The sequence below is a fragment of the Leptodactylus fuscus genome, chromosome 9 (assembly GCF_031893055.1).
Source record: "Leptodactylus fuscus isolate aLepFus1 chromosome 9, aLepFus1.hap2, whole genome shotgun sequence".
Taxonomy (NCBI): Eukaryota; Metazoa; Chordata; class Amphibia; order Anura; family Leptodactylidae; genus Leptodactylus; species Leptodactylus fuscus.
The window spans coordinates 77440073-77728430 of record NC_134273.1 but is presented as its reverse complement, the minus strand read 5'-3'; the positions used below and the strand labels follow the sequence as shown (position 1 = coordinate 77728430).

General features: G+C 43.0%; 1 protein-coding gene across 1 annotated transcript; it reads left to right on the top strand.

Moving 5' to 3' along the window:
• Window positions 1–122105: 122105 nt before the first annotated feature.
• Window positions 122106–276746, top strand: ADAMTS9 (ADAM metallopeptidase with thrombospondin type 1 motif 9). The gene is made up of 40 exons (XM_075287475.1): window positions 122106–122211; window positions 122356–122729; window positions 138711–138873; window positions 160998–161275; window positions 163149–163232; window positions 163327–163451; window positions 164891–164931; window positions 165500–165605; window positions 166327–166470; window positions 170835–170976; window positions 173126–173230; window positions 177970–178115; window positions 179082–179263; window positions 179344–179480; window positions 183529–183646; window positions 185378–185473; window positions 198379–198545; window positions 198763–198892; window positions 202573–202699; window positions 202773–202983; window positions 204066–204230; window positions 204404–204568; window positions 205811–205930; window positions 206772–206861; window positions 208321–208488; window positions 208825–209118; window positions 209565–209726; window positions 211038–211220; window positions 244659–244826; window positions 256939–257112; window positions 269112–269282; window positions 269697–269891; window positions 270160–270292; window positions 271314–271408; window positions 271514–271608; window positions 272944–273077; window positions 273666–273757; window positions 275251–275355; window positions 275800–275894; window positions 276261–276746. Exons 1-39 carry the CDS (start codon window positions 122106–122108, stop codon window positions 275887–275889), a joined length of 5781 nt encoding a protein of 1926 aa, XP_075143576.1. The 3' UTR covers window positions 275890–275894; window positions 276261–276746.
• Window positions 276747–288358: the final 11612 nt, after the last annotated feature.

Below are 288358 nucleotides of genomic sequence, written 5' to 3'. Positions count from 1 at the left end.
CAAATAGCTGATCAGTAGAGGTCTGACAGCTGAGACCCCCTCTAATCCTGAGAACTAGGGGTATTTCCCCCTAAATGGAGACTTGCCCATGCAGGACAGGACACCTCCGTAGTCCCATGCTCTTCAATGTGACGTAAAGCACTTGGCTATCTCCACCATACCCATTGAAGAGAATAGGAGTGCGGATGTGTCCTGTCCTGTACGGGTAAGCCTGTGGTCAGGCTTAATTCAAAATGAGGGGGAAAACACAGGATCGGGGGGTCTCAGTGGTCAGACCCCAACCAATCAGGTACTTATCCTCTATCCTGTGGACTGAACTGGAGGGACATGTCTTGAATTGGGAGAAGAGAAGAGACACCTCATAGCATAACCCCTTTAGGAGATGCCTCTGCTCTGAAAGCCCAGTACGTATTACTCCAGGCACCTGCGTTGCCTTTGTGACTGTTAGAGAAGGGGTTAAAGTCAAGGGTAGAACATCGCTGACATAAAAATATCTTCTAGCTCAATCCATGGTCACATTTTTTTGTCAAGAGAAGCCTAATTTAGTCTTCGTAGAATGTCAAATAGGGGATGGATGTATGGTACAGTTACAGCTGAAAGAAAGCCTTGTCACGTCAAAGATAAAGACCTTTTCATGTTTCTCCAATCAATCTACAGTTTGTCCCAAAGTGTGAGGTTTCATAAGATATTCCGAGCACACCTGCAGCTTCTCGCCGCTGCGTAGACAGAGCTCTCTTTAGTCGCCGGGATTTTTACATTCTAAGATAATACTTTAATAGATCAATTGGCAGCGGCCGAGATAATCACAGCTGCAAACAAGTTGTCAAGACTTTACAGACTCGCTGTCCAGCAATAGCATGAAAGGAGGGTTTTGGCATGTGACCTCAACAAATAAAAGCCGCAAAGAAACCTAAAACTAATATAATTACCTCCTGGAAGAAGAAGAAGCCCAGGATAAAGGAGTCAACGCTAATTGCAATCCTGGACGGGAAAGAAATCTATGTAGGTAAACTTATTTATCTCCGCTTAGTCGTAATGAAAATACTGGATGGCGCGTTTAATCCAATGGATGTGATACGATTATGGAGATGTCTCATGGAGAGGACATATGGATGTCATAGAGGGGGGGCCAAGGGCTCAGGTCCCATCGTGTAAGAGTGAGAGCTATGAAAGTGGTGACCAAAAATAACAAAGCTAAAAATGGGTCAGCCCATAATACTACAATCATACGCACCCCAGGATAAGATCCTTTGGCTCAACCTTGACCCTTCTGGAAGAGAAGGATGGTGAGATCACCTAGCAAGTTCTTCTCTCTCTCCTATTGTGACATTGTGAGAGTCAACTTCTCAACGTCCATGGAGGACGATGTCCCGGAGTTGTAACTATGGGGCCTAATGGGTCAAATTCTCCAACCTGGGACCCCTCCGACCTCTATAGTTTATGAGTTGTTACCAGTTGAAATTATAATACCGGATCCTTTGTTGTCAAGGTAAATAAGCCACCAAAGGTGTCTGGGCACAGCTTGCACCCCATTGACCCAATATGCACGTTTAGTGAAGCCAAGTAGGGAGGGAGGAATAGTTTGACCAAATGAAAGTTGGGCCAACAGTTATTAAAGGTATATGAGGACTTTAATAGGTTAAAGAGGATCTTTCGCATCCTCATAGATTTGTGGTATTATTTACTGCTGAATTCAGTGCACTGGCGGCTTTCCTCATATGTGCCTTGGTGCTGGAGATATCAGTGCTGTTAATTTCGGCACTGATATCTCCACACTGTCAGAAGGGCGGGCCTTACAGTTCATCATCATCGCCGTGAGGAATGCCCCGCCATGTAATATTCTTCCATAGACTTGTATTGTCAGAAGGGGTGTTCCTTATCAGGCAGTGATGACACTAGACTGTAAAGCCCACCCTTCTGACAGTGTGGAGATATTGGTGCCGAAATTAATGGCACCGATATCTCCAGCACCGGAGCACATACCAAGAATGGTGACAGTGCTCTGAATTCACTATTGACTTTCACGGTATGTGCCCTGGTGCTGGAGATATCAGTGCTGTTAATTTCGGCACCGATATCTCCACACTGTCAGAAGGGCAGGCCTTACAGTTCAGCATCATCACTTTGAGGAATGCCCCGCCATATAATATTCTTCCATAGACTTTTACTGTCAGAAGGGGTGTTCCTTACCACGCAGTGATGACACTAGACTGTAAAGCCCACCCTTCTGACAGTGTGGAGATATTGGTGCCGAAATTAATGGCACCGATATCTCCAGCACCGGAGCACATACCAAGAAACCTAACAGTGCACTGAATTCATTATTGACTTTCCTGGTATGTGCCCTGGTGCTGGAGATATCAGTGCTGTTAATTTCGGCACCGATATCTCCACACTGTCAGAAGGGCGGGCCTTACAGTTCAGCGTCATCACTGTGAAGAATGCCCCATCATATAGTATGTTCCTTATCAGGCAGTGATGACACTAGACTGTAAGACCCACCCTTCTGACAGTGCAGAGATATTGGCACCAATATCTGCAGCACCGGGGAAGATACCGGGGCTGAATTTATTGCACTGTTGGCTTTCTAATGGTATATAAAACCGCTCATGGATGAGGATAAAAAAGCTCCTCTTCAAATCTGAGCTTGGGCTTTCTTCTATGGACCACATAGCAGGGCCCACCCCATTGTCACTTATACCCTTGTCAGGGTCAAATATTTCCCTCCCCTCTGGTTGGCTGAGAAGAATAAACCATATAACACATTATAATACACATTACACTTACAGCCTAGAGTTTCTGCATAAAAACTACGAGAGCGAATATGCAAGGTTCAACAAAATCGGCACCCGTCTGAGCTCCCGGAGAGGAGCCGCCGCACATTTCTTCTCCCTTGCTTCCTAATTAACAGCAGAATTCCAGATTCGCTTTCTGTGTCAGCGGCATGGATCCCTTGTCACCTGGAAATTACCTGACAGAAAGACTTACATTTGCTGGATTTTTTTTTCCGACAGATTGTGTCTGTCGAAGATTGCAAATTAGCTCAAAGAAACGGCGTGCAATTTCCTGGACATTCTCAGTGAACTGAGAAATACGAGCTTTGATGAAAACTCCCTAATGAATACGCCGGTGGGTAAATCTCTTATCTTCTCATTTTCTTATCTGCTGTCAAACATCATGAACATATTTTCCTCTGTATTATATTTATCTATTTGTTATGGTCGGTGACGGAAACATTTTCTTTAAGACCCTACGTTTGTATCTTGGGAATATAAAGGGATTGTTGTATTAGCATTTTCTAGAATTTCTATTTATGTTGAATTGCAAATTACAGTGCATTTCCAGCCGAAAATGAGAACTTGGCTATGCTACCGAGCCCAAATGTACAGAAACCGTGCGCAGTCATTTTCTTCTAGGAATTTAAGAAGAACGGGAGGTGCAGCTAGCATTGTCCGCCATATTAGCTCTCAGGGGCTAATATCTCTGTTCGAAGGATTTTCTAAGAGTTAGCAAGCTGATCGGTAAGGGTCCAACACCCGGGACCCCCACAGATCAGCTATTTGAAGAGACTGCAATGCTCCAGTGAGCACTCCAGCCTCTCCAGTGAATACCAAGCACGGTGTTGTACATTGCATAGTGGCTGTGCTTGGTATTGTAGCTTGGCCGCATTCACTTGAATGAGACTGATATGCAGCTGTACTATGTGCCCAATGAATGCAACCTCACTGGTACTGGGAAGAGACTGCAGTGCAAGGAAGTGTTGAGATCTTCAAATGGCGGATCAGCCAGGGTCCCAGGTGTCATAACCTCAACAAACTGATATCCTAATGATATCCCATTAAGGGCTCATTCACACGGGCACTGACGGGGCGGATTATGGCGCTTAATCCACGTCATAATCCACCCCCTCACAATGGTGGTCTATGTAGACCGCCAGGCTACTTTTTTTCCGTCAGCGTCAGCATGAAAGAAACGGGCTGTCCTCTCTTTAGACGGCTTCCTTGGCTTGTTGAGCCGCGGCGTCCGCCTGGCGGCAGCAACCTCCGGGGTCAGTCCATTCATTTGAGCCTGCTCTGGAGGGGGAAGCCGCAAATATCAGAAGCCGCCATAGACGTGGAAGGCGGGTTTTCACTAGAGATGAGCGAACACTGTTCGGATCAGCCGATCCGAACAGCACACACCCATAGAAAAGAATGGAAGCACCTGTCACCGGCCGATGTCACAGGTGCTTCCATTCATTTCTATGGGTGCGTGCTGTTCGGATCGGCTGATCCGAACAGTGTTCGCTCATCTCTAGTTTTCACCCAAGAGTGACGCAGCTCCCCACGTCACTCTTGGTGCCAAAATCCGCCGTACCGCCCCCCATGTGAACTTAACCTAAAGACACTTATCCCCATCCACAGGAGGGTCATCCACAGGAAGTTCCAACTGCGGAGTACCTCAGTGATGAAGAGAACAGTGTCTGAAAGTCCTCCATGCCTCTGTCTACATTCGGATTTGACCCATATTTCCTCGACTTGAAATTTTTGGGTGTGCCATTCACAAAACCCTACTATACTTTGGGGTCTCCTCAGACCCCAGAGTATAACAAGTGGGGCCCAGGGAAGGTGAGTAATAAAGAGTTATATTCACCTTGCTTCACCTCTCTTGGGTATCCAACGGTCTCAGCTCTTCTTCAGGTCTCTTCCGAGCTCTGACCGCCATTGCACACCCCAGAGTCACCTCCGAGGCCTCCGATTGGGGTCTGAGAAGGCCCCAGAGTATAATAATAACACCTCTCGCATGATGAACAAGATCAACCCGAAACAAACCGGAGGGCTGAACCTCCTGAATCTTTGATTTTCATAAGATTTGCAAATCTTTAGTACTATTGGAAAATCCATCATCCAAAATGGAGGCTCACATCATGCATTGGCAGGACTTTTTTTCAGGACATCCGCCTGTAGCAACCAATCACATTGCAGCTTTCATTTTGTATTCTGCTCTTGAAGAATGAAAGCTGCGTTGTGATTGGTTGTTGGGGCAACTACGTCAACTTTTATTTTAGACCCTTTTAATACATAGCAATTAATATTCTATATCAAAACAACGCTCCTTTCGTAACCGCAGTACAAGGATCCAATGACAAACACAAGCAAACATCAACCCAAAATTCTGGAAACATGTTGACTTTATTATGAGCCCGGGGATCCGGATTAAGTAATGAGTGTGTACAGACGTGCGCGGAGGAAATGGGGCGGACTAAGTGAGCAATTCCATCTAGGTTTTTTTTTTTTTCCATAGATAAAGTAAATAAATTTGTCCATTCCGCCTTTCCTACATTGTAACCTGTGAGTACAATCCGCCGGATCAGCATTTTCCGATGCCATGTCTAGGAGAAAATAAATGAAGCAAAAAATAGAAAGGGCGTTTCATTGACTATACCTTTGCATGGGCTTGTACCGCTGCCCTTTATATGTCTGCCAACAACTATACACATGAAATATGTTATTAATCTAATTAAATCCAAGTCATTCCAATCTAAAACGTGTTTTCCAAGTACGCAACTAGGCCAGAGATATATAGTTACAGATAAATACAGGGTCTCCCTCCTATAAGAGCTATCCTCGTCTTATAATCACTGCCAGACTTGCGTTTTGCTGTCCTTAGCGACTTCTTGTACCAACTCATTCCGGTGATTAATTATTCTAAATGTGCAATAAATAACTTGTCTAACGATGTTAATCCTAGGGCTTTAGAGGCAGCGTACTGGCACTGAGCGGGAAGGCAGCTCTTAAGATGATACGGTCGTATTCTGGACGTAGTTTAGGCCGGGGTGCGAAAAATACTGCGCAGTAAGAATGCTTCCAGGAATAGAAAGGTTAATAGATTATTTTTGGCAATTAACAACATGCTGTGACCTTTGCCCTTTGCCTTCCATCAGTTCTTCGCGAGAATTGCAGACAGTTTTTGGTAGAACTCGGCAGAGAGGTTGTTCCCGGCATCTTATGTGAATGTAGGTTTGCTCCGATTCATCTTTCTCTTCATGGCATCCCAGACGGACTGGATGATGTTGAGATCAGGGCCATATCTGTAGGCGTGGGGGTGGGGGGTTATATAATCACTTTCTTACGTTAGTTTAGTGCAGGCCCATACCTACCAGGGTGATTATAGACGTCACATTACAAGTATACCTGTCTGAGAGGCAGCTTGCTGCAGCAGGCATCTCCCTCCCTGATCTGCCTGCAACATAAGCCCAAGATAAACCATATTTTTGGAATTTTAAAGACATTCTACCCCTAAGACCTTTATCATTTGAAGACACCAAGCTCTGCAGACTCTTCCCTAGCCTAATAACATCCCAATTTTCAATCCCACGGTACAGCCGCAGCTCTGTCCCTTTCAAGTGAATGGGGCTAAGTTGCAATAGCAAGCACAACCCCATATGATATGTATGGTACTGTGCTTGGTCAATGAAGAAATGGCATTTCTCACACCAATGCTGCAGTCTCTTAAACATCTGATTTGTTGGGTCCCAGGGGTCGGACCCCCGATCAGATAGGGATATAGGTCACCCTATCAGTAGCTAATCCCTTTAACTCTCTGGCTATGTGCTGAATTTCCAGTTCTGACTGCTAGAAACATATGATGAGAATCCATTTGCATAGAACATTAGACCTAAAAACATGCCAACATGAATTGGAGGGCCATGTTAGTTGGCGATCTTGTAGGGTTCTACACGTCTTGTGGACAATCTCCTAATAGTACCCGTTCCATTACCAAAGTCGTTATTTTGTATCACGTCTGGACAGATCTTAGTGAAATATGGCGTAAAGAAGATCCATTGTCAAAAAACTGGTCAATGAGGATTCGGAGCACTGAGTACACGACTACTATAATATCTAATGCATTACAATAAAGCAGCTAACATGTGGATTTGCTCCCGTCCAGGTTACCTCTCTTTACCATCTCCCCGCTAATCCCTTTTCTTTCCACCAATTCATCTTAGTTAAATGAGGATTAAGTTGTTACCATGGAGCCACATTTTCTCATTCCGGTAAATGGACAAACACAGTCCGCAGTGTTCTCGGTACAACTTGTAAAGCTTGTAGTTCCTCAGTGCATGAAGCTCATAGAGCAGAAGGTCAGCCGATGCAAAGATGAAGAGAGAAGGAAGATGAGAGGAATTACAAGGCGGTGGAAAAACACTGAACATGAATTCAACTGCTATAGCGATCCATTGGTGAGCTGTCTTTAATAATGTACATGCCGTGGTTTGGCAGTATAGATTATATACAGGAATCCACCCCAATGTACAGATATTAGGAAAAAGTCCTGATGCAGCATCATGTGTGGTCCTAACGGTGTAGATGTGATACCCACACAGGGTGGTGGCAGTGTGACAACGATGCCTGGAGGTAAACCACCTAGACAGTACTGGTAGCATTGTGCCATGTTCTGTAGTTGTGCCAGAAGAAACTCCAGACAATGCCGGAACCGAGTCATTACATATAAAAGAAGAGCAGAAAAAACATAAGACGTGCACACGAAAACAGTAATGCCAACCATTCGAGACTCACTCCCATTAGTTAATGGGTATCCCATTGGTTCTCCCAGGTGACACCCCCAAATATACTCATAGAATAGACCTCTTCCCAGGACAACGATGACCGACCAACCTGGATGGACTGCACGCGAGAACCCTCAAAAAGGTGAAAAGGCCACTTTATACAGTGCAACCCAAGCATCACAATGCAGATGGGACATCTTAAAGAATTCCTCCAGTGATATAACTCAACTCAAATGAATGGGGCTGAGCTGTAGCATGGCCATGTGACTAATGAAATTGAAGTGAATTCCTGAGAAGTGGAGTTCAGTGTCATAGTCCTGGACAAGTGCTTTATGGAGGTTCATCCTTCACGTCCTCACATCTACATGGAGCCATAGCTACCATAATAGGCCCCCAATTACACCAGCAGCAAGAGAACCTGAAGATTTTGGTGCAACCATCCACCGTCTAAAGTGCATGGAGATGTATCAACCCTCCCTGGAACCAGATGTTGGATAGAGGAATGGGATATGCTAGATTTAATCACACCCGATCCTTTATTTTTATGGGAGAGAAGTCATCACCAAGGTGTCTGGCAGTACCTTAGTTCCTTAGTTCCTTCTCCCTGCTGAGAACACAGGGTAGAACAAAAGGAGGAAATTGAAATTGTCATAAAAATTTCGGAGAAAGAAGAATAAGAAACAGGATAAAGTGAAGACCAAGTGTTCATGGTGGCCATGGTGGAGTGAGGCCTCCTTCTAAGTTCTGCTCTGGGCTTTATAGTGACTTTCTACGCCCCTTGACTCGGTCAGCTATTATATGGACACAACCTTACAAATAAAACCCTCCGCAATGAATTGAGTTAGAATTGAGAACAATGAATATGTTGAGGGCCCAGAAGAGGAAAATAATTGAATCAGGGTTCTAGTCTTCGTCTTTCTGAAGGAAAGGACAAATCTCAGCCTCCGGGCTTGTCTACCAGCCAACACCTCACCCATGCCCCGCCGTGCACAACACTGACTTATATAACCCATGTGCTTCCCTCGATGTCTAAACCAAGAACGTGATTCTGCTCAAATAAAATGACACTTATTTCCAATCTAGTAATTGAAAACAAAAACGTTCCCCCACACGAAGACTTTGAAGGCCAACGAAACTTAGAGGAAATTTTTTGTAAGACAGGAGTTCAGCCTTTCCATGAACAAGCTTCTGGGACGTTATTTCTGAAGGGAAAGAATCTCGAGTGTCCTTCATTTTACTAGAAAATAAACTAAATGCAGTTCTTTGAAGTCAACACACAGATGTTATAGCCAAGAAGACATCAGTGTAAACACTAAACAAAATGTGAGTGAAAAGCAGGAAGTTGGGCAAACCACAAGTATCCCGCACAATGGGGTAGGCCTAGAGCAGCTGGGGAAGGGAGAGTGGGGGAGTGCAGCGATCCGGACGGCTTGTCTTTATTAAAATAATGTCTCCTCTTATTTCTATGAAGCGCTGAAACAAATGTTCTGCCTTTTATCTTGTCGATGGGAGGTTTCCAAAGAACTAAATGTCCGAGAAAATGTGTTATGAAAAATTTGCAAAACAATCCAGGCTTAAAATTTTTTTGCTAGGAAACAATCCATGCTTACACATTTTTTTGTTACAAAATATTTCACGTTTCGAGAATTTTTGTTACATGATAATCCATGTTTACAACATTGTTGGTAATCGTCTGCTCTGTGTAACATAGTATGGCATAGAAAAGGGTTGTTTGGTTTAGAAAGCAAATTCTATATAGCCCATTAGGGAGTCAAAGTTCGGGATCATCATCTCTTGCCCAGAGCAGTTACAAAGGGTAGACCGGGATCTGATTTTTCCCGATCCCTATCGCTCAACCCTACTATCTATCTATCTATCTATCTATCTATCTATCTATCTTCTATCTATTAAGGTTGAGCCGATCTTGAGATTTCAGGATCGTTTTTAAAATATGATTTTCGATCATTTTCCAGCCGATCCCGATCGTGAAATTTGCTCGATCGCTCATCGGGATCCGATCTTGCCCAATCCCAATCGCTCAACCCTAAATTTGACCTTAAAAGGGTCAAATTCTTTCAAAACCCCATGTGTAGGTAAGAGTGGATCCACCAATACCAGACACAACCCATGGACACTTGTTATGTTCCTGATTTATACAGTATATTAAAATTTCACTTTTTGGAAGTAACCCTGTTTGTTTCATGATTTGCTCCTGAATTCAACTCCAAAATGGAACAGGATTGGAAACAACATTTTGCATTCTTCAGCTCTTGTGAGGTCCACCACATTTGGAAGTTCATTTGAGGCCTTGTATACTTTTAAGGGTCGCACTAACCGGCACCTCCTGAACTTTTTGATTCAAGAATCTTACTGTGCTGAAATCTTTCCACATCCTGCTCCACATTTCCAAAACTTCACTGACTAAGTAAAATCAGGAGCTTACTCAGCTTACGTTACAATAGTATCTGAACTATAACACATGGCAATTATGTTTTATAAAAACATCCTAGCTGAATAGCCGATACAGTAGATGTATATCACAAAGGTTATGCGGTATCCGATTTCCATACTATAACATATTCCAGCACTAGATTTATGAGCAGACACAGCAGTCTGATGGCGGTGTAGTGGATTCTTAGAGTATGACTTACTTATCTTGTACCTTTACATATGAAGGCCTTGATTTGGCCTGTTGACTTCACAACTTAGTAACCAAGAATTCTGCACTTAGAATGGTCTTCAGTCACCTTATCCCCATCTAAAATGACTGGATCCAGAAGTAGAATGGGTACTTTACCTTTTCTAACAACATTTAGTCATGCAGATTCTTGCATCCCATGTATCCTCTGTTTTTTTAGGGAAAGAATATGCAATTAAGTTCTTCTTGATGGATGAAAGAAAAGTTGCCCTAGCACCACCCTGATCATTGCCTGAACTAATGACGTGATCTGGGATTAATACCAATCCAGAACATCTCATCCATCTGTGACAACCATGGTATTGGTTGGCTTGCTCAATAGGTGAGAGCCCATAGATGTGGGTTGGAACGGGTTCTACGTGTCCATAAGGAGAATGCCTTTGTAGGTCATCTTTCGGTGTGCAGAGTCTTACAGACCATAAATACTCTACTTACATTTTTGGGGAAAACTTGCTCTAGTGCCACCATTTGGAATGTAGCTATCTATAGATCAATGTCTGATTTTCAAGACATGATCTGGGATTAATACCAAATCAGAACATGCCCTTGAAAAGAACAAGAAAGCAACTTGGGGGTTATTGCTCCTCATCTGTGAGAATCAGGGTATTTGTTGGCTTAGACACTAGGTGAGAGCCCATAGATGTGGGTTGGAAGGGATACTACACTATGTGATCAAAAGTATCCAGACACCTGGCTGAAAATGACTTACAAGTTTGTGGCGCCCTCCATCGGTAATGGAGGGGGCTTGCACCCCTTGTTGTTTTGCGTGGCACTATCACAGCACAGGCCTACCAATGTTTTAAACACCTTCTTGCTTCCCACTGTTGAAGAGCAATTCACTGATGGCGATTGCATCTTTCAACACGATGGAGCACCTGTTCATACTGCACGGCCTGTGGCGGAGTGGTTACACCACAATAACATCCCTGTAATGGACTGGCCTGCACACAGTCCTGACGTGAATCCTATAGAACACCTTTGGGATGTTTTGGAACGCCGACTTGGTGCCAGGCCTCAGCGACCTACATCGATACCTCTCCTTAGTGCAGCATTCCATGAAAAATGGGCTGCCATTCCCCAAGAAACCTTCCAGCACCTGACTGAACGTCTGCCTGCGAGAGAGGAAGCATCATCAAGGCTAAGGGTGAGCCAACACCATATTGAATTCCAGCATTACCGATGGAGGGCGCCACCAACTTGTAAGTCATTTTCAGCCAGGTGTCCGGATACTTTTGATCACATAGTGTATGTCTCCATAAGGAGATTGTCTTTGCAGGCCATCTTTTGGTGTGTACCTTTTGGTGTGTACTTGCTCTACTAACATTTTTTGCTCTAGCGCCATCTTTTGGAAGGCAGCTCCCTAAAGATCAATGCCTGGTTATAAAGAAAACTAGTGACATGATCTGGGTTTAATGTCACAACATAACATTTCCTCCAAAAGGAATAGAGAGACCCATCGGCAGACAACTGTTTTGGGTTTATTGCTCCTTATCAGTGAGAAGCAGAGTACTGGTTGGCCAGATGAGACTCCCAGACTATGAGACTATTTCCTGTCCTATAGGACATGTCTTCTCCAGTGGCCTCTATAGTGGACCAACTTGTCTGCATTTCTTGGTGCAGTTTGTGTTCTGTCGGCAATGGAAATACATTGTGGTTTGGGGAATATTTTCTTTTTATAATTGTTAGAAAGTAGCTGTCTACATCCGACACTCGCCGCTAATAAGATTATGATCTATTATCATTTAAGCTTATAACGACTTATTTTCCATCAGTTTAACGACTTATTTTCCATCAGTTTTACAAGGGACACTTCACACAAATCACCACGTGTCATGTCAGAGATCCAGTAATGCTTTCTACATGTAAAGACCAAGCTTGTTCTGTCGGCACGGAGAGAGAGATTTACTAAGCAAAATATGTCAAAATTCTGGGAGAAATTGTGCCAAGCCGCTGAGTACACAATGTAAGCTGAATTAATAATGCGGTTTACACACTTTTTCCACCTGCCCTGACTGTAAGAAGAAGCGTCCTCGCACCCAGTTTATTAAAGACTAGAGATGAGCGAGTAGTACTGGTTTGAGTAGGTATTCGATCAAATACTACGGTATTCGAAATACTCATACTCGATCGAGTACCACTCGCTATTCGAATGTAAAAGTTTGATGCAGAACCAGCATTGATTGGCCGAATGCTATACAGTCGGCCAATCAACGCTGGTTCTTCTCCTGCCTTTAGAAGTCTTCTCCGTGCAGCTTCCCCGCGGCGTCTTCCGGCTCTTCATTCACTCTTCCAGGCATTGGGCCTGGGCAGAGCCGACTGCGCCTGTCCGCTTGTGATGCAGGCATGCGCAATCGGCTCTGCCCACTCCCGATGCCTGGCAGAGTGAATGAAGAGCCGGAAGACACCACGGGGATGCTGCAAGGAGAAGACTTCTCGGAGGATCCAGCCCGACCCTCACTCGTGGACTTGGTAAGTGTAATTTGATCGAACGTTGCCTACCCCTGAAACGAGCATTTTCCCCCCATAGACTATAATAGGGTTCGATATTCGATTCGAGTAGTCGAATATTGAGGGGCTACTCGAAACGAATATCGAACCTCGAACATTTTACTGTTCGCTCATCTCTATTAAAGACGTGTTCCCCAACGCCATACGCACAATCGATAAATCCCGTTTTTTGATGAGTGCCCGCAGAATGTGACTTTTACTGAAAAAAGAGTCTTAAAGAGTCTTAAAGGGCCTAACATAAATATTTGGAGCACGGTAATGCGATCTACAGGCATACGGTATTTTTTTCTTTACGTTATACTTTGCTTTCTAGCAATCCCGGATGTGGGGCCTCAAAATAAAGAAGAGAGCATTGTATAAACAAATAAATACATGAGGCGGTAATACAAACATGGAGGAGCAGACGTGGTTACAGGCACAGTATAAAGACACAGGGATGCACTTTGATACAGAAAATCTGTTAGGGCCCCTTCACACGGCGTATACGCTCACTGCTTTGGAGCGTGTAAACGTTCCGTAGCAGCGGCGTCTAAAGCACTTCCCATTGTTTTCTATGGGAGCCGGCAGATGCGCGCTCCCCATAGAAATGAATGGAAAAAGCAGTCCATTCATTTCTATGGTGAGCGCGCGTATGCCGGCTCCCATAGAAAACAATGCGATCTGCTTTTAGACGCCGCTGCTACGGAACGTTTACACGCTCCAAAGCAGTGAGCGTATACGCCGTGTGAAGTGGCCCTTAAAGGGACTTTCCAGTCAGGAACTAAAAACTGACACGTCAGTCAGTACTCATAGGGGATTACCTGATACTTATTTTCTTCAGATTTTGGTTGCTGTTAATGTAGCTGAAGGACAGAGATGTGATCCATCAGTACAGTTTAGCTACAGTGCCTACAAGGAGGCTGAAGTAGTCTGAGACACACCCCCTTCCTTCTGATTGGTTCAAACTACTCCTCTGCTTCAGCCTGACCAATGATGAGGAAGGGGGGGTGTCTCAGACTACTGCACTGTAGATAAGCTGTAGTCACAGATTACAGCCCTGCCCTAAGGGATCTGAGCCAAAGAGCTGGGCATGAGGGCGAAATGAATATATTGGTAGACTTGACACAGCAAGGTTCTGTTTCTCGAAAATGGCAATCAATTCATGGAAAAACTTTTGGCTGGGTCTGTACTGCCATACAACATATAAACCTATAATCATCGTCATGGGACCATTCAGGGGGCTATAGATGGTGCAGAGGTAGCAGATGCTATTGGGCTTTGGAGGCTGAGGGAGCCCAGAGGTCTCCCAACATTGTACAAAGCCGTTCAGACTGAGGAAGTTGGAGCTAATTTTGAGTTCAATCTGCCCTCTGTTGTTTTAAAGGGGGTGGTCATGGACACTTCTTTTTCCAGTGGATTTCATAGTTGATTCAGCCACTGAATCCATGAAGTGTTACTACCGTTGAATAGCCCCATTGAGCTCTGCTTCAACTTTCCGCCACAGAATCCACAAGGCCAGAAATTGGATAGAACTCTGGGGTGGAAGACCTCTTCCATTTCCTTTCCAAACAAACTCTTATACAAAACACATGGATAGAGGGGCCCCAGTAGCATGGTCTCTTCACTCAATAGCATAGGGATGGGTTCAGTCAGAACTACGTCCTTCTCTCCAAGAGCCCCAAGGAAACCACATTGGCTGCCTCTATGGTAGACCTATTGTGAGCGCTATGCACACTGTAATAGCTGGTTCACTGAGTGACAAGAACATAATCGACTGTAGAGCACCATGGAAGATGTAATACTTATATAAAGAACTATTTAGTATAAAAATAAAATAATCTGTCGTATGCCACTTCAATAAGCAGTCAAGCACCATAGGAGGTTAGCCAAGCCATAAAGGTCAAATCTGACATTGTATAGAAGCTACAATGATGTTGGAGAGCATGTATAATAGCTACAATACACCAGACATCTGGTTTTCTTTATAGAAAAGTAGTTTTAGTCTGTAACATAATTATACAGTGTAAATAGGAGCTGTCACCAGGATTTTGTACTATGAAATATATACATAGAAGAGGATTGGTTCTCTGACCGATGGGGTTACCACTGATTACTGACAGTAGGCCTCTGTTGCCCCATAAGCTATCCATTTGCCAATACAAGTTGTGGAAGTGGTCCTACACTGGTCATGTTAGGTATTTGGCTAATTACATGATAATTAGGGTTGCTTATATATTTTAAGGATGGCTATCTAACTGGAAGACATTGGGGCTCCCTGATAGTCATGGTCCTGGACTTCTAAACCAATCACTATAAATCTTATATCTCGTTATCGCGTTAAAAATTTGATGCATCCGAATCAGAAGCTTAGTGACCCATCTGGCCATGGATCCTAAGTCATTGTTGTAATGGCATGTTTAGCTAAACATAGGCCAAATGAAAATCCACCAAACATTCAATACACATGAGATGGTTGGCCAATCCTACTAAAAGTGTCAAGTTCTACCGACTTCAGTCTATAGTGTCCAACTTTATATCCACATAATTTTTATTAACCTCTTGGAGAACACCAGTTATTGGCTTAGGTATGGCCCAGAGTATCAGAGAGCTCTCTGGCACTGACACAAAAATATCCAAAAGTCTAGCAGAAGACAATATCATTAGGAGGTCACCACGTTGGACTTAATCTTTTGTCTCTAGAATCTTAAGGTAGCCATACACGTTACAAGAAGTTTGACAGGACTGGATGGCCATCTAATGTGCTTGATGACATCGTAACTCACCACTGACAGCAAATCTTGGGGTGGAGGCGATCAGGTATGTTGGAATTCACCATTGCCTATGCTTTGTTTACAAGGAAGATAAGTTGTCAACAAAGGAGTTCGGCAATAGAATATTTGGTTCTCCTAGTGAATATGAGGTTAGAAGGATAGCTGTTGACCAACTTAGTATTTGGCCAACAGTTTTTGAAAGTGTAAAGGCACATTCCTTCTGGATGGTTCCAAGGAACCCTGGGATCTTGCAGATGTTTTATGGTTATGTGCACCCGGTATTTCCAGTTCTCACAAAGGAATGGTAACCTAGTTTCCAAATATTGCATTTTCCAAGATAAACCCTGTAAAATATTATAATTTTTCCCTTCAATTGTTGCCATCCCTCATGGTTTTGTTATTCTTTCTGTGTCTCCCCTGCTAAGCTTTGATTGCCTTAATAACATCTAAAATATGGGGCCAGGAAATTGCCCTAAGATTTCTCTCGGAGCTCCTTCACCCGGGTCTCTAGTACTTAATACCGTAATATATGTCTTTGTTTGGGACGAAAACCGTCTCGTAAGATATTCAGCTGCACATAAAATAAACGACATAAAAAATTCACAAGAATGTCTATGAATATTTCTCAAAATGCCTAGCATAGCCCGAGATTACATCAGAAAACACTTCTAGGTTACTCTGGTGGAAACGAGATCCCGGAGTGATTTTTTTTTCCCTTCTACAAACAGCTGGCTGCGTTTGACATTCCTGGGAATTCTAGTACAAGAGGGGCAAGAGGTGAACCCGTTCTGTGACATGAATTCAGATGGTTTTAGCAGTTCGGATCCGCTGTTTATAGACTACTTAGGATTTTTAATTGATTTCCTTAAAGTCAACATGCTCCCGGGTAAGATTGATGGTTGTTTGAGATTTGAGAGCTTGTCAGAATGTTATAGGACAGACCAAGTGGTTGGATGGAGGGAAGGACATGTGTTCGTCGGCTTGCAAGGATACATAATATGAAAATTGGTGCAATTAAATCAAAAGCTTAATGCCTTCCAATTTATAGAAAGGAGCCAACGTCATTGAGAAGGATAAGACGTAACATACTCTTAGTGATCCAACGAGGTCATGGTGGTGTCTTAGTGAAGGATGGTTGCAATCTTTGTGGGCGTTCCATAATTTGGATATGACACGCTATCTGATTATGTCATCTCAAGACAGGAAGTTCCATGGTTTGTTCTTCTAAACTTTTCCTTTAGGGTCGCAATTGGCAGAGTAGTTGGCCACCAAGGGTGGCATAAAGGTTAGGGTGCAATGTATGGAGTCCATAAGTTAGAACAAATCTGCATGACCCATAGGCTGGCCCTACTCATTAAACAGATGTTGGTTGAACTCTCACTTAGCCATAGTGAAGATGTCAAAGAGGCTAGAAGAGGTCCATCACAGTAGATGGGATGAGGCATGGAGTGCTTGACTTTCTGCAAACCTCTTTGACTTCAAAAACCTAAAATACATATGAGATAAAAGTGTTTTTTTTCTAAGGATGGAGATCAATTGCATATTTTAAAGACGGCATTGGAGATATTTGATATTTGCCATCGAGTCAAGAGGCCCCCAAACACAATAGATGGTCAGGTAGTCCCACTGAAGTTAGTGAGCTTGGCCAAAATGAATCAAGTGTGTGTGGCTCTTTTCAGGCGCCAAGGCATGGGTATGACTGTGACCTCTGTACCCCAATGCCAAAAACTGGATCCACTTTCCAAGTAGATAAAGACATGAGTGCTGGTCTGTATCGAAAGATAATGGTCAATGGGAATGGCCTGGGTTATTCATCCTTCCACTTGCCCTGACCACAGGGTCTAGAAAAAGTAAAAAGACAGAGGGCAAAGAGAAATCTGAACGTTGGAAAGACATCTCTTCCCCCATCCCATTGTCAATAGACACTGTATTCCACCTACAAAGCAATAACCAAACTTCTAATCCTGGACGCAGCTGATATGGGACTTTTATATGGGGAGGGGGCACAGCTCAGGTGGTCCCACCAGAGCTGAGGGATAAAGAAAAGGGTTATGACTGTAATATAGTTGCGGAAATACTGGGCAAGTATCAGGTCAAACATAAAGAGGAAAGAGCATATGAAATAAATCTCCATCTGCCACAGTCTTAATGACTTCCTACTTCTCGGGTTACTTACAGTGGAAATGGATTTTATAGCACATTGAAAGATTTAGGAGTCTGCAAAATTTGTTAGGAGCGCAACAACGATCAAGTGGAAATTAAGAGTTGAGGTCTCCAACCCGAGGGGTCTCCAGCTGCTGCTGCCAAACTACAACCCCCAAAAGATACCTCTGATATTATCAATGACGGATCAGATAGTGTAACTGCTATTGTCTCTACACCGTAAACTAGAATATATGATATACTGTATACACCTCAACCCTAAGGAGAAACAGAACCTCTCAATTTTCCAGAGACCTCTTACCCAACCAACCAGCTCTGCACTGATGAAGGACAGCTGTCTGGTATGGCTTACATCCAAGTCATGTTCCAAGGCCTGATTAAAGGGTCAGATATTGGCTTATAGAATTGTTATCTTCTAACTGGCGGCTATCTTTTTTCTGAAAAGAAAGTTAATATACATACCCTTTTATTAGAGGAGCACCACAGGACCTATGCTCGAGAAGAAGATGCACAGAGAGTCCGCTCCAGAAGAAGATGGAGGCAGCGCTAGAGATTTCTCTCGCAGCATTGGGGACGCCCCTAGTGCTGTTTGAGCGCTGGGGCCCCCAGCGCTGCGAGAGAACTAATTTGCATACAGACAAATCCAGGATTTCTGCCGAATGGCGGCGTGGAGAAGACATCCAAAGGTAGGAGAAGAATAGACTTTCTTAAGGCTATTCCTATGTGTGATCAAGAAAAAAATGTGATTTTAATGGTAGAATCCCTTAACTAAAATGAATATCCTATATACATACTGTAGCTTCCTTATGGTTATGCTTTCCAGCTTTTTGTCCATTTATACACAACCACTATCACACTTCTCATCTATCTATCTATCTATCTATCTATCTATCTCCTATCTATCTATCTATCTATCTATCTATCTATCTATCTATCTCATATCTATCTATCTATCTATCTATCTATCTATCTATCTCCTATCTATCTATCTATCTATCTCATCTATCTATCTATCTATCTATCTATCTCTTTCTATCTATCATCTAGTCAGTACATATATAAGCTTATTTTAGACCCATTCTTCCCAAATCGAACATATGCTTCTTAGTTCGCTATAAAACTATATAAACGCTGTCTGGAAAAATATGTTCCATTTACTGATATGGTTTAGCGAACATCATAGATCTTCATATAGTGTCTGCGCTATGATGGAACGTTCTGCTTGAGCCACCGAGGATTGTATAATAAAATCGCACAGGCCTAATTACCAGGCATGCAATTGAGGTGGCCGAAAGACAACATAAGTAAGACATACTGGATCTACGCAGACTGCGCCAGTCAATTCATCATAATCAAACCCAAATGCAGCCCCATTTAAGAATGTTGTGGTAATAAGCTGTAAGCTATTCCTGCTCACATGGCAATGAGAGCTTTAACCCTTCTGCTGCCAGCAGCTGTCGGCCGCCAGAACTGAGAGCACGCAAGGAACCCAACACACCTCTGGGCGACATAAGGGTTAAATGCACTATGGAAAAGGAATTGAAAATGGAAGTGTTTCCAGTCTTGGTTGTGGAGAATTCCCTTAGCATGCATTTTCCACCACGGATGCCGCTGGATTGGGAACTAATTGCACGAATGTCTGTCTTTTGTTTATACCACGTTTTGTCTAATGTAGAAAATACTCAGAAGGTGGATGGTATTTCCAAACAAAGGTTACCTTCAAAGCAAATGTTTTTCTGATGTTTTGTCTGATCCCATCCAAAGCGTCTGGTATAGAGCGTCTTGAGATGTTCTGTGAGCAGGTATACAAGAAGAAGGAAGACAGGAGATATTCTAGACAGTTATAAGATGGAAAATTCTACTTTATTAACCATCATTTTTGACAGTGAATTCAAAGGTGCAGAGAATACTGTGTTCTCCCATATACAAGCCGCATAGGGTGAGGATTCATCCATAGTATTTGGAGTACATCCAGAAAAATGAAAGCTTTATAACCAATATCTGCAACTAGGGTCAGAGGATTATTTGGTGATACAACAATGGACCCCAATAGTCCTGTAGAAGACAACCCCATTTGGTGAGAATGAGTCTTTTGGTGGACCAAGGCTCTGATACAATAATGGACCCCAATGGTCCTTTAGAAGATAGCCCCATTTGGTTAGGATGAACCCTTTGGTGAACCAAAGCTTTAATGCAATAACGGACCCTTATGGTTCTGTAATAGACAACCCCATTTTGTGAGGATGAGTCCTTTGGTGAACCAAGGCTCTGATGCAATCATGGACCCCAATGTTCTGTAAAAGACAACCTCATTTGGGGAGGATGAATCCTTTGGTGAACCAAGGCTCTGATACAATAATGGAGCCCAATGTCCCATAGAAGACAACCCCATTTGGTGAGGATGAGTCCCTTGGTGAACCAAGGCTCTGATGCAATAATGGTCCCCAATGTCCTGTAAAAGACAACCCCATTTTGTGCGCATCAGTCCTTTGGTGAACAAAGACTCTGATACAATAATGGAGCCCAATGTCCCATAGAAGACAACCCCATTTGGTGAGGATGAGTCCTTTGGTGAACCAAGTCTCTGATGCAATAATGGACCCCCAATGTTTCATAGAAGACAACCCCATTTGGTGAGGATGAGTCCTTTGGTGAACCAAGGCTCTGATGCAATAATGGACCCCAATGTTCTGTAAAAGACAACCCCATTTGGTGCGCATCAGTCCTTTGGTGAACAAAGGCTCTGGTACAATAATGGTCCCCAAAGGTTCTGTAAAAGACAACCCCATTTGGTAAGGATGAGTCCTTTGGTGAACCAAGGCTCTGATGCAATAATGGACCCCAATGTTCTATAAAAGACAACCCCATTTGGTGACGATAAGTCCTTTGGTGAACCAAGGCTCTGATGCAATCATGGACCCCAATGTTCTGTAAAATACAACCCCATTTGGTGAGCATGAGTCCTTTGGTGAACAAAGGCTCTGGTACAATAATGGTCCCCAATGGTTCTGTAGAAGACAACCCCATTTGGTGAGCATGAGTCCTTTGGTGAACAAAGGCTCTGGTACAATAATGGTCCCCAATGGTTCTGTAGAAGACAACCCCATTTGGTGAGGATGAGTCCTTTGGTGAACCAAGGCTCTGATGCAATAATGGACCCCAATGTTCTGTAAAAGACAACCCCATTTGGTGCGCATCAGTCCTTTGGTGAACAAAGGCTCTGGTACAATAATGGTCCCCAAAGGTTCTGTAAAAGACAACCCCATTTGGTAAGGATGAGTCCTTTGGTGAACCAAGGCTCTGATGCAATAATGGAGCCCAATGTTCTGTAAAAGACAACCTCATTTGGTGAGGATGAATCCTTTGGTGAACCAAGGCTCTGATACAATAATGGAGCCCAATGTCCCATAGAAGACAACCCCATTTGGTGAGGATGAGTCCCTTGGTGAACCAAGGCTCTGATGCAATAATGGTCCCCAATGTCCTGTAAAAGAAAATCCCATTTTGTGCGCATCAGTCCTTTGGTGAACAAAGACTCTGATACAATAATGGAGCCCAATGTCCCATAGAAGACAACCCCATTTGGTGAGGATGAGTCCTTTGGTGAACCAAGGCTCTGATGCAATAATGGACCCCCAATGTTTCATAGAAGACAACCCCATTTGGTGAGGATGAGTCCTTTGGTGAACCAAGGCTCTGATGCAATAATGGACCCCAATGTTCTGTAAAAGACAACCCCATTTGGTGCGCATCAGTCCTTTGGTGAACAAAGGCTCTGGTACAATAATGGACCCCAATGTTCTATAAAAGACAACCCCATTTGGTGACGATAAGTCCTTTGGTGAACCAAGGCTCTGATGCAATCATGGACCCCAATGTTCTGTAAAAGACAACCCCATTTGGTGAACATGAGTCCTTTGGTGAACAAAGGCTCTGGTACAATAATGGTCCCCAATGGTTGTATAGAAGACAACCCCATTTGGTGAGCATGAGTCCTTTGGTGAACAAAGGCTCTGGTACAATAATGGTCCCCAAAGGTTCTGTAAAAGACAACCCCATTTGGTAAGGATGAGTCCTTTGGTGAACCAAGGCTCTGATGCAATAATGGAGCCCAATGTTCTGTAAAAGACAACCCCATTTGGTGAGCATGAGTCCTTTGGTGAACAAAGGCTCTCATACAATAATGGGCCCCACTGGTTCTGTAGAAGACAACCCCATTTGGATCTAATCCCGTACCACTAGGGTCTAGTTCTTATTGAATAGGTCAGAACCAACTTTAGATCTTACTGTTGATATGTCCTATGTCTAAAAAGACAAAAACAAAGATTACATTGCAACTAAAAGAGGATTAGGTTGTGGGGCTGGCTGACATCTAATTAGAGTTTCCTGACTTTGGGTGAAGGAAATGAATGATCCATTATCTGCAATATTTGGGTGGCTTCTCGTCGTCCTTGAACTGTTGGTTGGATATCAATGCTCTATTGCTTATAGCCTCAGAATATGAAGGTGTGATCTCTAAGGTACTGAGAGGGTTCTTTGCTAAGTTCGGGTCTTGAGGCTAAAAGTGCCAAATTACAGCCCTCTGAAATTGGCCCAAAGGCGTGATTATTTATGCGACTCCGTAATATATTCTTCAGCGCGAGTCCAAGGTGAACTTACACTAAGATTGCAATCAGGAGCCGGAAAAAAAAATAAAAAGGTTGTAACAGAGCTCAAAACCAGCATTTCTGAAGTCAACGTGCATGTCGAAGCAACTGGGGAATGCAAATCTACAAACTGAATTGAATAAAAGACAATCTGCAACACAGCTGAAAACCTGACTGCGCTCAACAGGGGAAATACATTATAATAATCATCGGCATTACCATAATCATACCTGTTTTGCTCTGGGGTAATTTTATATGCCAGAACTGTGAAATATTATTTTAATATTCAAGTGGCCCATGACAATATATTCATTTACAGGACAACGCTGCTTAAATTCACGACTTTATCTGAACTTCATCATTGTCTGAGCATACAAAATATCTCATCAAATATTGACTTTAGCGAGAATTTTTCGTGCATTTCTTAAAGTTATTAAAGGGTAATTCCATTCTATGTGCAAGTACTTACCTTGATAAATATAGCATGGAAGGATAGATGAGCAGCCAATAAAGTTTTTGTATGAGACACATAATTTGGGATCAAGATCCAAAGAGACTTCTCCTAGGCTTGGTGGACCTTCCACTCCACTTAGGAGTTGGACGCATACCTTGAAGATTCTGGTCCCTGTTGCAAAATCTGAAACCATTCCTCTACCTCCCATCCTTCATACAGGAGCCTGTAGCATGGGATTCCTTGGGGGTAAGCAGCAATACAGTATTCAGGCCTTTTCAATATAGAGAGGTCTCATGTTGGCCCAACCTGGAGACCATATTTATAGAGGAAGAAGATGAGATGGAGGAGGAAATAGAGGAGATTGTGGTAAAAGTCAGAGCTTTGAGAACGTCTCAAGACTGGACCAATACTGATAAAATCGATGAGGAAGAGAAAGACATGGAGGTAGAGAAAGTAAGTGAGGACATTGAGGAGACAATGAATCCTCCTTTGGGACATTGTATGAAGGAAACATGGCCGACCATGCAGACCCTGTTGTACCTGAGAGAAAATAGTGGGTTCCAAAAAGTTTCCAAAAAAGTATCGACAGCAAGACCACCAGAGGAGTAAGAACATTACACAGCCCCTTCAGTCTTGATCAGGGCAATGATAACATCTGTGATGGACGACATGTAAAGGAAGCAAGGATTCAGCTACACCACAAAGAAAGTGGTGGATCTCAAAATATATCCGGAGGAACCACAACAAGACAGCAGTAGAGGCCCGGCCATTAGGCAGGCAATTCTGTGCTTCTGGGACGGGAAGACATTAGGGTAAGACATATAAGACCACCATGACCTCCACCACTTCACGATGAAGGCAGAACTTCATGAGAACAAGAAAATCTTCACCAGATTTCCATCATCTTCAGCAACATGAAAATGTACATTAAGTGGACGTCCTGATCTGCCAGGCCAGAGACGCCGTGAGGTTTTATCCCATTCACAGACCCTCATAATCATTTATAGGTTTTGATCTTGGGAGAACACCTTCACTGTCTCCCTCCACTCCCTTCCAAGACTGGACTGTGGTCCCAGAGAATCCAACTTCAGAGATATGTCAGAAACCCAATGCGCCCCCTTGTCTTTAAGGCCCAATGACAACTAGACCCACTGCCACTCCAACGTCATTATATTTACCATCTTAATCATGTAATCCTTATATCACATACCATTTTCTAAATACATGATGACCTTTACGCCGCCGAGAACACTCCATAGCTGATATGAGATGTATCTGCAGTCATCTGGACAAGATGACATTCTGTGACATTCTCTTCCTAACAGGAGAGTGACCTTCCTGCCGGCTACGGCCTGACCAGAATATCTATGCTGCTGTGTTTAATATGTTCAGTTTTGTGGAAAATACACATTAAAAATTGTATTCTGGATGAATATTGTAAAAATTGTTTATTTTCTTGTTTGCTGTCCATAAGAGAATCCGCTAAGAGTATTATTCCGGATGTATTAGAAGTTGGTGGCGCTGACTCCGCAGGGTCATCCATTGCAGATTTGTTGGTGATTCCTTTATCTTTCCATCAATCTATTTATCACGTGTTTTGCTGCAAGTAAATCCCAATAACTCCGAGAATCTTCGGCTTTCCTTATTTATTTTGCTTTTCTCAATTAACACAAATCTTAAGAAATCTTCAATCAGGCAGATAAGTGAGATTTTTATTTCCGGAGCTCTTTGTTCTGCAGACAATAGATCTTTCTAGAATGATTACTATTACATGATGGTTTTGTTTACTCATTTTACCAAATATTCTGACGCTAATGGATGTGACTGTTTTATGTCACTTTGACCAATATGTATCTTAAAGGACTTGTCACCTGTAACCCTATAAATATCAAGTGCTGTATATACCCTGAGGAGGTCATCTCCGACCTGTTGGTGCTCCAACCATTGTGGAACTACAGTGCCCAGCATGCCCTGACAGCGGCAGTCCTGAAGATAATAAATATAAATATGGTAGACCTAACAACATCATCATGGGTGTGATTTTAGCATTGGCATGGATAAACATGCAGCATGTTTCCAAACCATCCTGGGTTCAGTGGGATAGTCCCAGATTTTGGCTTTGGCACTATGCGTACAGGCTTTATGAGGTCATTATACCATGTGGAGGGCACTAAGGAGGCATTATACTATGTGGAGGGCACTAAGGAGGCATTATACTATGTGGAGGACACTAAGGAGGCACTATACTATGTGGAGAGCAATAAGGAGGAATTATACTATATGGAGGGCACTAAGGAGGCATTATACTATGTGGAGGGCACTAAGGAGGCATTATACTGTGTGGAGAGCAATAAGGAGAAATTATACTGTGTGGAGGGCACTAAGGAGGCATTATACTATGTGGAAGGCACTAAGGAGGCATTATACTATGTGGAGGGCACTAAGGAAGCATTATACTATGTGCAAGGCACTAAGGATGCATTATACTATGTGGAGGGCACTAAGGAGGCATTATGCTATGTGGAGGGCACTAAGGAAGCATTATACTGTGTGGAGGGCACTAAGGAGGCATTATACTGTATGGAGAGCAATAAGGAGGAATTATACTGTGTGGAGGGCACTAAGGAGGCATTATACTATGTGGAAGGCACTAAGGAGGCATTATACTATGTGGAGGGCACTAAGGAAGCATTATACTATGTGCAAGGCACTAAGGATGCATTATACTATGTGGAGGGCACTAAGGAGGCATTATACTATGTGGAGGGCACTAAGGAAGCATTATACTGTGTGGAGGGCACTAAGGAGGCATTATACTATGTGGAAGGCACTAAGGAGGCATTATACTATGTGAAGGGCACTAAGGAGGCATTATGCTATGTGGAGGGCACTAAGGAGGCATTATACTGTGTGGAGGGCACTAAGAAGGCATTATACTGTGTGAAGGGCACTAAGAGGCATTATACTATGTGGAGGACACTAAGGAAGCATTATACTGTGTGGAGAGCACTAAGAAGGCATTATACTATGTGAAGGGCACTAAGGAGGCATTATACTATGTGAAGGGCACTAAGGAGGCATTATGCTATGTGGAAGGCACTAAGGAGGCATTATACTATGTGGAGGGCACTAAGGAAGCATTATACTGTGTGGAGGGCACTAAGGAGGCACTATACTGTGTGGAGGGCACTAAGGAGGCATTATGCTATGTGGAAGGCACTAAGTAAGCATTATACAGTGGGTAGGGCACTAAAGAAGCATTATACTATGTGGAGGGCACTAAAGAGACATTATACTATATGGAGGGCACTAAGGAGGCATTATATTATGTGGAGGGCACTAAAGACGCATTATACTATGTGGAGGGCACTAAGGAAGCATTATAATATGTGGAGGGCACTAAGGCGGCATTATACTATATGGAGGGCACTAAGGAGGCATTATACTATATGGAGGGCACTAAGTAGGCATTGTACTATATGGAGGGCACTAAGGAGGCATTACACTATATGGAGGGCACTAAGGAGGCATTATACTATATGGAGGGCACTAAGGAGGCATTATACTATGTGGAGGGCACTAAGGAGGCATTATACTGTGTGGAGAGCAATAAGGAGAAATTATACTGTGTGGAGGGCACTAAGGAGGCATTATACTATGTGGAAGGCACTAAGGAGGCATTATACTATGTGGAGGGCACTAAGGAAGCATTATACTATGTGCAAGGCACTAAGGATGCATTATACTATGTGGAGGGCACTAAGGAGGCATTATGCTATGTGGAGGGCACTAAGGAAGCATTATACTGTGTGGAGGGCACTAAGGAGGCATTATACTGTATGGAGAGCAATAAGGAGGAATTATACTGTGTGGAGGGCACTAAGGAGGCATTATACTATGTGGAAGGCACTAAGGAGGCATTATACTATGTGGAGGGCACTAAGGAAGCATTATACTATGTGCAAGGCACTAAGGATGCATTATACTATGTGGAGGGCACTAAGGAGGCATTATACTATGTGGAGGGCACTAAGGAAGCATTATACTGTGTGGAGGGCACTAAGGAGGCATTATACTATGTGGAAGGCACTAAGGAGGCATTATACTATGTGAAGGGCACTAAGGAGGCATTATGCTATGTGGAGGGCACTAAGGAGGCATTATACTGTGTGGAGGGCACTAAGAAGGCATTATACTGTGTGAAGGGCACTAAGAGGCATTATACTATGTGGAGGACACTAAGGAAGCATTATACTGTGTGGAGAGCACTAAGAAGGCATTATACTATGTGAAGGGCACTAAGGAGGCATTATACTATGTGAAGGGCACTAAGGAGGCATTATGCTATGTGGAAGGCACTAAGGAGGCATTATACTATGTGGAAGGCACTAAGGAAGCATTATACTGTGTGGAGGGCACTAAGGAGGCACTATACTGTGTGGAGGGCACTAAGGAGGCATTATGCTATGTGGAAGGCACTAAGTAAGCATTATACAGTGGGGAGGGCACTAAAGAAGCATTATACTGTGTGGAGGGCACAAAGGAAGCATTATACTATGTGGAGGGCACTAAAGAGACATTATACTATATGGAGGGCACTAAGGAGGCATTATATTATGTGGAGGGCACTAAAGACGCATTATACTATGTGGAGGGCACTAAGGAAGCATTATAATATGTGGAGGGCACTAAGGCGGCATTATACTATATGGAGGGCACTAAGGAGGCATTATACTATATGGAGGGCACTAAGTAGGCATTGTACTATATGGAGGGCACTAAGGAGGCATTACACTATATGGAGGGCACTAAGGAGGCATTATACTATGTGGAGGGCACTAAGGAGACATTATACTATGTGGAGGGCACTAAGGAGGCATTATACTATGTGGAGGGCACTAAGGGGCATTATACTGTGTGGGGGCACTAAGGTGGCATTATACTATGTGGAGGGCACTAAGGGGCATTATACTAAGGGGGTCACTAAACATTTTGAAGGCACTAAGGGGGAATTATTACAGTTAGATGAAACTAAGGAGGCACCATCACTGTGAAGGGCACTAAGTGGGCATCCTCGATGTGTGGGTGGCATTAAGGGAACATCCTTATTGCTGGGGTTTCAGTTATAGGGCATCCTTTAGAGACTGCATGCAGAAATTTGTAAAACTTGTAAGGTATTCCTGCACTTTTATGTATTTTTTTCGATACAGTAAAACACTTTTCTCCTCTGAATTCAGTGTCCTGATATGAACCCAGCCATATACTATGTGTAAATAACCGGAAATATTGCACTTTTAAGATGTCTGCACTACGTTTTACCCTGACTGCTTCAATCTCAGTAAATCCTTCTCTATCAGCCCCTGGCAATCTTGATAATGTCCTAATATAGTTGTAATGGGAGCAGAAAAACCTTGGGCTGAGCTGTAGAGGAAGCACTGGTGGGTAGTAACCATATCTGCAAACTGCTGAACGCCAGATGTTAAGGATTCAGCAAACAATGGTCAGGAGTTTGTGAATGCTCATCCTTTGCCCCAGGGTTTGCACTTTCCTCACATTCATCTTAGAAACCAATTGTCTTAATGCTCCTTGTTGACTCAGAACAGAAGGTGCAAGAAGCATTAATAGACTTATAGGGAGGCTCCTAGACAATCGGATTGAGATAATAGAAATGTGCAAGCAATCCAGAATTAGACCCCGATCCCCAATATGTAATAGAAAAGATAGATAGATAGATAGATAGATAGATAGGTGATAGATAGATAGATAGATAGATAGATAGATAGATAGATAGATAGGAGATAGATAGATATGAGAGAGAGAGATAGATAGATAGATAGATAGATAGATAGGCGATAGATAGATAGATAGATAGATAGATAGATAGGCGATAGATAGATAGATAGATAGATAGATAGATAATGGATTTACATTGGTCACAAACCAATGAAGCAATGCAGATAAAATCATGTTTTATGATCAAATCAATCTGCCAGATTTCCCTACAGACAGCTGAAGGTTCTCTCCTCTGGAATTGCAACCCAACAACTTCCCTGTATTTGTGAATGATATTTTGAGCCAGGAACATAACTTTAAGCTCCTGGGCCCCTATACAAAGTCAGTAATGGAGCCCATACCTACCTTATGCGTATAGAATACGCACAGCCTGCACACCCATGTACCCCTCTTCCTCACAGCCTATAACCCATTCCCCCCATTGTACACTGATCTGTACAATCCGGGTAGCTGTCTGTTGGCAAATGTCCCAAATCAGATCCCACCCACACTGCACTGCAGGCAGATTTGCATATTTATAAAAATGTATGTTTCTACTTCTATTAATAGCCCTACCCTACCTTTCATTTGAATGGGACTGAGCTGTAGCATGGCCATATGACCAATGGACATGATGTCACTTCCTGAGAAGAAGAAGGTAGCCATGTTTTCAAAATGCTGGACAATGCCTTTAATAATTTGGACATATCTAATGGACCACCAAAACCATGACACTTGTAGATGTTACTTGTATTAGCCAGAGTTTAAACTGTCTCTAGGCAGTGTTGGACTGTCCCGAGTGGTGTAACGAGGAATGGCTGGGCCCTGTGGCGAACTTTTGACATGGGGCCCCCTCCAAGAGGGGTACATGGGCGTGCAGGCTGTTTGTGAATAAGAGGGTGATGTGGGGTGCAGGGTGTGTATAAGCAAGAGCGGAAATGGGGGTGCAAGCTGTGTGAGAGCAAGAGGGTGATCTGGAGGGGGGAATCCCCCCATTCCACCATATTCTTGCTCACTCATAGCCTGCACCCCCAAGCAGCTCCTCTCCATCTTCAGGCGGCCCCCCGGCACTGCAGTAAATAGGGCCCGTTATGTGCTAGAGTTACTCCAGCAGGTAACGGCCTATTTAGAAAAAAAAAAACACAGCGGTAGCAGCTGTCACCGGGCCCCCTAGTGTCCTGGGCCCTGTGGCAGCTGCCTCTGCTGCTACCACGGTAGTTACGCCCCTGACTGTCCCAGACAATCTCTCAGTTGGCCCAGGCTCTACCATAATAATGGTCCAGCAGAAGAAACCCAAGTAGACTATGGTCTATTTCCTAGGACAGTTGAAGTCATTCCCGAGAATTATTTTATCTGGTGGCCCCAAGGACCTCCAGTCCACACTGTCTAAAGGTTCTCATAACTGACATCTCCTAATGTGCTGTGTCTTCCAGCTTGGTGGAGCACACCTCGGGACAACATATAGACAAAAATTGCCTGCCTGTATCTACAGTAACTGCGCACCAGGAGAGGGTCGGGTCTCCCCTTTGAATAATTAGTAACTATACCTGGATATGAAGGTACGAGAGGAACCTAAAACCTCCCGCTGATTGCCGACTTTGATTCCTACAGAAATGTAAACATTATATTAGGCCAATAATTAAAGGAAAGGAACTCCGCGGCGAGTAATCAGGTAACAGCGCTGAGGATTTGTTAGAAGTGATGCCTAAATTTGCAGCAGGATGTAGATGATTAAACATGATCTACAGGCAGGAGAACATCAGAGGCCTCTCCCTTTCACCTCTTAGAAACACAAAGCTTTATGATTAGGGAATTTCATACAAACACAAGTAAATGTTATCCTGCGGCCAGCTGAGTCCTTCTCCGCACTTTGTTATGGGAAGGAATGTTTGGATTTGGGCTCAACCGGATTAAAAACTTTTGAAGGTTCCGCATGTAACCAGTGATAATGATGACATCTGGATTACTTTGAAGGGCGCATAAACAAATGCAAAGAAAGAAGGCATGGATTGCAAGAGTTCAGGCGTTATGACAATGAAATGGGGGGGGGGGTACTTAAGCCTTACTACCCTATAAAGCATTGGGGAATAGATGTCTATGTATTATATAGAATAATGACCATAGAGCATGCAGATGGATGTTATCCCTTTAAGGGATTAATAAAGTTTACCAGTACATACCGGACACTGGAGACCCTACACCCCAGATTCCTTGGAGCCCTGTTTATTTGGGGAGTCCTCATTCCTTTGCCTCCCAACTCTCGCTGATGTCACCGTCTCTCCTTTACTAGGCCTGTTGAGTAGAGTGGAGTTGGTCATATGGCCGAGAGTTGGACAAAGAGGAATGAGATTTCTGGCCCCATCTGCAAAGGTATTATATGGGGCTCTGCGGGGGCGGGTGTATATTAGTAACAAAGTTTATCTAGTGCAAGGAATATGTTAGAAAGCTTTATTATGCTGAATAACCCCCTTAATAGAAATCTTGGCCCAATATATCCAACATTTTGCTCTTTTTTTTTTGGAACTACCATAGAAGTGTATGGAAAGAGTCATGTGCGGTCACTTCAGCACCAGCTGCAGTATCAGGCCATTAGGGTTGGTCGACCCCTATTCTGGTAGTGTGTGGGATCCTGAAGAAAGAGCTCAAGTCTAGCAGACCACAATTTGTTTCTGTAGGCTTCTGTATAATCCCATAGAGGTCTATGGACTCCGAAGCCTCTATTTCCACTCTGATATCATTATTCACTCAAGTTCTGACACCTTATTTTTGAATCTGGCAGCTCAGGATGAACTGTAACTTCACTCCGATAGAAGGGTGTAGATACTTTCTTGAAATACATGCAAACCAGATAATCGAAAATTTAGAGTAAGACCTAAGAAATACTGCAGCCTGTGAGGGCCTCCTCGAAGAGAGCTTTTACCACATCAAAAGTTTTCGCTGGTTCCAAAAATAACGTTCATGTCAATTTTATTTTTTGTAAAAAGCGATTTCACTGCCAAATGAAGTCAAACAAATCGTTCTCGTTTTTAGCCGAGCTAATGTGATACAATATTTACCCAGCGAAAAATCCCACCATTAGTGGCTCAGATCAAGCCAGCGAGGAAATCACGAAAATGTAAGTTATGTACACATGTCTGATTATAGGGGAATTACTAACATGGGGTAACGTAATGGAGCTGTCAGAGAAGTCTAAAAGTGATTTAGGAATATTGCCATGGAAGGGATTGAGACCGGGCTAATATCAAGGAACGCTAAACTTCAAGGGAAGGTCCAACGTCACCACCAATTTCTTGTTAATGTTCTAATACATCTAAACTGAAAGCTGAAGCAACGTTGCAAATAGATTCTAGATCGAGACTCTCTGACCGTTTTGCGCATACAGCTCTCACGCAGAATTTAACCCATATCCTTGTCACCAAAATATCCAATGGAAATGGTTTAATGTTACAGAAATTTTTGCAACAATTTTTGCAAATCTGTAAAGCGTGAATATCTCCTTCTGCAATCAAATGTTCCTTATTGTCGTCTCTTTCAGGTGAGCAAGAAAATTTTTAAAAAATGTTTGCCCCTTGGGAATACAAATGTGTCCACCCTTATCTTGACGTTGGTAAGGAAGCCAATTTGGGAATTAAAGGGTGAATACCAGGAAGGCTACTTAGATATCGTCCTTGGGAATGTTCAAATTGGTATGTCACAGTAGATCCACAACCCGTTGATGGTGACTGCAATTCACAACACAGGGAGGACATCCATATTTTTATATAGAATAGACATCTTGTGATACAATATCAGGAAATCTCATTGTAGTGTATGAAACCTGGTCATTTTCAGACACACACATCTGGACATCCTAGAAGGACACATTGGCATACGTTATGAGCTGTTGCACTCGTAATATGGCAGCTATAGACTTCTATAGGACTCTAGACTATACTACTATTGCAAAAACTCGTATCATGCCTCATTGGGTGCCATATTTTGGAACTAATCTCTATAACACATTGACATATGGAAAAGCACATGGTGGCACAGGGAATGCCTACTACTCCATTGTAGCCCATAGGCACCCAGCTCCTCCAGGTTCTTGGAGCCTTAGTTTTAGTGTCCCTTTAAGAAAAAGTTTGTTCCTTGTCTTGGAATATAATTGTGTGACCTTGAGTCTGTCAGCTTGGTCTGGGAAACTGGCTTAGCTGGAGCAAGGATGTACGCTTAGCTTGGTCGTCTCGTAATAAGCTGATATTTCACAACAAATAATTGCTTATGTTCCTTTCATAACTGTTTACTACGGACCAGCGAGCACCTCTCCATGCCGCCTTTACAGCGCAAGTACGAAAGAAGGAAAGATCAAAGGATATTTCAAAATGTCTTCTTCAACTCTTCATACAAGACCATTAAAATTATTTTGCAAAATTATTTTGCACATCAATGACCTGCAAAATGATGTATGTAAACCGTGCACTGCGGCATATGGTGTCTCTACGAGTCTGTGATGTGCAGGTGGATGGCCAAAGAAACAATAACTGGGTATAACTGAGTTTTGGTTCATTTCCAGGTAGCTGAGAACAATGATTAACCTGGAACAAACAATAAATAGAGAAGGACAACAACGTCTTCCTCAGTAGTCTTCGGGCATCAGACCTGTACTAGGGGAGACTCCCTCTCACTTGTATGGAGTTTGCTGTGCTGCTACTACAAGCCTCCGCCTCATTGTTGCCACTGTCTGGCTTTTAGGAATTGAGCCTTTCTCTGCGTTTGGTCAGACGTTGGTGTTTGGTCTCTACTCATAATGCCTTCCCGATCACCAGGCCATGGCCTGCTTTTGGGCCATCTGTAGACCTCTCCTGTGATTCCGTCTACCTAGTTTCTCACACTTAGCAAGCCAACTGGACCTGTGCGGCCATTGCTGTCCACCAATATTGGTATCCTGAGAGTCCAAATTACTTGTTTGTGAAACACCCCATGTACCTATGTGCTGCATGTGAAGCATGCCAGGATTTTCTGCAGTGACGTAACTATATAGAGTGCAGAAATAGCCATTGCTCCTGGGTCCTAGCTCCTGATTGGGGCCCAAGGATCCTTTTGCCACACGATTAGACACCACTATTGTAAATGTCACATAGTAGGCAGAAGGCCCTGTTGCAAATATTTCACTGGAGTCAAGGAACCTCAAGTTATGCCTTAACCCCTGGCCCTGAGTATCAACAATGCTGATCCCGGGACCCGGGCTCCTGAAGTAGAATGGTAGCTGTTTTATTGGACCATGCCCTTCTCCTTTGTAAAGGGGTTATCCAAACCTGACATTTCCTTTAATGAAAAGTGACCCATTTTTCAAAAACTTGTCTTAAGTGTCAAGTCTCAAGTCCTATATCATTAAATCACCTCTGAGAATGGTTTTCATTACCTTTGGTGGTCTTTAACATGCTAGTTTTGCTTTGTTCCTCGGCTCTTCGGCTAGGATCAAGTATAGTATCCAGAGTTTTGCTGCAGGCCATCCTGTCAGGTTTCTGGTAAGGTAATCCTCAATATACTAACGTCCAAGATAAACAACTTGAGGATCTGTGCTGGGTGAATGTTTTTGGCCAGCGACGGCATTATTTGATGTTGGAAATCTTGGATGAAGTCTTCGAGCACACCTGTCCAACTGCTTACTTATCTCCAGAGCGCACCTGTGACAAACAATGACATCATGTAAACCACTTGTGCGATTCTATTTGTTGCTTAGCCGTGCGTCCAAGTTTGTGGAGAACTTTCAGATGTTACAAATATTAAAGGGATAAAAAAAAGCCTTAAATGTTTCAAAGGACGTAGTGTACTCACTTAGATAACACGATCTGGAGAGGATCAAGACAACATTGATTCATAAGATGCCATAACATAAAAAAAATATTATTTTTTATATTTATGCAATGCGTTAGATAACCCTTGTTCCTGTATTATTTACTTTTTTATGGAAATAGGTCAAAAACAGCTTATAGACACAATTTCAACTTTGGGTCAAGCTACAATCCATGGTTAAACTTAGGACCTACGGGCTGACCTTAGTTAATGCCCAGTTGGTATGAGACCAGGCCAACTCAAAAAAGTTGATGGTACAATTTCACCTTTAGGATAAGCTACAATCCATGGTTAAAGCTAGGACTGAGGGGCTCCTGGTTGACCTTAGATAAGGCCCAGTTGGAATGAGACGAGACCAACTCGAAAAAGTTGATGGTACAATTTCACCTTTAGGATAAGCTACAATCCATGGTTAAACTTAGGACCTACGGGCTGACCTTAGTTAATTCCCAGTTGGAATGAGACGACACCAACTCGAAAAAGTTGATGGTACAATTTCACCTTTAGGATAAGCTACAATCCATGGTCAAAGCTAGGACCGAGGGGCTCCTGGTTGACCTTAGATAAGGCCCAGTTGGAATGAGACCAGACTAACTCGAAAAAGTTGATGGTACAATTTCACCTTTAGGACAAGCTACAATCCATGGTTAAACTTAGGACCTACGGGCTCCTGGCTGACCTTAGTTAATTCCCAGTTGGAATGAGACCAGACCAACTCGAAAAAGTTGATGGCACAATTTCACCTTTAGGATAAGCTACAATCCATGGTCAAAGCTAGGACTGAGGGGCTCCTGGTTGACCTTAGATAAGGCCCAGTTGGAATGAGACCAGACCAACTCGAAAAAGTTGATGGTACAATTGGTTTGGACAACATCAAAAGATACCCATAAAGTTAGTGCGGGGAGTCTAGTCTGTTGTTGAACTAGACTGACCATAAAGATACAGATCTCTACAAAGCATTAACATGTCTGTAATGGATGTAGGGTCTGTACAGAATGACGTCAATCTACGAAGCAGTTTGTCTCATCTTTGTCATCAGTGGGGCCATAGAAGAATAGGATCTGTAAAGGAGTATTCCCATCATAGGGGCGTATTCACAAATAACTTAAATGTCTGAAAGGTTCAGGTCCCACCTCTCTAATATGCTTCTGCCTTTAGGGAAGGGTCCCTCTGACCACTCTCATGCCTCTTGTCCTACCTAATGTTGTGGCTTCCATAAATAGAAAGATGGGCTCAGTTGTTTTTGAAACTCCCATAGAAGTCAATGAAGTGCAGAGCGTGTCCGGTCACCTCTCCACGATAATAGGCATTTCTAGCATATCCCATGCTTCGTTACGTATCATCTTTAGGTATATCATCTTAGTAAACAAGGAAACATCTTGCAAATAAAGTCTTTTGCATATGAGAGTGATTTATTCCCTATCCCCAGGATAAGGGGTAAGTTGCAAATCAATGGAGGTCCAACCATTGGAGAGGTGGTCGTACAGTCGCACTGCCATTTCAATCATTTCTAGACTCTGTACCTGGATTTTTTTGGACAATCCCATAGTAAATAAAGGGTTTGAGAACCCCATAATATTTAAAGGGGTGTAAAACAGATACTCACCTATCCCCAGTGCTCCATCATACAGTTGTGGCCCACTTTCCCTCCTGTGATGGGACTTGTGGTCCAGAAGAGTAGAGACTCAATGACGAATCAGTGACCTCAGCAGTTGCTGTTAAGGAACCGGTGACATACCTGGGACATCACTAGCGGTCATATCCCAAAGGGATAGGTGAGTGGGACTTTTTTTTGTTTTATACCCCCCTCAACCCCCCAAACACCACTAGGCTTCCTATACTTCCCAGACAACCCCTTTATTCCAATCCTACCAAAATCCCTTTAAGATCGTACAGCATTATACCAGTACACCAGATTATAAATTCATGAACTAATAAGAATGTAGAGTTGTCTTTGGTTACTGGACCATCTAACATTTCCATCGTGCGGTTCTCATTCTTGGACTAATTATTTTTCCTGAATTCTAAGAAAGTTTCTCGGATTTATTTTAGTCCTCTAACGACATAGGAAGTAATAATCTGTGTCATTAGATTCGCTTTTCTAACCACTGTCCCCTAAATATATCCACGTGATGTAGAGGTCTATACATGAACTCCGGTCCCTTTGTTCCTGTCCTATTTTTGGATGCCAGGTACTTTGTGGACCAATGCGGTGAGTAAAATTACCAATTGTTGGGTTTGGGCCAATCTAATTATGGCCCTACAAATGAATGAGGAAATACTTCTAGCCACAGCGCAGTTCTGGAAAGCAAATGTCAGGAGACAAGTTGATTTTAACCATATTGCTGGATTGGGCGCTGGGCCAACCTTAATGTCTTTTACACTGATCCCAGATGAGGTTGATTTACATAATAGTCTGACATACATAAGGCAGTCTGGGAGATGCACACAGACCTCAAGACGAATGACATTAAGGTGCACTTTACTCCTGAATCCTGCGATTTAAGAGCAATCATTTCTCCTGAGCTAAGACAAACAGCTTGAAACGTTTGAGAAAATGTTGCAGCCATTTCATAGCTGAGCTGAATGTACGGAGATCGTGTGTAAAATAAATCATATATATAATGTGTGTGCTGTCATCTGTGGGGGTATAAGATATCAGAGGAATTAAAGGGTATCTATAACAGCCTGTAGTCTATACGCGAAATCCTGACACCTTCCTGAAAGGTCAATCCAAAGGACCAGGAGGCTCCAAGAGAAGATCCATCTATGGTGAATCCACCAGAACCAATTTTACAAGTGCCCCAAATGACCACCTTAAGGATGCGGGGGACTTCTTCCAAAATGTATCTTCTAGGACCTCTTTTCAATCCTATCCTACTGAGAAAAGGTGGATACATACAGGATATAGGAGAGGTATAGACCCAAATACCTCCACTGTGGACCTGGCCATGTGCATCTACAGTCACACCCCATATAAGTCTCGAGAAGAAAAAGGGGGAGAACACAGAGCATGCTTACAGTGTAGATGAGTTTGCAATGGATGTTGGAATAAAAATGTGCAGAGAAATGGACCAGTTGATCCCTCACCGTCAGGTGTTGTCAATGAGTCACAACACCAATGGAAGCATAGAGGTTAAGGTGGCTACAGAATCCACAGACTGGTCACCAAGGACCAGACGGTAATGGAAGGAAGGAGGCCAGAGGTTGGAGATGGATGTCTGTGCTCTCTGGCCCATAGATTGGAGTGTTGAGAAGGTGACACGTGGACACATCTGACTTCACCTGGCAAGTAATTGTGAAACCTGAAGAAGAGCTTGTGCATATCGAAACGCGTTGTGAAGTACGTTTTTGTCCAATAAAGGTCATTATTTTATTCACCTTCTCGACACTCCAATCTGTGGACCAGAGACCGCAGAAACCCATCTCCAGCCGCTGGCCTCCTTCCTTCCACACCCCATATAAGTGACTGTTATAGGGTGTCAGTTGGAGTCCAGTTTTGATGGGTGGGATGGAGACCCTACCATCCACAATACTGCCCTAGCACTGGCATTTTAGTAAACTCTATAGTAAACTTTGTCTCATAATGCAAGTCAAACTATAAGAAAACATAAAAATAATTCCTTAATACTTTGTGTCCTCATTCTCAGATCAGACCGGTGTCTCGCTGTAAGGTAACTGCAGCAGGAGCCTCTCCCACCAACCTGGTCTGTTTCCAATGTTTTACATTACGACCCACTTGCCTTCTAAGACTGATGGAAACGGTTCAAGGCTTACACCCATGCTTCCCCCCATTGTTTCGATCCCCTGACCACCCTTTTTGTATTTCCCAATGTTGGTGTACCCATAAAGTAACGGGCCCTGTAAAGGCTACAACTATATAAAAGACTTTCCCGCAGAGAAAAAATGTTAACTAATTTAGTTGAGAATATTGTCCTTCAGGTTCTACAATGTGACAAGAAAAAGGATCATAATGGGATGAAAGGAATGATTTCATCTTCACATCGTAGCAGCCGGGACCTTATTGACACACAGTACTGAGGTCCGCGTAATAAGAAGACTCAATTCTTTTAATCTGCAAATCGTGCATCTGCCGCTTCGACATAGAATTTCAGAACTTCATTAATCTTCTTTTCTGGATACATTTATCACTTACATAAAGCATCAAGGTTAGCCGGGATATTTCTAACAGAGTAGTTCAAATTTCGGAGCAAGGCCAAAAATGAAAATACATGTGCCAAGGGCGATTAGGTGGTAGAGGCATCGGGCAAAAAATATTGGGAAAATTGTTTTATTATCAAGGCGGCCTATGGCTATGGTGTGAAGTTTTATAGATCAAAGATGACAGGCGCCATTTTGTTCCGACCCCAGAAACGGGACATCAACGGGAGAGAACCATACACCACGAGGAGATCCAAAAGCTGTAACGGAAGCCGAGTATGAATGTGTTTTTTTTTTAATTTTTGGTAGGCCATTTTGTTCCGTTTCATTAAAAAACAATTTGGAATATTTGGATCTAATACGGTTTGTGACAAAAACCCATATCTACGGTTGAGCGATTGGGATTGGAAAAGATCGGATTCTGATTGGCGATCGAGCAAATTTCATGATCGCGATCAGAATTCCGATCCTGATCTTTTTAAGCGGGATCGATGTCTCACGTTAGTTCCCACAATGCTTGGCTACTGGCCAATCATTGTGGGAAAAGCTACCATTAGGATTGAGCGATCGGGATCGGAAAAGATCGGGTTCCGATTGGCGATGGAGCAAATTTCACAATCGCGATCGGGATCGGGATGGGCTGGAAAATGATCAAAAATCGGATTTGAAAAACGACCCTAAAATCTCAAGATCGGTTCAACCCTAAGCATCTCTTGCAGTGTTTGGGCCCCATTTTCTATGAGGCCCCTTCTGGCGCTTGTTGCTTGTTTGTTCCTTTCCCCTTGCGGTCCCCACACCCTTATTTGTTAATATAGTTGTTTTTACCGCCTAACAATTTTTCCTAAATTTTATGGGGGACTTCTGGAAGAACAGCATGGGAACCATTTTGGAAATTTTTCACAATTGTGAAGTCGTGACTACCTTCGGAGATATCAGGCCCGGGATTGGCAGGTGTTAACTGTTATGATGGTCGCAAACCACAGTGACTTTTGCCATTGGGGTGACACCTCCCTCAAAATGACATAGGTAATGTCTAATCGGAGACTGATTACTATGGCGGTAACCAGTGGCATCCATGAAAGCTTTTCAGTTCTGCATAAAACATGGCGTACATGACGCAATGGGTTTAACATAGCAATATGGGAGAGTGATCAAAACTAAGGGGTAAATGGGGTATAGCCCATAGCAACCAATCAGATAGCTTCTTTCATTTTCAGAAGGGCTTCTGAGAGCTGTGAGCCAGGCTCTGATTGGTTGCTACTGCTTTACCTTGTACCAGTTTTGATAAATCTCGGCCTCGTCTTGTCTTCTTGCTTCCTTGTGGATCAGAAATATTCCTCAGAAATAAACAATCTTTATACGTTAGAATATGCAGAAATGTTCTTTCATAGATCAAGGACGTTTTTATGACAATCTCTCACATATTTGTCCTTCCCTTTCGAAGCGGCCCCAACTACTGAAGCGGCTTCTCAATAGTCCAATTGTTTCCTATAGCTGTAGATGTGAGACAAATGTGACAATCCATCACCACGTTATACGATTCTACGCGAGACATTATTAATCCGTAGAAACCGCGATGAAAATTCTCGTATTGTTTTCATAATTGCATCTTTTCAGCGTTTTAATAAAAAAAATCCATTTAAATGGAAAATTACGGCAAAAAAGTTGTGGGAGTCACAATACAGAAAGTGACGAAATTGCTCTCAATCCATCACTCACTACGACAGGCATTATATAAAGTATCCTATATACATTGTGACGCACCTGTCACCGCAATCACGGCAATCAGAAATACCTGCAGGATGCCAATAAAGGCCAGAAATTAGGACGCCCACTGTACCGTCCCGAATCTGGAGCCCAAGGCAACACAATACATCCGCACAATAGCCAAAGGAAACCCGCTATGGACATTCTGTGTGTGTAATACACCTGCTAATGGCACATATCATATAGATAGTAAAGGGTTAAAAACATGGCTGCATTCTTTCAAAAAAAACATTTCACATCTGTCTGCAGGATACATGTGCTAGGTCAGCTTCTCTCCTCCATCATATAACCCTATATATCACAGAGCTCAGCTTCTCTCCTCTATCATATAACCCTATATATCACAGAGCTCAGCTTCTCTCCTCTATCATATAACCCTATATATCACAGAGCTCAGCTTCTCTCCTCTATCATATAACCCTATATATCACAGAGCTCAGCTTCTCTCCTCTATCATATAACCCTATATATCACAGAGCTCAGCTTCTCTCCTCTATCCTATAACCCTATACATCACAGAGCTCAGCTTCTCTCCTCTATCATATAACCTATATATCACAGAGCTCAGCTTCTCTCCTCTATCATATAACCTATATATCACAGAGCTCAGCTTCTCTCCTCTATCATATAACCCTATATATCACAGAGCTCAGCTTCTCTCCTCTATCATATAACCCTATATATCACAGAGCTCAGCTTCTCTCCTCTATCATATAACCCTATATATCACAGAGATCAGCTTCTCTCCTCTCTCCTATAACCCTATATATCACAGAGCTCAGCTTCTCTCCTCTATCCTATAACCCTATATATCACAGAGCTCAGCTTCTCTCCTCTATCATATAACCCTATATATCACAGAGCTCAGCTTCTCTCCTCTCTCCTATAACCCTATATATCACAGAGCTCAGCTTCTCTCCTCTATCATATAACCCTATATATCACAGAGCTCAGCTTCTCTCCTCTATCCTATAACCCTATATATCACAGAGCTCAGCTTCTCTCCTCTATCCTATAACCCTATATATCACAGAGCTCAGCTTCTCTCCTCTATCCTATAACCCTATATATCACAGAGCTCAGCTTCTCTCCTCTATCCTATAACCCTATATATCACAGAGCTCAGCTTCTCTCCTCTATCATATAACCCTATATATCACAGAGCTCAGCTTCTCTCCTCTATCATATAACCCTATATATCACAGAGCTCAGCTTCTCTCCTCTATCCTATAACCCTATATATCACAGAGCTCAGCTTCTCTCCTCTATCCTATAACCCTATATATCACAGAGCTCAGCTTCTCTCCTTTATCCTATAACCCTATATATCACAGAGCTCAGCTTCTCTCCTCTATCATATAACCCTATATATCACAGAGCTCAGCTTCTCTCCTCTATCATATAACCCTATATATCACAGTGCTCAGCATCTCTCCTCTATCATATAACCCTATATATCACAGAGCTCAGCTTCTCTCCTCTATCATATAACCCTATATATCACAGAGCTCAGCTTCTCGCCTCTATACTATAACCCTATGTATCTATATTATACTTCCATTGATTTGAATGGTGTTTACTCAGAATGTCGGATCAGATATCTAGTAACTGAAATCCATAAGCTAAAGGGATCTAAGTGTTTCTAAAGACGCTTCCCAAATGGGATCTTCTCACATGTCTCTATGGTGGATCAAACCAGAAGATTATAGTTAAAAGGGGAATAAATGGCGTCATAGGGCGAGGGGTTGATGGGCCATTTATACAGTACATTGATTATTGACAGATGTTCAGACAGATCAAAAGTACAGAATGCTGCTCTATGCTCCCTTCAAAATGTGTTAAAAATCTGTTTACAATGGGCCCCAAATGCCCCCTTGCCCCCCAATATCATCTGTTCAAGGTGTGTATACCATAAGATACCTTGCACCTGTTATTGAACCCTGATTGTGGCCAAATCTCAGAAGATCCCAAAATCACACAGTCTGCCCGATGACTAGCAATGTATCCGATTCTTTCTGTCAACATAATAGACACCATGATGGAACGTTACGGATCGATGGAGTCCACTGGATGCCATAGGTATCTATTATACAAGGAATCGGACACTTATCTTGGTGACTTAGATTGGGGTTCTTGAGGTGTCAATCAGGGTTCCCATATATATAAGGGACTTGTTGCCAGGTTCAAGATTTTCAGCAAATCGGAGTAGTTCACACGTTACGGTTGGAGAATCAGCTCATTTGTATTCATTGACTAATTATCTATTTATAGGAGGAAGAGTCAGGCGCACAACACGGTCTATGTACAATCAATACTAAGACGCAGTGACGGCATCTTGAGCTGCTGCCAGGGTGTCTTGACTTTATACTTGGATGTCTTGTTATGAAACAAGAACAAGCAATGAAACACTTAAGGAGACAATATCAATAGAATCTATCTCCTATTACTCCTATAACAGAATGAAACATTGTCAGAAGCCCAGAGTGTGGCAGCACTGACCAAGACAAATGGTGTATGTACAATGTAACCCTATAGAGATCATATAATACTGCACTATAATATGTTCATGTTTAACGGTGGAAATCACATGTTTTTTACACCTTCTGAAAGCAAATTAAAATCACATAATAGTACAATGCACTTATCACATGTGATTTTACAGCATGCTCATGTGGAAGATTGCATTGCTGAACATTATATATGTCACATTGGAGTTCCAGGTATAAAGAAGACATTTTACCACCTCTACATCTCTTACTTTTTGCACCTTTGCTCCAGTGATTCCAATGCATTTGGAATTTTTTCTTTAGCCCCCACCATGCCCGAGCAATTGGTGTCGGTGGTTTCAGTACCAGATATGGTTACGATGTTGTCTATTGTCAGGTGGGCGGCTCTGGACTGGAGCCTAATTAGCATATTGCTGAGGATCCTATAGAAGGATACAGAGGTTTTCTACAAATTATAGAGAATGGGGGAATTTAGTAAGCCTGCCATTCTGTACGCCAGTCTTAATCCATTCCCAACTGCTCTAGCCTCCTAACAATATACTCCTGAGCCCTAGGAATGAAATCTACATCAGTCAGGAACTGGCATAGATTTCAGGCTTAACTGGCATGGGTGATAGTAAATCTGGTGGGTTACGGCATCACCACCCAAGCATGCCTTGATCTCCACGACCAAAAATTTCTGATTTGGCTGAAACTACAGTTTTGAGGTCTGAGATTTGGGGTCTCTGCAAGTGCCAGAATATAATAAGGAAAACCCAGGGAAGGTGAAACATAGTAAATACTCATACTCACCTTCTCTCACCTCTTTTGGTTCCTTTAGGTTCTTCCATGTGTTCTTTCCAGGGCGTCTTCCCACCCTAGATTGTATCACGTGTGGCACAGCAACGTCATCATACTTTGACACAAGCGCCATGACATCATGTCCCACGTAACTGTTGAGCCCCAATTACTTTCCCCAATGGTGAACAGGGCCGCTGACGTCCACTTCTTCCATGGGTGGAAAACTCCTAAAATTTTGGATTAAGCTGATTTCGTAATGAACCCAGCTTGTTAAGAACTGGTTTGCCGATCTCTGTTCACCAGATGATCGTAATTGATCTATTTGTGCAATTTTTCCTCCTCCATTCATTTGCACGAGTCTATGTAATTCTCACATCTCTCTTCGGCTGGTGCTCTTCCTGGCTGGGATCGGCCAATGTAATAGGGGCCTAAATATGGTGTTACGGTAATTAGTATACGACCCCAGGGCGCCATTAGTCTTGAACTCTTTATATTCACAATGTAAATTATAATATAGTTGTGTTCTTGAATGTCTCATCAGAAGCCACTGCACAATACGCAATCACCGTTACATTAGAAGGACATCATTTTCTGCTAAATCTAAATTTCTTTGGGACGCTAACACTTTTATCTAATGACTATGCTCAGACTTGGCCCTAGAATAATTTCCCGCGACCCCTTATTATGCAACAGGAAAAATCTCTTCCACATTCCTCCTCATACATAATCTCGCAGGCTGCTCGACACTTCCCTTCCACATTTAAAGTTTTGCAAAGTCCCCTCATTTCCTGCCCTGTATTTCCTCCATCGGCAGCGCGCTCCAATCAAGCCATCTTCATTTGTGGCAGGCGGCCCTTTTCATGAGCTCGGATCATGGCTTTTCAATGAACGGATCTGCGAGGGAACATTCAATGTGCTGTTAAATGCTTTTCCAGTAATGCTGCTACTTTATGACCGCTCCTGATAACTGGCTTAAATTAGATAAAATGTTGCAAGAGGAGATGGCAAAGTCAGATGTTCCACGGAGATAAAAGAGACATTGGGTATTTTCATCAAAAAGTTTAACATTATCATCCTCCTAAGTCCAGTTACGAACCCCATGAAGAAAGCCTAATCCGCTTAAAAAAGTGGTTACCCACAGAAACCCGCATACTCGCGTAACTATAATGGAATCCACTGGGCCGAAAAATGCAAAGAGAGGAGTCTCCGAATGTAGATCAGGCTCAGGTGTGGACCTAGTCTTAGATATCAATTTTGTTCATTACCTAATTCTTTTAATTCACAAAAATAAACTATTAGGGCTAGCACTCGGTCTCCCTTGGGGGCTTCCGTCCCCCATTCCTCTTGAAAATGCCCTACAAGCAGGTTTTTTCTCTGCGCATATTTTGGGTGGAAACCCAGGGGACCCCAATATAGTCTACGGGGTCTGCGGGTTTCTGCAGGTAACTGGTTTTTAAGCAGATTTGGTTTCCCCTTAGTGGACGCGAAGAATGGATTCTTATTTTGTCGCACTTTTTTTTAGGTCTATCTGCAAGTTTTACAGGTTACTAGAGATGAGCGAGTAGTGTTCGATCGAGTAGGTGTTCGATCGAATACTACGGTATTCGAAATGCTCGTACTCGATCGAACACTACTAGCTGTTCGAAGTTTAAGGTTTGATGCAGAACCAGCGTTGATTGGCAGAATGCTATACATTCTGACAATCATCGCTGGTTCTTCTCTTACCTTTAGAAGTTTTCTCCGTGCAGCGTCCCCGCGGCGTCTTCCGGCTGGAATTCACTCTGCATGCGCAGTTGGCTCTGCCTAGGCCCCGATGCCTAGGCAGAGTGAATTCCAGCCGGAAGACGCCGCGGGGGTGCTGCGCCGGGAGAAGACTTCAAGGGGAATCCAGCCCGACAGTCACTTGTGGACTTGGTAAGTATAATTTTATCAAATTCTGCCTACCCCTGAAACGAGCATTTCCCCCCCATAGACTATAATGGGGTTCGAAATCCTTCGAACAGCCGAACAGTTCGGATTTCGAACCTCGGACATTTTAGTGTTCGCTAATCTCTAAAGGTTACCAAACCTGTTCTGTACACAAAGAGGGTGCATGCTCAGAACCATCTTCTACGGTGGGCTCATTTCAGCGTTCGGTGCCATCCTTCTCACCCACCAACTTTGTCTACTCCCTAGAATCTCCAACATCAACCCTCGCCAGTGTTTTCTCCTAAGAAATTTGGCAATATTTGCTACCACGAGCACCCAAAAGTGAATCTTCTCTTTGACCTCAGCATTTACCTTCCCTAGAATGATTTACTGGGTGGTTCGATGTGTGTGGACGTTCTTGGAACAAGTAATGCTTCTACCTGTCAAAGTTTTTAATGTGTTTTTGGAATATTTTGACACTTTGAGATGTTACTCAAACAATGCTCTCTCCTAGGTAACAAAAGAAGAAAAGCAAGTTGGATATGGCTCCACCGAGGTCATCAAGTGGTCTCTTTTCGTTGTGGGTTTGTTTCATTACACACCGTTCCATATTTTCCACATATCGCCATCTCTTGTCACGACTGCATCAATATTAAGGGAAAAAAATAATAAACATTTGATACGGTGCCGAAATATATCAAAGAGTCTTGTCAGGTTCTCCTCACATCAGTGACAGCTTTTGTCCCGGTTTGAGTGGACGTGACGGGACGTCGCTGACTATATACAGGTTACACAGGCTGGAGCTTGAGCTTTATTTATTTTCTCTGGATGACAATAAATCTTTGTCCGTTCAGCCATGTAAGAGTGTCGAGGGATCGATGACAGGAGGTGGACATATTTCCATGGTGAAAACATTGCAGACACTAGATACTTTCTAGGATTTTTTTACTTATATTGACCCCTTAAGATAGTGGTGAATGTTCTGAAAATGTCCTCCATTACAGTATCAGGGATGGTGACTCAAGCCATAAGGGCTTGGTGTGTTCGAGACCCGTTCTTGAATGGAGGACCCATTGTTCACCACCTTGTATAAAGTCCTACATATGTTCTCACCACCCAATAGCAAAGGCGTTGGGACATCACCAACATTTATGGTGTAGTCACAGGATATGCCATAAAGGTCTACCAGATGTGTGTCCCATTCAGTGTTGGACTGAGGTTTTTTGGGCATGCCAGATAAAATTATTCTGGGGCTCACCTTCCAAAAACCCTTAGCAAGTAGATCATAATATACTTTAAATTGAGGTGTCTTATGCTGGACCATTATTGTGTTAGAGCCAGAGCCCACTGGAGGATGGTGGTCCAGCTTGGAGCTAGACCTATGTCAAGAATGGTGGATCAACCCATCCTAAACAGTCAAATGGCCATCACATTAAAGGATTTTGTTCCTACAGAGACAGGATAGGGGAATGATGGGTGGGGGGAGGTGAACGACCAGTGGGATTCTCATAAATTATAAAAATGGGAGTCCCTTGTATTCCCAAATGAATGGAGTGATGGCCATAGGTACACCAGTCAATGAGACTGCTGGAGACACAGTAGTCAAGCTCTCTACTTGGCTGTCGATGGCACCCAATGAAGCAGCAGCACACTTGATAGGGGTAGAAGGGCCTTCCACTCTCGTGATCAGTGCAGAACCCAAGTGGTCCAGTGTACAAGCGATAAGTTGTCTTTGTCGGAGAACCCCTTAAAGGTGGAGAATGAATGAAGCGCTGGTCATACATGTACATAATGAACATATTAATAAAGTTTTATAAGGAGAGGTTCAGTTTAAAATAAAACCTAAACTTTCCTCTAAGTGGATTTTGCGCGGTGTTGTTACAAATCTCCCAGCAGTGCACAGATTCAGATATTAACCTACATTCATAGGGTCCTGGGGCCAAGATAAACCAAAATCCTTTAAACACAACATTCTACAGATGCCTAAGACTGGCTAAGTAAGCCCCAGGCGATTCTGGACTCGATGTACAATCTATAAGTTATTAGTCCGGGACCAAACTTTTTTTTTGTTAATTTTAATGATGGATGTTGGGCAGCTGAAAAGTAAATTCTAATGCAATGAACTTTGGGTGAAGTTCTCATTCATTGAATATCAAGTTTTATATTTCCTTTTGTTAGAAGATTCTTTTCAGTGTTCGAGCTCATTATTTTCGGTATATTTTTATATCTTTTTCATCCCTTGTTGAATATACCCATTATAATCCATATTGCAGGGGTAGGCTTGCGCCTCTGTACCTGTAGGTGCTATCTAAGCCGCAGAACACATTCATCCAAAAATTTGAATCCCCATTGATCTGGAAAGAATTAAAGGGGTTTGGGATTTGGGGCATACTACCCAAGGGTGGCCAAAGTGGTTGTAAAACAAAAATAGACCTTCTCACCGGTCCCAGCAGTCTGTTGTGCTATTGTCCATTATTCCTCGGGGGCTGGGTCTTGCTCACATGACTGATAAAACCGGTCACGTATGTGAGTGACATCACCAGTCCGTCTGCTGAGGCCAACCAGTCTTCTCTGATCTCAGAGGTCACACGAGACTCTCGGCTTTCTGGGTGGCAAGCTCTGTCACTTGAGGTCAAATGGACCAATCCCTGAGTTAGGACAATAAAGGGGTTCTCCGGGCAAAAATGGACAACCCCTTTAACTTTTAAATCAAAAGGTTGCAAAACTAAAGCAAATATGGAGATTCTTGGATATTTTATGGATGTTTGTTTGTAGGTAAGAGACAGAACTTAGTAAAAATGGACAATCCCTTTAAATTTTAAATTAGCCAGAGACAGTGAAAAAGAGAACAAAAAATTCATACTCACCTGCCCCTGAACCTCCTATGTCCTTCTGGCGTGTTCCAGTTCTTCTGCTCAATGGGTCACTTCTGCTCAATCAGCGGCCTCAGGAAGAGACCCATGTTGTCACAGGTAGTGACATCACCTCCCTTTTGGTGATTGGCCTCTGCAGTCACATGACCACTGAGGCCAATCAGCAGCTTCAGCAGAATTCCGGAAGAGACTCATTGAGCAGAAGAACCAGAACATGCCAGAGGACACCAGAGTATTGTGTAGAGGTGTTATTTTGTGTTATTTTTTTCACTGCCCCCAGCTGATTTAAAAGTTAAAGGGGTTGTCCATTTTTGCCTGTACAACCCCTTTAAAGGGATTCTACCATTAAAAATCAAATTTTTCTCATTAAGACGTCGGAATAGCCTTAAGAAAGGCTATTTGTCTCCTACCTTTAGAAGTCATCTCCGGCCCGCTGTTTGGTAGACATACCAGTTTTTACTGGTATGCAAATGAGTTCTCTCGCAGCACTGGGGGCGGGCCCCAGCACTCAAACAGCACAGGGGGCGTCCCCAATGCTACCAGAGAACTCTCTCCAGCAACCGCCTCTTCTGTTGTCTTCTTCCGGCTGAGGTCACACTCCGACGCCTGCGCAGTTGCCTCTGCCATCAAGACACCGGCAGCCGGAGATGACTTCTAAAGGTAGGAGATGAATAGCCTTTCTTAAGAATATTCCGACGTCTTAACGAGAAAAAATTGATTTTTAATGGTAGAATCCCTTTAAGCGCTGTCTCTTATCTACAAAGAATCTCCATATTTGCTTTAGTTTTGCAACCTTTATGATCCATTTTTCAAGACAATCCCTCACTGTCAACTTTTTGCAAATTCTAGCTAAAATCTTCCACCATGTACTCCATTTTGAACCATGTGTTTCCATGGTTATAGACTACAAACAAACCATACTCAAAAGGTTGGAAAGAGCTATGTACATAACAGTAGAATTTTATAAATCATGAATATTTACAATGTTGCCTTATTTTCTTATTATTTTGGAACTACTGGCTATAAGAACTGATTGTAAAGGTAGACAAGTCCTTTATGCTGAAACGGTGAAATCTGATAGCTAAGGAAATTCCTACTTAACGGGAGTAAGTTAAGAGCAAATAACCAGCAAAGTAAATTGTTGCGATGGACTCTTTTCAAAGAAACTCTGTAAAGCGATAATAGAAATGTGGAACAGATTTTGCAGTAGTTTTACATGATTTTCTAGCTTGTCACGACGACATTCAGTGAGTTTAAAGGAAAAGACTGTGATAATGATCTGTCTAATTGTAAGCTGCTCAGCTAAATGTCGCTGCAAAGTCTGCTCCATCTGTACATGAAAGTAACGCAATAGTCTACATCCAACATGGGATATCAACCACCACCTTCTCAGTACATAGCTCGCCAATGACTAGCAGGTTTCCCTACGGTAGACGAAATCTCCACTAAATGTGTATCCTTGAGGCGTCCTTATCTGTCAGATTCCTGGAAAACTAGATAACAACCAATAGAGCGGCCATTAGGATCCGTGCCAGCACCAGCCATACCTGGAATATACAGTAGTTCCTTATCAGTCGATGCCCAACTTTCAAAGACACCTTGAAACATGGCTTGAGATAGAAGACAAACCAAAAAGTCTCTTCCAAAAGGAAAGCCCATGCAGGTATTGATTTATAGGGAGCGACCGTCCAAGAAATGGCTCTAGAGACTTAGTTTTGCGTTTTCCAATTGGGATAGTTATTTACATATCTTTTCCCATGGTTCTTAGGGTATCGCGTATATGGCGTCCAGCAGCCAAAACCTCGGCCCTCGACCGATCTGATACCGGGGACTTATCCTGTGGATAGGTCATCAGTAACCAGCTTTGCTGAGTTGTGCACAACCCCTTTAAGATGGCCGTACACAACTATATATCAATCTAGTAAGATTAAGTTCATCCAAAACCTTAAATTTTGATGGGACCAATTAATGTCTATAGGAGTCTCCCTATTCTCTCTCTGTGGGAAACAAGGGTCACGCATGTTGGATGGTAATATACCTTATTCTTTGACAATCAGGGTAAATACGCTTCCACCAGATTCCATTGGCTTCTTCCCTTTTTCATCTTGGAAACATAGGCATGCTTTGGACTGATGATGGGTGAATCTCGTGAGATTTGTTTCAAGGACTTTTACGAGGTTTGCCCCCAAGTTTAGTTTTAGACCCCAGGGCATAATAATTGGGAGTCAGGGAAGGTGAGGGGAAAAAAATGAGTTGCCCCTTTCCCGGGCTATTCCATGACATCCAATCTCCTTTCCCAAACATTGGACCATGGGAAGAATATGCAAAACTGTCTTCCATGATGTAATTAGGAAGTCAGCTGCTGCCTCAGTGTTGCAAACCAATAGAGGGCGCTCACTGGAATGTGCAAGCCTGTCTTTCCTGATGTAATTAGGAAGACAGAATTTCAGTGAAATAACCCAAGGAGTGACAATATCCCCTTAACCCTGTCTAAGCCTCTCACCTCTACCAGGTTATAGTCCTCTCTACATCGTGCTGACGAGATGCAAGTACATTGAAACAGCTGTCCTCGGTTGAGAGACTATACCTGGTAATAATCCCAGCATCATTGCAAAACAAAGGCCTCTTGGAAGGTCGAGCATGATTCTAAAGGGAGCAAACCTTTATTGGGTTATTTCACTGAAATTCTGTCTTCCTAATTACATCAGGGAAGACAGGCTTGCACATTCCAGTGAGCTCCCTCTATTGGTTTGCAACACTGAGGCAGCAGCTGACTTCCTCATTAAATCATGGCAGACAGATTTGCATATTCTTCCCATGGTCCCTTGCGAAGTGGAGTGCTAAAGGCTTAATAAGTCTCCACACACCTATATGGTGGTCTCTCCCCAAGGAGTGACAATATCCCCTTTCCCAAACATTGTCATTGGCCATGGGTCACCACTGAGGACTGTCATTGGGTCTCAGTGGAAACATGGGGGCATCAACATCATGACGTTTTGACGGAAGGAGTTGGAACTTTGGGCATAGCCCAGAAACCGTGAGTATGAGTGTTTTTTCTTTTCATTTTCACACACCTTCCCTGATCTCCGACTAATTATATCCTGGGTTCTGAAGAGACTGGGTAACAATCCACAAAAACTTAGAGTTCAACCAAACCCAAAATTTTTGGAAAATTCATAACCAACCCAAACTCTACTTTGGACAAGCCCTAATGTATGGGGACATCATAGTCATTGGACACACAAGTGTTTGACCAACAACTATCCGAAGAGTATATCCATCTTAGTATCCCCTCCACTTCTTGAATTTCGGGGTGGAATTGCCCTTTATTAATTAAAATAGATTTACAAAAACTTTAATTTCTTTTGACAAAACAAAACATTGCCGTTCTCTTTGAATTTTAATGCATTTTACTTTCAGCCAAACAGCACGTGGGATTGAGGTGTTGATATGCTTCACAAAGGCGCTGCTTTTAACATTTTTCTATTACATCTTTTTATTTAGAAATATTGAAATTTCTCAGAGCTCTATAAATTTAGCACCGAGATTACTTGTTATCTCCAACTGGAGCTGAGATAAATATATGGAGATAAGACATGAGAGGAAAAATGTTCTCATTAATTGCATACGTTGTTGAAGGCTTATTTCATAGGAAAGTTTGCTGAGGAACTTTTTGGAATCGTGCCCGATCATTACTTGGATACAGTAAACTTGGCAAGACCTTGACTTGATATACTTACGAGCTAAGTTCACTTAACCTCGTGACTTTTACTCAACTCATTTTCTATGGGTTCGTATCAATCATATGGGTCTTAGATGGCCCATAGACGTCACACTTGTACGGTATGACCAATGATGACCCTATGTAGCATTAATCTTTTTGTCTATGGTTCTAAAATGATTATATAAAATTAATGGGGCTGTCTTATATTGAAAAATTGTAAAAAAAAAAGGAGGAGGTCTGCCCGGGATGGGTTGGGGTACAGATGAAAATGAATCCACCTTTATGGCACTTATGGCTTTGTTGTAAACCAACACCATGAAGTTAGTCGAAACTGAGGTCAAAAAGTTCAATTTCATTAACGTAGGAACCAAAGACGTGGATCAGAGGAGACTGAGGAGGGGGGGGTGTCTGCCTAATTCCGTGTATAAAAGATGTTGTCAGGGGGGAGGAGGGGGAATTGGGTTACACCCCGTAACTCAAGCTGTATGTAAAGAGGACTTGTCACCTATTGTTACTCGTCTGTTTTTGTAACAATTCTGGAGCATCTTTTCTACTCTTAAAAATGCAAAAAGAAATGGGCAACTGGGTGTAATAAGTTGAGATCAAGTCCCTTCGTAGTCTGGCAATTTTGGGAGTTCACCACCCATGAGTCATTATTATTCTCTGGGCTCTTCTCAAACCCTTGTGTAGAATATTCGGAGGCCCAGAGGAGTTGCGAAAAATAATAAGCAGCCATAATCACCTTCCCTCACTAATCCTGAGCTCCCTCGTGGCATCCAGTGTATCTTAGGGTGTCTTATGGTCTCTTCCAGCCTCTTGGGTGATGTTTTGGACCTCCTGATATCCAGGGCCTCCTGGGCCTCAAGGGTCACATGGGGTGTGTTGACGTCATGATGTTTGTATCAAAGTATCATGATGTCGACGCACCCCAATTGACCTTTAAGGCCCCAAAATAGGCCTCAGTGGTGCTTACGAAGATGCCAGATGTCCTAAATTGGACACTACAGCCCAGAAGAAGTGAGGGAACATATGAGTTTATTATAATTCTGCACCTCGCCTGGGCTCTGAAGAGACCCTAGAATACAATAATAGAATTTCCAAGTCAATGTTTTGGTTGACCTTTGGCCTTTGACCACCATCACTTTCTCTCTTTAAAACCAATTTAGAATGAAATTTGGAGAAGATTTTGAGTTGCATCAAAATCAGTTCCAAATTCTTCCATTTGAACAGCCCCTTATACTTATCTGGTTCTTGGTGTTTCATGCCCATCTGGTAAGTATAAAAAAACCTCAACTTGACAACAACCGGATTTTCAACTTTTGCCCAATGGATTACTTTAAACATGTGGTCGTGGCAATGGCAGGGGAGGGAGCGCTCCCTCCTGTGGCTTTTTATTGACCTACTATATATCAAGCCTATGGGTCTATGTAGGGTTGCTGTTTATTGCTATACACAGTCCGGGCAGAGTCAAGGCCTATTATTGGAATACTTCCATTTGTAAAATGAGTGATTCAAATAACAACTGTATTTACATGGATTCCATTCCATTTTTGGTCCTTGCAGACAGTTTTTGGCAGAACTGGGCAGGGAGGTTGTTCCTGCCGCCATCTTGGAGAACCAAACACAGATCTTCTGTGGACGTTGCTTTCTCCAATCCTACTGCCTCTTCATGTCATCCAAGACAGACTGGGCAATAAGATCAAGGCTATATCTGTTGGGGCCATATCATCACTTCCAGGACTCCTCCTCCAAAGGGCAAAGGTCACCCCAAATATTGATGGCATTTACTTTTCTCTTTTCTTCATTCACTTCATTCTGTAATTGCCAAAACAAACACGATTAAGTTATTAACCCTTCTATTTCTGAAGGCATTGCTACATTATAGAAGTTTTGCACAACTTTTGCACAGTATGATATAACCAGGTAATAATTCAAGCAATGCAAAGGCTGACACGTGCCCTATAGCTGCCCTATAGCTTGTCATGAGGGATCTGGTAGTTGTTTTTTTAAGTGCTGCGCCCTACGAAATGTAGCCGTGTATGTGATCTATTCCCTTTCATGCCATTTATGCAACACATCACATCTTTATGCAATGCCATCTGTTTTTATTTTGCTAATACATTCATTTTGCTGCCCACAAACATCTGTTTCGCTGCGCTTTTTCTCTTTTACATTGTTTTTTGACTTTTTGTCATAAATGGGTAAGTTCCAAATTTCTTAATCCAAACAACCACTTATGTATAACTGCTGAATATCACAAGTGATGGCTGGGTGAAGTAAAGTGCAATTGTTGCAGAACACACCGGACTCTTGCAATGTTGACAAGATAACAAATTTAATTTCTTGAATTTGCATACAGTAGCCCGGACAGATCAGCGTAGGGCACTAAGATATCCATTGGGCCATAATGTACATCCATGTGCAAGAAAATCACAACATGTAACTTGGTGTTCAGTAAATATGGTTATTATGTGATTCACTCATTTTACTAATGGAAGTATGATAGGCCATGGCATATGCCCGGACTGGGTATAGCAATACACAGCAACCCTACATAGACCCACAGGCATGATATATAGTAGGTCCATAAAAACCCCCATTATGGAGCACTCCCTCCCTTGCCTTTGCCACAACCACATGTTCAAAGTAATCCATTGGCCAAAAGCTGAAAATCCAAGTGTCAAGGTGGTGGTGGTGGTGGGGGGGGGGTTTTGTCAGCTTTCGTTATGCTTAGGGCTCTTTCACACGGGCACTAAGGTGGCAGATTCTGGCGCATAATCCACGTCATAATCTGCCCCCTCACAATGGTGGTCTATGTAAACCACCAGGCTACTTTTTTCCGTGAAGAAGCAGGCTGCCCTGTCTTCAGACGACTTTCGCGGCTTGTGGAGCTGCGGCGTCCGCCTGGCGGCAGCAACCTCCGTAGTCAACCCATTCATTTGAGCCTGCTCTGGAGGGGGAAGCCGCGACAGTCGTGGTAGGCGGGTTTTGACCCGAGAGTGACGTGGCTCCCTGCGTCACTCTCAGTGCCAAAATCCGCCCTACTCCCGTGTGAACTATTATACTCAGTCAGCCTCACCTCTCCTAGTCATCTGATGGACCCCTGGCTTCCTCTTCAGGTCTCTTCTGGCCTCTAGTTGATATCACAAGCCTCAAGGTCATTGTTAAGGTCTGTGATTGGACCTCAGCAGTCATGTGGGTTGCGTGACATCAGCCAGAGGCCGGAAGAGGCATGAAGAGGACGTGTGGTTACCCAGGAGAGGTGAATCAAGGTGAGGTTATTTTTACTCGCCACCCTTGGGCCTTCACTTATTATACCCTGGTATCTGAGGAGACCTCAGAGAATAATGATAGCACTTCCAGCCTGAAACTAATTAGAGGGCCAAAACCTCACAAATATTTGTCGAAATGAATTTTTTGAGGTTTGCCCACCTCAACACAGAAGTGCTAGGTGATTTGTAAGTTGGGAATCAATTATTTTGTTATTTTTTTAAAAAAAAAAAATATGGTTGGACAACCTCTTCAATAAATTCCTTCGAAATATATTATCTAAATATCTTTTACCTTCATATCAAGGAAAGGACGAGGCCGAAGGTATGGAACCTGTCAGTAGTGAGCAGAGTAGGGATGACCGAGACCCCCTAAAGTCCCGTCTCCTGGTAACTGTCATCACTTTAATGAGAGGATCTACAGAACAGACGATGTGAACGTATACAGCGAGACGCCCAGATAGTAGACTCTAAACAAGTCGGGCAGTAAAACCAATTAAATAATAACGAGAAGCAAGAACTTTGCCAAGAACATTAGCTCCTTAGAAGGCTAATGTATACATGAATGTTGTAGAACCCGAACCCCAAACTGTCTTCAAAGGCCTTATGACATGAACCACAAATCCAGAGCATCCTACCCTAGTGAGTGGCCGTATATTATCAGCCAAGCTCAGTCTTTGTTCTGCTTTCCCACAGAATCTTTCCTACTAATTATGTAGAGGTCAAAGTGGCTCTTAAAGGGGTTGTACAGGATTAGGTAAACATGATTTCTTCCAAAAACAGCACCCAGCCTGTCTACACGTTGTGAATGATATTGTCATTCCATCCATTTCACTTCAATGGAACTAAGAAGCCTAGCCAGACATGAGGACTCAAAGAAGGACAGAACATGGAACAAGATATGCAAATTTCCGCATAGTAAGATTAACCTCCAGCCTCATCCACTTCCATGTTCACGCCATCCATCCATTCCCATTGAAGTTCTTTTGTGTCTCCCCACAGTATAACCACTACGATGGCCCTGACACAGTATGGCCCCACATTATAATGTCCCCCACCAGGATAAAGTCCCTCTCCTTTTGCACACTCCAGTTTCCCCTACAGTTTAATGACCCCCTCCAGTAGACCTCCCATTATATTGTCCCCCACCAGTTGCTCTCCCAGTATAAAGTCTCTTTGCCCTCCATCAGTTCTTCTTGTTACTTGCAGACAGTTTTTGACAGAACTGGGAAGGGAGGTTGTTCCTGCCGCCATCTTGAACTAAGCACAGCTCTTCTGTAGATGTAGGCTTGTCCAATCCTTCAGTCTCTTAATTTCATCCCAGACAGACTGGATGATGTTTAGATCAGGGCTCATCACTTCCAAAACTCCTCCTCCAAAGAGCAAAGGTCACCACAATTATTGATGGGATTTACATGTCGCTTTTCTTCATTCACTACATTTTGTTCATAGCCTACAGCCTGTAACTCTGTATTGGAGATGCTGGAGCTTTGGTTGCTACTACAGCACTCCATTTAAAAGTAGGTTTACTGTAAGATCTGAATACGAGTTTCTGTATTTTATGCTTTGAACGCCTTGACCTTCATCTCCCTAATGTCTGCCTTTTGTAACAGAACCCCCTGTCTACGAAATAATTTCTTGCAGGAATTCTGCCCCTTTTTTTTCTGCTTTTAATTCCTTCAGCCATCAATGGTTATTCATTGTCATTGTCATAAAAGATCTGACAAGCTCATACTTCAAGTGACGGTCTTCAGATTTCTACAAACTACGTCCTCCCCCGGCGCTCCCACTAGTACAGTTTTACTATGTACTGCTATTTTTATGTCTTGTTCGCTAAGGCACGTCATGGCGTCTTATTGGAATTGCAAGCATTATGATAAGAGGAGACGCACAGCTCTTACAAGCTGCTTGTGTTGGCCTTTGCTTGCTATGTAAATCTTACGATGTGGTTAGGTGCCAGAAATCTGACAGAGAAAAATGGAGGAGGTTGGAAAGAGAATCGAAAATACTAAGGCCAAGCAAAAAAATTAAAAAGCACCAATATATTACCCAGCGTGGCCAGGTTCTCCTCTGTACTATGGTATGTGGATACGATTATGTTTCTCTGTACAGATATATTATTACTTTTTGGTGTTATAGCCTCAAAGTATGAATAGATATAGTTTGCTGTACTGGTCTTTTATAGATCTACCCCTTTAATGTGGCAGCTTGACGGTTGGGATCACAATGGAAAGAGTCTCTACTAGACCCACCAAGGGCTACTACAGTGGGGTATATGATGGGGGCAGTAGTATTCCCTCATGTGTCTCCCTAAGCCTGATGGTGGTTGGAGTGCCCGTGATGGTGAATGCAGAAGACTGTGTTGCAAACAGTTTACTGGTAGAAGCATTGTGGTAACTGGCATCTTACCCCATATAACATATGATGAAGGTACTTAAGGATGTCCACTGAGTCTGGAGCTGAGTTTTTAAGATGATACTTCCCAGTCAGTTTGTGTCTCCCTTGCTGGGGCGGTTTTCATCTGTACACTGCTTTCAATCTCTCAATCCAGTAAAGCATCTGCAATGCCCTGGCAGTTGAAGTTCAGATCCAAATAGGCTTGTCATGTCGACTAACAAACAGTGTCATAGCTATGGAGTCCATACCCTCACAGTCTTCACAATGAGCAGGGATTACGCCCATCTCTTAACTGCAAGATGGCACGTTCTAACTTGAGCCATCCTAACCAGGGACTGAAAAAGGAGCACACTCTCATCTACCTCAATAAAGGGTCCGAAATGAAGGTTGTAGCAACTGCTGAACTTCTACTGCCAAGGTCCAAGTCTATGTTGTTTCTTTGGGGATTCTGAAGAGAGGTGGCCTACTCCAGGTTCGTTGTGCCCTCACCTTAAAAAAAAAAAAAAACACAACAAAAAAATGCCCAAGAAAGAGGAAAAACAGCTCATCCATTCTTTCATGAAGATTTCTACAAGACTTTGTGTCACCATTCTATAAAATGCTGAAGCCTGAGAAATCATGGGAGCCCATATATTTCTTATTTAATTGAATCAACCACTTCTAGGTTTCGTGTTGCTTTATGGAATGATTCACACAAAGCAGATTTTAGTGCAGAAATTTTAGCAAAAAAACTGGAATATGTAAATCCATCCTAAAGGGTAGCGAGAACTGGAACATCAAGTGCTGCAAAATTAGCAAAAAAAAAAAAGGACTTTATAGCGTGAGTGATTAGGAGTAAGGTGGTTTCAAGCAGTACTGGTAAGGGACTTAAAGGGGTTGTCCACAGTTAAGCTTTATATGGCCTGTTTGGTGGCTGGTTATCCGAGCTGCAGTATAGGATGGGCACCAGAAGCGGTTCCATACAGCTGCCAGTTGTCGACCCCCACCAATTATGTATTTATGACCTATCCCTGGACAACCCCTTTAATTTTTCTTTTAAATGTAGGTTGTGAGCCCCATATAGGGATCACAAAGTAATATTTTTTTTTCTTCATTTAAGTATGTCTTTGTAGAATGGGAGGAAATCCACGCAAACACGGGGAGAACATACAAACTCCTTGCAGATGTTGTTCCTGGTGGGACTTGAACCCAGGACTCAAGCGCTGCAAGGCAACAGGGCTAACCACTGAGCCACTGTGTCTTCCCCAACCCCTTTAATTTTTTCTCTGATGTAACGCTCGGCCATTGAAATGAGGTCATTGACCTACTCCAATATGGTAGCCGCACAACAGGATCAAACACATGTTTTCTTACAAGAATTGAGCATTACATACACGACATGTTCTTGTTCTTACATAACAAGGCGCCCAATGTAATACCGCACTAAACATTTTGTTTCCCATTAACCAAAACTAATTATTACCATAACTAAAATTGACTTTTTATAGCAAATTCTTGCATATTTCATGTTCAAACAGTTTAATAACCTCAGAATATTCTAAGTGGCGCCACATGGGACTTACAAGGCAGAGGCCTGTTACATTGCAGCTTCTTACACTTTGTATCTGTCCTGTTAATAAAGGTTTCTTTCTATTCCTGGAACAAAGGGATTTGTGTTAAATAAACCAGTGGTGCCCGCTATACTTTCCTCCGAATTGTGCGTGCCGGTGTCTATACAATGATGGGAAGCTCCACCTTTACACTCACATTAAAGATTATAGGATAGGAATTGCATAAAGGGTGATTGCACAATATAATGTTATTTTTGGAAATGTTCCCTTGGATCATAGGGAAAGCTATATGAAATTTTACCCCTACCCCATTATCCGCCAACCTGTAGATTGTTAGGGGACTGTGGTCACAAAATGTCAAAAAGGAAAGGGCAACACGGTGGCTCAGTGGTTAACACTGCAACCTTGCAGCTCTGGAGTCCTGAGTTCAAATCCCGCCAGGAACAACATCTGCAAGGAGTTTGTATGTTCTCCCCGTGTTTTTGTGGATTTCCTCCCATTCTACAAAGACTTACTGATAGGAAATACATGTACATTGTGATCCCTATATGGGTACTGGGTTTATTTCTCCAGTCACATACTCCATGACACTTGGGCCTAATGTCCAGCTATCTGTCCGACCCTTGTAGATCCTCTGGAGAGAGGTTCCTGCCCATGTTCTCTCCCACCCAGTATCTAAAGGCTTGGAACCCACCAACCCTGGTCCCCCTGTTATTGGACGTTTAAGAAACTCATAATATCAATGCTTGCATTAAAGTGGTTTTCTGCCCTTGAACAAAAATTTGCTTAGACCACCGAGGAGTATAAAATAACAAAACTAAGAAGCCATAACCACTGGTCCTTCACCCGGCCGCCCCAGCTCTCTCGTCCTTGCCACCAGTCTACAGTGTTGGTGCTCCCTCCAATGACATCAGTCGTCTTCATGTGGCCACTGTAGCCTATCACTGGCCCAAGTCATCATATGTAGTAGTCAGGTACATCATTGATCCACATGGGGGAGTATTTGATGCCATCACTGGAACACCAGACCTGAAGACAGGGCCCTCCTGCTGTTGATGGGCGAAGGACAGGTGAGTATGATTTTTTAAAAATATTTTAATCCTTCCTAGAGCTCTGCAAATTTTTGTTTATGGGCCCGAATTCTTTAATATAACGTTAATTTTTGAAGCTTTTTATTCAATCGCCTGGTATATTTGTATTTCTTCATCACTGCTGAGGCATAAAGCTGAAGATGTCAGAGAAAGTTAAGCACACCCAGAAGCCTCGAGCTCCAGGCACGCCGCACCAGACATAGTCGGCAAGGGAAGAGCAGATCTGGAGTCGAGAGGTTGTGAAGTTTTTATGTTTATCATTATGTCTTTTTCCTGTAAGTAATAAAGTGTCTTCTGGTAAGAGTTCTGCAATATTCATGCGCACAGGGACAGACGGAGATAAATGATGGGGCCGCGGAGCTCAGAAGATTTCACCATGTACTTAAACATGACGAAGTTTTCTGATGATTGATCTTGTTGACTAATAAATAGAAATAACTCCTTGTGAGACGTCAACGTTACCAAGTGTGTGATATCTTCCTGCAGATATAGTAGAGCTGGATTTATCATGGCAGCCATTGTCTCTGTCTTATGATAAGTATGTGTACAATAACTCAGGTTTACCTGCCGTCCGATGGAAGATCATAGATATAACTGGTTGATATCATACGTTGTGTCAAGCTTGGTGAAATGCACAAAAATAATTATCTACGAGGGTGGATGGCTAGATAGATAGATAGATAGATAGATAGATAGATAGATAGATAGATAGATACAATGGATGGATGGATGGATGGATGGATGGATGGATAGATAGATAGATAGATAGATAGATAGATAGATAGATAGATAGATAGATAGATAGATAGATAGATAGATAGATAGATACAATGGATGGATGGATGGATGGATAGATAGATAGATAGATAGATAGATAGATAGATAGATAGATAGATAGGAGATAGATAGATGATAGATAGATAGATAGATAGATAGATAGATAGATAGGAGATAGATAGATAGATAGATAGATAGATAGATAGATAGGAGATAGATAGATGATAGATAGATAGATAGATAGATAGATAGATAGATAGATAGGAGATAGATAGATAGATAGATAGATAGATAGATAGATAGATAGGAGATAGATAGATAGATAGATAGATAGATAGATAGATAGATAGATAGGAGACAGATAGATGATAGATAGATAGATAGATAGATAGATAGATAGATAGATAGATAGACTATAAGAGCATTATGACTGCCCATATGGTACAAGCTGGGGACAATCCACCAAAACAGAAGCCAAGCACCTCTGTCTTCTAGAGCTTAGAGGACATTCCCAAACTGGGTGCTGCCATCTTTGATGCCCACGTAAATATGATTTGAAGGCGTTTTCCCACGACAACCCTTGTTTAATAGTTAGGATGACCCGTCAATAAGACATAGTAGATGGATAGAGCCAGACTTATAACATATCAGTCAAGATGACATAGAAAATCCTTCGTCTGGCAGTAAGTGAATTAAAACTAGAGCGAAGTCTTTTGTAGTCCTGGCCGTGCATTCATTGTGTGGGTCTGACAGCTCTGACAATATCTGTCAGTAAGGTTCATTTACAGACCTCAGAGTATGTACACCCACATGGCTCTTCATACACGTGAGATCACATACTCATCTGCCTGCTGCATGTCAGGCCGCAAAGACTTCATTACCGTCTAGATGTCATTCATAAAGTAGTTGTTGACATGATGGACCTTTCCTGACCCTTCATTGCGTCCAATATGAGGTGACAAGTCTGGTTTATGACGTGGTGTTTTTTATTTTTTCCATGTTGACAGCACTGTACAGAGATTGACATTGTTCACATTGGTCCCTGTCCCGATTGGGACAATCTAAATATCAAGTTAACCTATCAATCTGTTTTTGGAGTGAGGGCCAAAAGCCAGGCAAATATGGAGAACATACAAACTCCAGGTTGATGCTAGAAAGAAACATGAAATAATGGGCAAACCAGTTTGGAACAAACTGGATTCGACCTGAATTTTCCAAAAGTTTAGGGTTCAACCTGATCCTGAAACCTTTGGGACTAGCCACCAACAAATCACTAATACTCCGGGATTTCTTCAAACCCTAAAGTTTAATAAGTGAAGGACCAGGGGAGTTGCGGACATATATTAAAGACTGTGGTGTCTGGCATACCCTTGAGGTCCTCTTATGGCCTCCTTGGGTCTCAATGGGAATGTGGGATGTTTCAATGAAATGATGTTTACATTATAGCGCCATGATGTTGGCCTGTGATGACCAGGAGGCCAGAAGAGAACCAAAGAGGGGGATCACCAGATTTGGCAAAGAAGCCCAGGGATGTTGAGGGTAGGTAAATATAAGTGTAGTGTTTAATGTTTCCTCCCCTTGACTTCCACTTATTGTATTCTGACACCAATTGGCACCCTACCTGGCATTGTCTTATGCAGGACTTGTCACTGATGTGACCACCAACAAGTAGCTTCTGGACCTCAAAATATGAAGTTACCTAAACCAGGCATGAAACATCAATCAGTAGGGATCAAAATCTTAGAGAGGGACATCTTATTTTCCATTGACCATGTGGTGGCCACTAGTGGTTTGTAAGTATGTTGGGATTCGTCAAAAATGTAAAAAGATGGGTATCCAGCTTTGCCAAGACCAAGACCCTGAGGATCCCACCATAATGTCCTCTACTGATCACTAGAATGGGGGTCCATATAACTATATGAATGGACAGGAAGGTTACACATGGGTGTTGTCACTCCTTACAATTCTATGGGACTACAAGAGGGAGAATGAGACTTGTTTTTGGCAGTCCCATAGAGATGAATGGCCTTGGGGAACACAAGACCCCCATTCTTATCATCAGAGGGATACTCTATAGTCAGACCCTACTGATCAGTTATTCTTCTGGATAGGAGTTCCTTATAAATAGAGGAAAACCCATTTAATTCCAGTGGCCTGGACTGTACTGTATTGTATATAGATCAACGAAGAACAGTAGTCTATGTGCAATTCATACATCAAACTAAAAACTTGATGTCCAAAAATTCCCAGCCGATGCTTGGACTTGATGTATGTGGCAGGCCTGTCACACTTATTTTGGCTCCTATCTCTATTGAATTCCTGTGATTCTGTTGCCAAATCCAAGACACAAGTGTTCACATTGTGAAATTTCCTGTCTTTTCATGTGCTGGCAAGACCCTGGATAGTCTGAGATGTATTCTAGAGAGAAATTCCGACACATGTGTCTATGCCAGGAACACGACAAACATGGAAAATAAAGCTGCCAACACAGAAGGTAGGACATGTTACAGCTACTACAATGGAGACCTGCTAGAAGTAATGGATGGATATGTCACCCACACACATACCTATCAATGTCATCGGCCAAATCACCGTCTTGCCGGTAACGTTTCGTTCTCGGTTGATCAAACGTTTTGTTCCCCTTGTCATTACATGTGAGTACAGTCTGCCCAAAAAATTTCCAACGGTTTAGTAATAAGTCCTTTATGTTCCTGTTGTGAGGTTCGGGCCCACTATAGTAACATCAAGGGTGGTCGTCTTCATTCCAACGCCTAAGGCGGCTTCTGCGGTTGCGCAAGTCTCCTCTCTTACAAAATGTTATGTAATAGAGGGATCAGTGTACATAGTACATCAGTGTGCATTGAACTACCTGCCTAGATTCTGGTTCACAACAACCAGTTGGTAGCAGGTATAAGGGAGACAGGCTTTCGGGACAGGGGTACAGAGTTGCAAACAAAGTGTGAATCCAAGGTAAGACCAGATTTGGTGGTAATGGAAGAAGCTTGGTATTGCGGCAGGGAATAGTTGGCATAACTAAATAGAGGAACACTACAAAGTTTAAGGTATTCTCATTTTTCACCCTTAACCCCTGCAAATAGGTTTCGACCTTGGTTGCAGTCTCGTAGATACTCCCCTATAGGTGACAGCAGGGACTGCAGACAGCAGGCAGGACTAAGGTATGCTCAAGATCCAGCTGAACAATGGGGAAGTGAACAGCAGCTAGGGTCAGATCAGGTCAGATTTGTACATGGATAGTCAGGAAATGTGAAGTCAGGGAAACTGGGTCACAAATGAGGAACCACAAAAACCGATAACCAATTGTAAAATCAGGGTGACCTCCTTTAACCCATTGCTGACATCTTGGACCTTCCTTAAAATGGTAAAAATAAAAAGTACAATTGGCCCTGCAAAAACAAAGACACCTCTTGCAGCCCTGTATAGAAAAATGTAGATAAAAATTCAGGTTTCCAAATATGCCGACTCCAATTTTTTTCTATTTAAGTTTTGGATTTTTGGAAAGGTGTTAAAACATAACAAAATCTATACAAGTTTGGCGTCCTTACCGTAACAATTTTGCAGAACTTTTTTTGCTGCTTCCCAGTACATCATACAGAATAGTAATTGTACCACTATGACGTACAATCTATCCCGCAAAAAATAAGCCCTGTGAATGGAAAAATGAGAAAAGTTATGGTTTTTTGGGGTCCCAAAAAAAAAGTGATGGGGTGAGAAGGGGTTAACATCTCAGAGGTGTCACAGGATCCCAGTCATTGGGCTAAAGCCCAGAAACGAAGAGTTGTGGTCCCAAAAACCAACATCCCGGTGATGTCCTGACTCAAGATGGGCAGATGTATCACACACCGGGCACATGAAGTTACACTGTAGTTGTGTTGGGGGGGGGTTTATTGTTAGATACAAAAATGGACATTCCCTTTAAGGTTTTGATTTGTGCCTGATTCCCAATTTTCTGGAGGATTGTACATATATCCAGCCAAGGTTTGCCTAGTGAGGTCACTTTGACCAAGTCAATTTCCTATAACACAGAGTCTTGCCGCATCTGGAGATTTGTATATTTAGCTTTCCATTTTATTTGGACGTAACAGAGGCTTTGAGTTTAGAGACGGATCAATGCTTCGTCCAATCTTAATACAGCTGTGTTTAATGTTTATACCTTTAGGCTGTTACATCAAATGCCGGACCGTCCGTATCCACAGCAGCAGCTCTGATCTAGAAACATGTCATAAGATCACAAAATTTTAAATATTATTTTTAAAGTGCCGCGGACGGTTCCAGACTTTGAAGCTCATTTTTTGGGTCTTGCATTAAAATAAACTGGCTGACAAATTGCTGCACAACAACACTTAGTCATGGCTTGTCTGTAAGCGACTTCTCACAGTCCCAAAGAGATTTCAGTAAAATCACAGATATATCAGACTGACCACATGGCAGGAAATGGGATGTTACCTCCAAAATGTGATCCATAAAAAAGATAGATAGATAGATAGATAGATAGATAGATAGATAGATAGATAGAAAATAGATAGATAGATAGATAGATAGATAGATAGATAGATAGATAGGAGATGGATAGATAGATAGATAGATAGATAGATAGATAGATAGATAGATAGGAGATAGATAGATAGATAGATAGATAGGAGATGGATAGATAGATAGATAGATAGATAGATAGATAGATAGATAGGAGATAGATAGATAGATAGATAGATAGATAGATAGATAGATAGATAGGAGATGATAGATAGATAGATAGATAGATAGATAGATAGATAGATAGATAGATAGGAGATAGATAGATAGATAGATAGATAGATAGGAGATGGATAGATAGATAGATAGATAGATAGATAGATAGATAGGAGATAGATAGATAGATAGATAGATAGATAGATAGATAGATAGATAGGAGATGATAGATAGATAGATAGATAGATAGATAGATAGATAGATAGGAGATAGATAGATAGATAGATAGATAGATAGATAGATAGGAGATAGATAGATAGATAGATAGATAGGAGATAGATAGAAGATAGATAGATAGATAGATAGATAGATAGATAGATAGATAGATAGGAGATAGATAGATAGATAGATAGATAGATAGATAGGAGATGACAGATAGATAGATAGATAGATAGATAGATAGATAGATAGATAGATAAGAGATAGATAGATAGATGATAGATAGATAGATAGATAGATAGATAGATAGATAGATAGATAGGAGATAGATAGATGATAGATAGATAGATAGATAGATAGATAGATAAATAGTAGATAGATAGATAGATAGATAGATAGATAGATAGGAGATAGATAGATGGATAGATAGAAAGATAGATAGATAATATGATAGATAGATAGATAGATAGATAGATAATATGATAGATAGATAGATAGATAGATAGATAGATAGATAGATAGATAGATAGATAGATAGATATTTGGTAGTATTTTTACATTAATACCATTATTTCTCAGTAACACTTATGTATATCTCACATTTGGTTATCTAGACAGTTCTGGTTCTGTAAATATCTATCAATACAAGTGACAGCTCTATAATAAAAATTGACAGATGTAGAGTAATAAAAAAACAATAAGAAACTGAAGAGTATAGTATATGAAAAATATTGATTGGCAATGAAAAAAGTCATGCCATCAAAGATGTTCCCTACTGGGAGCTTCAACCTTTACGGAAGATCACAAACCTAAAGTTCCAGATAGAATGGTGACTAAAATAAAATTGTATCTATTTCATGAGAGGTAAGGCGGTATTCTCATGTTGTATTAATGGCCAGCTTTGTAATCATGTTGTATTATATCAATAGATCTATAATAGAAGATGGAGACTTAGGAAACAGTCGAGTTTAAAGATTTCCCTTCTCATTATGTGCAAATAGTTTCTTGTCTCTATGGTAACAGACTACAAAGAAAATGTGTGGAGTCTAAACTTGATGTAATTCTCCTTAGCGTACCTTATACTGTGGTAACAAACTCGAAGGAATGGCAGCCTAAGCTTCAAGTCAATCTCCCTAGAATATGCTCCCTAGCACCATGGGGGTCTTCTCATACCCCCTTCATATCTATTGGTACCTGGAGCACCATGGGGTCTATGATACCCCCTTCATATCTATTGGTACCTAAAGCACTATGGGGGTCTTCTCATACCCCCTTCATATATAGGTACCTGGAGTACCAGGGGCTGCTCACCCTCCCTTCATATCTATTGGTACCCGGAGCACCATGGGGTCTATGATACCCCCTTCATATCTATTGGTACCCGGAGCACCATGGGGTCTATGATACCCCCTTCATATCTATTGGTACCTGGAGCACCATGGGGTCTATGATACCCCCTTCATATCTATTGGTACCCGGAGCACCATGGGGTCTACTCACACCCCCTTCATATCTATTGGTACCTGGAGCACCATGGGGTCTACTCACACCCCCTTCATATCTATTGGTACCCGGAGCACCATGGGGTCTACTCACACCCCCTTCATATCTATTGGTACCCGGAGCACCATGGGGTCTACCCATACCCCCTTCATATCTATTGGTACCCAGAGCACCATGAGGGCCTTCTCATACCCCCTTCATATCTATTGGTACCTGGAGCACCATGGGGGTCTTCTCACACCCCCTTCATATCTATTGGTACCCGGAGGTCCATGGGGTCTACCCATACCCACTTCATATCTATTGGTACCTGGAGCACAAGGTTGTATCTACTGATCATAGGAGAATGATAGAGCCAGGCAGAGATTCCAAATTCTCATCTGGCCCTGTATTTTCACGGGTCACACCAGGATTTTCACTTCCTACGCATGCGCGCTACATCCACTCCAGTCTGATCGACGCATGTGCCAGACAAGAATTTGGAATCTCTATCTGGCCCTGTCCTTCTCCCATCAATGTTGACAGTAACCGATATGAAGATGGGTGAGAAGGCGCCCCCGGTCCTCCAGGCTGCTCATTTGTACAATAGCTTTTATATAGATGACTTGAGATTGGAGGACCCAATTTAGAAAAGACAACATTAGACTCTGCTGACCTTAAGATATTGTATTGTAAGTTTAGCGTACTATTCCCCTTCCTGATGACCGACTCCCTTTAAGTGCCAAATTGGTTCATGTTCTAATCTAATGTACTGGAATAGTAATAAAAAAAAAGAAAATTTTCATAGTAATTGAATTGTCTTTTTTGCTATTTTTAGGGAACTACAATATAAGTAAAGCCAAGAACTTGTTCCATCCAACAGTTATATCAGCTCACGGCTCGGGATCTCTACGAAGCCGATTTCCTTTGGATTTTTTTCCATGTCATATTCTCTTGAGCATTGTTATTGTTTGGTTTTACGGCTCACTTTGACACATTTATGGCACTAAATTGCCTTTAAATTGAATTACCAATCCTGAAACATGACCGAAAATAAAATAGTCTGTACTGCTGTAACAAGGGATTTTTCAACCCATTAACCAGATAAATGATCTTCGCTAAACGTTTTTTTATCTGCTGTTCTGGGGAAACGTGCGGAATTTACAACAAGAATATTAGAATATGTTCCCTTTATTAAGTATCTGATGTTGTACGGAACTTTCTATGTATGGACACTGAGCTATCATGTGAACCACATAAGCATGCGTGCTCGGCTCAGTGAGCGCGTACCGCCTACAGGGGGCGGCATCAATAGATTTCTATATATTAGGTGCCAGGAAGGAGATTGGAAAGAAACCTCATCAAAATCAGAAGATCCAATCTAATCTAATAAAGGGGAGTCTGGGTTACAGGGGGGGTCTCCTGATCTATGGTCAAGTTCTACACGTATAATACACACAGCACATTGATTTCAATGATCATGATGTAATACTTCAACTGTCCTGAAGTGGCGCTGCTGGGAAATTGAACACTTGCCACCAGATACCATCATGACTGATCGCAGCTGATCATTGACTGTCCTAGAAGCAGGATCAACTGTGATCATTTTTTTCAGGATCCTTTTAACAAAACAGGACCACCCCTTTAAGCTAAGGCAATATATATGATATGGTGTTATTTTAAAGGGGTGGTCTAGAAATAGTATCATTTGTCTCCATGGTCTGCGTGTAAAATTGCACGAATACCTTGTAAAGGAGACTTTCTCACCCGGAGTGCCTACAAGGTGTCAGGCCATACCTTGGGAAGTAAGTACCTTAATAAGCACAAAATGGCTGCCCACTGCAAAGCGAATGGGCGCACACAGACTCTGACTATTTTTAAGAATCAATGTGTTGCTTTATTTCCAGAAAATACCATATCAAAGACGGAATGTTGTCACTGCCTACATTTTCAGTAAAGTACTATAACCTGCAATTTTCACTCCTGCTAGTAAGCCTAACTATAGACTGACAATTGTCAATTCTGTAGGGGTTTCTTTGCAGCAGTCACCTCTTCAGCATCACAGATAGGATTACAATAAAAGAAAACACCACTATAGATAACACCACTGACCCATCATTACATCACTACTGACAATAGATGATGTCACAGCTTATCTACTCCTGCACAAAAACTCTCCCATAGACGTCAGTGAGTCTATTGCTTCCTATGGCCATGACTATGACGTAAAACATATCTCTAAATGCTGATAACAAATCAGAATAGAAGCCCAGACAAGATGGCCGCCCCCATAACCATGTACAGAAAATTCCTTTAAGGCCATACTTGTAGAAGGTCATGGCTTACACCGACTTAGAGGTTCGGCTGAGACGATTGTCCTATACTTAGGCTCTATACAGACTTGGTTGTAAAATTGTATAAAGAGATTATTGAAAGAGAAAAGAAGGGGCGTTCTGTGGTGGAGGAGATCGCCGGGACACATCGAATGTGTAAGGCTTGTCTTCAAAAAGGATTAAGTAGAATTTGCCACATGCTAAGACATGAGAGGGAACCACAGCTTCTTTTTGTAGTGAGTGTCCAAGCGTATGATGTCAGCCCCTCCACATGTGGTGAATAAGCCTCGGACAAATGAGCTTTCATGTCCTAACACACAAGGTTTTCTAGGCTTTGGGCTGTGGGATGGTTTTCATCCATGTACACAGCTAATGACGGCAACATCTGACACAGCGAGAAGGGCTGAAGTGCCCGAATAATTGTCTTCATCCTCCTGTGAATGTCCAGTCACTTAGATGGAATATGCTGAGCTCGGCACAAGTGACTAAGACGTATAGTAAACTCGCTAGACACTATTGTCTGCTGGAGATTATTACATGATAAGCGTCTGGAAAATATAAGGTTACCATGAGGAGGCCATTACATAAAGCTAGGATCAACAATAACAAGCCTTAGCAGTACAACAAGGCCCAAGCTATATAACATGCCTCATGGTGACCGCCATTGCTGTGGTGGTCTAGGGTGGTGTGGCACAGAGTCTGGTGGCTTACCCTGGCAGAAGAGGTGCATTGGATGCTGTGTTGCGGATGTGGTCAACATGGCGAGATATGAAGCTCCTGGGCCCCAATGCAAAATCTGTACCAGGCCCCCCCCCCCCTATGGTTTTGTGAAGATACACGTTGTACGTATCTGGGATTGAACCCTCTGCATCCTCTTAAGTTACACTCCTGGTCGTGGTGGTCGCTGTGTGGCCGAGCACCCAACAGCGAAAGGACCCACTACACAAAAGCCGCCTTGGCCAGTGAACTGAAACGCCTTGATCAAAATATATGCTAAGAACCCCATCTTTGTTTTTGTAGATTTTGCTGAGAAGTATAGATCATTCTACAATACTGCAACGTGCACTCCATGTTTTTTTTTTTTCTAAAATGTTGTTATAACAAAGCACTAGCCAAAGTCAAGATATCGAGAAGGTCAGGATAGACACAGCAATCCCGATGTTTGTGGTCACTTTAAGGGTGGAATATACTTGGCCAATGGAGTTCCAGCTATTCACATCTTATCTATATGGAGCACTGAAAGCAGTGTAGAGGCGGCAGCGATTACCTGAGCATTGGAGACAGTGTAGAGGCTGCAGCAATCACCTGAGCACTGGAAACAGTATAGAGGCTGCAGCGATCACCTGAGCACTGGAAACAGTATAGAGGCTGCAGCAATCACCTGAGCACTGGAGAGAGTGTAGAGGCTGCAGCGATCACCTGAGCACTGGAGACAGTATAGAGGCTGCAGCAATGACCTGAGCACTGGAGAGAGTGTAGAGGCTGCAGCGATCACCTGAGCACTGGAAACAGTATAGAGGCTGCAGCAATCACCTGAGCACTGGAGAGAGTGTAGAGGCTGCAGCGATCACCTGAGCACTGGAGACAGTATAGAGGCTGCAGCAATCACCTGAGCACTGGAGAGAGTGTAGAGGCTGCAGCGATCACCTGAGCACTGGAAACAGTATAGAGGCTGCAGCAATCACCTGAGCACTGGAGACAGTATAGAGGCTGCAGCAATCACCTGAGCACTGGAGAGAGTGTAGAGGCTGCAGCGATCACCTGAGCACTGGAAACAGTATTGAGGCTGCAGCAATCACCTGAGCACTGGAAACAGTATAGAGGCTGCAGCAATCACCTGAGCACTGGAGACAGTATAGAGGCTGCAGCAATCACCTGAGCACTGGAGAGAGTGTAGAGGCTGCAGCGATCACCTGAGCACTGGAAACAGTATTGAGGCTGCAGCAATCACCTGAGCACTGGAGACAGTGTAGAGGCTGCAGCGATCACCTGAGCACTGGAGACAGTGTAGAGGCTGCAGCGATCACCTGAGCACTGGAAACAGTATAGAGGCTGTAGCGATCACCTGAGCACTGGAGACAGTATAGAGGCTGCAGCGATCACCTGAGCACTGGAAACAGTATAGAGGCTGCAGCGATCACCTGAGCACTGGAAACAGTATAGAGGCTGCAGCGATCACCTGAGCACTGGAAACAGTATAGAGGCTGCAGTAATCACCTAAGCACTGGAGACAGTATAGAGGCTGCAGTGATCACCTGAGCACTGGAGACAGTATAGAGGCTGCAGCAATCACCTGAGCACTGAAAGCAGTGTTAGAGGCTGCAGAGATCACCTGAGCACTGGAGACAGAATAGAGGCTGCAGCAATCACCTGAGCACTGGAAACAGTATAGAGGCTGCAGCGATCACCTGAGCACTGGAAACAGAATAGAGGCTGCAGCGATCACCTGAGCACTGGAAACAGTATAGAGGCTGCAGCAATCACCTGAGCACTGGAAACAGTATAGAGGCTGCAGCGATCACCTGAGCACTGGAAACAGTATAGAGGCTGCAGCGATCACCTGAGCACTGGAAACAGTATAGAGGCTGCAGCGATCACCTGAGCACTGGAAACAGTGTAGAGGCTGCAGCGATCACCTGAGCACTGGAAATAGTGTACAGTGGAACCCACACAGATCTAGAATTGATGGGCAGTTCTTAGGGAGGTTCATAAGTATAAAAAGATCTGAAACTACTTCAAGAAAATGCAAACACTAGAGTTTGCAATTTGCAAGAGAGGAAAGTATAGAACACCCGCACTTCACCAAATTTAGAGTGAACCCCTATAACTGGTGCCTGACAGAAGTCAAGGACAGGTTTCAGTATGGAGGTCCCTGTTACGATTGACCAGGCTGACACCCGCACTCTGCAAGCAATTATGACTGATCTCGCTCCATGGAACAGAATGGTGGCCATTACCTGTAGATGGCTTTAGACATTCCTGCCTGTAATAATTAGGATATATTGCAGTGTAATGTATATGGTGTGCATCACTTACAGTATGTGGTTGTATTGTTGTCATGTTGGTGCTACTAAAACTTCTTCCACTCAATGACATTAAAAAGTGTAATCCCATTTAGGTGCTGCCCCCTATCTGTGGTAATGTACGTAACTAAGGATTAGCCTAGTGCTAATGACTGACAGTGACATGGTGGTTTAGGTATGTGACAACTCTGAGTGACCTTAAGACCATGGTCGTAAAGCAGAGTAAATACATGTCAGGGTTGGGAGGGCAACAATCCGACTACTGATTTTATGTTTACCTAGAATTCCAGTAAATGACACGGTCCATAAACCTGCAGGCGAAACCTTGCACATTGGGCTGATGGGATCACTAGGCCAATCCTTTATATCCCTTCCCATAAACCAGACTGTTATCTTAAAGGGATTGTCCAGCCGAAAAATAGCTTTAAAATGACTCATCATAGTGTACAAAAATTTTTTAAAAACCATCCCGTTCCAGTTCAAGCTCAGTGACTCCCGCACTCAGATACGCTCGTGAAGTCTATCACTTTTTTAATCTGTTTTTTATTTTCTGAATTTAGATTTTTTATTCTATTTTCTGTCCATGATTACGGGGGCGGCCATCTTGCCTGTGTTTCTCCTCTTCTCTGATAACGGCATTTAGTGATCTACTTTACAGCACAGTTATGAACATAGGCAGCAATAGTCTATGGAAGAGATTTCTAGACATTCTCAGTGCAGGGAGGGGGAGGAGATAAGCTGTGACATCATCGAAAGAAGTGAATGAGGGGTCACTATGAAGGTTATTTGTCTTGTCCAGGTGTTATCGTCTATTGCAATAGAAGCGATGTAAATTAGAAGACTGCTGCAAAGAAAACACCTACAGAATTGGCAGTGGCAGTCTATTATTAGGCTTAATGGCCAGAGTGAAAATTGTAAGATTTAGTATATTTTTAAAAAATATAAACACTTCAAAATAAAAATTTTCAATATCATAAAAAAGTTGTTTTAAAAAATAAATAATTTTTTGGTGACACATTCTCTTTAGGGCTAGTTCACACGGGCACAGAGTGGGCGGATTATGGTGCGTATTCCACGTCATAATCTGCCCCCTATGGTCTATGGAGACTGCCAAGCGGGCTGCCCCTTCTTCAGGTGGATTCCGCGGCTCGTTGAGCTGCGGCGTCCACCTGGCGGCAGCAACCTCCGAATTCGTCCCATTCATTTGAGCCTATTCCGGAGGGGGAAGCCGTAACTCTCGGTGCCAAAATCCGCCATTACACTCCTTGTGTGAACCCAGTCTTAAGTGCTGCAGCTGACCAAATACATTTGCTGATTTTTGGAAGAATGGACTAAGTATTACCAAAACCATATGGATAAGGAGGAGGATCGATTGTAGTAGAATATCTGTAGTATCCTTCATGGACATTCACCTACTTATTGTGTCCTGAAATGTCTTCATTGGAGAAGGACGAACCTCGCGAGCTTTGTTTCTCGAATATCCAGGAGGTTTCAGGCCAAACCTCTCCAGACCTCAAAGTATAAAAAGCAGAGGCCACGGGGAGATACATGAACATTATATACATGTATACCAACCTTCCCTTACCTCTTCTGGGCTCTCTCGCAATGTCCGACGCTTCCTTGGGGTCCTCTTTGTCTATCTCCATTCCTCCTGGGTGATGTCACGGTCCTCAGATACCTGCTGAGGACCCCTAAAGTATAATAGTGAATCATAGGTAGCAAACTCAAAAAATTTTAGGTTCGGGTCAAACCAGAAACTTTTAGAAAATTCAGAACAAATCCGGTTCTGGTTTTGCCGCTCACTAGTCGCCATGTGAAATCCCTCTGAATTGTATCCTAAGCCAGGAATAAGATACATATAAGAGAATAATAAGATTTCGGAGGCCTCGGAAATAGCGTCGGCCTTAAGACTGAGACTCTTAGCCTAGCAGCAGGCGGTCGCCTCATGAATATCTACTTACTGGATGAAGGTGCAGGTTTCTGCAATTTCCACTACAGTTCCTTCCTCTGCCCTGGCCGTGACCCAAGCAAAGGATTAGAGGCATCAACCTGAGGGCACAGCAATCTCCAAAGACGGCTCGCCAAATGCCAAATTATCCTCCTGCTTTACTTGTATTGATTTGACATCTGAGCCTGGTGACTGGTTCAGCTTACTGCAATGCTCAGGAGATACTCGATAGCCGAGAAGTTACTTTACTTTAGAACTTCTCACATAACTTATTACACCTCAGTTTACTTCATCTCTCCGTATAAAGCAACGTGCGGCAAATAAAGACGACAATGGGGATCTGTCGCGTCTCCTTCGCAGAGGATCCGGTAATTTTGCTCGCACCTCTGGCTCACATAGAAATCTTAAATTAGAGAGCTAAATATATAACCATGGCAGACTGTACGCAGGTCAATTTTCACATTATGTTCTACAGGAAGAGCCGGACTTGGTGATATAAGCCGCGGCTTCTACGGTTACTTGTTATCTGGAGCGGTGACAACTATCACAGTCTGTCTATCATGGAGGACATTGATACTCTGGACCTGGATGAACTAAGAGAACCTCACCAAAGTAGTGTCTCTGAACGGAGAGTCCTCTCCTAACCTTGTTTATAAATCAGGAGGCGACACTTGAAGCTCCTGGGCCCCCAATGTGTAACGGGGCCCATAAATAGATAGAAAGTATCGAATGAGTGTATATTAGTTGGATAGATAGTAGATAGATAGATAGATAGATAGATAGATAGATAGATAGGAGATAGATAGATAGATAGATAGATAGATAGGAGATAGATAGATAGATAGATAGATAGATAGATAGATAGATAGATAGATAGATAGATAGATTATATTAGATAGATAGGAGATAGATAGATAGATAGATAGATAGATAGATAGATTATATTAGATAGATAGATAGATAGATAGATAGATAGATAGATAGATAGGAAATTGAAAAAATGGCAGCACTTCAATATTTAGAAAAAGTGTGGGTTTATTCTAAGCAGCCTATGAGATAATAGGAGATAGATAGATAGATAGATAGATAGATAGATAGATAGATAGATAGATAATATGAGATAGATTGATTGATAGGTAGATAGATAGATAGATAGATAGATAGATAGATAGAACATAGATAAATAGAAAGATAGATAGATAGATAGATAGATAGATAGATAGATAGATAGATAGACAGGTTATATGAGATAGATAGATAGATAGATAGATAGATAGATAGATAGCTGGATAGATAGATAGATAGATAGATAGATAGATAGATAGGAGATAGATAATAGATAGATAGATAGATAGATAGATAGATAGATAGCTGGATAGATAGATAGATAGATAGATAGATAGATAGATAGATAGATCTGAGATAGATAGATCTGAGATAGATAGATATGAGATAGATAGATAGATAGATAGATAGATAGATCTGAGATAGATAGATAGATAGATAGATAGATAGAATCCTCTATACATTATCATTATAAATAGTGAAATAGTTGGTTATTATAATAAAATATTGGATTTATTTTGTGATTGTAGATACTTTGGTGCTATACTCTGTTACCTGTAGTCTTTAGTTTTGCTGGTCACATTGTTAGCAGATGACTACTAGGTGACGGTATAATGACCCGCCTGCAGGTTTGCCTTCTCAACTATTTGGATTGAGATTCCTGACAGCTACCTAATCCCCTGTAAATGTAGGGAAGGTCCAGCACACATCCTCTTCCTCTGCCTGGGAAATGCCTCGCCTGTCACTGCACAGGACATTGGGAAAGCAGGAGATGACCACGGTCATAGGAATATTGTTGTACGGTAATATGAATTAATGATTGACTAAAGTAAGATTCCAGTATAAGAACACAGATACATCCTGTCCTACTGATATCCTTAGAACTCCTGAATGGCTTATCATGGAAAGTGGAAACATCATAAAAAAGATCCAGGATACTGTGATTCCCCTTTCAATGACCAAAGATCCACGATATTGCACTTCTCTTATCAATGTCCAAAAATTCAGGATACTGCTCTTCCCCTACCAATGGCCGAAGATTCAGGATAGTGCACTTGCCCTACCAATGGCCAAAGATCCAAAATAATGAGCTTCCTCTTTTAATGGCCACCATTCCACCTGTAGCCACCACTACAGGGCAATAAAAACAATTAAAAGCACTTTCCTCCTCAGGTGTCCGAGCAATTTATGTTCCTAGTTATAGTGCCAAGTTTCCTACCTGCGCCTGTACTACATTATATTGACTGACTGCCTGTATTTGACCCCAGCTTGCTTTTTAACTATGTTCTTTGTTACCTGACTTCTATTCAGCTGTTCATCTGTGTTTTACCCTGATTCTGAACCTGTGCTACCTGACCTGACCTGCTACCTGACCTGACTTGCTGCCTGAACATACTCTACCAGCCTTGACCTTGGCCTATGTCTTCTGCTTGATCCCATGTTGTCTCTCTATTTTCCAGGTCAGTCATCACCTACACTCAGGAATACTCTTAGTATTAATGATCTGGTGGTCGCCTGCAGCGAAGACTAGATAGGGGTTTATAGAGGTTAAAGAATGAAAACCAGAAGACCTCTTAGACAAGAGCAGCCTGAAGTCAGACTGGTTAGGTAACACATTGGATCCACCTCTGTTTCTTGTCTTAGAGGGATAGATATATGGATAGACAAATACTGTCCTAAAATGAAAGCAGAATCATTGCTCTAGAAACCACCAACACCATCAAATACTGTACGGACAAGTGATTGGGTATAAAGTCTTCTCCAAATGGGGTTGTCTTGTGCTGGACCTTCATGCCACACCACTGAATGAGGAGCTGGCCCTGCGGAGGAGGTTTCTCTTGTTCTAGGGCGGGTCAGTCTGACCTTGTCTTCGCCTCCTCGACTGCCAACATTTGTAATAACCAAAATTAATCCAAAATTTGCTCATTTTCCTTCTCCTCAGGACTAGATCTTTAAGATCTGATCATCATCCAATGTATATGAGTCAGTTTTTCTCTTCTTTCTGCTGTCAGTGTTTCTTCTCTAACAATGCAGCGTCCCATCATGACTTCAAAGGGAAGTATCCTCTTTTTTGGGATCTCCGCCACTTTTTTGCTAATTGCTGACTGCAGTTTGGAAACAGCTTTGGCCAAAACTATATAAAACGAATATAAAGGAAAGCAAAGCTAAATAAGCACATTCATGTTTGTCTGCCATAATTAGATATCTCTGCACACCAAACAAAACAGATGTTTGTGGGGCACATGACGGGTGTAATTATACGTGTCAAAGGGTAATGCCATATTTTTAGCCTTCAGATATATAATTAAGTACAATTTCCCACACATCATAAAGCAGTCAGCTCCTGGATTCTGGATTCTGTCACATATATGTTGGAGACGATACCAAACTTGACATCGGACAACACACTAAATCCATAGAACATATAGTAATACAAATCGGTCCTGGCAACGCATAGAGCTACCAAGGGTCACAAAAGTCCCTTTTATGGGGTTCTCGAAGAGAAGTCTGGTCCCTATAACAAAAGAAATGCATTGTAAGCAAATAAGGGAGTAAGGAATGGGGAAAAAAAAACACCAGACCCTTATGCTTTGCGTGGGAAAAAAAAGGAGCAGATGGAGGTCCCGTGATTTCTGGAGCCACTGCATAACGCTGATTCCAGGGATCTATGGCTACTACTATTACTTGGTGGTGCTGCTGCATACACTCCTGGTCCAACATCATCCTCCGGCACCTGCACCTAGAACAGATTATATGTGCAGGTCCAGGGTGTCGAACCCCATAGATCACATACTGATGACCTATCCTTTGGATTCGATTTGGGAAAATCTCTTAAACTTTGCTTGGTGGCCTCATTGAACATGGCTGACCAACATGCCAACCAAAACTTCAAACTATTGTACCTGTATAGATGAGCTTAGGGCTGGCTAGGCTTTCCTACGATGATGGGGGCTCGGGGGCGTATTTAACTTTAGACAGAGCAAGGGAAGGAATCTACATCTTGCCCTAAAGTCTAGTTGCTACTCTTGGTCATCCCATCATAGACTGACCATAAACGTTAGATAGCGGTGAGCTTGGCAGCTCGCTCCTGACCTCCTCATACATATACACTCAGTTCAGTCCTGTGTATATGTCTTGTCAATGGGAAGAGCTGCTCTGGAAAATCTATTCAAACACAACAGGACATCCAAAGGAGAACCCGGAAGCCCCCAAACTCATCAGATGGTCGGCCAGTCTTCCATATAGGACAGGTTCAGCCAACATTTCCCTAATGTTTATGGCCAATTTTTACTCCTCAAAGAACATTTAGCAAGAACAGCCTGTCATATAATATAGAAGGTGAGTTTATCTTGGCAGCCGCCAAGGTTTCCATGTCCTTGATTTGTTTCCGAATGCAGTTACAATTGCCCGATATCTCTATCACAGCTCCACGATATCATCTCGTTTCTGGTTCTCACAATCGCTGGTATTAAGAATCCAGTACGTGGCAGAGAAGTGACGGACACAACAATGGCTGTAATCTTGACCTTTTACAATATGGGGGAAGTTGAATGAGTGTGTGAATGAGTTCTCACTTCCCGGTTTCCAGTAATTGTCAAACTGTTAATTAGAAAGGTGGGACGAGTCCTGGGCTCGCAGGTTGTGGAGCCAATATTAAAGGGCTGAGTCACCGTATCAGAGATGACATTTAGAAAGAATTCCATATATGTTAACCAAGGGAGGTCCTAGACGTGAACATCACCCTAGTGGGACATGAGCCTCAGAGGTCATATCTGGTAGATCTTCTGTATGTCCCAAAGATTGTGTTCTACACATTGTGACTATTGATTGCATGTCTATCTGTTAGCGACGGCGAAGTGTTTCGTCACAAGCCAATTTTGACCTGAATATTGGTATACCGTAATTATGGTATAAAAATAAGCACTTTTATAAACTTTTGTATACTTACACATAGGTGCACATTCTTCAATGGGGTTGAGCCGATCTTGAGATTTCAGGATCGATTTTAAAGTCCGATTTCTGATCATTTTCCAGCCGATCGCGATCGTGAAATTTGCTCGATCGCCGATCAGGATCCGATCTTTCCCAATCCCTAGTCAATTCTTCTCTATGGGAAAAGTCACTTTTTGGGTTGAACCAATCTTGAGATTTCAAAATACGATTTCCGATCATTTTCCAGCCGATCCCGATCGTGAAATTTGCTCGATCGCCGGTCGGGATACGATCTTTCCCGATCCCGATCGCTCAACCCTATTTTTCATACTTTCCCCCTTTAAGTCGATACATTTGTGAATATTCCAGAATTGCATATTCCATGACCAATATTGTCTCATTGTCTTGAACATTGAGTATTACGTTCTCTCCGGCTAATCTTTCTTTAATCTTTCCTTTTACATTTTGGGGATTGTTTAGATTAATTTTATTCTTTGTACTTCCAGATGTGTTCAGAATCTCCGCTTTGATGTGTATGTGGCTAGAAATAGTAACATGTTGTAGGTAGTCGCGTTACACTATACATTCCAGATAATGACAGAACACATACACGATACATGTCATAAGAAAGCGGTGTACTGCAAAAATAAACACCACGCGGGCAACAAAGTGAGCAATGTGCGTAGACGTCAGATCATCTTCTCTGCGCTCATTCCAGGTGCGATGGAGGGTAATTATATTCGGATACATTATCGGCACCAATCTTTCCTTACTAAACGCTACATATGTTTATGCACAGCTGTATGTAAGAAGTGGGGAGATGACCCCGGCAGTAACACCTACAGGTCTCTCCATCAGTTTATTAAGAAGTTCATTAAAGTGTATTACAACTTTACATAAATTCATGTAAACATAAGAAACTTTGTGATATATTTAATTAAAGAAAAATGCTTCTTTCTCCATTTATCAGGCTGCTTTCTTCCCCCTTGCCTTAAAGAGGACCTTTCACCACCTCCAACAAGCCCAAATCTTTACATCGATTAGTAGCTGCTGCTCCACTGATTCTGGCACAGTTGAATTTTTTTTTTTTTTATAGCCCCCGCCATTCCTGAGCAATCACTGCTATTAGTTTTGGTGCCTGTACTTTTAGAAGCAGGAAAGGGGTGTGATTCTGAACTTGGACACTGGTTGCCTCTGATTGGAGCTATGAATCATGTCCCCTTACTGACATTGAACCACATCAGACTCCAAAACTAACTTCCTGTAGCTCAGGAATGGCGGGGACTAGATAGAAAATTCCAACTGTGCTGGAATCAGCAACTATTAACAAATGCTAAGAACATGAATTGGTGAAGGTGGTGAAAGTTCCTCTTTAACTTTGACTGAATATTACAATATCTGTTATAAATATTTGATCTCAACCACAAAAAAGGAGCTCGTCCAAAAATGAATCCAAATATATCAATTTTATTCAATACAAAAAATATACATACACATATGTAATAGCACGAGATTTACTGGTGAACACATACGGAGCTGATATTTTTGCAATTAATGGAGAAGAATGGCCACCAACAAGGGATAGCTAATAATAGGACAAGTATACCAACCGGTTATATAGTAGAGAACCAAATCTATGGAGTCACATAAGTAGAATAACTCCCATTCACTATACCAGTGTAAGAAAGTTTGTCCATGCAGGAATAGCATCAAGACTAGGGTTGAGCCGATCTTGACTTTTCAGGATCGATTTTAAAATCTGATTTCCGATCATTTTTCATTCGAACCTGATCTCGATCCCAATTCCAATCCCAATGCAAGTCAATGGGATTTTTTTATTTATCGGAGATCGGATTTTAAAAGCAATCCTATTCACTATACAGCATGGAATCTAACAATTGAACGCTTTAATTGTTAAAATCCACGCTGTGTAGTGAATCACTAAGTAGCCAGAGGATTTTTTTTTTTTAATCCTCTGGCTACTTAGTCCCCCCTGGTGTCCACTTACCTGCAGAGATAGCTGCTCCAGTGTTCTTCTTCGCCTCGCTGCCGCTCCATGCTGCTCTTCTTGCCTCGCTGCCTCCACCTCCCAGATTAGGAGAGTGTGGGCGGGTACCGCCCTGTACCCGCCCACACTCTTCTAAGCCACAAGCCCGTCCTTCCTAGCTCTTTAAACACTAACCTGGGAGGCGACAGCAGCGAGGCGAAGAAGAGCAACGTGGAGCGGCAGCGAGGCGAAGAAGAAGGAGAACACTGGGCCCCGGAGCAGCCATCTCTGCAGGTAAGTAGCTACTAGAGATGTCAATTTAGTCTCCCATTAGAATGAATGGAGGCAGCCGGCGCGCAGGGGGTTAAGGCTGTGTGCCGGCTGCTTCCATTCACTCCTATGGAACCGCAGCGGAGCCTTCACACTGAGTATACACTCCACTCAGAATGAGCGGAGCGTATACTCAGTGTGAAGGCTAAGCAAAGCATTGTTGGTAATAGTACCGATCTCAATCCCACCTAAAAAGATCATGTTCGGAATTCCGATCGCAATCGTGAAATTTTCTCGATTGCCAATCGGAATCTGATCTTTTCCGAACACGATCGCTCAACCCCAATCAAGACCCAACACAAGTTTCGACACAGCTTTGTTCTGCCCAGTATATACCTAAAGTGAATGGTCCTGTATAGACCAGGCCTTACCAGTTGGAATACTACCATAGATATGAGATAGTTGGCTGGATCGGTTGATCGGTAGGTTCTCAGATGTGTATGGGGGGCCATTAAGCTTTATACTTGTCCATGAGATTTGGAGACCAGATAGTGACCCCACCGGGGACAAGGATAACAAGATAGTCCAGGATTGTCAATGTTAATAGGCGCTCCATGGAACGTGGGGAAGACTGGATGAGACAAGCCTGAACCTAGAAACAAAGATGGCAATAAGCTCCCGAATTGTTCCAGATCTCTCATCAGGTCAATCTGGGCTTCCTGACAGGAACATTATATTGAGAATTAGACAGGTAAGGATATGAGGACATGTTAAGTTTGATGTTCCGGCCTCTATTTATTCTATGAGATCATATGGTTGATGAACACTCGTGTAATTGTTCTTTATTATGTATTTGCCAAAACAAAAGTACATCTAATCCCAACGTACAATGTCTTTAATGAATGTCATGTTATTCTAAACCTGAGCAGATGTGTAGATAGGAGAGTACCCATACTGCAAGACTGACATCAGAAATATATGGGCACCATAAGAGACAAAGGGTCAGGACCTCTGAACCCCGGTTATTGATGTGACCACATTTGTCTTTGCTAAAATTTTGTTAAGAATTCCAGTTTCTCATCAAACAAATTGAATACAATATTGTAACATGATAGTAAAACCATCCACAGACTGCAATTCATCTCACAGCCAGAGATGGCAGCACATAGAAAATACATTTTGTGACAAAGTATCAAAAAGTATCTTTTTTTTTTTAAGTTGGTTGTCTTGCACCGCACGTCTCAGGATATGTTGAGTCAAGAAGAAAGTTAATGAAGGACTCACCTGTATGTACTTATACCCAACCATCTGAGATTTGGTGGGACAGTCCTGGATGTTGGGTGCTGTCCCACTGTCCAGGGTATATCCCAGCCTCAACTCATCTGTGTTCTCTAAAAGCATATGGGAGGTGAATATAATGGGGAACCAGGGGGATGTAGTGGCAGCCAGATGTGAGTTTGTGTCCCTTATTTGCACCGATACCCCCCGATTGGGCTATACCGGCACTATGTGATAGCTATCTTTCTGAAGATGATGTGAATTCACAATGTGGTACAGACTGACTATAGAAGAAGACTAACGGCGCTATAGATTTATTATGATCCTTTCAGAGGCGATGCAATAGACTTCTCCAAAGCTATGACATGACCTATAAACGTTTTTTCTTTCTTGTTGTGAGATTACTTTGGCTTCTGTAAGCTATTCACAATCCATTAAAATAAAATGTTCCCGGTCTGTGTAACAGACTGTTCTATTATGCGGCATCTAAAGCCTTATAAAATATGGCACATGGTCCAATTGTAGATTTATGTTTAATGGCGAGATGAATTCCATGCACTTCATACAATTTTATATTATTCTAGATCTGGCTTTTTATCTTGAGTTTTCTATCAACTGAATATGAATGGAGTGCCATCCAAGTTCCCCGTACTAATGGATTCATTATGTTAAGTGAGACCCCCGGCGATCAATCCTGTGCATAGGTAATAAATGGATTTAGTGCAAATACCCCTTTAACCCCTTACTTCACCTTGACATAGATACGCCACACGTGGGATGTAATGGTTATACAATGCCATACATGTTAATAAGCACCGCTCCACTGATTCTGGCACAGTTGGAATTTTCTCTCTAGCCCCCACCATTCCTGAGCAACAAGCACAGTTAGTTTTGGTGCCTGATGTGCTATTGAAGCTCTGTAATGTCAGAAGGGCGGCGTCAGGCAAGGGGTGTGATTCAGAGCTCCAATTAGAAGCAACTAGTGTCAGAGTTCAGAATCACACCCCTTGTCTACTCCTGCCTGACACCACCCTCCTGACAGTACAGAGATTAAATAGTATATCATTCACTAAAAGGTCAGCCTCGATTGCTCAGGAATGGTGGGGGGCTAAAGAAAAAAATTCAACTGTGCCAGAATCAGTGGAGCTGGACTTGTTGAATGCCAACGTGAAGACTACATAAGTGTTCTAGAACGTTCAGTACCATTTTTGCTAACAAAATTGTCATAAGGTGGAATACAACTAAATTTAAAAAATTCTTTTGCACTCCCATTTTTTTACGCTATCCCTCAGCCACCAGAGGATTTGCCTGATTTATACGAGACACAAGTGCATCTACACGGAAACTTACACCACCTCTTACCTGGCATAGATTTCAGCAGCACAATAAGAAAAAAAACAAGGGACGGACAATAATTGGGTGCAAATCCTCAGGTCCCGGCCACAAATCGTCCATTAATTAAAAAAATGGGCAGCTCCAAAATGGCAATAAAAATGATGGATAGTTTGACATAGAGTTCATAAAAAATTTAAGGATACGTCTGGCCGTCCACAACATTCCTTGACCACTCTCCATTTTCAAAAAGTGGCAAGGGTGGTGTAAAAACCGAAAAAAATTTTTTACACAAGTGAATTTTTTTGTGATTTTTCAACGATACTGTCTTGGCATAGAGGCTTGATAAATGTGCCCCGATACATACCGTAATCTCTTTGGTGCCATGTTCCACCATCCACAGGCCCGGTACTAAACGTGGCACACCGGATCACTTCAATAGAGTAGATCTTATATGCCAATGTTCGTATTATCTTCTCGCCATCCACCAATCTTCTATACAACTCTTTCTATTACATTCATATCATTCTAATAATCTCTTTTTAGATTCAGTATCTTAAAGCGTTAATAAATCGATGACATTAGTCTTCTCGCTCTACCATCAAAGAGTTGGGTCTCGGGATAAAAAACATAAGATTATGGCTGCACTGAAGACATGGAAGCACAAACGAATGCTTAAGTAGGCATGAACAATGCGTAAACCAAACAGGCTGGGACTTCGCTTTATGTCAGAATAATAGATCAGACAGAATAACAACAATAAGGTCAGCTTCCACAGTCATTACGTCACCTGGGCCGTAAGAACACAGTGAAGTAATATCTCCCGATACTTGAAAGAAGATGCACTAAGTGCATTCAATGAGGACATTATTCTGCTATGTGCAAGCAAAGTAGAAAAGTTATCACATATCTCAGAAATGGGAAAGCAACATGAAGGACTCCACAACCTGAGTGTCCTACACTTCACGAGGCTTCTATCTGACATTACCCTGGAGAAGGTTTCGGAACAAGTAAAAGTTTTTGAACTGGGACTGTCTGGTGGATCAGCTGGAGAAACTTTTTGGAATCTAACCTGTTCTACAGAAAAGTAGTTTTTGCTCCTCTTGATGTCTGTCACCAGAACCCAGCCCCATGGATAGATAGGTTAGGGTCACCGGAACCCAGCCCTACAGATAGATAATTTAGGGTCACCACAACCCAGGCCTACAGATAGATAGGTTAGGGCCAACATAACCTAGCTCTACAGATAGATAGGTTAGGGCCTACGGATAGACAGGTTAGGTCCAACAAAACCTAGACCTACAGATAGATAGGTTAGGGTCACCAGAACCCAGCCCTACAGATAGATAGGTTAGGGCCAAGAGAACCTGGCCCTATGGATAGATAGGTTTGGGCCAACAAAACCTAGACCTGCAGATAGATAGGTTAGGGTCACCAGAACTCAGCCCTATGAATAGAGAGATGAGGGTCACCAGAAGCCAGACCTAAAGATAGATAGAACGAAAAATTGGGGCCGGCCTGATACAATGATCGCCCTGAAGAACAGCGCTCACCCAGAAGATGACAGAAACTTCTTTAAAACCAAATGGACCGTTCGTGTAACAGTCCTGCAGCTGCTGCCCTCTACCTTATTCTACATACCCTGGCCTTGCTTGCTCTCAAGGCTATTTGGGTTGTTGTGACCTCCTCACAACCCACCCAGGTGAGCAAGCACCAGAACCCAGCCCTACAGATAGATAGGTTAGGGCCAAGAGAACCCAGCCCTATGGATAGATAGGTTAGGGTCACCAGAACCCAGCCCTACAGGTAGATAGGTTAGGGCCAACAGAACCCAGACCTAAAGATAGATAGCTTAGGGTCTGGTTACATTACATGTAAATTGTTGTTATACCATATAACCATCTGATGGTCTCCCAAATGATTATACATTTCCTTCCTTATTCATCTTAAATTCAGTAAAATATCGTATCTTTTCACTTGGCTGTCGGCCATTACGAGGTGATGCAGATCAGTCAAAGTATTTCCAGAGTATTTCCTTTCCTCTAACAGCGCCCAACTCACTAGACATCTCTTACTGAAGATCTTCCGATGACTACTATTCCACACAGTCACTCCTTTTATTGATACAAATGTTACCGACCGATTTAGAAAATTGGCAACCTCCAGTCAGCAAAAAGAATAAATATCTACTGATTTTCTACGAAGGTCCATTCAAATTTTCTATAGACTTCTCAAAACCGTAACCGTGATTGGTCCAGCCATCTAGATTTCCATTTCGTCATGATGTGAAATAAAGTTTTAGTCCTTATTTTTAGCATTATATTATTGACCTCTCCTGAAAAGAATTTTCCAAATTTCAAAAATTCTTATTCTTAGGCATCCAGATGCAGAAAAAACTAGTGTCCTGTTCAATTTTGGGGCAGAATCTGTCTGAACCTCTAATGTAAAAAAATGGAAGTAGCAAATCTTTCCGTTGATGGCAGGAATGTTTCCACAGCCGATTTTGCATTGTGGGCCCTGCTACAAAATTTGTCATGTGAACTTACCCATAAAGGGGTTGTCTGGGAAGGTGAAATTTACTTACTGGATGCTGGTGATGGACCTGGGGGTTCCGATCACGTCACAATGACTGGGTCGCGTGATCAAAAATAGCATTCCACCAGTGAGGGTCAATCAGTCAATGAAGTGGCTCTCCTCCATCCCTCTGTCTTTTGGTCAGTCTCAATTACCTAAGCTATGGGGGCTGACTAACTAAAGTATAGCCAGTCCCCATTTCACAAGTAATTACTAATCTGTGAGATCGGGGAAGGAGGGGGTGGAGTGACCCTATGGGCAGAGTGACCCGGGGGCACGGAACGTTGCCTCCAATCACATGACCCGAAGGTCATGCTGTGTTTTTGTCCATCATCAGCATCTAACCGGGCCAGGTCTGTACATTTCAACTCCCTTAACAACCCCTTTAAGAAGGTTTTCCCATCTAAAAACACCCCTATCCATGAGAACATTAATGTTTCGCTTTAGTTCCAAATGAAACCGTTCCATCACTTCAACTGGATTGTCGAGAAAAAGCCAAGCATCTGGTAAGAGAGTCAGGACAGACACCACCATACACATTAAATGGCAGACCTAGCCTAGAAATTTTTGGATTTGGATGACATTCAGCTAATGGATATGGCCCCATCTAAGCAGAGAAGGTCCAACATGTTGCATAAAATTGGCCATCCTCATGTTCTCGATTAATGTATATGGGAATTCTTATTTTTCGGCAGCGTAAATAAGATAAGTAACCGACTCCTAAAATCTCCAATAATGTATCCGCCCATGAGTTAGATGAAGATGTCTACAGCAATCGGTAGGGCAACTAATAGTTAATGGTACAACTTTCATTCATCACTGCACATATACATGAAACCTAAACAGCCCTTCACAGACTTCACTGCTGTGTCATCCATTTTCTGTTTTTCTAAGAAGGGGAAGTATTTGGGTAAATAAATTGGCTTAACGAATATAATATAAACATGTTCAACGAATCCATAGACCTCCAGGGATGGATGTCGAGGAGTGTCCCGTCCATGACTCCGCTCTTTGTTTCTGAAGATTAGACCCAGAACGGCCATAAAACCAGGAATTTACATCTCAGTCTTCAGTTTTTACCATTTTCACATAAATATATGTCGAGGTTGGGTTGACCTCTTCCGAGATTTCCCCAATACACTTGCATTAAAGAAGTAAAAGTCGTAAAGTAGTAGATTTTGTTTAGATGTTAGAAATTCTGATTGTAAAATGAAGAAATATGGAAGAATATCCAAGAATAGACATTGGGGTGAACGTTTTGGCAAATATCTTCACTGCTATGTGGGGAAGAAAAGTGACAACATAACGTTGGACCTAAAAAAACATGTTATTGAAGGGTGGAGATTTACTTTAAGATCAGAGACATTCTCAAGTAGACGTTGCCACTTATACCTTGGTTCAATAGATTGTCCGATCTATCCCCAGGCAACATGCTAAGTATCTGATGGCCAGGAGCAGCACAGATCACAAAAACAGTGGACCTATGTTCCACATTTGAGTGGACATTCCTTCTAAAGCCATTGGGACTGACAAAGATATCTGAGCTCAATGGCTTCCTAAAGGGAATCTATCACCAGAACACAGCATGTCAACCCAAACAAGCAGATAGATAGGTTAAGGTCATCAGAGCCACGCATGTCAAACCAGCCTTACAGATAGGTTAGGGTCACCAAAAACCCAACATGTCAAATCAACCAAGCAGATAGATAGGTTAAGGTCTATCTATCTGCAGGGCTGGGGTGATATGCTGGTACTGGTGACACTAACCTATCTATCTGCAGGGCTGGGATGATATGCTGGTTCTGGTGACAGTAACCTATCTATCTGCAGGACTGGGGTGATATACTGGTTCTGGTGACAGTAACCTATCTATCTGCAGGGCTGGGGTGATATGCTGGTTCTGGTGACAGTAACCTATCTATCTGCAGGGCTGGGGTGATATGCTGGTTCTGGTGACAGTAACCTATCTATCTGCAGGGCTGGGGTGATATGCTGGTTCTGGTGACAGTAACCTATCTATCTGCAGGGCTGGGGTGATATGTTGGTTCTGGTGACACTAACCTATCTATCTGCAGGGCTGGGGTGATATGCTGGGTTATGGTGACACTAACCTATCTATCTGCAGGGCTGGGGTGATATACTGGGTTATGGTGACACTAACCTATCTATCTGCAGGGCTGGGGTGATATACTGGGTTATGGTGACACTAACCTATCTATCTGCAGGGCTGGGGTGATATACTGGTTATGGTGACAGTAACCTATCTATCTGCAGGGCTGGGGTGATATGTTGGTTCTGGTGACACTAACCTATCTATCTGCAGGGCTGGGGTGATATACTGGGTTATGGTGACACTAAGCTATCTGCAGAGCTGGGGTGATATGCTGCTTCTGGTGACAGTAACCTATCTATCTGCAGGACTGGGGTGATATGCTGCTTCTGGTGACAGTAACCTATCTATCTGCAGGGCTGGGGTGATATGTTGGTTCTGGTGACACTAACCTATCTATCTGCAGGGCTGGGGTGATATGCTGCTTCTGGTGACAGTAACCTATCTATCTGCAGGACTGGGGTGATATGCTGCTTCTGGTGACAGTAACCTATCTATCTGCAGGACTGGGGTGATATGCTGCTTCTGGTGACACACAGACAGCATGGGGTAACAGAATACATCTCTATCTATTTGATATGACTGAAGCCAAAATATTATATAATCAGAAAGCTCCTATTACTATGCAGAACCAAACAAACCAGATCTGATGAAATAAGGCGCAGAAGACATGAGCTTGTATTATGCACAAGACGTCTCCAGCTGGATCTGACACCTAGACATAAGGGGAGTACTTGTGCCAGGAAGGGCTATAAATCACAAATCTCAAGCACTGCATGTACCGAGGTTATTTCATGTAATAAATCCCGCTCACTTCTCTCCCACACGACCACGCTGCGCATTATTTCATCCTGACTGCTGACAAGCCTTGTTCAGGGGGAAGTCCATAGGACCAATTATTTGGAGGTGGGCAGGGGGCTCTTTTTAATAAATAAATGAGTCTTCATCAGGTCTCTCTGTAGGACGCCGCAGACAATCCATGCAAGTATTTCACTCATTTGCTGCCAGCGGTCTGTCGTGCCAAATGACACACTCAGCTCTACTACATCTGTACGTATGTATGAGACCAATGGAGCTGAGATGGGATATTGGGCACAAAAAATACTGGTTAAATTGGGCCGGAACGCGCTGGAACTCGATTCTGGCATAAATGACTTTAAGCGTTCCAGCATAAATGTGACTAAAGAGGAATGTGCGGGACATAAAAAACACAGTTACTTACCTCTCCTGGCTCCGGAAGGCTTCGGGCCTACTTGATGATGTCCCTGTTGTCAAATGGGCCAGGGCTTGCATCCTTATGCATCGCAACGCAAGCCCCTGCTCACGTGACGTTCAGTGTCCCTTACATCATTGAAAATGACCGACATCTGCAGGGAGAGCGCCGGAGCCAAGGAGAGGTAAGTAACAGTGTATTTTGTATCCTCCCCTGGGTCTCTGATTATTATACTCTGGGGTCTTAAAAGATGTGTTGATGTTGATGGGTGTCCACAGTGGGGCAGAATACTGTGTGCAGGGGCCACTATGGGTCCTAAATTACACCAATAGTGGCCCCTGCACAAAGTATTATGCCCCATAGTAGCCCTTGCACGTACTATTATGCCCCATAGTGACCTCTGCACACAGAATTATGACATATAGCGGCCCCTACACACAGTATTATGCCCCATAGTGGCCCCTGCACACATTGTTATGTCCTATAGTGGCCCTTGCACATAGTATAATGCCCCATTGTGGCCCCTGCACACACTATTATGCCCCATAGTGGCCTCTGCACACAATATTATGCCCCATAGTGGCCCCTGCACCCAGTATTATGACATATAGCGGCCCCTACACACAGTATTATACCCCATAGTGGCCCCTGCACACAGTGTTATATCCTATAGTGGCCCTTGCACATAGTATAATGCCCCATTGTGGCCCCTGCACACAATATTATGCCCCATAGTGGCCCCTGCACCAAGTATTGTGACCTATAGTGTCCTCTGCACACAGTATTATGTCTCATAGTGGCCCCTGCACACAGTATTGTGACCTATAGTGTCCTCTGCACACAGTATTATGCCCCATAATAGTGTGCGGGAAAGGGGGGTTCATCAGTCAGTCAAAGTGGGGGAGAGTATCCCCCTAAAAAAAAAATCTTTATAAAAATGTTGCATATTATCTCCCACTAACTCTCTGCTGGGCCAGTCCTTCAAGGTAATTTTGGATTTTGCCAACCAGTCTAGATCTGGCCCGATTGGATTGATATGAATATATTTGTGGTGTATGACCAGTAAGATCCCCACTTTTGGTCCAGCATGTCCATGGACTCTCCATTCACTCTATATGGACTGGCAGATATTTGGTTATGTTTAGCAGTTCCATAGACTTGAACAAGTGATTGTACTTGGGTAATGTGGGTAGAAAAAAAAAATATAACAATGGCGTAGTAAGTCGTATGTATAGTCAAGTCCAGAAAAATGGGCTAACTAGGACGGGGGGATCAAGTGAGGTCTTCAGTAGTTAAAAGCAGAGAACCAAGGATGTCAGGTTTCTACTCAACGAGGTCTCAGGCCCACAAATGCTGGTGAGACGAGGCAGAACTTCTTCATCAGGCCAAAAATTACAATGTAAGGGTGCAACTAGAAAAAAGTTCCATTGTTCACACTTGATGATACATGATTGCACTTGTAGGACTCTGGACCTCCATCATTGTGATCAGTGTAGGTCCCAGAGGTGGGACCACCATCACCATCACCTACCCCGTGTGCTTCCTCCCAACACGCTCCGGTATATCACATCCTCTCCTGCTGAATCGGATGTCAATGGATATACACAAATAACAATATAAACAAACCAAAAGTGCGGAGGATCCAATGGGCAATACGCAGCATCCATACACACCATCAGATGGACCTGCGCCTGCAGGATGCAGATGTGCGATCTCTACATAGGTCAGATTATTTGGGATTAACATTTATATATTTTATAGGATTTAGTCACTTATGTTAAGTGCATTAAACCAGGAAAACAATAATCTGGGAGTGCGAGTGTTTAGATTGTGCTATTGTGTTATTATAGCCACCTGCTTACTACTGACTATGTATAATAATGACTTTATGCTACTTAATCCTCCCAGTATATACAGTGCTGGACATGCTGAGGAAAGAGCATTGGGGGTCCTACAATCCATCACTTTCCAGGTATAGAACAGAGAAATCATAGTAGTAAAAGCTGCAAATATCAGGGGGTTGTATGAGATTAGCTGGACATGACCGACATGTTCTGTCTATTTATCTCTCTGCTATTCATATCTATCTATTTTTACAAAATAATCATTCTATCTATCTATCTATCTATCTATCTATCTATCTATCTATCTCCTATCTATCTATTTCATATCTATCTATTGTATCTATCTATCTATCTATCTATCTAATATCTATCTATTTATCTATTATCTATCTATCTATCTCCTATCTATCTATTTCATATCTATCTATTGTATCTATCTATCTATCTATCTATCTATCTAATATCTATCTATTTATCTATTATCTATCTATTTATCTATCTATCTATCTCCTATCTATCTATCTATCTATCTATCTATCTCCTATCTATCTATCTATCTATCTATCTATCTATCTATCTATCTATCTATCCAATATCTATCTATCTATCTATCTATCTATCTCCTATCTATCTATCTATCTATCTATCCAATATCTATCTATCTATCTATCTATCTATCTATCTATCTATCTATCTATTTATCTATCTATCTATCTCTGATATTCCATAGAAGTAAATAATCTTTGGAGAGGACTCTATACGCCTTAGTATGGGGACTGGCTATGTTTTTATCGTGTTTGCATTACTTATGTCCTGGTGTTGAATTCAACTGAGGACAACATCTGCATGGAGTCTGGATGTTCCTTCTGGGTTTGTATGGGTTTCCTCCAGTTTCCTTCCACATTCCAAAAACAAACGTCATCGCTAAATGGGTTCCTATGACAATGGCCCTGGCGTGTCTAACATAGGGTTAATTGGATATGAGCCTTATTAGGGACAAGAAGTGATGTCAATGGTGACAGCGCTGTGGTATGTGTTGGTGCTATATAAAGATAATACCGTCCAGAGATGAAGAGTTCATGAGGAGCTGATGGTAGATGTTGTTCTAGATGCTACACAAATCTCTCTGCTGGTTTGCTACAATGTATCAGCCTCAAATCCAGTCCCTTTTAGTTCACAAAGGATTGTCTATACTGGATACAGCCGAGAGCAGGACTTAGCTATTCTTGTGATTGTGACTTTGTCACCATATCAGTCCAGCCCCGCAGATAGATAGGTTACCGTCACCTGAATCAGACATTGTTTCCCCTTTATGAATCGGTGCTGCTTACCTCTTTGGAGCAATGGCCACTCCCTTATTACTCCAAAGACCTTATTTGCATATTGACAAAAAAAAGGTGATACCTTAACAACAATGGCGGCAGTGATTCACAAGGAGAAAAGATAACCTATCTATCTGCAGGGCTGGGTTGATACGCTGGGTCCGAACTCTACAACCGATAACCCTGCGGTGTAGGAGACATTAATAGGATTCCAACCATATAGTTCTTGTTACAAAGTGATATGCAAATTAGCTTCAAGTGCAATAGGGGCGGGGTAAGAGACTGCAAGTGCTCTGGCTGTCTGATTGGATCATCACCCCCTCCAATCACTGGCTGCAGCATCTACTCTGTCACCATGTGGGACCAGGAAGAAGTCAGGTGGGGAACGGTAAGCACCAGAAGTGCAATGGCCGAAATTTGTTAGCCCACTTGATGTATAATTTTAACTCACCAGAAAACCCCTTTAACATAAGCCAGAGTGTTCTCACTCACTGACAGCCATGACATCTCTAAGGTGATGAAGATGAGGAATTAAAACACAAAGGATATAAACGTTTCGATTTACGTAAACCCAGAAATCTTTGTAGATGTTAGTAAGTAAGTCCGATGGCAACAGAGGAAAGTAAAGTGAAATCCTTGACGACTTTTCCTTATCGTTACATCGGTGGGAAGATGTGATTAATGAAAGGAGATCTGCGGAATGTTCTATCAGTTCCATCTTTCTAGGAACGTTCTACACATCCATTACAAATATCGCGGGTCCTTGGCTGACACCGAGTTAAGGAAAGAAAACAGTCAGGAGGTAGAAATGGTATTTACTATATAATCCATCTGCAGAACGCTGACAAGAAGTCTCAGTAAGAAACTACAGCAGCAAAGGAAATAGAATCGCTGACTGGACGAGAAAAGCAAAGATGATGAAAACGTATTTACTGGGAAGAAACAACTGTAACCCAATGCAAGAATAGGATTACAGATAGACAAGATTGTGTAGCACTAACATAGTCTGTAGCACCGCACATAGACAACTGTACATGGACTGAGAGGTATAACATGAGCAATAGGAAATGTATACTGTCTGTATGTATAGTATTATTATACTCCTACATGGCGGAGAAGGCCCAACAACTATGTCCTGCATTCACTCACATGATTAGCTGATGGTATATGATAGATATAGATAGATAGATAGATAGATAGATAGATAGATAGATAGATAGATAGGAGATAGATAGATAGATAGATAGATAGATAGATAGATAGATAGATAGATAGATAGATAGATAGATAGACTTGCTGTGCATAACTTAAGTTTGGGAAACTGGGTTTCTTCCTTGCAATAGTAGGAAGTCTTCCCTTTAGTTGCTGCTGTTTCTGATGATGATAGATAGATAGATAGATAGATAGATAGATAGATAGATAGATAGCAGATAGATAGATAGATAGATAGATAGATAGATAGATAGATCAATAGATAGATAGATAGGAGATAGATAGATAGATAGATAGATAGATAGATAGATAGGAGATAGATAGATAGATAGATAGATAGGAGATAGATAGATAGATAGATAGATAGATAGATAGATAGATAGGAGATAGATAGATAGATAGATAGATAGATAGATAGATAGATAGATAGATCAATAGATAGATAGATAGATAGATAGATAGATAGATAGATAGATAGGAGATAGATAGATAGATAGATAGATAGATAGGAGATAGATAGATAGATAGATAGATAGATAGATAGATAGATAGGAGATAGATAGATAGATAGATAGGAGATAGATAGATAGATAGATAGATAGATAGATAGATAGATATCTACATCTCATTATTGTCAGACATTGGATGGCGCCTCTTCTGATAACAAGTATATAGTAGCTCCATGCCGCTCACACACTGACTTGTCCAGGCCTCAGGTACAGTTACTGAGCCTGTAAACAAAAAGACTAGAAAAGACATTGTAACAGCGAGCAATTTAATGGCGCAGCGTGGATCCAGGACACAGTGCTCAGATTTTACATCATAATTCCATAAGTAATTGAGAAAGCCCCATAATGTCGGGTTTATTGTCATTAACAAGGCACAGTCAGGAATATGACAGCTCCCTGCTGAAGCCTTTTCTTCACATGGGTCTTGCAATGCCCGGCCGTTCCACTCATTTATTTTCTACTGTGCATTTAGCGTATTCATTCCTAAAGGATCCAGCATAGAGATATAGGGAATGCGAGCTCCTGTAGAACTGTAGGAATTATGGTGATTTATCTGCAGGCAAGCAGCAGATGTTTTTGCTTATAAAGGGCCAGGAAGGAGGTAGAATAGCTGTTTAACATTCTAAAATGGAAATTTATTGAGGCATCACTCAACGCAAATGTCGTGTTTGTGCAGAGATTAGAACCAAACTTGGCAACATTGAATCTTCCCTATCTAGATCCCTTATACGATCTATAGCCATGGCCCTAAAAGCTACAAAAATTTAACTCTCCATTTTTGTATTAATTCATTTCTGGTTCCTGTTTTCAAGTCTTGTATTCATCTTCTATATGTAAAGTTTTTGTTTTTCCATCCATGACATGGACACAGTTTACGGTGCAATTACAAAAATTTACCACTTTTTCCATGCAATAATTTAGGATGTATAGGTCACGGCAGTGCCTGACAATTCAGTGTGTTACGGGGGGATTTATTAAAACTGGAGTTCTGTATGCCAGTCTTAATAAAGTTCCCAACGGGAACTAACTCGTCCCGTGCACCAGAATCAAAATCTACACCAGTCAGGAGCGGCCGTAGATAGGGTTGAGCAATCGGGATCGGAAAAGATCGGATTCTGATCGGCGATCGAGTAAATTTCACGATTGTGATCGGAATTCTGATCCCGATCTTTTCCAGCGGGATCAAGGTTGGAGGTTATCTCAAGATCGGGTCAACCCTAAAAGTGACTTTTCCCATAGAGAAGCATTGACTAGGGTTGAGCAATCGGGTTCGGAAAAGATTGGATTCCGATCGGCGATCAAGCAAATTTCACGATCGGGATCGGCTGAAAATGATCAGAAATCAGATTTTAAAATCGATCCTGAAATCTCAAGATCATCTGAACCCTAGCCGTAGATTTCCTATAAAACTCACGCTAGTTATATGGTGCTTGTTGCTCCTGCCGTTCCTGCACAGCTCCACCCTCTGTCACAAAAAGTGACGAGATGTAAAAAGAGGGAAGTAGAGTCTTTTTGGAACAAAAAGGACCTATACCAAAAATGTATCACGTCGCATTGTCCTGCTGGTAGATGCCTTCATCATTTCGCATATAGGGGTGAACATGGTCCGCAAGGATAGATGCATACTTCTGTTGATCCATCATGCCTTGCACAATGATGAGTGCACCCAGATTGCTGAGGACACGTGACTTCTGCCATTGGTTATTTAACGTTGAAATCAAAAGTAGGCGGTGGTCATATTAATATGGCTGCACTGTGTATTATACTCTTGGGTCAGAGGAGACTCCTGGGTGACCTCTTGTCCCTGGGGTTTCCTTTGACGCCTGTGATTGGGCCGTAGCAGTCACATGGCAGCACCTATGATTGGGTCTGAGCGGTGACCCTGAGCCCATGACGCCGATGAGAAATCCAGACACTGCGAGGAGACCCAGAAGAGGTAACGGAAGCCGGAAGGTGAGTATACTTGTTTGTTATTTCTTACACCTCCCCTGGTCCTCCACCTCTCATACTCCGAGGTCTGAAGAGACCCCATAGTATAACAATTCCACTTTCGGGTTTTTTTTTTGGTGTTTTGGGCGAACACCAAACTTTTTGAAAACTTGAGTAAAATCTAGTTGCATCCGAGCCGGCTCCCTTACCTCCAGTATATATATCTGCCCATTTGTAAAAAAAAAAAAAATTAAAAAGTTTTCCAAATAAAATAGTTATTGTTACAAAAACATTTTTTTTCCAAAAATCCTCATCATTTTAGAGTTTTGTCAGCCCTTTGACCGGGAAACTGTAGCAAAACATCCCGTACTTGTTACCTGCAGTAAAAAAAATTGCTCTTGAATTTAGATCTGACTTCACGCAACGGAAATCTGATCTTTTTAATGAGCGATCCAGGTAAAGCTGCCGAGACGGGGCCTTATCTCCCTCCATTATCGGCGGTGTCTTCACTGAGGAGACTGTAAACACTGTTTAATGCTTCGCTCTCCTGAGTTTTTTTTTGAGCCCAGGTCACAAGACGTTCCAGGAGTCTCCCAATTATTTCTCTCATTGTGTTTCCTTTCGGGTCTATTTATTCCAAGGCCATTTCCCAGCAGATTCAGCCGCCACCTGGACATTTGGCAGGGGGGTAGCGGAGCGACTATCAGCTCTGTATCAGTTGCAGCTAATGAAGTGTCTGCGCTGAATACACATAGTTAATCTTCCGATACAGACATTGCGCCGGGCTCAGATTCCGCGGGATGTCATATCTGGGGCGACAATGGTCTCATTTGCCTTTGAATTCCCTTGTTTTTTAAAATTTTCCTATATTCAGTCTTTTCCATGTCCTATAAAAGTTGAAAGATGACAAACTATGGATTCCCCAAGGTTATTATTTGCAGTATTGGATTTTGCTTAAGACGAGCAGACGTCCTAGGAGTCATGCCTGAACTATGTCAGACTCTTTGTAGTATCAATTTGTCTGCGGCGCAGAAACAAAGGCAAATATGACACTAGAAATGGCGGCCGATGTTTATTAAAACAACCCAGGCTGAAAGAGAAGAGATTACACCATGGCCACCTACCTGGAGAGAATATGCCACCCCAAACACAGACAGACCCTGAGCCGGTACAGACTGAGCGCCCACAGTCTGGAGATGGAGACGGGGCGACACAGGCAGACGTACAAGCCACGGGAGAACAGACTGTGCCAGCACTGTGACCAGGGGGCCCTAGAAGACGAGACCCACTTCCTGCTACACTGCACCAAATACTCAGCAATGAGGGCCATCTACTACCAAAGACTCTCTGCCCACATCCCAGACTTCATATCTACAGACGAGAAGAGGAAACTCTACATCCTACTGGGAGAAGAAGAGGCCACTGTGGAGATCGCTGCGCAATACGTGTCCAGCTGTCACCAACTAAGAGGAAGATGAGACTCCACGGACTGTTATACCCCAATACACCCACCCCACCCCACCTCCCCATATAGTGGTCACCAATGAAGAGGAAGATGAGACTCCATGGACTGTTATACCCCAAACCAGCCACCCCACCCCACCCTCCATATAGCGGTCACCAACGAAGAGGAAGATGAGACTCCACGGACTGTTATACCCCAAACCACCCACCCCATACCTACCATTCACCCACCCAAATCCAACTCCTCACACACACACACTTTCCTAGCTTTGGCAATGCCAAATATCTATTCGGACGTGCCAATAAAGCTTGTTTGATTTGATTTGATGTAGTAAGATCTGGTTATAAAAGGTTCAACTGGTGACGATATTATTTAATATGTATGAGACCCTATGGGATACACCAATGGCCGACTGTTACTACAGTGGGACATCCCATAGGGAAGGCGGAGTTTATTACCGTCCCTGTCTTCACGATTGCTATGTATACAGTGTTCAGTGAGTGCTGTGTGCAGAGCTATGGGAACTGCTATGATCGTGCAGCTCCCCTCTGACCCCACGGTCACATGATCACTATGAGACTGGGAAATTTGGGAGCTGCTGGGTCCCAAATTTCCCAGTTTTGAGTGATCATGTGACCACAGGGTATGAGAGGAGCTGCACAATCATAGAACTCATAGTACTGTGTAGCTGTGCACACAGCACTCACTGAACCTTGAAAACATAGCAATCAGGAAGACAGGTCATCTCTGGAGTACAATATTTTCGGTCAAAAACAGCACGGTCGTGTATAGAAGGCCTAATACGTATGGCGTAGATTTGTATATTTGTTACGCTACCCATTCCACTTGTATTGACATCATAATCTTCGAAAACCAGCCAGGTCTGGACTCACCCAAAAATGTATCCATTGGAATATTCCTACATGGCAACATTTTTTGGAAGACGACTCACATTATTATAATCAGATCCCACCACTGATATAAGTCGTCTTGTCCCGCATGTGGTCGTCTTGTATTCTCGGAAATTCCTTATCTGAGCCAATCTCTTTAATCACGGAGCCATTTACTAATAAAATATAGGGATGTCAATAGGGATCGCTGTGCCTTGAAGTTCTATTGAATATATTTTTCTTTCTTGGAGTCCAAGCTTTCAAAGAGCGGCGGCCGCGGCCCGTGACGTCATTGACATTACAGAAACTCAATAATATTCCTCCTTTACCATGAAGATGCTCAGACCGGTTCTGTAAAGGGTGCGTCTTACTGGGGAACCGGCTAAATGTTTTACTGTATGATCCCATCTGAAATCCATTAGCGGATACAAAAACATTCAGTGCTTTTCCTACCAGTATGAACAAACATGTCTATTTGACATCTTCATTATTATTATGCTACATGCCGCAATTTTATAAAGAATAACATGATCCGCTTTGTCGTTCTGCTCTCCATTGAGTAATCACGGAACAGTAAATGGAATATTCCTGTAAGTAAAACCAAATGTCATCCTACTAGAGAAGTTCCCTGTCTGTACACAGCAGTGGAAACCCATCGACCCAAAAATAGAAAAAAAAAAATCTACATATTTTATTCTCAAAAATTTCTGAAGATGTTGTCTATCTTCAGCATGTGGGAAATATACCATCTATTGTGGGTTCTTAAAGGGGATGTCCACTTTAAACCATAGAGGATAAGATGATCGTGGGAAGGCTTAGGGCTGAGATCTTCAATGATCAGATGTGATCTGTAAGGGAACCCAACAACAAATGGGTAATGATGGGTGAAACCATTTCGTAAATGATCTCAAGATTTGCAGGGAACATTAGTTACAGTCCATACAGGACGTTTTATTATTATACTCAGGCCCCAGAGAATAATAATCTGAGACCAAGAAGGGCACGGAAATATTTGAAAAATTACACTCAACTTTTTCTGGACTCCTCAGCAGTGTCTGGGCTTCTTCCATGTCTTCAGTGGCTTTGGGTTTTCTCATTGATATCAGCAACCACAGTACAACAATCAGCATTGGTGGATTTTGGGGTAGTGAACCCCAAAATATTCAATTGTACACAACCTGAAATTTTTTAAAAACTTGTAACATACCCACTTCAATGTAAACTGGTTCGCTCATCTCTACGAGTGTTCAGTTTCTTTGCAGCACCCCCAGAGGAGGAATAGTGCATTACATGGTGCCTATTAAAGTGCATGTACTGTACAGGTCTGGTCCTCCAGAGACACTCTCTCAAACCATTCTACACCCTGGCAGTGATGTTCTTAGGGTTACCTATGATGCCATGATTTCCAAACCCACCAAAGGTCAACTGACTCGCAGCATCATTTGAGGTTCTATTATTTTATCAAAAACATTGCCACATCTGCCCATTGGTAGTGTCTGATTAACCTTTATTCAAGTGAATGGGAATGAGTTGCAATTCCAGATCCTGAATTCTTGAAGTTTTCACTCTGTTCACAGAGTCTTCCTGTTCTGTAGAGATCACTTCTCAGCAGTCATTTCATTACCATCATAGACTGGAACACAATGATAAATAATACCTATATATAGATAACACAAGATTCAAGAGTCTTCCTATTTTGTAGAGATCACTTCTCAGAAGTCATTTCATTATCATCATAGACAGGAAAACAATGACAAGTAATACCTATATATAGATAACGCAGGATCCAAGAGTCTTCCTGTTCTGTAGAGATCACTTCTCAGAAGTAACAATGACAATACCTATATATAGATAACACAGGATCCAAGAGTCTTCCTGTTCTGTAGAGATCACTTCTCAGCAGTCATTTCATTACCATCATAGACAGGAAAACAATGATAAATAATACCTATATATAGATAACACAGGATCCAAAAGTCTTCCTGTTCTGTAGAGATCACTTCTCAGAAGTCACTTCATTATCATCATAGACTGGAAAACAATGACAATACCTATATATAAATAACAAAGGATCCGAGAGTCTTCCTGTTCTGTAGAGATCACTTCTCAGAAGTCACTTCATTATCATCATAGACTGGAAAACAATGACAATACCTATATATAAATAACAAAGGATCCGAGAGTCTTCCTGTTCTGTAGAGATCACTTCTCAGAAGTCATTTCATTATCATCATAGACAGGAAAACAACGAGCCCTCAAATCTGAATGTACAAAAAATATCAAAAATTTGTCCGGTCCATAATAATAGAATATGGGGGGGGGGGGGAAGGAATATGTATCTGGATTTAATTCATATAAAAAATACAAAGTTGACCCATTGCCTTTAAGTTCATTTTTAACATCTACTGTATGGATTGTTCATTACATAGGATACTGTTGCATTAAATCTGGCATAAACCGCATAATCCTATTTGTCTGAGAAGTGATGGGAATATTTTCATGCCGTCTACAATGAGATCCGCAGACTTACCTCGATTTCCGCCGTACGGCTGATCAGCGACACACAGAAACAGAACAATAAATACGTTCAGGAAACGCAGAATTAGTTCCATTTTGCTGGTTCTTTACTTACTATGACCGAGAAGGATATCGTAAGAAAAATATTCCTTTAGTGCAGACATGGTAAGATTTACAGCCGCCCATCTGGAATGTGGAAGCCAATTTTTTGCTTGTGTTAATACAGACAGATTGTCTAAGGGGGGCCGGAACCGCCGAGGATATAGATCTAACGTGTCTTTATTGGCTTTGCACATTGTTATCGGCAAATCTATGATAAAACATTAAATGAAGCGTTCGGGATGATGGAATACAATAAAACATTTCATAATGGCACTAACGGGATGATGTGTTAGAGGAGAGGAGATCCAGCTGCCACATTGTACACAATAAATAATCCGCCACGTCATCTCTGAGCATTATCATATAAGCAGTGAAAGGGACTCTTTGCCAGTAAGTATATAGTGTATGATGATATTCCTGCCGCTGTATTGGCTACAGGATCCGCCTGGTTTATAGAAGTAATCTTATCTGCACAAACAATATCAGGCTAGCTTCACACCAGCGATTGGATTCCGTTCGGGGATTCCATCCCCAATTCTGCAAGCAGGACCTTTGTCTCCATATTTTCTGGGCAGAAATCCAGTGGATCACCATTATAATCTATGGGGTCCAAGGATTTCCCCAAGTAACCACTTTTTAACCAAATTGGGTTTTCATTTTTCAGGTCCCCAAGTGGACCTAAAGAATGGAAACCCAAGTCCAGGTGTGAACCTAGAGTCAGACTAGTAGTCTGAGCCAGATCATAGGGGGCATAAGGCAATATGCCCTGGGGTTGCCAGCACCTTGGATACCTAGTAGGTGGCATCTACTATCTACTCTTATGTCCTAAGTTCTTGGACCATTTTGGGGTAGGGTCTTGTAAGCCAAAACCCATTTTCGGACCAGGACTGTTTAAAAAATCTGGAAAATTCATGGAAGTTGGCACTCTATGCCCACTCTTCCTCATGTTAGTTCATTGCAGGTAATGTTGGACTGGGATTCCATGGTTTCATCAGATTATATTATTCTAGAGTCCATCCAAAAAGCCCAAGGTAATAGACCATAGTACCCTTCATGTTTTGTGTCTATTGTGTTAGAGTTTGGGCACCCTGGGGGATTCTTTGGTACCCTGGTGGGCTTGTCCAAGACTGCTGCAGGATTAGCCTCGGCAAATTTTAATACCAGTTGGCCAGAAGACTCCGTATACGAATGTAATGGGGTAAGGGGATTTAGGCTGCATCAGGCAGGTTAAAATTCAACATGCCCAATCCTATTTTCCCCCCCAATGTAAGCTGAACGAATGTTGTCCAAGGATTTCTTGACCATTCGATGGTTGGCCAGTCCCCTTCCAATATTGGCAGGTTCAGACTACCTAAGGCTATAGCTGTGTCCATTTCTTGGCCATAAAAAACAGACTAAATGGTTTGTTTCCAACGGCCCTAATGTCCTTTGGTCTGCTTTTGTTGACCGAGTTTCATGACTAAGAATATGGTCCAAGTCTAATATGTATGAGCACTGTTGAGGGATAGAACCAATACATGTGCACCAAGAAAATACCAAAAATGGCCAAGAACCCATGATATTTGAGCAAACCCCTCTTAGGCATCATGTACACAACCATGAATGCTCATGAGACACTTCATGGACCTTTGATGTAATGTCTCGTACCTGAGGATCCTTTGGTGGGCCCAGGCTCTAACATAATAATGGTCCAGCCGAGGACACCTGAATTTGAAGGTCTATTTCCTACAGGTTGCTGAAGGGAGGCCCCCCATTATTATTTTATCTGGTGCACCCAAGGATCCTCAGTCCCACATTGGTCTAAAGAAGTTGCGGGGACCCGATAAAGTAAAAACTTACAAAAAAATCTAAAGACTACCAATGGTTGTTTGCTGGACTGAACAGTAGTCAGCAGTCTTTAATCTCCTTATGTAAATTGCAAATTTCCCAAACTGATCATTCATACATAAAATGTGAGCGATTACTCGGTAGGGCGTGAAGGTTCATTGTTTCTGCTTGTTAGGTGGATCTAGGAATGAACAGAACAATATTTTTGTTCGGAGATTGCTTTTTGGCAATTCGTTTAAGTAAATGGCCCTTTAAAAGAGTCCAATGGGGTTTATACAAAATACACCGTGCACTAAATGTTACTTAATAGAGATGAGCGAGTAGTGTTCGATCGAATACTACGGTATTCGAAATACTCGTACTCGATCGAACACTACTAGCTGTTCGAAGTTTAAGGTTCAATGCAGAACCAGCGTTGATTGGCAGATTGGCAATCAACGCTGGTTCTTCTCTTACCTTTAGAAGTCTTCTCCGTGCAGCGTCCCCGCGGCGTCTTCTGGATGGAATTCACCCTGCCTAGGCATCCGGCCTAGGCAGAGCCGACTGCGCATGCGCATGACCGCGCATGCGCAGTCGGCTCTGCCTAGGCCCCGATGGCTAGGCAGAGTGAATTCCAGCTGGAAGAAGACGCAGGGACGCTGCGCCGGGAGAAGACTTCAAGGAGAATCCAGCCCGACCGTCACTCGTGGACTTGGTAAGTATAATTTTATCGAATTTTGCGTACCCCTGAAACGAGCATTTCTCCCCATAGACTATAATGGGGTTTGAAATCCGTTCGTCAGTCGAACAGTTTGCGACTGTTCAAATCGGATTTCGAACCTCGGACATTTTAGTGTTCGCTCATCTCTATTACTTAACATTGCAATTTACATTAGCTGATGTTTTGGGGACCGATGCACTTTTCTACATTCTATGAACCATTATTCAAGGTATGGTTCGGGATGGGAATGATGCCCAAGGGTGTAGGTATAGGGGGTGCTGCGGTCACTACTGGGCCCTGGACCCTGCAGCATAAAATATAACACTATTCTAAATGGTTAATCCCAATGTCTGGTATGCAAATCAGGCTGTCTACTGTCAGGTGGGAGGTTCTCGATAGGAGCCAGGGCCCGCCTTCCTGACGGTAAAGTACCTAATTAACATATAGTGGATGAAATGAACAGCACTGATTTCTCAGGAACAGTGGGGGCTGAAGAAAAACGTCCAGATTTGAAGAAACCAAAGAGTTAGAGTTTGTCGAAAGGTCCTCTTTAAATACTAAAAGTTGATTCCACATCCCAGTTGTCCTGCACATAAGCAACAGAAGCACATTCAGACATGTCTATATGCCCAGACACATAAAAGTATGTGAACCCCCCTCGGTGACAGAGATAGCCATCAAACCAAGAGTTCCACTGGAAATTATTTCTCTTCGAGACTGTAATAATCACCGCAGTGAAATCCCGAGACCGCGGTAACTTTATAATGGGAACCTTTGCATTCTTCCCAAGTTTGCAACTTCTGAGGACTAAACTGATCACTTGTGAAGAGGGCAGCCAAACCGGCTCCTTTCTGTGCTCCAGTGAAAAGGCGGCTGCTAGTATTACAGATCTCATCTTATCACTGAGATCTGACAAGAGCTGACGGCAAGGGGGGCTGTGACATTTAACAGCAATGGGAATACTAAGGCACCGAGGGACGGACAAAACCCGTGTGTTCATCTGGCTCTAGAGAGGAGATTACGGCATATAGTCTCATCAATGCCAATGGCGATGAATCAGGAGTAAGTGGATACAGGTCATGTGCCGATGAATGGGAGCGGAGATGAAAGGGTTATAGCATAGGAGTCACTAGCCATCAGGAAGCTTGGAGATAAATTCGGCATGGAGGCCTCAACAACGATGGTGGTAGGGTAAAGAAGAAAAAATGTCTAACTAGGGAAAGAAAAGAGCTCGGGGAATTTTCCTATCACTCTTCAACATGGGACAATCTCAACCCCCTCTTCTACCCACCCTTTGTGTGAGAACCATTTTTTGGAATATTCCTCCAATATGGCCTCTTTCACATTGCATTTTCCCAACATATTTGCCAGTAAAGCTTCTAGCACATACGTAAAATGAACCTATAGGTCCCTATGACATTGATGGGGGTCAATCCAATCAAAGGACAAGGTACTGGCGCTATTCCTGTTTACTGCCTCTATGTCCAACTTTGAGTACGACTCGGGAGCGTGTTTCTTACAGAAGTTCTCCCACGGTTCAACCATAGTTGGGTGTGTTACTGAAGGGAACGATAATAAATACAGGGAGTCGTGGGGAGGAGCGGGGCCTTCACAGTATCGAACGAGGACAATGGGCTGATTTTGAATGTGTCCAAAAATAGAAAAATAGTATTGGACATTGAGAAGACCAGGATGGAGGGTACCCCAGTAGGATTGAGCCGATCTTGAGATTTCAGGATCGATTTTAAAATCCGATTTTCCAGTCGATCCCGATCGTGAAATCTGCTTGATCACCGATCGGGATCCGATCTTTCCCGATCCCGATTGCTCAACCCTAATTGTATATTATATATACAGTAGGGTTGAGCCGATCTTGAGATTTCAAAATCCGATTTCTAATCAATTTCCAGCCGATCCCGATCGTGAATTTTGCTCAGGATCCGATCTTTCCCAATCCCGATCACTCAACCCTATACCCCAGTCTACATGAGGGCAAGGAGATTAAAAGGACCAGGTCCTACAAAAACTTGGGGTTCTACCTAGATGCCTAAACCAACTGGGGGCTGAGATGGTATACAAGAGAGGGTCTCCGACAACTGAGATCATTGTTGGTTCTGTGTCCTTCTCGATAATTTGTACGACAAAGATCGAGGCGGCCTTGCCCAAACAATTGACTATAACTCAATAAAACTGGCATGAGTTATACCTGGCATAGATTTCGTTTCTCATGTGGTAGACCAAAAATATCAAGCCCTTCTTAATAACCCATGTGCATCAAATTGAGGAATGGCGTAGGAAACGTGAGGCTCGATGAATTCCCTCCATACCTTTGTAGAAAAATAGTCAAATTTCCCTAAAAAAGTAAGACAAGTTGCTGTAAGCAGTCCGACCCCGCTCCTCCCCCAGCAATGGTAATATCAAAGACTCACTTTCCCCTGTGATGCGGTGACACGTGTAAGGTCTGTCCGCATGTCATTTATTACCTTCCTCCAAAAGTGTCAAATGTTCTTAAATGTCATTTTTACTGCAAACCATTAAATATAAAGTGCTGGAGTTTGATCTCTGAAAGGCGATACCCTGCAAGCGACTTCCTACAAGCTCTGGGAAGAGGCTCGAGAGGTAAGACGAGGGCTGGAATAGATTTATAGCTGCCGCAGGTCATGCCGAGTCAATGGCTCCAAATTAGTGAGTATCTAAGCACCTTTCACACCTATGGCACATCCACAACTCTATCAGCTGGGAGAGCTGCTCTACAATGGCTTCTAGTCTTGACTCGTAGGATGGGAGACGCCAGCTGCAGTCATTTGCTTTGCAGCAGACATCTGGATAGAACAAACCTAAGTGAGAATTACTTGTATGGGAAAGAGCTGAGGTTCTGGGCATTGATAGACATCTATATACGGAGCCCTAGCGAGGATTTCCTTCACCTGTTCCCTTCTGCGGTTACTGGTTCTCCTTATGGAGATCCAGCTGGTACAGGCAATGCTCCATGGGAAAAAGTATGCAAATTAGTTCTCATCAGGAAAATAAAAGGGCTATATGTGCGGGAGGCCGGATCATCATCATCATGCAGACAGACTGGGGGCCATATCATCACATCCAGGACTGTGGATGTAGGCTTGCTCCAATCCGTCTGTCTCTTCATGTCATCCAAGACAGACTGGATGATAGTGAGATCAAGGCTATATCTTTGGGGGCCATATCATCACTTCCAGGACTCCTCCACCAAAGGGCAAAGGTCACCCCAAATATTGATGGGGTTTACATTTCTCTTCGTTTGTAATTGATAAAAATAAACTATTAACCCTTCTTAATGTGCAGCATTTTCTTACACCTGCCTAAAACCAATTGACATACCATGCACAGCCACTAGGTGGCGCTATACTTTTACCCCCTGTACAAAGACCAGAAGCAAATTTAATGAAAGGAAATGAGAAACTGACAATGAAGATTCTTCCGTAATGCGGCAAATAGGAAACCTGGCTGATGGGTTGGATAGTCTCCCATCCTCACATTGGTGAGGGGCTACTCTCATATGGCCTGCACATTACATAGTGACTGAGGTATTTCGTTGTAGGCACCAGATTTGGTATCTGGATACAATTACTATACCAGTAGATTACAAGTTCCAGCGGAGAGGTACGTGCCAGTGTGAACTGCCAATAAAAGCGCTGCTGTGTATATTGCCGGCTATTGCTCTGAATTAGAGACAGATCTGCTTGTCTTGTATTCCTAGGTGGAGATCTGGGAATTGCAAGATATATGACATCACCTTGGGCCTCAAGGGAAAGGTAGCTGCTCCAAAGAGAACTCAGGATCCTGAATAATATGAATGAGAGTTTATACATTTTTAGCAATGATGCACAATATATACAACTTGGCAGCAAAACGTCCATAGACTTTACGCTAGAAGGCAATGCATGACCATGGCTGTATGTAAACATAATCAGTACGGAAGGTAATCCAAGGAGAACGCCATTGTTGTGTCTATCACCAGAGATGTGGGTTCTGTAGGCCATAACTGGTTAGTCAGTGACTAAACTCAGGTCAAAAGTCTGGACAAATGGACTTCAGGAACAACTGGAACAAGCCAAGGGTCAGAGGCAGGAGTAGTAAGGCCAATACCAGGCAACTAGCCAATAGGCAGGAACAGGAGCTCCAGGACCTGCTACCGTTTGCTACCTCTTCCACCTGTATAACTGGGCAGGAGAAGTGTCCAGGAACAAGGCTGAGGTCAAGGACAAAACAGGAGTCAAAATCAGAATCACAATGAGCAAAACTCAAGATCATGAATAATATGAATTAGAGTTTCTACATTTTTAGCAATGATGCACAATATACAAAACAGAGCACCAAAACAAATGCAGAATTAAAGGCAATGCATGACCAGGGCTGTATGTAAAGATAATCGGTACGGAATGTAATCCAAGGAGAACGCCATTGTTGTGTCTATCACCAGAGATGTGGGTTCTGTAGGTCATAACTGGTTAGTCAGTGACTAAACTCGGGTGCAGAGTCTGGAGAAATGAACTTCAGGAACAACAGGAACAAGCCAAGGGTCAGAGGCAGGAGTAGTAAGGCCAATACCACGCAAATAACCAATAGGCAAGAACAGGAGCTCCAGGTCCTGCTACCAATTGCTACCTCTTCCACCTGTATGACTGGGTACGAGTAGTATCCAGGAACAAGGCTGAGGTCAAGGTCAAAACAGGAGTCAAAATCAGAATCACTTATTTTTAGTGCCAGAGATAACACCATTGTGGACAAAGATGACAAAGAGCGGTAGAGTTGGGGGATACAGTGGGCAGGCTGTGGTTAGTCAATGCAGATATGGAGAAGAATTGCAAGACTAAGTGCTGGAGTTGCCCCTTTTGACCTCCCTATAACTGGCCCTGTTTTTGGGACTCTACACAAGATCTTGTTGGTAATACCACTTAATATACAACTGGTGACTATAACATGTAAATATATCTAAGACTCTGCTTTGAGTTGAAGACCTTACATGTAACCCCTGTAGACTACAGATTCAAGATGGGCACACACCAATTAAAAAGTCCAAAATTTTTGTTAAAATTTTTACCTTTTTCCAATGCCATTGACACTTTTCAGAAAACTAGGCAGAGGTTTGTGTCATTTGTGCTCTACAGGTCAGTAGCATTAAATTCATTCATCATCTGTTTGTAGCTCAGTCCCATTCAAGGGAATGGGGCTGAGCTTCAATACCAAGCTGCACTGATCTGATATTGATGATCTATCCTAATTTCAGGTGTTACGCCAGGTTACTTACCCCATAGCAATGACATTCTGCAGCCTTTGCCATGTTAACCCCCGTAGGATCCCCTCGTAGCTTTCAGTCTGCAGGGAAAGCGGTGCCCAGGATTTATTATGTGTAGCTGTAATATCACAGCACGGCTCAGCTGAAGTTTATCTAAGAAACTGGATCATGTATTTAGAGAGTGGCGTGGATTTTACAGCGCGGTACAAGTGGGAATTCAATACTCTTTAAACATTTTTTATTGCAGCATCGCAGCGCCGCAAAGCAAGAGATTTAATAAATCCCTTATTTAAACTATCATAAGAGCAACATGTGGAAAAATACAAAAATACGCCGCCGCCGCCGCCAAAATACACCAAATTCTCCCAATAATCATATTTGCTTTTCGTGGACTCGCTTTCATATAAACACTGATTTCCACAGAGACTGGTGACAACACTTCACAGAATATTACATTGAAAGGGAAATACTTCACATACATATACACTAATAGATAGAAGGATAGATAGATAGATAGATAGATAGATAGATAGATAGATAGATAGATAGGAGATAGACAGAAAGATAGATAGATAGGAGATAGATAGATAGATAGATAGATAGGAGATAGATAGATAGATAGATAGATAGATAGATAGATAGATAGATAGATAGATAGATAGATAGGAGATAGACAGAAAGATAGATAGATAGATAGGAGATAGATAGATAGATAGATAGATAGATTAGATAGGAGATAGATAGATAGATAGATAGATAGGAGATAGATAGATAGATAGATAGATAGATAGATAGATAGATAGATAGATAGATAGATACAGTGGCGTAACTACCACCATAGCAGCAGTAGCAGCTGCCACAGGGCCCGGGACATTAGGGGCCCGGTGACAGCCGCTACCGCTGCTATCATTATACTCCGAGGTCTTTTCGGACCCCCGAGTATAATGATCGGGGCCCCCTGTTGGTAGAATACTTTCCACCAACAGGGGGCCCCGAAGCTGCAGCAGCGGCTGAGACACAGGAGCTTCAGCTCTGGCTCCTGTCAGCGCTGCAGGACGCTCTCCCTCTCTCTCCCCCCTCCCTTTCTCTGCTGTCCTCTGCCCACCAATGAGAGGAGGAGGCGGGGCTTATCCCTGCCGTCCAGCACAGAAGAGCAGAGGAAGAAGCTGCTCTAGGAAAATGAAACTGAAGCTACACAGGTACGTACTGGGGTTACTTATTAATGTCAGGCATATGGGGGGATTACTTGTGTTTTAGTAACTCCATGTGCCTCATAGTAATAGCAGTTAACCCCATCATCTCCCTCACATTACCCCTGTGTGCCTCACCATAAGAGTTACTGATATGTGAGACATATGGGGGTAATAATAATGAAGATACTTTATTATTACCTCCATGTCTCTCACATATCAGTAACCCTTATGGTGAGGCAGACAGGGGTTAATGTCAGGGAGATGATGGGGTTAACTGTTATTAATGTGAGGCACATGGAGTTACTAAATTGTAATGCACAGGACCAGATTTTTTTTTTTATCCACAATTTGTCCTGGTATAGCGGTCAGCGGTGACAGTATTTAGTCCTGTAGGGGCCACTAAGGGACATAATACTGTGTGCAGGGGCCACTAAGGGACATAATACTGTGTGCAGGGGCCACTAAGGGACATAATACTGTGTGCAGGGGCCACTAAGGGACATAATACTGTGTGCAGGGGCCACTATGGGGCATAATACTGTGTGCAGGGGCCACTAAGGGACATAATACTGTGTGCAGGGGCCACTATGGGGCATAATACTGTGTGCAGGGGCCACTAAGGGACATAATACTGTGTGCAGGGGCCACTATGGGACATAATACTGTGTGCAGGGACCACTATGGGACATAATAGAGCGCGCAGGAATGCGTAGGAGGGACTTGGTCGAGATCTTCGGTGTCGGGGGGGCCCCATGTCAAAAGTTCGCCACGGGGCCCCGCCATTCCTAGTTACGCCACTGGATAGATAGATAGATAGATAGATAGATAGATAGATAGATAGTTAGGAGATAGATAGATAGATAGATAGATAGATAGGAGATAGATAGATAGATAGATAGATAGATAGATAGATAGGAGATAGATAGATAGATAGATAGATAGATAGATAGACATAATATAGACAGTAAGAGATAATTAGGAATAGATATACAGTAAATAAATAGATGTGAAAGAAAGAAAAGAAAGATGAATGTTTGGGAGAAATGTCCAAGCCATTGTGTCCGTGTGATTCCTTCTATAGCAGCAGGACACTATCTACACTTTGAATCTCTCTCTATTATACTCTGAATTTGCTTCTCTCAGATTTCCAGGAGAATTAAGTTCTTTGATCTTGTATTTATTGAAATATTTCAGGACATTTATGAGAACAGATGAAAAAGTTTTTGTAGCAAAAAAACTCCATTCTCAGCCCCCCATACAGACCCTCCTCTGTTCCTGACTGATATGACTGTATGATGTCATCCCCTTATTTTGGGAAGTAATGGAGGTAACAGTAACTTCTCATGAAAGCCTTCACTGCAGAGACCAGAACTGTCAGAGAAGATGCATCTCCTACATGTCAGCTCAGGAAACACATCATCGTCTTACCTTTACTATAGAAGACACTGACAGGTGACACCATACATTGTATCATAGAAACACTGGAACTGATGTGATATATACAATTATATTCAGAGATTTTTGTATATGTAAAAGTTTGCACCCATTGTCCATAAGGTGTGTTATCTATCTATCTATCTATCTATCTATCTATCTATCTATCTATCTATCTATCTATCTATCTCCTATCTATCTATCTATCTATCTCCTATCTATCTATCTATCTATCTATCTCCTATCTATCTATCTATCTATCTATCTATCTCCTATCTATCTATCTATCTATCTATCTATCTATCTATCTATCTCCTATCTATCTATCTATCTCCTATCTATCTATCCATCTCCTATCTATCTATCTATCTATCTATCTATCTCCTATCTATCTATCTATCTATCTATCTATCTATCTATCTATCTCCTATCTATCCATCTATCTATCTATTTATCTCCTATCTATCTATCTATCTATCTATCTCCTATCTATCTATCTATCTATCTATCTATCTATCTATCTATCTCCTATCTATCTATCTATCTATCTATCTCCTATCTATCTATCTATCTATCTATCCATCTCCTATCTATCTATCTATCTATCTATCTATCTCCTATCTATCTATCTATCTATCTATCTCCTATCTATCTATCTATCTATCTATCTCCTATCTATCTATCTATCTATCTATCTATCTATCTATCTCTCTCTCTCTCTCTCTCTCTCTCTCTCTCTCTCTCTCTATCTATCTCTATCTATCTATCTATCTATCTATCTATCTATCTTATATCTATCTACCTACAGTATCTATCAGTCAGTATCTATTTATCTATCTATCTATCTATTGCATATCTATCTATCTATCTATCTATCTATCTATCTATCTATCTATCTCCTATCTATCTATCTATCTATCTATCTATCTATCTATCAGTATTTCTCTTATTCCTTAGTACCCATCTATCTATCTATTCTATATGATATCACATTTATCATATGCGATACAATTCTTGTAAATATCTCCCATTCCATATTTTTCTTACACTAATGAAAACTTAAGCATTTTATTCTATTTCAAACTTGCAATCCAAAGTTTGTAAAAAAATTCACTAAACTGAGCGCATGAAATGCTTTACATGACATGCAGTACCTCTCAGATCCTGCACTGGTGGTGGCGCTGCATCCTAATAGTTGCTTCCTAGCTCCTGGGTGAGTCGAGATTTACAATTCATAAGAACGTCCTTAAAATGTTCACAAAGCGATGGAACTTTTTTATTTTAACAAACCACATTACAATGTAGACTGTGATATAAAGCTGCGCCTCTACTTTTAGGCAGGAGGGCGACTCCTTCATATAAGAGAGGGGCTGTTATTGCTTTACTGTGCAGAAATCTTATCACAGGGAGATAGTTGTTAGGAACAAAACCTCAAATTACAGCCATAAGTACATGTTATACCTGCTGCTGATATATCCACCATGTGTAACTGAGTATTATACCGGGCTGTAGCTGGTAGTAATTTAGTGGACGCGTTCACCTTCCTGCTCATGTCCTTTTAGGCTAAGGTTATACGGTGACTTTTGACCACGTGACATTAGGAAATGTTGCGCTGCCTCTCGCAACTGATGATGCTCAGATATTCTTTAGGGAATGATATCTACAGAGTGTAAGGTGGCGGTGCTAGCACCTTGGCTGTTGTAACGTGATCACATTCAGTATTGGGTTACAAGCTGGTGGTCACAGTGCTTTAGCTGTCATAAGTTCCCATAACGTGATCGCATTCAGCATCAGGGTGTAAGGTGGTGGTCACAGCACCATGGTTCCCTTAACGTGATCACATTCAGTATTACACTATAATGGGCAGTCCCAGAGCTGTTGTAACTTGATAACATTCAGTATCGGGCTATAAGGCAGCAGTCAAAGCACCTCGGCTCTCATAACTTGATCACATTCAGTATTGGGCTGCAAGAAGGCATTCACAGCACCTTGGCTGTTGTAACTTGATAACATTCAGTATCAGGCTGTAAGGCGGCGGTCACAACACCTTGGCTGTCGTAACTTGATCACATTCTGTATCAGGCTGTATTGCGTGTTGCGATATGAGTGTGAGTGCATACGTGCAACCACTTAAATGGGGGACAGCGGATGACTATTCTTCTAATTACGGGGATATCAAATGGTCAGACCTCTAATGATCATACATATATCAAGAGAGTTAATACAGGTGAGACCCTTTAATGGAGATTTTACCCTTTTCAACCTTGTATTTTTGCCTCCAGGAGCTTTGGGTATTGCATAGGAAGAGGGGATGCTCATTTTTTTTGGTCACAGCATTGGATCCCTACCCATCAGATATTTACAATGCAGCAGGGTTATAGCTATAGGGGTGTAACAGTAACGCTAGCCCTGCCCCTAAGGGGCCCGCAAAGGTTCCCCTGCCACATAAAATATACTATTATTTTACAAGGCACCAGGTAGGTAGGGCCCATTTACAGATTTTGCATTGGGGGCATCATTAGATTGGAGGTTGCCGATCATTATAGATTTTGTTAATTTGATTATTTCCATAGGAAATTATAAAAATTCTGATGAAAAAAATTGCACAGGACGATGAGACGTTATATAGCAGGACGTGGCCGGAATTATTTTACAAGATTTCAGGGGAAAACTCTATTATAAAATGCAATAAATGTAATAGGAGGGGATTTAGGCAGAAAGCGCAGGGGAGGTGTAAAAGAAGCCCCTTCTATAAATGGCCTTAGGGGACTCGAAATAGCACATAGTGTAGTATGGCGAATAAGATGTAATAGGAACCGGTGGACAGGTGTCCTCGAATGTAACATGGGGAAGATAGAAGGGGCGCCCCAAACCACTCGCTACATGTGTGCATAATATATATACTGGGCGCTGCATTATCTGACCACTATATGACACAGCTATTTGGGAACTGTATGGCATTATAGTATAGACAGAATGGGGCGGATTGATTTATTTATGGTTAAATCTGCCCCAATATCAATACCATTTATGATCACAGGGGGCACCAACAGTATGTACATGGAGGTCTCTGTCCGATCTAAGGCCGTCCCTGCTTGCAGGTAACTTTAGCTTAGTGCACAGAGTACTTTGCAAAAATGATTGTGTGGCCGTGCTCCTTTTTCGTGGGTCTTGTCATGTCACACCCCTTTTTATGATGTGGACACCAAACGTGCCCCTTTTTTGTGATTCCTCTGCCACATAATATATACTACTATTCCAAATGGAAAAAGGTAGATAGGCCTCCAATTATAGTTTTTTGCATTGGGTCCCAGGAGCTTCAAGTCACGTCTCTGCATATAGGGGTGTTATATGTGGTTACACAACCGGGCACTGTATTGTATTGATAGTACATACTTATGATAGGCCACCAGTATTAGATCTGGGGGGGGGTCTGACACCTACAGATCACCTGTTCCTAGTCTATGGGATAGCCCTGCAGTACGTACACCCGGGGCCCCCGCAGATCTAATATTGATGGCCTATCCTAAGATTACTAGAAACCAGATAACCCCTTTAACCCTTGTCGTCAGCTATAGAACTAAATCCTGGAAATGGTCATTATGTATAATATGGGAATGAAGTTATATATAGATAAATGACATATAGATAAATATAGGCTCAACCTGGGGGAAACACGGTGGCTCAGTGGTTAGCACTGCAGCTTTGCAGCACTGGAGTCCTGGGTTCGAATCCCACCAGGAACAACATCTGCAAGGAGTTTGTATGTTCTCCCCATGTTTGTGTGGATTTCCTCCCATTCTACAAAGACATACTGATAGGAAAAAAAAAAATTACATTGTACTGTATACACTGGGGCTCACAAGATATGTATATATATATATATATATATATATATATATATATATATATATATATATATATGCCGAACCTGTGGAGAGTGTAAATCTAAGCCTGACATGACTAAATACAGACAGAAAGAGCGAAATGAAAAGTAATCAGCATGAGAGGGGTTAATGCGCCCATAATACTGTCTAATATTCTACCTGATGTCAGGAGCCATTATCCCTGAATAATACAAAGCTTTCAGTTGATCAGTGTCACACATATTACCATACCTCCCAACCGTCCCAATTTCCGCGGGACATTCACGATTTCGGTGACGTGTCCCGGTTGGAGGGAGGTATGTCCCAATTTCAACTCAGAACACATACGCAGCTAAAGCAAGGAGCTGTCACAGGTCAGCTCCTTGCTTCGCCGCTGCACGCCGGCTACTGGCTGTGTAGGCGCGATGTGATGATGTCACATCACGTCTACAACTGTGTGAGAGAGAGAGGCGCGGAGAGAGCAGCAGGGGAACGAGGAGAAGGTAAGTGTAATGTGGAGGTGGAACGTGAAACTGGGGGCAGATGAAGGAGAGGACGGCATGACACTGGGGGCAGAGATGTGGGGACATGAATCTGGGGGCAGAGATGGAGGGGACATGAATCTGGGGGCAGAGATGGAGGGACATGAATCTGGGGGCAGAGATGGGGGACATAAATCTGGGGACAGAGATGGAGGGACATGAAACTGGGGACAGAGATGGAAGGAACATGAAACTGGGGGCAGAGATGGGGGACATGAATCTGGGGACAGAGATGGAAGGAACATGAAACTGGGGGAGAGATAGAGGGGGGACATATAATTTACAGGTGACTGTAGGAGGATTATACTGTGTGCGGGCACATGAAAAATTAATGAAAATGGGCGGAGTCAACATAAAAGTGGGTGGGGCTAAATTTGCCGCACATTTTGTCCCTCTTTCGGTTCTTCAAAAGTTGGGAGGTATGTATTACATCTCCCCTATAACATACACTCAGGATTATTACATTATTTACTAGTCTAATGTGATGTGATGTGATGTCACAGTACAGGATAATACACACAGTGATGTCACAGTACAGGGATAATACACACAGTGATGTCACAGTAAAGAGATAATACACACAGTGATGTCACAGTACAGAGATAATACACACAGTGATGTCACAGTACAGAGATAATACACACAGTGATGTCACAGTACAGGTATAATACACACAGTGATGTCACAGTACAGAGATAATACACACAGTGATGTCACAGTACAGGATAATACACACAGTGATGTCACAGTACAGGGATAATACACACAGTGATGTCACAGTACAGGGATAATACACACAGTGATGTCACAGTACAGGATAATACACACAGTGATGTCACAGTACAGGGATAATACACACAGTGATGTCACAGTACAGGATAATACACACAGTGATGTCACAGTATAGGGATAATACACACAGTGATGTCACAGTACAGGATAATACACACAGTGATGTCACAGTACAGAGATAATACACACAGTGATGTCACAGTACAGGGATAATACACACAGTGATGTCACAGTACAGGGATAATACACACAGTGATGTCACAGTACAGGATAATGCACACAGTGATGTCACAGTACAGGGATAATACACACAGTGATGTCACAGTACAGGGATAATACACACAGTGATGTCACAGTACAGGGATAATACACACAGTGATGTCACAGTACAGAGATAATACACACAGTGATGTCACAGTACAGGGATAATACACACAGTGATGTCACAGTACAGGGATAATACGCACAGTGATGTCACAGTACAGGGATAATGCACACAGTGATGTCACAGTACAGAGATAATACACACAGTGATGTCACAGTCCAGGGATAATACACACAGTGATGTCACAGTCCAGGGATAATACACACAGTGATGTCACAGTACAGAGATAATACACACAGTGATGTCACAGTACAGGATAATACACACAGTGATGTCACACTACAGGGATAATGCACACAGTGATGTCACAGTACAGAGATAATACACACAGTGATGTCACAGTACAGAGATAATACACACAGTGATGTCACAGTACAGGATAATACACACAGTGATGTCACAGTACAGAGATAATACACACAGTGATGTCACAGTACAGGATAATACACACAGTGATGTCACAGTACAGAGATAATACACACAGTGATGTCACAGTACAGGGATAATACACACAGTGATGTCACAGTACAGGGATAATACACACAGTGATGTCACACAAGAAACATATGAGGATATAATACGCAGGTACAATGAATGTGTGATGTCACCACAGCAGGGATAACCTATGAACTCCACAGTATAAATGGGGCTGCATTTGATTTTCCATACATGTTATGAGTGGACATGGCCCCCCTTAGTTGCAGGGCCCCATAATAACTGTTAGGTCCGATACTTGTGCCCTTTGGTTTATAGGAAATCCAATAGACACATGAGATAAGTGTCAGCCACACCTGGTAGTGTCAGCAAGACAAGCCCACCACCACGGTATATGGGGTCCTCCAAACCATGCCCTGTAGGCACCACCAGAGGGCGCTTACTGCATATGGGTTTATTACCTATCCTGTGGATAAATGTTGTGATCTCTGAGGGTCTGACCTTTGGGACCCCCTTCGATCACTATCGATAGCAGTGGTCACACATGTGCAGTACTGCCCAATTCAGAGTCTATGGAACGGTCAGCGCTGTAGTTTCCATCAGTCCCATTGAGATTGAATGGAGTAGTAGTGCACATGTGTGATCACCACTATCAGGCACACTTGTCAACTCACAGGGAAGACTCAGAAGGATCCCCCCCAAAAAAGTGACCTCTCAGACTGACAACAGCAACATAGTCCTATTCGTATGAAAGGGGCTGAGCTGCAATACCAAGGATAGCCACTACAATGTGTGTGGCACTGTGCTTTGTATGAGTGGAGGCCAAAGTATTTAGCCCGAATGCTGCAGCCCCTTCAACCAGCTCATCTATGGGCATCCCAGGCTGTTGGACCCTCTTGTCACCAGAGCTATATACAAAATACTGTTTAGATGGAAATTTAGAGTCAGTTTGACTAAAATATTAGAGAATTGCTTAACTTGCAGTTCCCTGACATAACACTATGATGGTAAATGCTCTCTAATAATATACAATATAATATAATACGATACAAGCAGCCTATGAGACACTTCTATGGTAAGGGAACCCAGCAGAAAATATTCAATTTCCAAGCAGTGCCCCCACAGGAGAAAGGAAGAATTGCACTGTTCTTACTCAACTCACTATACGGACCTATTCATTTCTATGGCCCCATACACACATCCATGATTTTTACAGATCCGTATACTGTACACATACATGCATGAAGACTTAAAGGAACATTTTCTATGATAGCAGTTGGTAGCCCCAGCATACAAGGCAGTAGTGCTACATAAGCCACAACGCCCTGGCACAGCCCATTCTGGGAGGTGACGGGGGGCTGACACAATGGGGTAGAGTGATCATCAGTAAAGAAGCCCACGCCGCAGTGGTGGGAATTGCTCTGTGGGGCATAAATGGGGCATTAAACTATGTGGGGGTCACTAATGGTCACTTTGTAGTCTGTGGGGTGCACAACTGGGGCATCATACTGTGAGAAACATACGGGGGTATTATACTGTGTATAGGGGCAATAAGGAGTATTATACTATATATAGGGGCAATAAGGGACATTATACTGTGTATAGGGGCAACAACGAGCATTATACTGTGTAGTGAGGACACTGGGGCATTATACTGTGCATAGGAGGCAATAAGTGGCATTATACTGTGTATAGGGGACACTAAGGGGCATTATACTGTGTATTGGGGTAACAATGAGTATTATACTGTGTATTGAGGACATTATGGGGCATTATACTGTGCATAGGAGGCAATAAGTGTCATTATACTGTGTATAGGAGGCAATAAGTGTCATTATACTGTGTGTAGAGGACATTAAGGGGAATGATATTGTGTCTAGGGGTAATAAGGAGTATTATACTATATATATAGGGGCAATAAGGGACATTATACTGTGTAAAGGGGACAGTGAGGGGCATTATACTGTGTATTGCGGACACTATGGGGCATTATACTGTGCATAGGAGGCAATAAGTGGCATTATACTGTGTATAGGAGACATTAAGGGGGATGATATTCTGCCTAGGGGTAATAAGGAGTATTATACTATATATAGGGGCAATAAGGGACATTATACTGTGTAAAGGGGACACTGAGGGGCATTATACTGTGTATTGCGGACACTATGGGGCATTATACTGTATATAGGGGTAACAATGAGCATTATACTGTGTATTAAGGACACCATGGCACATTATACTGTGTATAGGGGCAATAAGGCGAATTATACTGTGTACAGGGGGAACAAGGAGGCATTATACTCTGTATAGGGGGTCCTGGCATCCCGCCGCACATAACAGCACAGCATGCTATATAGAATTTTGTTACAATGGAAGCTTCTTCCAGAGCAGCCAGTGCCTATATAAACACAACTTTGGCCAGGTTCACACGGCTATAACAAGGCGGTCACCTGCTCTCTGTATTACAGCTATGAGCCCCGTTATAATAACTTTTATGTAGGGGTCGACAACACAATTGTTTTCTTTAAATCTGCCTACCCCTGCCCTATAACATTACATCTCAGAAAGTAATTCCAAAGGTCACGCCGCTCTCCAAGACTTTTATTGGTAGTTTTTTTTTATATTTGCAGCCTTCCTACAGCTGTCACTATAGCCGCTCACTACAATGACATTTCCCAAATCTCCAAGCTTATCCCTTGCCCCCCTTGTTCAGTCATGCATCAGATGGAATGAGAGATATTCTGTAAAATCCCACTTGCACTTTACTACTCCAGAGTGGAGCGCCCTGGCAATGAGACAGGGGTGGTTTTGGAGCCTCCAGCTGTATGGTAGAGTAGCTGGATGTCACCGCTGATAGATTTGGTATTTTGCATGTCCCAGCCCACTAGCAGTCAGGCCTCCCCCACCATCTCTGCTGTATTCTCAGCCATCTAGCATTCACTCAAAGTAGTAGGAGACACAAAATCCTCCAAGCCCTGCTCTCCCCTGTGCACTCACTATGCTGGATTGCCTGGTGGTCCTGCTACATGAAGGAGGATTTCTAAGGACTTACCCCTCTATGGTGGAGAGCAGTGCACCTTCCAGGGACACTTATCAAGTCTAGGAGCTGCAATATTAGGAATTTGGGGATTTTACTTTTTTTTTTTTTTTTTTTTTTTTTTTTTGTGCAGAGTAGGAGGGAGACCCAGCAAAAATCTGCTGCTGCTGCTTCCCATGACAAACATGCATCTTGCCTTTTGGCTACTGGGATTACTTATATTACTACAAGACGTCTTGAATGTAACACCAGCAGCAGGACCTAAACTTCACCCAAGGCAAGGTAACTACTGCTTCTACTACACCGCAATGTGCATGAATGGGACACCTAGTATCCAGGCTGGCCATGGTGTGCACTGAGTCTTGTAATATCTGAATGTATTGTGACAATGTTACTATAACTTATGTGTCTTGACTTTTGTTGCAGCTAAACTCCTCCAGAATCTGGGTGACTATGAGATAGTGACACCCACGAGAGTGAATGAGTTTGGAGAAGTTTATCCCAATAATATGCACTTCAGAAGGAAAAAGAGAAATGTCAGCCCCTCTGCAGACCCTGACCCCTGGGCCAATTCCACTACACATTATAGACTCTCAGCTTTTGGACAGAAGTTCTTATTTAACCTCAGTGCCAATTCTGGATTTATTGCACCCGTGTTAACTGTGAGCCTGTATGGGAAGCCTGATGAGAACAGGAGTGCTTATTACAACCATGACACTGACTTTGGGCATTGCTTCTACACTGGACATGTGAATACAAGGGCAGAGCATATCGCAGTCATCAGCCTGTGCTCAGGAATGGTGAGTCCCTCAATGTGCATGGGGAGATGGGATATAGGACAGTACTGGATGTGTATACTGGATATAGATGTAGCAGTGCTGAATATGTCATCAGGGTTATTGCTTGAGTTATCTTGCTGTGCAAAAGAAAGTTAAATTGCAAGTTCAGTTATTTGCACTGATAGAGATAGATAGAGGAGATAAATAGATAGATAGAAGATAGATAGATAGATAGATAGATAGATAGATAGATAGATAGATAGACAGATAGATAAATCTATGTGCAGATTGATGAATATAGATTGCTAAAAGTTGCAAAGTTTAAGCACAGCTGCAGCAAAGGTCAACTTTGACTTGTTCATCTATATGATATAGAACTTTAAAACTTTTACTAAAATTTCATTTCAATGCTGTTCATCTATGTTCCATATTAAATCTATCATTTTACATCACCGCACCTAAATTTCAGCTTTTATTACTATGGATTGTGCAAGATTAATTTCACATGAGTAAAATTAGACGACCTGCAAAAGTTGAAAAAAACTCTTACTAAAATTTTAATTCAGTTTTTATTAAATTGTTCTCATTTGTATGAAGTATAACCTATAATTTTCGATCGTTGGATATACAATTAAGATTTTAATCATAGGGATTGTCAAGAACTCATTTCACACGAGTAACAAGTGGCTTTGCTCGCAGTCATGGTATCATTCAGCTTGAGAGGTGGTGGAAGGGGGATTCTTTCCCTGCTGGTGTCACTGGGGGCATGCACATTCACACAGTGCTGGCCAAGGGACTGGTGCCCTCACAGGGAGAACAGGGATTGGTGACGTCATAGGAGCGGAAACAGGGGGCTGGATGCTGATAGTAAGGGGGGGTGAGGGAGGTGCTGTGGAGGAGGGGGGGTCCCGATGTCTGCTGCTAGAATACATTGGAGTTTGCAGACTTCTGGGCATTGGGCACTTTTAAGGTGGAGCTGCTATGCCCTGTGCATACTAATGATTTCTCAACCTGTCGCAAGTTTGTAGATTCCTTAAAAAGTTTCCTGAATTCCTTATTCCTTGCAATGTATCTGTGTTTTGTAATATAAGACTCATGCGATGATAATACTAATGCAATAATACAAATATTTACTCGGTAAAGTTACAATGTTACTGTGCAGATTGCCATATCAGAGCCCCCCACAGATGCCTGTTACGCGATCTGATGGGAAATGACTGTAGCGAGAAGTCGTGATATGATCAAGGATGACTTATCGGACCTGTTTACATATTGCAAACGAATATTAATCATAATCTGATGAGTCGTAAACCATAATTCACGCTAAGGTATATAGACGATTAAACTACGTCTACGACCAGCTCTATGTCGTATGTGAAAATATCTGCCAGACTTAACCCTTAAAAACAAATTGGGTAATCAGCCGTCCATCCTAAGCAGGGATACTTACCAGGAGATGTTGAGCAAAATCCTGGAATCCCTTAAAATACAAAACACATTGTTAACCTCCGTCGTCTTAGAAGGAAACGTAGTACAGAAGGAGATCCATAATTTCCTTAGGAATTAACTTTTCCAGCAAATCCTGAAAGCAGGGTCCGGAAACCCAGTCCAACGCTGCTCAGCTCCCCAGTCTGGCTCTTCCCTGGGCTGTTGTTGTCATTTGTTTGGTAGGTGGAGTCTGGAGTTCGGGAGTTTCATTTAAGGGAGCCGGAAATCATTTTTTCCAAGGGCGATTGAAAAATATCGTAAAATTTAGTTTTATGTGTAGACTATTATTTTCATAGAAGGATACGGATGATATAAAAGAGTGTTGATAATTCCAGAATTAATTTGTATTTTATTGAGATTATGTCATGTTAACAATACCACCTTAAGGGGACGCTGAGGGATATAGGTGTTGTCTTGTAGGAAGAAACTTTTTTGCAGATTACATTAGAGGATGCCTATATGGAGAATTCAATTCAAGAATTCATTCAATTTTGCAAGCTCCTTGATGTGCATTGGTCTTATCATGATGCAAAAATTTAGATCCATGCATTGTTTTGTGGGAACCTTTAATTTTGGGGGGTGTCATTGTTAATAAAGAGGATTCCCAGTCTTATCACTAGGATTGAAGATCAGTGGAGGTCCGACACCTAGGACCCCAGCAGATCAGCTCTTGGAAGTGGCAGTTGGCACTATGTGGGGATCAGTGGAGGTCCGACACCAAGGACCCCAGCAGATCAGCTCTTGGAAGTGGCAGTTGGCACTATGTGGGGATCAGTGGAGGTCCGACACCAAGGACCCCAGCAGATCAGCTCTTGGAAGTGGCAGTTGGCACTATGTGGGGATCAGTGGAGGTCCGACACCAAGGACCCCAGCAGATCAGCTCTTGGAAGTGGCAGTTGGCACTATGTGGGGGCGGCTTCTGCTTCCCAGGCCATGTAACGCCACATTCTTTGCTCATATTTAATGCTTGCAGTTCAGTTCCATTCCAGTGAATGGGACTGAGCTGCGATACCAAGTACAGCCGCTATGCAATGTATGGCTCTGTGGTTTGTTTTGTATGAATGCAGTAGTCTCTTCAAAAAACCCAGGACCCCTGCTGATCTTCAGGATAGATCAACCTGGAAAACCACTTAAAGACAAGGTTTATTATTTTTACATTTCTTGCAGGTCTTAAAGTGGTTTTCCAGGCTTATCAATAGATGACCTATAAGAGATCAGCAGGGGGTTCGACATTTTGATCCTGTTCCCCCCTCTGAGGACTGGACTACAGTGACATGATGTCATAAAGTCACAACATCTAGTGGCCGAGGCTACTCTAATATTATATCCATACAGTAGTGACATCACATCTTGCATCAGCCATTGAGCAATGGATGTGATATGATACGACTATGGACAATGGGTCAAATTGGCCTGGATGACCAAGAACTGGAACAGAATTTTTGGAGGTGAGTATACTGCAAGGTTAGAGTATGGGTTAGAGTTGGGAAACTCCTGGATCTTATCATATGTCAGTTCCTCGGATATTTTTCTGCAGGCAAGTCACCCACATGAACCCTGTACAAACATGGGGGCATGGGAAGATAAAGAAGACTCCACAAGTAAACCGAAACATCGTCTAATGGTAGTCCCAACATTGGTCATGTTCCCCAGTAACCTTATACAGTCCTATGAAAAAGTTTGGGCACCCCTATTAATCTTAATCATTTTTAGTTCTAAATATTTTGGTATTTGCAACAGCCATTTCAGTTTGATATATCTAATAACTGATGGACACAGTAATATTTCAGGATTGAAATGAGGTTTATTGTACTAACAGAAAATGTGCAATATGCATTAAACCAAAATTTGACCGGTGCAAAAGTATGGGCACCTCAACAGAAAAGTGACATTAATATTTAGTAGATCCTCCTTTTGCAAAGATAACAGCCTCTAGTCGCTTCCTGTAGCTTTTAATCAGTTCCTGGATCCTGGATAAAGGTATTTTGGACAAACAATTCAAGTTCAGTTAAGTTAGATGGTCGCCGAGCATGGACAGCCCGCTTCAAATCATCCCACAGATGTTCAATGATATTCAGGTCTGGGGACTGGGATGGCCATTCCAGAACATTGTAATTGTTCCTCTGCATGAATGCCTGAGTTGATTTGGAGCAGTGTTTTGGATCATTGTCTTGCTGAAATATCCATCCCCGGCGTAACTTCAACTTCGTCACTGATTCTTGAACGTTATTCTCAAGAATCTGCTGATACTGAGTGGAATCCATGCGACCCTCAACTTTAACAAGATTCCCGGTGCCGGCATTGGCCACACAGCCCCAAAGCATGATGGAACCTCCACCAAATTTTACAGTGGGTAGCAAGTGTTTTTCTTGGAATGCTGTTTCTTTTTGGACGCCATGCATAACGCCTTTTTTTATAACCAAACAACTCAATCTTTGTTTCCAAAATGAAGCTGGCTTCTCCAAATGTGCTTTTGCATACCTCAGGCAACTCTATTTGTGGCGTACGTGCAGAAACGGCTTCTTTCTCATCACTCTCCCATACAGCTTCTCCTTGTGCAAAGTGCGCTGTATTGTTGACCGATGCACAGTGACACCATCTGCAGCAAGATGATGCTGCAGCTCTTTGGAGGTGGTCTGTGGATTGTCCTTGACTGTTCTCACCATTCTTCTTCTCTGCCTTTCTGATATTTTTCTTGGCCTGCCACTTCTGGGCTTAACAAGAACTGTCCCTGTGGTCTTCCATTTCCTTACTATGTTCCTCACAGTGGAAACTGACAGGTTAAATCTCTGAGACAACGTTTTGTATCCTTCCCCTGAACAACTATGTTGAACAATCTTTGTTTTCAGATCATTTGAGAGTGGGCTGTCCATGTTCGGCGACCATCAAACTTAACTGAACTTGAATTGTTTTGTAGAAAGAAATGGTCCAAAATCCCTTCATCCAGGATCCAGGAACTGATTAAAAGCTACAGGAAGCGACTAGAGGCTGTTATCTTTGCAAAAGGAGGATGTACTAAATATTAATGTCACTTTTCTGTTGAGGTGCCCATATTTTTGCACCGGTCAAATTTTGGTTTAATGCATATTGCACATTTTCTGTTAGTACAATAAACCTCATTTCAATCCTGAAATATTACTGTGTCCATCAGTTATTAGATATATCAAACTGAAATGGCTGTTGCAAACACCAAAATATTTAGAACTAAAAATGATTAAGATTAATAGGGGTGCCCAAACTTTTTCATAGGACTGTATTCTGCGTAAGCGGCTTTCTGAAATCTTTGACGCTTGTTGTGTCCGGCAGGAATTCTTACATGTCCCTCCATACGATCCAAACAAACTTCAGACAGTAAAAAATAACTGCACTGCTCCTCCCAAGACTCAAGATACTGCAAGGCAGAAAAGAGAAGTGCAGAACATCTCAAGATATGATATGGAGCTATGATCTCAGCCTCCTGTCGGACCCCCTCCCCCAACATGTACTTTAACCTTGGCGGGCAAGATTTCCAATATCACTTGGCAAATAAGTAAAGCGTGACACTCTTCACTTAGAATGTTTTTGCATTTGAAACATATTCCAGTGCAAAACTGGGGCCAGAAATCTCAAGATAATTGTCAGCTTGATCCTTGGAGGTATTGATGAAGGTATCTCCAAGTTTTTTTGTTTAGATTCTCGTACATTCTTACCAATTATTTAATGAATACTTCAGCTTGGCCAGAGACATAACTTGGGCTCCTTCGATCAAGACTTTGTGCTATTTATAATTCAAGTGTCCACTCCGGTGGCAGACAGATCTTCAAGCAGGGGTGTAACTTGAGGGGTGCAGAGGGTGCAGTCGCCCGGGGCCCAGGAGCCTTAGGGGGCCCATAAGCACTGGCGTCAGTATTGAGATTGCAGCTTCCATCTGGCACATAAGCCAAGGAGACCCTCAGATTACCCTAACCACACTAAGGTGGATTAAACTCCTTACCTACCGTAACATCACTATCAAGAATTCGCTGTAGGGATGAGGTAGTAGGCCCCGGACAAAAGATTGCACCAGGGCCCACGAGACTTAGTTACGCCATTGTCTTCGAGCCCTCTTCAGACACCATGACCCAGGTTTGACTGTTACCTCTCCATTCTGTACAGGCACACCCCTGAAATAGTCAATATCATTTAATCCATTGTCCTGGATTTGCAAAAAAAAATAGTCAAGAAAAGGGAATGGGATAAAATTCAGTGACCTTTGTGGTCACATGGTGGTCATGTGGGTGGGCATCACTGCTGAGGACAATGATTGGCTGCAAAGGTCATGTGTGATACACAAAGAAAGCAAAGACATCGAGGACCATTGGTGCAGTCGCAAGGAATTGAAGAGATGAGTATAGGAATTTTTTTTAGCTTTATTCTGGACCCAATTTGTGTAACTCTAGCAAACCCCTTTAATGAAAATTGTTTATCCTCTATCCATAGGATATAAAATCAGTTGTTGATCGGTGGACATCTGACTGCTAGTATCTAAAAACAGGGGGTAATTTTTCTAATGGGGGTAAAACCTTGTCCATTGAGGTTGCCGTTTTTGTTGGTGGCAACAGAAACATAGTCAACAGTGATTTTCTTTCCTTCAAAAACTTTGGATCCCTTTAAAAAACCAGATCATCCATTTTTTAATGGATTCCGACCATCTTTCCAATGGAATCCATCAACCTGATCGGCCATTGGTGAAAGGACTCCAACTGTCTCTACAATGAAGTCCATCAGGATAGGTTGGAAGTCATTTGATAATGGAGCCACCATACTGAACATGGCCCTGTCAAGAATGGAAGCCATGATGGTAGCGTGAAGTTGGTTCCATTTCTAATTGGATGATATGTAAATAATGCCATATTGGGAATATGAACCAATTAATTAAATTTCCTTACATTTTCATGTATCATGAATAAATTGTGTCTGAAGGTTCTGAACGACAAGTTCTAATTTCTCACCAGATTCATTGAGTTTGTAAAATTAATTACAGAGTAATCCCAAATATGAACCACAAGAGCGTTAAGAAAGAAATGTTCTGTTCCCGCTGTCTAAGAATACTCGAGATGACTTCTATTTAGTGGAAATAGGGAGGGAGAAATTCTTAACTAGGATTTAAGAGCCTTCAGCCTCCCATGGTGATCTTGTGCTCATGTAAACATTTGCACTAGGAAGTTCTCAATATTCACTCCATTGAATTTAACCCAAGGAAAGACGTTAGAAAGTCGACTCTTCTTACACCGCTGCTAAGTGCCCATCGACGCTGCAAGAATCCTCACTGCGACAAACAGTATTACGCCAAGGTGTGAAAAAATGCTGATGCTTTCAGAAATAGAAGGGTTAATAGGTTATTTTTGTCAATTAATAAAATGTAATGAATGAATAAAAGAGAGACGTACTGTAAATCCCATCAATATTTGGTGCGACCTTTGCCCTTTGCCTTCCATCAGTTTTTCTCGGTACTAGTAGAAAGTTTTTGGCAGGGAGGTTGTTCCCGTCGCCATGTTGGAGAACTAAGCCCAGATCTTCTGTGGATCTTGGCTTGCTCCAGTCCTTCTGGTTCTTCGTGTCATCCCAGACAGACTGGATGAGGGTGAGATCAGGGCGATATCTGTGGGGCCATATCATCACTTCCAGGACTCCTTCTCCAAAGGCCACTTTGTGTTGTGTGCCCCGAGCCGCTCCATAGGATATCAGTGTCCTTGCAGGTGTGATATTGCACTTACTAAACAATAGCATGGTGGTGTGACCTTGTATTATATGATACTAACAGAGGCCATGGTGAGCTCAGAAGTGTCCCATATCGGAGAGCGTTGGGCCTTGGCAGACACAGCTCCAGGGTTTATTCATTAACTGTATAAGTGATTGTTTCATATTCTTTTGTACTAGATACAACTTTATCAAAGAAATATTTTTAAGGTCAAGCTGCTTTAGGTTATGTTGGCCGTATACACATAGATTGGTTGGTTACTTCAGCATGGATCTCACACCTGCGTTCGGGCTATTCCGTTCCCCAATCCACATGAAATATGCGGAGTGAAAAGTACTGAAACCACACAGACCCCATTATAGTTTATGGTCCACAGGTTTCCTAAGGTCACTGCTTTTTTATGGAGATCGGTTTCCATTTGGGAGGTCCGCAAGCAGACAACCTGAACGCAAAACTGGACTTAACATGTCCAAAACCCAAGGCTAAAGTTGCATGTAATGATCTTGTCCACAAGGGTCAAGAATCAATGGCTACCCTCCACCACAACTTAGGAAGAGCTCATCTTGCTCCTGGCTTCTTTCTGGGCTCCACTAAGAGCCAACTCAAGGAATGGATCTACAGGATCTGGAGCCACGTTACACACCCCATATAGTGTATAGATATATGTTATCAGGACACTACACACTTATGACTGAAAAATGAGTTATCCCCTTTATGTAGGTCCTATTTGCGTAAATGGACATTATAAGGCAGGAGTTGCACTTGTTACCCCCTTCCATTGGGGAGAAGACATGGCTATTTCAAAGGGTGACCCATTGTTTTGGCGCCATATCTCCCCTGCAGGACTAGTGTGACCGTCTGAAGTTTCGGGGTATAATAGCTGTTGTACCCCTGTTATTCCTATTGATTCCCTTCTCTAACATAGTATTGAATACAGTCTTCAAGGGGTTGACTGGTTTTAAAAATACTCTTTAGAAGAATTAAAGTGGTTGTCCACTTTCTAATATTGATGGCCTATTTTTAGGATAGGTCGTCAATTTCAGAGCTACGATGGTCTGACAGCCAGGACCCCTGTAGATCAGCTGTTCGGCCAGTGCGGCTTCTGATAATGGGAGCTGTGCTGCTCCCAATTTATAGTGGCAGGTTTAGGTACTGCAGCGCTAGGAGCCGACCCTACATCTAAATCTGGTGCTACATTGAGCAATACAGTTCCCAGAACATAAATGCTACCAGGAGCCAAGCTGATCTGCAAGGGACTGTCTCGGATCCTTGCAAATCTACTATCAACGACCAATCCCAAGGCTAGGCCTTTAATAATAGGGATGGCAGAACCCCTTTAATATAGGGGATCCATTTATTAGCCAGAGAAGCTACAAAGAGACCTTCTTACTATGGAGAACCCAAGACATCCATGAATTACATGGACAACCCATTGACTCAATGGAACCTAAGTGTCCCACCGATCTTCAATCCTAAGCTTAGGTCATCACCTTATCACTAGCCCTTGCCTGGCCCCGTCATGGCCATCTCTCGGTATCAGTCCTGCTCTAGCTCTGCATGACTCTGGACAGATAAGCGCGATGCGATGGTTTGTCTCTCAGCCAATACAAATAACACATCGACATGAACGTGCCATAAAACGTTTCGGTGATCGCTCATTTGCCGTTGATTTATTTGTAAAATCTTTACTTGCTCTTTTTTATCTGCTGCTTGTCAGTTTTATAAACTGACCTCTTGGCTTTACAGACCAGAATAGAATCCAAAAGCGCATTAAACAGTAAGGAAACTTCCAGGAGTTTGAGGAATGAGAAAACTTTCTGGGGTAAACACTGCCATGGACATTAATGGCTTTTACCCAGAAGTCTCTGCTCTGCGAAATTCCCAGAAAGCCGCAGATAAATTCTGCCAATTGTATTTAATTTACTAGCGCAGCTAAGGTAAACAGAGGGTCTCCGGGCCCCCCAGCTGCCCTTAAAGGCCCCTCCGTACATAACATAAAGGTCAGCTCAACTTGTCAATCGTGGCAGAACAGGAAAGCTATCTTATTCATGTAGAGATCTGGGGTCTCCTCACTCTACCCTGACATGTAGGAAGAATCGGGCATGTCGAATTTTGCTTTGCCCAATCATATGTGTCTCCAAGTGAAAAAGTCACCACCAAAGGTGTCCGGGAGCAGCTAACTCTCCTCTCCATAGTGAGAACACATACCAATTGGCTGTGCCGAGCATGCATGTACATAGGGATGATGGGAAGAATAGCTGTTTGTCACAGGAAAGTTTGGCCAACAGATGTTAAAGGTGCAACTTAAGGGGTAATCCCTTTATGGACTCTTATTCCAGGCTAAGTGTTCAATTGCTGGAGATCCAATCACTTGGTCCCCCTAAGGCGCCTTGTAAATGGAGTGTCAGTGCACTTGCATGACAGGTGCTCCATTCACAGTCCCGGTAGCCCCATAGCAGTGGTCATGCAAGTGCATTCTCAAAAAGGATTTAGGAGGACTTTTGTCGATTGGGCCCCAAGCAATTGGATGCTTACTCTTTTGTTATGTAGATTGTGAGCCCCATATAGGGATTACAATGTACTTTTTTTCCCCTATCAGTATGTCTTTCTAGAATGGAAGGAAATCCACGCAAACACGGGGAGAACATACAAACTCCTTGCAGATGGTGTTCCTGGCGGGATTCGAGCCAAGGACTCCAGCGCTGCAAGGCTGCAGTGCTAACCACTGAGCCACCGTGTTGCCCCGCAATTGGATACTTATTCTTGTCCTGTCCGATCCTTAAGTGACCATAACAGGCTTAATAGTAAAGTTGAGTGAATGGGTTCAGATCAAATCAGTTTCAACCCCAATTATCTAAACATTTAGGGCTCAACCTAAACCTGAAACTTTTGGAGGTTCATCACCCAAAAATCACTATTGTTCCCTGGGCTCTCTTCATACCCCATAGTATAATAAGTGTAGGGTGCAGAAATGTAATAAACACCTATACTCACCTTCCCTTCTCCTGGGCTCCCTTGTAGAGTTCGGCGCTCCCTCCGGGTCCTTTTCAGCCTCCGCTGGCTTCCTGGCTGAGATCATAAGCTCCAGGGGACCAATCAAAGACCTCTGCGGTCACATGGGGTACGTCAATGTCATGATGCCTTAATACAAGCAAATTTGGCCCGAAATGTAAAAGGCTGACAAATCCATAAATTGGTCTAAACGAATCGAAATAAATAGGTTTAAAAAGAGTCAGAAGTAAGCTCAGATCAGTTGTTACCCCAAATTAATTTTAAAAAATATGATATCATCTAGGCCGATGCATAACAACAATGTAATGACCATTGCAAATCTGCCTAGCCCGCTGTATGTACAGGCGCCCACTACTTCCTGTGCTCCTCCCTAAAGTGGGTGGAGTTTGCAGGCCGCCTGTGATATGCATGCTACTGCACAGCGCACGCCTCTCCTGAGCCCTAGATTGTATCTGTGGTCCATCAGCAAAAATTTGTAATGATCTATATAGCCGTAGCTCCCAATAGACGTACCCTGGCTACACTGGTAGTTTTGCAAATAAACTGTCTGCAATCGGTGACATTGACAATCAAGATGGCAGTAAAGGGCTGTAAAGACTCTCTCTATGAGACCGTCATTGTTTTCTTCAGCTTAGGCAGCACAAACAGAGCTGACAGATGTTTCACTCCTTAGCGCGGAGTCCATAATGTCACCAAACTGCAGAACACAATTATGAGGAGGCCGATGTAAAAGGTCAGCTTTCTTTTCCACTGTATTAAGCAGATGCCAGCACAGTCACTCCGCATACAAGGAAGGTAGAAGACAATTCACACATGCCTTAGGGTGATTGACATTTTTGCCTCCATATAAATGAGTGCCACGGGGAGATGCACACTGTTGTGTATGGGATTTCAATAATAACCCCAACGACCATTATAGTTTATGGGGTCCGTGGGTTTTTGTATGTAACTGCTTTGTAAGCAGATAGGGTTTCCGTTTATCGGACCAGAAGGATGGAAACCCAAACACTAACATAAGATATAATGGGTTAAGGGGATATTGTCACTCCTTAGGGAGAGACCACCATTTAGGTGTGTGGAGACTTATTAAGCCTTTAGCACTCCACTTTGCAAAGGATCATGGGAAGAATATGCAAATCTGTCTTCCATGATGTAATTAGGAAAACAGCTGCTGCCTCAGTATTGCAAACCAATAGAGGGCGCTCACTGGAATGTGCAAGCCTGTCTTCCCTGATGTACTTAGGAAGACAGAACTCCAGTGAAATAACCCAATAAAGGCTGCTCCCTTTTGCATATTCTTCCCATGATCCTTTGCGAAGTGGAGTGCTAAAGGCTTAATAAGTCTCCACACACCTATATGGTGGTCTCTCCCTAAGGAGTGACAATATCCCCTTAGCCCTGTCTAAGCCTCTCGCCTCTACCAGGTTATAGTCCTCTCTACATCGAGCTGATGAGATGCAAGTACATCGAAATGGCCATCCTCGATTGAGAGACTATACCTGGTAATAATCCCAGCGTCATTGCAAAACAAAGGCCTCTTGGAAGGTTGAGCATGATGCAAAAGGGAGCAGCCTTTATTGGGTTATTTCACTGGAGTTTTGTCTTCCTAACTACATCAGGGAAGACAAGCTTGCACATTCCAGTGAGCGCCCTCTATTGGTTTGCAATACTGAGGCAGCAGCTGTTTTCCTAATTACATCATGGAAGACAGATTTGCATATTCTTCCCATAAGATATAATGGTAAGTGACAACATTTTGGTTGGCTGAAGTAGCCATTAGGAGAAGCTTAGGAAGTTGCTATGTCTACAATGTTACAGACAGAGTGTCCACTAACTGTGGAGGGCTAGTTCACACCTGCGCCCGGTCTCCGCTTTGTGGGTTTCCGTCTTCTGCCCGAGAAACTGGACAGGAGATGGAAACCGACAGTCAATTTTCAAATCCACTCACTTGAATGGGTTTGTAAAGTGTCCGCCTGTGAGCGTCTTGGGCCTCTCCGCGGCGAAACTGTTTTTTGTAACCCGGACACAAAGTCAGACATGCAGGACTTAAAAAAAACAGTCTCGCCACAGAGAGGCAACAAGACGCTCACAGGTGGACACTGACTACCGGATTTCCGTCTCCTGTCCAGTTTCACGGGCAGAAGACGGAAACCCACAAAGCGGAGGCCGGGCGCAGATGTGAACCCACCCTAACCTGAATGAATCAGTGCTGATGCTGCTGAAAGTACAGGTCTTCTTTACAGAGACTCCTTGTTTGAAACTACATGCGCACAAAGCTGAGTAAATGGTTTGTTCAGGAATTGGTCAAACTACAGAGGGGCCAGGATTGGTGTAACATAAAAAACATACTCTCCTTTCTATGGTGCTCTGTTGCCCCCCACGACAGTTCATTTGGTCGTGTGCCAGGCCTCAGTCCCTGGAAGCTCTGCAGCCCATCCGATCCCAGTGATCGCTGATGCTCCTAACAGCGGTCATGTAGGGTTCAGGATTTCCAGGGACCAAGGCACATCACACGACCAAATGGATTGCAGCAGCAGGTAACAGTGCACCAGGGACACCTGTCCCGGACCGCTCCGTGTTTGTGCAATTCCTGGACAACCTCTTAAAAAAAAATGTCTTTTGCGTCAGCGTGTCACCTATATTTCATCCATTTTCTGGCCGTGTGTCCATTTCTACCATCCGTTTGTCATCCAATTCTCGGTTAAAAAAAAACACCCAATCATCTGTTTTTGACATCAGTGAAACGGATACACTAGCTAACGTTAAAAACAGATCCATAGCCTTGTATTTAGTCTGTCAGGCCAGACATGTCCTGTTTTTTAATGGTCCACTAAAATACCGGATAGTTATATGTACCCATTGACATGATACGGTTTTCACGGTCGTGTGCATAGGGTCTAAGTTCTATTAGAGGAATGCTTTCATTTATATCTGTGATGGGAATTTATAATTCTGTACCAAAAAAACACGCCCTGACCCCAATAAAGATACGAAAATTATCCAACGTAGAACTTCGAACCCAAAAAACCATAAAGTCTCCTTGTCTTAGCGTTCTACCACTAGTCCAATGTATCCCGTAAGATCATTCGCAGGGTATTTTGGCTCAAATTTCTAAGAGAATTCAACTTGTCATGGAAAGTATTAATTCCGTGTTTCTTAAAAGCAAAAAATAAATAAATAAAACACACACAAAAACATACATTAGATTAAACAATATCCTGTTATTTTTAGTGTGTTTTAATGCATTCATGTAGTCCAGGGGTCAAAATAACAGGAAGATACCATTTGCCAATTTACCTCCTGGACATCTTTTCAAATGATTGCCATGTGTCTGCAATGTACAGTCTAAACGTCTATACAGTAATTCCCTAATACTCGCTGCACTGGGAGTTATGGTATGGCTTATATCATTATTGTATACACTCTATAGGAAGGGGGTCTGGATACAGTACTCACATGTAGTAGATAGATGGATGGATGGATGGATGGATGGATGGATAGATAGATAGATAGATAGAAGGATAGATAGATAGATAGATAGATAGATAGATAGATAGATAGATAGATAGATAGATAGGAGGTAGATAGATGATAGATAGATAGATAGATAGATAGATAGATAGATAGATAGATAGATGGATCAATGGATGGATAGATGGATAGATAGATAGATAGATAGATAGATAGATGATGGGTGGATGGATGGATAGATAGATAGAAGGATAGATAGATAGATAGATAGATAGATAGATACATGGATAGATAGATAGATGGATAGATACATAGACAGACAGACAGACAGACAGACAGACAGACAGACAGACAGATAGATAGATAGATAGATAGATAGATAGATAAGGATAGTTAGATAGATAGATAGATAGATAGATAGATAGATAAGGATAGTTAGATAGTTAGTTAGATAGATAGATAGATAGATAGATAGATAGATAGATAGATAGATAGATAGATAGATAAGGATAGTTAGATAGTTAGTTAGATAGATAGATAGATAGATAGATAGATAGATAGATACTGTAGAATCTACAGTATCTATCTATCTATCTATCTATCTATTTATCTACAGTGTAGACATTTCTATGTAACACATTGTCTACACGGGTGACTTGATCAGGAGCTTCTCTTTGCAATGGGGCTGGAGTGGATGTCCACCATCCATGACCTCGTCATGGTCTGAGTCTATATACAGGTGATCGTCCTCACAAGACAACCCCTTTAAATTCCAAGCAGATTTTCTTTTTAAGGAAATTTCTAATAGTTTACAAAGTGTGATTTTTTTTCTCTTGCTCCCCGCTCAAGCATCTTTACTTCACAGTTCACACAATACTTTCTAGGCAACTTGAAAGCTCTTCAGAAATGCAGAAACAGCTGCCAAAACCTTTGTTGAGAAGAAAACTAGGAGAGATACTTTGTATCTGAGCTTTGTCTCCGCACATAAAGGGACGCTGACTTCAAACTACTCCAAGCTTTATTATGCACAGGATATGGGAAGGTACAGGCAGGTATAGCGGTCTGTTATCTAGTGTATACGGTATTGTGTCTGCTACATTATCAATGGTATTATAGACCTGTCCACGCCCTCATTGATTATACCAGGAATTCTCATACACGCTGTGCCCTGTAAGCGAGTAATGAGCAAAGGCAATACCTTCGTTGCTCTGAAGAGTTCAGCAGCAATGCCCTCATTGCACCATATATGATCTATCAGGCTAGTTTGTAAAAGTTTTAGGGAGAAAGCCAAGCTACGAAACATTGACAGTCATCTAGACTTTGTAGATTATTGGTATAAAATATAGTTGTAGTTTTCCTTAGAGGAATTGTACATTTATAGACGTCATGATGAGCTTACGGGTCAATATATTCCGGTCTTGCAGTGATCAAGGTCTGCTTGAACCAATGATGTGCATCTGTTTCCAGTTATTTCGCCAGACAACCTCTCGTAATGACTGATTTGTACGTTATTGGTTCCATCACCAGAGACATTCTTGATCGGACAGCGTGCAAATGTTGGAAATTCTTGAAAATGATGATTTAGGACTGAACTACACATCCATTATAATCTAACAAGGTGCTTGGTTTTGCAAACTCAACTTGAATGGTCTTACAGATGGTTGTTCAGAGATGGTTGCACTATACCTAAATAAGCAGTGAATGGGGGCCAAAGATCAGACCTTGATGACCCCCAGCAATTTCTTGATGGCTCCCAATAATCAAATCTTAATGGCTCCCAACAATCAGATCTTGATGGTCCCCAAAAAACAGATCTTGATGGTCCTCAACAATAAGATCTTGATGGCTCCCGCCAATCAGGTCTTGATGGCCCCAACAATAAGGTCTTGATGGTCCCCAACAATCAGATCTTGATGGCTCCCAACAATCAGGTCTTGATGGTTCCCAACAATCAGGTCTTGATGGTTCCCAACAATCAGGTGTTGATGGCCCCCCAACAATACGGTCTTGATGGTTCCCAACAATCAGGTCTTGATGGTCCCCAACAATCAGATCTTGATGGCCCCCCAACAATAAGGTCTTGATGGTTCCCAACAATCAGGTCTTGATGGCCCCAACAATAAGGTCTTGATGGTCCCCAACAATCAGATCTTGATGGCTCCCAACAGTCAGATCTTGATGGCCTTTGCTAACCATACCATAGTATGGAAAGGGGTACACTAAGATCCCACCACAATATATTTTTTGATGTACAAAAAATGTCAAAATAGTTTGTTATTTCCGTTCAGTCAATCTTTCTTTTTTATTCCCAGCTCGGCACCTTCAAGTCTCAGGACGGGGACTATTTTGTTGAACCGTTGCTCTCAGAGAATGGGGGAGAATTTGATGAAGAAGAAAACAAACCACACATAGTGTATAGACACATCACACCTCAGCGAAACGCAACAAGGGAAAAAAAGACATGTGACACAACAGGTAAGAGAATACGTCCTGACATGGTTAACCGTTCATGAATCATTGACACGTCCTATGTGTGACCAAATGAATAGTAAATCTGGGGGCCTCGCGCGGGGGGAGGCTTCACGGCTCCAGTTATGGACTGACATTGATGCCAGGCCCAATTTTGCATGGATTTCTCAATGCATGAGAAACAGCAGAAATGTCCAAGATCAGAGAGGGGCGCTGAGCGGGGTCCCAAATTATACTTAACAAATGTTTTTTGGCTCTTGGTTAGTTAGCGATTGTATTTTACGTTCTTTTATCATATTCTCGTATTGAAGAAATAATTTTTGGATTTGTTTTTGTATCCTAATGTTTTTGTATTTTACTTGTTGTAGGTTAGAATTAAAGGGGTTGTCACATATACTCTGTAAATAAAGGGGGTCACTTATTTGGGACATACACTTATATGGTTCAGAAAATTCCTATAAAATGCAGTTCTCTATCTGAAGGACTACGTCTGTCTACATAGCACATTGTTTTTTATGGACGCCACGTAATGCGTAAAGGGGTTTTCCAGTCCAAACAATGTTTTTTTACTGTTGACCTATCAAGAGAATCGGGTATCAGCATCAGCGGTGGGGGTCTGACCACTGGTCCCCACACTGAGCAGCTAATCTGGCTGCCTTTGGGTGCTGGACTAGGCCGGAAGCAGTCAGTAACTGGTGCAGAGTTGCAGTGCTGCCCCCATCTGGAGTACTAAACCTCTACTACACCTCTACCACTATGGCAATGCTAATATAAATAGGATTGTCAGAGCAAAAACCCCTAAAAAATAATGTTCCTATTTCCATATGCCAAGATCATTTCAAAGATCACCACTTTACCCTAAACATGGGGGCGCTGTTGCAATGGTGTTTATCAAAAGCGTCTGTGGTAAAAACTGGTACTGCACGTTAAAAACGTTCCTATCAGCTTCATTAAATTTGAAGAAAGTATATTTTGGAAGAAATACAAGAATTAAGGGATCGTATCTGGACCTGAGAATGCATTTTATGGGAAGAGGTGGGTGGTGGGGTCTATAGGAATCTAAGATGTATGGCCGCCATTACTCAGAGAGAGCGGTTTATATAATAGGTGATACATCGCCATCAATAAGGAGCACGAGAAGGAAAATGGACAAGAGTGTCTGTGATTTATGATCCACCGCCAGAAAACTCGTACCTGTTAGTTGAGCGTTGGCTGGAAAACCGCACATTGGGGTCAGGAGCTGAATGCTCTTATTTTATAGCACATGTCATTACTCTACTGACACTATAAACCTCGCCGTCATATGGTAAAGCCATTGGATTTTCTGCCCACAGAAATCATATCCTGTACTGCAGAAGGAAAACAACTTTATAGACAACCTGAGGAAATAAGCGAAGAAAAGTCGATGACAGCATCTCCTCCGAGCCCTCATATATCTGAAAAACATGTTTTTCTTCCAGCTCTTTGGATGCCTTTTCCATACTAAAAAGGTCATTCAATGGATCCCCCTTTCTTAAAGACCATTGAGTTTTTAAGTGTCATTACTATTTGGATGGCAATTATGAAGGAACCGCGCTCGGTCCTTGAACCGGGGCCAGACGCTTGCGAAGGATAAAGGGTTCTTGATCTAATGTACTGGAAGTGAAACAACACCTGGCAAACAATAAGTAATTCCCTTTAACGTCTGTTAGTTACGGTGGCCGTAGGTCATGGTGGATTATTTACCCAATCCCATGGATAAATCCTTAAGTATAATTCTTAAATCTCTTTCTCTAAATTTATAAGATCCAACAAATTAGAATTTTTCGAATAATTCAAAAATATTTTGCAAATTTTTTAAAATATTTCTCCATGTGGGCATAGTGGTCACCTACGTTAACACTCATTTTATGAATACCTTGAGGGAAAAACCATACTCCAGAGTTGATCGTCTTTGAATTTTTGACCTTAATGTAGAAAAGATCAAATTGATGTAAGTTTCTTGTGGACTGTAGCACAACCATAACCTTAAAGGGATCCTATCATTAAAAAGCAATTTTTTGTGACTTAAGAAAGACTATTCATCTCCTACCTTTAGATCTCTTCTCCACGCCGCCGTTCGGTATAAATCCCGGTTTTCGTCGGTATGCAAGTGAATTCTCTCGCAGCACTTGGGGCGGGCCCCAGCGCTCAAACAGCACTAGGGGCGTCCCCAATGCTGCGAGAGAACTATCCAATGCCGCCTCCTTCTTCTTCAGGAACAGCCTCTTCACGCGTCTTCTTCCGGCGCTGGGGGACAAACTTCTAGGCCTCGGGCAGAGCCGACTGTGCATGCCTGTGGCCACAAGAAAAATGGCCACTTACACAGTAAGTAAGCAGCCATTTTCTTGTGGCTTGTGGGCTTGCGCAGTCTGCTCTGCCTGAGGCCTAGAAGTTTGAAGAGGCCGTTCCTGAAGAAGATGGAGAAATCTCTGGAGAGTTCTATCGCAGCATTGGGGACACCTCCAGTGCTGTTTCAGTGCTGGGTACCGCCCCCAGTGCTGTGAGAGAACTCATTTGCATACCGACAAAAAACGGGATTTATACCGAATGGCGGCGTGGAGAAGACATCTAAAGGTAAGAGAAGAATAGCCTTTCTTAAGGCTATTCCTATGTGTAAGTCACAAAAAATTGCTTTTAAATGATAGGTTCCCTTTAAAATAGCGCTCTGATTCTGGTTCCTCCAAGGTACCGCGGTACCACGTAACTAACACGTTGACTCTCTGAACCCTACAGTGTCTAGGGTGGGGACGAGAAGCTTGTCTACCCTGGGACGCTCATAGCACAGGACTTCTCATCACCTCCTATGGTCTGCAGCCATCCAGGACTGGGCCAACTTTCTCCGTGCAGAACTTTTGAAATATTTGGCGAGAGATCAGTGAAGACACCAGAGCATTGTACATAGCATTGCCTACTAGTCGTATTGCTCATTGTTGTGGGTTGTCGTACTGATGATGTCATCGTCAGCTGCAGCTGTTATTTAGTGATGTCATCTTAATACACCATGATCATACCGTGTCACACCAGATTACTGTATATACTACACAGGTGTCAGGGTCAGATAACTACCATCACACTCAATGGCGTTTCTGAAGGAGACACCATCATATACTGGGACTTCTGTATAATATAATGCAGGCATCACAAGACCGCAATGTCTGAACTGGGAGATCCAGGACCAACGTGTCGATTCCTATGACATAGTGATAGTAGGGCAGCCACCATGCTGAATGAACGACCTACAGGAGACTGCATTTGTTATGTAGACCTTTCCTTAAAGGGATTAACAAAAGAGCCACTCTTGTGCATGGTTTGTGCCTGGTAGTAGATCAATGAGTGTTGAGTTGCAATACCAGGCACAGCCCATTGAAAAGAGTGGCGCTATTTTTGCTAATCCTAGTCCATCCCTTTAAACCTAGTCTCTTTCACTTTACTTACTAGGTCCACTTATCTTACAAAGAAGATAAGTAACTTTAATGCCTCCAGTTTTTTGTCTTTCTCCAGGGTTATCTGCCCCTTGAGTCAGTCTACCTCTTAAGGTTTCTGTCACACTTGTCTTTAAGTGTCTCCATTCTAAGAAGGCATTCATCATTGGAGTCATAGACAGAGCCGTCCATCTAGGTTTAGAAGTGGTTAACCATTTAGTGGCTGACAGTTACCCACCAAGACAGAGCTCAAGTATTAACCGAGTGGCGGAAACCTGTTGGACTCCATAGGATATAGTTTCTGCATGTAACCGCTTTTTTAGTGGATAAGGATTCCATCTTTCGAGTCCCCAAGCAAACTTATGTCTACCATCTATAAGCATATATAGTACTATGCAAAGGATTTAGGAAGATGATAAAATGCTATGAAGTAAAGCTGCATTCTCATTAGTGTTTGAGTCTCCATACAAGACTTAACATCGGCAGAGAGAAAAGTCCTGCAAGTAAGGAGGCAGCGAGAAAACACAGGGAGAAAACTCTGTGATTCAGGTGACACTAACCTATCTATCTGCAGAGCTGGGGTGATATGCTAGGTCTGGTGACACTAACCTATCTATCTGCAGGGCTGGGGTGATATGCTGGTTCTGGTGACAGTAACCTATCTATCTGCAGGGCTGGGGTGATATGCTGGAGCCTGGTGACACTAACCTATCTATCTGCAGGACTGGGGTGATATGCTGGTTCTGGTGGCACTAACCTATCTATCTGCAGGGCTGGGGTGATATGCTGGTTCTGGTGACACTAACCTATCTATCTGCAGGGCTGGGGTGATATGCTGGTTCTGGTGACACTAACCTATCTATCTGCAGGGCTGGGGTGATATGCTGGTTCTGGTGACAGTAACCTATCTATCTGCAGGGCTGGGGTGATATGCTAGGTCTGGTGACACTAACCTATCTATCTGCAGGACTGGGGTGATATGCTGGAGCCTGGTGACACTAACCTATCTATCTGCAGGGCTGGGGTGATATGCTGGTTCTGGTGACAGTAACCTATCTATCTGCAGGGCTGGGGTGATATGCTGGTTCTGGTGACAGTAACCTATCTATCTGCAGGACTGGGGTGATATTCTGGTTCTGGGGATACTAACCTATCTATCTGCAGGGCTGGAGTGATATGCTGGTTCTGGTGACAGTAACCTATCTATCTGTAGGGCTGGGGTGATATGCTGGTTCTGGTGACACTAACCTATCTATCTGCAGGAATGGGGTGATATTCTGGTTCTGGGGATACTAACCTATCTATCTGCAGGGCTGGGGTGATATGCTGGTTCTGGTGACACTAACCTATCTATCTGCAGGGCTGGGGTGATATGCTAGGTCTGGTGACACTAACCTATCTATCTGCAGGACTGGGGTGATATGCTGGAGCCTGGTGACACTAACCTATCTATCTGCAGGGCTGGGGTGATATGCTGGTTCTGGTGACAGTAACCTATCTATCTGCAGGACTGGGGTGATATGCTGGAGCCTGGTGACACTAACCTATCTATCTGCAGGGCTGGGGTGATATGCTGGTTTTGGTGACAGTAACCTATCTATCTACAGGGCTGGGGTGATATGCTGGGTCTGGTGACACTAACCTATCTATCTGCAGGACTGGGGTGATATGCTGGTTCTGGTGACAGTAACCTATCTATCTGCAGGACTGGGGTGATATGCTGGGTCTGGTGACACTAACCTATCTATCTGCTGGGCTGGGGTGATATGCTGGGTCTGGTGACACTAACCTATCTATCTGCAGGACTGGGGTGATATGCTGGTTCTGGTGACAGTAACCTATCTATCTGCAGGACTGGGGTGATATGCTGGGTCTGGTGACACTAACCTATCTATCTGCTGGGCTGGGGTGATATGCTGGAGCCTGGTGACACTAACCTATCTATCTGCTGGGCTGAGGTGATATGCTGGTTCTGGTGACAGTAACCTATCTATCTGCAGGGTTGGGGTGATATGTTGGTTCTGGTGATGGAAATGCACAGACGTCCCGAGAAGCTTCTGGTTGTCTTATCTTTATATACAGTAACAAATCTGAGCGCACAAAGCTGTAGTGTAAAGCATGGAGGAGAAACAAGTAGTGAATGGAACGCAGCTAGAAAATACAGCCACACTGAAGAAAGTAAAGCGCATATAAGCATTACCTATATCTGACCCTTCACCCCGTGTCATTCCGTATCAGACTATAGGTAGTCGGTCCTTCTGCTCTTAGGCTGCAGTCTGACGCAGAGTGAAGGAATGCTCTGGAGGAGTTAATTAAACAAGAAACAAAGATCTTTGAAGATCTTTATTGTGGGTTTTATACAAAAGGTTGAATGGAGGAAGATTACCATCACCCGAGCCCTTACCTGCATTACAGGTAATGAGGTGGAACAGAGAAGCACATGCGCTTGTATGAACTCCGGATCACTGCTCGCTGCAGTTTCAGAAAAGTCCCTGACATAAAATAAAACTGTATATACACCTGTATATAATAATATCGCAACTCCTATATTCCGAGACAATGTATTGGGAGGCTGAATGCCTGGCTGGTTTCTTAAAGGGCACCACCACGGAGATGAGAAAACCGCATGTAAATTTCAAAGGAATTTAACGCCCATTTTTAAACATTTCCTGTACATGATTATGGGGGCGGCCATCTTGCCCGAGCTTCTCCTCTGCTCTGTTAACAGCATTTATCGATATGCTTTACAGCAGACTCATAGCCATAGCATACCTCCCAACCGTCCTGATTTCCGCGGGACATTCACAATTCCAGTGACATGTCCCGCGGTCCAGGTTGGAGGGAGGTATGTCCTGATTTCAACTCAGATCTGCGTCCAGAGGATGCAGATCTGAGTTGAACACATACGCGGCTGAAGCAAGGAGCTTGCTTCGCCGCTGAACGCCACCTACTGGCTTGTAGACGCGATGTGATGATGTCACATCGCGTCTACAACTGTGCGCCAGGGAGAGAGAGAGAGAGGTGTGCAGAGAGCAGCGGGGGAACGAAGGAGAAGGTAAGTGTAATGTGGAGGTGGAACGTGAAACTGGGGGCAGATGAAGGAGAGGACGGCATGACACTGGGGGCAGAGATGTGGGGACATGAATCTGGGGGCAGAGATGGGGGGACATGAATCTGGGGGCAGAGATGGAGGGGACATGAATCTGGGGGCAGAGATGGAGGACATGAATCTGGGGGCAGAGATGTGTGGACATGAATCTGGGGGCAGAGATGGAGGGGACATGAATTTGGGGGCAGAGATGGAGGGGACATGAATCTGGGGGCAGAGATGGGGAGACATGAATCTGGGGGCAGAGATGGAGGGGACATGAATCTGGGGGCAGAGATGTGGGGACATGAATCTGGGGGCATAGATGGGGGACATGAATCTGGGGGCAGAGATGGAGGGGACATGAATCTGGGGGCAGAGATGTGGGGACATGAATCTGGGGGCATAGATGGGGGACATGAATCTGGGGGCAGAGATGGAGGGGACATGAAACTGGGGGCAGAGATGGAGGGGGACATGAAACTGGGGGCAGATGAAGGGTGTATATGAAACTGGGAGAGAGATAGAGGGGGGACATATTATTTATGGCTGACTGTAGGAGGATTATACTGTGTGCGGGCACATGAAAAATTTATGTGAGTGGGTGGAGTCAACACAAAAGTGGGCGAGGCTAAATTTGCCGCGGCGACCCTCTTTTCGGATCACTAAGGAAGTAGTCATGGCGGTCTACCCAAGGCCTCTTGGTCTTCCTGACTCTCAGGCCCCCAATGAGAATCCAGCCATTGCTACCCTGGGCCCCATATCGGTGGCCATCACCCAGCTTTACCTTCATTGTGCTGCACAATCCTTCCCTCTTCTACAATCCCTAGGAAACCCTTGATATAGACTCCAATAACAATGTTGTACTGCTAAACATAATGCCGCCAAGACAATGACAGGAAGATGAAAGCCAAATAAATTTATGACCATTTGTTCCAATGCATTCGAGCTTTACTAGGAAGATACTAAAAAGAGATAACTATCACATTACTGAGGGGTATTGGGGGGGTTGCGATGCTGTTGTCAGACTTGTTATTATAATGATAGATCTGCTCTGCCAATAGAACTAACCCTAGATTTTACAGCGATATTCTGTGCAAGTGGGTGGATGAGGAATATCGCAGCGCGCCGTGAATCTCTGTTTATTTCTACAGAATTGTTTCCTGACACGACCATCAAGTAGATGAGTGTGCCGTAAAAAGTGTTGCACGCCTGTCTTGGCAGAGCTGTTGGCAGCCGGAGTGCCTGAAGGAGGGGCGCAGGGTAAACTCTGCTGTAGGCCTCATAGTGTTACAGCCCTAGTTAGAAGGTGGGGGTGAGGTGTAAACATACCCGCGAGGTGGTCATGGGGGTATCATGACATATATGTTTTGGTGCCCTCGGTGCCACAGTGGGCACCGAACAGTTCTCAGCCCCTCCCCAAAGTGATGGCTGTGGCACAGGTGCCATCATTCAGGGCAGAGGGGTCGAGAAGTATTCTATACAGAGAACCCAGGGGCACCGCCAATGATGGGGCAGCCTCTGGGGCATTAAAAGAGTCTTGTATATTGACCTATCCTCATGTGATAGATGGGATCCCCCATGAACAACTGGTGGGAGAAGCCACAGTATTTGGGGGGGTACTGCAGCCTCTTCCCTGAATACCAAGAGCAGCGCCATAGACATCGTAGGGACTGTGCTCGGTATAGTGCTCAGCCCCTCATTAGTATGGGAAAGAGGCTACATCTGATCGGCGGGGGTCCAAGGCTACAGCCTCCCCTCCTTAGGATAGGTCATGAGTATATAAGACCCGGAAGTATTGTCATGCAGGACAAAATGGTAGAACAAATAAGAATTAGGTTAGGCGAGTCTTTCCAACTTTAAGGTGGCCATATTCCATAGTCTAAGCCCAATCCAACTTGCCCATTTTGGTGGCACCAGTCAATTATCTCATATGTATGCCATACTTGTCAACAGTCACAAATTTCCAAAAGTGTTGAGTTATTCCCCTATTTATACTGAGGACACAACAGTAGGATGTATATATAATGTTCATAGATCTACCAGTGATATTTGATGTAATAGTTGTAATATGTTACATAGACCTCAATCCAGTATATGTTCAAGGGAACCTTACACCAACTCCAACTCTTTGCAATAGGATACGTTCAACTGATTCTAACGCTCTGATTCTCGTCGCTTTAGTTTCAGTGCCAAATATGCCAATTAGGCACTCTACTGTCAAGTGGGTGGCCCTAGGCTGGAGCATATAGTCTGACACCTCCTACTTGACAGTCAAGAGCCTAATTAGGATATTGGGTGCTGAAAGTAATGGTGCCAATTAATCAGGGAATGTGGGGACTATAGAAAAAAATCCAACTGCATACCTCCCAACCGTCCCGATTTCTGCGGGACATTCACGATTTCGGTGACGTGTCCCGCAGTCCCAGTTGGTGGGAGGTATGTCCTGATTTCAACTCAGATCTGCGTCTGGAGGACGCAGATCTGAGTTGAATACATACGCGACTAAAGCAAGGAGCTGTCACAGCTCAGTTCCTTGCTTTGCCGCTGCACTCCGGCTAGTGGCTGTGTAGATGCAATGTGATGATGATCGCACCTACAACTGTGTTAGTGAGACTGCGGAGAGAGCGGCGTTGGAGCGAGGAAAAGGTGAGTATAAGTGGTTTTTGTGTGTAGACATTGAGGTGTAACATGAAACTGGGGGCAGATGAAGGAGAGGATGGCAAGACACTGGGGGCAGAGATGGGGGGACATGAATATGGGGGTAGAGATGGGGGACATGAATCTGGGGGCAAAGATGGAGGGGACATGAATCTGGGGGCAGAGATGGGGGGACATGAATCTGGGGGCAGAGATGGGGGGACATGAATCTGGGGGCAAAGATGGAGGGGACATGAATCTGGGGGCAGAGATGGGGGGACATGAATCTGGGGGAAGAGATGGGGGGACATGAATCTGGGGGCAAAGATGGAGGGGACATGAATCTGGGGGTAGAGATGGGAGACATGAAACTGTGGGCAGAGATGGGGGACATGAAACTGGGGGCAGAGATGGAGGGGGGACATGAATCTGGGGGCAGAGATGGGGGGACATGAAACTGGGGGCAGAGATGGAGGGGGGACATGATGAAACTGGGACAGATGAAGGGTGTATATGAAACTGGGGGAGAGATAGAGGGGAGACATATAATTTACGGGTGACTGTAGGAGGATTATACTGTGTGGGGACACATGGAAAATGAATGAGAATGGGCGGAGTCAACATAAAAGTGGGTGGAGCTAAATTTGCCGCGGCGCGCTACACGCGCAGCACAGTTTGTCCCTCTTTCAGTTGTTCAAAAGTTGGGAGGTATGCAACTGTGCCGGAATAAATGGACCAACTACTGAAAGATGCAAAGAGATGGTGGAGGTGGAGAAAGGTCTGCTTTAAATCTGTCTCTAGATAAACTAGATTAAGACATTTTCGTGTATGTAACAGTGTTTCAGTATGTTTCCGTCACGGCGTGTAGTATCAGCTCTATAGAATCCAGATACCGCGCCCGTAACCTATAATCTCGGATAAATTTAGCCCAGCAATTCCACTATTCGGCTATTTCTGTCCTGGTGACTGTGTCGTCTATCATGAGGCCCTGAAACAATGCGTGGAAGTAAACAGGGAAACTCCAGATTGAGAAGCTTTTAGGCCGCTGATATTTATTTATGTGCAGCCGTTTTTTATTCCGTTTTTTTAGTTTTTATCTTATCCCGGTATGTTCTTTGTCTTCATGATAATGTCAAGGAGATAAGTGCTCTATGGAGATATCGGATGTGTTCCTCTTTCTTGAAATCAGGGATAAATATAGACAACTATCACCTCCGAACACCGTATTTAAGTTTTGTGACTGTCATGGGTGAAACTACCGGGAAAGCACAGCAGTGACTGAGGGGGCCAGAGGTGTAACTACCGGGGTAACAGCGGTAGCGACTGCCACAGGGCCCAGGACAATAGGGGGCAGCCGCTACCTCAGCTGATTCTGTTTGGTTGGTTGTTTTTTTTTATAGGCCCTTACCTACTGGAGTAACTCCATCAGGTATCGGGCCCTAGTTACTTACTGATCTTGGCTTCACAGTTAAGTGAATTGGAAGTGGCCCTTTTCCTTGTGTTACAATGTTACCCAACGGTTGCCCCTGCTGTGCATTAGCCCTTTCCTATGACACTACTTGTTAGATTATACCGGCACGTGACATCATTATATTTATTTCTGTACTTTCAGTGTATATTTTAACTTTTTTGTAATGTCTCCATACTGTGATATCACTGTGTGTATTATCTCTGTACTGTGACATCACTGTGTGTATTATCTCTGTACTGTGACATCACTGTGTGTATTATCTCTGTACTGTGACATCACTGTGTGTATTATCCCTGTACTGTGACATCACTGTGTGTATTATCCTGTACTGTGACATCACTGTGTGTATTATTCCTGTACTGTGACATCACTGTGTGTATTATCCCTGTACTGTGACATCACTGTGTGTATTATCTCTGTACTGTGACATCACTGTGTGTATTATCCTGTACTGTGACATCACTGTGTGTATTATCCCTGTACTGTGACATCACTGTGTGTATTATCCTGTACTGTGACATCACTGTGTGTACTATCCCTGTACTGTGACATCACTGTGTGTATTATTCCTGTACTGTGACATCACTGTGTGTATTATCTCTGTACTGTGACATCACTGTGTGTATTATCCCTATACTGTGACATCACTGTGTGTATTATCCCTGTACTGTGACATCACTGTGTGTATTATCCCTATACTGTGACATCACTGTGTGTATTATCCCTGTACTGTGACATCACTGTGTGTATTATCCCTGTACTGTGACATCACTGTGTGTACTATCCCTGTACTGTGACATCACTGTGTGTATTATTCCTGTACTGTGACATCACTGTGTGTATTATCCCTGTACTGTGACATCACTGTGTGTATTATCCCTATACTGTGACATCATTGTGTGTATTATCCCTGTACTGTGACATCACTGTGTGTATTATCCCTGTACTGTGACATCACTGTGTGTATTATCCCTATACTGTGACATCACTGTGTGTATTATCTCTGTACTGTGACATCACTGTGTGTATTATTCCTGTACTGTGACATCACTGTGTGTATTATCCCTGTACTGTGACATCACTGTGTGTATTATCCTGTACTGTGACATCACTGTGTGTATTATTCCTGTACTGTGACATCACTGTGTGTATTATCCCTGTACTGTGACATCACTGTGTGTATTATTCCTGTACTGTGACATCACTGTGCGTATTATCTCTGTACTGTGACATCACTGTGTGTATTATCCTGTACTGTGACATCACTGTGTGTACTATCCCTGTACTGTGACATCACTGTGTGTATTATTCCTGTACTGTGACATCACTGTGTGTATTATCTCTGTACTGTGACATCACTGTGTGTATTATCCCTATACTGTGACATCACTGTGTGTATTATCCCTGTACTGTGACATCACTGTGTGTATTATCCCTATACTGTGACATCACTGTGTGTATTATCCCTGTACTGTGACATCACTGTGTGTATTATCCCTGAACTGTGACATCACTGTGTGTACTATCCCTGTACTGTGACATCACTGTGTGTATTATTCCTGTACTGTGACATCACTGTGTGTATTATCCCTGTACTGTGACATCACTGTGTGTATTATCCCTATACTGTGACATCACTGTGTGTATTATCCCTGTACTGTGACATCACTGTGTGTATTATCCCTGTACTGTGACATCACTGTGTGTATTATCCCTATACTGTGACATCACTGTGTGTATTATCTCTGTACTGTGACATCACTGTGTGTATTATTCCTGTACTGTGACATCACTGTGTGTATTATCCCTGTACTGTGACATCACTGTGTGTATTATCCTGTACTGTGACATCACTGTGTGTATTATTCCTGTACTGTGACATCACTGTGTGTATTATCCCTGTACTGTGACATCACTGTGTGTATTATTCCTGTACTGTGACATCACTGTGCGTATTATCTCTGTACTGTGACATCACTGTGTGTATTATCCCTGTACTGTGACATCACTGTGTGTATTATCCTGTACTGTGACATCACTGTGTGTACTATCCCTGTACTGTGACATCACTGTGTGTATTATTCCTGTACTGTGACATCACTGTGTGTATTATCCTGTACTGTGACATCACTGTGTGTATTATTCCTGTACTGTGACATCACTGTGTGTATTATCCCTGTACTGTGACATCACTGTGTGTATTATCCTGTACTGTGACATCACTGTGTGTATTATTCCTGTACTGTGACATCACTGTGTGTATTATCCCTGTACTGTGACATCACTGTGTGTATTATCTCTGTACTGTGACATCACTGTGTGTATTATCCTGTACTGTGACATCACTGTGTGTATTATCCCTGTACTGTGACATCACTGTGTGTATTATCCTGTACTGTGACATCACTGTGTGTACTATCCCTGTACTGTGACATCACTGTGTGTATTATTCCTGTACTGTGACATCACTGTGTGTATTATCTCTGTACTGTGACATCACTGTGTGTATTATCCCTATACTGTGACATCACTGTGTGTATTATCCCTGTACTGTGACATCACTGTGTGTATTATCCCTATACTGTGACATCACTGTGTGTATTATCCCTGTACTGTGACATCACTGTGTGTATTATCCCTGTACTGTGACATCACTGTGTGTACTATCCCTGTACTGTGACATCACTGTGTGTATTATTCCTGTACTGTGACATCACTGTGTGTATTATTCCTGTACTGTGACATCACTGTGTGTATTATCCCTATACTGTGACATCATTGTGTGTATTATCCCTGTACTGTGACATCACTGTGTATTATCCCTGTACTGTGACATCACTGTGTGTATTATCTCTGTACTATGACATCACTGTGTGTATTATCTCTGTACTGTGACATCACTGTGTGTATTATCTCTGTACTGTGACATCACTGTGTGTATTATCCCTGTACTGTGACATCACTGTGTGTATTATCTCTGTACTGTGACATCACTGTGTGTATTATCTCTGTACTGTGACATCACTGTGTGTATTATCTCTGTACTATGACATCACTGTGTATTATCCCTGTACTGTGACATCACTGGGTGTATTATCTCTGTACTATGACATCACTGTGTGTATTATCTCTGTACTGTGACATCACTGTGTGTATTCTCTGTACTGTGACATCACTGTGTGTATTATCCCTGTACTGTGACATCACTGTGTGTATTATCACTGTACTATGACATCACTGTGTATTATCCCTGTACTGTGACATCACTGTGTGTATTATCTCTGTACTGTGACATCACTGTGTGTATTATCTCTGTACTGTGACATCACTGTGTGTATTATCTCTGTACTGTGACATCACTGTGTGTATTATCTCTGTACTGTGACATCACTGTGTGTATTATCTCTGTACTATGACATCACTGTGTATTATCCCTGTACTGTGACATCACTTTGTGTATTATCCTGTACTGTGACATCACTGTGTGTATTATCCCTGTACTGTGACATCACTGTGTGTATTATCCCTATACTGTGACATCACTGTGTGCTTTGTCAGTGATGTACAACAAACAGAGAAGAGATAGAGTGCCCATGCAGCATCGCTTATTTCTGTATGACAATGTGACATGATGCTGATATCAATATTATTTACAGATATGTCTATGGAAAATATCCATTGATGTATATTATTTGGATAGATCTGATCTGATCTACAATGTTCTTAGACACAAGTTTGCTGTCAGCCACCACTTTTCTTTATTCTTTTTCTTGGGACTCGTGCAGGTCTCTGAGGACATAGTTAGTTCCCAATCTTCCCAAATTTGACAGACTCTAATAGTTGGAAAAATTCCCAGGAAATGTGATCATTTCCCAGCCTGAAAATTGTAACTGGATGATAGAAACATACCGCAAAGTGGGCAGTCCACTCGTTTTAGGGGCATTTTCACAACTTTAAAGCTGGTAAGTCTAAGGAGACCCCCAACCTGCAGGCACTATAGTATATCATGTCAATAAGTTGTTCCTAGGAAATCCCTTTAAGAACCTAATAGACAATTTTTCCAATCTACGTCTTTCCTTCGTCAGTCGTATACACCGCACACATTTCCCATATGCTGTACATTAGATCAGAGACGCTTGTGACAGATCATCTTGTTCATTGCACTGAAAGACAGAATCATCTCTCAGCTGAAGACGTCTTCTCTCCTTAGAGGGATCCTCCTAAGACTTCTCCTCTCACTTCATTCCTATAATAAATGACTCGTGCTGTGAGGTTTAAGCTCCTGTGATATTTTTTGTCTCTTATGGTCTATCATTATGATTTTAGTGGATTACCATCTGCTGGAGGGGATGAAGGGGAAGGGGAGATATTTGGACCTGATATTGTAATACGTCTCTACTTGGACTGTCCACCCAGTTATAGAAGGGGGTCCTTTGGTCCATTATGGTCATGTCCGGGCTCGGGCTCTATACCGGGATCCTCTTCTACTCTTTTTGTTTTGCACCTGTTTTATATAAGGTTAATATGTGTTACTGGAGTTAAGGATTAACACTTTAACACCCTGCAGCTCGCACTACGTGTTGAGTTTACATGGGTACCGTGAAGACGTTGATCACGTGTAGGGTTAAGTTGTATGTGACAAGGGATCACATTTGATTTTGTTGTGCAATAATTAACTTTTTAACTCGGCGGCCTGAGCCCGTCACATGTTCAAATAATGAGTGCTGTGTTATAGGGTCACTTACTATGCTGATGGTTATAGGACTTGTCTGTATTCACATCTCATGTACATAGGGGCACTTAAGAGAGAGGAAAGATAAAATGGAAAATTCAGCTTTTGTCTGTCAGCAGCGCAGAGATGGTGGATTGTGTCATCCAGTGAGCCTGCAATAATCCTCCGCAAACTTGTAACATAATAAATGCTCCGTAGACACAAATCTGCATGACTCCTAAACCTTCTATCTGTGTATCTATCTATCCAATACATATCCACCTATCACAGGGTAGAAGACCATGAAGAATGAAGTTCAACGGGAAAAAAAACCTTCTATCTGTGTGTCTATTTATCACAGGCTAATAAGGCCATGCAGTATGAAGTTCAACAGGAACAAAATCCATCTATCTATCTATCTATCTATCTATCTATCTACCTATCTATCTCTCATATCTATCTATCTACCTACATCTATCTATCTATTTGTTACAAAGTAATAAAGTCGTGTAGCAGGATGTTCATTTGTTATATGTTCATATGTTTATTTTTCTTTTTATGTATCTTTCTTTATTATTCTTTCTTTTTTTTGTATCTATCTATCTATCTATCTATCTATCTATCTATCTATCTCCTATCTATCTATCTATCTATCTATCTATCATCTATCTATCTGTTTATCTATCTATCTATCTATCTTATTGTAATTTTTCAGTCTGATTCTCTATCTGTCCCTGTGATCTCTATGACACTTGACTTTGGCTGATGTCATTGTACATGACGTTGCCCGGACATCATCCCTTCCTTAATGTAATACCCACATGTTTTTCGGCTCCTGGCTTCTTTCTCCCCGTACACCACAATCCTATCTTTCCTAATTTGCTGCTTTTAGAAGTTTAAATTCCATTGAAATCCAGGAGAGTTGTGACAGAAATAGAGGAAACACGGACCCGGAAATTAGAATGAAGGAAATTGTGGCACATACTAATTAGTTCTAAATGAAAAGCCGGCCTAAAAATAGTCCTGAGTGTAGAGAAGATCAGTCCGGCTTACGTAAGACGAATAGGACCGGCCACACGTAACATAAAACAAGCCAAATGTTACAGAAATGAGGCGGCAGGTTGTCAGACATTGTGACTACTGCCTTGTCCTGTGTGTCTATGCGCGAATACATAGCCATGGATGTGGTATAAACAATAGCAACTCTCAGAATTCACAAAAATAAGACGTTCCTGGTGTCAATTTTACTAAATCTATTGATCTGCTCCCTTTTTGAAACATTGTCAAAAATTGCAATCCCAAATTTTTGCTCAAATATGGAAAAGTGGAGCAAATCTATCCACTGCACCCTGATTTTGCTTGCATTTTCTCTTGAGGTGTCTTCCCTTTAGGTAGCAATACATAGACCTCTCCATTGTGTTGCTCCTCTGTTGCTCCTGTTGGAAATGCATGAATAAGTTGACTTTCCTATGCAAGTAGGTGTATGTTCCTAGAGAGTCTAACACTGTCAACCTAGTTTGGATACCGGAACATGTTTTATTGATAAGGGAAATGTGAACACCTAGATGTGAATATATTCAGAAATTTCCAGGAGGAATAACAGAGTAATCATACAAAACTGCATAGAAATGTGTTCTAGTATTGTTATTTGCAAGTATTCACTTTGGCTGTCAGATCCTCTTTCATTGATTCAATGTGGTGTAGTATAAAAGTTCAATATAAGCCAGAGGAAATCAACAGAAAGGCCTTAAAGGGAGCCTGTCACGTAAAAAATGTCGTCTTATCTACGAGTGGCATGTTATAGAGCTGGAGGAGCTGAGCAGATTGATATATAGGTTTTTGGGAAAAGATTGAGTATGACCTGTAATTTATGTATTGAAATCTACTTCTAGTCATGGAGGCGGGGCTATCAGTGATTGGCACTGATTATACCTGTATGTCATAGAGTGCAAGCAGTCAATCACGGATAGGACCATGTCCTAGCTACAAAGAATATGCCTCGATAAAGAAAAACCAGCAATATATGGACAATCTATTTATTTCAATTGGACCTATGTAATTCCTCAATTCTCCTGCGGAGGCATTGTTTGGGAAATGTAATAGTTACTGTCAGATTCTCTTGCATTTTACAGCTGATTGCTGCGATGACAGACGGAATTGTACAAAGCAGAGGATCCATTTTATTTACTGGTGATATATTGATGGGAGAATAACATAAACCGAGAGATAAAACATAATAGCAAAAACATGTTCAGCGTCAGACAGCAGACGTATTTTATTAGATTTTTTTGTTTTAGATTTGAAGATTCTGCTTATATGAGCGGCACACGTTTTTGATAAACGGGTGTAATAACTTTCTGGATGTAGCTAAGGTGGGAATCATGCATGGTTAGATGTACGTACCCTCCAGCACTAAGATCACTGTCATAATGTATATGTGTTCAGGGAATAAAGGGTGCATTCATGAACGTTCATTTATAACATGTATTCATGGTTAGACGGTGCACAATAAAGGGATTGTTTTAAAGGGAAAGTTTACATTTAGTGATCCAACCTCAGTGTACTATGCAAATCCTTACTAGGACAATGTGTACCGGAGCAGGGAGGGCGACTCTTGCTTTGGAGGACTCAGTGCAACCATGTTTTACATAGGAATCCGATCCTTTAAAGGGGTCATCCAGGATTAGAAAACATGGCTGCATTCTTCTTCTCAGGAAGTGACATCATTGGTCCATTGGTCATGTGACCACGATGCCGTTCAGCCTCATCCATAGGAATGGGACTAGCCATGCGACCATGGGGATCCGGATCTCTTTTCGCAGGCATTAAAAACCTCCATGGTTGTGTGACATAGTCGCGTGTGATCTGAGCAGAATCAGAACAACAACTGTAAATCTATTCCCAAAGGAAAAATACAGATATAATGTTTTCCGTAGATTCTGCGTTTATTTTAGTAGAAAGTGTTTTTGTCGTCTCTTTCCCATTGTTCGCCCCGCTATGGAGAGGCTGGAGGCGGCCTAGGGTACATGTGTTAGTATTCCAGGCAATTAGGTCAGAGGAAAAGGGAATCATTTCTTCCTTCCTTGCCCCTATGGAATTGTTGTTGACCATGTTTACATGCAAACTTTACATTTTTGCAGGTTTATTTCTATCCTAGCGAGATTTTTGTCAGTTATACATATATCATACAGCCTGACTCTAGGTTTACACCCGCATTTAGGTTTCCGTTCGTCGGGTCCGTTTGGGGACACAAAAAACAGAAACCCAAATCACTTAAAAAGCAGTTGCCTGTAGAAACCTGTGGCCCCGTAGACTATAATGGAGCCCGCTACATTACTCAAGCAGATTCAGGGACAGGATCCCTGAATGGAAATCAAGTATTGGTGTGAACTGAACCTTAGGGTGCAGACTATAGATACCTTTAATTTCATTATGAAACCTGTATACCTGTGTGTGGTAATATAAAGGGCATTTGTGTGTTTTATCCCTGTACTGTGACATCACTGTGTATTATCTCTGTACTGTGATATCACTGTGTGTATTATCCTGTACTGTGACATCACTGTGTGTATTATCCCTGTACTGTGACATCACTGTGTGTATTATCTCTATACTGTGACATCACTGTGTGTATTATCCCTGTACTGTGACATCACTGTGTGTATTATCCCTGTACTGTGACATCACTGTGTGTATTATCCCTGTACTGTGACATCACTGTGTGTATTATCCCTGTACTGTGACATCACTGTGTATTATCTCTGTACTGTGACATCACTGTGTGTATTATCCCTGTACTGTGACATCACTGTGTGTATTATCTCTGTACTGTGACATCACTGTGTGTATTATCCTGTACTGTGACATCACTGTGTGTATTATCCTGTACTGTGACATCACTGTGTGTATTATCCCTGTACTGTGACATCACTGTGTGTATTATCCCTGTACTGTGACATCACTGTGTGTATTATCCTGTACTGTGACATCACTGTGTGTATTATCTCTGTACTGTGACATCACTGTGTATTATCCTGTACTGTGACATCACTGTGTGTATTATCTCTGTACTGTGACATCACTGTGTGTATTATCCTGTACTGTGACATCACTGTGTGTATTATCCCTGTACTGTGACATCACTGTGTGTATTATCCCTGTACTGTGACATCACTGTGTGTATTATCCTGTACTGTGACATCACTGTGTGTATTATCTCTGTACTGTGACATCACTGTGTGTATTATCCCTGTACTGTGACATCACTGTGTGTATTATCCCTGTACTGTGACATCACTGTGTGTATTATCTCTGTACTGTGACATCACTGTGTGTATTATCCTGTACTGTGACATCACTGTGTGTATTATCCTGTACTGTGACATCACTGTGTGTATTATCCCTGTACTGTGACATCACTGTGTGTATTATCCTGTACTGTGACATCACTGTGTGTATTATCCCTGTACTGTGACATCACTGTGTGTATTATCCCTGTACTGTGACATCACTGTGTGTATTATCCTGTACTGTGACATCACTGTGTGTATTATCTATGTACTGTGACATCACTGTGTGTATTATCCTGTACTGTGACATCACTGTGTGTATTATCTATGTACTGTGACATCACTGTGTGTATTATCCTGTACTGTGACATCACTGTGTGTATTATCCTGTACTGTGACATCACTGTGTGTATTATCCTGTACTGTGACATCACTGTGTGTATTATCCTGTACTGTGACATCACTGTGTGTATTATCCTGTACTGTGACATCACTGTGTGTATTATCTCTGTACTGTGACATCACTGTGTGTATTATCTATGTACTGTGACATCACTGTGTGTATTATCTCTGTACTGTGACATCACTGTGTGTATTATCTCTGTACTGTGACATCACTGTGTGTATTATCCTGTACTGTGACATCACTGTGTGTATTATCCCTATACTGTGACATCACTGTGTGTATTATCTCTGTACTGTGACATCACTGTGTGTATTATCTCTGTACTGTGACATCACTGTGTGTATTATCTCTGTACTGTGACATCACTGTGTGTATTATCCCTGTACTGTGACATCACTGTGTGTATTATCTCTGTACTGTGACATCACTGTGTGTATTATCTCTGTACTGTGACATCACTGTGTGTATTATCCTGTACTGTGACATCACTGTGTGTATTATCCTGTACTGTGACATCACTGTGTGTATTATCCTGTACTGTGACATCACTGTGTGTATTATCTCTGTACTGTGAGATCACTGTGTGTATTATCTCTGTACTGTGACATCACTGTGTGTATTATCCTGTACTGTGACATCACTGTGTGTATTATCCTGTACTGTGACATCACTGTGTGTATTATCCTGTACTGTGACATCACTGTGTGTATTATCTCTGTACTGTGACATCACTGTGTGTATTATCTCTGTACTGTGAGATCACTGTGTGTATTATCTCTGTACTGTGACATCACTGTGTGTATTATCCTGTACTGTGACATCACTGTGTGTATTATCTCTGTACTGTGACATCACTGTGTGTATTATCTCTGTACTGTGACATCACTGTGTGTATTATCTCTGTACTGTGACATCACTGTGTGTATTATCCCTGTACTGTGACATCACTGTGTGTATTATCTCTGTACTGTGACATCACTGTGTGTATTATCTCTGTACTGTGACATCACTGTGTGTATTATCTCTGTACTGTGAGATCACAGTGTGTGTTATCTCTGTACTGTGACATCACTGTGTGTATTATCCTGTACTGTGACATCACTGTGTGTATTATCTCTGTACTGTGACATCACTGTGTGTATTATCTCTGTACTGTGACATCACTGTGTGTATTATCTCTGTACTGTGACATCACTGTGTGTATTATCCCTGTACTGTGACATCACTGTGTGTATTATCTCTGTACTGTGACATCACTGTGTGTATTATCTCTGTACTGTGACATCACTGTGTGTATTATCTCTGTACTGTGACATCACTGTGTGTATTATCTCTGTACTGTGACATCACTGTGTGTATTATTCCTATAGTGTGACATCACTGTGTGTATTATCCTGTACTGTGACATCACTGTGTGCATTATTCCTATAGTGTGACATCACTGTGTGTATTATCTGTACAGTAAAATCACTACATACATTATCCCTGTATGTAAAGAAGAACAAAAATAATGGTACATTTTTCAAGGTTGGAACTTGTTGCGATGGTCATAGTAGAGTGTGGCCCCATTACAAGCTTTGCTATAGGGTCCCATGGTCACATGTTGCGCCCCTGTATAGAGCTGCATCTGACAATAGGACTATTTCTGGTCTATGTTCTCTGAGCCTTGCAGCTGTAACATAATGTCCTCCATGTGGCCCCGGCCTTATAAATAATGCTGCTTACAGTGCTAATATTTGCCTTTTATCCTACCCATCACATCACACCAGGCTATGGGAGTTATTATGAGTATGCCACCATTTCAGTTGTTGCCTGGGGCGCTTTTATTTCATTGTATTCGTGAGCGCGTCTTATATCACTTATAGGTTTTGCAGCCAGGAATATTTTTTTTTGTGTGCCCCGAAGGCTTGGAAGGCCTTGCCAGGTTGGGTAATCTACAAAGTATAAAGAGGTGGCTGTTACTAAGAGCTGTGTATATAGGAAACAGGTTGTGCTCGACGCCATGGCCTATGTACACAGGTAGTATTATGGCTTCATGATATTTGCTCTTACACTTTGTCTCCTCTTAACTCTTTACCACAGGTCAAAAATCGAATCCATTCAGGCAGAGAAAGCGGGGAAGTCTGCGGGAACAGAAGGGCATGTTCTCAGATATAGGCGACCTAAAAAGAGGGCTGCTAGCAAACCAGGATCCCTCATACAATCACACGGATAAGATCAATGGGACGCGCACTCACAAGAGAACAAAGCGCTTTTTGTCCTACCCTCGGTATGTCGAAGTGATGGTGGTGGCCGACAATAAGATGGTTGAATATCACGGTGCTAATCTCCAGCATTATGTGCTAACACTTATGTCCATAGTAAGTATCTTCTTCTCTTTTGCATTGATTCCCAATCTCCGTGTCGTCCTCTTCGATCTAGTAGAATCTGTTTTTGGGAAAGTTGGATGGCGAGGAACATAGCTGCCATTTTAGCTGTTACCTAGCACCCCCGGGCCACATAATACAATATTTCATAGAATCACTAGCAATCTTGAAAGCCATATTGGTTTTCGGTCAGCTGGACATACACAGAAAGTCGAAGTTGCTACCGAGGACCTTGTGTTTGTAACCAGATAGAAGGAGTCATACACGTCAGATTTTAGTATACCCAATCCTTTGTTCCCACTAACCCACTGCCTGAGCCTCTATATGGTGCCAGTTACAGGGCCCCAATATAGTGGCAGTCCCTATTTCCCATCACCATGCCTCATTCATTACCAGTCACAAAGCCTCCATTATTAGTCACAGTCTCGATTTCCCACCATAGTGCCCCATAGCCTGCCGAAAGCCCTATTACCAGCCACTGAGTTCTAATAGCCATAGAAGCCCCACTATCAGCCATAGAGACCCCATTACCAGCCATAGTGACTTCATTACCAGTCATAGTGGCCCCATTAGCAGTCACAGTGGCCCCATTATAAGCCTTGGAGCCCCCATTACCACTTTCAGAGCCCCTGTTAACAGCCGTAGATGCCTTTTATTAGCCAAAAGAGCGCCATTACAAATCAGAGGGGCCATAGAGGCCCCCATTACCAGTCACAAAGCCTCCATTACCAACCTTGTGGGTACCGAGTCCCCATTACCTGACATAGAGACCCCATTACCAGTCATAGAATCCCAATAACCAGACATAGTGGGGCCCCATTGCCAGTCTTAAGGATCACGTTACCTGCCAAAGAGCCCCTGTTAGTCTTCATAAAGGCCCTTTTATCACCACAGAGTCCACATTACTATCACATAGAGGCCTCATTGCCATCCTCAGAACCCTCCATTCCCTGCCATAGGGTCCCTATTATCAGCCTCAGTGTCTCCACTGCTAGCCAAGGAGACCCCGCTATTACCCACATCACCCCCATTTCTATCACTTATCATCGTTGATGCATACATTTTAACCCTGTAAACTCTTTCCATACGCCCACCTAGCGACTAAATGCTTTGTATATAAAACTACAGAAACTCTTATCTATCCTGAATATTAATGCTCACAGTTTAGCGACTAGGAAGAGCAATGGAGGATTTCGCCCTCGGTGTCCTTGAGCATTACAGCCACCTATGGAGCCTTTCATATTCCTATTTTTTAGTCACTTGCTGTCATTAACTGTTCCTAAATGGGAAGATGCTTGACGCTCTATAGAAGGCTTATGCTCCGCAGATGGTTTGCCGGGTACTGTAGCAAAAGCGCTTAATCCACCATGAAATGACAATGTCACAGATGTTTTTTACGCTATTTAACAGCATTACACACTCTGCATATAACTGAGACCTATCAACATTTTATTCCTCCATAAATATTCACTTACAAACAGCAGAAACGCTAAGTAATTCTGAGCAGACAACTCCGCATTCTCCAAATCTTCAAGTGAATTTACATTAATGACAGCTGAGAAGAATGTCATCAGGGTGAGCTAGGTAACTGTAGTAAAACTGTGTAGTACGAAACACGGTGCCTATAGGAATAGCAATACGGAAGGGATACTGCAGGTTGCTATTTTTGCATGTGCCCCGTCTCTATTCCTAGCATCATAGAATACCATCTTTTCCATCTTTGCCAGTGGAGCCTCCTTAGTATTTGGTGGTAATACGCATTTACATTTGTAGCTACGTAGACTTTCTCAGTGTCCATTTTGCGAAATTTCTGTGAATATTTTTATGCCTTGATGTCAACCAGACCAGATAATGTCTTTTCTTGCAGGTAGCCTCCATTTATAAGGATCCAAGCATTGGGAACTTGATCAATATTGCCATAGTAAAATTAGCCGTGGTCCTCGATGAGCAGGTACCGTATTATTTGTGTAATATTTTCTTTGTAACAGAGGAGGTGCAGAATGAATATGTTGATCAGGATAAGTGTTCTTTTGTTTTTTGTCCAGGAGGGTCCATCTATTTCTTATAATGCTCAGACAACCTTAAAAAATTTTTGCATCTGGCAACAGTCCCAGAACAATCCAGATGACAACCATCATTCACATCATGATACAGCGGTGCTAATAACAAGGTAAGGTAATCCCCTCCTCCCTTCTGATCAGGAACGCCCTAGTACTACCTGGGGGAGCCCAATTTATGCAAATAAGCATTATCCCCTCCTCTTCGCGGGACTGACATATGGTATAATATATAATCAGTTTCGGAAGAAGTGTAATCTCTCTTATTGGGCTTGTTGTGCCATCAATAGCCCTGGGATGAAGTTACATATTGACTATGGTCGTGTATTTGTATGAAGACTTAGATCGCGACCTGGGCAGCGACTTATTGCAACTTCTCACAAAAAACTAGAAGTCGCAGTCATAGCACCCTCAAGTTGGCAATGCGACTCCATTCACCTACATTAAAGTCAAGTCAAGTCATTGAGTCATGTGGCAATCTTTGGGTGACCTTTTGGAGTTGCAGTCAAAGTTACCATATAGGGATAACCTAAAATGTTGCAATGGCTGTCAATGCGATTTAGTTTTGACACAGCTGTCGTAACAAACCCAAACTAGGTGAATTTTTGGCCACAGTGACCAAGTATCGTGCATTTTTGCCAGCATGGACCTCAATGTTTTGTTGGGTTCCTCTCTGTTGAAAATGGCTGGATGAAAAAATCCTGCAAGTCCAAAAATTCACCTGTACCTTAAAAGAGCACAAGTTGCAGACAAAGCACACACATTTTTTTGTTGCGCGACTTTTACGCTCCATTAGAGCACATGCCCATGTGACTAGGAGATTTACCAATCATAGATCTGATTGACACTCTTTATCAGATCAGTAATGGTCGCCTTTTTGGTGACCACCCAGTTGTCCATAGTGCAGACCATAGAGACTCCATGAGCCATCATACGGGCTTTAGACTCAGGTGGGCCTACAAGCCCTATGCTACACTTGTGCGTCTATAACAACTTCTGGCTTATAATTTACATGACAAGGGTTGCGGGAATAAGATTATCGCAGTCCCTGGAGTGCCGCGCCGTTTTGCTGATTTCCTCAGGTGTCCGTGTAAAATGTGATAAATGAGGTGAACGATTATTTTAACACCCTGTCACCGGCAGCAGATATTTCATTTAGCGAGAATTACGTCAAGGCAGAAATCCCAGAGCGGAGATCCCGGTGCTCGAAGTAGCTGGAAACTGTTTTATGAATTAGGATTTAATGTATGGAAAAAGTCTAGTGCGTGGAAATAATATATGCGTGCCGCCGTGTCGCATCGCCAGGCAAATGGCAATAACAGAGGCCAAAATGCAAAAAATATACTATATATATTGGTATATAGAGACATAGATCCACTGTCTGGGGTCGATTTATCAATACTAGTACTAAGAGACATTGATGCAGTTGCAACCAGTGAGATTGCTATAGGAAACTGCTCCAATGTGTTCTTCTACACAAGCTTCGATAAAGTTTTTTCAAGGTGTCTAATGTTTTCTATTGGTAAAACAATAGTTTTTTGTTCATTTCCAGACAGGATATATGTCGAGCCCAAGAGAAATGCGATACACTAGGTAAGAGCTATTATTTTAGCCATTTTCAGCACGTAAAGGGGAAGATTTATTACAATGGTCTGAAAGCGAAACTGTCTCCCATAGTCGCCCATTGCAACCAATCACAGCACAGCTTTCATGTTTCAGGAGCAGAATACAAAATGAAAGCTGCGCTGTGATTGGTTGCTTCTTGTGCTGTATGGATGCCTAGGTCAGGGCACCTCAAACGTTTGGAAGGGTGACTAAAGCTGGTCTAGGGGGTAGCTATAAGGAGTGCAAAAGGTCTCTCGGGTCCCTATGAGGAGACCATGGTACAGATGTTGTATTGTGACCCAGGAACTTATGATAATCGGCATAGTTATTAAGAATGGAAATCAAACGGAGACCACTCGGACCCCATTATAGTCAATAGGGTCTGTGGGTTTCTTAAAGTAACCGCTTTATTATGCAGATTAGGTTTCCATTCGAGGGGTCCCCAAGAGGACCCCTTGAACGGAAACCCGTACACAGATGTGAGCCTAGCCTTACTATGGCTATTCATGTATGTGATATAATCTAACCGTAATCCCGTAATGATATCATTTGGCAGGTCTGGCAGAACTTGGTACAGTGTGTGATCCGTACAGAAGTTGTTCCATTAGTGAAGACAACGGCCTCAGCACGGCGTTTACGATAGCACATGAGCTTGGACACGTGTACGTTTCATGTAAATACATTTGCCTTTGAAATAAACCATTCTATATTAACCTTTAGAGGGGTTTACACGCTATGAGTTTTCACAGCCAACAATAATCTTTACAGCTAAATTATCAGTTTCATTGACTATTAATCAGAAATTAATCTGTGATATCAAAAATTTGTGTCAATTGTATAAATCTATCCATCCAAAAATTGCTGCGTGTAAACACTCATTGTACAAATCTATCTATCTATCTATCTATCTATCTATCTATCTATCTATCTATCTATCTATCTATCTATCTATCTACAGTATCTATCTATCATCTATCTATCTATCTATCTATCTATCTACAGTATCTATCTATCTATCTATCTATCTATCTATCTATCTATCTATCTATCTATCTATCCGCCCTAAAGTGATGGGACCACCAATGTTTAGACTACACTCTGCTTGTGCAAGGGATGTCATGTCCAAAATCGTCATGTAGCCTCAGCTATGGTGCCCTCATAACATTGACTTCGAAAGTGCCCCCATAACACCAGCTAATAGTAGAAAGAATCTCCTATAGTTTATTGTGGGGTACGAGGGGAAACAGGTATGATATTTGTCATCTTCAGTAGACAAGGAGGACACTGGTTGAGGCAAGATGCTCACCTTGTCTGTCAGATAATCTTATTGTATGTGAACATATCCTACATATTGGTGACTGACTCACCTCCATGTTTCCTCAGATTCAATATGCCGCACGATGACAGTAATAAGTGTAAAGAAGAGGGAGGCAAGCAGCAATACGTTATGGCTCCAACACTCAATTTTTACACCAACCCCTGGATGTGGTCCAAATGTAGCAGGAAGTATATCACCCAGTTCTTAGAGTAAGTACCACAGTCTTGGGAGATTATTCTATATGTGCTTGTCAATTGGCGTCGGTGTGTGGAATAGAATTGATAAGTATTAGATATCAACATTTGTAGTAAATGTTACCATTGTATGACTATAGCAATTGTTCTTCTTTTGCATGGATGTCTAGGTCAGGGCACCTCAAACTTTTTCTTCTGAGGTCTCACCAGTCTGGAGACACCTGGGCCTGACCAACAGGTGACAGACATCCAAGCCAAGGCATGTGGAGTTGATAGTGTGTTAGCGAAAAATCCTACAGTGCTCTCATCATAGTACCACCACAGTTTTAGTTATGGTGCCACCTAGACACCATGGTTCAGTCTTCACGATATACCCCATGCTCAAGCGTCTTCTGAGTCTACGTAGTAAGATTATTTTCCAGTTTAAGTAATAAGTGACAGATTTCCTCTGTAGGGACTATAGGATTCTGTTGCTGAAGCTGTGGCCCTTGTGAAATATGCCACTCCTCACCAAAACCTGTTGGGTACCTCACTGGAGAAGCCACTGGACCAAATTCTCTTTTACGGTTATCTCCCATCATCAGTTTTAAGCTTCTAGTAGCAAAATAACCAAAAGTAGACTTTATGTCCTACAGAATGAGGAGAAAAGGATCTCGGCCACATCCAGATGGAGAGTGAATGGAGTGAGGGAGTCACAAAAACATCTAAGCTATAACTCCCATGAACGTGGACAGATCTTTAAAGATGAACGACCACCGCTCCATTCACTCTCCACTGACAAATGCAACAGGTGGGATGGGGGTCAGAATAACTGTAATTCTGGAGATAGGTACAGGTCCTAGAAGTGGGAACCACATCTGTGTATCGGAGAATACCCCTTAAATCTGGATTGGTAAGGTATAATGTATATCGTGACTAATCATTAGGTGTTAGTAAGTTGGGTATTCCCATTTTCCTGTCTTGAGGGTTGGGTGTCTTCTTATTGATGGTGAAACGGTGTAGGTGTTCAGATGAGGCATTATCTGCAATACTGCTTTGGCCAGGGTATTTAGATCTTGGGCTAAGGCAAAAGGTTCGACGAGAAATAAGGTCTAAAAATCAGAAGAACCATCAGATGGGTGGGCTCTCAGTATAAGGGTCTCAGTCTTCACAATGGGTTGCAGCCATCATCTAAGGTTTGAGCGGCCTACTGTACGTTCCGGTACCAGTAACGCTACAGTTTTCGTCTTGACATGTACAGGTCACTCTTCCAAACCACTCAAAAATCTTTCATCCAACGTCTTCTTTTGTATTGTATCCTCTCTTTCCAAAAACTACAATATTTTTTTTTACTATATTTACTGTTTCATGCCCATTTTCTATGGTAATTGTATCTTCCCGAATAAAAAAAAGAACGCCTTAGAAAAAGCCTAAAGCTTTGAAGAATCTTCTTTTCGAGTTTCCACCAGGGAAGCATTGTTAAAACTTGTGTCACCTTGAGGAGTTTAAAAGAGATTTGTCCCTTCACAAAGCTTAAAGGCACTTCAAATATCCGCGTCCTGTCAAAGGCAAGGAAATACGTGAAACCTTTATTTGTGCATATTGCAAAGTATTTTGTCTTATCAAAGTTACTGGCATCTCTCGCTGTATTTTCCCTTCATGCATGGATAACCCTCAAATTCCTGTCAGCTAGGTATACACACTACTTCAAAACCGATTTAAGAACCTCCGCTATATCTCGTGCGGGATTGCTCAGATGTCAGAACCTGCCATTTTCTTGCTAGTACATTGTTTTAATCCTGCACATTTATTTGTCTCTGGTGACACTCGGAGGGAGTGCGGTCTGCAGCGGAGACGTTGAGCGACACGGATGTCTCACATTCTAACGTGGACTCCCACGAAGTCCCTTAGCATGATGCACGAAGACCGTTCTTCTTGAACTAATAAATTATTACAGACACTGAATGGCGTAATAAAAAAAAGGAGTAATCTCCGTCTGCTGGCAACGTCTCGCTGAGCATTCCTTGTCCGTAGAAACTGGGTAACCACAGCAACTGGTGGTCTCATGCTGGCCTAGGATTTTCTAATTGGACATTTCGTCCTGGTATAACAGTGTGAGGGGATACCTGGATAGGGGAAGGAAACAAGGCCTCCTCTGCAAAGCACCAGCAACGATCCGAGGCTTTGCCCATGCCGTGCTTGTCAGAGTCACAATGGCACAGTGTGTTCTTTACTTATAATATGATAGAGATTTAATGCCACCAGGCTGCTTCGTTGATATGCAGCGGGCATCTCCGAGGAAGAACGCAAACTTAAGACGGTGGTCTAGTGGTCATCTAATTGACTGTACGTTAAATCACCGTATGCAGAAAGTTGCCTATATCTGATTCCAAGGTCTGACGCGTAGCTACAGATGTCTGAATCCAGGGTATATTTGTGGCCCAAGACCCTATCAGAGAATCATACACATGTTGAGATGTACTAAGAGGGACAGAATGCAAATTTTATTTATTCCTGAGCTCTTTGTACCTTTTCTCCTTCTGGACACCCCAACTGGTGTAGGGAGTGTTATAGGCAGTGACCCCCTGGGGAAAGGTATGCAAATTAGGTCTCCTCCAGAAGGAAGAATGCCAATAATGCCATCTCGAGGTAGCTACCCTATAAGTCAATGTGCAGCTCATTAAAGAACCCATTAAAGAGAGTGTGTCACCAGAACCAACCATATTAACCAGCCCCTCAGATAGATAGGTTACTGTCACCAGAACCAACCATATTAACCATCCCCTCAGATAGATAGGTTAGGGTCACCAGAAGCAGCATATCACCCCAGCCCCTAAGATAGATAGGTTAGTGTCACCAGAACCAGCATATCACCCCAGCCCTGCAGATAGATAGGTTAGTGTCACCAGAACCAGCGTATCAATCCAGCCCCTAAGATAGATAGGTTAGTGTGACCAGAACCAGCATATCCCCCCAGCCCTGCAGATAGATAGGTTAGTGTCACCAGACCCAGCATATCACCCCAGCCCTACAGATAGATAGGTTACTGTCACTAGAACCAGCATATCACCCCAGCCCTGCAGATAGATAGGTTAGTGTCACCAGACCTAGCATATCACCCCAGCCCTGCAGATAGATAGGTTAGTGTCACCAGACCCAGCATATCACCCCAGCCCCGCAGATAGATAGGTTAGTGTCACCAGAACCAGCATATCACCCCAGCCCTGCAGATAGATAGGTTACTGTCACCAGACCCAGCATATCACCCCAGCCCTGCAGATAGATGGGTTACTGTCACCAGACCCAGCATATCACCCCAGCCCTGCAGATAGATGGGTTAGTGTCACCAGAAGCAGCATATCACCCCAGCCTTACAGATAGATAGGTTAGGTCACCAGGAGCAGCATATCACCCCAGCCCTGCAGATAGATAGGTTAGTGTCACCAGAACCAGCATATCACCCCAGCCCTGCAGATAGATAGGTTAGTGTCACCAGAACCAGCATATCACCCCAGCCCTGCAGATACATATGTTAGTGTCACCAGACCCAGCATATCACCCCAGCCCCGCAGATAGATAGGTTAGTGTCACCAGATCCAGCATATCACCCCAGCCCTGCAGATAGATAGGTTAGTGTCACCAGAACCACCATATCACCCCAGCCCTGCAGATAGATAGGTTACTGTCACCAGAACCAGCATATCACCCCAGCCCTGCAGATAGATAGGTTAGTGTCACCAGAACCAGCATATCACCCCAGCCCTGCAGATACATATGTTAGTGTCACCAGACCCAGCATATCACCCCAGCCCCGCAGATAGATAGGTTAGTGTCACCAGATCCAGCATATCACCCCAGCCCTGCAGATAGATATGGTCACCTGAATCAAATGGTGTTTTCGCCTTGTGAATAGGTGCTCTCTAGAGCAATGACATTGCCCTCGCGGCTCCTTCAGACCTGTCATACAGACATCTGTAGACCGCCATAATATGACTTGTCTTCCTAATATGGATATATTGAGTCCAGTAATATTTGCTGAAGGGAAAAAGCCCTGGAATGATGACATGGTGATATTCAGTATGATGCTTAATTCACATCTGCACCAAGTGTCTGTTCTTCTGGTGTGTCGGAGGACCATAGGAACAGACAAATGGACCACAAAATAGCAGACACGAACAGAGCCCGAGGAACCCCATTGACTATAATAGGGTCAGGTGTCCATCGGATGGAATCGTGGTACAAAAAAGTTGGGCTTACAAGATTTTTTTGTCCGACGATTAATGATGGATCTGCTCCAGATGGACCCTCGGCACAGATATGAACCCGGGCCTTAAATTGCCAAAAAGATGAAGTTAGGGATGAAGTTTATGCAGTGCTGATTCTGTGTTATTCCCTTCTAGTACAGGATATGGTGAATGCCTGCTCGATGAACCCGTATCAAGATCATACCCTCTCTCTCAGCAACTGCCCGGCATCATATACAATATCAATAAGCAATGTGAGTTAATATTTGGGCCTGGATCGCAGGTGTGCCCGTATATGGTTAGTACTTTTATATTCTGAGTATATAAATATTGTATAGTCATGTTGATACATAATGCTATTGGAGGTTTCCCCATGTTTGCAGAGGAAACTTAAGAGCATGCCAAATATTGTTTTATTACTGGTTAATAATTTTTCAACAAACTTTGCCTAAATCGTTAGTACAGTGATAATAAGTAATAAGTGATTTTGCAATAGACCGTATCAGAGAAAAATACTACTTACCAAGTACCCCATATACTCTTATCAGGGTTTTTTCCTGCCCCCTCCCCCTGCTAACTGACTTTCACCCTGAAAATTGTGCTCTCTTGAGACAAACTGCAGGTTATATGACTGAAAATACACAAATCTATAGAAGTCTAAGGAGGGAGCAGGAGCATAAAGAGAAATACAGGCATAGAATGATGCTGGAGCTGAATACAAGCTTTGTGTCATAACCAAAGTACTTTATTCAGATCAGCACTTCTATGTCTATGTCTATGTTCTGCTTCATCTTGGGGCTGTTTCTCAGTGAGGGAGAAACATTTATGGAGCAGATTCTCCTCTACTTACTGTGTGTTGTGTATGGCAGCTAGTCTCCACCCAACAGGTCAGGGATAACTGCAAACTACACTACAGCTAAAGCCTGCAGAGAGGAAAACTGCTCAATAATGCAGTGAAAACCGCAAATAGCGTTACTCCTAATGTCGTGTAATCTTTACTATTGATTTCGGCAAAGTTTGTTTGCAGGTTAGGCTGTGTCACCTCCCCTGACATGTTCTTGAAAGGTGACCATGCACTTACGAGCCCTTGTCATACTTCCAGTGACTAGTGGTGTAACTTGAAGCTCCCAAAAATGTTTACAGGACTCCCAAACTCTCGTGTATCATATATAGTACTGATACCTAAATTGAATGGACATTTTTGAGCCTCCTAAGACTGAGAGGCCTAGATGTGACTCCAACACTTGCACCTTCCATGGTTACGCCCCTGTATAGGCCAGATGTACAGATTAGTCTATGTATAGTACCTTCATACAACACCTAGGGCAAAATATCTCTCTAAGGGTGAGTTCACACGGAGTAAAGTGCCACGTGATGTGGCACGTATACGCCGCGTGAGATTTTGCGGGCCGTATACGCTCCCTTTGATTTCAATGGGAGCCGGGATCGGATATGCTGCGCTATTTTGCGGCCGTGATTTTGCGTGGCACTTTACTCCATGTGAACTCACCCTAATACACCATACAAAGGGGCATACCATGATTTTTTTAACCCGACACTGAAACCTCTGAATGCCTCTGTGTGTAGCATATTTGCCCACAATCGGTTAGAGGTATTTTTAGAGACCGGCCACATGTGCTATCAGTGATTCCCCATTTGAGCCCATGACCTGCCTCTTTTACATACTTGCTAACATTTGTTGACTGCATTATGCGGAGAACGAAGAATTGGGGTGACCACAACACTCTTTGCAAGGCCACTCCCACGTGACCTCAAAGAAATTTCCCACCGCACCCCTTTTTTGAGGACAGGACTGGCACGTGAAGTGGCCATGTAATACAACAGAGAGCCCTGTTGATGAGAGACCATTCCTGTGGACCTTACAGATTTGCCCACAGTTCGGGTCCTTGTTTTTGTGCAGAGAGTTGACTTCCAGGGGTTCTGTATTACAGCCCCATACATTACCATAGATGCAGCCCTGTACATTAGGCCTTAACTCCCGCACACATCAGCAATATTTCATTCCCCGTCGCTAGCTGTCAGGCATCTCTTTCAGTAGCTATGCATGAGATTCTAATGTCATTTCTATATTTTTGCATACTTTGCACTTCAGTAACATGGGATTATCCCATTCATTGCTTGCACTGGGACATGCAGTAATGTGCCGGCCTATGTACCCGTCGCTGTTCATGTGCATTTCCCAGGTTTTCAGCATTTCCCAGTGTGAATGTAAACTTTGTTCCATATTTAAATAGGTTGTTTGAGGGTAGAGCGAGGGTCATTAAAGCTGTACAAAGTGGGCTCCTTTCTCTGAATAATGAAGCCGGGCCCTGAGAAAGTGTTTTATTAAAGTGCGGTGTAGGCAATTTTCACTGAATAGATACATTTACGTGTTATACATTAAACTGCCTGGGAATGGACTGTTGTGTTCGCTTGTACCCATGTAGATGCAGTGCCGGAGACTGTGGTGCCACAACATGGAGGGGCCTCACAAGGGCTGCCGGACTCAACACACCCCTTGGGCGGACGGGACTGAATGTGGTGACGGAAAGGTGAAAACATTTCTTCTAAGTTTTATTATTTGAATAACTGGTCTTTGTCATTGCGGTGCACGGTCTTGTATAGGTCGGACCATGAAAGAGCCATCATGGAGATGCTGATGTCATACAGGAAGCAGTAAAATCCTACACAAAGACTCTGTGAATTCCCATGTCCCTTTCCCTTTTCCCACAGTTCCACTTCGCTGCTCCCCAATCGCAGGCCCAGGGAACCATCTCCGAGATTCATTGTGATGAAACGTCCCTGCTGCTATGCTTTAACATGACTCCGACCACAATTAAATAGATAACAGTAGAAATGGAGACAATGACTGAGGGTTTATGTCAGCGACCTGGACTGTGGTCGGTAATGGGTAGGAATAATGTAATCTCCGGGACACATTCACCCCTCCCTTCTGCCATTATGACATACAGATTATATCGCTTAATAAACCCCCATCCTGTAATCACGACAGTATGTCAATAGGGGGGTTATTATTTTAGGGCCCAGATGTGGCAGAGTTAACCCAAACTTGTGCAATTGGTGAAACTGCTGCAGGCGACAACAAAAAACAATCTTTTTTGTTGTCTTCTGTGATAAAATATCACGCTGCAGCAGTTTCACCAATTGGAGAAGTTTGGATTAACTCTGCTACACTTGTACATACTGTACTATATATATATATATATATATATATATATATTCAGTATATACACTATTATAATGTAATAACATGTATATTGTAGCTATATACAATTTGGAACTCTGTGTCCGCACTACAAAGCTCAAAATTATTATAAAGACAGTGGCGTAACTACCGGGGTAGCGGCTGCCACAGGGCCTGGGATGTTAGGGGCCCAGCAACAGCCGCTACCACTGTGTTTTTTTTTGTTTTTTTAATAGGCCGTTACCTTTTCAGACCCCCGAGTATAATGATCAGACGTCCAGGAGAGGTAAGGTAACATAAAAAAACGTGTTACTTACCTCTCCGGGCAGGTTCGGGCCTACTTCTATGACTCTCCCTGACATCACATGATCGGGGCCTGCATCCTGGGTCGTGTAACGTCCCGGGTCATGTGACGTCATTGGATGGCTGACACCACCAAGGACTGCAGCAGAGCCGGGGATAGGTAAGTAACATTGTTTTTTATGTTGGTACCCCCCTTCGGTCTCTGATTATTATACTCTGGGGTCTGAAAAGACCCCAGAGTATAATAATTGTTCATGGGTGTCACAGTGGGGCATAATAGTGTGTGTAGGGGCCACTATGAGACATAATACTGTGTGCAGGGGCCACTATGGGACATAATACTGTGTGCAGGGGCCACTATGGGGGATAATACTGTGTGCAGGGGCCACTATGGGGATCATACTGTGTACAGGGGCCACTATGGGACATAATACTGTGTGCAGGGGCCACTATGGGACATAATACTGTGTGTAGGGACCACTATGGGGCATAATACTGTGTGCAGGGGCCACTATGGGACATAATACTGTGTGCAGGGGCCACTATGGGGGATAATACTGTGTGCAGGGGCCACTATGGGGATCATACTGTGTACAGGGGCCACTATGGGACATAATACTGTGTGCAGGGGCCACTATGGGACATAATACTGTGTGTAGGGACCACTATGGGGCATAATACTGTGTGTAGGGACCACTATGGGGCATAATACTGTGTGCAGGGGCCACTATGGGACATAATACTGTGTGTAGGGACCACTATGGGACATAATACTGTGTGTAGGGACCACTATGGGGCATAATACTGTGTGCAGGGGCCACTATGGGGCATAATACTGTGTGCAGGGGCCACTATGGGGCATAATACTGTGTGCAGGGGCCACTATGGGGCATATAGTATGTGCAGGGGCCACTATGGGACATAATACTGTGTGTAGGGACCACTATGGGGTATAATACTGTGTGTAGGGGCCACTATGGGGGGATAATACTGTGTGCAGGGGCCACTATGGGACATAATACTGTGTGTAGGGACCACTATGGGACATAATACTGTGTGTAGGGACCACTATGGGACATAATACTGTGTGCAGGGGCCACTATGGGACATAATACTGTGTGTAGGGACCACTATGGGACATAATTCTGTGTGGAGGGGCCACTATGGGGCATAATAGAGAGTGCAGGAATGCGGGGGGGGGGGGGGAATCGGTCAGGGTCTTCGGTCAGGGGGGGCATGTCAATAGTTCACCACGGGCCCCGCCGTTCCTAGTTACACCACTGTATAACAATATATTAAAAATTGAATCTGCTTATATTATTGTTGATAAATGGGCAACAGTCATGTCGAAAGAGGAAGAAGAGATGTATAGAAATGATCTTATGTGAAAGGTAAAATTACGTAGGTAATGTGTCTTGGGTTTAACCTGGATTAATCTAGAAATCTCCCCCTCTCAGAGAATTCTCATCCGAGAGCAGCCACAATTGGGCAATCATGAGCGGAAAACCCGTCCTCCGTGTAATTATTGGTATAAAATCTGCAATGGCACTTGTTGATAAGGAAGGAATTTTCATTCTCCAGGTGGAATAGAAATTCCATCTATGTCCTGTGTGAAACAGGATTAAGTTACGGCCATTGTTAGAAGCTGACCCTCAGGTGCAAGAGGCTGGGGTTAAAAAAAATTCACGTACGAGAAACCGAATAAGGTCAGAGGAGATAAAGTTTCATAAGGAAGAAAATTCTTGTATCATTCACAAGTCCACTTTATGAAATCCTGAGGACGTATTCTTCTGCTGCATAGTATATAGAACATAGCATGATCTGACTACACAGGGTGTACTTGTAGTCTCTTACCATGGAGACGTGTAGGCCTAGAAATAATTAGAAGTATATATATATATATATATATATATATATATATATATATCTTATATAATAAGAAAATCCGCCCATAACAAGTAGTATGGTCAAGGTTAGCAGTAGATGGCGTTATCTTCTTCTGGATCTTTGAGGGCCTCGTTGTATTCTATAGACCAGGTTCTGTGCCAGAATCTGGGCCGAGCGGAGGATTGTCCGGTCGGCCATCTCAACCCTGGTACAACATAGGGAATAGAAGTCGCAGTATGTATAATATACTCAGCCAGTATTTGTCGGCATTAATACAGGTGCTCCTTTATGTCGCACTCACAATACTTAACTAGATGTTTCCTACCATAAGCCGTTCTGGTATGTCACCTATTGATTCATAATCTGATGATGTATATTCAGTTTCTTGCATGTCTTAACTATTACCCTGGCGTAGTCATTGTTCCAGCTCCACCTCCCGTATACAGATGTGACTGACGGAGCTGTCAGCTTCTTGCTGGAAATAACTGAAAAGACCTTTAAAGCGATATTCACGTTTGCGTCAGAGTCCGTTTCAGTGTCCACTATAATCTCCATTATAGTCCATAAGGTCCCTTAGACTCCATTTTAGTGGTCAGCCTCGTCAATGTTCTAGTCCTAGTTCTAGTCCTCCTCCGTGGTAGCCTGGAATCCTTTCTTTAGTGCCAATGGGGCAGGGTTCAGGCACAGACAACTGAGCACCTACGGAAGGGTGAGGTGGTCTTCTTACACCAGAAAATCTGCAAATCACATTCATAATATCACTTAAAGACTAGAGAATGGGGTCAGTGGTAGCATCCATTGTGATCTAGGGAAGTGAAGATTATGGACGCATCCCCGGTAGTACAGGGTAGGAAAGGGGTCAGTGGTAGCATCCATTGTGATCTAGGGAAGTGAAGATTATGGACACATCCCTGGTAGTACAGGATAGGAAAGGGGTCAGTGGTAGCATCCATTGTGATCTAGGGAAGTGAAGATTATGGACACGTCCCTGGTAGTACAGGATAGGAAAGGGGTCATTGGTAGCATCCATTGTGATCTAGGGAAGTAAAGATTATGGACACATCAATGGTAGTACAGGGTAGGAAAGTGGTCAGTGGTAGCATCCATTGTGATCTAGGGAAGTGAAGATTATGGACACATCCCTGGTAGTACAGGGTAGGAAAGGGGTCATTGGTAGCATCCATTGTGATCTAGGGAAGTAAAGATTATGGACACATCAATGGTAGTACAGGGTAGGAAAGTGGTCAGTGGTAGCATCCATTGTGATCTAGGGAAGTGAAGATTATGGACACATCCCTGGTAGTACAGGGTAGGAAAGGGGTCAGTGGTAGCATCCATTGTGATCTAGGGAAGTGAAGATTATGGACACATCCCTGGTAGTACAGGGTAGGAAAGGGGTCAGTAGTAGCATCCATTGTGATCTAGGGAAGTGAAGATTAAGGACACATCCCTGGTAGTACAGGATAGGAAAGGGGTCAGTGGTAGCATCCATTGTGATCTAGGGAAGTGAAGATTAAGGACACATCCCCGGTAGTACAGGGTAGGAAAGGGGTCATTGGTAGCATCCATTGTGATCTAGGGAAGTGAAGATTATGGACACATCCCTGGAAGGATAGGGGTCAGCAGTAGCATCCATTGTGATCGAGGCTAGTGAATTAGATTACGGTAACATCACTGGTGGCCTAGGGTAGTAACGTGAGGGGTCCCTGCCTCGTCTATGTATACAGTTGTTCACTGACCAATGGAAAAATGAATACTTTTGTTTTTTTGTGCGAACCTGAAAACCTGCCCTGTTCAGTCGCAGCAAGCAGATATCTGAAAATGTCAAGGATTAAAAAAAAATGAACTGCACAGTAGACTACATTAACATTAACCCTTCGCTCATCATTTTAACAGCACTGCAAGTATGGCTGGTGTATCCCGAATGAACTTGATGCTTCAACCGTCGATGGTTCCTGGGGACCTTGGAAGCCATTTGGTGCTTGTTCTCGATCTTGTAGCGGTGGCATTAAAACCGCCATTCGAGAATGCAACAGACCTGAGTAAGAACATTTGTTATCTTATAATGTATTATCAATTCCTTTTTTACTTGTGTTTTTGTGTAAACTCGGACATAAATAGGGTTGAGCGATCGGGATCGGAAAAGATCAGATTCCGATCGGCGATCGAGTAAATTTCACGATCGCGATCGGAATTCCGATCCCGATCTTTTCCGGTGGGATAGAGGTCAGAGGTTATCTCAAGATTGGCTCAACCCTAATCATGTATATATCATAAATAGGGTTGAGCAATCGGGATCGGGAAAGATCGGATCCCAATCGGCGATCAAGCAAATTTCACGATCGGCTGGAAAATGATCAGAGATCGGTTTTTAAAATCGATCCTGAAATCTCAAGATTGGCTCAATCCTAGACATAGACTTTAGATCATACTTGGCAACTCTACCACAAGGTTCCAGAAAAGAATGACCTTCCAGACTTCAGTAGAATCAGGCAAAGCTCCCGGGCTGCTGGGGAAGCAGTCACATTATATGTGACTTGGGCACTTTATCTGAAAAGGGGGTAGCCAGCACATTTAGTAACCCAAGGGGCTTGGTGACATATAAAAGGGTGAAGGAGTATAGCCAATAGGGGCCATGGATTAACATAAGTGTGCAAGTTCTCCAAGAACCTGAAAGCAAAATGTCGGTAAATATGCTTTAGATAGTTGTTGGCTGAACTAGCACGTATCAGCTGATATCTCTTATGGGAATTTTGTCCAGCTGCTCATATTCCCTGCAGCGGCCACTACAGGGCAAGTGTAGTATTACATGACATCTATTGAAATGAATGGGCCACCATGGTCACATTGAGTCCTCCAGACAGGAAGCCACTCTTTGCATTGTTCTGTTCTAGCTCTGCAGTTCTTCCCGGTTTCACCCTGTTATGTCTATATGTCCTAATAGGAGTTGCTGATACGGAAAAGCAATATTATGTCACTTTATGAGATTTTTCTCCCCATTTCTTCAGGCCAAAGAATGGTGGCAAATACTGCGTGGGACGCAGGATGAAATTTAAGTCCTGCAATACCGAGCCCTGCTCAAAACAGAAGAAAGATTTCAGAGAGGAGCAGTGCTCCGATTTTGATGGAAAACATTTCAATATCAATGGCCTACCTCCTAACGTGCGCTGGGTGCCTAAATACAGTGGAAGTAAGTACTGGCGAATTGTGTCCTCCTCTCGTTCTGCTGGAATTAAACGTTATTGACAAAGCATTTCTATCTGTCCGCAGTTCTAATGAAGGACCGCTGTAAACTATTCTGCCGTGTAGCAGGAAGCACTGCCTATTATCAGCTCAGGGACAGGGTTGTCGATGGAACGTCATGCGGACCAGACACAAATGATATCTGTGTGCAAGGACTGTGTCGGGTAAATACTTATGTGCTTGATTTGTGGAGTGATGATTATTAGTTCTTGTGGACTGTGCTTAATCATTTAGAAGAATGAATACAAGCAAACTGAAGGGGAAATATACTAAAGGCCAAGTATGTAAGAGGGGGATTAGGATAAGAAGATAGATAGATAGATAGATAGATAGATAGATAGATAGATAGATAGATAGATAGATGGAGATAGATAGATAGATAGATAGATAGATATGAGATAGATAGATAGATAGATAGATAGATAGATAGATAGATAGATAGGAGATAGATAGATAGATATGGATAGATAGATAGATAGATAGATAGATATGAGATAAGTAGATAGATAGATAGATAGATAGATAGATAGATAGATAGATAGATAGATAGAATTAAATGAACGGTACTTCAAGTGAAGTAATAATACATTTCTTCAATAGCAGACGCTACAGCAGCTAATGGAAATTTCTTCAAACACCTGATTTTGGTCGGGGTCATATTTTGAGGACTCTTAAGAGTTATCTCATCAGTGAGGGGCTACAAAGGGGGACTCCTCCCTATGATGTCCATATGACCTAACACAGCACCTGGTCTGGGGTTGTATTAATGAGATCCCTTCTGAACTATCCCATTTTATTACGTATGCGATATCTATGTGGTATTGGGGAGGGGTCTTTGATGCTGACCTTGAAGCTCTTTGCAGTGAGTGTTGCGATGGCAGTGTGACTTTTTCTTCATTTCTTTGCTTCCTTCCCTCTCCTTGATGTGGATGATGTGCCGTATACTTATATACTTACAGTACTACATGTGCACTGACCGCTCGTCGTTTCTGCTCTTTTGTTTGAATGATCTTTCAAAATTTGGCAGTATTGTTATATTGCTGTGAAAAGAGCCATTGTGCTTCCGTCCAGTCGTGAGGGCGAGTTACCCCTTTAGTCAATCACAAATGACATTATGTGAAGATTCATTGTATGTGATGAGAAAATAATGAAAGGGCCTTTCCAGCTTTGTAGAACTTTTCTTACATATTTGCTGTCGGCGTCAAACATTTTTGTAATTACTCCAATATATCTTTAAAATAAATTCTGGAACAGCTTTGCAAATAGACTTGATGTTAAAAAATCCCTTACTAGTCTTGTGTCTACAGCTCCAATGCAGAACTATGTGTTTCCATGGTAAAAGACTATATACTCAAACCCTGATACTGCAGTCAGACTGCCTCATTTGGTAGGTAGAGGTATAACATGAAGCTCCTGGGCCTCGATCTGTATCAGGCCCCTCAACTACAATATATTGTTTATACTCTCTTCATATTGGGCTCCAGGGCCGAGGTGCGACTGCTCCCTCTCTAGTCCCTTAGGTTATGTCCCCCGACTGTAACATGAAGCCTCAATACTAGGGTTGAGCGATTGCGGATCGGAAAAGATCGTATTTCTAATCCGATCCTTCCCCGCAGGATCGAGGTCGGAGGTTATTTCCCACAATGCTTGGCTACTGGCCAATCATGTGGGAAAATCTTACAGCTTACAATGATTGGCCAGTAGCCAAGCATTGTGGGAATTAACCTCCGACCTCGATCCGGCGGGAAAAGATCGGAATCGGAATACGATCTTTTCCAATCCCGATTGCTCAACCCTACTCAATACAAAATCTGTACCAGGGCCCCAACTATAATGTGGTGTTTATAGTACAGGTCTCCTCATATTGGGAAGAGACACTTCATGGCCCCCCTTAGGCTCCTGGGCCAAGGTGCAACAGCGCCCTCTGAACCCCGCTCAGTTTATGCCCCTGTTGATAGGTTAGAAAGAAGTGGGGAACAATAAGAAGGGAGAGGGGATGTAGCAATAGGGGGAGCAGAGATAGGTCTGGAGCCCGAGGGGGCCCAAAGGGATGTCCACAGCATAAAAAGACTAGGAGAGAGGGAGCACATTGGTAAGTGGGGGTCCCTTTACAGATTTTGCATTGGGGCCCAGGAGCTTCACTTTACACCTGTGAAAGGCAGTATGACTGTAGGAACAAATTACTCAAGCTTTGTTTATGGATTGTGTTACAATGGAAACACATAGTTAGGCCTTGGGGCTGTAGACACAAAACGGTAGGAGGTTTTTAAGAACCACCTGCACAACATCTTCGTGTTCATATCATTTCTGACACAGTGGGGCAGAGAAAAAAAGTTTGCAGGGATGTTCTTAGGGAAGGCTAACAATTTTGTAAAAAAGTTTCAAAAAAAATCATGCTTCACCAATCCTTCACAATCCTGTTCTGGTTGTTCCCAGGGAGCTGATTGGTCTCTATGTCCTGGCACCTCTTGCAACATAGGAAATGACTGGTCAACCAGTCACTGGCCAAGACAGGTCATTGGCTCATCGGGACCAAGAAGTAGAGACCAGCGAGGGAACGGGGAAGCTTTAAGAAAGGAGTTAGTGCCATTGTGACTCATTTTTCCCAAAATTTTAACCTCAGAACAATCCCTTTAAATCTCAGGCAACCCCTTTAACAAAGAGACTGCTATCCATGGAGCCCATAAAACGTAGCACCAAGAGTACTACATTTTATGGGCGCCAACTGTACTCTCCCAGCTCATACATAGGTCTCTCCAAAACCAACCCAGTGTTTGTGGATCTGGGGAAGGCCCCCCAAAATCTGCCCTCAAGTCCATGAATTTTTGGATTGTTGCCAAACTAGGTTCACAGGTTGTAGCCGTGTTCATTTCCTTACTGACCCCGTATGAAATGCAGAGAATATTCTGATGAATATAAGATTTGCAGAATTTTATCACAAAAAACCCCATAAATTTGCATTCAATGATCTTACGTTATAGGTGAAGGTGATTTTTGCAACATTTAAAGGAGAACTATTACCAAAGCAGATACTTTAAAAAGACGCTGAAAATCAATTAAAACTTGATTTTTTTTGGTTTATTTCATTGAATAAACTTGAGCCCTGTGGTTACATTTCATGTTTTTATCTTTGCTTAAAATTATTGGAAGAGTTTTTCTTGCTGACCGAGCCATCACATGGATCACAGTAGCAACAGTGCCATCTACAGGCCTAGGAAAATGTCTGCTAAACAAACACAGGCCACAGACATAATCCAATGGTAGAGAAATGTTCGGGTTTATCTTTTTATATGAAAAATAGTCTGACTAAGAATACTAGGCTCGGTGTATTCTGGGAAAATACTCATTCGGGACCTCCGCTGTTACGTACCTAAGAGTGTTTTTATCGCTGGAGGACTCATTCCTGTACAATAAGTGGATAGATTTCAGGGGGGTATTCCATCAGGTATTGTAGATGTAAAGCCCACTTCTCTCCAAAATTGGGGTCCCCTGGTCCCTATCCCGCCTGGTGCCTTGGTCGCTGTAAATGGAGAGCAATGCGTATGAGTAGGAGGGGCGCCATTTTGTATTTGGGCTTTATGTCTGCAATGTATCAAGCTTAATTCACATATGTCATATTATTCTGGACTGGAGAGATGAGAGGTCAGCTGAGGGGTTAATGTTACCCTATAAGGTTCTAAGTAACTACACCCTCTAGCATAGGATCCAAGGGGACAGGGCATGAGCATGGATTGATAGAACACCAAAGCTAGAACCTTTGTGTTATGCTCCACCCACTTAGGTCCTGTGGTAGGCATATCACAGTGGGGTTCATTTATCAAGAACGGCACTTTGTACACCATTCTTGATCTTCCTTGTCCTGCAGGAATTTGTGCTTAGTTCATGACAAGATGCTCAAAAGTTATGCACATCCACTAGCGTCCATGCATCCAAAACAGTAGTCCATGAGAGCTCCTTGCTGGTGTAGATATTGTGTAGAGGACCCCCTTTGCAGAAAATTGTGTGCAGGTCACAATTTCTGTACAAATATTCCTACTTGCACAAAAAAAAACCATGATAAATCATCTCCAGGGTCTCCGTTTTGCCCACCACGTTCCCGTAAGCGTTGCCTACAGGAGTATATATTCGTTGCAGAAATTAGATGGTTTCACAAAAATGTAAACTGTACCCAAAAACATTTTTCATGGATATTTTTAATATCTTTTTTTAAAGCAAGCTGGTTGTGATCACGTCCTAAACTCGAAAGCTCGAAGAGATAAATGTGGTGTTTGTGGCGGAGACAACTCATCCTGCAAGACCATAGCTGGGACGTATAACATAGTACATTACGGTAGGTACCTGGAAAAGTCAAGGCTCATTTTTCAGTATATGATGTTGGGAATCCATAAACATGAGATCTCTAACCTAGGCGTTAGAATGTAAAACAAGGGTCGCTTCTTTGTAATGGAGATCGGTGGAAACTCATCCTTAGGCCACATTTTAATGGAACGTCCAATTGGTCCAGTTCTTCTGGACCAAACTTGGATTACCATAAATCCTTCAGTTCCGTACAGTCACAAGGGCAGGTTCGGACTTCTTCTTGGGCTTATTAGATTCTGGGGGCCCACCCTACAGTATAACAACCGCTATACAGGTCATAGCACCAGCCAAATTTGGATGTCTTCTATTGGATCATTAATGAGTTATAGCATGGGCCAACTAAAGGACCACTAGTAGTCTGGTGGGCCAGTCCGACACCGTGTTAGGTCCATAATATGAAGGCGATATGGGGTCATATTAGGGCTACCTTATGTGGATATTGCCATACTAAGGGTCCCTCTAGTGCCATCACTTCATGATCAGTGGGGTTAAAGGAAAGGTCAGAAGTCAGGCAAGGTCATATGGAAAATTTTGACAAATCCTCAAACCCTCAACATTTAGGGCATCAATCGGTGAGAATCCTGGCGATCAGACCCCACCGTTTAGGATGTGATACCATATCGGGGCAATGTTCCATCACTTCATCTAGTTGAGGAGCCCCTTTAAACTGAGATTTTACCTTTAAGGCAGAGTTCTCTCTCCTTTATAGGGAGTTTGTCACCAGTAAATCAAGTTAGGTGTTTTTGGTGATTGTCTTTTTTTTTTTATATTCCATATCGTTAGTTAAATTTTTGAAAATCCTGTAGTATTCACATCAACCACTAAGCCAAATTATGTGCTTAAACTTCCTGTTTTATAGGTTATTTCTTTTGGCAGCGGCCACCTCGATTATCACAGGTGATGAGCACAGCCATCACAGCTATAAGTAGGAAATAGGAAGTGACAGACTATTTTAGGCTTAGTGGCCATAGTTGGAATTGCAGATTTAAAATATATATATATATATATATGGATAATGCAAAAAAATTGCAATAATTCTTTAAAAATATGTTTTTCCTGAAATATATTTTCACATTCACCTTGTGAATTGGTATCTTTGTTGTCAAGATATCACTGTTATTGTCAATATGCAAATGAACTGTTTGGGGCATTGAGGGTGGTGCCGCTTACTATTTTGGAGCAACTGCAATGCCCTCATTGCTCCAAAAAATTGATCTGCATATTGACAAAAACAATGACGTCTTGGCAACGGAGTCAACGATTCAGCTTTGGTTAATTCAGATGGCCCTAACCTATGATGAGCCTCCCTTTTAAGCATGTTCAGAGGGGTCTTAAACCTCCTTGGACATCTTAGAGCAGGTACCGGACGTCATAGCGTACGAAGGCTCCAGACAGCGGTGGGTTTGGCAATGTTTTAGTCACACAAGGTCACCTAAACAACCACAGGAGACAATCCAGGGCGCTGATATAATGGGCTGCCAAGAGACATCTCAGACACAACGGCACGGCTTGTGTTTGTCCTGTAAGCATAACACAATGAGCGGCCATGCTTTTCTTCCTTTGTTCTCTGTAAACATAGAAAGTTGTGTTTTGAAGTGATGCTACATGCATTTGGCAGACGTGTCACTCGCGCAGCCTTTGTCAGGAACATCCTGTCCATTAATCTGAACTAACCGTGCGCTTCATCCTTTGTACTTCCCAGGCTACAACACCGTGGTTCGTATTCCAGCCGGCGCTACTAACATTGATGTGCGGCAGCACAGCTACTCAGGGAAGCCGGAAGATGACAACTACCTTGGTGAGACCACACTGTGTGAATTCCACTGGGAATGTTAAGTACAGACTGTGTCTTAATCTTGGCAAACCCTCCCGTCTTCTCATTAGAGATTATAAATATTTCGCTTCTGCTGAAGTCAATTTCTGCTGACACTTCTGGCTCGGGTTTTCATGGTCTTACTCTAAGCATTGTTAAAGGCGCATCGACATTGCAACAAACTTTTATTAAAGGGGTTGTCTTTACCATAACACGTTCCCACCTATTGACATGATGGGTTATATTTCAAGCGTCTGAGATCATGAAAATAGGGGTCCAATATCCTCCCTTTGGATAGACCAATAGTCACTCGTCCATGTTGTGACTCCATTTCAAGGCGCAATCCAGGACTTCATTGAAGATAAGCAGGCATCCAACACCTGGGACCCCTGCTTCCACTTCACAGGTCATGTAATGTCACGCTCGTAGAGTCCATCACATGGCTCAGTCCTATTCAAGTGAATGGGATGAGCTGTGATACCAAGCACAACCACTATATAAATGGATGGCGCTGTGCTTGGTTTGCTCACCCAAATGCTGCACTCTCTTAAAACTTCTGGTCGGTGAGGGGTTTGGATTTTCCAACCCTAAATAGAGTTTGAGCACAGGTTAGGTCATCCGTATCTGACACCCGGACCCCACACAGATCAGCTCTCCTGGCTGCCTCTGGGTGTCAGAAGCTACAGTAGTGGATGGGAAATGGAAGCCATCTGCTCTAATTCAAGTAGTAGGAGTGGAACTACAGTACTCCAACACCACGCTATACAGTGGATGGGGCTGCAGCTCCGCTCCTGTTTCTTAAATAGGAGCAGACTGAATACACTCCATTACCATAGCTTCCAGTGCACAGAGACTGCCAGAACAGCTGATCTGTGCAGGGTCCGAGGATTGGACTCCACACATCATGTACTGATGACCTACACTGTGAATAGGGGCTGAAAACCCCTTCAATGGTCCCGAACGTTGCAAGAGAAAGAGATGTGTACTGTAGCCTTTGGATTGGATTATATCCAGAATGTTATATGTTCTTGCATGTTTTTTAGGAGTGGTTGAGATTCATAAAGTAATATACCATAGAGATTTTATTAAAGGTTGAGGGTTATCTGTCAGGAACACACAAAATGAAAATCCATACTCTGTGCTTTGCCTGTTGCAGCACCTAGGGGGTGGTTCAAAGACAACCAATTAGAAAATCCCTTTATCAAGCTCCACCCCTGCAGAACCTGCGCTAGACATAATACAATTTATCAGTATTTCCTAGAGTGTTCCTTTAAGACTAAAGAAAAGGTTCCTTATTATAACAAAACGCATTCCCTTTCCTGCTCCTCTCTTCTAAGCAATTCTTGTATCAGCTCTCAGCTCTAAATTCAGCCCGTGGCTCAGCGGTGAAATATAAATTGTTATTGTAAATGATGTGGGTCTGTTCTGTATCCAGCCGCTTACAATCATCTCCTAGTAAAGGCTGATCCTCAGCCTGCATTCTGCATCTTGTGAGGTTGTAAGAACCGATTCCACCTTGAGAGGTGTCGCTGCCACTTCAGACTCCTCCATGATTTGTTTATGTTGAGATCTCCATAGAAAATAGAGGCTTAGCTATCTGTCCGTAGGATCAGACCCTTCAATCAGACTGACGTCGCCTTTTCTTTACCCTGCCGTCTCTCGTCTTGTCCTCCACTCGTTCGACGAGTGCAGCGAGTTCACGTTCAGTCTTTCTTGCGGTTACATAAATTTCACGTTGTGAGAGATGTACGCAAGCCGAGTGTTCCTTCGTAGGAAAAATGTATTGTGCAGGAGTAAACGGTGAAATATTAATGGAGTATTCCTGTCCTGGGCATGTACGCTGTATCAGCAGAATATGCCGTAAATGTCTGATGAGCATTATAATTGTAAGAAATATCTATGACAGCTACAGTGTTGTGCAAAAGTTTTAGGCGGGGGGAACGCTACAAAGTAAGAACGCTTTCAGGAATAGAAGGGTTAGTAGTGTATGAAGTAAACGAAGAAAAGCAAAACGTAAATCCCATCAATATTTGGTGTGACCTTTACCCTGGAAGTGATGATATGGCCCCCACAGATATACGAGCCCCTTACAAGCAGTTAGTATAACCCTACGTATAGCATTATATAAATGACAGGAAATGCATTGAATGCCCAAGTTAAAGGGATCCTATCATTAGAATCCCTTTTTTTTGTAAGAAAGGCTATTCTTCTCCTACCTTTAGATGTCTTCTCCGCGCCGCTGTTTGGTAGATATTCCGTTTTCTGTCTTTATGCAAATGAGTTCTCTTGCAGCACTGGGGGGCGGGCTCCTGTGCTCAAACAGCACTGGAGGCGTCCCCAATGCTGCAAGAGAACTCTCCAGCGCCACCTCCATCTTCTTCAGGAACTACGCGTCGTGTTCCGGCCTGGCTATCAATCTTCTACGCATGCGCATGTGTAGAAGATTGAAAGAAGATGGTTCCTGAAGAAGATGGAGGCGGCGCTGGAGAGTTCTCTCACAGTACTGGGGACGCTCCCAGTGCTGTTTGTTCACTGGGGCCCGCCCCCCAGTGCTGCGAGAGAACTCATTTGCATAAAGACGGAAAACGGAATATCTACCGAACGGCGGCACGGAGAAGACATCTATAGGTAGGAGAAGAATAGCCTTTCTTAAGGTTATTCCTACGTGTTGGTTAGAAAAGAAGGGATTCTAATGGTAGGACCCTTTAAGCTAGTCATAGTGTATACGTGGACCGGATAGAATAGATCTGACTCCCAGCTCCTCTATATCTCACTGTTATCTACTTACTTGTGGTTGGAAAGCCTCTCCGGTCTGTAAAATCTCTCTCTTTGTACTGTAATGCATTCCTTGTAGTTGGGTTTATGAATAAGAAATCAATGTGAACTGTGCTATTTGCAAACAGGGCACTAGGGAGGCATCTAGCGTGCAGCCTTGAACAGCTCTCAGATTAATCTACACCACCTAAACCCCTTAACCCGAAAAAAAAGAGGCTCTTTCATCTCCGGCTTCCCACTGAACAATGAATGAAATAAAGTTTTGTCACTGCCGCCAAGCACTTGTCGAGATCTGCTATTTATACGCCGACTATATAGATGCAAATGGAAAAAGTGTGCGCGCATACGCTTATTTCACAGCTCACTGACTGTGCGTGACCGCTCTGTGTGAACTTCACAGTCGTTCCGCGAGACGGTAGCAGGAATTTAACATTGTCATCAGGTCTAAAGAGTAAACTGTTTAGTCATTGGGGTAAGCGGCCGCCCATGGCAGCCAAGAGGAGAGTCCCGCATGTTGAGGAGGTGGAGAAGAATGAAAATGTCATTGTATAAAGGACTTCTTGGACACTAGTTTCTTTTTTGGGAGGGGAAGTTTTGTTCTTGGGGCGGAGGAGTAGAAATCCGTGCAGGGGACGTGGTCGTAAAAGGTCACACAGAATTGCGGTAGTTGTATCCGAGACCTCAAATAACTCAACGCTATGGTCATATGAGGATGGGCGAAGGCTCATTCATCTGGTCATCTGAAGGCATGCTTGTCAACTCTCCCAAAATGTCTAGAAGAAAAGGAGAAGCTTCCCAGTAGAGTGGAAGAGTTCCTGGTCAAATTACATGTGACATGGGCACTTCATGTGCCAAAAAAGGGGCATGACTGGTACGTTTTACGTCCACTTCACAAAATAGGCCATATCACTCCCAAAAATAGACATGATGTAAGCCCCTTAAGCTGTGGAGCTTTAGCAAAAGGGGGTAGGATCAGTTGGAAATTTTCGCAATACAATCCGTGCATTGGGATTTCTACAAAATTGCACTATGGGCCCATGGCAGGCCCATAGTATAATGGTAAGGTGAGGCCTTGGACCACATTGGTTGCTCAGATCACTGTTCCGATCACCAGGACAATAGGTATTTCCTCACACGTGGTTTTTGGGTTCTTCGTCGTTTTTTGGGACTTCTTCGTCTTGTGTTGGCGTAGCTCTGACCCAACTTTATGCTCTCGATAATACTATATCTGATTATTGTGCCAAGACAAATAAGGAATTCCCTGATGTTACCTGCTCATTTTCTATCTTCTAGCTGGATTTAGGAAGCAGTGCAGTTTAAGGGGTTGTCCAGTGTACACCCATCTTCATACCTAATAGAGGTCAGGATCCTCAGCTCTTGGCCAGGGTGGAGAGAAGTTACAAAGAGAGTCTTGCAGATTCTGTCACATATATAGTGAAGGTTCCAGCGGAGAAACACTTTGTGGCCAGTCTGTTGTTAAGGCGCCTTCTCTAACAAATAGGGAATCTGAGGTCACCTTTAAATAGGTTCCTTAACTTAACTGTGGACGTCTTAAAGAGAGTGTGTCAGACTGGGTTCACATTGCGTTGGAGTCTCCGTCACAGAGACCACTGAAAATCCTGCACAGAGGACTTTTTTCAGCATCTAAATGGTGGACACCCAACGGGCCCCATTATGGTCAATGGTATTGGCCAGTCTCCATGTGTAACTGCTATTGTAGTGGTCTGGCGCTCTGTCATTTGGGTTCCCCGGCGGACTTGAAAGATGTAAACCTAGCAGCAGCAGAACCCAGGATAGCAAGTCATAAAAGGTTATGGTCACCTGAATCATATGGCGTTCTACCTTGTGAATCGCTACCTGCGCTGTCAAGACGTTGCTGTTTTCATCTATAGGCAAATAAGCTCTTTGGAGCAATGAGGACGTTACTACTTACTTATCTAGAGCAATGGCAGCGCCTTCATTGCACCAAAGAGCCCATTTATACAAAAGGGTGATATCTCAGCCATGGAAGCAGTGATACACGAGGGGAAAACGCCACTTGATTCAGGTGACCCTGACCTATCTATCTTCAGGACTGGTTTCTGCTGATAGACTCCCTTTAAGCATTCTGTACATGATGTTGTCCCTCCTTTGTTTTAACCTGCATTGCCGCAGTATTCATAATCTCAATTGACGGGGTGGTAGATATTAGCGCGGACTGGGACTCCTCGTAGCCATAAACGTATCAGTATATACCATCTAATTATACAATTCATCAGTGCATTATGCTTCACAATTCGCCAGGGAATGAGATAATGACTCTTTTCTGTTGCCTCTATATGCTGCCAATGAACGGGTCATTTAGTATTAATTTCCATAAGTACTGCCTAATTACAAGATTATACGTGACAGTGATTGCTACCGCCAAACCTTTGCAATGCCGTGTATGCGCATACAGACCCGTACATTATAAGCACTGGGCAGCCGTTAAAGCTCCGTGGGGAATTTACTGAAAACACAAAAGAAAATGTAGGACAGGTAAAATTAGGACCAAAAAATTGGACATAGAAATTGCTGTAATTTATTACTTTCAATCATTGCCGAAATACACTTTGGAAGAGTTTTCACTTTCTCAATAGTTGTTTTCTTATGGAAGACAATGAATGTTTGTTTTAGAGTTTACAATTGGGAGTCTCAATATTCATGGGCATGGGCTGCTGCGGAGATGGACGGGGGCTGCTGCAGGGATGGACACGGGCTGCTGCACGGATGGACGCGGGCTGCTGCAGGGATGGACGGGGGCTGCTGCAGGGATGGACGGGGGCTGCTGCAGGGATGGACACGGGCTGCTGCACGGATGGACGCGGGCTGCTGCAGGGATGGACGTGGGCTGCTGCAGGGATGGACGGGGGCTGCTGCAGGGATGGACACGGGCTGCTGCAGGGATGGACGAGGGCTGCTGCAGGGATGGACGTGGGCTGCTGCAGGGATGGACGTGGGCTGCTGCAGGGATGGACGAGGGCTGCTGCAGGGATGGACGTGGGCTGCTGCAGGGATGGACGCGGGCTGCTGCAGGGACGGACGTGGGCTGCTGCAGGGATGGACGCGGCTGCTGCAGGGATGGACGTGGGCTGCTGCAGGGATGGACGTGGGCTGCTGCAGGGATGGGTGTGGGCTGCTGCAGGGATGGACGCGGGCTGCTGCAGGGATGGACGTGGGCTGCTGCAGGGATGGACGTGGGCTGCTGCAGGGATGGACGTGGGCTGCTGCAGGGATGGGTGTGGGCTGCTGCAGGGATGGACGCGGGCTGCTGCAGGGATGGACTCGGGCTGCTGCAGGGATGGACGTGGGCTGCTGCAGGGATGGACGTGGGCTGCTGCAGGGATGGACTCGGGCTGCTGCAGGGATGGACTCGGGCTGCTGCAGGGAATCAGTTGTGATCTACATGTAGATCTGTTGCTGTCTATTAAATAGGTGAATTTGGAGTTCCCCACTAAAGACTCTCATTTGAGAGGAGAGCGGTGACAGTCACTCTGGAGGACCCAATGTGCAATTCTTCACTTTGCCAGTGGTAGCACTGCATTAGTCGCTTGTCTGAGAAACAAGTATCATCTGTTCGGGGAAAGTCAGTGCATCCCCAGAAACAAAGACGTAACTTGAGGGGGTACAGACGGTGCAATCGCACTCGGACAAGGATCTTTAGGGGACGCATAAGATGCCTTTTCCTAATATGAGGAGACCAGTACTATAAATGATAAATTATAGTTTGAGGACCTGGTGCAGATTTTGCATTTGGCCCAGGTGCTTCATGTTATGTCTCCTCCCAGAAATCAGATCAGTTGGTTCCACCAAAATCGGCGATCTCTGGTGACTTTCCTCTTATGTATATTGGCATCTCCAAGCCAATCTCCTGCAATGATAAATCAGTATAACGGGGGCACAGATTTACCATACTCTCCCATGACCCCTCCTTATTTTTGGTCCTTTCTACATGTGAGTCCTTATGAGGAGTAACATTAAGTTATGAGAAATCTCTGTGGTTGTATCACACATTTCGCCCTTTGTACACTTTTCCTCCCACCATAGCCCGGACAGTCGACACAATGCGAAATTTTGACTTCTAAAGATAGTTTGGTTGAACTTTAAAGGGCCCCCTCAGTTTGTATTTAACAATGCTCCTTTAAATGTTAGCTCCCCCGTCCCCTTAAAGACGCTTTCCTTTGTGCCCTCGCTTTCTTCACCCTCCCAGTAACGCCGCCGTGTGAAGGATGGAATGGCAGACAAGCAAACTCAGGAAATTAGCTAAGTAATCGCATTAGTGTGAAGTTGTGCAGGACACTGCTGTTTTCAGGAAACCGCCGCTCCTCCAAAGACGTTGGCCTGGTAAATCGAGTGTGCTGCACATACCACAAGATTTGGGTTAAAAGGAAGAAAAAAACGCTTTGTCAATGTGTATTAAGATCTCGGATGTATCCATTGAGGAGGGAAGTTGTCAGCGGGAACCTGCAGGAATTAGATTATTTGTCCCTTTGTCATTAATCCTTAATCCTGTTAAAAGTGGGCGGAATAAAAAAATATTCCAAGCAAGGATGAAGAGATTCGGAGCCAAAAAAGTGCCAAAAAGTGCCCAGATACAGAATATCCTACATATCATCTTGTACCGTAATGTCATTTACTTATTAACTTTTACGACATAATAGATCTGTCACCTCTGACAACTGTGTGCAGGAAGGGAATGTCTCTGACCTGGAGTTGTCACATGTAGTCCCCCAGGTCTATTACCTATGAGGTTCACACTGTGCTTGGCCTGCCCGGACCCGGGGCAAACATTCAGTCTGATGTCCTAGAGCTGCAATTACTATGTACAATGGCTTGTCGGTGTCGCGAATGACACCAGATCCGTCGCCAGTGTTCCTGGTCAAGTTGTTCTTGATACTTATCTGAGAGCAGAATATGATGGACTGAAAGATGCTGAGCTTGAGAGTAAAGAGGTTTCTTCAATTTTATTCATTATTTACATGTTAGAAGATGTTTTATCTGCTGCCGAGATACAGGAAGCCTGTGAGTCCTGATCCCCCATATACATAGAGAAAGCCTGTGAGTCCTGATCCCCCATATACATAGAGAAAGCCTGTGAGTCCTGATCCCCATATACATAGAGAAAGCCTGTGAGTCCTGATCCCCCATATACATAGAGAAAGCCTGTGAGTCCTGATCCCCCATATACATAGAGAAAGCCTGTGACTCCTGATCTCCCATATACATAGAGAAAGCCTGTGAGACCTGATCTCCCATATACATAGAGAAAGCCTGTGACTCCTGATCTCCCATATACATAGAGAAAGCCTGTGAGTCCTGATCCCCCCATATACATAGAGAAAGCCTGTGAGTCCTGATCCCCCCATATACATAGAGAAAGCCTGTGAGTCCTGATCCCCATATACATAGAGAAAGCCTGTGAGTCCTGATCCCCCCCATATACATAGAGAAAGCCTGTGAGTCCTGATCCCCCATATACATAGAGAAAGCCTGTGAGTCCTGATCCCCATATACATAGAGAAAGCCTGTGAGTCCTGATCCCCCATATATATAGAGAAAGCCTGTGAGTCCTGATCCCCATATACATAGAGAAAGCCTGTGAGTCCTGATCCCCCATATACATAGAGAAAGCCTGTGAGTCCTGATCCCCCATATACATAGAGAAAGCCTGTGAGTCCTGATCCCCCCCATATACATAGAGAAAGCCTGTGAGTCCTGATCTCCCATATACATAGAGAAAGCCTGTGAGTCCTGATCTCCCATATACATAGAGAAAGCCTGTGAGTCCTGATCCCCCCATATACATAGAGAAAGCCTGTGAGTCCTGATCCCCCCATATACATAGAGAAAGCCTGTGAGTCCTGATCCCCATATACATAGAGAAAGCCTGTGAGTCCTGATCTCCCATATACATAGAGAAAGCCTGTGAGTCCTGATCCCCCCATATACATAGAGAAAGCCTGTGAGTCCTGATCCCCCCATATACATAGAGAAAGCCTGTGAGTCCTGATCCCCATATACATAGAGAAAGCCTGTGAGTCCTGATCCCCCCCATATACATAGAGAAAGCCTGTGAGTCCTGATCCCCCATATACATAGAGAAAGCCTGTGAGTCCTGATCCCCCCATATACATAGAGAAAGCCTGTGAGTCCTGATCCCCCATATACATAGAGAAAGCCTGTGAGTCCTGATCTCCCATATACATAGAGAAAGCCTGTGAGTCCTGATCTCCCATATACATAGAGAAAGCCTGTGAGTCCTGATCTCCCATATACATAGAGAAAGCCTGTGAGTCCTGATCCCCATATACATAGAGAAAGCCTGTGAGTCCTGATCCCCCCCATATACATAGAGAAAGCCTGTGAGTCCTGATCTCCCATATACATAGAGAAAGCCTGTGAGTCCTGATCCCCCCATATACATAGAGAAAGCCTGTGAGTCCTGCTCCCCATATACATAGAGAAAGCCTGTGACTCCTGATCCCCCATATACATAGAGAAAGCCTGTGAGTCCTGATCCCCCCATATACATAGAGAAAGCCTGTGAGTCCTGATCCCCCATATACATAGAGAAAGCCTGTGAGACCTGATCCCCCCATATACATAGAGAAAGCCTGAGTCCTGATCCCCCATATACATAGAGAAAGCCTGTGAGACCTGATCCCCCCATATACATAGAGAAAGCCTGTGAGTCCTGATCCCCCCATATACATAGAGAAAGCCTGTGAGTCCTGATCTCCCATATACATAGAGAAAGCCTGTGAGTCCTGATCCCCCATATACATACAGAAAGCCTGTGAGTCCTGATCCCCCATATACATAGAGAAAGCCTGTGAGTCCTGATCCCCCATATACATAGAGAAAGCCTGTGAGTCCTGATCCCCCATATACATAGAGAAAGCCTGTGAGTCCTGATCCCCCATATACATAGAGAAAGCCTGTGAGTCCTGATCCCCATATACATAGAGAAAGCCTGTGAGTCCTGATCCCCATATACATAGAGAAAGCCTGTGAGTCCTGATCCCCCATATACATAGAGAAAGCCTGTGAGTCCTGATCCCCCATATACATAGAGAAAGCCTGTGAGTCCTGATCCCCCCATATACATAGAGAAAGCCTGTGAGTCCTGATCCCCCATATACATAGAGAAAGCCTGTGAGACCTGATCCCCCATATACATAGAGAAAGCCTGTGAGTCCTGATCTCCCATATACATAGAGAAAGCCTGTGAGACCTGATCCCCCATATACATAGAGAAAGCCTGTGACTCCTGATCCCCATATACATAGAGAAAGCCTGTGAGTCCTGATCCCCATATACATAGAGAAAGCCTGTGAGTCCTGATCCCCCCTGCTCATATACACAAATCTCTAAATCTGTAAGAAAGTCACAGGACTGACAGACTATCACTATGAATCTTGGCAGCCTCTATACAGCTTATAATACGGATATACTAAATTGTATTACTATAATACTGCCCCCTATAGGTAAGCATTTGAACATGCATAACAATTTGCTCTCTAAGAGCAAGTACACATTCACATTTGTCCCTTTCACCTGAGCAGGTCCTGGTCTCCTGGACGTCACTTTTTAGATGAATGGAATGTTGATGTTTTTCTTTTCAGTTGCAAAAATTTTTGCAACATTTCTGCAAAATTTGTCACATGTGAACATAACCTGAAGAAATGGAGCTCAAAACCATAGCAGGGTTACACTCACCTCCACCAGTAAAGCACTTAAAATGGGTCCTTTGACCCTTGCCTTATGACTGTGACCGCTCCTCAGGCCCCCGCACTTCCCTCTACTAGAACAGTTTTTCTGTCTCTCCTACAAACAGTTATTTCAAAGAAACTATAAAGATAAAAAATACGGAAAAAAAGACTTTTCCTATTTTCAGCATCAATTTTCTGCCTACTGTGACTTATTGGTAAGGTTGTTCTGCCAGACATATATCCCTCAAACTGCAATTTTATCTGCTTTAAGAATTACGAGCGGCTACACAAAGCTTTATTGTTCAAGCACAGTTCTAGAAAAGCATAGGCGTAATGGATCTGAAAAAGCAATTTAGGAGTTGCAGGCCAGTCGCTTGTCTTCAGCAACAAAAGTGCTGGAAATGAACTCTTGTCATGTAGTGAGCGCTGCAATATTTCCTGCTGTTGCCACAAATTATAGTTTACGGAAGAGAGCGATTCACGATGGCGATGTTTACGGTACACGGACGACGCAAACTATGACAGAGACAATGCCGGCGACCGGTCATATGGATGGAAGTGTCCTGGTCACAAGTTAGAAATTATAGATTTGTTTAGGGAAAGGAAAATATTGTGAATGCCAAAAACAAGTCACTTCTAATCTATCAAGTATTATAATCTATCAGGTATTATAATCTATCAGGTATTATAATCTACCTGCTATCATATCCTTTCTTACACACCATCATTCATTACCTACCTCTTTTTTTTCTCCCTCCTAGTTTATGACCTTTCCTTTCTTAATTTTTTGATGTCCTTCCCTCCTTTCTTTCATTATGTCCTTTAATTCTTGGCAATACGCCATTTGTGTTATAGTGGATGATCCCCCATTTAGGGTTATAGTGGATGATCCCCCATTTAGATTATAGAGAGTGATCCCCCATTTAGATTATAGTGGATGATTCCCTATTTAGGTTATATTGGATGATGCCCCATTTAGGGTTAAAGAGAGTGATCCCCCATTTAGGGTTATTTAGATAGTGATCCCCCATTTATGTTATAGAGAGTGATCCCCCATTTAGGTTATAGAGAGTGATCCCCCATTTAGGTTATAGAGAGTGATCCCCCATTTAGGTTATAGAGAGTGATCCCCCATTTAGGTTATAGAGAGTGATCCCCCATTTAGGTTATAGAGAGTGATCCCCCATTTAGGTTATAGAGAGTGATCCCCCATTTAGGTTATAGAGAGTGATCCCCCATTTAGGGTTATAGAGAGTGATCCCCCATTTAGGTTATAGAGAGTGATCCCCCATTTATGTTATAGAGAGTGATCCCCCATTTAGGTTATAGAGAGTGATCCCCCATTTAGGTTATAGAGAGTGATCCCCCATTTATGTTATAGAGAGTGATCCCCCATTTAGGTTATAGAGAGTGATCCCCCATTTAGGTTATAGAGAGTGATCCCCCATTTAGGGTTATAGAGGGTGATGCCCCATTTAGGTTATAGAGAGTGATCCCCCATTTAGGTTATAGAGAGTGATCCCCCATTTAGGGTTATAGAGGGTGATGCCCCATTTAGGTTATAGAGAGTGATCCCCCATTTAGGTTATAGAGGGTGATCCCCCATTTAGGTTATAGAGAGTGATCCCCCATTTAGGTTATAGAGAGTGATCCCCCATTTAGGTTATAGAGAGTGATCCCCCATTTAGGGTTATAGAGAGCGATCCCCCATTTAGGTTATAGAGAGTGATCCCCCATTTAGGTTATAGAGAGTGATCCCCCATTTAGGTTATAGAGAGTGATCCCCCATTTAGGTTATAGAGAGTGATCCCCCATTTAGGGTTATAGAGAGTGATCCCCCATTTAGGGTTATTTAGATAGTGATCCCCCATTTATGTTATAGAGAGTGATCCCCCATTTAGGTTATAGAGAGTGATCCCCCATTTAGGGTTATAGAGGGTGATGCCCCATTTAGGTTATAGAGAGTGATCCCCCATTTAGGGTTATAGAGGGTGATGCCCCATTTAGGTTATAGAGAGTGATCCCCCATTTAGGTTATAGAGGGTGATCCCCCATTTAGAACCCCATCTAATAATTAGACATGAGAGGGGCTACAATGATCTTCTCTTACATGGACAATGCATTGATTCCAATGAGATCTTTGTAATTTTTCATTTCCCCTGTGGAGGCGCTGCAGGGATATTGAACTCTTACTTGTATTTGATGGCATCTATTTCCATCTCTAATAAATGGTGCTGGAGGTGATGACACGACCGAACTGTATATATCTATGAGGATTACCATACAGTCACAAAGTGTGCACTGGAAGTAGATGTGTAAGTGCGGAGTTTGACCCTGCGAGGTATCAGGCGCCTCTAACATGAATTATTACATTTCTTCCTGCAGCTTTATCAAACAGCCATGGGGAATTCCTTCTAAATGGCAACTTTGTGGTCAGTAAGTTCAAAAGGGAAATCAAAGTGGGCAAGGCAATCATAGAGTACAGCGGCTCGGACCACACCGTGGAGAGAATTAACTGCACCGACAGGATCGATGAAGAAATTGTGCTGCAGGTAACATGACTGGAAGGAATTCAGACTGAAATAAGCTGTAGGATTTGCTTTATTCTAGAAACAGCGCCACCTTGGTCCTTGGGCGGTGCCTGGTATTACAGCTCCATTCAAGTGAAAGAAGTTGACCTCCATCACTGGACACAGGGTGGTTCTGTTTCTGATTTTTTTCTGATCCACCACTATTACTTTAATTTTTTTTATTCCTTTATATTATCAGGTATTATCAGTCGGCAATTTATATAACCCAGATGTCCGATATACCTTTAATATTCCAATTGAAGATAAACCTCAGCTTTTTTATTGGAATCCCTATGGACCATGGCAGGCATGCAGTAAAATTTGCCAAGGTAAGCGGAGTCATATTTGTTCACTACAGTTGAGCCGATCTTGAGATTTCAGGATCGATTTTAAAATCCGATTTCCGATCATTTTCCAGCCGATCTCGATCGTGAAATTTGCTCAATCGCCGATTGGAATCCGATCTTTCCCGATCGCTCAACCCTATTGTTCACATAAGATTGTTCTATTATATGTACAGTACAGACCAAAAGTTTGGACACACCTTCTCATTCAAAGAGTTTTCTGCCTTTTCATGACAATTGTAGATTCACACCGAAGGCATCAAAACTATGAAGTAACACATGTGGAATTATATACTTAACAAAAAAGTGTGAAACATCTGAAAATCTGTCTTATATTCTCAGTTCTTCAAAGTAGCCACCTTTTGCTTTGATTCCTGCTTTGCACACTCTTGGCATTCTCTTGATGAGCTTCATGAGGTAGTCACCGGAAATGGTTTTCTCTTCACAGGTGTGCCCTGTCAGGTTTAATAAGTGGGATTTTTTTGCCTTATAAATGGGGTTGGGACCATCAGTTGTGTTGTGCAGAAGTCAGGTGGATACACAGCTGATAGTCCTACTGAATAGACTGTTAGAATTTGTATTATGGCAAGAAAAAAGCAGCTAAGCGAAGAAAAACGAGCGGCCATCATTACTTTAAGAAATGAAGGTCAGTCAGTCCGAAAAATTGGGAAAACTTTGAAAGTGTCCCCAAGTGCAGTTGCAAAAACCATCAAGCACTACAAAGAAACTGGCTGACATGAGGACCGCCCCAGGAAAGGAAGACCAAGAGTCACCTCTGCTGCGGAGGATAAGTTCATCCAAGTCACCAGCCTCAGAACTTGCAGGTTATCAGCAGCTCAGATTAGAGAGCAGGTCAGTGCCACACAGAGTTCTAGCAGCAGACACAGCTCTACAACAACTGGTAAGAGGAGACTTTGTGCAGCAGGCCTTCATGGTAAAATAGCTGCTAGAAAACCACTGCTAAGGACCGGCAACAAGCAGAAGAGAACCCAAGGAATGGACATTAGACCAGTGGAAATCTGTGTTTGGTATGATGAGTCCAAATTTGAGATCTTTGGTTCCAACCACCGTGTCTTTGTGCGACGCAGAAAAGGTGAACGGATGGACTCTACATGCCTGGTTACCACCGTGAAGCATGGAGGAGGAGGTGTGATGGTGTGGGGGTGCCAAGCTGGTGACACTGTTGGGGATTTATTCAAAATTGAAGACATACTGAACCAGCATGGCTACCACAGCATCTTGCAGCGGCATGCTATTCCATCCGGTTTGCGTTTCGTTGGACCATCATTTATTTTTCAACAGGACAATGACCCTAAACACCTCCAGGCTGTGTAAGGGCTATCTGACCAAGAAGGAAAGTGCTACGTCAGGTGACCTGGCCTCCACAGTCACCAGACCTGAACCCAATCGAGATGGTTTGGGGTGAGCTGGACCACAGAGTGAAGGCAAAAGGGCCAACAAGTGCTAAGCATCTCTGGGAACTCCTTCAAGACTGTTGGAAGACCATTTCCGGTGACTACCTCATGAAGCTCATCAAGAGAATGCCAAGAGTGTGCAAAGCAGTAATCAAAGCAAAAGGTGGCTACTTTGAAGAACCGAGAATATAAGACAGATTTTCAGTTGTGTCACACTTTTTTGTTAAGTCTATAATTCCACATGTGTTACTTCATAGTTTTGATGCCTTCAGTGTAAATCTACAATTGTCATAGTCATGAAAATGCAGAAAACTCTTTGAATGTGAAGGTGTGTCCAAACTTTTGGTTTGTACTGTATATTTTGGGTCATTTAGTATCATTATAAGTCAATGGTTGGGCATGGGAAGCAAAAAAAATCTCCTTTCTGTCTAGAAACAGCGCCATTGTTGTTGATGGGAAGTGTCTGGTATTGCAGCTCTGCCATGGAGGAGAGGTGGGAGGCCGCATGCACATTAGATGGTTGCCCGTTTCCTCTATAATGTTTATGGCCGCCTATACCCTATTAGACATGGCATGCTTAGTGTATGGTTGCCTGGTAAGGTTTTGCGTCTCTTCCTCTTTGTCACATCGTCCACTGGAGAGATGTTTCTATATATTACCGATCTGCTCATTAGAAATGCATTAAAGTTCCTGCTGTCCGGCCACTCTGTGTAATATCGGATTCAGAGCTTCTTGTTCTTCTTGCTTCGATTGAAAAACTTTCCATTGTTATTCTATAGAGCTTGTCCGACACCTCTCGCACTTTGATGAATGGCCCGGACAATCACATCGAAAACGTGTCATATTATTCTCACAGAAGATAAATAAGAACCTTCCCTCAATAGACCCCTATGGCTCTAAAGTCTACAGAAACACAGACGACAGAACATAAGCATCACCTTCACATTATCCCTGAGGGGAACCACATTGGGTGTGAAGACCAAGTCATAGCAGGAAGCATTAGCAGTGCAAGACATAGACAAAGGAGACGGAGTGGGGGAAGCCGAAACCAAAAGAGGGGGGGCTATAAAGAATCATTAAAATATAGACTGTAACACTGTGCACACTGCCTGGCCAGATTGTCTGTATCATCTATGTAATAGGAACAAACTCTATCTATCCAATGGCCATGCAGCATGCGGTACAGCTATAACAAGCATCTATCTATTTATCTACAGTATCTATCTACAATATCTATCTATCTATCTATCTATCTATCTATCTATCTATCTATCTACAATATCTATCTATCTATCTATCTATCTATCTATCTATCTATCCATCTATCTATCTATCCATCTATCTATCTATCTATCTATCTATCTATCTATCTATCTATCATCTATATATCTATCTACAATATCTATCTATCTATCTATCTATCTATCTATCTATCTATCTATCTATCTATCTATCTATCTACCTATCTATCTATCTCCTATCTATCATCTATCTTCTATCTATATATCTATCTATCATCTATCTATATATCTATCTATCTATCTATCTATCTACAATATCTATCTATCTTCTATCTATCTATCTATCTACAATATCTATTTATCTATCTATCTATCTATCTATCTATCTATCTATCTATCTATCTATCTATCTATCTACAATATCTATCTATCTATCCATCTATCTATCTATCTATCTATCTATCATCTATCATCTATATATCTATCTACAATATCTATCTATCTATCTATCTATCTATCTATCTATCTATCTATCTATCTCATATCTATCCATCCATCCATCCATCCATATATCTCTATCTATCATCTATCTATCTACAGTATCTATCTCTCTCATCTATCTATCTATCTATCTATCTATCTATCTATCTCTCTCATCTATCTATCTATCTCTCTCATCTATCTATCTATCTATCTATCTATCTATCTATCTATCTATCTATCATCTATTTAGATGATAGACATAGACATAGTGATCTTCCATTGTACAGCTATCCTCCAGTCTTCCTTGTAAATCATGGCAGTGGTAACCATTCCACATGGGGAGGCCACAGATCCTCATTTGAGACCTATAGTAACTGTATGTGACCGCATTTAGCGCCTCTATAAGGGGAGATCTCCTTTATCATTGTAGGTATCTAGATATTATATTATTGTAATTCATATAATGTGAAGATTAATATCACTGGTTCTTACCTACATTGAACCCTGGACAAATTTGTTTTTGCAGGAGAGAGGAAAAGAAAGCCTATATGTACCAGGGACTCCGATCATCTGGTGGTTTCAGATCAAAGATGTGATCGAATCTCTACGCCTGAGCCCATCAAGGAGCCCTGTAACACTGACTGTGAATTAAGGTAATTTATAGAAGGATTGATCATGTAATAGTCCAAGCTGTATCCCACCAACACTAACAGCAGACCTTCACAGGTGGCACATGGACAGAAAGAGCGAGTGCACTGCCCAGTGCGGCCCGGGCTACCGAACACTGGATTTCTACTGTGCAAAAGTTATCAAGGCAGAAGGAAAGATGGAGAAGGTCGATGATCGGTTCTGCAATGGTCTACAGAAACCCAGCAGCAAGGAGAAATGTTACGTGGACTGTAACACCGGAAGATGGAGCTATTCAGCCTGGTCAGAAGTTAGTATTGGCTGAGCAGATAGGTTAATGCTTGATCCAGGCATTGAGCAACTTTATAGATCTGGTCATCACTAGAGCTGCCAATGGAATCTGGTCAATAGGTCCTTCAAGCTGTATAGTTACATAGCTAATAAGATTGAATAAAGACGCAGGTGCTTCAAGTTCAAGCTATATCCTTAAAGAACCAGAGGAAGGCAAAGGTGTAGACTGCGCAATGGCAAGTATGTAAGGTCCAAGCCAAGAGTCAGTGGCGCAACCATCCAGGGTGACACAGGCACGTTGTAGATACCAGCAGGGTAGACACAATTCAGTTGCACCATTTGGCATTGTGGTACCTCCTGGTGTGGCGCAACAATTATATTCCTGTGGCTGAATGCACAGCTTTCATCATGGCTGATGTTTATAAGTCCAGGGTCTACCTGGACTTACCTGATGTAACATCTACATGGACTGTGCATAGCATTCGTCTGTACAGACAAAACACCAGTCTTGGCACCCTCATGATCTCGCCAGTGGTAGAGAAAAGAAAACAGATACTCCATCTTGGCAATCACCCAATGCAATGCCACTGCTAAAAGCATGTGTCCAACTCTGCCTTGGCAGGAACGACGTCTATTAAGTAGAATTTTCCCCAAAGTCCATGTGAGGAACATGGCATCCACTATGCTTTTGAGGACCGATTACCATAGAGGTCCTCACAAGTCATGGCATCTGAGGCCATACATCTTAAGTACCATGTTGGTTGGTGATGGATAGAGGTAAAGCACTGGAGAACCACCATAGACTGCGATAGAATTATGTATTATACTCACCAATCCTGGAGCAAATAGATGTAAACCGGTGGTAACAGTGCCAACATATTAAGGAGATGGTCCCACCACACTTTACAAGTAGGTGACAAGTTTTTCAGCCTAGGAACATCATAGAATACGTCATAATGCAATGGACTTCACCTATGTCCTTCACAATTTTTAATAAATTTTTTATCATTTCCACATCTCATGCGTTTCACGTTGTTCACTGTTACCTGAAACAGCTTTTAGTTTATTATTCTGAAATTCCGATTTTGGCTTCCGACACAGTGCTCGAAAAGCTGTGGAACTGGGACGAGGAGACGAAGGGCGATGTGTGTCAATTCTTTCCGTGAAGTTCTCGATGATGCCAAGTGTAGCCAGCAAGAAAAGCTAACGGAACAAAGATGCAGTGATGTCTTGTGTCCACAGTGGAAGACAGGGGACTGGTCAGATGTAAGTGTGATCATGGGAAGTCTAAAGTCCACCATTGTGGATTGAGATTATTACAAAAATATTGGACTCCTCTATTGAAGTCCATATACGGTTCAGCTCTGTTGACTTCTTACCACTTCCAGGTCTTCCGTTATGGTCATACATAGAGGTAAATCCTGTAACTTTACTTGCAGTGCCTGGTGACTTGTGGAAAGGGTTACAAACATCGCCAGACCTGGTGCCACTTTGGAGAAAGCCGAGTTAATGATAGAGTTTGTGATCCAGAGACTAAGCCGGTATCGGTTCAGACGTGCCAGCAGCAGGAATGTGCGTCATGGCAAGTTGGTCCTTGGGGTCAGGTACAATCTTTACATAGTTTGTTCAGATAAACTTATGTTTATATTTCTAATTATATGTTTGACCATTTTTATTGATGTTCTTAGAATATTTTATCCAACTTCTGAGACCCTCCAGCAATCATAAGAATGGGGACCCCATGATCCCGATTGAATACAATGCGCGACCAACCACGTTTCTTCCACTTCTATGGGGCTGTTGGAGATAGACAAGTATATCACTCTGTCTCATAGAGGTGAAGAGGTGGTCACAAATGCAAACTACCAATCCATTCACACAGGGGACTAAGGGTCCTCTATTCTTATGACCACTGGTCCCTACCGTTGGACTCAGAGCAATCAGACAGGTTGTCAGAAGGAAAACTCCTGCAAGACCTTTAAGAGTCTTTAGATCCCAAAGTCTTTAGACCTTCACACATCAGAGTAGAGGAAGGTAGCAGATAGATACTGCGATAGAACACAACCATTGGAAAACACAATGAATACCTCCTGCCTCCCTGTCCACCATGATGGATCCAACTGGCCTAGTGCAGACTAATGTTGCTGTAGGACAGGGGTAGGGAACGTACGGCTCTCCAGCTGTTGCAAGACTACAACTCCCAGCATGCATACTTGCTTTGCTGTTCTTGGAAGTGAATGGAGCATGCTGGGAGTTGTAGTTTCACAGCAGCTGGAGAGCCGAATGCTCCCTACCCCTGCTGTAGGACATCGGTGGCATTCATAAAAGGCACAAGCCTGTCCAGATTTTCAGATCATGCCTTTCTTTTCGGTCGGAGACTTTGGCACTGTCCATAAATTTACAAATTATTGAGCATTAGATTGACACTAGCATCTTATACTAGCCACAGTAGGTCTTATTGTCTCCTTCCATTGTCTTCATCATTTGGGTGTGTGACCCCTCTCATTGGTTCCCCCATATCTGAGAGGGTTAAGCATCGGTGTCCATTGTATCTATGGTTATCTGATCCTAGTATGATGTGGTGCAGTACTAATATCACCTATAAGGATTAGTTATGACTTCTGATTTCCACATAGCATAGAGTTTGCTGAGTTCTTTGAACTTCTTTATTTCCACATTAGAAGGCATCACTTCAGGCATGTTTAATCCGAGCCAGTAGATGAGCGAGCCGGCCTCAATGGCCAGTGAAATGTTTCAAGCAGGGAAGAAGTTATAGATTTTCATGAATTGCTGTGAATTGTCTCAGTATTGTCTTACAGGTATAATCAATATGTTTTCACGTTTAGTGTACGGCGTCGTGTGGAACCGGCTACCAGATGAGAGCAGTGAAATGCGTTGTGGGCGCCTATGGAGCCGTGGTGGACGACAGCGAATGCAATGCAGCAACGCGACCTACAGACGCTCAGGTGAGATTCTCTGCATTGCCAGAATTTGTCCTGGAAAACCCCTTTAAAGGAGCTTAAGGGCCTCCCCCTCCGCACAGCCCATCTTCAGTCTCTCAAAGGGGTTGTCCCATGCAGTGAAGACTCCTCAGTCTCTCCTCCTCCTCATTTAAAGGCATCTTAGGCTGCGCCTACTTTGCTACCTCTTGTTGCAACCCTGAGGAGTTTTCTGGTGCAATGTCAAGGAGGTGCACTATGACTAGCAATCGGAAAGCAGGAGGCCCACGTGTTGTTCTAGTACAGGGGGTCCCTGCTTATTTTATATGCCCCTGAGAGTGATTCCTTAATGTGTATCTCCAATTATAAATCAAGTTTTCATAAATGAATAGTACAGGTGAATGAGGAATCTATGGAGAGGGGGAGGAGGAGGAGCTGTGCATTGATTTATTGCCTCATTCCATTCAGTGGTAGAGTCTTGACAATACAGCAGTATCAGAAGAACGTTCTTAGTCCAGGTGCAGCAGAAATCTTGTATTGTTTCCAGCAGTCTCCTCCTCCCCTTTCCCTCTCCATAGACTTCTATATAAAAAGATAACTCAACCTGATAAATGCAAAAGGAAAAATATTTCTTTAATAAGATATGTTAAAAATTTTCTTATGTTCATCTGTACTATTATGAAAAGAGGTTTTATAGTTGGAGGTACCCTTTAAAAAGAAGAAACAGACATACCCTAGGCTTGGCCCCCAATGTGCATCCTGAGCTGTCGAGTGACTGACATCAGCAATGCCGCCTCTTAGCAACCAGTTCAGAAAGGCATTAATTATGGAAAGGAAGCCGCCTAACAAACCAAACTGATTTTGACAGGACTGTGAAACAGCTGCATGCCCAGGCATTCCTGAAACCAAACAGATTGTCCACAGCAAGACTCAGTGGAGATTCGGATCATGGACTCCTGTAAGTAGATGATTTCCTGTACCTACAACATTGCCGTACCCACCTCTTCTAAAATACCCCGGCTCCTTTAAATATGGCGACACTTTATGGATTAGTTCCTGATTGTCAAGTGATGTGCTAAGCGTCTACGGGTTTGACCTTATGAAAATAATGTTATCATCCCGGCCATGCCAGTGTATACACCGGCAGACTCCTGACACCGGTCATTAATCATATTTAACATGCATAGGAGCGTGACGTATTCCAGCCCATGGTCGCCAATAAACACAGATGACTTATGTTTATTATATATCCTGTACTGCATTTATGGACTCTATTAACGACTGTTCCTAATAAAAAAAAAACCTACAATAAATTGTCCATCAGGACTGAAGACTAGAGATGAGCAAGTACTATTCGAAACTCCCATAGGAATGAATGGACGCAGCCGGCACGCAGGGGGTTAAGCGGCCGGCCGCCGGCAAAGTCTGCGTGCCGGCCGCTTCCATTCATTCCTATGGGTGCGTGCTATTCGAAACGGGAGTTTCAAATAGTACTCGCTCATCTCTACCGAAGACGTGTTGTATCAAAGGCTAAAACTGTCTCCTCTCCATGTAATTCCAATTCTTAACTTTTTATTTTTTTGGGGGAGAGGTGTATTTTTCAATGGCACCATTTTGGAGCATATGAATGCCGCAACAGAATGCCGATGCAAGACATTGCCATTGCATGTGGCTTTCCTCTGCTTACTAGGCCCAGATGAATGGAACAAATTGGCAGGGACTCCCGGAATCCGTGACAAAATCAAGCAGGATGCTGATTTCTTATATATCCTACTACAATCTCATCCTCCCATTGTTTTCAATGGAAGGCAGATTTGGGATGAAATCTGCCACAGGGTCAGAGTCTAACCCCCAAATCTGTGGTAGATTCTTATTGGTGAACCTTGCCATACACATTCTCTTTAAGTGGAACCAAGTTGCAATACATAATCCATAAACTGGGATGCAGAACTTTTCTGGAAGAAGGCAGCCATGTTTTTCTAATTCTGGAAACCCCTTCAAGTAACAAGAGAGGGAATGGTTACATGCCAAAAGTAATGACAGTAACCTTCATAGGCTTCCAAGATGTGGCAATTACATGCGGCCAAAATCCCACCCAAAGATATTGGCCAATGGCTGCACGTATTTGGGGGTAAACTGAGGTATTGTCCTCTGCAGGCGGTGGTTTCTAATGGTGCGGTTGCTTTGCTATGAACACTCAGCCCTCGTCCATAAACGGACTATGAGTTTTATTCTCAGAATTTATAGGATTATGTTCCATTAGTAGAATTACTAAATCCACAGTATATTGTAATACAAGGAGCGTCACACCCACCAGCAGATACGTAGAGAGAAAAGATTAATATTCGACAAAAAGTACAGTCTTATATGAGGTTTTCGGGGATTTCTTAATAATCGATGTTCTCAATATTTCCCAGTGCTCAGCAACTTGTGGTAAAGGGACAAGGATGAGATACGTCAGCTGCCGCGACGATCAAGGCGCAGTGGCAGATGAAGCCGCTTGTTCACACTTGCCAAAACCATCAGCAACTGAAGTGTGTACGGTGACTCCGTGCGGACAATGGAAAGCACTGGAATGGAGTTCTGTAAGTACATCCCATCTATATAGATGTTCGCCCCCAGCATAGCCTCTATAGGAGATCAAAAATGACCGATAAAGGGATTCTCCATCAAACATAATCCAATCAAAACAAGCTCATCGGAGGACGTCCTGCTGCTAGGACCCCCAGTGATCAGCTGTGATCTGCACAGAAACACAGCAACAATTATTCAAGTTCCCTGCAGTGCCTCCAAAGGCAATATAGAGTACTGCATGGTGTTTATTGAGATGAAACTCTCCGTAGTCACCTCTGTCATGTAGACCTTGTATATATCATGACATCATGTACTGTCACTAGACTATCTTTCTTCTTTCACTCCAGTGCTCGGTGACCTGTGGCCAAGGAAAGGCCGTGAGACAAGTGGTTTGTGTGGATTTCCTTGGCCAGTCCTTTGATAATAACGAATGCGATCCAGAGGACAGTCCACAGACGGAGCAAGAGTGTTCCATGCACCCCTGTCACTACGTCAACCATGACTATGGCAGGGCCATTCACCCCTTCACAAACACTGACCAAAGAGAAAGATCAAACCCAACTCTGGCCATCTTGAACAGGAACGGTGGACGAGCCACTGGTTCAAGCGGAAGTCAATGGAGAGTAGGTCCATGGGGAGCAGTAAGTTCTATGTATTTTTTATTTTTCTATGTTTTCTATGTTTTATCATACTTAGTGGTTAGAGGCCATGTCTTAGAGTTCCTTCCGTATTCTTAAATTTGGGCTACTTATTACAATCACTTACCTTATTTTATAATTTGCGAAATGTATGTTTTTGGCACGGGTCCTCACCATCAGGAGGACGTTGTAGGGTGTAGCCCCTATGTTCTTGTTGGATTGAAAGTTAAAGTCTGTTGAGTAAGTGGGCACTGTATGACACAGTAGTATTATATGGATACGGTACGGTGGCATTACGTGGCACTCAATGGCAGTATAGAGTGGGATCGTATATCATTGTATGGCATAGACAATCTATGTGGCTCTACTAACACATATAGGGTCAGTATTAATGAGAAATGAATCAATATCTTGTCCTATATAATCAATATACCACATTTACTCTCTAGTGTTCTAGCACATGTGCCGGTGGATTCCAGCGTCGTGTGGTGGTTTGCCAAGATGAAAATGGGTATCCTGCCACCAACTGTGACGAAAGAAGCAAACCTGCTGAGCAAGAGCCCTGCGAATCTGGACCTTGTCCTCAGTGGACATATGGCAACTGGGGGGAGGTAATTATTCTCTTAATATTAACTGCGTTACATGAAATTGGTTAAGAATTGTTTTATGGCCTATCCTTACGATTGATGTCAATGGGAGCTGAGCTGCAGTAACACTGCTGGGCCAGTATATAGTGGATGGCGCTATATGCACTGTATAGTATGGCGACTCCCTCTCGCCTCCCACCGGTCAGATATTCCTGACCTAGCTCTCTGATGCTACTAGGTATCACACATATTATAATAGAGTATATAACATAGACACCTCATAGACATGATATATACAGCTTACACATGCCAACAAACCTCACCAAGTCCAAAATCATCTTGTCCTTGGGTTGGATCTTCAGGGCCAATTATTGTGTCCAGATGTCAGCCACAAAAGGATCTGGTGATAGTCTGATGTTTCAGTTCGATCCTGTCTGTGTTCATTTTATGCAGTGTTTTCCGTACTTTTAAAGGGGTTGTCCATTGGGTAGAGAAAAATGTTGAGAAAAGGCTACAAATGGGTTAAAGAAGTACAAGAAGCTCAGTGATCCCTGGTCTCTACATCCGGTTCCTCAGGAAGTTACTGCTCAGCCAATCTAAGGCTATCGTGGCTATCCTAAGCCAGTGATTGGCTGAGAGTCATTTCCTGTGAGTCACAAACTATCCTAAGCCAGTGATTGGCTGAGAGTCATTTCCTGTGAGTCACAGGCTATCCTAAGCCAGTGATTGGCTGAGAGTCATTTCCTGTGAGTCACAGGCTATCCTAAGCCAGTGATTGGCTGAGAGTCATTTCCTGTGAGTCACAGGCTATCCTAAGCCAGTGATTGGCTGAGAGTCATTTCCTGTGAGTCACAGACTATCCTAAGCCAATGATTGGCTGAGAGTCAGTTCCTGTGAGTCACAAGCTATCCTAAGCCAATGATTGGTTGAGTCATTTCCTGTGAGTCACAGGCTATCATAGGCCAGTGATTGGCTGAGAGTCACTTCCTGTGAGTCACAAGCTATCCTAAGCCAGTGATTGGCTGAGAGTCATTTCCTGTGAGACACAGGCTATCCTAAGCCAGTGATTGGCTGAGAGTCATTTCCTGTGAATCAAGAAGTATAGACTTTCGGGAACTTGGAAATGGGAGTGGTGAGTATCTTATAGTTTCTAAGTTTCTACAATTCTGAATCTTTTGTGAAAATATTTTGTACCACCGGAAAACCCCTTTAACTATAAAAAAAAAATATTAAAAAAAATTTGACATCTACAAAATTACCAAGTTTTCAAATTTGACAAGTGTATTAGATATGAATTTTTCTAAATGTCTGAATTTCTTTTACTTTGATTTTTAGTGTTCCAAAAAATGTGGTTCCGGGACAAGAACAAGACTTGTTGTGTGTCAAAGTCAAAGATCTAATGGGGAGCGATTCAATGATCTCAGCTGTGAGATACTGGATAAACCCCCAGACCGTGAACAATGTAACACTCATAGTTGTCCTCCCGATTCTGCATGGAATACAGGTCCTTGGAGCTTGGTATGACCATAAGTAATTTTTTGATTTTTTTTTTTTTTTTTTTTTTACTAATGACCAATGGAATTCTATCCATCATTTATTCTTATGAGACCGAGGTCTTCAGTAATATAGGTACAAAGTTGTTTTATTTGAACACTGCACTTAGTGATGCCTTAGACACGACTCTCCGTTTCGATGTAAATCCTTTCTTCTTACCCACTGTAGAAAAACGGTTCGGCATGTTTTTCCTTAGAAAAGAACGGGCTTTAGTCTATTTGAGCTGGAAACGCGATGGGCGCTCAAATATGCGTTACGTTTCTGTTACTCTATAAAAGGTCTATTCAATGTGAAATATAAATGATGCGTCAACAGCTACCAAAAACATTCAAAAATAGAGACATAGAAATGTCGGCAACTTATCGTGAAGAATATTGAGGCTCTGCTGTTAGTAGCTAGTTTATATTCTAGTTTATATTAATTTATTTTTTAGAGGTTTTTTATTTTATTTTACCTGTTACTATACAACCATGGTACATCGGTGCAGTCCTGTGGTCAGACTCCTTAATATCAAGGAATTTTTTATGACCTATATTAGGATATTTATTTGACATGGTTTGGAATATTTGGTATATTCGGTAAAGAAAAGAAAGTTGGTTGTAGTGTGTGATATCCGATAAGAAGTCTCAGGATTTATGAGAAATAACATTGAAAAAATTGAATGAAAAAAAACATCCAATAAAGGAGCCGGTCACCAGGCCTTGGCATATAAAACCAACAACTCAGTGCCATAGATCAGTGGTGTAACTAGGAATGGCGGGGCCTCATGGCGAACTTTTGACATGGCTCCTACCCTCCTGACTGACGCCGAAGACCTCAACCGACATACCCCTCCCCCCACATTCCAGCACACAGTATTATGCCCCATAGTGGCCCCTGCACACAGTATTATGCCCCATAGTGATCCCTGCACACAGTATTATGCCCTATAGTGGCCCCTGCACACAGTATTATGTCCCATAGTGGTCCCTGCACACAGTATTATACCCCATAGTGGCCCCTGCACACACTATTATACCCCATAGTGATCCCTGCACACAGTATTATCCCCCATAGTGACCCCTGCACACAGTATTATGCCCTATAGTGGCCCCTGCACACAGTATTATGTCCCATAGTGGTCCCTGCACACAGTATTATGCCCCATATTGGCCCTTGCACATACTATTATGCCCCATAGTGATCCCTGCACACAGTATTATGTCCCATAGTGGCCCCTGCACACAGTATTATGTCCCATAGCGGTCCCTGCACACAGTATTATCCCCCATAGTGACCCCTGCACACAGTATTATGTCCCATAGTGGCCCCTGCACACACACAGTATTATGTCCCATAGTGGCCCCTGCACACAGTATTATCCCCATAGTGGCCCCTGCACACAGTATTATCCCCCATAGTGGCCCCTGCACACAGTATTATGTCCCATAGTGGCCCCTGCACACAGTATTATCCCCCATAGTGGCCCCTGCACACAGTATTATCCCCCATAGTGGCCCCTGAACACAGTATTATGCCCCATAGTGGCCCCTGCACACAGTATTATCCCCCATAGTGGCCCCTGAACACAGTATTATGCCCCATATTGGCCCTTGCACATACTATTATGCCCCATAGCGGCCCCTACATAGTATTATGCCCCATAGTGGCCCCTGCACACAGTATTATGTCCCACTGTGGACACCCATGAACAATTATTATACTCTGGGGTCTTTTCAGATCCCCCCAGTATAATAATCGGAGACCCAGGGGGATACCAACATAAAAAACACTGTTACTTACCTCTCTCTGGCTCCGCTGCACTCCTCGGTGGTGTTGGCCATCTTCAATGACATCCGGTATGTCACATGACCCAGGGCGGAGACCCCGGTCATGTGACATCAGGGACATCACAGAAGTAGGCCCGAAGCCTGCCTGGAAACAGGAGCGGTAAGTAACAGTGTTTTTTATGTTCCCTTACCTCTCCTGGGCCTCCGATCATTATACTCAGGGGTCTGAAAAGAAGGTCATCCGAATCCAGTGCTTTTTGTCCCTAAATAATCCGGTTTCCATTGCTTTGAGGTTGCAAAAGAACAATCCGGAGCACCAGTTCCCTCACTTCTTGTTGTAATGTAATCCAGTCGGCGCATGCGCAGTACAGTCACTCCAGCCCGGCAAGTTCAGAGTGGTTCTACATATGTGCCAATGATTTAATACATGGAGTAAGTACAGGGCCAGGTAAGACTTCAGCTTCACTCCTTGGCCCTGTCACTCAAGGTAGGGAGGGAGGAAGGAGTCCATTTACAGTTCAGTGTGGCCTAGCAGTTTGGAGCACCAGAGGCCAACCATGTGCACCCAATTGCTCATTTGCATATTTTCAAATCAAAGAACATCAGTAAGGGATTGTCTGGATTTTTAGGGACATTGCATTTGGGTGAGCTTCATCTATACAACTGTGACGGTTTTATATGCTAAATCCTGGTGGCAGACTCCCTGCAATGTCAAGAAGATCTGTCATCCCTACTCTCATTGATTTTATAGTAATTACACCTGGAACCCACACAGATCAGCTGATCCGACAACCTCCGGGCAGCAGTGGACGGGGAGCGCATGCAGCCTTCTCCTATTCAAGTAATAGCCCCAGACACGTCCACCGTATAGTGGTGGCGATGGGGAATCACAGGCTGGAACAGCTGATCTGTGCGGGGTCCAGGTGTTAGACCCCCACCTATCCTGTCATCAGTATGAAACATATATTTGGGGTCAGAAAACCCCTTTAAAAATAAGATCACTATTTTATATAAAAGTAGAAGGAAAATTCATTTTTAATTTTTTTTTATATTTGTAAGCCATTCCTGTTTGACTTTTTTTAAAATTATTTTTTCTTGTGTTTGGCATCCAATGATGCCGATATTATTTACCTCAAAGGCTTAATTAATGATTTTCAATATGACTTGTCCATGAAGGAGTTCTGTAGGAGAGCGGGTCAATCCATGCAACAAAGGGACATGTAACTGACGTGTTATTTTTATTATTTTATTTTTTTTAATTATTATTGTATTTATTTTAATGTAAATGGCACAAAAAAAAATTCCAAATCTGGACTTAGAAAAATGTATGAAATGTTCTAATGAATATTCATCTTTAAAATATTTATTGCATAGGAGATATCACATTCTACAACGATCTGTCTTTTCGTCGCCTCTCCTGACATCTCTGTTTCAGTGCTTACTTTTACTACTCCTGACATAATCATTTTGGAGTATCTTCTTTTAGAACTCTATGCTGCCCTGTTCCTCTGTTACTCCTCCTGGAAATTTATGAACAAATTGGGCGTTACCAGTTGAGGCTGTGTCCCTACCATCCAGGTGACGAGTCAAAACTGAGATCATTACTCTGTATGAGAACGCATCCCTTTAACAAAGAGAATAGCAGTGCCCAGTTATTGTGACTTTTATGAACAATTGTCCAGGAGGAATAACAGAGGAACAGAACACAGCAAAGTGATGAGCTACAATACTCTACTATTGTTATTTCTTAGGAAATTCAGATATTTACTCAAATAGAAATATCAGGAGTAGTGAATGGGCGCCTTTAAAAAGGACCCTTCACCACCTCTTCTAGCTCCATGCATTCCTGTAGCCTCAAATCCACTAATTCTGATGCAGTTGGAATTTTTTCTCTACCCCCCACCGTTCCTGAGAAATCTGTAAAAATATGCTTCTTGGGCTTTCTACTGTCAGGTGGGCAGTCCTTCCTCCCAGGAACTCCCATCTGACAGTTTAGAGACGAATTAGCATATTGGGTGCTAAACTAACAACAGCGATATCTCAGGAACGGTGGGGGCTAGAGAAAAAATTCCAACTGTGCCGGAATCAGTGGAGTGACACCTAGAGGTGGTGACAGGTCCTGGATTTCCTGGGGTTTTTTTTGTTTTTGTTTTTTTAAACTAAAGTTGCAACTTTTTGTATTGTTTCATGGTGTACATTGTTTGTTTCATTCTAAACAAGACATTACATATGTGACTTTATATGTAATTGTCATAATAAGATTGTATTAGGTGTTGCTTTATTTTCTGTTTTTGTTACTGTTCCTAATGTGGCATTTTTTTTATTTTTTTTATATATATTTTGCTAAACTGCAGAAATTGCATCTGGTGCTATTTTCTTATTTTTTACATACGTAGCATATCCAGATCTACGTACGCTTCGGGGGTTGTACAGATATGTAAAATGTATCCTAATAATCGCATTGTGTATATTATGTGAGCAGGGAGTTCGGTGCCACCTTCACTGTATATTTCATATGCACAAAGTTTATTATCTGTTTCTATATACATGCAGTACATATAGGAGTATATATTGTATATATATCGGGTTCTAAGGCACTTTATGGAAAAGAAAAAAAAATATGTGTAATATATTGAACTCCTGCTTTAGGCGTAAGGTTGTGAAAGGAATAATGCAAATTCTTCTGGTGATATCCGAAAGCGATTCGAGTGCTCGGCCTGTACCTCAGCAGTAATGTATATAGGCGTTGGACAGACAGTATTAACATTAAGGACAACTTAGTCCCAATAAACATGGAATGTCACGTCTCTTCTTCATATATCTGTAATATCTTCAGTGTCAACAAGTAATATAACCAAAATGGCGACTTAAAGGTATTTAAACAGCCAAACGAAAGAGAACTGTAAATCCCATCAATATTTGGTATGACCTTTGCCCTTTGCCAGTTCTTCTCGGTACTTGCAGACGGTTTTGGCAGACCTTGGCAGGGATGATTGGTCCCGCCGCCATCTTGGAGAACTAAGCACATAGATATAGGCTTGTCCAATCCGTCTATTGCTTCAGGCCATCCCAGACAGACTGGATGATGTTGAGATCAGAGGGCCGTGTCATCGTTTCCAAGACTCCTCCTCCAAAGGGCAAAGGTCACCCCAAATATTGATGGGATTTACATTTCTCTTTTCTCCATTCACTTCATTCTGTTCATGGACAAAAATAAACTATTAACCCTTCTCTTTCTGAAAGCGTTCTTACTTTCGCAGCTTTTGTTCCACGTGTGCCTATAACTTTTGCACAGTACACATTTAGTATTTGTTGATCAGTATATATCCGTGTATAATGGCAACGCTTTGTCCGCCCCCATGCCAGCTGTTTCCACCCATGTCTACTCAGTCAAGACAAATGGATGTTTATAGGAGTCAGGGAACATGGGAGGTGTCACCTGGTTGTACGTGCCAGTGTGACCTAATCCACATTAGTAGTATTGACTGGGTAAATATACCAGAGGTCAGAAGAGAGATTGGCAGGGGCCGGGCTTCCGAACTTCTGCTAAAAAGAGTATTGACTGAGCACAAATAATGGATGGTTTTGTCCTGGTGGTCTCCTGGTTCTCTGACCTAATATTACATTCTAGAACAGATCTGCTACCGAGTATCTAAACCTGACCCAATACGTTATATGGTTGTCAGATATCACCCCATACATAGGATTAGGTATTTGCAATCCATCTATCCAACCCTTATCTGCCCTGAAGTATTTGGGAGGTTTCCGCGCACATCGGATGGTTGGCCAGTCCTATCAAAAATGTTGGGTTTGGCCATTACACAATACAAACCAAACCAGTTTAAAGGGGTTGTCCTATTATGGACACATCCTTGATCCACAGGAAAGGGGATAAGTGTCTGATGGCTGGGGTCCCCAATGATCAGGACTGGACACAAACAGTCCCCCTAAAGCTGCCTTGTGAATGGAGCACCGTTGCCCTGTATGACCGGCACTCCATTGACTTCTATGGGATTGCTGGGACTGTAATCTCTGGCCACAACCCCATTGAAGTGAATGCACACAACATATCCAATATTTACAGAACCAGCATCTGCCATAGAGGACATGTTGATCCGTTTTTGGCCTTATTCACATGAAAAACGGCAAAATGCCCAATAGTCTATGCGTATATTCCTGTGTATCCGTCAAAATGGACTAAGATAGAGCATGCCCATTTTTTGACAGCCATGTACCCATTCATTCTCCCTGATTTGGTGACTAAGCCCTTACACTTTACTGGGGCAGGCCATTGATTGTAACAGGACACCCTATATGTAATGCTTCATTTTCCCTGAGGGGGCGCTGCAGGAAAATTGAACGCTTGTTGCAAGATTCCCCACTTCCTAGTTGATCATTGGGAGTCGTTGCAGCAGAATGGACATCCCCTTTAATATTTTTTATACCCTTTTAATATTTTTCTTATTACCTATGACGATATACAAATTTCAGCAGGCGACTATACAGTAGAGAAAATAATTAGAGATGAAAGCTTTCCCCCTGCGAACTATGTGAAAGACAGGCCACCTTAGGAATGTCTGCCTGTTTATACTGAATAAACCTGGCCTTATGGTTTACAGACGTAAAGTGGGCCATTGTGTACACAGAATAGTGTTAGCTTAAGCAGCCATATCTGCGTTTTCTCTTTTACAAGCGTGCAGCGTAATGGAGTTTTTGCAAACCCAGACAAATGAAGACTTCCGAGCGGTTGTTTGACTTACGGCAGACACAGTGCATGTTTGCGCAGCTAAATAAACACGTCCCCTTTTTAAGAAACAATGGCTTAGAGTCTTTGGGAAAATACAACCTTGTAAAATTTCTGATGGAGCAGCTGTGGGTTTGAGGACTTCCAGTGTGTGACCCTGAAAAGATACAAAAGGGGATCTGTTCTCTTCTATATAATACATGCAACTACGTATCCTGCAGGTATCGGTAACGGGGAACCGACCTCCTGGGCCAGATTATCTTAGGATCTCAGCTGCGTTGGGGTTACGTTACATTTTTGGTTCTAACTTGAGGATACATGCGCACGATCAGGAGTCAGGGGGCCAAACCATCAATTCCAACTCCTATATCTCCCCACAGCCCGACTCTGACTGTGGGGAGATATAAGGAATATTTTTACCCAAAACTCGCCCTGATCAGGATGACATGCGGATTTCAACGTGGAAATTCTGCAACATAATCACACGACTGAATTTTTCCACTTGACTAAATTCCGCATCAAATTCCGCAACGGCCAGGTAGTATTTATTCACCTTTTAGGCTAGAATCACATGGTGAAAAAGGAAACGAAATTTCTCTTCGTTTTCCAACACCATGTTCAGCCGTGGGATTGCAGAGCATTGGCATTAGGTTCAGGCTTTCCTTTGTGGATTAGGCTGGATGAAAGGAGCTGGTCGGCAGGGACTTCCAATACCGTGGAACGCAAGATTGAGAAGGACACTGATTTTTTCTGCATCCTGCTGCGATCTCTGCCTCCCCTTTAAAACAATGGTAGGCAGAATCAGAATGAAATCTGCCATGGATTCAGGAACGGAATCCACTCCCAAATCTGTGGCAATGGGGTATTATCACATGGAATCTGACTGAAGATCAAGCATAACTAGGGTCTTGAAATTTCAAGATCGTTTTTAAAATCCGATTTTCGATCATTTTCCAGCCGATCCCCATAGTAAAATTTGCTCAATCGATGATCAGGATCTGATCTTTCCCAATCCCGATCACTCAACCCTATTCATGTTATATACATGAACAGGGTTGAGCCGATCTTGAGATAACCTCCGACCTTGATCCTGCCGGAAAAGATTGGAATTCCAATCGTGATTGTGAATTTTACTCAATCGCCGATTGGAATCCGATCTTCTCCGATCCCGATCTCTCAACCCTAAGCATAACACTTTTTTTTCACTAGTTAAAAGAATCAGACAAAGGAAAAAATCAGCCTCTGCCACCCATTGAAATCAATAAGGGCTGGTTTCAGGCAGAATTTGGAGCTGATTTCAAGGTGGAATCTGCCTCAATTTCAGCACCAGATTCCCACATGTGAACATATTCCTAACCCATTAGCATTAAAGTCAATGAGACTGGATTTAGAATATGAAATCCACACCAAAATCCACACGAGTTGGTTCATATTTTCCACATATAAATCCTGATCGTGTGCATGTACCGTGAGAAGCTCCAGTATGAAATCTATAATGGGCCCCCATTTACCATGTGTTGTCGGCCTTGGAGCTTGAGGTGGGTCCAGCATCGCTTTAGTTATACCCCTGGATCTTTAGTTATGCATTTAAGGTGAATTCACAGGAAGCAACGTTTTTTTGGGGGGGGGGTTTGAAGTGGTTTTTATCACTATATGACCTAAAAATGGTGGATATGCCATTACTTGGTTGATTATGAAGGAACGTGATTGGCCTGTTACATGGTAATGTCATGTGAGGCAACGATGAGCAGGGTAGGAGCGAAAGAATTGGGCAGAGGCAGGCTATGCTAGAGTTCCTCAACTTGGTCGCCTATTGGTAAAACCTTGGACGGAAATTCATCATTTGATAATATTCTTGACTATTCCATACATTGAGGCCACCCATGATTTATATAACAGTCATTAATGGCAAACATTTTTGGCCCCTCACTCCCTTACAGACGTCATGTATTGCGCCTCAGCCCTACCTGTTGTGTCAAGTACTGCCATTGCTCCCCAGTAAGCATTTCCATCTCTTTGTGGTGTTAAAGTGTATCACCAATTATCAAACGACTTTTCACAAATAAATAGTACAAGTGAATAGAAGAAATTTTGTAATATATCTTAGTAAAGAAATCTGTTTCCTTTTCCACTTATTAGGCTGAGTTACATTTTGCATAGAAGTCTATGGAGAGGGGTGGGAGAGGAGAAGGATGCTGCAGCTGCTAAACTCTGCTATACTAGGAGCAAGGGAACTCATCTGACACTGCTGTATCTTTGAGATAAGAGTCTCCACTAGGGTTGAGCGACCGGGATCGGAAAAGATCTTTTTAGGTGGGATCAAGGTCAGAGGTTATTGGCCAGTAGCAAAACATTGTGGGAAGAGTTAACAATGTTAGCTAGGTCCCATAGGAATGAATGGATGCACACAGCCTGTGCCGGCATCCGGACGCTTAACCCCTTGTGCATACAGCTGCGTCCACTCATTCTAATGGGAGACTAGCTAACATCTCTAGTAACTAACACTTACCTGCACAGATGGCTGCTGCTGGTCCGGTCCCCGCTGTTCTTGCTCCTCTTCTCGCCTCGCCTCCCACGTTAGTGTTACAGACCTAGGAAGAAGGCGGGGCTTGTGACTTAGGAGAGTGTGGGCGGGTACTGGGAGGGGAGACGTACTGAGTGACACACTCACATCTCCCTGCCCTGTACCCGCCCACACTCTCCTAAGCCACAAGCCACACCTTCTTCCTAGGTCTGTAACACTAACCTGAGAGGCGAGGCAAGAAGAGGAGCGAGAACAGTGGGCTCCGGACTAGCGCCAGCGCTTCTGTGCAGGTAAGTGGACACCAGGGAGGACTAAGTAGCCAGAGTTTTTTTTTAATTACTACACAGCGTGGAGTCTAACAAAGCGTTCAATTTTTAGACTCCATGCTGTATAGTGAATAGGATTGTTTTTAAAATCTGATCTTCGATTAAAAAAATCCCATTGACTTGCATTGGGATCAGAATTGGGATCGGGTTTTGAATGGAAAATGATCGGAAATCGGTACTAAGGGCGGTATCCCCAGTGATAACATGGATGCCCGTTTCTTAAGCAGGGGCCATTCATATAAGATACTGGACAATCCCATTAATAAAATGCTGGGTGCTAATACTCAGTGCTTATCCATGATAAGACATTGGGATTATTACGGCATCCATCTTACTATGTAGGCTTCTTCCGGAACACGTTGTCTCATAACACAATTAATGTATAAGAATGTGGTGTCTTTATGAGCAAGGACTTTTAATTCAAGGATATTTGCAATTCACAAGTAGCCTTAGTATGTCACTGCCCGGAATACAAAACGCCGGATGACTCCGCTCGGTCGCTTCTGTATTCCATGTTTGTATATGTGGGATGAAATGTATTTATTTCTTCGGCATTGTTATTTAATTTTCTATGAATATTGCAGACGATGTTCCCTGGTAATAATGCTGAGCATTAAAGAAACATAGAGTGCAAGCCGAGTGTTATTTTATTATTACGTGTTCACTTTTCTGATGTATCTGTTGTATAAGCCCGGATAGTAATAGCGCCATTAGAATCCAAGGCAATGGCTGAATTAAAATCTTAAAGGGTCTCTGTGTGCCGCCATATAGTGTAGTATTACAGGGATATAGGTATTTGTGGGTGCCCTATTACAGCTCTGTATCAGATGAAGCCTTAAAGGGTTTTATTAGTCCCTGGGTGGTCTTGTATACTGATGATGTATACACAGGATGGGTCATCAGTATCTATTCAGAGAGGGCCCAACACCCGGACCCTACACCAATAAGCTGATCCACAGCCTCTCGACTCTAGAAACTACAGTATTGGATAGGGCCAGATGTCGCTCTGCTTCTTTTCATGTATACATTGGATGGGGCTGCAGCTCTGTCCCTATTGTCCCTTCTGGCCCCATCCTTTGCAGTAGCTTCTAGCACTAGGAGATAGCCGGATCAGGTGATCAGTGTGGGATCACACCTGGGGTTGAGCGATCAGGATCGGGAAAGATCGGATCCCGATCGGCGATCAAACAAATTTCACGATTATGATCGGCTGGAAAATGATCGGATTTTGAAATCTCAAGATCGGCTCAATCCTGCTGTATATATAATATACAATTAGGGTTGAGCGATCGGGATTGGAAAAGATCGGATCCTAATCGGCGATCGAACAAATTTCACGATCGGGATCGGCTGGAAAACGATCGGAAATCGGATTTTAAAATCGATCCTGAAATCTCAAGATCGGCCCAACCCTAGTCAGACCTCATCCGATCCATTCCTGATGACCTATCCTACCATTATGGCATACCATATAATGCCTAAATATTACAATTATGCAGTGCCCAAATAACATTACCATAAAGTGTCCACATAGGAGATACCATTGGCCACTTGAAGTTCCTGGGCCCCAATGCAAAATTTGTAATGAGGCCCCTACCAACCTTGTGCCATTTATAACTGTGGTGTATATTAAATGTTGGTGGACCTTTGGGGCCCCTCAGGTTCCAGTGCCCTGTATTGCTCACTAACACTGCACCCCTATAGCTATGCCTCTCATATGGGAGTCTTGCAAATTACTGGTTTTAGGCCTAGAAGGGACTCCTACCATGCAAAAAAAGCCTAAGGTGAAGAAAAACAAACACAAAGAACAGTGAGGACCTCAGTGACCACAACCCTTCATTTTCTTGCCCTCAAAGATGAGAGGGAGATAAGCTGCCGCCATGTTAGCTGGTTTTCTCCCAATAGAAACAGAAGGTCAACCATGTTGAAATCCAACATGCTTGGTCTTCATTCCCTCCCACACTTCTTATTGTTGGTGGGGGGCAAGGAAGAAAGATGGACGTTGTAGACATAGATTTCATTTAACTTTCCCTTGTACATTTTTAAGGGTCACCCAACCTAGAACCACCATGATTGTAGTTCATGAATATTCTTGTTATTAGGGGAAAATATCCTAAAATACTTCTTGACGATTGTCCAAACTTAGACATAATTTTTAATGGTTTTGGTCTATAAACTGGTGGAACCATTAGGATATTCATTTCCTAATGGACAACACAACATTTGTCTTGAAGGCAACATCAAATTTAGCAAAATATTCTTTATTTCACACATTGTCAAACATTGTTAGACCAATGGACCATACCATACCCACCTGTTACAGTCAACCAGAGTTGCCCACATTGTATTACGCCCATGGTTGGAACAGGAAATCATTCAGTATCGATACAAAAATCCTCGTACTGGTTATCTTGTAGGTTGAGTGTCAAAGTCACATAAACATTTTCCATTGTGGTCACAAATGGCCCCGAATATGATCCAAACCACAATCCATATTGTAGTTAAGCCATAGGTATAAAGGTCTCCTTACACAAAGGAGAAAAGTAGGTCAAACACTCTGATTTTTGGCAGGACCAGCCTACTAGACCTTCCAACTTTTACCCAGCCAGGAGAAGAGAGGAATATGCATGTTGATTTTCCTATAGAAGATAAGTCACTGAAGGAGATCACTTTCCCCATTGGAAACACATGTACACTTGGCTTTCAAACCAGTCGTGGATGTGTCCCAATCCCAGGTGTCGAATCCTTCCATATCTAATACAAATGACCTATCCTAAGGATAAAAACAAAGATAAGAGCACCAACCCCGAGTGGACTTTGACCCACCGTGAACGGATTTTCTACACTTGAAAAACGGTCTATAACGACCCGAAACGTGTTGTCTGCTTTGTCCAATCCCAGTTCATTTTGGGTGAGCGCTGTGTCTTTGCTGAATCTTCTGAAGAGGCTGGTCCTTACTATCCCCTATCCTAAGGATATCCTAAGGCCATCAATATTACAAAAGTAGATAATCCCTTTAACTTCTAGGATTCAGGTATCCCATCTGTTATGCAAAGTGGTCCCATAAGTGGTGGGCAAACATGGCGGGTGTCGGGTTAGATGTTAGCAACTCATTCAGTGTTGAATAGGAAACTAAATCCTTGGCCAACTATAGGGCAGCCAATCTATGACTCCCAAACCTTTTATTTACCAGCCCCCGGGGCAGCCATGTTTGAGTAGGCCCCATTCACGGTTTTGCTATAGGACTCTATTACTTCTTACAATTCTGATTTCCTCCTTGTTCTTACATCTAGAAATATTCATTGTAATTTGAGTTCGGGCCGTATACTATTCCACCAGCTGAGCTCACGCGTTTGACTGCGGTACGTACAGCCTTGCCTATAGCGACTTGCTATCAATCACCATATGCCGGCATTATGTTGTCAGCCATATGATTAGTAATGGCTGCAATGATTACAATGACTTTGTAGCCATAGTTTTTCTTTCTGTTTCTGCGAGTATTTCATGTCAGCCCTGATTATGGTTCGCAGCGCTTCCCACCCTCCCAATAATAAGGCAGAGATGAAATTGTCCCCCCGGTGAGGGAGTGAATTTATAACAGAAAGCTTTCTCGCTGATAAGAGCTTCATCATCTTCATCCGTACAATTTTATGACTTGTTGTTCAGCTGCTGAATTCTCTGATACTTAAATGTGGTTTGTCTGGGCTGCGGGATTTGTGAGCATCAGATAAACGCTCATTTATCAGAGAAATATCCAGTGTGACAAATCAATAAGAATAAGTCTGGGTAACAAGGAGACGACTGTCTGGGAGAAAAATAAGTTTGGAAGAGAAATAAGACACCCTGTGATTCTGAGAAGAATTAGACGGGATCTTTACAGTGCGATGTGACTAGTGCAGGGCCCATTGGGGCGGAGTAATTTTCTGGGACGTATATTAGTGGCCTATTTTTGGGATAGGTCATCAATATGTGATCGGTGGGGATCCGACCACCTACTGTTAAAGGGGCCAAAGAGTTTGGGTGAGCACTGCAGCCTCTTTACTGAACACCTTGAATGGGACTGAGATGCTCCTGTACCATGTGACGTAGCTTCTTGATGCACTTATGATCCCTTATGCACACATTGGGGAAGATTGTTTTAGGATATACCAGCATTGTGACATCTGGTTTTGAGAGGAGCCACAATAGTGTGTTGGGTTACGACATCATCAGCCCCCCATAAACTTACAACAGGCTCCATTGGGTTCCAGCATGATGTCCATTATTTTACCGGAAAAAGGAAGGAAGCAAACTGGGTAACAATTTCCATCAGAATTGTCACTGGAGGCTGAGATACAGATGTGAAAACCCAAACTAGACCACTGGACCTTGAAGGGGCCCCAAAGGTCCCTATGTCACATAAATAACACATGGTAGGTAGGTGCCCCATCGCAGTGGATCCCGGGAGCTTCAAGTTCCGTCTCTGTTCTATGCTGGTGAGAGGGAGCATAAAATTTGGGAGACCCCATGCTGTGGTAGTGAGGGGAACATAAAACTTGGGAGACCCCATGCTATGGTGGTGAGGGGGACATAAAACTTGGGAGACCCCATGCTATGGTGGTGAGGGGAACATAAAACTTGGGAGACCCCATGCTATGGTGGTGAGGGGGACATAAAACTTGGGAGACCCCATGCTATGGTGGTGAGGGGGACATAAAACTTGGGAGACCCCATGCTATGGTGGTGAGGGGAACATAAAACTTGGAACTGTGTCCTTTGTTGGTGATGAGGAACATAAGACTTAGGAGTCCCTATGCTATGGTGGTGAAGAGAACCATAAAACCTGGCACCCTATATTAAGCTGGGGAGAGAACATAATGCGTAGAGTGCCCCTACAATGCTGTGAGGAGGAACATAAGACTTGGGAGTCCCAATACTATGGTGGTGATGGGGGACATAAGACTTGGGATCCTGCATTATGCAGATAATGGGAGCCCTGTACTATGTTGGTAAGGAGAATCATAAGACTTGGAATAATGTTCTACACTAGTGATGAGGAACATAAGACATTGGAGTTTCCATATAATGGTGATGAAGGGGGACATAAGACTTGGGAGTCCTGATACTACAGTGGTGATGGGGACATAAGACTTGGGATCCTGTATTATGCAGATGATGGGGGACATAAGACTTAGAGCCCTGTACTATGTTGGTAAGGAGAATCATATAACTTGGAATAATGTTCTATGCTAGTGATGAGGAACAGAAGACATTGGAGTTTCCATACTATGGTGGTGAGGGGGGGGGACATAAGACTTGAAATCATGGGATTGGAAACATAATACGTGGTGAGGGGGGAACACAGGTTTTGTGTGGTATTGCATCTCAGCCCTGTTCATTCTAATAGAACTAAGCTGCAGTGCCAGACATGACCATTGTGCAGGTGTGGCACTGTTTCATGAAGTAAGCAGCCATCTTTTTCTAATCTTGGACAACCCCTTTAACCTTACACTTAACACTTTATTACCTGTTTTTCTATGATGTGCATGGACTATGAGTTTGGTGGTGAGTCTGGGTCCCATGAGTCCCCTCCCGGTCATGGTAAACTCAGCATGTCATAATATAATATAATGAGTCCAGCAGTAGTATCCGCCTGGTACTAACACCAGTCTCATCATGGTACAGACTTCTCAGAATCCTTTACAACAAGCATGAGGAATCCATATTTCAGTTTTACTGCCTGAATAGGCAAGAGGTATTTTCCCAGCTGGTTCTGGGCTAAAGTACAGTGCAAACACTCGCAGCTACAGTAATACGGAGAGAAACCCACCTAAGAGGAGAAAATCTCTATAGAAACTTCTGTTTCCCATCCCCTAAAACGCCAAATATCTAACCCTCGATGTCTCCTGTGGTCTGTACAGTCTGGCCTATAACTCTCAATATATGGCGCACATATTGGTACAATTAGGTTAGAGTTACATCAATTTTTGGTTGCCCAAATCTTCCTGAGACGATCCAGGAAAAAAGTTGCACAATAGGGAAACGTTGAAGCCGCATGGCAATTACGGTAACCCCTGATTTGTCCGTGGCCACCTTAAGCCAAAAGTTGTCTTGGTGCCCTAGTCTTACGATATAAGAATACTCTTACCCTATAGATGATCCTATTGCAGAGAGATAACATTTACTCTATAAGGATCAGGAATCACCAGCAACGGGTGACATGACGGTCCAGCGAGTCAGTGCAAAAATTTGGAATAAAACGCATCGGCTACGTGTTTTCATTGGGCTGATGGGGAGAAATCTACAGCACCTCATTTCTAGGAGAACAAAAGGATTGGTCATGATGAAATCCAACTCCCCAATCTTTATACATTAGATGGTTGGCGGTCCTGCCAAAATTGTAGGGTTTGGTTATCATTAATCTAATGTCTGGCAATGACAATACCAGTGGTTTCAGACTCAGGGCTCCCCTGGAAATATTAAAAATTTCGGGGCACCAGTGCCAATTGCATTTTACCAATAGACAAAAAACATCTTAAGGACACAGATAATGTTGTATGAAGACATGCGGTCATCTTTACAACCAGAGTGTCATGGCACCGCTGTTAGGAATCATTGCACTATACAATGTAGGGTGCTTGGTTTTTGGTCTCTTCATCGGCGGGGGCCCTGATATTGACTGATGACTATACTGAATGTCCACAATACAGTACACTTGATAAGACATCTCATAATAGGAGATAAATCATATTAACTTTCTTAAAGTCACCCATTGCTGTAAACTTTTTAGGCCAAGTTGGTGGTAACTGCTTTGTACGGTTGAAAAAAGTGATCACGAATTGGTAATGTAATGCACGGTTGGGTTATACAAAGGTTTAGGGTCTTCTCCATGAGTAGGGGGTTTATTGTAATCCCCCTTTTCTTAGTGGTGTGAACACGTGAGACGATCCTCAAGGCACCAAGTGGTGCTAAGGAGAGTGGTGTTGGGGCAGACATGGATGCATTGAGGATGGGGCAGGATCCCAATTACAATCCTGCATTGACCCCATGGTGGTACCATAGAAAAGTGATAGCTTTCCTAAACTGAACGTGTTGACTTGTGTACCTTGCCTGCGATGGTGGACCCTCGTGCGTTGCGTGGCCCTATTATTTATATAGAAAATCTAGTTCTGACAATTAGTGCATGAACATGGCGCGGCTCCTCTCGCCTCCGTATTGTAGGGTAGTCACATGATACACAGAATGGTTGTTTGATGAAACCAAGCCATTGTCAAGACTTGAAAGATCTCTGGTTAAGGGGGTGAAGGGGTCACAAAAGACTTCAGTCCTTTTAACTTGACATTTCCCCAGTCTCATCATTAATGCCTCTTTCAATGTATTCCCCATCCTCTCTCCCACCGGCCCCTTCATCTCATTATTACCCTGTCACTCCACATTCTCATTCAGCTTTTCTGTTCTCCTGACTGCACTAGATTGAAGGACACAAATCCACAAGAGCATGTGAGCCCCCTCTTCATGGTATGGAATTAATAGACGCATAGGCCAATGGATTAACCCTTTATACTCACTCGATTGGCAGTAGCCTGGGTCCTAATAGTATATAGGTCCGGTAGATTCTATCATTAAAGGGACTGTAATAAATCTTATTAAAAAAATCTCAATTTTTTAATTTATCCTATTTATATTCCTGTATGTCCAGGAGCGTCACCACGAATCCCTGAAGTCACGTCAAATCCAAATGTATGGCAAAGTCAAGATTAGGGTTGAACGATCGGGATCGGAAAAGATCAGATTCCGATCGGCGATCGAGTAAATTTCACGATTGCGATTGGAATTCCGATCCCGATATTTTCCGGTGGAATCGAGGTCAGAGGTTATCATCATGATATGTATATATCATGAATAGGGTTGAGCGATCGGGATCGGGAAAGATCGGATCGCGATCGAGCAAATTTCACGATCGGGATCGGCTGGTAAATAATCGGAAATCAGATTTTAAAATCGATCCTGAAATCTCAAGATCGGCTCAATCCTAGTCAAGATATTGTCAAAAACCAAGAACCCCCTCTGATTATGTTTTTTTTAATATATCATCAGACTAAATTCTCACACGACAGAATTTGGAGTTTCTTATTGAGGTGGATTCTGTCTCAAAATCAGCTCCAAGTTCCGGACAGATTCTGCCTCCCATTGTCACTGGGGCTCAGTGATGGCCGCGTCTATCCTGCTGCAAATACCATGGCTGATTCAGCCGCAGAACCCATGGCGTGAGACTACCACTGGGAGCCCCACTGTGTCTGGCAGTGATGAGGGGTGTAGCTTTAGGGGATACAGCGAGGCCCCTGACACTGAGGGATCCTCTTCCATACTAAATATACAACTATTCTAAATGGCACAAGGCAGGCAGGGGCCCAATTATAAATTTTGCATTGGGACTCTGGAATTCAAGCTACGTTTCTGTTGTCTGGGGCTAAACAGTGAGCAAACCCGTAATGGAAACCTGAAACACTGCTCTGGCTTTCCACTACAAGTTCCACAATCTGGACAGGAGTCTTAGGCAGAATAGCACTTCAAATTCCTTACCAAATTACGCAGTGTGAACCTAGCCTTACAGCTTAGTTCTGATACAAAGCTCCATATCCCCTACAAAGACAATACACCTGCTGTCTATACAGTACTAGTGGTGCCTGGTCGGTGGGAGTGTCAACTTCAAAGGCCCCGTTGATCACAAGAGTGGGGGTCCTGCGTATACACATTGCTAATCCATTCAATATCTATATGGGACTGACAAAGATAGGATGTCTGGAGGTCCCATAGCTCAGACTCCCTACTAGGGTTGAGCCGATCTTGAGATTTCAGGATCGTTTTTAAAATCTGATTTTCAATCATTTTCCAGCCGATCCCGATCGTGAAATTTGCTCGATCACCGATTCCCGATTGCTCAACCTTACTCCCTACAATTATACATCTTTCTCCTTTCCTATGGACTGGCGATAATTTCTGATTCTGGGGATATCCTTACACATCTATTTATATGCAGGGAATCCCCGGCCTATTAGATACTTACATGAATGGTCTTCTTGCTGGTCACATGACACAGGTGAGGACCACAAGGGAGCAGAATACAGGCAGCAGTACGACAATGACCTTTAGCTTACATCATATAATTCTCTTAGGGGTCGGACAATATACATTTTTGTGCTTATTTTAAGACTGAACCACCACAGAAAACATAAATAAGATATAGCGTTCACAGGTGTCCATTCACTAAAGTCATGTATACTGTATAAGTCAACTGAGTAATACACATCATATAATGGTACTTACCTGTTCTATATTTCATGGAAAGAGATATACCCATATATACAGTGTTATTATATTGCAGATATGTCCCACATCGGTGCGCCCCTTTAATTCCAAATAGTTTACACTTTACAGCTGGGTTCACATCTGCATCGGGGTCTCTGTTTGAAGACTCCATTGTAGTAACTTTTTCAGTTTAAAAGAACGGACGCGCATCAGATCCCATGATAGTCAATGGGGTCTGTTGGGCACTGTTGGTGTCTGCTATTTTAGCGGTCCGTGTGTCTATTGTTCTGGTCCTCTGATGAGCACATGTGCCTTTCACTTGAGTTGCACCTACCTCCTGTCCCTGCATTGTGCCATGGCTGCTGATCTAGCACAGGCCATTCGCTTTACACAAGCAGCTATGATGTGATGTAAAAGTAACCTCCGTATAGTACGGGGGTTGCGTCGCTCATAGCAAACAAATAAATGACAGCTTCCATGTCGTAGGCAATGACCTGACTGGTTACCCTGGCAACACCTCTACGTTCGTTTGCATTAATTTCCATTAATGAGTCCCAAAGTATCAAGACCTATGCTACGCAGCAGGCGGCCACTATATAATATTCTTATTTTCCTGATTCGTAACCATCATCCATTATTCATGGCCCTGTTAGATAATGGTCGTGTTCACTGCTAGGGTGAAATACAGGCGCGATATAATGGCGGTAACATGGCCATAAGACCCAGGCCCGTGTGGTTGTAGTATACCGAGCCTAGACCATCAAGGAGTCCTGAGACCGACCTATGAGGGTGCGACCGTCCTCTCTGCTCTTAAAGGGCTAGTGTGCACATCTGTGATTCTTCCTCAGCCAATCCCTGCTAGCCAGGGTGTATAATGGTCTTCCTCACCAGCTACACCTTGCCTGAGCTATATAGGTTCACAGCTTAGCTTGTTGCTGCGTGAGTCACTTCTGGGTTGTCCTGCATTTTATCAGTTTTCCTGTGTATCGAGCATTGGTCTGTTTTTGATTCCACAACTGTTTTTGACTCCTTGATATGTACAAAACCACATCATCCCTGACCCTTAAGTACTGCGCTACAGCTTCTCTCTGGGCTACTTGCCACCTACATTGGGAGCTTCAGCGAACTCCAGATGGCGAATACCAGAGAGGCTACTTAGTTAGCGCCCTTGGTAGTGGCCCCACATCCTACCTATAAGGCCCCATGTACACGACTGAGTGTGGGGCTCGATATGGGGCTGAGTTTTCAGCTGAATGTAGTCTGTGATACATTTCGATCCATTCCAATGACGTGGAGCAAGGCAGAGCGGGTCTTAGCTGGCACAGCGGGTCCACAACCCATTCCCGTTACATGTCTGCTACATAAGAAGACTTCGGTATCATAAATGGCATATGATAGGTGGCCCTGTTACACATACGCAGCTGGAGTGCCATGTTCCATCACATGCCATATTAATGAATTTCAAGGGAGAATATCTTTATATTAATGGCATTGTATGGGCACTAGAGATGAGCGAATAGTATTCGATTGAATACCTCCCCACCATAGGGATGCGTGTAAGCGGTCGAACACCAAGGGGTTAAGCGCATCGAATAGTTGATGCGTTTAACCCCTTGGTGTTCGGCCGCTTACACGCATACCTATGGCGGGGAGGTATTCGATCGAATACTACTCGCTCATCTCTAATAGGAACACACAGAATACCGACAGCTCCGTCATACCTACCCCTGCATACTATCTCTCATACACATGCATGCTCAGCTCAACCGACTGTGCATGTGTTGTGAGCGAGGAAGGTAAAATAACTCGCCGCCATGGACTTCTAGCAGTGGTTTACCCCATGGGCATGTTGATATCGAACAGCCCGATTGTTCTTTACCCCAATCCATGGCTGGGGGAAGGTTAGCACAACACCATACACATAAGATGGGCAGCCGGTCCTGCCGAATAATCTAATACATATGACTACCATTAGTGTATGTGAGGTTATAAAAGTAGTACATTCCTGGAAACCGTAACCTTGTGTTGTCAGATGTTGTACGGATATCCTCTCAGGCGTTGTACACGCTGTTCTGTAACCAGACGACACGATTTCTTAGATGCCGAACAAAGGGGGGAAAAAAAAAAACTCTCGATGTCACAAATGACACATCCAGTGTTTGTATGATCGTCTTACGTTCTCGACTTCCTTCCATTATAATGTGAACTCTGAAATCCAATTGTCTGAACGATGACGTGTGTCGTCATAGCAACCTACGGATTACACGTCAGGTCAGAATCAATGTCTCCCACTCACCCCTATGCAACCAAAATCTCAAAGTATTGAAATAAACACGCTTAGAATCGGCGTTGTCGTTAATATAGGAACATGTTTTGGTAAAACGGACTAGAAATGGAAAAAAATATTGTTATAATGTGAGAAAATGTCTCTTATGGCACTTCAGCTGTAAAAATGTAACATGCAAATGTATTCTGTGGTATACAAATAATACCGCCATACTGTGCTCATATAATGTAAGCCTATAACCAGGATAAGAGATACTCTCTGTGTCTAAAGGAAAGGTTTCACCTTCAATATAGATGTGGATTCTTTACTGTAAGAGCAGTAAGACTCTACCGTACAGCAATACTGTGTTGTGTACAAATAATACCGCCATACTGTGCCCATATAATGTAAGTCTATAACCATGATAAGAGATACTCTCTGTGTCTAAATGGAAGGTTTCACCTTCAATATAGATGTGGATTCTTTACTGTAAGAGCAGTAAGACTCTACCATACAGCAATACTGTGTTGTGTACAAATAATACCGCAATACTGTGCGCATATAACAGCATAATGTAAGTCAGTAACCATGATAAGAGATACTATCTTTGTCTAAAGGAAATGTTTCACCATCAATATAGATGTGGATTCTTTACTGTAAGACTCTACCGTACAGCAATACCGTGTTGTGTACAAATAATACTACACATGTAACAGAGCATAATGATCTTTGTAGACATAAACCTGTAACCATGTAAGGAGGCATCACCTGAATCTTCAAGAAAGAAGGTTTCATCATCAATATAGACAGGGATTCTTTACTGTAATAGCAGTGAGACTATGGAATTCTCTGCTATACAACAATACTATGCTCTGTCCAATAATACTGCCATACTATGCTCATAAAACAAAGCAGAATAATCTTCTTATTTGTAAGCCTGTAACCATGACAAGGGGGCATCCTCTACGTCTTAAGGAAAGGCTTACCCATCAATATAAATAAGGATTAGAGATGAGCGAGTAGTATTCGATCGAATACCTCGCTCCCATAGGTATGCGTGTAAGCGGCCGAACACCAAGGGGTTAAGCGCAGTGAATATTCGATGCGCTTAACCCCTTGGTGTTCAGCCACTTACACACATTCCTATGGGAGCGAGAATACTACTCGCTCATCTCTAATAAGGATTCTTTACTGTAAGAGCAGTAAACTGATGAACAGTTGAGTGGACAATTGTATGGCGGGATACGTTTCTTTCACGATTTATGGGTAATAGATTTCTGGAGATGGGGTGTTCATTCAGGGATTTATTATAATGCCCCATACTAGGAATTTTTCCACTTCCATTTTTTTTGCCTTTCACTGGATACCCAGCCTAGGATTTCAGACTGAATTTAGTAGAACTTTCTCTTGTTTTAACCTTATCAAATATACAATTTTTACAAATAATACCGCCAAACCATGCTCAAAGCAAGCAAATAGATTAACTATAAGTTGGCCTGCTCTATAGGGGTATATACATGCGCAGCGTTGGATCCAATACATCTCTAACCATCCAAGTGTTGCAGCCTTATACTGTAGGGGACAGAGATACGTTGCTGCTCCCCGATCCAGCACTAGGCGTTTATTATATGGATATAGATGGTAACCAACATATTTTCCCTAAACTTTTACTAGCAACAGATGCAGGAATTTTATGAAAGCTAGCACTTAGATTTTTGTATCCTGCCTAGGAGAAGAACTGCTCTTAATATGTACTGTAATGACCTCATAAATCATCCCTCCCCTAGAGGCCTCTTGCGACACTGTAGCGCTGCTTAGAAAGCAGGCACAGAAATCCTTAAGACCAGGGATCACTCAGTTCTGCTCTTTCCTGAAATTTTTTTTTTTTTTTTTTTTTTTGGAGAATGCAAACTAATGTTCTGTGTAATGTAACTTTACAGTCATTTATCTGCTGCGGAATGAGCGTTCCAGGGAGCTGCGGGGACCAGCTGCTTCCAAAATGAAGCTGTTCTACTTAAAGGGGAAATTCATCTAAATTTTATGGGACTCTTCGGTTGTTAGGGCGCCCCGTACTGTATTATTGTGAACTTCCCCAATCTTGTAGGGTCGCTAGTTTGACATGGCCGCCCTCTCCTTCTGGGGTCTGCAATGGATCTCCAAGTAGGACGACCCAACTTGGGAAAATTTGACTTAGAAACCGTAAGGGTTTGTTCAGGCGGCGTCTGATTTTGTGATGGAATATGCCACGAGAAACCCCCAAGCGAAATCTTTCTGTCGTTGACGGAAAGTTTTCCGACTCTCGTTCCAAAGATCAGCCAAGCTGCTACTTTGTTTTTTTTGGTTTTTTTGTGGTAGTTTCTGCAAAAAAAACTTCATCGGTGGTGACAAGTCCTCTGTCATGGCCTGGGGACTAGAGATGAGCGAACACTGTTTGGATCAGCCGTTCCGAACAGCACGCTCCCATAGAAATGAATGGAAGCACCTGGCACGTACACTTTGCCGGCGGCCGGTCGCCGCGCCAGGTGCTTCCATTCATTTCTATGGGAGCGTGCTGTTCGGAACGGCTGATCCAAACAGTGTTCGTTCATCTCTACTGGGGACCCCTTAGGGCCCGTGCACACGGAGTTAACGCATACGCATTTTAGCATAATACACGTGTATAGAATACAGGTGTGAAAATAACACTCCCATTGACTTCAAAACGCGTCAAAAAACGCGTCGTGTTTCATTGAAGTCTATGGGAGTGTTATTTTTACACGTGTATTATGCTAAAACGCGTGCGTGTTAACTCTGTGTGCACGGGCCCTTAATGTAAATTCACAAACTTACGTTACAGGGTCCCCAGGCCATGAAAGAGGACTTGTCACCACTCCTAATGTTATAGTACCTACTTGTGTTCCTCATAAGGGCATGGTCACGCTGAGTTTTTTGCAAGAGGATTTTCCACCTCAAAACACGCCCCCCAACTCTTCCATTCAGATTTTTTGACTAGAGGGGAAAAAAGAAGCGTCATGACCTACCTTCAGGCAGATTCCAGCTTGCAAAACGCATTGAAATGAATGGGAGGTGGAATAAAACGCAAAGAGTTTTTTGAAGCCGTTTTTGCCTCCCTTTTATTTCAATGGGCTTTGCGAGTCAGAATCCACCGAGTCCGCACTATATTAGGTAGCTCCTCTATTGTTACTCCAGGAAATTAGTGGATAAATTGGTAATTGGGCGTTCACCATTCCTATGGTCAAAGAGGTGTGTCCTACACAGTGAAAACTGATTGGACACCCCAAGTTAGTAACACCCAGATGACAATTTATTCCTAAATCTCAAAGGAACAACGCAATGTGGAGTTGTAAGAAAAGATGCTCCAGAATGGTTTCATCATGTCAGGCGAGGTGACGGGTCCGCTTTAAAGGGGTTCTCCAGGGTTAGGAAACATGGCTGCTTTCTTCTTCTCATTGGTCACATGGCAGTGCTACTTCTCAATGCCATTCATTGGAGCTGGGACTGAGGCCACGTGACCAGCTGATGTGATGCCACTTTCAAATCCTGGATAACCCCTTTAAGTGGACAATCCCTTTAAAAAAACACATATCATTCAGTATACATATGGCATTAAACAGTACAGTGTGAACTCTACCTAGTAAGGAAACATCTCATCAGCTATGTCTTGTGATCCAGTTTCAGATGGCCGCGTGTTATGTGACCATAGCAGTCGCATCCACCATGATTCCTCCCATTCAAGACAAGATCAGTCTAGACCCCTCAGTGATGTAAGTCTGGTTTAGTACAATCACAGAAGGTCCAGATGCAAATGATACCTCAATAAGCCGCATGAAACAGCGCCACCCTTCTCACTGGCCTCCATGTGGTATTGCAGCTCAGTCCCGTTCATTTTACTTTGGCCAAGCTGCAATACCGCATACAACCTATGCCCAAGATTGGCGCTGTTTTGAGAAATCTCACATGTTTTTCTCATTTCATAAATTGGAGAGAATTCTTGTATTACCTGTAACTCTATAGAAAACAGTTGTAAACTACTTTTAATGATGACGTGTCTTTTAACAAGAAGAAAAGAAATCAGATTTTCCTACTTGGGTCTTTTAGAACGCTATATGACATATGCAAAGCATTCTGGGGGCCCATAAAGTACTGTTCTTAAAATGAGCGCCATGCTGGGTTCTCGGCATATGGCGTACACATGCCGAAATTTCCTATCCATTTCCACTGAGGGTACCTGGAACACAAAATTGAAATGTTCTGTTATTTTCAGGAAAACGCATTTTTATTAGATTTGTCAGACACGCTGTAAACACATAGGGATATTTTCGTGTACATCTAGCCGTCCCCCATTACTCACTTACCCGGCAGAGAGGTCATACGGTTACGTTTTAATACAAAGTCCTGTTTTTAACTAAATTCACTCTTGCTTTGGAGATTGATGGAAGGTCGCAACGTGGATAAATTGCTGTTGTTATTTTTCTTAGTACCTGCTTTGCTTTAATGTATGAGAAATTCCATCTCAGTTATGCCGAAAAGTAATGAGGAACATATTACTCTCCTGCCCTGCCACATGCGAAACCTTGCGTAGTTAGGTTTAGATGGTGACTTTAAGAGCATAGCCCTGAGCCCTGTTAAGCTGCAATACCAGACACAGCCAGTGGACAATAGTGGCGCTGTTTCTGTTTTGAGATTTATATTTCTTAATTAATATACCCTTTAATAATGATGCCTTTCTTTAAGCATCTTTGTAGGCTGCCCTGCTGTGTAATGTGATTTTACATTGAAGTCTGTAGACTAAGGAGATGTGGCTAAGATGTGACCATTAGATATTAACTTCTCTTATATGTTTGTAGAGGGGACAACCCACTTTTAAATTGAAATGGACCTGTGATCAAGTGATCGACAAAGGTTCAGCTTTATTAAGCCCTGGTGATCAGCCAGGGAGTGCTACAGCTGACCATCACTTTTGCCTGCAGCAGCCCCGCAGGAGAAACATGGTATTACATGCTGGTCATTAAACAAATCATCAATATAATAGATAGATGTGCTCCATCTAGCATATTGAAGCTGCTAAAGCTTTGGTTTAGTGATTTTCTGCTCAGGCTCAAAAAGGGAGACACCATTCTATGGTAGCCATATTGCAATAGGACATATGTCAATGTCTTCTAAAGGTGCCCATACATTAATAGCTAACAACTATTCTTTCCTACCATATACATTTGTGTTTTCAGTGAGAAGGGAAGAAGCTGCTGCCAAACACCTCTACTATCTCTCCTTTTCCCACATTTCTCAGACTTTTTCTAATCATCGTCTTTATTGGTTGAAAACAATTATGACCATGAATGCGTTAACCTTCTATGTTCTCATTGTGGTCGGGTTATCTTCTCATACATGTAGTGTCCTCCTGATAACCAGCCATGATGTCCTTATTGTGGTCAGGTTTTCTTCTCATACATGTAGTGTCCTCCTGATAACCAGCCATGATGTCCTTATTGTGGTCAGGTTATCTTCTCATACATGTAGTGTCCTCCTGATAACCAGCCATGATGTCCTTATTGTGGTCAGGTTATCTCCTCATACATGTAGTGTCCTCCTGATAACCAGCCATGATGTCCTTATTGTGGTGGGGTTATCTTCTCATACATGTAGTGTCCTCCTGATAACCAGCCATGATGTCCTTATTGTGGTCAGGTTATCTCCTCGTACATGTAGTGTCCTCCTGATAACCAGCCATGATGTCCTTATTGTGGTCGGGTTATCTTCTCATACATGTAGTGTCCTCCTGATAACCAGCCATGATGTCCTTATTGTGGTCGGGTTATCTTCTCATACATGTAGTGTCCTCCTGATAACCAGCCATGATGTCCTTATTGTGGTCAGGTTATCTTCTCATACATGTAGTGTCCTCCTGATAACCAGCCATGATGTCCTTATTGTGGTCAGGTTATCTTCTCATACATGTGGTGTCCTCCTGATAACCAGCCATGATGTCCTTATTGTGGTCGGGTTATCTTCTCATACATGTAGTGTCCTCCTGATAACCAGCCATGATGTCCTTATTGTGGTCAGGTTATCTTCTCATACATGTAGTGTCCTCCTGGGAGTGCTACAGCTGACCATCACTTTTGCCTGCAGCAGCCCCGCAGGAGAAACATGGTATTACATGCTGGTCATTAAACAAATCATCAATATAATAGATAGATGTGCTCCATCTAGCATATTGAAGCTGCTAAAGCTTTGGTTTAGTGATTTTCTGCTCAGGCTCAAAAAGGGAGACACCATTCTATGGTAGCCATATTGCAATAGGACATATGTCAATGTCTTCTAAAGGTGCCCATACATTAATAGCTAACAACTATTCTTTCCTACCATATACATTTGTGTTTTCAGTGAGAAGGGAAGAAGCTGCTGCCAAACACCTCTACTATCTCTCCTTTTCCCACATTTCTCAGACTTTTTCTAATCATCGTCTTTATTGGTTGAAAACAATTATGACCATGAATGCGTTAACCTTCTATGTTCTCATTGTGGTCGGGTTATCTTCTCATACATGTAGTGTCCTCCTGATAACCAGCCATGATGTCCTTATTGTGGTCAGGTTTTCTTCTCATACATGTAGTGTCCTCCTGATAACCAGCCATGATGTCCTTATTGTGGTCAGGTTATCTTCTCATACATGTAGTGTCCTCCTGATAACCAGCCATGATGTCCTTATTGTGGTCAGGTTATCTCCTCATACATGTAGTGTCCTCCTGATAACCAGCCATGATGTCCTTATTGTGGTGGGGTTATCTTCTCATACATGTAGTGTCCTCCTGATAACCAGCCATGATGTCCTTATTGTGGTCAGGTTATCTCCTCGTACATGTAGTGTCCTCCTGATAACCAGCCATGATGTCCTTATTGTGGTCGGGTTATCTTCTCATACATGTAGTGTCCTCCTGATAACCAGCCATGATGTCCTTATTGTGGTCGGGTTATCTTCTCATACATGTAGTGTCCTCCTGATAACCAGCCATGATGTCCTTATTGTGGTCAGGTTATCTTCTCATACATGTAGTGTCCTCCTGATAACCAGCCATGATGTCCTTATTGTGGTCAGGTTATCTTCTCATACATGTGGTGTCCTCCTGATAACCAGCCATGATGTCCTTATTGTGGTCGGGTTATCTTCTCATACATGTAGTGTCCTCCTGATAACCAGCCATGATGTCCTTATTGTGGTCAGGTTATCTTCTCATACATGTAGTGTCCTCCTGATAACCAGCCATGATGTCCTTATTGTGGTCAGGTTATCTTCTCATACATGTAGTGTCCTCCTGATAACCAGCCATGATGTTTTTATTGTGGTCGGGTTATCTTCTCATACATGTAGTGTCCCCTCCTGATGTCCTTATTGTGGTCGGGTTATCTTCTCATACATGTAGTGTCCCCTCCTGATGTCCTTATTGTGGTCGGGTTATCTTCTCATACATGTAGTGTCCCCTCCTGATAACCAGCCATGATGTCTTTATTGTGGTCGGGTTATCTTCTCATACATGTAGTGTCCTCTTGATAACCAGCCATGATGTCTTTATTGTGGTCGGGTTATCTTCTCATACATGTAGTGTCCCCTTCTGATGTCCTTATTGTGGACAGGTTATCATTGCTGGGTTTCTGACAAGTCCCAAACTATAGAAAGTTCCTGTATTCATGGTCATAGCCATTGGCAAGTGATCAAGTTTATTTACTTTTATTTTACAAAAATGTTTAACTTTTAATTTTCTACAAATTTGAATATTTTTTGTATGCAGAAAATATCCCTTTAAAGTGAAATCTCTCCTTCCTCCAATGCTCTCGATTTTACCTCCTTACAATCCTTTTTGCATTGATCATGATTTACCACAAGAGCAAACAATAGACAAGTAAAAATAGAAACCTATTACATATCACAAAATGATAGATGAATAGCCTTGGAGGACTTAAATGCCTGGGATATCAAAGAGGAGCATCACAGATACTTCAGAAGATTAAAAGAACCTTCCTCTCTTGAGAAAGATGGTATCTCAGGAAGACTATTACACTCTAATAGAGTCCGGCTGTAGAGAGGTCCCAGGATCCTGGGAATGACGGCCTCACTGAACCCACAAGTGGCTTTAGGCTTCTGTAGTTAAGCACCAGTCTGACTTAGAGGACTAGCAAAGCAAAAAGACAAGGGGACTTGTTTCAAGATGTTAGTTAGAGTTAAAGATATATGAAGGAATACAAACGTGGTAAACACAAAATTCATTCAGTCGGCCATTCATCTGTTCATGTGGCAGCTGCTAAGAAAGACTAAATATCAGTAGGGTCACTTACTATTAATCTCAGACTGGGCAGTATGGATGTAATGTATAAATGGAGAGAGTGAGAAAGTGCAAACTAGAGAGAGAGAGAGAAAGAAAGAAAGAAAGAAAGAAAGAAAGAAAGAAAGAAAGAAAGAAAGAAAGAAAGAAAGAAAGAAGAGAGAAAGAAAGAAAAAGAGAAAGAAAGAAAGAAAGAAAGAAAGGAAAGGAAAGAAAGAAAAAGAGAGAGAAAGAAAGAAAAGAGAGAGAAAGAAAGAAAGAAAGAAAGAAAGAAAGAAAGAAAGAAAGAAAGAAAGAAAGAAAGAAAAAGAGAGAGAAAGAAAGAAAGAAAGAATGAAAGAAAGAAAGAAAGAGAAAGGAAGGAAGGAAGGAAGAAAGAAAGAGAAAGGAAGGAAGGAAGGAAGGAAGGAAGGAAGGGAAGAAGAGAATGAAGGAAGAAAGAAGGAGGAAATTGAATAGAGAAGGAAGAATTAAATGAGGGGAAGGAGGGAGGAAAAAGAGAAAACAAAGGAATAGAAGACAGGCAAGAAATGAAGGAAGAAAAGAGGGGAAGGAGGGAGGAGAAAGAAAGAAAGAGAAGGAAAGAAAGAAAGAAAGAGAGAAAGAAAGAAAGGAAGAAAGAAAGAAAGAAAGAAAGAAAGAAAGAAAGAAGGAGGGAGGGAGGAAGGAAGGAAGGAAGGAAGGAAGGAAGGAAGGAAGGAAGGAAGGAAGGAAGAGAATGAAGGAAGAAAGAAGAAGAGACTGAGAAAAAGAATGCAGTAGAAGGAATAAAGGATGAGATGGGAGGGAAACAAATAAAGAGAAGGAAGAGTGAAAGCAGGAAGAAGGGAAGGAAGATGGAAGGAAAGAAAAGAGGGAGAGAAGAAAAGGACAAGAGAGGGAAACAAGGAATTAAAGGAAGGAATTGAAAGACAGAATGGAGAAATTCTGGAAGAGACAGAAGGAAGGAATGTAGGAGACAACAGAAGAGTAAATATGGCAGACATTCTATGTGTATAACAATATACAGTAAGATTCTGACTTCTACTTCCCGATCTCAGCACAGGCCATATGTCTCTGACTCTAGAACATAACTTTTTTGGCTTGCTGTCAGACTCCAATCTTCTTCCAGAGCTGAAAAATGGTGATAAACAGCTCAATTTAGGGAAAACGTCTGCTGACTCTCCATTACATTAACCTCTGTAACAAATTAGGTATCTCCTATGGAGGATTAAATGCATTACACCTCGTGTCCATCTGTTCCTGGGGACAGTCAGCCTTTGTTAGACACCATGGTTTATATTCGTGTATATTAGCTTGCTGTTTAGAAATTGTATTCATGCAGATACTTATCTTGTGCAGTTAAAGTGATATTCCCATGCCATAAAATAATGCCAGATCTCTAGAATGCGTCATCGCTTTTAGATAAGTGGGGGTGACCTCTAAGACCACCCAGGATCCTGAGAATCAGGGCCTCCGTTGCTGAAATATCGCCATTTTTGTCAATTTAGTAATAGTGCTGTTCGGAGCAATGAGGGTGTTGCCATTGCTCCAAAGACGCAAAGAGCAACGCCCTTGTTGACAAAAACAGAGATATCTCAGCAACAGGAGCAGCGATTCACAACAGGGAAACACTTTTTGATTCAGGTGACCCTAACCCATCTATCTATGTGGCTGGTAAGATATGCTGGTTTATGGTGACACATTGCCTTTAAGAGGGAATCAAAAAGTTATATTATCCTGGGTATATCATGTGTATGCAGTTGCTAGACTGGATTATGGTCTAATGCCTATGACCAAGTGACCAGCGCAAGGCTCTCCCGAGGGGGCGTCCAATTCTCTGATCTGTCCGATGAGTATAGAACAGGTCCTATCCCGCTCCTTGTCATTGGAACAGAATGTATCGGAAGCTCCCATAGACATGAATGCATCTCGGATGACACTTGGAAGTGCCTTCCTCTGCAAAATCAGCCCCATTTCGGACAGCACACTCAGTCGTGTGCATGAGGGCTTTCTAAAAATTATAATTGGCATCAGTCCAAAAAATGGCTTGGTAGAACAGATGGCCATGGATGGCCATACCAGGGTCAGGAGTCAAGCCAAATTACTTCTGAAATGGGTTCCAATGGTCCTTCCATTTTTTCGCTACCATGTCACTATATGGAGATCTGAACCATAGAAGACGGGCATCCACCGACCACGTTACCTTTGTGACTATCCTACTCGTGTTCTACTTTGCTGAGTAGCCAAAATTTCACACACCATTGTAAGGGAGGGAGCTTACCCCTTCATGGTGTGGGGGATATCTAGGATGTTATTAGATTTGATTTGTGTTTGTTCCTTTCACATCACTTGCCAGTATATTTAATGATTACTAAGACAGTCTCCCCGTGACCGCCCTGACCCATCCAATTATAGTTGATCTTTGAGAACATTGTATTTGCCTACCCAATGATGCAGCTTACTGACCATACCAAATAGCATTCTTCAAGTGACAAAAGCACAGCAGTCAGTATAGGCGGCAGTGTCAAGAACCGGAGGCCAGCTTGGTGATCGGGGGCCTCTGTGTAGTGTCTCCTTTTTCCCCTTTGATGTTTTTATTTCCTGTCGAAATAAAAAAAAAAATTATGAAAAAGTCACCAGAATCATCTCCATTATCATAGTAGCGTATGATAAACCCATGTAACGTGGAGAAATCATTGATAAATGTGCAAACGGATGGTGGTGCGAAACGCGTCGTGCTGTTTGAGAGGCCAGGGCTACAAGCAGCTGTCATGTCTAATCTCGCTCATGATACAGAATTCTTTTGATTCCAACATCTTAGAGGAGCCTTATAAGGAATCAAAGTGAACGTGTCAGGATGCCACAAGTGGTCAAGACTGAGAATGTTCATTGAACCTGTTAAGAAAGGTTGAATAAAGGTGCCGAGACGCCATGAATAGGACAACAGATGGCGGCACGTTTATTGTGCCCTGACATTTTTGTGAGATAGTTTTTCATCTTTGTGCCTACAAACATAAAGCGGACCTCAATCTAGTGCTACGTTCACCTGCGCCGTCCGGAGTCCCAGAGGAAAAGGTCCTGGTAGCAGAACATTTTCTTCTGGGAATTTTAGGGAAAAAATGGACATGATAGTTAATAGGTAGGGCTGAGCCGATCTTGAGATTTCAAGATCAATTTTAAAATCCGATTTCCGATCATTTTTCCAGCCGATCTCGATTGTGAAATTTGCTCGATCGCCGATCGGAATCCGATCTTTTCCAATCCCGATCCTCAACCCTAGTCAATGCTTCTCTACGGGAAAAGTCACGTTTAGGGTTGAGCCAATCTTGAGATAACCACCGATCTGAATTCGCTGGAAAAGATCGAGTCGGAATGCCGATCGCGATCGTGAAATTTACTTGATCGCCGATCGGAATCCGATGTTTTCCAATCCCAATCGCTCACCCCTATTAATAGGCTTTTTTGGGATCCATTGCTGTCCATCTTAGATGGGGCAGCTCACCCACCAAAACCAATATCAGATAGATGTTTGTCCCTCTGTGGACACCGTATGCGAGTCCAAAGATTTCTTACTAGCAGTGCTTACGTCGTTAACTCACAATAGATGGTTTTTCTTGGATACTTCTTTACAGCCAATTTTTGAGTAGTGTTTTTTTTCTTGCTATGTACAATAAACTAGTGTTTTTGTAAATTCATAAATTTGTATTAATAATTTCCATTTAGTAATGAATACCCATGACATAACCTATGTCACTAAGCTAAAAAGCAGGTGTACAACCCTAGTGGGTTGGTTTGACCCGCCAGGGAATCACAAGGTCAAGCCATGACTAGACCTGTAAGCTTGAGCCAAAAAATAAACAACCCCCCCCCCTCCCCCATGAAGTTGCCAATGGAGCAGACCATTTGCTGTGTGACAGTCTTTAACCCTCTTGGGTTATTTCCATAACTTTTTATGTATGGCCTACGTGTGCCCATTTGTTCTACATAAGTCATGTGTGGGTGTTTGAGGGACTCCGTTACCTAATGTTGGACTCAGGGACCGTGAATTCCATGGGGGATTTATTGTATTATATAGTAACTTGTGCCATAGATGTGCCCACTTTTTACTCTCAATGTTCTTTTCCATCTAAGTATGTTTTTATATCTATAAACCATTAAAAAAAAATGTTGTTGCCTTTGTTACAGTGTTCAGTGTCGTGCGGACGTGGTGTGAAGACCAGGGCTGTGTACTGCGTGGCTAAAGATGGATCCAATGTAGGACATGAATCCTGCAAGCATCTTCCAAAGCCAAACATACGGAAAAAATGCCGAGGGGGCCGATGCCCAAAGTGGAAAGCCGGAGAGTGGGGAAAAGTAAGTTATAAAATTTGACGCAATTTTTTGTTTTAGAAAAATTTTGTAAACTATTTTGTTTGTTTTTTGTTTGTTTGTTTGTTTTTTTTTAACTGCGTACAATATGGTAGATAAGAAGAATCATACAACTACAAGTTAGGACTATCAATATCAATGTCAGTATGTAATTTTGTTTTTTTTCGGGGCAGTAAACTGGACAATTCCCATTTCATAGATGTCCCGTGTCAGTAGGACCTTCGGGGGCAATCCATTAATGGACTATATAAGTATCACCAGTCCCGGTTGTCCCCAGCGCTCTGTAGCTACAGCCCGACAATCCTCATTGTTCCCTGATCTAGGTGATAGAATTATGAGACTTCTGTATGGGAGAATTTTTTTAGGCATTTTGTGGTGAAATTATTTGGATGCTTAATTTTGGGTACATTTTACAACTGTATGGCAGTATTGTGTGGGCAGTATGTGTCTGTTATGTCTTAGTATTTAGATATTGTTTGGTATTATTATTTTTAAATAGGCAGATTTTGAGGGTTATGACAAAAAAAATTCTAGAAAATTTTCTATAAAGTTGGCCTTGGAATTAATATAGTCAAAGCAACTTTATTAACATAACAAATTATCTTAATATACACACAACAAAGCTGAGGTACATTTGGGAACTTCTTATTCTATGTTTATGTCTATGCCCGTGTGTCCGTTGTTCTGGTCCATCGGAAGACCAGGACAATGGACACAAGGAGTGCTAAAATAGTAGAAACTAACAGTGCCCAACAGATCCCATTGGCTGTAATGAGATCCAACCTTACCTGTTTTTTACCTTCCTTAGGGTAAGTTCACATGGGGTTTTTTGGACCGAAACCTGAGGAGGAGGCCAAAGAACAGGTAGCCGCGACTGAATGCCAGTGCACCGCACCAGCATCCAGTCGCGCACTCGGCTCCGGATTAGGCCCAATGAATGGGCCTAGTCGGGAGTGTCTTCAGACCAAATTACGAGGCGAATCGGCCTTTACAGCATAGTCATGGCCATAGGCAGCAATAGTCTGCAGCCCACGCGTTGAGGTCTACAGAAGAGTTTTCTGGAAATGCTCTATGCTGGGAGGGGAGTAAATAAGCTGTGATGTCATCGATGCCAGTAGTGGATATAATGATGGATTAGTAATGTTATCCATGGAGGCGTTATCTTCTATTGTTATCTAGTCTGTGATGTAAAGACTTGACTGCTGCAGAGAAAACCCGTACAGAACTGGCAAGTGTCAGAGTGAAAATTTCAGGATCTAGCACAAGGTTATGATGTGTTTGATATGGCTGCAAATTCTCATAGGAACCAATTAAAACATTCCATAGTATACTCAATTCTGAATTGGAAGGGGGGTAAGTTATAAGCTGGGACTGACTACAGGAGAGAGATGGAGAAAATCTTGATAATCCATATGCCCTCCACATGCAGGACTGTCCGCACATGAGGTATATATAGAAATATCATTTAGACCCGCTCACTGCACTACAAAGCTGGGTGATCTCTGCACTTGCCAGTGAACGCCTCCTTAGAGTTCAGTTGGAATTTTTTTGACAACTAGATGGATGTCAGGACCTCTAAGATAAAACAGATGAAACTAAGATTGTTAAAAGTGAGAATAAGAATGAAGCCTGTGAGGTTAGACACAGCAGCGTCAGTACAGTGAGACGACCATGAGGAATAGTAAAATGCCATTGACGTCTTCTCTTTTTATCTGTTTTAACCATTTAGGGTATATCCGTTTCTATGTTTTGCAGTACAAATACCTTCATTACAATATATTTAGTTATACCGGTCGCTGTATAAATCAGTAGTAAAGGCACATAGAAGAACTTTTGTGATACATCAGAGAAAAATGCTTCTTTCTCCTCTTATCAGTTTCCCTCCTCACTGTTCCCTTATAAACTGACTTTCACTCTGAAGTCTCTGCTATATTGACTTGATATGGACCACAGTTCAAATGACTCTGACTACGGATGTCAATAGAAGTCTAAGGAAAGAGGAGAGGGAGGAGTGAGCAGGAGCTGAAGGAGAAAGAAGCAGAGACATGTTTAGCATGATGCTTTATTATGAACACCAATACTGTCAGTGCTTCTCTAAATATGTCCTGCATAATCTTTCCAGGGGTTAAGGGAGATATAATTAGGAATTACTTGCCCCTATGCTTACTTTGTACAGTGTATGACAGCTAGCCTTCACCTGTCTCCTCGATTCCTCAGAACCTGACCCCTCCATATAGAGGTTACACTGCACTCCGTGCACTTAGTATCTGTGTATATACCGGCTGGTGACGGCTGATACAGCTTCACTCATATGCCCTTATTAATAGATGGCTGGACCATTGTACTAAACAAGCCCTCAGACTTTTTGTGTCTCCCTATTTCCTCATAGATTGTAAGCTCTAGTGAGCAGGACCCTCACTCTTGTTTGAGGTTGGGCCAGGGAACTTGAGCTTAATAGCCCTTAGGGTAAATTCACATGGGGTATTTTGGTCAGGATTTTGAGGCCATATCCCATTGAAATAAAAAAAGAAGCGAGGTGCTCATTCTTCAGGCCAAGTCGCCTCGCGATTCGGCCTGAAGACACTCCCTCCTCTGGACTAGGCCCATTGGGCCTAATCCGGAGCAGAGTGCATTGCTGGATACTGGTGCAGTGCACCGGCTTTCAGTCGCGGCATCCCGATTTTTGGACCAGAACCTGAGGTGGCCTCCGCCTCATGTTCCGGTCCAAAAAGTTCTGTATGAACTTACCCTTAGGAATTATACCATAATAGCCTTCAAATATGTGTCTTTACTAACTAGATTATAATCGTGTTAGAGCCTGGGCCTACACAAGGATCCTCCCATAGATCCAGTTATTGATCACAATCATACGGACAAGGAACCTCAGTCCATAGATGAGAGCCTTCTGATACAGTTCATCCTGCAAATGGTGGTGATATATTTTCTCCGAATCATTTGCGTCCTAATGTAAATGGTGACTCTTGGTGAAGCAGGAATACTACGGACTCGTTGGGGAATGACATAACAAATCTCTACAACCTAGATACAATTATTTGTACCGTTAAGTGTGAAAACTGCCTCGGTCGTTTTACTGGAAAATAAAAGCGCGCTGTAATTGAGGACCCATACTGCGTCCTAATGCTGGAAAGGCACACGGGCTGTTGGATTAATATGACCCCAGTAATTAAGGATGGCAGGAGATTTCCCAGTCCCTCCAACCAAAAACCCACAACTGTCAGCTCTGGTAATCCCATGTATAATTACTGCTCTTACCTATGAATGGTTCACATGTGACTGAGCCTCGTACGGTAAACACTTCCAGTACTGCAAAGTTTATTTGCTCTCCCATGTCTTGTCACACATAGACACGGACCATCTGCTCCGGATTACACAGCGTTTCGACTTAGAATTACTATATAAATCCTGGACTTGTGCTCTTATGTCAAGCTCTGAAAAAAATCGCCTTAGCTGTTTCTTAAAGGGTTCGTCCAGGATTACAATATAGGGTTTGCTTTGTTTCCAGATGCAGCGCCTTGTCTGTCCATGGGTGGTATTGCAGATTATCTCTATTGAATTGAATGAAGAAGACCTGCAATACCAAGCATAGTTCTGATTTGTCAATTTTTTGGAAGGGGGTATGGTCAGGGGTTGGACATGGCCGCCTCTCCCTTCTGCCCGCATGGCATCTCCAGCGCCATTGTTCTTGGCGTATTTATTGGGTTTGCCACAATCCCCCTAATACTTAGAACTGCATTGTGAGACAATTTAGGAGACCCTCGTAGAGTGAAAAGCTGACCATTGTATAGCCCAGAGGAGCAGTAGGAGGAATGTCTGCCATTACAATGTTTGCCTTAATTCATGGTTTATACGAAGAACAGAGAGGAAGCCTGTGTCTATAATACACCGCCTGACATGGGCAAATATTTAGTATAATATGGCAGAAGCGCATTTGTTGTCAATTATATTATTTGGGATTACTATGACATATGGACGCCACTAAAGTAAAACAGATGAATCCGTCTCGGAGGAGACTGAAGGAGAGGGGCTTATAGGCGGCGAAGAAAAGATGGGGGCTGAGTGATCTATATACAAGCAGGCCGTGGGCTATATAAGGTTTGGTCAATTCTATATAACCCATAGGACTGAATAGGAATCTTTGTTGCCTATCGCAACCAATCACCGTCCAGCTTTTATTTGACCAGAGACGTTTAAGAAATGAAAGCTGAGCTCTGATTGGTTTAAAAAATGAAAGCTGCTTTGTGTCTGGTCACTATGGGCGACAACGGAAAGGCGGACCACTAAATTATAGGAAAGCCCCATGGACCTATTGTTGGGGGAGGGGTCCGTTGTTTTTTAATTAAAAGCAGTGGGCGAAAATTTTGTGCATACAGGAGTTTTTCGGCCACCGATTTCATGCGGACACAGCGATGGAGTCTCCTAAATGGAAACTCGGAGATTCCAACGCAGATGTGAACCTAGCCCGAGACATCGGGGGAGATCTTCGAAGTCTGGAGTTTCCCACAGCGGTCTACAACTCTTCTGCGCTGGCGGAGTCCCTATGACGCAACCGGGTCAGATCAGGACAGGAGTCGTCTTGTGTTTTTTTTAATGTTGAAAAGTCAATAAGAAATTCAGCGTGACCTTATATAAGGCGGGGGCGGGGGAGTTACTTTTATATTCCAGCCTTTTTGCCTCTTGTGGCTTTTTTCAAATATTTTCCTATTGAGTTCATTATAGGAATAAGAATACCCCGAAACAGAGGAAAAATGCTATGTGAAAAAAAAAAGTGCCATAATTGCATTCAGCAAGAAAGACGCCGTGTAAACACTGTGTGTGATGGTAGCCTTATGGGCTAGTGACTCCATCTAGTCCAGACTGACACCATTTAATGTCCATAAGTCGTCATGCGCATGACCAGCGTCGCATCTCCCATGAGGCGACCTGAAGCGAGCGCTTCAGGCGGCGCTATGTCAGGACCCCAGGGAGGGCGGCATTTTTGATTATCTAAGCCAGTCCAGGACAAGCTGTCCTGGACTGGCTTAGCACCGAGCGATGGTTTGGGGAGGCCACTGAAGCAGCGCTGCTCCAGCAGCCTCCCCTCACGCTCAGGCAGAGAGCAGGTCATCTCCGTGCCTGCTCTCTGCCTGTGAATGGCGCTAAGCCCCACCCCCTTCGCTCCGTCACGCCCCTGCGCATGACTATGGCCTGGGCGGTATATGGATGTCATCCGTGTGTCACCCATGCACTGGCCAAGCTTCCACAGCCGTATTCATTGGGGCTATCCAGCACGGCCACCAAACTGATCAGGAATAAGACCTGTCCTAAGGGTAAGTTCACACGGAGTGTTTTGGTCAGGATTTTGAGGCCGTATCCGCTTCAAAATCCTGACCAAAATGATGGCTCCGTTGGTAGCCGCTCAGGTCTTTTTTCTGGTTTGTTCCGGCTCCTGGAAAAAGAAGCGAGATGCTCATTCTTCAGGCCGTTTCGCCTCGCGGTTCGACCTGAAAACACTCCCTCCTCCAGACTAGGCCCATTCATTGGGCCTAATCCGGAGCGGAGTGCGCAGTTGATGCTGGTGCACTGCACTGGCTTTCAGTCGCAGCTACCCGTATTTTGGTCCGGAACCTGACGCGGACCTAAAAACTCTGTCTGAACTTCCCCTCTGAGTTGAGGCATGGGCTGTCAGCCCTCGCACACAAAACTGTGAGATATTACTACACCAAATATGACAGAATCTGCGACTACGGCTTCCAACGGGACCTCCAACCTGATGAACAAGGCCTTAGGCTGAATTTCGGGTGACAAACAGTTAAACTCATCTGGCATAATTAATAATCTTTAATGAGGAGGATGACTGTAACTGAAGTGTGCACAATGGCCTAGGCCAGGATACGCCGCTACAAGTCTCTAGATGTAAAGCACTTGATATTATTCCATTCATGGCAGGTCACACAATAGCATAGTACGCAGCGTGTGTTCTGCTGCCAGGATTACCTGGCCACCATCCTACATGCCCCAAACTGGAGTCACTAAACAACAGCCCCTCTGTTATCTGGGAAAATACATACAGGCGGAAGGATCCTTATATACCAAGGCTTCAAAGAATATGCTATGGGCTATACATACAACAGCTTAAGTGTGTAATAATACGGGATTAATGTGTACTTAAAGGAAAAAAGCCACTGCCAACAAAAAGAACAATAAGCCTAAGGCATAGGATGTAGTAATAATACAGAACTAAAGGGGTGCTCCAACCCATTACTCTAGGTTCACACTAGCATTCGGATTTCCATTCTTCGAGCTTGCTCGGGGACCCAAAAAACGGAAATCCTACCATCTTAGTAAGCAGTTACCTGGAGAGAAAAGTCCTGCTTGCACATGTTTTAAGCAGAAGGGGGTACGAAATCCCTGAACAGTTACATAAATCTAGTGTGACCATAGCCTTACCCTTTGTTCGCATCTACGTTTGGTATTCTTTTCGGGCAGTCTGCATGGGGACTCCCCGAACGGACTGCCGAACGCAACTGCAAGCGGTGTGCAGTAAAAGCACACAGACCCCATAGACTATAATGGGGTCTGTGTGCTTGCCGCACGTTGCCTGCACGAATCATGCAGAAAGGAAAGTAGATTGTGAACTACTTTCCTGTCCACATGATCCCTGCAGAGATCTGGCAGCAAGCACACGGACCCCATTATAATCTATGGGGTCCGTGTGCTTTCAGTGGCACACCGCTTGCAGTTGCGTTGGTATTCTGTTCATCCTTATGAGGACTACCCCAGACGGAAGCCAAACGCTAATATGAAGGGGTACGTCTGAACTTACCCTCTGAGTTGAGGCATGGGCTGTCGGCCCACACACACAAAACTGTGAGATATTACTACACCAAATATGACAGAATCTGTGACTACGGCTACTAACGGGACCTCCAACGTAGATGTGAACAAGGCCTTAGGCTGAATTTCGGGTGACAAACAGTTAAACTCATGAGGACTCCCCCGGACGGAATCCAAACGCTAATGTGAAGGGGTACGTCTGTCTCATCATTCAGGTTTCCACTAAAGTATAGGGAAGAGGCAAGAAGCTTGCCAGGACTTAAAACAGCTGAGCTGTAATACCACTCACAACCTATCCACAAAGGTGGCGCTGTTGCTTTGACATTTCATACAACCCCTGTCTGGTCTATCATTATATTAATATATATTGCTGCCTCTATAGAAACCATCGTTTCATATGCATATACAGCGCATGAGCCTCGGACTAAGATGTCTGCACCTATAGAACATGGTCATGTACAGATTAGAGGCAAAGTGGTAAAATCCACTTTCTACATTGTATTGTAAAGCCTATATTGGTGTATGTGTTCCCAGGGGCAGGTGCGAGGGTTAGAGGCCTGTTCGCATTGTGCTTGCCTGCCTTCAATGACCCTTTGTACGTAGCCTTGTTAGCTGCTGTTTACCTCATTAACACGACAAGTGGCTGCGGCTCGCAGGATTGTGTTGCGGCCCTGAAGTCATGTAATACAACTTTCTATTATTCACAAGGGAATGTGTGGTGTGAAGGAATCCTTGACCGGTCGTACTACACAGAGCTTCAATAATGTGTGTCCAGTGTGTTCAGTTTTGGTAAGAGAATAGCATTGCCCGGTAATATAAGGCTGAGGCCTCACGTTGCGGAAACGCAGCTTCTTTGGTTGCAGTTTTTGCTGCTTTTTTTGGAGCCAAAGCCAACAATGGTTACAAAAAGAATAGAAGATATATAGAAAGTTCTTATACTTCTCCCATCTGCCCAATCCACTCCTGGCTTTGGCCCAAAACCCGCAGCAAAATCTGCACCAAAAAAGCCGCGTTTCTGCCATGTGGGGTTTCGGCCTATACATGGATTCACATCGGCCATTTTGGGTGAATTTTAAAGGGGTTTCATGTTACAAATAAGTCAGAAAATGAACAATTCCTTTAAATGATAGTAAAATCAGCCCAAACCACTCCATAGACAAGTGACATGCCCTGTCCAGAACGCGTTGGGTTTCTCGCAGAGTTGTCACTTAGTGACTCTATGTCTCATTTTCCCTTCCATTGATAATTCGCAGAGCTCCTGTTTTGATAAATGCCCAGCGTCTCGTCGTACATTTTTTGATGTGTGCATTCATGAAAATAGCTAACAAAAGATGGCACAGACGTGTGGCACGGCTAACACAACACGCTGAAAACACATTGGCTAGACACAGTAAAGTCGTGAGGCCATTTGGCAGAGGACTATGGGAATTTCATTTAATGTAAGCAGTATGTGAGACATTCAGTACATAAACAGAGCTCTGGTCACATCATGTACCTCCCGGGTCTCCAATCTACCGAGTACCCAAATATCTGGGGCTAAAACATTTCATCTTACATCACCAGACTTGTCTTCAAAATATGACATATATATATATATATATATATATATATATATATATATATATATATATATATATTAACCATCATTGTACAGTCATGGGTCAGAAAGACCTTAAAGGGGTTGTCCCAGAGTCACAGTCTCTCCCGGGACCCCAATGATTACAGTGCCCGTCTGTTTCCAACAAGCTTGTATAGCCATGGCTCCACCCAAACAGGGGACCCGAGACCCCAGGTTTCCATCAAGAGTAGGGCCCGGCCATCAAACAGTTATCTCAGAGGTGTCATCATTTGGTTCAGGGCACCAGGATAAGGAAACACCCCCTTTTGTGTATGCCACGCCCATTTTGTGACATCGACATGCCAGTGTGCTTGCCACACCCCTTTTTTGTGACGTAAGCGGCACATAGTATACCCACACCATATACAGAATGACCGAGAGTCCAGTGCATGCAGGAGCCTTGGACTAGCTCCAGGAGATTTGCCAGCTCTTTCGGGACTTTTGGAGGACACCTCTTTTTTTTCAGGAGTCCGGGAAAGATGGCAAATAAGACTTATTTTATAATTTTGTGAAAAGTATTACGTCACTTTAGGTACTGTAAAAAGCTGGGTATCACCCTGTGAGGGACTTTAGTCACTGTCTCCCATTATCTCTTGGGGGAAGACCAGATATTGCGGAATAGAAAATTTATTTTAAAAAATCCTATAAGAGGATGGTAAAATATTAAGAGTATTCTGCTTTATTAGGTCTCCTGCACTGTGGAGTGAATGAGGGTTAGCTGTAATTCATTGTATTTCATATCACCGTAAGGATTACTTTGCCGGAAGATCAATGAAGGAGCGGTATCGTGATAACTGTCTACATACAGGGGGTCTGACCACTAGCCCACCCATTAGTCATACAAATGGGGTCCCATGTCTCCCTGTTTGCATGCAGCAATGACTGATCATACACACCCCCACCCTGTGACTGCTGAGGCTCACCAAGTACAAGTGAATGGAAATATCCCTTTAATGATCCAGGAGTTGGGGGGAAGTTCTAGTGACCATCTTACGTTTTTCCTGGCAGCTACTGTAAGATCAAAAGGGCTGAAGGTACCAAAAAATACTCTCCTACAACTCTGTGCGCCTGTCACTGCTACATGTGCTCTAGAGGGCATAGGTACAGTACTGCCACCTGTAGGTCACATCTTGTATTACAAGGCAACGGCTCAAACATACTCAGTAATATCCACTCCTTACTAAACAGTATAGTTGATGTTAGTCACTGGTGGTCTGGAAGACCCCCCTGATAAATACATACATTAAGACTCTCCATTTTGATACGCCGTTCTATCCCTTTAAAAGGATCCCCACTTATTGCCAGAATGGGGGCCTTAGTTCTCTGTCTCATCCATTGGCTGTTTCCATCTATGACATAGACTTTGAATGGAAAAGCAAGATGGCTACCCAACCAATGGAGCAGCAAGATGCCTGCCCAACCAATGGAGCAGCAAGATGCCTGCCCAAGCACCATGAGCTGGGACACAGGGAACCTAGGTCAGACTCCCATGAACCTATCTAGTATCTGCCCTACCAATCTGTTATATGTGGCACATACTGTAGACGGAAAGGTATCGCCCAATCCCTAGAAACCACCAACAGACCCCAAATCACATCCATGCCCCCCCATAGGTCATGTAAGATCAGTCCTGCTAGATTGCTGCACTGCACACTGGGAGACATTGCAGCCGGTCCTGGCATCGGCACCTAACCAACATTACATTGCATAATCTGACTATTAACCTTATTAGGAAATTTTGGCGTATTCGGGGAGCGACATAATTGCTTAAATTGACTGTCAGGGATAAACACAAAAATAGCATGGATGTTTAACCCATTGTGAACAATCCTACCAAACAGAATAACGCCAGATGGAGAAACTGAACACTAAATTATATATATATATATATATATATATATATATGATCAGTCTTTATTATTTATTTTTACTAAATCTATCTATCTTAAATAAATATAAATGATTAATATATATAGATAGATAGATAGATAGATAGATAGATAGATAGATAGATAGATAGATAGATAGATAGGAGATAGATGATAGATAGAAAGATAGATAGATAGATAGATAGATAGATAGATAGATAGATAGATAGGAGATAGATGATAGATAGAAAGATAGATAGATAGATAGATAGATAGATAGATAGGAGATAGATAGATAGATAGATAGATAGATAGATAGATAGGAGATAGATAGATAGATAGATAGATAGATAGATAGATAGATAGATAGATAGGAGATAGATAGATAGATAGATAGATAGGAGATAGATAGATAGATAGATAGATAGATAGATAGATAGATAGGAGATAGATAGATAGATAGATAGATAGATAGATAGATAGATAGGAGATAGATAGATAGATAGATAGATGATAGATAGATAGATAGATAGATAGATAGATAGATAGATAGATAGATAGGAGATAGATAGATAGATAGATAGATAGATAGATAGATAGGAGATAGATAGATAGATAGATAGATAGGAGATAGATAGATAGATAGATAGATAGATAGATAGGAGATAGATAGATAGATAGATAGATAGGAGATAGATAGATAGATAGATAGATAGATAGATAGATAGATAGATAGATGATAGATAGATAGATAGATAGATAGATAGATGATAGATAGATAGATAGATAGATAGATAGATAGATAGATGGATAGACGGATGGATAGATAGATAGATAGATAGATAGATAGATAGATAGATAGATAGATAGATAGATAGATAGATAGGAGATAGATAGATAGATGGATAGACGGATAGATAGATAGATAGATAGATAGATAGATAGATAGATAGATAGGAGATAGATAGATGATAGATAGATAGATAGATAGATAGATAGATGATAGATAGATAGATTATAACATTATAAATACATACATACATACATATATATATATATATATATATATATATATATACATATATATATATATACAGTATATATACTGCAGGTATAAATTACTGAGAGGTGCAGGCACAAATAATACAAGGCAAAGAATAAAATGACAAATTCAACTCAGCTACATCTTCAAGCTCTATAGCCTGCAAATGTGAATTATGAATTAGTTAATACTACGCTGAAATCTGTATTGCAGATGGACAAAATGAATAAATATACATAACCAGATTCTAAAATACTCTATATACTTTGACCTATGGCATATTTAATGCTTTGTTTTTCTAATGATTTTTGCAACATCTGATACGTTATATGTTATTATTTATGCCAGATTATTATTAATAATAATAATAATAATAATAATAATAATAAATATTATTTATTAATGAATTATTGAACAGATCAAAACATAACACAAAAATAAATAAAACAGCAAACAATGAAAAAGATAATCTAAAAATTCCAAACATACGACAACATAATCGCAGGTAACCGTAATATTGAACAATGGAAAAAAATATTATTACTAAAATTGTAAATAATATAAAATATACTAAATAGAAAAAGAATAAAATACAAATAACAACATGTTCCCCTATTTATTTGGAGATTTTACAGTCACAGTGTTGATATTAAACCTAAATATGACATTTTCTTAGAATGTGATCAATAAGTTAAAATAAAAGCGACTTACAGGGTGCCTTTTTTTCCCTCCTAGTGCTCAGTAACGTGCGGCCAAGGGGTACAAGAGAGGACCGTTCACTGCCAAGTTGGTACTCAGAAATTGTCCAGGGCATCGGAGTGCAATCTGTCTACAAGACCCGTGTCAGAGCAAATTTGCCAAAGAGAGGATTGTCCAGTTTACACTTGGAAAGCAGAAGAATGGCAAGACGTAAGTAGGAGATCCGGGGGGTGGGCAGCTCCACAATATTCAAAACGTACAAGATGCTCATCCTGACGTGGGTCGGGATCACGTTACTCCTGTGAGGTGTAAGCTGCAGCTTGAGTGCGTTCGTAGATTTTTGTCAGATTGCCAGAGTTTACACTCCGCAGGGATTCAGTCTGCTCCTGATACAAATCAGATGACTGATGGAGAATTTTTTTTTTTTTTTCTCCTAAGTCCAGCGAGTTCGTCTGCCAAAGAAGGAAACGCGTGCTGAAGTGAAGCAAGTAAACGTGGGTTTTATATTTCCACGCTATATTACTCGGGTTTCGTTCACTACTCCATATTTTTAATCATTTATCCACCTATAGTAGATTAACTGATGGAAAGAAAACCTGCGAGTCTCATGTATCAAAAACCTCTAAGGCTAAGACCCCACGTAGCGAGACGCAGACAAAAAACAGGACCGAAACGCAGCGCTTTTTATTTTCCGTAATATTTTTCACAGATAGTCTGCCTCTATTATACCTATACAATAAACACCATAGTGTCCATAGATATAATTGTCAGGCTCTTATTTGCGAAAACTATTGCGTTTTTGAAATCGCGGCTTTTCCGTTGCAGATTTTTTTTCTGCAATGTGTGGAAGGGATTAGCAAGAAAAAGTAAAACGCAGATTTTTTTGGTGCATGTTTTCGTAACGTGGGGACCCCCACCTACAAGGAAAACTGGTCTTGTTCTGTATGGCAGCCATAAGAGCTCAGATTTTATTTTCTAAGGCTAAGTTCACATCGGAGTCTCCGTCACAGTGTCAGTGGACAGAAAAGTCCTGCACAATGGACACCCCACATTCCCCATTATAGTCAGTGGGGACCGCCGGGCTCCATATGTATACACTATGGCTACATCTGTAGCATCCTCTTATGGACCAGAACAATGGACAGCTTGGTGCAGATGTGAACTTAGCCTAAGAGCTAGTTCACACGGGGCAGGGGATGGCATATTTTGATCCTGATTTCGCGCCTGCCTCGACTGTTGCGGCTTCCAACCGTCACGGCTTCCCGCTCCGGAGTAAGCCCAAATAAATGGACCTAGTTCGGAGGGTGCTGCCGTGAGGCGGACGCCGGGGCTGAATATGCCGCCAAATCCCCCTGAAGAAAGGGCGGCTCAATTCTTTTTCCGTGAGTGGGAACATATCACTCACGGAAAAAAGGACGCTAGCGGTCTACTTAGACCTCTATTGTGAGGGGTCGGATTATGATGTGGATTCAGCGCCAAAATCAGCCCCATGTGAACGAGTACTAAGTCACGTCATTTGATGGAAAAAATCACAAGACTTTTTTTGGACCTTATCACACTAACTATTTCGTGTTCCAAACATCCTCGAAAAACCATCATATTGGTATGGGTTTGATGGCCGTCAAACAGATTGTCATCAACATCCTTTAGCAACCGTCCCAATGGGGCAAATTTATTAACGGGGTTGTGCGGCGAGTTAACTTCACCTTAAAGGGGTTATCCAGTTTGTAACATTGATGGCCTGTCCAATGTAGCGCCATCCATAGACTTCAGTAGGACAGCACTGCAGTACCACCACTTGCCACTAGAGTGAGAAGTGCGGCTTGTGGTAGGTAAACATTACAGAGAGTCACGCTGTCTCGGTACAGGTGGTCCCTGGTGTCGGACCCCTTCCCTATCCTAGAAAGTTATATGAGTAAGGCCTCTGGCACTGTCTAGAAACACCCAAGCACATTAGAAATACCCCCGAAAACTCCTTCCCTTTTTGTGGCCCAGTAAGGCCAGCTTCATACAGGCCTGAAATACGAACCGTATGTTGCCCATATTTCATGTCATGCCACAGACACCAATAGCCCTTGACAGATCCCACTGGTCCATCGCGGTTTCGTCGCAGTGCACTTCAATTAATAGAATAAAATAGCTCTGCATGCTCGAAACATGTTCAGATCTTCCAACAGAGTAATGAACAGAGTCTTCGACTATCTTGGTGAAATATGACGCAGGAAAATTCGCAGAGGGTGTTAATCGGGCTCCGCTATTTCAGTGGTCCAGCTATCCGTTGTTCTGGTTTTCTGGCGGACCAGAACAACGGACAGATGACGCTAATGATGTTACCGGCAGCTGTTTAAGGCAAAGGCCACACATAGTTAATCGCAGCTTAAAAATACATAGAATGGGGGAGTTCTTGTTATAATTATATTACATTAACGTGACGGTCAGCTGCAGTCTCCTTTTCAGGCCTGTTTTGGTCGCCGCGTGTCACTGAAGGGGTTAACGCTCCTCAATGACTTCCTCTGTAAGGTGACTTGTCGGCAGGGTTAATGAATGCCACCTCAGGAGCTGTTTTCCTCCCCGGAGATGCAAGTTATAAATCTCGCGCCAGCGGTGCTTGTGGCTTCTGTGAGGTTTACCATATAAAACACATAAAAAGTGACAACTTAATTCTGAGAGAAGGAAGAGGAGGGAAGAACCTGGGCCCGTTCCAGGAAGTGTGCGGAACAATGGCACGGGGTTAATGACTGCGATGGACTCCATGCAGGTGTTGTCTTACATTGCACTTGCTGCGTTGTCGCGATTTAGGGCTTATTCACACAGACATCACAATGAAGGACTGTTCTCACATGTCCGTTTTTTGATGGACAGACCCTTAGAAGGAAGTGGGGGATATTTTTCACAGGTGCAACTCCTTGTTAAATGTTGTGCCCGTGTTAGGCCTCGTTCACATCTGCGTCGGTAATCTGTTTGAGGGAGTCCGCACGGGGACTACCGAACGCTTTTGCAAGCGGTGTGCAGTGAAAGCACACGGACCCCATAGACTATAATGGGGTCCGTGTGCTTGCTGTGAGATCTCCGCAGGGAACATGCGGAGAGGAAAGAACTTCACAATCTATTTTCCTGTCCGTATGACTCGTGCGGAGATCTCGCAGCAAGCACACGGACCCCATTATAGTCTATGGGGTTCATATGCTTTTACTGCACACCACTTGCCAGTGCATTCAGTAGTCCGCTCGGGGGTCCCCATGCAGACTCCCCTAACGGATTACCAAGGCTCAGTTAGTTTAAATGAGCCTTTATAAACTATGTGCACGTTGCCCGTTTTTTGCTAAAAAAGAAATGGTGCAATTGCCCGTTTTTAATTGCCCTCTAACCTGATGGGCTCTTTTATGCTGCGCATGTACTGGAGAGCGTTTACACCCTTTTTTTGCCCCTTTTTGGGCTAAGGTGCCACATAGGGGGCCGCAAGCAAAAAGCACTGCAGGAAAAACTGCATCAAAAAATGCATCGAAAGTACGCAGGCAAAGTTTTGGGGCGCAGGTGTCTGGAACCAACTCATTGAGGTCTATGGGAGAGTTTTCTAGACACGCTCAGTGCAGAGAGTGGGAGTAGATAAGCTGTGACAGTAGTCAGTAGTGGATGTAATGGTAGGTCAGTGGTGTTATCTATACAGGTGTTATCTTCTATTGTAATCCTATCTGCTATGTATTGATGTGATTGCTGCAAATTCTATTATTAGATCTCATGGCTTCAGCTTTTTTAAAATATCGATAGTAAGATGCCAAATTAAAATCAAAAACATCAAAAATTCTTCAAAAATATGGGTAACCAAAAACAGTGTAAAAATAGGCCATTGTCTGGTAACACCCAGAAGAAAAGGATCAAATGTAATCTTAGTACATAGGCCTAAGTCAGCTTGCTGCCACCAGTTTACTAGCACCCAAAATGACTGGCACTAGGGCATGAGGGGAGTTGGCGCCCCCTATGACTGGAGGTCTTTATATTAACAATGTAGATTCAGAGAGGAATACAGGTGACACGTGTGACAAACTTTTTACAATAATACTGTAGCCTGTGACAAGAGGTGGAGCAGGCCGTTTGCCAGCGAGGAGTCGAAGCCTCCCATCAGGTTGACTAAGCCGATGTTATGCTGGGTCATTTTCTGACAGCAGGGGGGTGACCTGGGTAACACATGCTTTCCGGGACCCCTTGCTAACACATTTCTGGTTCACAGCAACCCTTATTGAGTAGAATGGCCCAACTCATAACATCCTGTTAGCTAGTCATAAATCAGGATTAGAAGCGAAACGACATTCAGGCCACCTTCCTGCAAATAGGAGGTTTCTTAGCAAGATGCATGTAGCGTAAAAAAATATTGCACCGGTAGACAAAATTTTTGTATTGCTGTCAGAGAGCTTTAGTGTACAGATACACGAGCAGGTCCTTGCCCGCATTCTTCCACCAAAGCCCACATCAAATAACCTTTTAGGCTTGGGCTGTATAGTGACATATGTCGTGCAACAAAAAGTTGCACAGAAGTCATGCAACAAATTTCAATGTATCTCTATGGTTGTGACTGCATGGGTTTTGGATACATGCTCTTCACTCTTTAAGTCTCGGAGTGTAATAAGGGGGAGGCCCAAGGGATATGTAAAAAAAACCCCTTCCCTCACTTCTTTTGGGCCTGTTCATGGCATCTATTGCTCTCCTCGGTGACATCATGCGCCGGTGGTCACCACTGAGGCTGTAATTGGGGCTCAGCGATCACATGGGCAAGCCGAGAGTCATGGCCCCGGGAGCATGATGTCACTAGGAGAGCATGGACGCCACAAGGGCATACCTCCCAACCATGCCGTAATCAGCAGGACAGTCCTGTCCCATTTAGCAGGAGGTATGTCTCGGTTTCAACTCATCTGCATGGAGCCCTCCGCTCCATGCTTTACCATTCAGCCCCCATCTCTACATTGGGAGTAATAGGCACAATGTGAGGACATCACTAACATCATGCCTACAGCTCCCAGAAGACTTCGGTAGCAGAGACTTTATGAGAAGATCAGCAGGGAATGGGGTGAGTATTACATTTTTTATGTGTTTCTTACCAGAATGAGGACTTTAAACAGTGGGGGCAGCTGTAGTGGGGAGACATTATCCTATTGGAGTAGATGAAGGGGGACATTAAACTGGAGGCAGATGGACAGGGACATTAAAATGGGGGGCAGTTGGAGGGGGACATTACTCTGTTGGAAGATAGAGGGGGACATTAAACTGTGGGGGCAGATAGAGGGGCTCATTCTGTGTACTAGCAGCCTCTTATTTACAACCTAGCTATATTAAAAGTGTACAGAGTAGCAGAGTTAAGGAACAACAATTATATAAGACGTCTTCTATCTTCCCCTCCTCTTTTCTAGACTAATATGTAGAAAGTAGATCTGCCTGAAAAGTGGAGAAGAAAACAGATTTCTTTAATAAGATATATTACAAAGTTTATTTTTTTATTTTACCCGTACAATGCATTTATACAAAGGTGCAGCTTTACCGATTCTGGAACAGTTGGAATTTTTCTCTGATCTCCACCATTCCCTAAGCCAACCAGTACCCTGCTCTACACTGATGAAAAGTAAGCAGCCGTCTGATATTTTGGTTTGGCTTTCATCCCAGGTCATATTTATAGGCTTCTTGAAAGTCAAGCATTGACCTATAGGGAGTTACCTTTCAGGTGATGGTGCTAGAGAAACAGTTTTCCCTTTTTCCATGAAAGAAAGCTTTCATTCAGAATTGAAAAGCGCTACAGTACCATTGATGGCCACTACACATTATATGGCGCTGTACCTGTTCTAAAACACAATAGCCCCTTCTATCAGTTGGTAAGACCCAAACCAATGTGATATGGTGGGGATATCGGTAAATGGCAATTGGTAAAATAATTCCTTTTTGATGCATAACTTCACATTTTGGAGAGGGACATCATTTACAGCAGTTCTACCATGAATCCTACAGTATGTCCCATCAGCCATACAGCGTGATCCGGGCTGTATTGTACAGTCTGTACTGTCCATGTGTTTTTGTACTGACATATTCTATTCTAAATCACAGGCTTTGTAATGTTTATACAGTATTTTATGCTACTCATTCCTGAGGACATCCATGTAATTCACTCTGAGACATAAGGCCAAGAGTCTGAACCCTCGTATCATCAAACATTAGGTTTGTGATGCAGATACTCTCAGAGAATCCAAGTGCAAACGTGTAGTACATGCATCATTTACAGAGTCAAATACATAGGCTAAAATTGTTTTGATCACTGTCATTTCTTTATCAACACGGATCCAAATTTCAGTACGTAAAATCTCCTAATATATCTGTCTAGTGGTCAGAACTCAGTTATTGTGTTAGTTACTCATTTATATAGAGGCCAAGTTAATGGTGGTGCAGAAGCAGTGCCACACCTGTCCATGGTTGTATCTGGTATTGCAGCTCAGCGGAGCTGTCGATGATTGTGCAGGTTGGTGGCAATCAGTGTAAATGTAATTGTGCACTGGCTTGCAGCTGCAGATACTGATGTCCGGGGTGGGTGGCCATAAGAGGTGGCAGCTACTGATGCCCAGGTGTGTGGCCATATGGGGTGGGCAGCTACTGATGTCCAGGGTGGGTGACCATATAGGGTGGGCAGCTACTGATGCCCAAAGTGGGTGGCCATATGGTATTCATATAGTCAGAACTGCTTCTCCCTCTTACCATGACCGATGCACCGCTCCTCCATCCAGTCATTACAGAGCTGCCACCCAGAGCCACCGCTCCCTGCAAGGCCCCAGGAGTCCCACCCTTGGACACATAGATGCTGCAGATCCTTCTTTCCTGCATATGTTATGGTATGGCAGGTCCTGACAGCTCTCACAGTGGGATGTAGAAGTGTAATTTGCTGTTATTGAAGATGCACCATCTGTGACTACAGGACTCGGGCTCCCACTTACTCAGGTGTCCCAGTCCACTGAAGTGGCTCACGTCTTAGATATACTGTAGGTGTCCCTCTCCTTTTTGCAATTAGGTTATATGGCTCTTCCAGCTTGCCTGGCTTCTCTAGATGTTGCTTCCTTATTGGAGGCAAAAAAGTAACCTACTAATTTAAGCAGTAAAATACATAACCTGACTGTAGGCGGCAAAAGGGTTAATGTTCAAGCGTAGCTGCGCATACAGGCCGTGGCTATTGTTTTAGCTTGGAGCTCTGTTAAAATTTTACCAAAACTATCAATAATTGAGCGGATCACAAGCTCTTAACTTGGAAAAAAAAAATCTAGAAAGATGTGCAGTAGTTAAGAGGTATGTAGTCCTTGTTTTAGTGGAGTCCCGAAACGGCCCTGGTATCCCGGGTTTAGTGTCCCATTCAGTCCGTGGTGTTCAGTCATCTCTCATGCGGTATCTTACTAGTTTGGTTTAGTACCTTCATTCATTCAGGAGTGCAAGGCAAGGCTACAAAGAGTATCTTACACTCTGGAGGACTCAGCATCTCTATATATTACATGGACAGCCCACTGATACCAATAGTCATCATGTAATACTTCATTTCCCCTATAGGAGTGCTGCAGGAGAATAGATCACTAGCAATTCCTTGGCCAGTGACAGCTGATCTTTGGAGATGACACTGTAGTAGGCTTGTGTCCATGGTCTGTTATCCAGTAGTTTGGTGTCACCGCTCGATGGTGGTCACCCCATAACACATCCAATACTGACATTACTCAGAAGTGTAAGAAATATTAGTTCTGCTGAAACTGAAGGCAGAGGATACGTTCCAGTGTCCTCTCCTCCTTCAATAGATGTCTCGCTGAGTAAACATTGGAAGGAAGCATGGATGGCACTTAACCAAACTTTTTAAGGACCCCCAGATATTGAGTTTTGTATGAAACTCAATATCTGAAGCCGATTTGACAGGTACCGCCTTCACCTTTGTTAATAAAGGGGCGTTGAAGTTCCTTTCCTGGACTGACCCTGTCCCTATTCTACCCCGAAACCTGAGAGACACAATTCCATTCACAGAGTAGTGACAATGCCAGGTTACTTAAAGGAATTCTACCATTAAAATCAAATTTTTTGTCCATCACACGTAGGAATAGCCTTAAGAAAGGCTATTCTTCTCCTACCTTTAGATGTCTTCTCCGCGTCACCGTTCAGTAGAAATCCTGGTTTTCGTCTGTATGCAAATGAGTTCTCTCGCAGCACTGGGGGCGTCCCCAATGCTGCATGAGAACTCTCCAGCGCCGCCTCCATCTTCTCCAGGAACGGCCTCTTCACATGTCTTCTTCTGGCGCTGGGGTTCAAACTTCTAGGCCTGGGGCAGAGCCGACTGCACACGCCTGTGGCCACAAGAAAATGGCCGCTTATACAGTAACTAAGCAGCCATTTTCTTGTGGCCTGTGGCGAAAAAAACTAAGTGGCTCCCATTGAAGTCAATGGAAGCCTTTTTTGCAGGCGGATTTTGTGTCAGAATCCGTCTGCAAAAAACTCCATGCAAACTAGCCCTAAATGGGAGCTGAGGTGCAGTAACACAGCACAGCCATGACACAGTGGGTGGAGCTGTGCACTGCCAGCTGTATAACTGTGCTGCTCCTGGTACAGATAATATATGGCAACAAACTACAGTATGTCTGCTAGCTCGGTGGATGTGGGAGGGAGGTTATTGGTGCAGTTAACACATTTCAGGAAAGTACCATATATACTCGAGTATAAGCCGAGTTTTTCAGCACAGTTTTTGTGCTGAAAAAGTGCGCCTCGGCTTATACCCGCGTCATTGAAAATGTCACATGACTGGTCCGCAGTCTGGGGCATTATCATACAGGCCCAAAGCATTATGGTAGCAGTAGCAGCCTGTTGCCATACAGGCCCCAAGCCTGTGCTAGCAGTAACAGGCTATTACTACTACCACAGGCTTTGGGCCTATATGGTAATATCCCAGGCCACGTGACATCTGGAATATTACCATATAGGCCTGAAGCCAGCTAGGATTAACATGAGCACAAACAGACTGTCATGCATTTCCCCCCTTGGCTTATACTCGAGTTTTTTCAAGTTTTCCCCGTTTTTTGTGGTAAAATTAGGGGCTTATGTTCGGGTCAACCTTCCTATATTCACATTTGGCACTGTGTATTTGGCCACCAAGCACTTTCCTGGCACCTGCCATATCTAGATTTTTCTACCATACTACTGCAGGGGGCCGTATACCTCCCAGCTCAGACTTGGCATTGCCTATGGTGATGTCATGTGTATGTGCAGCTGCTCAGCCATAATACCCTCCTCTGTAAGACCATAGCAGCTTACTAGTGCCACCCATACTATTACTAATGCATGTCTATGCAGATTACTAATGGCTGACGTCTGAGGTTTATTAGATGTAGGGGTCTTACATATGCAGAGATCGGATGGTGCATTGACTATTATTTATAACCGCAGTCATTGCTGACGTGCCAGGGTGACGCGAGGCCGCTTATCTCAGATTTATTAGTACACAGAATTTCCTCTGTACTTACCGGCTTAGAGAACATCTCCTTTATTTCTGGAGAGGCCGAGTTTGCTGTCATTGGGTCTTTTTTTTGTGCTTTAACATCTTGTCATTAAACCAGCTTGCATTCGTGATCTATAGACTTCTAGCAATGTTCAGCAGCCCTAAGGAACTCATTTTTTCCACCTTGATTAAAACAAAAAAGGTAGAGTTTGCCATCTAGGGGTCAAAGATACGAACTGCACATCCATATAGATGGCTAAAGCGGTTCCTACTTGTGACAAGGGTCCTCTGACAATAAACTGATGACAAAGTGTCACCTAATGATCAGCTGTAATCTGTAGGAAACCTAAGTAAGTGATTCATTTCCCTGCAGCGCCACCACAGGTGAGATGAAGCATTACATAGTGCATCTTTAAATCAATGGATATGTAATGCAGAACAGATCCCCCAGAGAGAGGGGCACTCTATGTAATCCCTACATTAAAGTGGTTTTCAGGATTTGGAGCAACTTCAGGGGTGAATGTAAAAGAAATAAGAGACGTATCTATCCTCGGTGCTCCGTTGTCTGCTCTCGATCCCTCAAGTGCTTGAACTCATCGCACCAGAAGCCATGAGGCTAGCCCTGGAGCTTGACTCATAATCGGACAAAAGTCTGGCCTGCCCTGGAGATAGTGGGCAGATCAATCAGATGAAATAGCCAACGTGGCACTTGCACTATAGGTGTGGACATGCTCCAGGTGATCAGACTCTTCCTGTATCCTTGATAATGATATAACATTTTCTTGGGAAACCAGAAGACATCATAATTTGATTTACTGTGTGAAGATTGCTACGTTGGAATACAGTGTTCTGCTTCTAATTGACGGCAAGTGGGGGGGAAGTAGTTCCGCCTGTCAATGAAATTTTGGATGGTAAGAAATTTCCGCTGTATAATAAGGCGCAAGTGTCGATAATGGGTCTGTAAAGCGGTTATATGTATTTTACTGCCGCACATGTGTAATTCATTGCTGGTGATACAGCGACATCAGCCCAATGTCAGGATGGTGCAACAGTGACACATGGTGGACAGTAGAGGATCTGCAGGCCAAACACTCGCCAGTATATCCTAGACCTATGCTATAGTTGTACAATGGAGCGGTGTATGGCAGTGCTGTAACTAGGAATGGTGGGGCAAAGACCCCCACCGACTGATCCCCCGCATTCCTGCACACAGTATTATGCCAGTGGCCCCTGCACACAGTATTATGCCAGTGGCCCCTGCACACAGTATTATGCACCATAGTGGCCCCTGCACACAGTATTATGCCCCATAGTGGCCCCTGCACACAGTATTATGCCCCACAGTGGCCCCTGCACATAGTATTATGCCCCATAGTGGCCCCTGCACATAGTATTATGCCCCATAGTGGCCCCTGCACACAGTATTATTCCCCACAGTGGCCCCTGCACATAGTATTATGCCCCATAGTGGCCCCTGCATATAGTATTATGTTCCATAGTGGCCCCTGCACATAGTATTATGCCCCATAGTGGCCCCTGCACACAGTATTATGCCCCATAGTGGCCCCTGCATATAGTATTATGTTCCATAGTGGCCCCTGCACATAGTATTATGCCCCATAGTGGACCCTGCACATGGTATTATGCCCCACAGTGGCCCCTGCACACAGTATTATGCCCCATAGTGGCCCCTGCACACAGTATTATTTCCCCTAGTGGCTCCTGCACACCGTATGATGCCCCATAATGGCCCATGCAACCAGTATTGTGCCCATTATGGACAACCATGAACAATTATTATACTCTGGGGTCTTTTCAGAACCCAAAGTATAATAATTGGAGACCCAGGGGAGGATACAAATATAAAAAACGCTGTTACTTACCTCACCCGGGCTCCAGTGCAGTCCCTACTGATGTCGGATATCTTCAATGACATATGGAACCTCAGTTGAGCTGGGGCTTGCGTCACGATGCATAAAGACACAAACCCTGGCCCTGTGACGTCAGGGATGTCACACAAGTAGGCCTGAAGCCTGCCTAGAGCCAGGAGAGGTAAGTAACAATGTTTTTTATGTTCTCTCACCTCCCCTGGGCCTCCAATCATTATACTTGGGAGTCTTTTCAGACCCCCGAGTATAATAATAGTGTTTGTGGGTCCCACAACCTCACTTACCTGGCTCCTGCTCACAGTGGCCTCCACAGAAGGAGAAGTGATGGCGGCCATGAGCAGCAACCAGGATCGGTAAGTAAATACTCCAGCAGGTAAAGGCCTATTAAAAAAAAACCAAAAAAAAAAAAACCTCAGCAGTGGAAGCTGTCACCGGACCCCGTGGCAGCCGATACCACTGCTATCCCGGTAGTTACGCCCCTAGTGTACAGCCTATTAGGCAGAGTAAAGATTAATATGAGGTCTCCTTCTGTTGCACATGTGAAAGTGTTTGTAAGCACCATCTCCTTCCATGTGAATGTCTTTAGTAGTTCAGCACGTGGAGTCAGATCCCTACCAGGTTCTCACCGCTCACTAGTCACTGCGCCTCTAATGTCAGGTTGTGAAGATGTTTTTGTTAGGCCTCACCCTTTTATATATGGGGCATAAGGAAGGTCGGAAGCAGAATTGTGAATGCTGCAGTGGAGAACAATGGGTTATAATATATGCAATGCTATATACATAATGCAATGTAGTTACAACATTTCTTAACGCTGTTTCGTTTTCTTATTGCAGTGCAGCAAGACTTGTGATGGAGGATTCCGCTACCGTAAAGTGTACTGCACTAATGGAGACAAGAAAGAAGTCCCGGCCTTCCACTGCGATGATAAGAGCCGGCCGTCTGATGTAGAGAGCTGCAACCTGCAGTCTTGTGAATACATCTGGATAACTGGGGAGTGGTCTCAGGTACTAGCAATGATTTTATTGCATTTTATGACATCATCTTGTGCTAAGGACCTGGGGTTGGCATTATAACGCACACTAGGTTTCTGGTGCATGTTATCCCTGCTCTGCACCGCCCACTATCTTTTATGGCTAAGGCATCACATAGCAGGCTTGAAGGGGTGCAGAGGGTGCACCAGGGCCCAGGAGCCTTAGGGGGCCCATAAGCACTGGCATCACTATTGAGATTGCAGCTTCCATCTGGCCCATAAGCCAAGGAGACCCACAGATTACCCTAACCACATTAAGGTGGATTTAACTCCTTAGCACCTGTAACCATCACTATCAAGAATTCGCTGTAGGGATGAGGTAGGGGACCCCGGGCAAAAGATTGCACCGAGGCCACTATCTCTGGTTGATGTATAATTTGTATTTCAGTGTTCGGTGACGTGTGGCATGGGCTATCGGCAGAGACTTGTGTCGTGCAGTGAAGTGTATTCTGCAAAAGATCATTACGAATATGGCTACCAAAGTTCAGCAAACTGCCCAGGAACCCAACCTAGCAATATGCAGAGCTGCTTTTTAGGAGAATGCCCTGTTATGGCTTCATGGAGGGTTGGCAACTGGGGGAAGGTGAGTATACTAATATTCCTATTACAGCATGTGATATAACACGCGTGTTCAGGGTAAAGACGAGGGCCCTTGGAGAAAGGGTGCCCAGTCTAGTACTGGGTGGTGAGAACCAATGCAGGACCTTCACCCTGTTGGCAGACTCTTCTGTGCCAAGTGGCTTAATGTGGGCCTAGTTTACTGGGTGCATATATCCATTCCATGGCACCATTTCTCAGCATGGTGTACAGGTGATTCTTCCTTCTTACACTCTCTTCTGTTATATCTGCAGTGCTCTGTTACCTGTGGAGCGGGTTTTGTGCAACGTTCTGTGCAATGCTTGACCAATGACGACATGCCCAGCAACAAGTGTCCTATGGATATGAGACCAGAGGAGAAGAGGCCATGCTATAATCCTCATGACTGTAAGCAGATTTCCATCAGTGGTGCGTGTTATATATCTCCTTCTGTCCCTGCACTGAGGACCTGCAGAAACACAAAAGGACCCATTTTTACAAAGTCATCCCTACATAGAGTCCCCTTTACGATGTCTGTATGCCCTAGGGTTTGGGGAAAGAGGTTGTCCAAAAGTAAAACTCACTTAACAGACTTCTTAAAGACACCCAGTTCTCAGACCAAAGCCCTTTAACCCCAAACCTCTCAAGAATAGACCCATCAATAAATACAGAGCAATCCCCTAACCAAAAAAAAACTCCTGAGTTAATACAGACCTCAGATCAGACTCACTAAAAATGTAGACCACTTAAAAATACAGAACCCTACGCCCCTCCTTAGAGACCCAGACCTCCTAGTAAACCGACCACAAACCAGGACTCACCCGTAACAGACACCAGACATGATCCACTAAAATACAGACCCCCCTATTTAAAGGCCTAAGACCAAACCCAAATTTCCCACTTTACAAACCTCAGACTAGTTGTGACAGCTGAAGCTTTGTCTATAGGTTATGTCTGGTTTTGAAGCCCATCGCCACTTAAAGGGGTTTTCCAGGCTTATTAATTAATAGCCATTCCTTAGGATAGGTTAAGAATTAAAGATTGGCACGGGTCCAACACTTGGGCTCCACCGCCGACCAGCTGTTGGAAGAGACACGGCGTTTGAGTGAGCACTCCGGCCTCTTCACGGAAAACCAAGCACAGTGCCGTACATTCATTTGAATGGAAGTGAGCTGTGAACAGATCATGTGACCGATGAACATGATGTCACATGGTGTGTGAAGCAGAAGTGGCAATGGGGGAGGTGATTTGCAGTCAGTGAGGGTAGGTCATCACCTAACAAAGCCCAGAAATCCCCTTTAAGTGGAGACACAACCTACGGACACTTGTGGCGCTGTTTCTCCAAGAAGGCGACCATGTTTTTCTACATTCACTTCAAAACAATCATCTTATACGACCGCTAGAATAAAATACTTCATCTATTTTTCAGGCGATTTACCACACAGTTGTCAAGACGTCAAGAGACTGCGGAGGGTTAGCGAAGATGGTGAACACTATATAACAGTGCAGGAAAAAATCATAAAGGTGACTCCATCTTTCATGCAGCACATTCCATGACGTTCTATGTTTTCTATTATTTATAGATGGCTGCCGGCGCTCTCACACCATTAACAATTGGTTTTCTTTCAGGTTTATTGTTCCGGGATGCAGTCAGACAGCCCTAAGGAGTATGTGACGCTCATAAGTGATGAGGCAGAAAATTACTCCGAGGTGTTTGGCTACAGGTAGGATTGAAATAGCGTATTGTGTGCTGTGCTGACACACGGGGCATTGGGGGCTTAGGATGATTTTAGTTTCCGGATGGCGAATTACATAGTAATCCCACATAGAAGGTGCCCCAACCCCCCTCCCCTCCATAACACAATGGCCTACATTCACTAAGAGATGGATTTTATACACCAGTGTTGGAGCTATAGGATTTGGGGGAGGGTGGGGCATGATATCGATGACCTACCCTTAGAATAGGTCATCAATATCATGTTGATAGGGGCCAGACAATCAGTAACCCACCAAAAATCGGTGTGAAGGGGCGTGGCAATCAGACAAGCACAGCGCCATACATTGTATTGTGGCTGTGCTTGGTATTGCAGCTCTATCCCATTTACTGAGCTGCAGAATGGCCATGTGACCAAAGGATGTGATGTCACTAGCCTGCTCAAGCTCCATGGCCTCTGATTGGTGGGGGTTCCAAGATTGGAAATGATATTGATGACCCATGCTGAGCATAAGTCATAAATTATATAGTCCAAGAAAACCGCCTTTAAATAAAAAATTTGGCATTGCTCCCTAGGCCATTATAGGGGTTTTCTTCCTCTATACATCTATACTACCTACAGGATAGGAGGTAAGTGTCTGATCACTGGGACCCAACGATCAGGAGAATGGGGGTCTGAAAATGCTCCATGTGAATAGAGGGTGGGTGTGTATGTTCGGACAGCGCTCCATTCACTGGTATTTCGGGGATGTGATCTCAGGCAGGTCCTTAGAAGTAAAGAGAGTGGCAGTGAAACGCACACACCAGCACTCTATTCACATGGGGCACTCGGGCCCTTGCAGACCTCCCATCCAACCAGATCCGGGGCAGAAGAGGGTCCTATAAGTGAAAATACCCCTTTAGTTAATTGACAGTGTCCTAGGACATGTAATTGACCTGTATTGGCATTACAGAATTACATACTGAACCAATAAATATAGAATACAGTGGCAGAAGTTCCCCTAAACCTTGTGCCAGGTCACAATTGCATCCCCTGCTAGCAAGATCCTTACGTCCCTGCCTCTTCTAAGTGGGACTTTAAACAGCTCTTCAAGGACAGGAAAATCCAATAAACATTTGCATTAAACAGTATAGTAAGTAGAAAGAAGGATTGGGCATGTTGGATCTCAGCATGTCCTAATCCATTGATACTTGCAGCAGCTTAATTATTTTCCCCATTAAGGATCACAAGCTTAGAGTGCAAGTGTTGGGGGGAAGTAAGGAGGAATACTTGTCAGCCAAACAAGTGCTTGATCAAAGTGTATGGTCGACTCTAATAGACGAACTGTATTTTCTTCTATTGCAGACTGCAGAACCCTACAGAATGTCCCTACAACGGGAGCAGGAGAGCCGACTGTCCGTGCAGGAGAGACTACACCGCAGCTGGCTTCTCCACATTTAGTAAAGTGAGGCTGGAGCTGACAACTCTGCAGATTATAAGTGAGTGTCCAATGTGTATATTGTCAGCCTGTGCCATACTTAGGCTAGTTTAACACAGCTTTATTTGGAGCTGATTTTGAGGCTTATTCCATCTCAAAATCAGCTCCAAATTCCAGGCAGAATCTATCTGCAAAAGTTTTCAATGGGAGACGACAATGGACACCTCATTTTTCAAAGTGCTGTCCTGCTCTATCTTCCCATGGATTCTGCAAATGATTCCGCCCCAGAATCTGCTGCACGAGGCTCTGGCATTGTGTCAGGCGCTAGTCAGGAAACCTGCTATTGTTGGAGGTGCAAACAATACAAGGAGGCCCAGCAGACATATGTAAGGAGGGGGAAATTTATTAAGAGTTGTCTAGGAGGTGCAATTTTCCCAACATCACGACCCTCAGGTCACGTGACCCAAAGCACGACTCCGTGAGATAGAAAAATGACCAAGTACAGCCTATTTGGCACAAATCGGGGCCCCATGCCAAAGATGTGCCACTTCTACATCACTTTTCTGGTGTACATAGTAAATTCCCCCGGTGTTAGTTGGCTCGCACCGGTGACACATATTGAATGGATTTACGCTTTCTGTCTCCGCAGCCACGGATCTCCAGTTTGCACGCACTCTTGATGGACGACCTGTTCCGTTTGCCACAGCTGGGGACTGTTACAGTGCAGCAAAATGCCCTCAGGTAAGAAACCAGACTGACAAAATACACATTTCCCATATTGTACTGAATTCAATTACAGGGCTTAGTTGGAAGGAGACAGAAATCATATACTGTACGTGGGAGAAAAATAATTTATATATCGAGATCTTGTAGTATAGGAAGTAATGTCTGAGTAATGGGGTACTGTCTGTGATAGGAGGGAGTGTCCCTAAGAATGGGGCTTGTCATCTTTAGGCTAAGGCTGTGTAGCCATCTTGGCCACGACACCACATCACAGCATAAAGGAAGTGACTTGTACATCGCTGCAACCGCAACACTACAGTCACATGAATCGAACTGAATCCGGACTTGCCATAGCTCTATGACGTACAGTCAGGTGAAGCCTGGCAATCAATTAACTGGAATCTGTGGCCGCTAACGCACGTGTAATGTAATAGCGCTCTTTGGGTTCTAATTCAACTTTCTGGTTTGTTTATGTTTTTGCAGCCAGACTAAGTGTAGACCCTAAAGGGAGAGATGTTTCACCACCTCCACCAATTCAAGTTCTTAGCCTCGGTGTATAGGCGCTGCTTCACTGATTCCGATTCAATTAGAATTTTCTCTCTAGCTCTCACCGTTCCAGAGCTACAAGTGCAGGTAATTTTGGTGCCTGATCTGCTATTTAGCTCTGTAATATCAGAAGGGCGGAGTCAGGCAGGGGGGGGCGTGTCACACCCTTTGTCTGCCCCCGCCCTCTTCAGAGTACAAAGCCTAAATAGTATATCAGGCACTAAAACTAACAGCAGGGATTACTCAGGAACGGTGGGGGCAAGAGAGAAAATTCCAACTGCGCCAGAATCAGTGGAAGGGCGGCATGTGCATGGATTGATATAAATTAATGTCTATCCTTTGGTCCATGGAAAAAGGAGACATGTTCTATTTTGGCCAATTTGGCAGACCACAGAAGTCCATAAAAATCAGACACAGCACACAAATTCAGTCCTTTCCATTAAAAAAAAAAAAAAGTCGCCTATCATAACATTAACAGACATGAAATGACGTTATTGTATCTGGTTTTTTTAAGTCATCTATTTACTGAATTAGTTAAAAAAAAAAAAAAACTATCACCAGCATCAGTGTTCGTTAATGTTATGATGGGTGTTTTTTTTTTGTCCAATTTTTCACTTATTTTTTTAAATTTTGATTTTTCACGTCCGTCATAAGTCTGTTATTTTGAACGGGCATAAAAGTCCTGCATTTCACATTATTATGTCCTCTAAAATATCAGACACGTGACGGATTTAGTGAAAATAGACACTATTGGACAACAGATCAAATCCTATTGAAATCAATGGGATGTTTAACATATTTATTGGGGATCTGTTACGATCCCCAATAAATATAACAGACACGAACAACATGGTGGGCACCTGGTCAGTGGTATTAGTGCCATTGCTTTATTTTATCGGTTCTCTAATCTTGGTATCTCAGTCCAATGGATTTCATCTGCTATATCTTGCCGCTTTTTTTTATAGGGACGTTTTAGCATTAACCTTAAAGGAACCGGGCTTTCTGTATCAGAAGCAACAAAATGGATGTCACAGGGGAACTATGCGGTTACTGAAATCGCCAAATCACCAGTAAGACCTAACATTTTACAATATGTTATATATATGAGTTTTATCCGTTATATGTATGTATATCGTGTAATAGATCAATGTCCGGATCATACAGTTTTAGGGCCCGTTCACACGGGCACAGAGGGGCTGATTATGGCACGTAATCCACGTCATAATCCACCCCCTCACAATGGTGGTCTATGAAGACCGCTAGTGAGATGCCCTTTCTTCAGGCGGCAGCAACCTCCGGAGTCGGCCCATTCATTTGAGCCAACTCCGGAGGGAGAAGACGCAACCGCGACAGTCGTGGCTGGTGACGCAGCTCCCAGTGTCACTCTCGATGCCGAAATCCGCCCCACCGCCCCCCGTATGAACTAGCCCTTACACTGTGACTGTTGCCTGCTGGGTGTTAACTTCTGTCAAAATTAAAATATATTTAAAAAATATATTGTCTTTCAATTTCAGGATGGAACCAAAGTCACGGGAAAGTGTGGTGGTTATTGTGGGAAATGTATTCCGTCCTCTGCAACCGGCCTCCGAGTTCAGCTGTTATAGGACTGGTAAGGATGGGGACGGGGTGAAAAATGAAAAAAAAAACCTGATAGTAAATGGCTAGTTGTGCAATATAATTATATGAATTAGATAAACATCAGCCAAAGCCACCACCAGGTTGGACTAGTATAATTAGCATAACATGATTGGTGGCAAAGTTGTAAAAATAGTTCTGGCACATGGCTATTGGATAAGAAACTGGAGAGGAGTCGCATCCCATTAAGGCTAGGGGGGGAGTTGGCTCTCTAAACAAAGCGAAATGTAAAATGGTGGCAGGCATGGCCCCACATGGCCCTGGAATCCAAAATGGAGGTTATACAGGCTGACATCCTCCACAATACCCATGAAGTAATCTTAGGTGTTATTCCTTCTAGGTGCTTTAAAAACAAGAAGATATGAGAAGTTCAGATGGATAAAGACTCGTGCTGCAATACCTCTTCTTCCTCACCCTATGTACATGTGTAAATAGATTGTATACCAAGTGGTGTATAGAATAATATTTATGTCTGAGGTTATTTATTTTAATATTTTATGTGCATAAAATGTCTCTTGCGAGCCCTTCCCTGTGGGACATGTCTCCAGTCTGTCATGTGTCTCTTGTGGCCCCTCCCCTGCGGGACATGTCTCCAGGCTGTCATGTGTCTCTTGTGGCCCCTCCCCTGCGGGACATGTCTCCAGGCTGTCATGTGTTTCTTGTAAGCCCTCCTCTGTGCAACATATCTCCAGTCTGTCATGTGTCTTGTGACCCCTCCCCTGTGGGACATGTCTCCAGGCTGTCATGTGTCTCTTGTGGCCCCCTCCCCTGCGGGACATATCTACAGTCTGTCATGTGTCTCTTGTGGCCCCTCCCCTGCAGGACATATCTCCAGTCTGTCATGTGTCTCGTGGCCCCTCCCCTGCGGGACATATCTACAGTCTGTCATGTGTCTCGTGGCCCCTCCCCTGCGGGACATGTCTCCAGTCTGTCATGTGTCTCGTGGCCCCTCCCCTGCGGGACATGTCTCCAGGCTGTCATGTGTCTTGTGGCCCCTCCCCTGTGGGACATGTCTCAAGGCTGTCATCTGTCTCTTGTAAACCCTTCCCTTCTGACTATGTCTTCAATCTGTCACATGTCTCTTGTGAGACCTCCCCTACAGGATGTGTCTTCAGCCTATCACATGTCTCTTGTTGGCCCTCTCCCTGTGAGATATTTCTCCATTCTGTGACATGTTTCATGTGAGCCCTCCCCTGCAGGACGTGTCTCTTGTGAGCCCTCCCCTGTGGGACATGTTTCCAGTCTATCTGTAGAAGTGGTTTGGCTGCTTTTTATTACTTTCTTCCCCTTTCGCAGTCCATCCACTGCATTTTATGTGCTCTACATCATATGTAGCATATTGACATGAATGATGCTTTGTTGTCACAGGTTTTACCTATCCATCATTTTTCCAGCCGGCTCATCGGCCTCCGGTGCTTTGCAAGTGTTAACAGTGTATGCTCAGCATTTCCTAAAAAATGTTTATAAGAATATATTGTAATATAAATGGTCTTTCAGCTGTCAATCAATATGGTTGGTCGCCCATTAACCTCAAACACATGCTAATTCTTAGGAAATAATGGGCAGCCATGGAACTCTGGTGCAACTTATCACAAGGGTCTTGTTTTTTAATGATGGCTGCTTAGGGCGGGTTCACACCTGTGCCTGATCTCCGTTTTCAGGTTTCCGTCTTCTGCTGACAGAAAACAGAAACCTGACAGACAATGTCTGCGCGTGAGCGTTTTATGCTCTCCGAAGCTAAACGTTTTTGTTTTTTTTTAACCGGACACAAAGTCCTGCATGTCCGACTTTGTGTCCAGTTTAAAAAAACGGTTTCGCCGCGGACAGCACAAAACGCTCACCGGTGCGCACGGCCAGACACTTTCCAAACTCATTCAAATGAATGGGTTTACAAAATGACTGCAGGTTTCCATCTCCTGACCAGTTTCGGGCAGGAAACAGAAACCTGCAAAACGGAGACCCTGGGAGCAGATGTGAACCCACCCTAAAAAAGACATCTGTTACTCTAGCAGTACAGAACCCTGTATAACCTCAAAGTCCAAGGGGCCATTTTCTATGCTTTCTATTATATATTCATGTTGGGGAATACTATATGCCCCTTTCTACTCACCTCTCCCCTATCCCCCACTGCTTGGATCCTGATACTGCCTGGGTCCTCACTACTCCCAAATTCTGGTGTCCAATACAAAGAGGAAAGGTTTAGAAATGTTTTATCAGCCGATTACTGTCTGACGCGGAGATGGCCAGCGATTGGCTGAGTAGACATCTCCAACTACTTCCTGTGTGTTGGGACACAACAGGAAGTTGAGAGATGTAGTGGACAGGATAAGCAGCAAGAAATATGGGCCACACGTTTAGTGTTCTTAACTATATTTTGCCCCTTCTGGAAAACCCCTTTAAGAAGCAGTGGACTCCTTATATATTTTTGGGTAATGTGAATTTGTTGCCATTTATGGTTCTGTTCTTTTCAGATTGATGTAAATTTTGTATATTAATAGGATTTGGGAACAGTTTTCACATGAAAGTCAGAAATAGACCCTGATGGTAAGTGCCCAAAAGTCACCCCTGGACAGGGTTGTCATCTGCTGAAACTTTGCACCGATACTTAGAATCTGGACCTCACCAGAGGATCCTCTAGTACTCTGACAAGTTACCCAGAATCTAGTAATAATAAAAACCACTATGCTAGTGTGAACAGAGCCTAATAAAACCTGATCAAGTGCTTTGTCTACTTAGCATACCGGTACTTTCTGAAATTTACCAAATTAAACCTTTCAAGGGAAATGCCAAGTATAACGCCTCATATCTCATGTCCAACAGATGGTCAACTGTATTATAACATTGTGAATTCTGTATGTGTTTAATGTAATATTTTATATTAAAAAAAGGGAATTATTTGCACTATGAGCTGAAAGTAAACAACAATGGTGCCTTTTATAGAAAAAAAAAAAATATCTTTAGAAATATTTATTGATTTAATATCTTAAGAATTAAATATTATTTTTTTTTATTTCTATGGAAGTTACAATAAGAAATGTATTCTAGAAAATGTTAATGAACTACGATGAAATATTTTTTTATATGTTGCATGAATTGTTGTATGCCATCCAAACTTTTACGTCCACTGAAAAGAGCCTGTCACCAAAGGAATTCTATAAGGTTATGGTATATGTACAGGTTGCGCCATATAGAGATGTGCCTTGAACCTCGAGGTTACCCATATGACTTCTACCAGAGCTTCACGTCAGTCCAGCACTCTCATTGATATTAATGGAAAGGTGCACGCAATGTCCAACCACCGCTCCTTTAACCATGGAGGACGAAAATCCCCCATTCCTCAGAACAGTGGGGGTATGAGCAGTTGAACCCTCACTGGATATGGGATACTTGCTTTTGTGGGAAAACCACTTTAATGCCCACTGAAGCTACTGATTTTGGTAGGACCAGTCAACCATCTAATGTTGGTCTCCCAACTTTCTCCTAAATGCAGACATTGGAGAAGATAAGGGTCAAGTAGTTGGGTTTAAATATGACCAATCCTTTGTTCTCCTCATCTTACTCCAGTCTCTCCATTTGAAATACATGCTCCCTTGGCTGCACTTGCATTTGTATATTGGGAGGGACGAATGACCAACAGCTGACAGATATGAAATGTTTATGGTCAGGGGTTGTCTAAGCAGCCAGCCATTACACAGGGGACAGGACTGTCTGCTTCCATCCTTATTAAGTATATAGGAAGCGGCTCAGTACAATTGATCAACCCTGGGGATGGCTTTCACCCCCCATCCCCCCGCCCAACCGTAGGATAGGCCATAAAGACCTTAAGCCTGGACAACACCTTTCCCGCTCATTTTATGTCTTCCATTCCTGTCCCTGCACCCTCTTAGGCTGACTCCCAGCAGAAGGAAAAACACTGCCCAGAAGACAGACTAATGGGGGAATCGTTTACAAAACCCACTCACATCTACCCAATTCATGCTGAGGGGGAGTCACCTTAGACACCACCATTTACTTGGAATGAAGAGCAGCTACAAAGGAGGTCTCTGATGCTTCTGTGCACTACTTGGACAGACCATTTTCCGCAGTGGGTACCATGTAATACCTTATTTACTCTGTAGAGGTGCAAAAACTGGGTGATCCTTCTAACATAAAAGAGGTTGTCTAAAAAAGGTAAACCCCTGTATGATACCTACTATACAGTCACTCTATGCAAAGTCATGGGACCTAGAAACATGTACACCAAAAGACATGCATACAGGAGGTGCCCCGGGCCTAGTAAAATTCCTCTAAGGTGATTATGTACCAGAACTACTCATATAGAAATAAGGGTGTATACTTAATTAAATGTGGTCATCCATATTGGACCAGCTCACCAGCATAGTCAATTAGTGCCAGGATAGATCTATAGAGGGTATCTTCAGTTCTTCTATTCCCACAACAATGGTAAATCAGGTTATCAATGGTGCCCATTTGGTCATGACCTCATGACTATCTATGAGTATGCGAGGGTGTGCCTTGTCTCCTCGAATGAAGTAGAGAAAGGTTTGCGAACCTCAATATGGTTATTCCTTTGTTTTCATGGGAGCAGTTAGGTAACTGTTAATATAACTATTCCACACAACTTTCCCATAAACATTAACACTCAGCTCAGCAGAGTGTGCATGTGTTCTGGGTGGGGTAGTAAACCACTACCGGACATTGGGAATGCTGAAAACCAAGAACCTGATCCTTCTCTTCCCCAATATCTCCCATTGGGGAGTCCAGACAGTATTGTACATATTAGATGGTAGGCCAATATTAATCTAATGTCTATGGCTGACCTTATAGTCCTCCCTACTACTTCAGAGAACGTAGATATCGGACATAAGGTGCGGTCTCCAACCTACAGAATACAGCTGGAGCGTCACAAGTTGAGGATCACTGTCCTAGGTAGACCAGTTAGTTAAGGTGACTTGAGTAGAAGGACTGAAGGTTACCCTGCTTATGTCAGCAGATCGTGGCCTAATGTATCACCTGTCTCAGAAACAAAAATTACATTACAGATAACATAGATTAGTAAATAAAAGGGTTTTTTTTGTTGTTTTTTTTTAATGCTAATTTATTTAAAAAAAATATTGAATTTGTTACATATTTATTAAATATATTACAGAAATAGCTAATTATACTTTTATGGTGAATAAAGTATTTCTGCTCATCCGAGGTCTCATCCATTATAGCTTTACAATAAGCTGGATCCTGTAGCTTTGCCTAAAGGGAGGGCTACAGGAGAAATGTTGGGATTTTCGCAGTCCTTTCAAAGGATCTACTGTGTAACTGTGATCATAAATGTGACTATGGACTATTTTTGGTACAGTTGCTAAAGATTGGAGAGAGTCCTTTTCCCTAAACCCCTAACTCTAGAAGATTATAGGGTTTACTGGCGTACAGGGACCACTTGGGCAATGCTAGGTTGAAAATATGGAAAAACCTTGTAGAATGTGGTGCAATGTCCATAGGAAAGCTGCATGTCCTTTGACTGAATGAATACATGTGGTAGAGATGAGCGAACACTATTCGAAACAGCCATTTCGAATAGCACGCTCCCATAGAAATGAATGGACGTAGCCGGCATGCGGGGAGTTAAGCGGCCGCAAAGTCTGTGTGCCGGCCGCTTCCATTCATTTCTATGGGAGCGACTGTTTCGAATAGTGTTCGCTCATCTCTATGTGTTACCAAAATGGTACATCCAAAAGCAAATGAATTGTGCCTCTTTAGCCATTAGGCTAGATGGCCTAGTCATTTCTTCTGATTTCCCTATACACATACATACTTGACTCCACTGAGCGTGAGTGTGTTATTAGTGGGGAGAGGCGAGTATGCCGAGTATATCTAGAGTAGTGGCTTCTCTTCCATATGAACAAAGGATAGGGCATGTTGAAATCCAACATGCCCAAACCTTTTCCCCAACAACTGGGTTTGGGTCTCTATACCCATTAAATGGTTAGCAGGTCCCACCAAAATTAGCAGTGACTTACAATGTTGTGTAATGTGTATGGCCACCTAAAGACAGGCCATTACAGTCTATGGCTAAGTACGAGGAAATCTGGAGCCTAATGGGGCCCTACCTGTCTGTCCTGAAAATTCAGGGTTTGTGTGCAGTCAGTACAGACATACTCACCGGAGACGTAAGAGAGCCGTCTGAGGTCGTTGATGGCGTACCCATGGCCTAACCCAAACCCTCGGGACCCCCATCAGAATACAGAGGGCCACACTATCATGGATGAGCACAAAGTGCAATAAGGGTTAGAGAAGTTGCAGGTGAAGTTTACTGTAGATTTGTAATCCCCATAATCCCTACATCCAGCCAAGTATTGAACACGAATAGGTCAGAATTTCTAGTAAGTGTTTATTAAAAATCTAGATTTTTATACCTAACTTTGTTTTATTGTTTTGTCTGTGTTTTATACAAAATAAATGGCTAACAATATTTTTCTATGAACAGCGTTGGATTCAGTTCCTCTGAGTTATTGTATTTTCAGTCCTATTGTTCTCTTCATGCACTGTATCTATACAATTAAAGGGTTGGTATAAATTATATTAATTTCAGAGATGCTACACGTCTGGTATATGCTTATTGTAAGCATTCTGTCTTGTATATACCTCTTCCTACGTCCCCGGTGCTAATTATGTTACACACAAAGGTTTTTTGTCTTTTTTTTTTTTTATATATATATATATAAAGAAATGCCAGATTTCTGTTCTCTCACTTTGTATCAGTTTTGTATTGTATTAGATACTTACTATGCACTGATCATAGCTTTACTGCTCGTCACCTATTAACTAATAAATTATTTTTTACATTTCTAAAGTGTTGTGTTGGTTTTTTTCGCTTTATGACATGTATTACTGCTATGTGCACATTGCTGTAACATTCACTGTATACAGTGCCAACAAACAGCTAAGACTGTCTCCACCAGCGCTATAGACACTGACGGGAGCATCAAGGTGCACACTGTATATAAATTGTCATTAAATGGATACTAACTTTTCAACAAACCTTGCAAACATCAATAGCACAAGTGAATATTAGTGTTGAGCGAGTAGTATTCGATCGAATACCTCGCCAGCATAGGAATGCATGTAATTGGCCGAACACATTCTTATGCCAACGAGGTATTCGATCGAATACTACTCGCTCAACACTAGTGAATATAAGAAACTTTGTAATATATCGTATCATAGAAAAATGCTTCTTTCTCCATTTTTCTGTTTCCTTTCCTCCTCCTCTCCCTCCTATGCTGACTTGGAAATCTGCTGAATTCTATCTTGGTCTACCCAAGGCAGACTATCAGGTCAGAGAGATCAAATCTCAGCTCTCCATTAAAGTCTAAAGAGAGGAAACAGAAGAAATGGGAGGGAAGGAGAGACAGATGACCCACCCCGTATGGCCCCTCCACTTGACCCATCTATCAAAGTTAATGGAACCACACTTACCCCTGTCCCACAGGTCCGATGCCTTGGGGTAACCCTGGACTCCGACTTATCCTTCAAGTCACAGGTTCAAACCCTCAACACTGCCTGCCGCCTCCAACTCAAGAACATCCATAGAATCTGCTCCTTCCTCACCCCTGAAACCACTAAGATGCTCGTCCTGGCCCTTATACTCTCCCGCTTAGATTACTGCAACACCCTCCTCCATGGACTCCCAGCAAACACCCTCGCCCCCCTCCAGTCCACCTTAAACTGCGCTGCTCACTTAATTCACCTCACCCCCCGATCTTCATCGGCTGCTCCCCTCTGCCAGTCCCTCCACTGGCTACCTATAGACCAGCCAATTGAGTTCAAGCTACTAACGTTAACATACAAAGCCATCCACAACCTGTCCCCTCCATATATCTCTGACCTAATCTCCCGCTACCTGCCCACACGTAACCTCAGATCCTCCAATGACCTCCTACTCCGCTCTGCTCTCATCCGCTCCGCACACAACCGTCTCCAAGATTTCTCCCGTGCATCCCCCATACTCTGGAACTCCTTACCACAACACATAAGACTGATCCCAACAATCGCAGGCTTCAAGAAGGCCCTGAAGACTCACCTATTCGGGAAGGTCTACAACCTCCAATAACACTATCACCGCACCACCATCTGTACAGTCTCCCCCTCTCCTTCTGTCTCTACCCCCTTCCCTCATAGATTGTAAGCCCTCGCGGGCAGGGCCCTCTACCCCCCTGTGCCAGTCGGTCACTGTTAATTTTATATCTGCCCAGTGGCGTAACTACCGCCGTAGCAGCAGAGGCAGCTGCCACAGGGCCCGGTGACAGCCGCTACCGCTGCTATCATTATACTCAGGGGTCTATTCGGACCCCCGAGTATAATGATTGGCGGCCCAGGAGAGGTAAGAAACATAAAAAACACTGTTACTTACCTCTCCACGATCCAGGCAGGCTTTGGCCTAGTCGTCTGACGTCTCATGACCCCGGCCTGCGTCCCGGGTCATGTGACGTCTGACGTAATTGAAGATTGACTACTTCGGAGGCCTACAGCGTAGGAGCCAGGAGATAGATGAGCAACAAAGTTTGTTTTATGGTTTTCTCCCTCTGGGTCTCCCATTATTATACTCTGGGGTCTGAAAAGACCCCAGAGTATAATAATTGTTCATGGGTGTTCACAGTGGGGCATAATACTGTGTGCAGGGGTCACTATTGGGGATAATACTGTGTGCAGGGGCCACTATGGGGTACAATATTGTGTGCAGGGGCCACTATGGGGTACAATACTGTGTGCAGGGGCCACTATGGGGTATAATACTGTATGCAGGGGCCACTATGGGGTACAATACTTTGTGCAGGGGCCACTATGGGGGATAATACTGTGTGGAGGGGCCACTATGGGGCATAATACTTTGTGCAGGGGCCACTATGGGGGATAATACTGTGTGGAGGGGCCACTATGGGGCATAATACTTTGTGCAGGGGCCACTATGGGGTATAATACTGTGTGCAGAAGCCACTATGGGGCATAATACTTTGTGCAGAGGCCACTATGGGGCATAATACTTTGTGCAGAGGCCACTATGGGGGATAATACTGTGTGGAGGGGCCACTGAGGGACATAATAGTGTGTGCAGGGGCCACTAAGGGACACAATACTGCGTTCAGGGGCCACTATGGGGCATAATAGAGCGCGAAGAAGGGGGTCGGTCGAGGTCCTCGGCATTGGTCGAGGTGGGGGGGCCATGTCAAAAGTTCGCCACAGGGCCCCGCCATTACTAGTTACGCCACTGTATCTGCCTGTATGTTTTGTGTACTGTAAATGTAAAGCACCATAGAATTAATGGTGCTATATAAATAAACAATAATAAAATAATAATAATGACATAGACGCAGGCAGAGCGACTGATGCAGAGAGCAGGTTTAAGGTTTTTAAAGATGTTATCATTCCCCAAGTACTTTATTCATATCAATAAATGTCAGTATCTCTATAAAGTCTTATGTAGGGCTGGCAGATTTTCACCAAAAGCCCCACTCTAAGTAAAGAAAAATAAAAAGGAACGTGGTTTGGCTTACCACCGACTGTGAGGATTTTGGGCACAATGGTGTCCATAAATGATCCTGCAGTGTGTCTGTGTTTCTTTCTTTTTTAGTTGCTATAATTCCTAGGATTTCTCTATCTGCCATGAGCTTGTATGTGTTTTTCTCTCTTGTTATATACCACTGTACCATCTATAAAACTGTATCACTGAAATTTCCCCATTGTGGGACTATTAAAGGATTAAAGGATACACAATTTCAACCATAATGTACATTTGTGAGGTGAAATGGTGAACGGGTTCCACCTCAACATCAGAGCCAAATTCAACCCTGAAATTAAACCAACATAGTGATACAGGTGTATAATAAAAATAATCTACTATTCAATGGTTAACCCCTATATTATCAAAACAGGCAGCATCATATATGACCACTATAACATGCAAAACTAAATACAAGAACCACCAATGTAAAAAGATAATCTTTCTTAGGCCGGGGTAACATCTGCACATGGGTTTCCATTCGGGAAATTCACTTGGGGACCTTCCAAATGGAAACTTATCCGCATAAAAAAGCGGTTACGTAAAGCAAATCCACAGACCCCATAGACTATAATGGGAGCCAAGTGGTTTATGTTCAGTTTCCGCAAGAAAAATGGGAAGAAGAAAGTGCTGCATGCTCTTGTTTTGAAGGCTCCTCCCTAGCAGGACAAGGATAAGTTAAGGCCGGGTTCACACGGGGTTTTGTGATCAGGATTTTGAGGCCGTATCCACCTCAAAATCCTGACCAAAAAGATGGCTCCCATTCAAATCAAAAAACAACGGACATGCTCATTCTTTCAGGCAGAGTCACCTTGCGAATCCGCCTGAAGACACTCACTCCTTCCGACTAGGCCCATTCATTTGGGCCTAATCTGGAGCGGAGTGCGCAACTGTATGCCGATGCACTGCACTGGCATCCAGTCGCAGCTACCTGTATTTTGGACTGGAACCTGAGGCAGCCTCCGCCTCAGATTCCGGACCAAAAAACCCTGTGTGAAGCCGGCCTAACAGCTAAGGTTTTGTTTAAAGACATCCAAATCCTCACTGACCACACATAAGTGAGGAATTTGGGGGAGATATAGCGACCTTCCAGAATTTTACCAGTCACCTTCTCACAATATATAGATTTGGTTTGTAATTGCTATAAGTTGCACTGGGGATTTGTGTGGTGGAGGTATGATGAAGAATTTCATTGTCATCTTGCCCTTAGTCCTGAAATTGCCTGGGGTGTCAAAGCTACCAATGAGCGTCTGTGGTTTATTACATCACATAAGCATCGGCTCCTTCAGACTGGGGCAGGGACTCCTCAGGACCAGCGGCCATTACACACCTAGCAGCATATTGGCTCTTTGACAAAGAGAATTGCGAGGGTTACCAAAATGGAACAGTGCAAGTTTTGCCCTATTCACCACCTGTCCTTTCCTAAGGGTGCATCTTTGAACGAGAGGATTTCCCCCAAAGAGACATCAGTTTCATATATTTCATTCGATTGGGTGATCAATTTTATCCAGCGGGTCAGTTCTGGGGCCCTCTTGGCCACATCTGAGTACACTCAGATTGTTATCACCTCCTGGGCTGTTTTGTTGATGGATTTTATTCTTACAACACTTGCCTTCCTACTTGCCACTACTTTGAGCTTTTCAGCTTCTTTTTGGAGAGGGTGATGTGATATGATATGAGACTGGCTGTTCCTTTGTCATCGTTTGGATGAGGTTTCATTTGTAGGCCCTGGGGATACCAGTTTCTGTGCCTTTTTGTCCACTTTTTGGGGTTTCTTATGAAGCATTTTGGGGTACCACTGTTGGAAGGACCTAGCACAGTCCTTTTGTTCCTCGGCACTGAGATAGACTAGGCCTCTATATACTCGAGTATGAGCCGAATTTTTAAGCACAGTTTTTGTGCTGAAAAAGCCCCCTTCGGCTTATACTCGAGTCAAGCAAACAATTTTTATTTTTTGGGGGGGGGAGGGGGGGCCTATGACCAATAGTAATGTATAGAATCTCCCATAAAATAGTGAAAAAAATCTAGAATCCCTAGAATACATATAAAAGTAGAAAATTACTGTGACACACATACACATTAGGTATCCCTGTGTCTGACAGTGCCCGGTCTGCTGAATATAGGGGATCTGCAGTGCTCCTTTTCCATCGGGAAGGGGTTAATAGGAGCATTGCAGATACCCTATATTCAGCCAGGCTGAATTCCAAGTGGGGTAAAAAAAAAAAACAGTCCTAACAGCCTGAAAAGGACATTGGATGTCATAAGATGCTGCAAAGATGCCCAGGAAAGGTGAGGCCAGGTGAGTATAAGTGTTTGTTATTATTCCCCACCCACCCCAGGGGTCCCCATATTGCATTCTACAGTCGGAGGAGATCCCCGAGTACAATAGTGCTTTGTAAGTGGAGAACCCCAACAGTGTTGAATCTAAGACTGACATATGACTATGTGGGGTCCCAAGAAGGGACAGTATTCTGTGTGGGAGTCAGTAAAATGCCATATATTGTGTGGAGACCAGTAAAGGAGACAAAACATTTTGTGGAGATCAGTAAAGAGGGCTATATGCTTAGTGGAGAGTAATAAAAGGGGCATTTTACTACGTGAGGGTGTTAGGGCTCGTTCACACGGGCACAGAGGGGGCGGATTATGGCGCATAATCCACGTCATAATCCGCCCCCTCACAATGGTGATCTATGGAGACCCATAGCGTTCTTTTTTCCGCTAGCGGCATGTTGTTGTAGCGGAAAAAAAGAAGCAAGCTGCCCCTTCTTCAGGCGGATGCCGCGGCGCTCTCTGTGCCAAAATCCGCCCCACCGTGTGAACTAACCCTTATACTGTACGGGGCAAGCAAAAGAGTTAAAATACTGTAGGGGCCAGTAAAGGGGGGA

Excerpts from the sequence above, each read along its gene's own strand:
- ADAMTS9 (XM_075287475.1), top strand. The coding sequence starts at position 122,106 with ATGACAAACATGCATCTTGCCTTTTGGCTACTGGGATTACTTATATTA. Across the intron at positions 202,700-202,772 it reads AACACTGACTGTGAATTAAG|GTGGCACATGGACAGAAAGA; the intron begins GTAATTTATAGA and ends AGACCTTCACAG. Across the intron at positions 204,569-205,810 it reads AAGTTGGTCCTTGGGGTCAG|TGTACGGCGTCGTGTGGAAC; the intron begins GTACAATCTTTA and ends TTTCACGTTTAG.